Source organism: Dermacentor silvarum, chromosome 8, assembly GCF_013339745.2.
Source record: "Dermacentor silvarum isolate Dsil-2018 chromosome 8, BIME_Dsil_1.4, whole genome shotgun sequence".
NCBI lineage: Eukaryota > Metazoa > Arthropoda > Arachnida > Ixodida > Ixodidae > Dermacentor > Dermacentor silvarum.
This window is the reverse complement of record NC_051161.1, coordinates 69,517,214-69,805,571: the sequence shown is the minus strand read 5'-3', so window position 1 is coordinate 69,805,571 and position 288,358 is coordinate 69,517,214. Positions and strand designations below refer to the sequence as shown.

General features: G+C 46.4%; 7 protein-coding genes and 3 long non-coding RNA genes across 15 annotated transcripts; 4 read left to right on the top strand and 6 right to left on the bottom strand.

Moving 5' to 3' along the window:
- Positions 1-1,352: 1,352 nt before the first annotated feature.
- LOC119462693 (uncharacterized) lies at positions 1,353-6,160 on the bottom strand. Of its 2 annotated transcripts, XR_005194149.2 has the most exons (4): positions 5,287-6,160; positions 2,939-3,009; positions 2,380-2,455; positions 1,353-1,968 (listed from the first exon to the last, which is right to left on the bottom strand). It is a non-coding gene; the product is annotated as an uncharacterized LOC119462693 (long non-coding RNA). The 2 variants fall into 2 exon arrangements; XR_007468405.1 differs by lacking the exon at positions 5,287-6,160 and having other exon boundaries at positions 2,939-3,076.
- Positions 6,161-21,387: 15,227 nt separating this feature from the next.
- On the bottom strand, positions 21,388-25,512 carry LOC119462692 (uncharacterized). Its single transcript, XR_005194148.2, has 4 exons — positions 25,408-25,512; positions 22,840-22,889; positions 22,666-22,735; positions 21,388-21,856 (listed from the first exon to the last, which is right to left on the bottom strand). It is a non-coding gene; the product is annotated as an uncharacterized LOC119462692 (long non-coding RNA).
- An 18,497-nt stretch (positions 25,513-44,009) lies between these two features.
- Positions 44,010-49,104, bottom strand: LOC125947576 (uncharacterized). Its single transcript, XR_007468407.1, has 3 exons — positions 48,359-49,104; positions 47,631-47,729; positions 44,010-46,860 (listed from the first exon to the last, which is right to left on the bottom strand). It is a non-coding gene; the product is annotated as an uncharacterized LOC125947576 (long non-coding RNA).
- Positions 49,105-50,560: 1,456 nt separating this feature from the next.
- Positions 50,561-52,009, bottom strand: LOC119462199 (chitinase-like protein 4). The gene has a single exon (XM_037723546.1). It carries the CDS (start codon positions 52,007-52,009, stop codon positions 50,561-50,563), a length of 1,449 nt encoding a protein of 482 aa, XP_037579474.1.
- Positions 52,010-60,051: 8,042 nt separating this feature from the next.
- LOC119462198 (uncharacterized) lies at positions 60,052-67,458 on the bottom strand. The gene is made up of 4 exons (XM_037723545.2): positions 67,003-67,458; positions 63,035-63,198; positions 61,674-61,719; positions 60,052-60,140 (listed from the first exon to the last, which is right to left on the bottom strand). The coding sequence occupies exons 1-4, from the start codon at positions 67,049-67,051 to the stop codon at positions 60,121-60,123; spliced, it is 279 nt and encodes a 92-aa protein (XP_037579473.2). The 5' UTR covers positions 67,052-67,458; the 3' UTR covers positions 60,052-60,120.
- Positions 67,459-92,602: 25,144 nt separating this feature from the next.
- LOC119461392 (beta-1,4-N-acetylgalactosaminyltransferase bre-4-like) lies at positions 92,603-237,201 on the top strand. 4 transcript variants are annotated; one of them, XM_037722689.2, is made up of 9 exons: positions 92,603-92,825; positions 180,109-180,263; positions 209,581-209,920; positions 213,165-213,351; positions 213,956-214,188; positions 215,594-215,781; positions 225,879-226,001; positions 229,712-229,807; positions 235,364-237,201. In XM_037722689.2, the coding sequence occupies exons 3-9, from the start codon at positions 209,732-209,734 to the stop codon at positions 235,491-235,493; spliced, it is 1,146 nt and encodes a 381-aa protein (XP_037578617.1). In that variant the 5' UTR covers positions 92,603-92,825; positions 180,109-180,263; positions 209,581-209,731; the 3' UTR covers positions 235,494-237,201. The 4 variants fall into 4 exon arrangements, with proteins under 4 accessions (XP_037578617.1, XP_049528568.1, XP_037578618.1 ...); XM_049672611.1 differs by lacking the exon at positions 92,603-92,825 and adding an exon at positions 160,452-160,469; XM_037722690.2 differs by lacking the exons at positions 92,603-92,825; positions 180,109-180,263 and adding an exon at positions 187,813-188,095.
- Positions 124,531-126,530, top strand: LOC119461394 (uncharacterized). Its single transcript, XM_037722692.2, has one exon. The coding sequence runs from the start codon at positions 124,978-124,980 to the stop codon at positions 125,920-125,922; it is 945 nt and encodes a 314-aa protein (XP_037578620.1). The 5' UTR covers positions 124,531-124,977; the 3' UTR covers positions 125,923-126,530.
- Positions 237,202-248,436: 11,235 nt separating the features above from the next.
- LOC119461391 (tudor and KH domain-containing protein) lies at positions 248,437-256,573 on the bottom strand. Its single transcript, XM_037722688.2, has 4 exons — positions 256,162-256,573; positions 255,115-255,292; positions 253,961-254,219; positions 248,437-251,265 (listed from the first exon to the last, which is right to left on the bottom strand). Exons 1-4 carry the CDS (start codon positions 256,418-256,420, stop codon positions 250,594-250,596), a joined length of 1,368 nt encoding a protein of 455 aa, XP_037578616.1. The 5' UTR covers positions 256,421-256,573; the 3' UTR covers positions 248,437-250,593.
- An 8,237-nt stretch (positions 256,574-264,810) lies between these two features.
- LOC119461395 (shematrin-like protein 1) lies at positions 264,811-278,119 on the top strand. Of its 2 annotated transcripts, XR_005193973.2 has the most exons (4): positions 264,811-264,968; positions 272,229-272,894; positions 274,049-274,118; positions 277,990-278,119. XR_005193973.2 is itself a non-coding variant. In XM_049672613.1 (3 exons), the coding sequence occupies exons 1-3, from the start codon at positions 264,932-264,934 to the stop codon at positions 274,051-274,053; spliced, it is 708 nt and encodes a 235-aa protein (XP_049528570.1). In that variant the 5' UTR covers positions 264,811-264,931; the 3' UTR covers positions 274,054-274,122. The 2 variants fall into 2 exon arrangements, 1 of the variants encoding a protein (XP_049528570.1); XM_049672613.1 differs by lacking the exon at positions 277,990-278,119 and having other exon boundaries at positions 274,049-274,122.
- Positions 278,120-283,563: 5,444 nt separating this feature from the next.
- On the top strand, positions 283,564-285,624 carry LOC119461390 (hexokinase-1-like). Its single transcript, XM_037722687.2, is given in 2 exon segments — positions 283,564-284,566; positions 284,568-285,624. Coding segments are annotated over 2 exon segments (1,425 nt in total). The 5' UTR covers positions 283,564-283,870; the 3' UTR covers positions 285,297-285,624.
- The last annotated feature ends 2,734 nt before the right edge of the window (positions 285,625-288,358 follow it).

Genomic DNA, 288,358 nt, shown 5'->3' with positions numbered 1-288,358 from the left:
ATTGGTTGACAAGAGGCGAGGAGCACGCTCTAGGGGAGAGGGTTTCGATGGGGCCGAGCCAGAACAGTGAAAATAGATTACCGCATGAAGAGGGTGGTGTCTGCTTCTCTGATTGGTCCGCTTCGCCTTACTTAGCTTGCGGTGGCTGGTCGAAAATTGCGGCGGCGTGCAGCGGAAGGATAAGAATGCCGCTAAAACGAATCCTCAGCAAGGAAGAGTTGACAGAGCGATGTCGTATGCATGCCGAAAGGGTTCGATAACGTTTTACTACCACGCAAAAAGGTTCATCATGCGCAAATAAATACATGCTCACCGGCAGGTGCGAGTAGCGAGGGCCGGAGCGATCGGCGGGCAGCCATCTTCTATTCCTTTCGGAACGGGGCAGTCTGTGGCTATTCAGAAAATTTTTCAGTTTTGTTCGGCATATTAATGCATTTATTTCGCGTACACGTCACTCTGACGTGGTGAGTTTTCGTGGTTTTGTGAGGTCCCGTGACAGACAAGCGACGTGGGCGTATCCAGAAAACATTGGACCAATAGCAGAGGGCTAATGGTGAAAAGGCGTCGAATCAGGAATGATTATTTTTCTTTTGTGCGGTTTAATCGTGCATAATCAGTGTGTACACCTTATATCAGATGGGGAGCTATCGCGGTTTTCGTGACGTCGCGTGACAGACAGGCGAAGTTGGGAGTGGCCCGAAAATGTTTTGACCAATCGTGGAGGCTGATTGCACAAATTGGAATCAAAACAGTTTGGAATCATTTTACGTTATAGCGCCCCAGGATCGTGCTGCCCCTCAGATTTAGTTAATACGTTTCGGTAATGTCTGGAGCTGAATATAACAGTGGCCACGCTTACCCATGAGCAAAAAAGCTTTGCTCAAGTGGCTGCAATTGATCGCGAAGTGAGTTGTCTACTGAATAATATAGGAAGTTTTGGTCAACTGTCGCATTATTGTCGCTCGACGACTTTCTGCGTGGACGCTAAGAAATGCCTGGGGGAGGCTTTCGTGCCAGCAGGTGAATTACGCGTGGGCTTCGTGCAAGCTTCCTTGAGCTCGACTTTCATCACCAGGTGCCTTCAGTCTCCATACTCGGAGAAACTGAAGAAGGTAGAGTGGTGTTCCTCAAGTAGCTCCTGTTCTGATCACAAGAATCCACGATGTGCGTAACTGAATCGCGACTCGAGAGGTGACACGTCTCACTATACTGCGCTATGGTTGCATCGCGCGTCATTATACGTACCGTGGGTGTAAATGTGGTGATAAATCACTGACATTTGCAGGAAGGTACTTCAAGCATTATTTATTTTATTAATTTCATCTTCACATAGAACACTGTTCTTGGCCTAATTTGATCCAAAGAGACACTAAAAGCAGCGTTAAATTAGTCTTTAAAATATTTCATTGGCATTCATTAGGTTAATAGAATTGATTGGTGAGGAATAAACTCAAGGCCGAAGTCTCACGGTTTTATTTTGCGCCGAAGCCTAACCGTGAACATGTCAACGTGACATCCTGGATGTCAAATTATTTTTCTCGGACTTTCAGGCACATCAAACGCTATCCAAACTGGCTAAGTTATGTCTCAGGTTACTTTATAATGGCAACGCAGTCCTTCTTTAGCGTTGAAGACTTAACTACATACGAGTAGCTTGTCAACGTCAGGGACGTCACGGCGAGCTAATGCGGGATCTTCAGGGTTGCGTGGTGGCGATCCTTTCGTCTTAGTCTTTTCTCGCTTATCAAGCTTAAAGCAAGGTCAGAATGGCCGCTTTGCTTATGCAGAGACGTACTTTACTTAGGCAATATAACTGAATATTTCTCCCTATAGGGTCGCGTTAAGCGCGTCCTACTTGATGATGCGCTGAATTTCTTGCATCCTTTTGGGCAAATCGAAGCGTGATTACGTAGCTGTTTACCACGTGTTATCCACTCCGTCCTCCTGCTCCCTAGAAAAATGGAGCACCTGGAATAAAAAAGAAGATATTCGACAAACTCAGTTTTAACTTTTAGTTTATCTTGAAATTACACGAATTCAAAGATGTTTAAGTCCATGTTATTGCTGCATGGTATGGCCCTATGCCTATCCGGCCACTGGAAAAGAAAATGCTTTGGCGTTACAAGCTTTTGAAATAATTCAGCCGAGAACAGAACCATAAATAATATGTGCAAGAACATTTCTTAATGTAATGCGATCCTTACACACGCAGTAAAGCTGCTACTACTATACATTAAAACTTTTATGACTAATCCTGCATCTGTTCTTCCGTTTACTAAATGTACTGAGTCGAATGATTTTTGAAAAATAACCATTCACGTGTAAATAAAACGACTTTTATACGTTAAACGGCATAATCAAGAGGTTTTGCATACTTACAATAACTAACAGGCACGCAAGGAAATTGTAGGCACAGTCCAAATACACAGCGAGTTCCAAAGGGGCACCATATTCCCTGTAGCAAAAAAATTCAGTCAGACTGGTACACCTGTCTACGCGATGCAAGTTCAATCTTGAATGCACCAAGATTGTCGAGTAGCTCTTCCTACATCAATACATAAGTGTTGTCTAACTTCCGGAGTTGTCTTTTCACATGCGATCATTGATCATGGCTTAAGTAAACAGTAAAGATCAGGATATATCCCTATGGTAGTAAAACTCAGCTTTTTGTTGCCGAAATTTTAGACCGAATGACCTTCTTGAATAACCGTTATACGTAGGCGGCATTACTCATGTTACTTTAGCAATTCAACAAGCTTGCACTTGTTCTGCATGAGCACATGACATACCTGCAGTATATGAGTACTGTGCACTCATTCAACTAGTTATGTTCTGATATTGCTTTGAAACTAATGCTTTTTGTCCAAACCAATGTCTAGTAATGACATCTGCATTATTTCTTCTGTAAAAAGCCTTATATGCACCAAAATACACTTACGTTGCACCATCTCGACCACCACCAAGGAAAAAATCCTCCAATGAACTGCGCCTGGACATTGCAGACCAGAGCTGTAACAAGAAAATGCCTACTTGAAATCTTTTTTGTCTCTTTCGTTAGTCTGTTTAGTTGCTTCAAATTGAACTTAGAATTACCATCAGATGCGAGAATAGTGAAACAATTCTGGGGTTTTCATGCTAAAACCACAATCTGATTATGAATACTTCGAAAGGTAACTCTTCCCTCTGGCTATACCGTACGTATGAGCGATTATTAATTGCACTTCCAGTGAAATTATGAACTCTTCATTCCAGATTTATGTCTTGACCGATTTGCTGTTGTACGCTTGCGAATTCATTTCCCTGTCAAGTTTCACACGATTTTGACTGGACATAATCCACATGCTCAAAAATGCCGGTTTTCAGTAAATTTTGGGGTCGCCTCTCACAATGCAACGTAGTGCCGAAAAGTGTTGGCGTGAATTGCTAACAAATTAATGGAAGAATGTGATCAAACTGACGGCTACTTACCTAGGCCTATGGACAATACATGTTATACATAAAGAATGCGACACTGTAGTTCTGCGCAACCTATTTTTATGTCAATAATATAAAAACAGACACGGTTTCAATTCTAGGAAAGCCCTCACGCTTTCCATTCAATGCCAATATAGCGGGTGTTTCTACGAAGATTTTCAGTAATATTTTAAAACAGCCATTTTGAAATAGAAGGACGGTTCCTTCGGAGACATTACCTTGAGTGGTGGTGATCATGGGGTGACGGGTGATACGTGGTAATCAATTACTAACTAACAAAAATTAAGTAATTACCTTTTACCCTTTTGGTTTAGGCGAGCTAAACGTAAATGGAAAATTGAAGCGAGCTCTCCGTACAAGCCATACCAACTTTTGGATGTGGAAAAATGCGATTACTCGCGGAGCTTTGGTATGACGAATTTCGGCTATCATAGCGTGCGAAACCGAAACTGCGAGGCTACAGCGAGCACATAGCCGCGTCCCTCGATACGACGTTCTGCTTACATCAGAGCGCTGCCGTACGAAGAGGCTCGCTTCAATTTCCCACTTATGATGAGCCTACTTAAACTGAAAGTTTAAAGGTAAATTAAAGAATATATGTTAACTAGCGACTAATTACCATATATCAACCGTCGCCCATAATCGCCACCACTGACGGCATGTCTCCGAAGTAACCGTTATTTTATTTCAGAGCGGCATTTTCTTTAATATTATTGAAGTCTTCGTAAAAACACCCTCTTTATACCACAGTGCAAGATATCCGAATTCCAGTAAATCACTGCTTAACGTAAACAAATGGTAATAACGAGGGGAGGGAGGGTGGAGGGCCAGCTTTTTCCTCTGTTCTTTTTTTTTTTTTTTTGCCCCAAAACTGCCAAGACTGCCAAAACCAGTCACGTTGTTCGGTCAAGATTGAGTATCCTTGAAGTCGTTCACATACGAAACCTTCTACAACAAGACACCATCGATCCTTATAAAGAAAAGTATCCGCATCCATGATTATTCACAAAACGTTCGTACGCTGGAGTAGTTCTCAAGATCAGTCGCCGGTTACTCGCGACATGGGAGATGTTATTAACCAACGTGACGTGGATTGTCGGCATTGCTGGTAAGACATAACGTGGAGCATTAAAGCGTGAAATCCGACGCTAATGGCGCAAATGGACACCGATGAACGATGCAGATCGTTCATGTCCTATTTGCTTTCTCGTAATCGTCATGCGAGTATGTGCACAACTTTATTATGCTCCATTAAAATAAAACCATTTGTTGAAGTAATCGCTTCTGTATGTACACTTGCTTTCTTTGTGTTTTTTTTTTTTTTTGCGTGGATGTGCATTCAATATTATTAGCTCAAACAACGTAATACAGCATGAACATTCGACTACTTGCTTTAGACTAAGCATGGTCGTAAGTAGCGCTTACTTCGCGAAGCACAAGAACCAAGAAGGAAGACGCAGTGTAGTACTTGGTGTGTGTCTCCTTTCTTCGTTCTTGTGTTTTGTGAAGTTAGCGCTACTCAACACCTGTCCTTAGCTAGATCAACCGAACAGTGAAAGTGATTTCTTATGAATATTTTTTGTATAAATTGGCTTTATTTCAATTTCTGTACTAAAAAAAGCAATAAACAATTTAGCAGCTTCGTTATTTATTATAACTGTGCTGAGTATGGTAGATAGTTGATTAAATCTCGTGTTATTACTAGTAGAAACAGCGCTAGCAAAACGTTACTGTATGGATAGGGAGGACAGAAATATTTTACCTATAGCCGAATTAGGCACAATCTTAACTGCCTGAGCCACCTAAACTTACCTGCAAGAAGCAGTGTTGCACCAAGAATCACTACCACCCTGCTCATCGCAGAATCCTTTATCCCGAGTTCCCGTTCAGAAATGGCTGTACAATGCGACTTCCACATCCAAAATAACTTCGTTTCTGGCATACTCAGGGAATGTTGGGTCCTGGCAGCCTGTCAAAGCTCGTTCCTCTGGTTGTACTTGCTTATTACGTTCAATGCCGCCGTAAGAGGAGGGACGGCAAATGATAGAAATGGGTCCATTGTTGTCTGGTTACGCTTGGATGCTTAGAAAAACAGGAAAATGGCATATGTGCAGACGCTAGAAATGAATAGTGTGAGCAGCGTATCTACAAACTTTCTCTAATTTTCAGCGTAGCTTTCTTTAGCTAGACAAAGTCGAAATTCGTGTATTGATATAACAAAACTTTAAACAGCGAGAAATATCCTGGCGGAAGCTGGCTGTGGGTGCATTGTTTCCGCTCGAGCGCGCTTTCGGCGCTCATTAGGTTTCGGCAAGGAATGCAGCTTCAATGATGGCCTAGTCTTTGATGCCATTCTCCATCCTTCATTGCTTCTGCTTTCCTTAACTACCCCATTCTGTTCGATCTCTGCGCAGGCAAACATGCCCCGTGGTGAAAATAAACACACACACCTCTTGACTCCTCTCTCCCCGTAGAAACAATGTGTCATAATGCGACTTCTCATTTATTTATTTTTCGTGGCTCTTCAACGCCGCTGTTCTATCAATAGATGCGGTTCAGATGAAACGTTACCTTCAGTCATGCTTCATAGGTGCTGGTGGTCTTTGAGGTTCAAAGCAGTGAAATGAAGGATCTTTCAGCATCAACGTGTCCAAACATGCCATCACACGCAGATGTAGAGATCCTTACAGGCGTTTCCTGGAAAACCTAACACCTGAAAAACAGTAAGTTTATTAGCGAGCAGAAAACCTGAAATCAGGAGCACCGGTGCATAATTTATTACGCTCTTCTATTCACTTTGTAAGTTTGATTACAAGGATTTTATGCTGGTTCAAGATAGAAGTGCTGCGCGTCTTTTACTTGAGCAAATAATGTTGAAGATTTCTAATGTTTGTGAGGCAGGTTAGAAAATGAATTTCCCTTCGATTTCAGTCCTCCCTGTGCCCTAATTCTCCGCATACTTGGTTTCAGTCATGTTAAAAACAACTATTTTAAACCTATAGACTATCAAGGGGCGTGAGAACGTCATTGCACTTACAGTTGCTGAGCAATGGGCATGGAGACCGGAAGCACTGAACAGGTACGCAGACCGTTCCGAAAGGGCACACTCGTCCCTGTAGACACCCAGGTAAGAGATCAGAATTCGTCCAAGACGACAGTATACCAGACAGTAGGTTTCACGTTACACTACTTGTGTGCTTGTGACTAGTATTTGTGTGTCTCGTGTTTGTTGATCTTTTTTTTTCCCTTAAAATCTTAATAAATGGATATCTCTGGATCATAGTGTCTGAGATAAGTGATCACAAAGTTACGCAACTGTGAATTTTAAGATCCCGATATCAGTAAACACGAAGGCAAGCGTTATTATTTCGCTAATAATCTGGGCCCACATTCACAAAACCTCTCTCACATAGGTAAACTGCCTGCTGTCATTTTCCGCCCCTGGAGAAGTCATGGGATTATTACGCCGAGCTATTTCATGACTTAGTTGGCGTTAAGACGTCTGTCAATGAGGAAATTCCTCAGAAAAGCTTTGTAAATGCAAGCCGTGATATCGGCATAATGATGGGTGTCAGTGCGTTTTTACTTCACAGAAAGATAGACCAACTGTCGCTATTCAGTCCTATATTCAATTAACATCTGTCGTGTCGAGATGGTGGAGTTGCAGAATACAAGTTAATGACAAAATAATTAATTAATAAATATGAATCAGAAGATCCAAACTTCGCAATTCACAGAGCGCTATGGCGTTGCACACACAGATGCTCTCTTAAGAAATTAGGGTTAAAACAAAATAAATGACTTCTTTCGTGAAATACGTCAATATCAAGAGCATCTAGATAACTAATAAGTCCAATATTGAAAGCTCTCACGTCCATCCCTGAGAACCAACGCCTCATTGCAGAAGCCGAACAGGGCTTCAACATCTTTCCGTATGCTGTCTTGCTTTCGAAATTGTTTACCATCGGTGCTTGTCCAATTAGTAACAAATAAGATCTTAAAGAAATAGCTCGACTGAAGCCAGATCTACCAAAACTACATCCGTATTAATAGTAAGATAAACCCTGCACTCTATGAAGATACATGTCCTTGGTGAGGGAGCGGTCAACTCTGCCCACGTAACGTGGAAGTGTAAACCACGGCCTCCAAATACCAATTCGCTCCTTACGGCGCAAGTGCCAAGTAAGGAGTAGTGGGAGGTTTAACTTCCTAGCGAAGATCTAGAGAGCCAGAGAGCTCTTCTCGATCAAGCCCTGTGAACCGCAGAGACCAGTGGAGCCGGGAAGTAAGGGACCCACTCACCGCCCAAAACGACAAAGGGAAATTAAGTTTATACTACTGCTACTTGCTGCAGTTCCTGACCAATGCAGAGCTACGAGCTTTTATTTCGTTTTTTTTTTCATATCAACATCAGCCAATATCTCTGTCCACTGCATAATTAATCACCGTGTGTTCTCTAATTCACACCTATTTACTCCTATTTTTTAATGATACGCATAACATTTTCCGTTCCCTCGCTACGTATCGCGTTCCTTAATTTCGTCCCAGGCGCCTTTTCATAACCTCTAAAGGTTTGCCCCATTGGTAGAATGCAATGATTGTACACTTCTTTTCAACGACAGTGGTAAGCTCCCAGTCCGGATTTGGCAATGCCTGCCGTATGCACTCCAACCCAATTTATTTTTCTGTAAATTTTATTCTCATGACTAGGCTCCCTTGTGAGTTATTGTCTTGACAAACGTACCTTCCACAGAATCTAGAGGCTGCGCGCCGAACAAGAATTCTTGTTTTCTTACTAGGCTATTGAACACAACCTTCGTCTTCTGCGTAGTAATCTTCAACCCTACTCCTACACTTTCTCAGATAACGTACTCAATCATTTCTTGCAATTCATCCCCAGTGCTTCTGAGCCCCTGAACATCATCAGCACACCGTAGTTGCTGAGATATACACCGTTGAACTTCACTCCTCACTCTTCCCATTGTAATAGCTTGAATACTTACTTCTCCGTATGCAGTGAATAACATTGAAGAGATTGCCTCTCCTTGCCTCACCCCTTTCTTGATAAGTAGTTTTCCACTTTTCTTGTGAAGAATTAGAGTAACTGGGAAATCATTAGACATATTTGCTAAGATACTCACGTAAACTTCGTGCACTCCTTCATTACGCAAGGCCCTTCACGACTACTGGTATCTCTACTAAATGAATTGCCTTTTCATTGTTTATGAAAGTCATACACAGATGTTGGTTGTGCTCCGCAGATTTCTCAATTACGTGATTGATGACATGAATATGATGTCATGACCCCTTCCTGAAGCCACCCTGTTCTCTTGGTTGATTGACGCCAAATGATGCCCTGATGCTATTCGAAATTACTTTATATGCCCTGTGGCTAATCCTCCTCGCTACAAACGAATCAGAGGCTTTACTGGCAAGAAAAGTTTGCGAACTTCATACACAAAGACTACTTGTTTGCAGAAGTTAAAAACGTCTGCGAGCATTCTAACTGTTTGAGTTATTGGTTGTCGCACGTAATGTCCTCAAGACACTGTTTTAAAACGCAAGTTTCGCATTTAACACGTCACAGTGGTGGCAGTACTGATATGCGTTCTTTCTTGGAGTTGTTTTTTCCAGTATCGAAATTATATCAGCTTAAAACTGCCTGTCTTTACACGGTTGTGCTTAAGATATACAGATATTTCAAATCTATGCACTTACATTACACATCCGTCCGAGTACAGGATCGGGTACTGTCGTAGGCTGGATCTGTGCCTTTGTTGTTGTGACTGAAACGATAACTTTCCTTCGTTATCTTAATTTGAGACACTACTTTATCATTGCAACATTGTCGAATTGCTGAAACAAATGCACAGTATACAACTGAGAGACAAATCTAAACAGTTTCTCCTCTAATGTTGTCCTTTGCATTCTAAAACTGCCATTAGCGTATCTGTTCCTATCTGTTATCAGCAAGTCACATTTCAGTGACCTATTGGACACACTAGTGCTGATTATATGACAATTTGTTACGAGCGTGGTCTCGGCTAAAGTAAAATAAATCGTGATCTCATGCACATTCAAAACTTTAGAGAGAGCTTTACTTTCAAAGTAATAAAATTTGACGGCTAATTGCTAATTGGTTGCTATTTTATTTTTCGTATTATCAATTATTTTTATAATTTGTTAGTACTGGCAAATTCTGCTGGAGAATTTTGCGCAATCATGATCAGATAGAAATTAAACAAGCTCTGTAAGAAAAATACTGTCCAAGCGTGTTTGCAGTGACCAAAGAGGCAGAATAACAGAGAAGGGTCAAGGGCAAGATATTATTATTGTTGTGAGGTGTTATAGTTAAAGTTCAGCGTTTCTACGTTTTAATCGCGTGCCCAAAAATTTTGGACATTTTTGAGAGGTGTTATAGTTATAGTTCGACGTTTCTACGTTTTAATCGCATGCCCAAAAATTTTGGACATTGCCCCTTCGGCAATCGTTCGAACAAAACTGCCGTGAGATGGGTGTTAAAGAAGAATGTTGTGCGAAAATCGCCGGCGGGACAGTATTATTCCCTGACATGGTTTTTACGCGACATACCTGGTCCACGAGAAACAGGTATGGACGCTTCATTCTCTATGGAAGAGATAGAAGCTGCTTTGGCGCTCTGCAGGCGTTCGTCTTCACCAGGGCCCGGTGAAATAACATACGCTACTTTGCGCCACCTAAGTAAGAAGCTTGACGAGAACTTCTGAACCTTTTTAATAGACCATGTTAAGATGCCGTTGTTCCACAGGAATGGAAACGCAGCCACCTGTTACCACTACTAAAATCAGGAAAGTCACCGCTGGAACTGGCACAATATCGGCCTATAGCACTCGCTAGCAGCGTCGGGAAGCTTATGGAACTTATGATCTTCATGCCTCTTGAGTGGTACCTTGAACAACACAAAATTTACCCTGACTCCATGGTGGGCTTTCGATGAAGCCGCTCATCGATCTAGTGTCATCTGCGGAGCAGCAAAAATCGGGGAAGCGATTATCAGTAGCAGTCTTGACGTGAAAGATGCTTACGACAACGTTTCCCATCACGGCATCCTAGACGCACTTTTGACAATTGAACTAGGAAGGCGAGTATTTCTATGGATCCTAAGCTACTTGACGCGAATGTCCTTGTTCGTAGGTACTGAGTATGGTCCGACTACCAGTCACTATACATGTGCCGTGGCATCCCCCAAGGCGGTGTTCTATGCCCTACTCTTTTGAACCACGTGCTTCTTGGGCTGGCTGAGTCCCTGCCTGAAACAGTGAGTGTATCAATCTACGCCGACGACACCTGCGTCTGGGCATCAGCAGTGGCTCACCTGCAGGTTCGAGCAAGGATACAGGAGGCCACAACACAGGTACCAGGCTGTCTTCGCACAAAAGATCTAACCGCTTTTGCGCGGAAAGCAATGACTGGTTTTCCTCCATGCATCAATCACCAGCCTATCTCCTACAAGAGAAATCATTAGTTTTTGGGTGTCAGTGTTGACCGGGACCTCCCCTGGAGCCCTCAGCTTGCCCATTTGAAGAAGAAGCTCACATATAATGCCCACGTCTTCAATTTGGGATCACTAGTAGGCTGCATGCTACAGTTGTACCAAGCACTTTTTATCGGATTTCAGTACTATAGCTCTCCCGTACTTTCTAAAACTTGCAAGTCAAATCTTCGAGCACTTCAGAGCGTGGAAGCACAGGCACTACGCTTGGTCCTCAGCCTTCCGCGGAGCGCCTCAGCAGCAGGAACAGATGCAATGGCTCGTGACCATTCAATCACGTCTCACATTACCACCGGTATGCTTAGGACGCGTATCCGTCCCATTTCGCGGATGCAACCAAGCTATCTTGCTTGCCTACCAGAATGACGACAACAGGCGCCATTCTCCAACATAGACAGCACTAACCATGCCTCCCTATACCGTCGCTCTTCACACCCTCAGCACGTTCACCGTCAGCCTTCTTGTGCTTACAACAACCTGAAGTGCACCTTTCCATTCCAGGAATAAGAAAGACTGACCTGCCTACCTTGTCCTTGAAGCAAGCAACTCTGGATTGTTTGCATACTTTCTTCTTCCACTGAGTCCACATACATACGGATTGCTCTTTAACTCAGACCAGCTCCATCGGTGCGGCGCATTGGTTATTCCATCAGAATCGAAAAGCACCAGATACGAAATTTCTCAGGCGCCGTTGATTGTATTAGGAACCAACCGGCGAATCAGTGGACAATATTCTGCGACTCAAGGACGGCCTTACAATGTCTTTTGTCACCTCCTCGTCACGGGTCCTATGAACAACTCGTGTCAGAGATACGAGAAATGCATCATCATGTAATCGTGAAAGGACACGACGTCGTGTTTCAGTGGCTGCAGGGTCATTGTGGTATATCCGGCAAGGCCCTCGCCGACGAAGCTGCTAGGAAAGCACACGAAGGAGAAAACCTTGTACTTTTATAGAGGACTGACGCAGCCCACCACTTCGCAAGCTAGAGCACCGTATGACGTTGGAGAAGTGGCACACACCTGAATTCAGTCACCATCGATTCAATGCCCTCGACCCATTTATGCAACTACGGCTGTTACCTGGGCTTCCGCGAAGTGAGGAAACAATGCTGTGCCGCGGACGCGTGGGCGTTGCATTCACTAATGCATATACATGTTTGATTGGAATGGCCGATAATGCCGAGTGCAATGTCTGTGGTGTCGAGGAGACTATAGAACACCTCCTGTGCTACTGCCAATCCTTTGAAAATGAAAGACATGCCCTATGCACCACTCTGAAACAGTTGGATAGAAAACCATTCACCTTGAACAGATCTTGGGGCCATGGCCTCGCATATAGCAGCTACAAAGGCCACAAAAGCGCTGCTGCGATTTTTGAAGACTACTGAATTGAGTGACCTCTTTGATCCGCACTGAGTGACCGCCTGTGATATACTCGTAGAGCATAAAACTGTTACTACGTCGGCGATATGCACAGCGGACTTTCTTTTCTTCTCTTGATCTTTCCCTCCCCTTTGCCCTTCCCCCAGTGCAGGGCAGCCAAGCGGGCTCAGCCCTGATTAAACTCCTTGCCTTTCATTTACCCTTTTCACTCTCCCTTCCCCGCAATACACCAGAACAACTAAATGGGCAGCATTTTCAAAAACTATATTTTGACACATCAGTTGAATTGCAACGAGCTTTCGTTAGCACCGTCGATAGGATACTTCCTTCAAATAACATGCGCAAGTGTGGCACTTGTTCGGCGCTAAGTGCTGCTTTAAAACATTGTTTTGTTCCTGACCAAAACACTGCTATAACGCAGTACTAAGCAGACGGAACGGTTGGACGTTCTTTCTGCATATGCTTTTGTTTTTAGCTTCTGTTGTGGCTTTAGCAACACCCATGCAACTAACGGGAAGTTGTTCATTTGCAGAAGAAAAGGCATGGAGTTTTCTTAGAAGTCATTCATTGCGATATCTCACCTCACTAGTTCCCTCGCGATAATTTCGTCGTACAATTTCAAAGCACCTGTTTTTCGACGTTTTATGGCTGTCGCTTTTGCTGCTACCCCTTGGTCAAGGGCCCAAACAAGACAACATTTGCGCCAGATACAGACGTTTTGCTCGTTCAGTATTGTACAAGTTCTTATCCGCCGGCACACGTTTGCTTGGCCCGTAAATGTACAAACGCACTTAGACCTTGCTTTCCTGAACAGCAGGCCACGCGCCGGTCGACAGACAAAAACCGCTGTTTCTCACTGTAACCTAACCCTTGGAAACGGCGCACGGCGATGCATGCTTGCACTGATATCGCAGGTGACATTTTACGCTACCGCGTTTCCCTTCTTCCGCAGGGTAATAAATTCAATCCTTGTCGCACAGCAGGGCGAGTCGAGTGCACGTCACTTCGATTTCGCAGCCTACCGTGCAAGCCGGCTGTGGTTTACAATAACGATACAAACACACGTGCGCGCTCACATGGAAAGAGAGTGCTCACGTAAAGACTAATGATTGTAAAGCGACACGGCTGCCTTCTGTAAACGAAGTTATTATGGCTCATCGGCAGCACATCCTAAAAACAACTATACGTGCCGCTTAAAGGAAGCAGGAGTAGAACTGGGGTAAACGTCTCATTTCACAGACGCCAGCCTTGTCTCGCGGCGCCGGCTTGTGGAAAGCCTTCGATGAATCAAAGCCTTGAAAAAGCAAATAAATTTAATTAAATTAATTGTTGGTATTCAACGCTCCAAAGCAATCTGTCGGCTATCATAGACGCCGTAGGGGAGTGCTGCAAATTATTATGTACACCTTGTCGTTATTTATCGCATGCCTGAATCTAAGTACACGAGCACGTTTTAGCATTCCACCGTCATCACAATGTTGCCACCATGGTCGGGAATCGAAGCCAGGACCTGGTACTTAGCAGCAGAACGCCGTGTTTACTCACCCCCCGCGGAGGGTCATAGGCGAAATAGGAAAGCGATATTTTGAGGGATACAGTATAAGGCCCCCAAATTAGTTCACTGTAACAAAGTTATTTACTCAGGTGTTGTTGATATAATACTCTGTATCGGAAAAGCAGGTAATGCTCAATGCATAGGGAGGCAACGTATGCTGCTTACGCTCCGTAGATTTCACCAAATTGCCGGGAGGAGTTGTCGCTTAATATTGTCGTGGTAGATTTTTGCAATATTTGACAAAATTAGGCGTTTAACATTGAAATATACCAGAAATGTTATATTATAGTGAATTTCAAGCTTTGGCGCAATAGGTTCAATTCAAAGGGCTAATCCGGCTACTCATGCGCGGTAAAACTTCACCGTTGCTTGGCGAGCAGCAGGCAACAACGAGAACAGAGCTCAGAAATTATAAACATACGGTATAACCATAAAGCTTGTCTGAGTAGCGTTGATTAACCCCTTCTCAACAGATCAGAAAGCGTCGAAAAACGGTTGTCGCCTTAGCATAGTAAACCAAAAACCTCGGAACTAGGCGCCCACGAAAGTTTATAGAAAGTGAAACGCATTCATTTAAATGTACCTTAAGATATGTGTTTGTAAACTGAAGCACATCGCTACCCGCCAGGCTAACATAACTTACCTGTCAATGCCAAAATCAGGAAAACGACCAGAGGATGCAGCCTGGCCATGTCAAAGCAGCTAATCGCTACGGTATGCTTACTGTGCACACGATTTCTATAACTCTCACAACCGCTGTGCCCAACCAGCATCTGAATATAAGCCGTCTTCGAGTCACGACCGCCACCCAGAGCATAGCCTTGCTGCCTACTTTGTCCTTGGAGATACACGTGAGATGGTGCGGGCTCTCTCAGCTACCTAGGGCACTCATTAAGTCAAAGCCACGATATAAGCCACCTTCGCGGCTGTCCCTCATGCGGGTGTTTTGCGTAATGACCTTGTTTGTTTCTTGCTTCCCACAAAAAGGAGTACGCAAATTGGAATGATCAGAGAAAGTATTAGTTTGATGGTGAACGAAAACCGGACCCGAATAACAGTATACTATGGGGGTGCGTGCATGTGTGCGTGTGTGCGTGTGCGTGTGTGTGTGTGTGTGTGTGTGTGTGTGTGTGTGTGTGTGTGTGTGTGTGTGTGTGCGTGCGTGCGTGCGTGCGTGCGTGCGTGCGTGCGTGCGTGCGTGCGTGCGTGCGTGCGTGCGTGCGTGCGTGCGTGCGTGCGTGCGCGTGCGTGCGTGCGTGCGTGCGTGCGTGTGTGCGTGTGTGCGTGTGTGTGTGCGTGTGTGCGTGTGTGTGTGTGTGTGTGTGTGTGTGTGTGTGTGTGTGTGTGTGTCGGGAAAAGGGAGGAGGAGGAGGCTGTAGCGATGATGGGTTCTTACTGTCCTCAAAAGTTCCATACATTTCTAACAGCTCAGGAGGCAACCATCTTAAACGCGGTGCGCCCGGTGATATTCACCAGTGAATGGGTAAAAAAAAAAAGACAGAAAATAATTCAAAAGCACAATGTACTGACGCTCTCCTCATACGTAAGTAGCTGTTAACCCGCCCGGCTTTTGCACGACCGCAATAATGAACCCACTGTACAGCTGTGGTAACCGTTTGAAGCCTGACGGCGGCCACTGTTAAAAAGACAAAGTTTTCATGCAGGCCATTATTTTGTAATCCGATTAGCATTCTTGAGCAATTGTCGCACTTTGCTGTCTGTCTTTTGCCGCAGCAAGTACGCGGACGCGGGATTGCTAAGAGAAACCATCCGGTTACAAGTGCGAAGCTGGTAACCACCTGTAGACAGGTAAAATTGGACATGACATGGTTCAGTGGCTTAGTGACTGCGGCTTTCTCCTGCTGGGATCGAGGTCACGAGTTTCATTCCAGCCCGCAACTTTCTCATTCCGGTGTAGGTGTAACTCGGGAACGCTCGAATGCCGTGCTTGTAGTGCAGCCACCGAGCCTTAGTTGGTGAAAATAAATATGGAGCCCTCGACTAAAGGCGTATCTCATGCACCTGTGTGGCTTTGTAATGTTAACCCCACCATTCAGATCAAAAATCACCGACGGAACATTGAACAAAAAGAATTAGAAGGAATCCACCTCACGATGAATGTCAACGTTAATGCGATTAGCATTGAAACAATGCATCAACGCACAATATTGCAATCGCCGAAAAGCGTCTGTACGAGGCGCGTATGCAGCCGGTCCCTTTCCTATATGGACACGGTTGCGCCATCTAGCGCTGCTTCAGCGAGCTCCCCGCGTGGCGCGTGTCTGAATGTATATTTAAACAACGTTGTCTGAATATAGTATATGACGTGTGTTCAACTGCGCCCAGAACCAAAGAAATGCGCATGATTTTATGATTTAAATTTATCAAGTGGGAGTTTATCGAACGACATTTAATTGATACATCCATCCTGCACGAAGTTGCGCCCATAGCTGATTTGACCACGTGGGAGCATTTCTGCTCTCACTAGATCGCCAAATTGCCAGTCTGCTTCTGCCTCATTGTTCACACGGTTCATTATCTCCCAATGCAGATCCGCAATCACGGTTTCCTTTTTATTTCTTCTTTTACGAGTACTAATCGTCCAACCCCCAAATGGCACTCTAAATTAGTGCGAGTACAAGTCAGCTTTTAAAGGGAAACCGATATCCAGAGTTGACTGACACGGTGCGATAAAGAGAGTTGTTGAATGGCCAATTAAAATCACTGACTGCCTTCTTCGGTGGTCGCTTCAACTATTGTGAGGCTGTGATTGGCGCCGTCTAAAAGACAGGCTCACCGTTCTATTATGTTCGTTCTTTCTTTTCTTTTATTTCCTGATGCGAGGCAAGAAACCACGCGCTTCTTAATGCGCATCCCGCACGGCATGTGTTTGCTCGTAGTCGCAGAGATGAAGTGAAATTGCAGATATACCACAGATTATTAGCGGCGCACGACCATAATGCAGAAAACTATAAGCAATTATAGAACTTGTTCTCAAAGGTGAATGAATGTCGCCGGCAGCTGCGTCGGTGTTTTTTTTTTTTTTTGAAGTATGTGTTAAAAAATACCTTCAGATATCGTTTTTTTTTTTTCGTTCTTATCTATGTCCCCGTCATTGAGACAGATCAGGTACAGCGAAGGGGAGCGGGATTTGAGGTGGGGGCGTTAACATGGAAGAAAAACACGAGGGCAGCACGCTCAGCGTTGTGATAAGGGCGTTCATCAGCGTCACACGACAATGGCCATTTTCTGTCAGCACATTCCACGTTAATAGTCATGTCGCTTGAAATGAGACCGGCGAAGCAATTGCGCATGAACTCTGAACGGAAGACGAAGGGGTAAATATAAATTCTGGGGTTTTGAACAGGGCATGCCGTAGTAGAGGACTACTATGTGCACCCAAATAATAAGTAAGACTAGCGTGTGTTTGTTCATGTTTTTCATTATACTCCCAGCGAAATGCGGCCGCCACGGCCGGGATCACATTCACATCCTCGACCTAAGCACCCTAACGTCATTTTCACTGGGCTACCGCTGCGAATTGACAAAGGTTTAACAGAAATATGGAGAATTGGAAATATTCACTGTGTGCGAAGAACCGAAACCTCAGCCTGAAGACAACGTTTCAACAAAGCCATAAAACACGACACATCATCAACGTTTCAAGAAAGGGACTTGTCTTCGTCACAGCGACAGCTACTTTCCTAGGCGGCACTTATATAGCTCCCCCTCCCCCCTTCCATTTACAAGGGGCGAGGAGGCTAATCAGGTGCGAGATTGTAAGCTGAGGGCTATCTAAGGACCATGGAATTGATAAAAAAAATTGGAAAGTATAGTTGGGATTGCGAAAAAAGTGCGGCGGTTGTGCTGCAGGAACTGCTAGTTATTCCTTTTAACCAATTCCTGCTAATGTGAACCCTCCGTAGTTTTGTTGGTTTCTTTTAATATTTCCCTAAACGGTCGAAGTTAGAAAAGTTATTTGCATGTACCGTGAATCGCTCAAGCGTTTCACGGCACTTTCTCGTACATGTGTTTTGGACACTGCAAGCGCGGCGTTATTTGCCGCCGCTTATTATACGTATCGTACGGGTATTACAAAATCGAAGTGCGTTAAAACATCGTGGCACTGACCGTTGACTGTGTGCGCCACGTAAATATGCTCCCTGCTTCACGCCATTATCTATAAGCTACCACTTAAAGCACGTATGATGAGCATTGTGCGGTGACGCCAGGGAAAGAATTGAGCGATCTTTCAACTATAAGCTATTATGCCAACGTTTTGTAGAAGTCACTGTTATTTTAATAAACCAAGACAAATTGTTGCGACAGTCCAGATTCATTTGCTATTTGTTACGGCATAAAACTAATGAATTAGAACGAAGTATATAGCTTACCCAAACATTACCTTAATCCAGATTCATGGAGCATTAGCTCGGCGCCGAAATTTATGGCACAGACCCGACGCCGCAGCGCTCATTATGGTCTTTCCAAATAGAGTATTATTATTATTATTATTATTATTATTATTATTATTATTATTATTATTATTATTATTATTATTATTATTATTATTATTATTATTATTATTATTATTATTTGCTGCTTGCAAGGAGATGTTGGTGCCGGTTACACACCACCGACTACTCCTCATCTCTTAATGCATAGATGAGCTCAAACACAGAATAAAACTGTCATGCAGATAATTTAAAAAGTACTATAGCGACAATATTTCGAAAGTTTCCGTACGTACAAGAAAAACAATTATTTCTGAGCACTTCACAAGCGTTCAAGTGTTCATTATGCCGTAAGTATGGCAACCCTCGTTGGTGGAAAACAAAGCGCACACAAACGCACACAAAACAACCACATGAATACGATAACAAAAGTGTAAACGGGAAAACCGCACAAATGAAAATGTTGAAAATGACCGCATTTTGTTAACTTTTAACTGGTTGCCTGGGTTATCTCGATTTGTTCTCGCAACGATGTGTGATATTCTCGTTTGAGTGCCCGGATAACGGCTCTGGCTTATGGCTCAAGGTCAATCGAAGGTCGCCGACAACGGCAGCTAAATGTCATCATCATCATCAGCCTATATATTTAGGTCCACTGCAGGATGAAGGCCTCTCCCTGCGATCTCCAATTACCCCTATCTTGCGCTAGCTGATTCTGACTTGCGCCAGCAAATTTCCTAACTTTATCACCCCACCTATAGTTTTCTGCCGTCCTCGACTGCGCTTCCCTTCTCTTGGTATCCATTCTGTAACTCTAATGGTCCATCGGTTATCCATCCTACGCATTACATGGCCTTCCAAGTTCCATTTTTTTTAAATCTTAATGTAAGGTAAAAGTATTTCATGCTTAAAAAGTTACAGGCCTGCACACGCAACACAGTCACAACGCAAGCTCCATAGGAGATCCATTTAGACAGCTCGCACTAGGAGGTCTTCACGGCTAAGTCAATTTGCATCATTTTCACGAGAACGAACTGAACTGTCCGCCCGGAGTCTACGGCGACCTGCTGCTTGGGCTCCTTTGTGCACAATGGTCTCCTGAGCCCGACGTTGCCTGATTGCAGCCGCGCGTAGCTCGACGATTCGCTTCTTTAGCAGCGGTTCGTACCTTGCGAGGAGGTGGCATAACGTGTACCGAAGAGTAAACACAGGTATCGAGACTACGCGGCGCACATGTCACATCCCTTGACTGGTGGCACGATAAGATGCTGTTGATGATGTTGATGATGATAATTTATTGGCATCTCCTTTGAAAGAAGGCGGTGACAAACGGTCGCTTAGCCTGCTTGATTTAACCATGTCCAGCGGCATGCAAGATGCAACTGCTACATGTCGGGACACATGGTGAAATGCAATCTAAAGTTTGCACGTATCGACGCTACGCAGCGCGCATCTCAGGTCGCGTGACAAATGGCACGATACGGTGCTAATGATGATGATGATGATGATTTATTGGCCTTCTCTTAGAAACGGGGTGGTGACAGTCACCTAGACTGCTAGATTTAATCAGTTATACTATACATGTTTTTTTATTCTAGAACGGCGTCCTCCTTTATGCCACCAAAATAATTAGACAGGCAGCACTTCATAAATGCCTGTGACACAATTGAACATGGCAAAGCCTGTTACGCCTGCACTGTGTAGTGATTCACCACGCGACTTTAAAGACCATTCGCTTGACGCGCCTGCACAAATAGCGCCGATCTTCTTACTGAACTTTGCGATTATTACGCGGTAACCATATTAACCACAGCGTACTAAAAGAGAAGAAACGCGGTGTGGAATGCATTGTGGCAACTCTCAGCCCGCGCAATCTCCCGCAAGGCGAAGTTGCAGCGCTAGACAAAATGAAAGAAAGAATCAAAACCCGTTATATTCATGTCCCGATCCTGAATATAACGCGACCAGCGTTCTAAAGCCAGAAAAATCGGAATGGGGGGGAGCTGCACATGATGTGCAGATACAGTTATTTCCACATGTTGCAACGGGACATGCAGCTTATATTACTTTGGGGCCATGTTTTCCTAGAGGAGCTCTTTTCTCCAGAGGGGGGGGGGGGGGGGGGGGGGGCATTTCTTTCGGGGCCACGTTTTCAGAACCCCTTTTCCTCACTTGCAATGCCTTGCTAAATTCCGTCATAATAAACTGTTGCCAATACATTGATTTTCTGGGTTCCTCACAACCGCTCATAAGCTCCCTCAAGATACGCCCTTTTCTGTCGACACAAAACACACTCCCTGCTCAGATCAACATTACCACCGACTAAAGTGCCTACATAATACCGTGGGCACCTAACCTCCTACCGCGAACTTGTACAACCTAAAAAGGACAACTTGAGAACGGAAAAGCTAAGATTCTAAGGGCCATACCAAGAAAGGAGCGCACGGGTGGGTTGGTTTGGTAGGTTTGGATGACGTGTGTGAACGGCAAAGGATGACTATGACTGGATACACAGTGCTAACATTTTGAGAAAAAGAAAAAAAAGGTGGGGTGAAACATACTTTGTCCAGTTTGCTACCCTACACATGGGGAGGGGTTGGAGGAGTATAATAGAGAGAGAAGGCGTGAGTCCAGATCAATAAAATATGCATAATGCAAGATGCAGCGTATATCTACAGTAGGGCGCTAAAGTATGTCGCTTTCGGCTATACTGCAGAAGAATTCGAGTGGCTTTCAGCGCTGATGAGCAGTCATACCAGGCTTCCAAGGCTTTTACTTCGGTTAAAGGGCCAATCGTCCAGCCTACTCAAGGCACTCTGGCAAGACTGGCGTTGTTTGTCGACGCGGGAACAGTTGTAGATGAGACGACCGATATTCTCTTCACATCTGCACTGAGCCCCCACGGGCGAGACCCGAGCAAACAGTTTTGCAAGCATGCAGTAATCTGCATTTCTTAACTGTGGTTGAGGCCACGTTTATGATTGCAGCAGATTGATGAAGACCTCGAAGGATGTAGAAGTTGGACTACGCTTGTACAGTGGTTATTGGCACGCGAAGAACATGTCTTGCAATGCAGATGGGCACTTTAAGTTCGTCTGTACGGCGGCCGCTTCAGAGCTGAAGCGTCTCAGAAGGTATGAGTTGGCTGTCCCCTTTTGAACTCAACTGTTCATTAAAGCATAATCATCAGAACTAATTTTTCATGGCCCAACCAGGCCGAAAGCAAAGCACGAAATTGTATCTGTAGTTTTTATTCTAATTTCCCTATTGTAAGAACGCTAACCATCTCTTTTCATCTTGATTTATTTGTGCCAACACCGACGAAGGGGCAGAGGGTTTAGAATTCCAGTCACCTTGCACATTTCGGAAGTATGTGAGGTCATGTTTTTGTGCATCCTAACATAATCCAGTTTGTTCCTTGGCTTCACAAAATATCAGTAGAATTCTCTTTTACACCTGCAAACGTAAAAAAAATACAAGTAAATAGTATGTCTCACAAACTTCTCTTGAATTAAAATATGTTCATCGCAAGCAATGACAGCGACTTCTAAACAAGGTCTCCCAGCGCACTGCACGTAGTACTGTGCAGGTGGATGAGTGATATACGCACGTTAGCTGTATTAAGTGCGGAAGAAACAACACGTGGTCTTCAAATTCGCAAGAAAGCTACACATTCAAAACCAGCTCTGATATCTTGTATTCAAGTACTTCGGCTTTGCCATGCAATTACAACGAATGGTCACTCATGGAAATGTGTTGCCGTTATTTTTTTTTTCTTCTACTCCGGTTTGCTCTAGGAGGCTGGCGATTTGAATAATATCTGCAACAGTAAATTAAGAGAAAGAAACTTCTAATTGTGAAATAAAGAAGCCAATTGATGAACGAGCGTGATCAAATTCAGTTTACAATGCGATGTGCGAATTTTTGCTCTTGAGAGATTGGGGTAGGAAGCTCCTCGGCTATTCCATTTCTCTATGTTCCACACCAAAAATGAACAAATAAATTAATATGATCAATTAGCAGATGAAAAAATAAATAAAGACGATATACTGAACATAGTGCAGTGGTACCAGCTCAGTTATTATTGTCAGGTTAAATAGACGTGAACACATGATCTTTAGAATCGGTAATTGCGGCTTTCAGAAAAATATATCAGGTTTTTGGGCACGCTGCACATAGGAACTCTTCTAGCTCTATTTTTTTTATTGTTGTAGATGTAATGTTCCTGATATTACAAACGATATACGTGGTTTTGTTCAACTTACAGTGGCTCTGTGGGCAAGGATGCGTGACGCAACGAATGTACCTGCATTTGTAGCCCGGTGGACACGGTTCCTGCAAGGATGTCACTCTTACATAAAGTAAGGCCATTTTTAAACAAATCAACGGACTATAGAGCTTCGCTCGAAAATTCTCAACATTGCAGGAGCAACACTTACGGTCTCACAGGGAATGATCGATGCTTTTTCGTCAGAAGAAGCACAGATGGCTGTAAATAGATCGTCATAAATTCAAACACTTTTGGAAATAGAACTTGCATAGTGCAATGTATGGACATGTTGAGGGACTGTTTTCAAACTGCGTTGTTTAAAATGAAAACCATATCAACAAGCCCTAGTCGCAACTTAATTTCACACATTCTTTTTTTCGTAAACAATGCATGCGTATTACTAAGTAATGCTGTCGACCTAAAGTATAACGTCGTGATCATCATTGCCTGTCTATCCGCGGCAGGACGAAGGCCCAGTGATCCTAATTACCCCTGTTTTTCACCAGCTGACACCATCCTGGGCCTTCAATTTTTTTTATTTCATCACAGCAGCTGTTCTCTGCCGTCCTTGACTCCGCTTTCCCTTGACACCCCTTCTGTGATACAAAAGAAAGTTTCTCGTGCTAAATCCGCATGCACTGAAGAATTGTGCTGTTTTGGACACTTACAACAACGCAGTCTTTCCTAAAGCACTGCGGTGTATATAGAGTCATTTCAACACGCTCACTCTAATTTGACTATTTTTAAGTGCGGAGCACTTTAGGGGCCCGGGCTGTCGGCGTCTAATGTATCATGTGTCATGTCGTCACGCTCAGAAAGCATAAGCGCAAAACACGGCCAAAACATGTCAATACCACCGAAAAACCGGTTAAAATAAACTAACTAGATTCAGAATAATATACAATACAGGAATATAGTTAAGAATTATTTGAATTAACAGGAATTCCTTAAAATCACTTATATCACCAGCAAAGGCTTGGCTCCATGTGCGTGTCGATTTCCCACCAGTTGTGCCTTAGCACAGGTGTCAAAAGGGATGATTGATTGCTAAACACAAGATAAACACAGCATAAAACAAGATAAACACAAGAAAAACGCAAGGGAAACACCAGCTAATCGCTGATCCGCACTCCCTCAGCTTTCACGTTGAGTGGAACCGCATTACCACCGAGTTTACGATTGCATTAGCGCCGAGTTTCTTTACTGCAGGAGCGGTATTTCTCGACGACTTCTACAGACTTCCGTTTCGTGGAGACTACGTTATCGACCGGCACGGCTCAACACAGGAAAACCCGCATACAACGAGTCGGAACATACGTATAGCCATCAATACTACCCCCGCAGATGGGGCGATCACGGTCTTTGTTCTCTGCGCAATTATGCAACAAAAGAACAAACACTTCCTAAATATCCTCATTGGAACAAATATACGCCGGCAAGAGCATCATTCCTTTCATGAACCAAATTCGTTTTTTTTTTCGGCGCTTTCTCCCGTTTTCGTCCGGACTTTCTGCACAAAAAACTGGGATATTGAGCAACCGGGTGGCAGGGCGCAATGTTCGCCGAACGCTACCTCTTTGAGACACACGTGCGAGTTAGTTAGTTAGTTAGTTAGTTAGTTAGTTAGTTAGTTAGTTAGTTAGTTAGTTAGTTAGTTAGTTAGTTAGTTAGTTAGTTAGTTAGTTAGTTAGTTAGTTAAATTGGGTTTGTTGGCACAAAAGCGACTTAGGCTTTGCTGCGCAAGTCACACACGTGCTGTAACGCCGGAGCTTTGCGGCATCTGAATGTTAAGTTTCTATGGTCGGTGGTGGTGCGTTTCTTCGTACGGCGAGAAGCACATCTATCGCGGCACCATATTTTTCCTCTGCCTGGGCTGACGAATCCTGGGAGCGTTTAACCGCTGCGCTGAAATGGTCTGCAAATTTTCTAAAGTCCACTGCGCTGAAACGCAGAATGCATTGTAATAACCTTCCATGTGTAATACACAATTCGATGTCATGTACTTGCAAACGTATTTCTCGCTACTTTAACTGTTCCATAGTATTTTGCGGACACAGCTTCTGCGGTAACAACCTAAGAATTACATACTCCGTCTCAAAACCGTAGCGTGCACTTAATTTTACCCTCTGAAAGATAACCGAGTCAGGTGGAGTCTACTCACAGCTTAACGAATTTGCTCTGATAATGTAATTGCTAGGCTAATTTGTGTCAAGCTAAAGTATCACCTTTGACTGAGCACTGATATCAGTATAACCCATAAAATTTGCCAAGACGTTAATCCAGCCTTGCTCAAAAAACCAGAGACACCTAGACACATCCGTACGGAGATGGCCGTTCACAGAAATAAGCGAAGCAAATTTGCTTTCGCATGTATGCGAATTGTGCTTGAGTTTGACAGCGCACACATAACGTTTTTATTGTCGACTGTTGTTTGGTTCAGAATCCCAATAGCCGTAACATTTTTTTCTTCTTTTGTCTCATGTAAACAACCTGATGGTAACATAAAATGAGACGTTCTATACGAGTGGTGCGACTAGACTCATTAGAGACGCGAACAAAATTGGTCGTAAAAAATACATATTTGTACAAAGACAAGTAAAAAAAGAGAAGGTTTAAGTATACGACCTTTCGTGGAGTCGCACAGAAAGACGAAAGATGAACCTGACTATAGCTCGTTCACAGATTCTGAAAATTACGTTTATGGAAACGCAATCTGACACTACTCTGTGACACTTACCAGCAGTAAATAGCGCCAGTGCAAGAATCAGATATCGCATGTTGACGCCTTCTCGCGGCTTTGTTGCACAGAGTGCAGCGTTCGTGTCTACACAAAGCAAGCAGAGCTTATATATACCTTGGAATACTACACGCTATAGCACGCGTCAACCTTTTCTTCTTCTTTTTTTTTTCCAGACCTCGTCAGGTAAAAGTTTCGTACAGGAAGTTGGCGCGAGACTGAATGCTGATGTGTTACTGCTGGTGTGATATCGTTACCATTCGCCGTGCAATCGCTTACGAACAGTATGCAAGAAGCAAGCTCGGTAGCTTATGCCATCCTAGAACAGCAGGAAAAAGAAACGACCGGAAACCAGTCCCTTTCAATCTAATGACTCATTCCATAAGCAAAGAAAAAAAAAGAATATTGCAGCACGCGTACTGCTCTGCCTTTCCTCTTCTCAAAGCGTACGTCATGGCCAGCATGACTAATGACCGATTTCTCGCCTGTCTAGTAGCACACTATAAATCACCGTCGTTTGCGCAGTTTTCCCGATATACCAAGAAACTGCGACGTCACGATATTGTAATTCTTCGTTGAATGCAAAATTTAATTGTCATTTGCGTCAAGTATGACTTCACCTGCACAGCACTTTGCAAATACTCAAACCAGTTTATGAACCATCCTTGTCAATATAAAAATAAAACACTGTGTTAAAAGGAAACATAGAAGGGAGACATGAACGCCAGAATCATTTGTGCAGAGTGCGCTATGAAAATTATATAATTAGATGATTAGAAAACTAGATGTGATATAACTGCTACGGCGTCCCGCGCGTTCGTTCCAACCGCATTACACTGCATGGTCCCGTGAGGACTTAGGGTCGATAAATTGTCATTGGAGGCGATAGGTCTGATTTAAGGAACAGTTGAAATATTACCCTTTTATTTCTGCATTTCCTTACTTTGAAACAAATTGCAGCAAACATGTGACGACAAATGATCTTTAAAAAATTTCGCCAGATGCAACAAGTTGTAATCTAATACAGCGAGGTTTAGTGTCAGTGCATAAAGAGTCGGGAAACACACACACACACACACTCCGCATCCACATGCACGCAACACACACACGCACACGCGCGCACGCACACAAATTATACAAGTCCTATTGTTAAGCAATGTTGCTGACTACTAACGAGTATGGCGGGCGCCTTGATGCATCATGGTTTCAGAGGCACCATGCACATGTGTACGTAACGCAATTCGAATCCATGCTATCCGCAAGAAGCGTTTACTTCCTCATTACTGTGCAGCCGCGGATGCGCGCAGGCGAGCTTTCTGCTTCTTTTTTATTGCGATAGCAATTATATGGACACTTCAACCTGCCGTCGGCGTCGCCATCGCCGTCGTCGTGAGGTTCCGTATAAAGCCCAAGGGCGATGAACCTCTCCGCGCGCCGTATGCGCGAGCGAAAGCGCGCGGGGGCGGCGCGCTATCACGGAGAGCGAACGCACGGCGGAAAGCAAACGCGACCGTCGCGCGAAACGCCGTGGGGGTATAGGAGGGAGGGAGGCGGGGTGACGCTGTGCTCCGGAACCAAAGGCGTATCTTGCAACCGGGCGCAAGGGGAACTTGCCACTCAATCTCCCACGCGAAAGCAAGAAAGCGGGAAGGCAGTGTGGGAGGGAGTGGGGCGCAGCTTTTATTCTGCCAACAACTGCGCTCGTACTTTGCCCGGCTGTGGCGATCGCCCGCACCGTCTCTTATCTCCACACGGCTCTGACCTTTGTATGCGCTGTGCATTCGCCGCTCAGTTTCCGTTGAAGCGAGTGACCAGCACCAACCTTCGCCCGCTGCGGCGGCTGCGCTTGCTGCCAGCGTTCTGACAGTCGTTGTCTGCGGTCATTCTGTGTGATCTATTCATGTTTGCTTGTGCGCGCGGACACCACGCTTGTTATTTCAGTTAGTAAGCGAATGTGTACAAGTTTATGCAGCCGATAAATCTACTATCCCTACTACGAATATCTCTCTACTAATTTGCTGTCGCAATTGATGCTTCGCCTTTCGGGCGAAACTGCGACATTTTTTTTTTCATCCCCCGCAAGGCCGGCGCCACCGCTGCCACGGATGATGATGATAATAATGATAATGATCATTTAATGGCATCCCCTTTGAAACGGGGTGGTGAAAAATAGTCACTTAGCCTGCTTGATTTGATCGGGTATGCTATCCATGCTTTTTATCTAGCATTTTTGTATACATCTCCGTAATCTTTTTTTTTTTCCTTCAAAATCTACTTTGAACTGCTACCTATGGCTGTAACACATCTGGTCGTAGCAGTCTCTTCCCTGCTTTTTGCCCCATCATTACTCTAAACGTCTCTTGCTTATCACGACTGCTGACCGGCTGATGCTTCCGTCTACTTAAAATCCAAGTGCTTCTGGAAGGTGCACGTGGAATAAGCATCACTGAGCATCATCGACATCGCCATTGATGGCACCGCAGCCATTATAAATAGTCCGAAAGTGTCCACATCAGCAGGTGTTGACGAGATTAACTCAAAGATATTAAAACAGGATATCAGATTCGAGTAAACTAATATATAATATATTTCGGCAATCGTTATCGACAGGAAAGGTTTCCCACGACTGGAAAATCTCGAAGGTCGTTCCCCTATTTTAAAGTGGCAATATAAATTCCCCCTGAATTGCAGACTAACTTCCATCTCCTGTAAGATGCTACAGCATATCATCGCCTCCCTTATGTACTATCATTTAGAGGTTATAACTTTTTCTTTTCAAGCCAACATTAATTTATGAAAGGTTTATCGTGCGAAACCCAACTATTTGAGCTCATGGCAGACTAACATTTTAAACTAGCCGGAAACCTTCAAACTGAAGGCATTTCTTTAGATTTTTCAAAAGCGATTGATTGCACAACTCACTGCCGACTAATTTCTAAACTATCTTCGTAGTGCTTAGATTCACTGATTATATCTTGGATCCGGACCTTTCTTACCAATCGGCAGCAGTTAACCGTTGTTAACAATTTTCTTCCCTCTCTCTTACGTTTCCTCTGATGTACCGCAGGGCAGCGTTCTCTGTCCGCTACTTTTTCTGATATATATATATATATATATATATATATATATATATATATATACCGAATAACATATCTTGTCATGTGCGGATTTTGCTGACGATTGTACAATTTACCGGGCGATTACTAAGACTGGTGACCACGTAAATATTCAAACTGACATTGATGCATTGATTACTTGATCGAGCAGATAGATAACGTCGCTTAATCCAAGTAAATGTAATGTCTTTCATTTGCAAACATGTCAATTTAAACTTTTCTTACCATAATAGTACAACCCGGGTTGTATTATTATACTATACTATGTATTATTATATTACGCTATAATAATACAACACAGGCCTAGGCCTGTGTCTGAAGTAAGTTATTTCAAATATCTAGGCGCAATTCCCACATCAAAGCTTTCTCGGACTACTCATATCACCAACGTCTGCAGAACGCCTCCGGATCCTTGAGCTATTTACACCGGAACCTGTGCTAGACGCCGAATAATGTGCGCACAATCGCCTATAACTTTTTTTTCTTGCCCTCAACTAGAATTTGCATCTTCAGTACGGTCCCCTCATTACATTTAGTTAACCCTTTAGACGCCAATAAATTCTGTTGATTGAAAACTTGCTTTCACCGCATTTCTTGCATATTCAGAATCATAAGGAGCATACAGCTACAGAATACATTAGGAATTTTCGATTCATTAGTGAGTTTTGTCAAGTTTACAGAACATGGACTCTATGCGAAAACACACTACATGAGCATTACATATGAGAACATCAACTATTGTGTATCTAGTAGGCTTGAAAAGCACCCATCCAGGCACTTGAAGATTATGCCTGATGCAGCACACTGTGAAAAACAATAAAAGGAGTACACCCACTACATACGACATACTCGCATCGAGCAAACACACACAACCGCCTACCTTCCCACTCATTTTGCTAAAACATTTTGAACCCGTTATTAAAACTTGAAACACGATTCCAATCACAACCGTTTCATGTCATATGCGACACATTTTAAGTACCATTACTTTCATCAATGCTATTGCTGTTGACGCATTTTCTTGGCGTACACATTTGCGTACACAGCGTCTTAAAGGGTTAACCACTGTGCTCGAATCAATTCAGAGAAGGGCCGCTCGATTCATCTCACAAAATTATAACCAAAACGCAAGCACAACACCAATTAAGAACAATTTATTGATTCTTCCTTTGAAATGCGCGCCGCGACATAGCATTCTCGTCGGTGTTTCACAAGTACGTACACGAACCAACGCCATCACCGTTAATTCTGCATGTCCATTTACGTCACGAAGATTGCATAATCTTTATTTCGCATGCTTCTATGGTAAAAACAGACGCTTTTAATTCATACGCCCTTCCACGTGTCATCCACTCGTAAAACGACGTTCCCGATATCCTGGAAGCTGAATCTAACAAAGGAAAATTTCGTCACCGCCTGAGCATGCATTTCATACTTTAATTAACTTCATGTCTGCATTTTTGCTTCTCTTGTCTTTTTGTCTTGAGGATTTCCGACTTTGCGTACACTTTGTTCTTTATTTTATAATTATTAACAAAGTGTTCTTATGATTTGTACAATTGCATGTTGTCTACACCAAGTAATATTCTGAAGCTCCTCTCACCCAATACCCATTCTTCGGGTCCGTAAGGTATTTTGAATAAATAAATCGTCCACAAACGTTATTTGTTCTTTCCGAAGTAGTTCACTATCGACTGCGCTGTTGGGAACACAAAGCGTGTCTGCTTATTTTGAATTATTAAGAGCAATTTCATTAGCAGATACACATGTGAAGCTGACGAAAGCATCTTTTTTGTGATAAAATAAATGTTTACAATCACTCCTTGGATGAAGTCATATGGGTGAACAGATACGAATATTTTGAACCGTTACGGTATATATATATATATATATATATATATATATGTGTGTGTGTGTGTGTGTGTGTGTGTGTGTGTGTGTGTGTGTGTGTGTGTGTGTGTGTGTGTGTGTGTGTGTGTGTGTGTGTGTGTGTGTGTGTGTGTGTGTGTGTGTGTGTGTGTGTGCGTGTGTGTATGTAGATATAGTATTTACCTTTATTGGGACAAATATTCAAATAAACCTGAGTACTTTTGTGCGTTGCTTAGGCAATCAACCCAAAAGCCCGAGTTAACGCTTTGGTTCATACAAACAAAAGTGGGACGCTGGTGAAAAGAAAAGCGGTAGCAATTGATCTACCGTCTATGGACACCACGGATGTTGAGAAAGATAAAAAGAGAATAAACTTATTTATTAAAAACATATACCAATGTCTTATGGCTCCCTGACGGTTGTGATATAACGGATACCAGGGCCTCCTCAAATAGTAGGGAAAAAATAGCGTGCATGGAGCAAGGACGCCAAAAAAAAAATCACTCGAGCACCTGAAAATTTTCAGCCCTGTGTAGTAACCAGGTTCCTATGAATGCAGAAGAATCGTAAACTGGGTGAGTTGGAAAAGTGCCATAATGAAAAATAAACGAGCATGAAGGAAACAATGACGCAATAACATGTGATGGTTGTGTCGATATCCTTTTTTATGTCGCTGTCCCACTCGCATTTCTTTTTTTTTTTACTTTCTTAACTCGCCGTGTTGACGACCTTGCGCAGTTCTTCTCCTGGAAGGTTACAGCAAGAGAAGGACAATTACTGCATTAAAAGTGCATGTATTGAGACGAGAAAGAAGGAAACCACTTGTTCCCGCCAGATGTTCTGCGGAAACAACCACAACCATTCAAACCACTGTCTGCAGCCAACTGTTTGAAGAGTGCGTAATTGAGGCATCGACTCTTCCATTTAAAGCCGCACCCTTGCGCCGACATTCCGTCGCAGAATGTGACGAATCGCTTTGAGGCAGGCTACCAAAAGCATGTGTGGTGACGATAAAAATAGTCCTATTCCGTGCTAGTATCTATCAGCATTACTGCCGTGCCAAAAATTGGAGGACTCTTAAGCTTCGCCTTTAAGAGTAGAACGCGATAGCGTTATCGGGACCCGTTCGCATCGCATCGTTCGCACCCAGCAAGCAGGCTTCATTCCCTGAAACACGAACGTGGGAAAGCCAGCTTACAAAGACCAAGCTTACCCCGATCCCCTTAAAGTCGGCTTCACTTTTAAACAGAAATGCATTGCTGCAAAGACGTTTCTCCAGGGGCATTATAGACCATCTTACATCTAATAGTCCTGTCAGTGCATTTCTAACACCTACCAGTGCTCAGGAGATATATAATGCATTCATAACTTTTCGGAACAGTAGACGCACTGATGTTTATGGCTTGCCAATTCCAATTCGCCCTGCTAAAGATGTCATAGGTATTATCTCCCCGGTATTAGAGCATGTTTTAACCTCGCATTTTTAAGCGGTACATTTCCGAAAGCAATGCAAGTAGCGAAAGTAACTTATTTTTAAAGGTGGTGATAAGAACCTATTATCAAATTACACACCTATATCGATCCTACCGGTCTTTTGTAAATGTATTGAATAATTGCTTAACATTTTAATGCTTTCGTGTTGTGAAAACCATCACATCCTTACCGACGACCAGTTTAGCTTCACGAAAGGAGGTTCAATGAAACAGGCGCTCTTAACCCAAAAAGAATTTATGCTTAACGCACATGAACACAAGGTACTAACACTAGGGGTGTTCATAGACTTCTCCAAGGCCTTCGACCCTATTAGCCATGAAACACTAATAGGAAAGTTCGAAACCTATGGCTTTAGAGGCATATTTTTAAGTAAAATAAAGAGCTATCTGGAGTACCGACGTCAAGTGGTTGTAATAGGAAATCATACATCAAATATTAAATTAGTAACAAGTGGGCACCTCAGTGGAGCATTAATTTTTGGGCCGCTATTATTTTATGTTTATATTAACGATATAACAAACATTACTTCAGCGGCCAAATGTATTATTTATGCCGACGATACTACCTTATCATTTAGGTCTGCGGGCTGTAGCGAACTGGTGACTTGCGGGGATTCAGCATTAAATAAGCTTAATGCATGGTGTCGAGTAAACTCATTAACCATTAACGCGAACAAAACAAACGCGATTCTATGTCAACTTAAAAATTCTAGTACTAATATAATAATAATAATAATAATAATAATAATAATAATAATAATAATAATAATAATAATAATAATAATAATAATAATAATAATAATAATAATAATAATAATTCAGATATATATTGATCTGAATAACTTTATTCAGATCAATATACAAGACTGATATGCACAACCTCTGGATACTTAGCCAAAGGCTCTTTATGAATCCATGCACTTATACAAATACATAAACGATTCAGACACGGGCACAATCATTTTTTGTTTCGGATTAAAAGTCACGAACTTTGCGGAGAGAAAAAAGAAAGAAATGCAACCAAACAACTGCAATGAACAATGCAGACCACCGAAGGGAGTGAAAAGGTGACGGCCCCGCCCGGCTGGGGCGCGCGCCAGCCCCCGCATGCTGACAACACAGCCATCAGCACCCAAAAGCGGAAAGGCTTGCTTGCTGTCCATACTGCTAAGTGTCGCCCACGACGGGAGCCCCCCAACGACAGTGAGGCAGCATGCATCCGAGACAAGACCCATGGCCCGCCCCCCACGGCAGCCCGCACACATGCATGCCGGCAATAAGAATATAGGAAACTGTTACACGTAACCTCATTGTACACAAATGCGACGTTTCAAGAACTGGTTAAACATTATACCGCTTTAGCTGTTTGCAAAAAGACTAACATGTAATTATTATTCAATCAACGTAGCAGGAATATACACGATTAGCAGGAATATACACTGATACACTCATAGCCGTTTCGTTAACTTGGTATGTGTCAAAATTGGCATAGTATGACAAGAGTATGACAAACATAAATGATACGTCATGACATGAATGTCATGAGATGAGTGTCATGTAGGTCATGAAATAACCGCCTACGTCTTGGGGCTCTCATGGTCGTTTCGTCAACTTGTTCTTGGTAGGTAGCAACATTGGCAGAGTATGACAGCAGTGTATGACGAACATAAATGATAGCTCATGACATGAACGTCTTGATAGGCGCGTCATGTAGGTCATGAAACAGCTGCCTAAAGTGACAATGACCCAGCGAAAAAATATTTACACTGAAAAACCACTGAAATGGGTTTCGATGTGGGTACTAAGTGAAGGAAACACTAAAACAAGATGATAGACGTCATAGTCATGAGCATGACTTAGGTAAAATGAGAATGACTCAGAGAAAAAAATTAACACTACAAAAACCAATGAAATGGGTTCGGATGTAGTACTAAGGGAAGGAAAGGACTAAAGGTTGATGGTCGAAGTCATAGTCATGACCATGACTCAGCAAAAATGACCACGACTGAGCGAAAAAAATATTAACACTATAAAACCAATGGAGTCGGTTCGGATGTAATACTAAGTGAAGGAAAAGGCTAAAGGTTGATGGTATAAGTCATACTCATGAGCACGACTAAGGCTTTGGTCTTAAGATATCTTAGGCGTAGCTAAAGGGACTCCTGAGTACTCAAGACATGAATGTCATGAAACAACCGCCTACGTCTTGGTGCTCTCGTGGTCGTTTCGTTAACTTGGTAGGCTCCCGGCACACTGCTTTGCATAACATCGATTCCCATAGGGCGTGGATCTGCCGGCTCTTTTTTTGTCTCGTTTTTCTTTTCCCGCGATAGGCCAGGAAACTCGCAATGAGATCGATGGTATTCTACCGTGCTGGTAATTTTTCTCTTTTACTTCTAAAGACGTCCGCGGCAACTTTGAGCCCGGGGCGCCACATGGTACAAAATGCAAAAACGCCCGTGTCCTTGCGTTGTAGTGCACGTTAAAGAACCCCAGGAGGTCAAAATTAACCCGGAGCCCTCCACAACAGCGTCCCTCATAATCAGAACTGGTTTTGGCACGTAAAACTCCAGAAAGAACACATGGTCCAAGACGCGCTCTCTGGCCCTCACATAACGACGTACCACTCTGTCGCACTCATACACTTTCTGATGCCGTTCTGAAGATCACTCCATGAGGGGGAGAGACAATTACGAAAAGGATGGCTATTTACTGGTACGCCTTCGGGAAGGTGCCCCATATCTACCGTTATACGAAAAGCCATATCATATAAGTGCTTCTTTTATTTGTACGACGCACACCAGAACCGTGACTGACAATACGCAATATGCCGGCTCGGTGATGGGAGGTGTTTCAAAGGTCTCATTTCGCATGTGTGAGTGAGGATCTACTCGGCCAGACAAGATGTTGCGAGGTTATTGATGTCGTGCCTCGATATCCTTGCGTGTGTGTTGATCATTGCGAAATATACACCGGTGGGAATGTTGCACAGGGAGGCCACGAATACGTCGCGGAGGACTGAGGACAGGCGAGTGCTTTGGGTAGCTCAGATCTGTACATATGCTGACGATGTTATCGTCTGGGTCGTTGCGGAGGATAGGAGGGAGGAAAGGAAGGATGCTAACTCAAACACATTATCACAACCGTCCCATCACAACCGTCCCATCACTATGCGCCCAATTTCCATGGGCTGTTTCTATTTCCAAGAAAGTTAATTAGCAGAGTAATCGTATTGTTTCAGCTTAAACGCGGCAGCACCCATATAAAGATGGCTGTGAAATGTCCCACAACGTTTTGCCACTGTCCAAACGGGTTATATGTGAGGGGTCTACTGCAGCGGGAGTATACCTATTTTGTGCTTCCCTAAGAACACTTGGCGCCATCTAGCAGCGCCGCACCGAATCCTGCGCGCGGCCGCCGAAACGCATGGCGCGCTGGTGCATGCCAACGCTTAAGAAAGGCTTCATGCGGCAACCGGACTCCTCTCTCGCGCTCCTTTATGGACACGCTGCACCATCTTGCGGCACTGCTGAGAATTCCGCACGTGGCGTGCGAGACGAGAAGCATGGCGCGCCGGTGCCTGCTAGCGCTGAGAATTGTAGCCTCGCTTGCCGCACACTAAGTGGCACATACGCGGTGACCTAAGTTGAAAAGAGTTTCATTGAAAAGCGGCACATATAGCCAGTGCATTTGTGGCACAGCCTGCTGATGCATTGGGCTGCTCTCTTTGTGGAACCTTTGTGACATGAGATCAATTCCACTCAGCATCAGAGAAATTTAAGGGATCTGTTTCTGCATTTTAGAGGGGCACATTCCTAGGGGTATATACCTAGTTACCAAGTCGGCGTCAAATACGTTCATCGAAGAGTATCACACACCTACTGGCACCTACCCGGTGATCGAAGTTGGTACAAAGAAGCTCATCGGAAACCAGCACAGACCAAGTGGGAAGTTGCGGGAAGAGTGGCGGTGGATATATCGATGGAGGTGTGTGGCTCACTGCGTCTGCCTGAATGGGCCCTGGTGAAGATGAACGGTTTTTTTTTTTTTTCGATGAACGACAGTTGCCTCCGTAGCTTTTCTTTCGTTAACGATGCGTCGCATTTTCTGGGGCACCGCTTTACGCACCGGTGCAGTGCTATGGAGCGCTTCGGCAACGAAGTAATTCTACTGCGGCGCCGAGACCAATAGACCGTCCTGTCAAGAAGACCGCCAGCTAGTGCAGTGGTATCTTGTATTATTCCGCGCACGAGCCAGTTGATGATCTGCATACGGGTATTCTTCGTGCGAGTGCTTCAAAACTATTATCGGCGCCAGCGTATTACCTGTGTGTTGGATAATTGGATGCGGATTTGGCAGCGGGTGCGCCGGCATTCGCCTCGCCAGAGCGGTTTGGACCCTGGTAGATCGTCACTGACTACGCGAACGGCGAAGCGCACCGAAGGAAGGCGAATTTCTCTATGAACGAGTAGGTGCATTACTTTAATTTTTGCAATTTGCCTTAATTTCATGCAGCTTGTTGCTCTAAAGAAAACTAACGAGAAAGGACCCTTATCCTTGACTTAGTTGTCTGGAAGTAGCACTCGAACCTCGGCGTTGGTGTACCCAGGTGCATTGTTTGGTTTAACTTTGACTTTTCCTTGTGTACACAACACTTGGCCCGGTGTCCTCGTCGTCCACATAGTTAGTATACTAACTCTACTGGAAAAACTGGGCAAAAAAAAGCAGGCGCCGCCATGTTGCTACGACTCATTTTTGTAGCACTAAAAAATGTTCGAAGTATTATGCAAAAGCAAGCAGTTACCCGTAGCGCGCAGGCACGAACAACGTTTGATGTTCATTCCGTATATTTTTCAGAAAAAGATCGGATGGCTATTTAGAAATTTTTGATGTAAGATTCACGGTGTCGTAAAGGCTGCGTTTTCAGGTGCCTTAAATAGATGAAGCTACCATACTGACGGAGCCCTCCACTACGGCGTGCCTCATAATCAGAACTGGTTTTGGCACGTCAAATCCCAGAAAGAAGAATGACGGAGGCTCGGGATCGAGTTGACAGCGCTCCTCGTCTGAATCGCATCTCGTCGTCTGCGCCTGCGCGCTTGCATAGGGTAGCAACATGGCAGTGTTTGCGGTTCTTTATTTCAATGCATGGGCGCTATGGGGAGGTTTTCCTCTATAGTTGGTTATATTAGCTCTATGGCGTCGTCTACTTTCATAGCGAACGGAACCCGCGGGAAACCGAACTCGGAGGAGCGAGCGAATGGAACTGGCGGGAAACCGCCACGCACAGACAAGCGGACGAGGGAGAGAAGGAGGGCGAAGAGGGCACGACGCGTAGCCCCTTAGCGGACGGCGCACGGTGTGCGCCGGGAGAAGAGAAGCGAGAGAGAAGAAAGTGACGTCATCACTCCGTTGTGTTAGGCAAACGTTCGCTTTCTGTCAGGTGGTGCATAGCTCTAATTAGCTTGTTTTTATTTCAATTATAAATGAGTGGGTACCTCTGAGTTAAGTATGGCGTCACTGATGACGTAATTTCTGGTCTTGGCGTTTCACAAGAACCTCTACCGATGCGGTGGGTATCTAACGTGTACGATTGTGTGCTTTGGTGCACGGCAATTAGACTTTCCTTATTTGTTTCTAATTATTCCTACCACTTAATTAGCTGTTTAGTGTACTAAGCCTGCGCTCTGATGTCATATTGCCGTAAGACAGAAGGCCGGAACCGAAAAAGAGGGAGTAGAGGTTGCTCCTCGCCATCTTGGCTGGTTGCTGTTACGCCTGGGTTACTCGCGTGTTAATATTTGTAAATATATGTTTTTTGTGCAACATTTTCTGGTGGAGTTGCTGGGTACGCGGCTTGTTCATCACCATCACCCAAGCACGGAACTCCGAAGTGGTCGCCGCGTTGTTCCCTCGGCGATGGCCACTGAAACACGCACTGCGCCAGAACCTACCGTGCAGCAGCCGTCCCCGCCGTCTGTCATCTTATCGCTTCCACGAGATCCGGGCACCTTCTGTGGCACAGATAACGTGGACGTCGAGGATTGGATTGCATGGTATGAGCGTGTCAGCAAACATAACAGATGGGACGATACGCTTATGCTGGCGAATGTGGTATTTTATCTGAAAGGGACCGCGCTCGTCTGGTAGGAGACGCATGAGCACGATCTGACCAGCTGAGACGTTTGCAAAGAAAAACTGAATGACTTATTCGGCAAGCAGGATATTCTAGCGCTTTGCCGTAATGTCCACGGTAACATGTCCGAAGCGGGCAAGATCAGGCACATACTCAAAGGAATCGCCAATGACGCATTCAACCTCTTAGTATTCAGGAACTGTGCGACTGTGTATGCTATTGTGAAAGAGTGTCGGCAATTCTAACAAACCAAATCCCGCCATGTCGCCCAGCAATTCACAAGCATCCACAATTCTGCCGCATCGTCATCATGCGAGGAACCACTACCTACGTTACAATCGCCGGTTTCAAACACTTTGACGCGGATCGTTCGTCGTGAACTAGAAGCAATGTCACTAGCCCCTCTCGTGCCAGATGTCTCGACTGCTAACCAGCCTATGGTTTCATTGATTCAAGACACGGTTCGACAGGAGGTCGCTAATTTGGGACTCTCTTCTGTCTGCACTGTTCGCGTGCCACCATAATCTACTACTATCCCACCACTATCATCAACCATAAGTAGAACCATCGATATCTATCGGCCTTAATTTTTCTGGTTCATTTTTAATTTCGTCCCACCTCTGTGACAAACCGGAAGTCGGTCCCTAAGCGGAAGTTGCTGCGCAAAATATAAAGAGTGTCACTCTGTGCTCGTGCCAGTAACAAAAGTGCGTACTACTGTTTTGTTTGAGAAGTGTGCAGTTGGTGGTATTTAAAGTCATAAGCAATAATTACGTCAGCCTTGCTTCAAAATACTCAGTTTTATTAGCTTATCTTGCCGGTGAACATTCGAGCCCAATAAAGAGGTGACCAACCATGGCAAAATGGCTTTCAGAATGATATCGCCATGTACACACAGATGAATGGAAGGTTTAATTTCAAAAAGAACACAGAGTAACAATACAACAGAGTATAGCTTTTGTACATCACATTATTTTGTGTTTCGATAAAAAAATTGTAGCAGTGACATAGCTTCTAATACAGTAAGTGCTAGCAAGTGATAGGAAAAAAATCAGCGCCCCTTCCTCTCCGTGAAGATGGTCGAACAGCGAAGCTGTGTTAGTTACATGTGCATGTGTTACACGTGATGCAATTACGTAAACACAAATAAACACGCATCTACAGCAGGAAGTTATATTGAAACGTTGCGAGGCGAAAAGAGGCAGCTACTTCCGACGCTACTCGACGAGTCGACGAGTGTCGAAATCTCTGGTCGAAACCTGCCGAGCCGCCGCCAGAGGCATCGGCTGCAGTCGCGGACACCGCGCGCGTTCTGCGCGAATGCGGGGAAACGCGGACGGCGTCGGCAGCAGCTCTACGCGTTGCGCAATATCCGAAAGTGCGCGCCGCACAGAAACACCTCCTCTTATCGCCTCTACTCCTCGCGTCCAGCGCGGCCTCTCATTCGTCGCCGCTTCTCCCCAGCGCGTGCCCTCTCATTGGTCGCCTCCTGCAGCACGCCTGTCCTCCCCTATTGGTCACGTTACCGGCCCTCCGCCGGCGCGGTTCCCATCCCCTCCTGGCCACGTGCCCTGCGTGACTCCGGCCGACGGCGAAGGGTAGACTAAAGTCGTCTTATATTAAAATGTGAAGGCCCTAGGACCTTCTTTTTATTATTTTATTAATTATTTGCTATTGCCCCGACGCACGCGCGTGTCCGATACGCATTTTTGACCTGCTGAGGATGCCAGCGCCATCTGGATAAGATTTTTGCAAGTAGGCTACTCGAGTGAGCCGGCGTTATTATGGTAGAAAGGCTGGCAAAACAGGTTTGTGTTTGACTTTCCTCGTAACAAGATGTTTTCTCGTATATTCAAATAAAAGTTCGACGCCACCATGTCTGTAGGTTGTGCTTAAAGGGCCACTAAAGTCAAATAAATAGTCAAGCTAAAATGGTAGAGCAATCCTCTAGAACGTCTAAGGCCAACCTCCATGGAGCGAACAAGCGACGAACTTTCGGCGGCGGCCGCTCGGTGACGGCCGCCCGCCGCCCGACGTCAAAAAAAATGACGGTTCGCCGCCGATCCACTCTCTCTAGATATTCGCCGCCCAGCGAACCGCCGCCGCCGGAAGTCGTCGCGCGCGGCGGAGAGCGTGGACCAATCGGGCCACAGCGCAGAGGTTGACTTCCGTCAGTCGCCCGTCGACGGGAGTTTTGGTTGTTGACGCTTGGCTACTGTTCGGCTATTTCCTACCTTCGTTTCAAACGCTTGTTTTTCACCGCTGTTTCACCTCCTTGCTGGTTGTTCTGCCTCAATGTTCTAGTGAATAATATGTGATCACGGCTTGTTTTGTGTATTCTATGTAATCAGAGGCTTCGCTTCCCGATGATGCTCTGCCCATGCATACCCGCAACATGATGCCTTGCGTACCGCCGTGTTTTGGAAAGACGTTTTATTGAAGTTTGCAGGTGTAGTTCACTGGTACATCCGAGAAAAACGCGATCTGAAGCATCGCGTAGGTGCGGCAAATGAGCGGCTCGCTAAAACACTAATAAACGTGCGCTGTTTAGCGTACGCTGTACTATAGCGTATAGCGTACGCTATTAGTTGCGTACGCTATACTAAAACTGTCGAATAGCTTTCCGTGTTTCCTCGATGGCAGGGCAGGCTCGAACGTTTGTAGAATAATTAATCTAAAAAATGTCGCAGTTTCGCCGGAAAGGCAAAACATCAATTGCGATACCAAATTAGCAGAGAGCTATTCGGAGTAGGGATAGTAGTTTTATCGGCTGCATAAACTTGGACACATTCGCTTTCTAACTGAATTGACAAGCGTGGTGTCATCGCGCACAAGCAAACATGAATAGATCACACTGAATGACCGCAGACAACGACTGTCAAAACGCTGGCAGCAAGCGCAGCCGCCGCAGCGGGCGAAGGTTCGTGCGGTGTATCGCTTCAACGGAAACTGAGCGGCGAATGCACGGCGCATACAAAGGTCAGAGCCGTGTGGAGATAAGAGACGTTGCGGGCGACCGCCACCACAACCAGTACAAGCTAATTAGCAGAGTAGAAGCTGCCCCCCCCCCTCCATCCCGCGCTGCCTTCCCGCTTTCTTGCTTTCGCGTGGGAGATTGAGTAGCCAGTTCCTTTCGCGTGGGAGATTGAGTAGCCAGATTGAGTAGCCAGGAGATTGAGTAGCCGGTTGCAAGATACGGATTTTGTGCCGTAGCAGCGTCGGCCCGCCTCCCTCCCTCCCATACCCCCACGGCCTTTCGCGCGACAGTCGCGTTTGATTTCCGCCGTGCGTTCGCTCTCCGTCCCCCGCGCGCTTTCACTCGCGCATACGGCGCGCGGCGACGATTTTATCGCCCTTGGAATCTATACGGAACCTCACGGCGACGGCAAAAATCCGGTTGAAGTGTCCATATAATTGCTATCGCAATAAAACGTTGGCGGAAGCTGACGGGAGAAAAACTCAGCTGCGCGCGAGCGGAGAGAACCGTAAACAAACACAAGGGTGATAGACGAGGGATAAGTATTGGCGAAATACCGAAGTGCCGCGTATTCACACACACACACACACACACACACACACACACACACACACACACACACACACACACACACACACACACACACACACACACACACACACACACACACACACACACACACACACACACTCACACTCACACTCACACTCACACACACACACACACACACAGTCTAAATAGATTCCGGCTAACAGCGAACCCTTATTGCGCGCACTTTTTTAGGTCAGGTGCCTTATTTTACGTGTAAAAACATTCATTTAGGCGCTGTTGTGCCTTCTGCTTTCTTTCGCCAACGTCACTTTCGTAGCCTATCTCGTCTGGCCACAATGACTCCTCGCGGGCTGCGTCGACCGCTGCATGGAGGTTGGCCTTAAGGCGTCAATATAATAGCGAAAAGAGCTTTAGTAATCGAGAAATTGAGGTAAATGCAGGACATGATAACAGACTCCCCAGGGACATTCCGGTACTTGCCCGATGACGAAGGTACTCCTAAAAAAAAATTATGTCCCTAGTACTCAACCACTCGTATTAAAAAGATTGTTTCGTAGGATTATAAGACGGAAGAAAATGCTACTTGTCTACTTCTATTACATTCCTAGAAAAAAATACCTTTTTGGCGTTACACTTGATAACGACGCGGATGAAAAGCTTTTCCTTCCTCCATGACTGCACTGGTGTTGCTGGCTCGCTAAACTCGCACTTGAATTTGCTAGCAGCTTGAGAGTCGCGACGGCACGTCCAGACGGTGACCAGCTTCGTCGCCCGACGTCGCATTGCAGGAGTCCTCGCTGCTTTCGCGCTCGGAAGAGCCGGTGTCGAGGCCGCCGTTGTAGTAGGCAACGACGCTGGAAGCGCGAGCCCTCAGCAGCATGTCACGCTCATCGGAGCTTAAATCACTAAAATCGAGCCCAACATCGCGAGCCAATGTATTGTTGTCAGGGTCGTCAACTAGTTGGTCCATTGCGACGAGCGTCGACGATCACCGTGTTCACAATTCGGCGCGCGCTTTACCTTCCGCTATGGTGGTTAGCCACCACCATGGAGGTAAAAAATACTAGGAGGGAGCGTCACGTGATTCCGCTAGCCTCGGCAAGCCAACCTCCTCTGAAGCCACCCCTCCCTCTTTCAAGGGCCCCGTGCGCGGTGCCTTATGGGGCGGAAAAGGCCCACAAGGTTGCCGGAACATTCGTGATTGTTTGGTACGTGGTAACTTTTAGTGGCGCCTGTCGTCACTGGCTTGGAGGCCCGTATGCGGGTGGTGGTGTTCTGCTACTGCGCGCGTCGTTCTTCGCTTCAAATGCGATGCCTTGAAACGTGGAGCAAGACTGGGGCGTCTGACTCATGAAGACAGACAATTTTCAAGGCGTCACCTGCGCTTACCACCGCGGTTAGTGGAGTTGCCAGCGCTCGCGGCTCGAAACCCGTGCAGACGCCCGAGAGTGGTCTATTTTTCCTACGTACTCAAGTTTCGTCAAATCAGCCGTTGTGCACCTTAAGCTGTGGTGCGTATTATCTTGCTAATTTTTCGTCCCGCTGTCTTGCACCTAGAAAGAAACGAGATGTTTTGAGGGTCACTTTTTTTTGTCGCATTTTCGCTTAGGTAATAAAAGGCTGGTGTGCGTGTTTTATTTTGAGAGAAATAATTTTTGTCACGCTGTCTTACACCTAGGAAGAAACGAGATGTTTTGAAGGACACTTTTTTGTCGCATTTTCGCTTAATAAAAGGCTCTCGTGGGCGTGTTTCATTTTGAGAGAAATAAATAGCATTAGCCTGCATTCTAAACGCCGAAGTGATCGCCGTTTATTCAGATTTACGTGTACTATTTTGCAAGATTGTGTGGTGCGACGACGCTGTTGAGACGCGCCTCGGGGATCCATTTTCGTTATATAATAAAGCAAATGGACGGGATTTGTGCATTATCTAGAGTTTATTCAGCTGTTTCCGAATGCGAGTATAGCCCCACAGCATAATTATGTTCTAGAATCAAACACTGCCAGGGGGACCCTTCTTCCTCTGCTAGTGTGAAACGGCATGAAAACTGAATACATAGCGGCAAGGGAAAAAATGGCAGCATTCATTTGCACTTGTGGATTCATTGTGTTGCTGGTGTACTTGTACTATGGAAAGCACATTTTTATGACAACAGTAATTGTTTCATTCTTTATTCAGTGTTTATTGCACCTATAGAAGCCAGAAGATTTCACACAAATACAGAAGGAAGCCACATTTACAATTTAAATGAAGTACATTGCAAAGATAATACACAAAAGAAAATTATAAACAGCAAGTAGGAAAACTTATTGTGCCCCTGCTCTTCGGTATCAGTATTAGCATACTTGTATGCCACAGGGCATTTGTATAATAATGTTATTCAAAGTAAACTATATCACACGTAATACTGATACCTTTAATAAAACTGGTCAATGGGATCAGCTGTCTATGAATGTAGCTGCAGTTTTGCTTACAATGCCTTGTATGCAACGCCTTCAATACAGGGCTATAATTGCATAATATTTATATCTGCGCTGTCCTCACAAATATCGAAAAGCTTCGGTGATTGTGCTTGTCAGAAAAGTAAGCAATACATATGCAGAAATTAAAAAAGGAGTGGTAGTTCACAAAGTCAAAGTTGAAACAATTGATGTGAGGTCAGACCCACAAAGTAAGTATGTCAACATTAAAATACAATGCATTTTGCTGCAAGTAAAATGTACAACAAAGCTTATGTTGTATCACATACCCACAAAAAAAAGTTAGCACCGTCGAAGCTGAGCCAACACACCACAATTAGGAAGTGACGGCTCTATTACGTTGTGAACCTCAAATGAATGAATATTTCACAGTATTTAAAACACTTATTGAGTGGTATACACCAAATGTTTGTGGTTACAGTGAATCTGGCATCATAAAAGGCTATTGTAAAGCAAGTGAACAGAGTGAGCACATTAAATTATTTAAATAGTAACACCAACGGTATTCCAGGTGGCAGTGGCAAATTTCCACAAAGGTCAGGTAAAAGACATACAGGATAAACATTAAAAAAACATTGTCATCCTCAAGCGTATACCTAGCTCACACATAATCCATTGAGAGCATTCACAGCATGTCCATGTCATAACACAGTTTGCTCTAGTGAAAGGTAGGCCAGCTAACCTACCGTCATTGTCCACACTGTTTAGCTTGGGCTGAACAGAACAATTGTTTAAGCATAATTTGCATGCAGGCGATTCAAGCTACAGCATTCAGCAAGACAACAAACATGTACTTGCAGAACTTACAATAAGGTATCAAATTTTCCCTCTATAAAAGTTTGACATCTGCATACAACGCTCTTGAACAATATATGCACTTTACAAAGTCACTCAAAAAACAAATAAATGCCTTAACATAAAACCTGGTGGGACAGCTCAAGTTGATGGATAAAGGAATTAATTGTGGGCCATCATGAACATAATTCACCCACGAGAAAACTTGTCTAGCAATTCTTCCAGTACTGCGAGCCGCAGGCACCCAAGCTCAGACACCCTGCCTGGGTAGCTGAGTAACCATGATCCTGTAAAATTGCTTCTGTGAGTGGTTCACTGGCTGCAGGGCTTCTCTGAGGGGCAGTGAGGTTAATTACATCGATGGAGTATGGTTTTTTCAAAGGAGCGTACAAAGAGAATTTCGATGTGTTCCAATAGAAAGCAATTTCCGCCATCAATGTCCTTGACCTCATTACGAACTATCAGACGCTTCAATGCTGCTGCAAACTGCTTTGCTGTTGGGTTGTGATTGCAGCCCCCAAATGATTTTATTGCAGCAAAAAAGTAACTCAAGGTGGTCCTGACTGAGCTTGGAAGTCGAAAGATATGCCAATAGGTCATTTTCTGTAACCAAGTGGTTGTATAGACGGTTGTCTAAGCACACCACAAAGCGAATGAAGCCTGTCTTTTGGGTGGTCCCTGTCATTAGTTTACCAGCTGCAGACTCCCTAAGCGAGCAAAAGTAGGCCATAAGTTCTTTGACATACACAGTGACAGGAGCCACATTTTCAGGACACAGCGGTCCTTTCTATTCTTCTTGCCTTGGATGTCTTGAATTTAAAATGTCAAATGCGTTGTTGACATGTCTGATAAACTCTTCTGTTGGCAAGGAATTTGAAAACATTGAATTTTTTGAGCTCTGCAGTCACTAAGAGCATCTGCTACCGATTGACTAAACGTTTGAGCCAACAATGAGACTTTCATGGGCTGGTTTTTCCAGGTAATATGTGCTTGTCTAAGTTTGTTTGACAAATGTAGGCCCTCTGTGTACTGGATTTCATGCAGATCATCAATGTGTTTCAACAATATGAACTGTTTGTTCGCATCACAATAGCCTTTTTATCAAACAGGGTGTGCCGCAGTAGCTTCAACATGTGACAGGGATCCAACATGGCAAAGAAAAGCTTTTTTTGTCACTGGATGTGGAAAAGAAGCATCCAGCTCAGTCAGGTCCATCTTGCAGCCAAGGCTGTGCAGCAATGACAAATTCGCTGCAGCGCCATCGCAGCTCAAACTCAAAATGTGTGCACCTTTTTCGTGAGTGAAGCTAGCAGCTTGCAGCACCAAATTGCGCCTCTGCTCACCACCAAGGCCATGCACTAGAAAGTAGCCAATCGGCAGCTTCCATCTGCCATTGATTGCAACAAGCATTAAAACAAATGCATCTTAGGCAACTGGAAAGCTGTCATCATTGACATCAATGCCCATGTCAACATATCCATGGAAGCTTATCCCATCCCACACTACTTCTTTGAATGGCCATCTCATCCACAACCAGATTGCATAATGTGGAGAGCCGTGCTTTACCTTGATAGCCAATGCAGTCATTTCCTCTTTTGAAAAGTCAGCAGCCCTATCAATGGATTGATATCATTTACACAGTGTCTTTAGATGCAGGAGGCATGTGTTGAAAACAGCTCGTACATATCTGTATGCTCTAGGGGAATAAAAATGCAAAGTCAGTGCAAATGGCCTGAGCTCTGGCGAGTAAGCGGGTGACATTGCTGGCACCAGACTTATGTGGCAGTTGACGCATGAGCAAGTCTTTTTTTTGCCCCAACAAGACTCTGCAATATGGCGACATCCTCATTTCCTAGAATGCGATTGTCAGATAAATCTTCTATGACATTTTCGAGATGAGCAACCTTTTGAAAAAGGTGTTGATGGGATTGCCGTAGAGTCTTCATCTTCTTCTTGGTCGCAGTTTGTAATTGTGTAACGCCATACTTCATGCCTCAGAAAGGCCTTTTCAGGTGCGTCTTCTGCTGGCTGTGGCTGCAAAATATCACGCGCTGTAACAGGTGCATGAGCGACCAACATGACACAAAGCACGTACGCAGAACAAAGTACTTAATTATTGTGGCATACACTCTTGTGCAAGTTATGACGAATATAATGCTAAATTTTAGGTCATTACATTGCTCACGACGGTTTCCGTCTACACTTTTGTGAACTGAAAAACTGTGGGGGCATAAAAATGCCATCCACACGAGCTTGCTAGTGCCACTTAATTTTGTTTGTTTATTTATTTGCTAAATACTGCAGGCCCATCTGGGCCCAGGCAGGAAACGTAAAAGTACAAAACAACTAACACAGAAGAGGCCAATGTAGCATAGTTCAATGAGAGATGTTTTAAAGAAGCCTTTTAGTTTGAGTGGGCAAAATATACTGAGCTCATATATCACGGCTCATTGTGACCGATCGAACATATAAAGAGCATAGAACATTGTGAAAATCCTGTTGGTCTTCTAGTTATTGTGTCATTTGAATGGAAAAGAAAAATTGAAAAAGGATTATTGGCCGATAATTGGTGTTTAATGCAAACCCTGAGGAAACTCATACCGCTGCGAACAAATATGAATGTTTCAGTATTTAATTAGATGGTTGCCATGATCATAAATGTTAGTGTCCAAGTGCAGTTCAATGAGTGACATTTATTATGCTTGAGCTATTAAACAGTTGCCACGAAAATATATGCCACTTCACTTGCAGCTACCTAAGGAAACAAGTATGTAAAAATTGTAGTGGTCAAGTATTATCCTCACCATAGTATGCCTTGCTGTTCGAGGTGTCGCTGGGTTGTGTGCAGGCAGTGCTGCAGAAGCTTCACCCTTGAGCGTCCTGGAGGGCCTTGGACTGGGAGACTGGACAAAATAGACCAAGTGCAATGAGGAGGGACTGCTTACTGCAACATAACTTCAAATTGCTGACCGTGCAAATGAAACACCAGATGCACAGTTGAAGCTAAAACCTGGGACTAATAGCGACACCATTGGCTTCATTTAAAATTTAGTTTAAATTTAAAGTTTAAATTAGTAAAATTTAGTTAAATAGGTTTAAAACGAGCAGAATATTCTCTACAAAATTATTGTTCTTGGCAACTATTGCAAAACTTGGTATGTTATGCGAAGACTAATCGTTCATGGTTTCTTCAATTAATTAGTTTTATTTCAATTTTGATTGTTTTCAGCCACAAGAAATACATACAAAATTCGGTCAATAATAATTTTTATAGCAGGAAATGTAATTCTTCGACAATAAATAGTTTCACATCGTACCTTTTTAGGAGTGTACGCTAGCTGATATAAGTACTTTAAAGAGAAATAAATGTTTAACACTTAGGGGGAATTATGACAAAGTTGGAAAAAAAATGGCTTGAATAGTATTGCACCACTATTTCGTCAGTTATAATTCACACGAGCACGTAGTCACTAACGATCGCGAATATTGCAGTTCCATTTTCATAAATAAACGAAACGTTCATTGTGCTTACCTATGGAAGGACAGGCCATCGCGCCGATTTTCTGTTCGATTAGGGCATCCTGGCACAAAACACTTCATCACGCAGGTGCGCCTACTGCTGACGGGAGTTCTCGCCGGTCTGCTAAGAGGCCGAAGACTTTGAGCAGATCTCGAGCAACAGTGTCGACTGCGCTACGGGCCGGCACGGCCCTAAATATGTTCGGAGTCTCCGGCTCGCCAGTCCATCCTTGGGCACAAGACGGGACGCATTTTTTTCCCGTAGGGACAGTCGCTTCGGATCCTGTACGCTCGCTTAATCGCGTGCACATTTTGCGGGGGCGAAAGGCATCATTGTTTCCCAGAAGACGTCGTCAAACGCAACGAATCGTCGTCGGAAGGGCGGCTTGGTTGCCTTCACACGTTTGCAGGGCGAAAGGTTCCCTCGTTTCCCTGAAACCATACCGAAACGCAACCAGTCGTCCTTGAGGTGGTCCTCCCGGGTTGTTCGGCGCAATGCCGGTTAACCGACGCCTTCGTTCGCAACAGCCTTGGCGCCTGTCTGCTAATTAGGCGGCGAGACTCAACTGCTTCACACACTCGAATTCCTTCACTAACCTCGGCGCGCGTTTGCCGCGCTGAGTATGTGCGCATATTCTGAAACCCCCGCAGCAGACGAAACCGAAGCCACCGAAGCGAGCCGAGTAAAATCTACCGCTTGCCTATCACGTGAGGGCCTATTTCCCATCATTCCATTCCTCTAAATTTTTTATGACTAGGCTTCAAGATTGTCACGTGATGCTCCCTCCTAGTTTCTTTCCTTCCTCCATGGCCACCACACTTCCGCTTTCACACTGCCGTTGGCTCTGTCTTGGCTCTGTTTCTGGCCGCGCGCTTGCGCTTTCCGCAAAAAAAGCTGTAGCGCCGTCTGCGGGCGCCGTTTATGACGTCACCACTCCTCGCTCGGGCGCGTGGTTTGAATTGCGTTAGAGGTATGCGGATGCTTCGGACGCAATTTTCTCTTAAAATAAGTCTTTTCTTGGCACGAAACAAGCATTTCGAGGTTTCTGGTATCATATTTTAACAGTACACGTTGAAGTAATATTTGCCTTTAGTGTCCCTTCAAGTTGTACTTTACCATTTTTCTGACGGATTTCACTGTGAGAAATTCAATTTTTGTTCACCAAAAGCCTGCACCACAACGAAAGGCCTGCGCGGTCGGGGTAGTTCGGAATGATTTTCTCCTGCACTAATACCTTGCGCCACGCTGAGGGCCTGCGCGGTCGGGGTAGTTGCGGATGATTTTTTCCGCCACGGACGGCGCCGACGCCGGATTTTTTGCGACAAGGTGCCCTTAACGCTGTCGTCGTAGGGAGCCTACGTTCAAGCGGCGTTGCATGTAGGGAGGCTCCCTATGTCGAGGTACAAGGGCGCGAGTGGCACTAATAAGCTAATCCACGCCTTTCTGCGTCCGTCCTCCGCTCGATGACTTTGCGTGTATTCGCGGGCTTCCTTCACGCTCGAAGAAACACTATTATGTCACACGTAATGAGCAACATAAAACTGTATCGAGAGTTGTTCATGTTGCTCTACAATTTTCTCATTGATACTTTTCATCTAATCAAAATATTTGAGAAGTTGATTAATTAGGACTAATTATGTATTTAAGCGGTATGCAATAAATAGTCTGAGTATCTCCAAGCGACGGCAAACAATATCACCTTGGTTCTGTCCAGCTACGTTCCATTTGCATATTTTTAAATCTTGGTGCATAATACATCTATAACGTCCCTTGTATAGTACTTGTATAACGTCCCTGTATAACGTCCAAGAACGCCACATTGGCTTACGGACGACGCCGAAGTGGATGGCTACGGATACATGTTGACCACCTGCAGTTTATCACGAGCCTCATAAATACAAATACACGAACATTTTTGAATTTCTCCCCGAATGAAATGCGGCCGCTGAGGCCGGAAATAGAGGCTGCGACCGCGCGCTCAAAATGAAACACTTCGGGAAAGCGCAGATGGGTAAAAGCAGCATGTTTCAGTCACGAAGGACAAACATCACTATCATCTGCAATTGCTAACATTTTATTTTCTCTTGGGTTTATTGTAATGGAAACACAATGGTTCATTTGAAATCCGTTCCCATCTTACAAAACAGTTATGTACAACTCGCGGCTCCTCAACCATTTTGTTCATTATTACCCCAACTTCGCCTCGCATAAGCATTAGGGCCCCAACGGCACAGTATCCGTCACCACCGTGTACGGGTTCTGACTCTGCACCAAGTCATGTACCTCGCGCAGCAGTGGCCACGTGGCGCCGAAGTCACCCGCGAAGTCATCCATGCTCAAGTCCCACACGGCCATGCCTCGTGTTCTGCGCAAGATGGGTCTCTTGGCGCGTAGGCTGACCCTGTCTTCGAATCCGATCCACTGGTCGTGGGTGTGTGCCACCACGCACCGAGAATAGCCGTGCAGGAATCGCGTCCAGCTCCGGTTGACCAGCAGGGTCTCCACGACGTCGTAATAGCTGGCCATACCGGTCATGTTGGTGTGGCCAAACGGCCTGCCCGGTCCGACGGCCTTGATGCCGATACGGCCGTTCTTCAGGTGTGGGTGCTTCAGCGTGAACGACACTCCAGCCAAGGAGACGCTGAAGACGACCTTGGAGAGGACTTCGTGCTCTGTGGTGGCTGCGGTGAGCGACTCCACCACGGAAGACAGCCCCGCCTGGCCGTGGTACCTGGCCCTGAACACGGCTCTCACGGGACTCTGGCAAGTCGTCACAGGAAAGGAGCTCGAGTTCACGGTCCGGTGGGTGTCTACGATGATCACGTCCAGCCGGTCGAACAGTGAACGAACGAAGTAGCCGTGCCGGCGAGTGACCACGTTCCAGGGAACCACGACGGCCATCCGGAGTTTGTCCTTCTCGAAGTATATGCGCATCGTGTTCACGAGCGTGCTCAGGTTGGTCCTCGACGCCTCGGTCGGGTATTTCCAGTAAAGGACAAGACCGCTCAAGCCCCTCTGTCGCACCCACTGCGCCGCCTTGCGTATGAAAGCTAAGCGCGACTTCTTAGTGCGTATTACGCTTTTAAAGTCGGCGCTGTCGCTATCCTCGCCTCCGACGCATGCGTACGTCTCGAGCGTGGAGGTCGGCTCCGATGCCTTGACCTTGGAGAGCTTCTGAATGGCCTCCTCGTCTTCAACGGGGTTCTTGAAGCGAATGGAGGATTCCTCGGGGTCCAAGCCGACCGCGACGTAGACGAGCGCGTCGCAGAGTGCAAGAGATACGTTGTCGACGTCAAACGCGCGCGGCGACCCCGACGGCAAGCTGGCGTTGACAAAACAGAAGACCAGCTTGCGAGGCGCGTCTTGCGAGAGCCGCTGGTAGGCTACGCGAGCTGACCTTTTGGGAATGGCGACGGCTTCTTCCTCGCCACTCCGGGCCGTGTCCGAGGACGCTGACCGGAAGTATTCCGCCGTGGCCGCCACGACGGCGGCGCAGGCGCACGCCGCGGTCATGATGGCGATCACGAAGAAGACCACCAGGCAGAAGTTGCGGGACCGAAAGACGGGGTTCGGCGTGTTGCGAGGGGCCTCTTCGCTCGCCAGGAAAAGCGGGATCAGTCCTTCAAAGCGGCCCTGACGGTAGCTCACGGTAGCGTCAGCCATGAGTCCCACTTTTTCACGCAGAACAGAGAAACGAATGGATGCGACCGGTTGCGAGCTTCGAAAATCTTCTTCCTCTAATCACGTGTGCACGGCCGCATGCCATAACTTCTGCTTCTTCACCTCATTACGCCCACCGACCACCTGAGTGAGTGAGTGAAATAACTTTTATTAAAGGTCCGGCGAGGACGCGAACTCGTCGCGCACCCGGCTAGTCCCACGTCGGGACCGGTAGGTCTAGCCCACCGGTCGCGGGCACGGGCACGCCGGACAGCCAGGATTTGTTTGTCTAGAGTGGGGCTACGCAGAAGCGAGTCCCACTCATCCTTGCTGAACCTGGGGTATCTCGACCCGCGCTCCCAGAGCATGTGTGCTAGAGTGGAGGTCTGCCCGCAGGACGGGCAAGCGTCGTCGCGATATACGTCAGGATAAACTTCGTGCAGAACGGCCAGACACGGATATGTGTCGGTCTGTAAAAGTCTAAGCGAAACAGCTTGCGCCCTATTCAATTTGGGGTGAGGGGGTGGAAAGACCCTTTTGGACATGTAGAAGAATTTTGTTGCCTCATTGTGAGTAGCCGGAGCATCCCTGTGGCTCTCCTTACAGAGGAAGCGCGGTCGGTGAGGTCGCGCACAGCCTCGTGAGCTGAGCATTGAGGTCGGGGGAGCACCCTCGACTGACCCTACGTGAGCGGGAAACCAATGAATCGAATGATGCTTGAGAGCATCCGGATTGGAGACGCTAAGAAGACGAGCAGCTTGCTCGGCGATGCGACCCTTCTGAAAAGTCCTAACTGCCGTTTTGGAATCGCTATAGATCTCAGACCCACGACCGTCTAGCAGGGCGAGGGCGATGGCGGCTTGCTCGGCGACTTCGGGGTCTGAATTAAGTGCGAATTGAAGCGCTATTGGAAAGCTTGCCGCTGGAGTCGACCACGACGACGGCAAAGGTCTTTCCATCGCTGTACTCCGCGGCGTCGACGAAGCGTGCTCTGACGCCTTGTTGATTGATCTGTATGAGAATTGCTACTGCTCTCGCCTTGCGTCTGCCCTCGTTGTGGACGGGATGGACGTTTCGAGGCACGAGGGCCACTTCGAACTTGTCTCGAATGCACCTAGGGATCGGGGTACTGACCCTCGAAGATACCACAGGAGGGTAACCCAGCTCTTCGAGGATGCGAGGAGGCAACGGAGGCAGCTGAGGCAAGCAATGGACGCGTCGCCACGTCCATTCGACCACTGTGGCTATACACCACGACCACTCAGGTCAACAACACCAACGTTCTGCTGTAAAACCATATTGCTGTTACCGCAATATTTCGCATTAAAGGGACCCTGAAACGATTTGGACGATCTTGTACAAACGTACTGAGTCGTTAGGGTAGGTCCTTCTGATCATTAATTGAATCATTTAAGTGCTCCGCGTAAAGCGTGTAATTCTCTATAAGGTTTTAAAAAGACACATCGCTACCGATCGCCGCACGCCACTCGGCTGAATTTTAAGCCACTACTGACCAGGTCTAAGTTCACTGACCGTAGCTGCATACGGACAGCCTCTTATGCCGGCCTTTCTCAATGTACGACTTTCCTTATGGATAAAAGAAATTCACTTTTCACAAAAATTCACAAAAATTCATGTCAGCGTTGTTTCGCTAACCCCCAAAGATTTCAACCCTTGAACGTCGGCAAGAGTGAGTACTGCTCGTTAAACAATGACAAAGAGAGTAGCACCGCTTCCTGGCATAGTAAGTTTCGCGCACGTTATCTACACACATCTACCCCAACTCGCACGCATACTTACGCACACTCTATCGCCAATGTTTCAAGAATATATGAATGGGCGCACACTTGAATCAATGCGCCAAAGCACGGGTAACAACGACAGCAGCACATGAATGGTCGAAGCTGAATGCCTCGCGACGGTCCACAGCAGTAAGCGAGTTACTATCGATACTACATATTTGCTACTAGCTAATACAAAGAACAGAACACCTACGTTCCAAGCCTTGTATGCAGCAAGAACAAATCTATTGCAACTCAGCACACCCGCGAGCGATTAAACAGAAAATAATCAGGTAGTAGGGAGCTTTAGTATAGCGGAAAACGCTTACGTTAGCGTTAGCGTGCGACGTAATTAACGCTAACGCAAAGAAAGGCTGCACTGCGCGGTACAACGTAGTGTTTTAGAATAGCAGAACGGAGCAAAATGCTAACGCTAACGCAAATACACTTGGGCGCCATCTCGAGGCGGATACAGCAAACATGAGCAAACATGAGCAAACCCTCCCGTTAAGCCTACTCCGCCGCTAATCGAGAACGTATATCGAAAACAACGTCCATTTGCCACCTGTACGCCGCTGTCAAAGCATCATCACACAAATCTAAAGCAAAGACGAGCATTAGTGGGGAACGAATGAGCCGAACAGTGCAGGCCGCCGACTCGATAGATCCGAAGTGTACGGCTCTCGCTTCAACAGGCGCCACCATCTTGCCCTACGTGCGGAATCCCTTGCGTGCGTTAGCGTTGGACGCTATATTCCGGAAATAGCGTACGTACGTAAGAGTTCTGGCTACGTTTACGTTCTGCGCATGCGCAGTTTGCAGCACGCAACGCTAATGCTAACGCTAAATCCTTGCGTTTCCGCTATACTGAAACCCCCTGGTGACCGGAACGACGAACTTCACTGAGTCAGAAATGTGACAAAGCGCTGCTTCTAAGTATATATTTGCCAAATAAAAAACTAAGAGCAACCTACACTGATCCTGATTTGATTCCTAAGCGGAAGGCATGGATGGCGTGGAATACATTTTTAGCCTCGTTTTTAGAACAAGCACCACATACGCTGTTCGCGCCGTTTGGACAAAGCGTAATGAGCTTCAAAAGCGCTTCTTGCGTGTCCTCTGAAGCTGTGGCCAAGGCTTTGTGTCGACCACCCAGTCAGTGTCTACGATATCTCCCGAAACAGAGGTTTCCTGAGCCGCACCAGGCGTCATGTACTATCGACCAAAAAAGTTTACGGACCAAGGGATCTGACAAAAAGCTGAATATCTCCGCAGCCTCAAACCGCAGCCGGGTATTCCCATTTCCATCCTCTACTGGTATATGCGAACATTGTGATGCACGGTTTTACTGGCTACTTTTAAAGGCTGCTCGGATATTTAGCGTTTTCTGAGGCCCCGTGGTCCGTAAACTTTTTTGGTAGATAGTGCATCCATTGTAAACACGGAGGCAACGGAGGCAGCTGAGGCAAGCATTGGACGCGTCACCACGTGATCAAACATGGCAGCGCCCACAGGATCGCAGCGAAAAGGGTTAATATCGAATAGTGCACACGGCGTCGGCGAGTCGTACGTCACCCGTTCCCATGGCGCTCCCTCGGGTTAATATCGAATAGTGCACACGGCGTCGGCGAGTCGTACGTCACCCGTTCCCATGGCGCTCCCTCGGTCCAATCCAACCCTGCCTTTCCCCCTTACCCAACCCTACCCGGGAGGACTGGGAGGCTGCCCGGCTTGGCTGCTCAGACCTACGGGCCCAAAAGGCCCTGGTTAAGCGCGCCCAGGCGGCGGCTACTGCCACTGGGGTCCCGCACTAGGGACTCCACCTAGTGTTTGTAAGGGGCGGCCTCTTCAGGGTCGTCCCGAGCATACCTCCAAGTTTTCCCCCACCACCACCCTCGGTCCACGCGAAGCGCTTCGCGATATGGCGGAGAGCGAAGTCGCGGTTACCCATACGAGTGCTGCTGCGGTCGCCTTGTCATCCTCTGTCGCGTGAATGCTAGCTGCGCCACCGAAGTGATACGTTTCACATCAGATGTCACGCAACTTTATCTGATACTCATCAGATATGTCACCAGCTTTATCAGTATCGCCGAAGAAGGGGGAAAAGAGCCGCTTGCCGAAGATACTACGAGGACGAGTCGTGCATCCGGGGATGGACTGTTTTTGCAAACATTTGAGCGTTGTTGCATGCAGTTATTTCAGCGAGTTATACGCGCGGATATCTTTTTTCGGCTGTTGTAATTGGGTGTGCGGGTTATACGCGGTGGCGGGTTATACACGGTGTAATGAAGAAGAGTAACCTGTGCCTCAGCAGCATCGCCACCGGCATGAGCTCGCGGTTGCTGTCCTTGGCCGAACGCTTGTGAGTGCTACCCGTTCGCCTGCATCCGTTGCCAATAAACCTCTTAGCAAGTGGTGGAGGCGCTGGGTTTCGACCACCCTGGAACTTTGGAGTCGCACTCTACCCCCCATCATGCCCGAGGACGCAAGCGGTACTCCTCCAACTCCTCCAACGGCGCCACCCACCCTGGTTTGTGCCGGCGCCTTACGTCTGCGAGATCCCCCTCTCTTCTCCGGCACAGATGAAAAAGACGTTGAAGATTGGCTCTCTTCATACGAGCGAGTGAGTGACCATAACCACTGGGACGATGCTACCAAGTTGAGAACCGTAGCCTTCTATCTCTCGGGCGTTGCGAAACTGTGGTTTCTAAACAATGAAGGCGTCCTCACTTCGTGGTTGGTCTTGTGGTACATTGATAGCATATCACCAAGAGTACGGTTGAAGCGTTCGGCCAAGGACAGCAACCACGAGCTCATGCCGGTGGCGATGCTGCTGAGGCACAGGTTACTCTTCTTCATTACAACGGAAAGATACGGTATTAGTTCATGCCTATAGCTTCTCGAGATGAAATAGCCGTATTTTAATTTATATAATTAGCGTCTATAAGAACACAGACTTACATCGCAGTGAGCATTACTGCTCAGTACACCATATAAGTTTTATTTATGATTCACCTCGTTATCATTTAATGTGTCACGTGGGCAGTGCGCTTGTGGTCTGGCACAATAATTCCATTAATCGTCATTCCTTATTTAAATCCTTATTTAAGTACACTGGAGAGACAAGAATGTTCTAGTAAAAATCAGTTTGAGCGATGTGGGGCAGCCTGATCAAAATGAAACAGTGCAAGAAATACGGAGGCAATCGACAACTTTCATGAGCTTACCCCTCGACGGATTTGCGTGGCATTCGTCAAATTTCACACAAACTTCAGATTGTAGTGAATGTCGACCTCAAGATTCAGATTTACACTAGAACAATTTATACAGGTTGGCAAAACCTAAAGTTCATTTTCGTTTTTTCTGGGGTTATACGTGCCAAAGCCAGTTCTTTTTATGAGGTACGCCGTAGTGGAGGGCGCCGGATTATTTTTGACCACCTGGGGTTCTTTAACGTGCCCTACAACGCAAGCACACGGGTATTTTTTGCATTTCGCCTTCATGGAGATGCGGCCGCCGCGGCCGGGATTCGATCCCGCGACCTCGTTATCAGCAGCGCAACGCCTTAGCTAACTGAGATACCGAAACGGGTGTTAAGTTCAAAAATAAACCACAGCCTTATGTTCCTTATAACAAAAGCCGATAAAGCAGTACATTGCACTGTTACTCATACAAAGGTTCAAACGGACAAAAAGAACAATTTTCATTACCATAGAGGCGAGATTTGAAATTGTGGTTATCGAAGTTGTGCAACATCTATGGTCGCACAATATCAGAGCAGCGTACATTAATGTGCAACGCAAGGCATTACCTGCTTTTCTACGCTGTCTCGGGTTGAACTTACAGTTTCAATTGTTCTTCACATGTATTCGAAAAAGTTGATTGTAATTGGCCTCAGGATTAATCTACCTTCTAAACTTTCGTTCACTTAGCCCCCTCGATGTGTTGGAGTTCAGAAGAGCGCTGCCCTCAGATTAAGTGTAGTAACATTGATATAGTAACGAACTAGCCCAGCTATCAACACTGTTAAGTGTAGTTATTACGCTTCATGAACACCCGGAGCTTATTTCAAGAAGCATTTTATCAGTGGCCACTTCATCATCATCATCATTAGCCTATATTTATGTCCACTGCAGGACGAGGGCCTCTTTCCGCGATCTCCAGTAAAATATCTTAGGCGTAACGTTAACAGACAGGGAGACCGCAATGTGGATCAGGGAGCAAACGGGGATAGCCTGTCTGGTAACACTGTATAAATCATTGTCTATTGAACAGTTTACCAAATTTCCAGGAAGCCGGAACGTCAAGACATCGTTAGCTGCCGTTGAAACCTAAAGTTTAGTTAATTGCAATAAGTACGGGTGCAGTGCGCCGCAGTATGCAAACACTGAAGCCAGTTTATGAACCATCTTTGGCAAAAAAAAAATAAAGAGAGCACCGTCAAAACGGAACATATAACGGGTGCATGGTTCCCTATACTATTAATGTCGAGAGTGCTAGGAAAATTTACATTGAGTTTTTTTCGCACCAATGTTACTTCCCACTCGGAGGCATGCGATCTTATAACACTTGCTGTAATAAATCTACTGCGGCATCCTGCCGATTCGTTGCAACCACGTTACACTGCGTGGACCTGCGACGAACTTGAATTTGAACTTGAAAGCTATAGGGTATATATGCTTAGGAAAATAATGGCGCCGGATAGACAAGGACACAGGCAAAGAAGAACACGACACTGTGTCTGTGTCGACACTTGCCAGTGTCCTTGTCTGTCTATCCAGCGCTGTTATTTTCCTAAACACGAATTCCTACCAACTCGCCCAAGTTCCTCTTCTAGTGCTATAGGGTATAATTAAAGAACGGTTAACCCCTTTATATCTGCATTTACTATCTTTGTAAAAAGAGTAACAAACGCAAATATGTGGTATACGAGGCTATTAGAAACAAATATGGGATGACAAATTACTTTAAAAAAAGTGCCAGCCCTTCCACTGGGGTGGAGGTGGAAAACCAGCGAAGCTGTACTATGGTGGGAATTATGTATTTTCAATTGTGTCAATTAAGATGTGATGGTGTAATTGGTTATTTGAACTATTAAAGAATGAGAAATATATATGATTCGGTGGTTTTCATTTATTTAGTGACCACAGGGACCATGGCCGTATGGTCACTATGGTACTCCGCCATAGGGTGTACGGCAAATGTTGGCACTTCCTTCATAAACACGTCCACAACGCCGCGCGCGTTTGGTACGAACGCGGGCAAAACGCCGCCGCCGCGAATAGTTCTGCGCGTTGCGAAGCATCAATTGAGATAGCAAATTAGTAGCGAGCTATACGGAGTAAGGATAGTAGTTTTATCGGCTGCATAAACTTAGACACATTCGCTTACTAACTGAATTAACAAGGATAGTGTCAGCGCGCACACGCAAACATGAATAAATAACACTCGATGACCACACACAACCGCTGTCAAAACGCTGGCGTGAGCAAGCGCGCCAGCAGCAGCGAGCGAAGGTTCATGCGGTCTATCGCTTCAACGGAAACTGAGCGGCGAAATCACAGCGCATGAAAAGGTAGGAGCCTTATTGCAGATCGCTTTCAAGATACGGTGCGCGCGACCGCGCGTCGCCGCGCAAAGTGAAAGTACGCAATTAATCGCTCGCAGAGCAAAAGCCGCACTCCCTCCCTCCCGCGCTGCCTTCCCGCTTTCCTCCTTTCACGTGAGTGATTGAGTCACCAGTTCCCCTTGCGCCCGGTCGCAAGATACGCATTTGGTGCCGCAGCTAAACGTCGCCTCCCCTCCCTCCCTCCCGTCCTCTCACGGCCTTTCGCGCGACGGAAGCAGTGGCGTTTGCTCTGCCGCCGTGCGTTCGCTCCCCGTGATATCGCACATCCCTCACTCGCATTCACTCGCACATACAGCATACGGCATTTGAGAACTTTTCTCTACACGTGGACACGATTATCGTAGACTGAGCCCATAGCAGCTTCGCTGTAAAAAGTGGTTATAAGAACCCACAATTTCATTAGAAAACATCCGGACGGCCTTCTTGGCAAATTTATGCACTGCCGATCATGTTCATGCTGACATAACTGCCATACTCTCTCCAATTTTCTTGAAGTGAAATTAGACATTGAAACGGACAAAGATCCAGACCGACACCAGACACACAGGATATTGTTTAGTTGCTAGGCATGCGTAGCGGTATGATCATAGCTGTTCTGGTGACAGCAAGAGTGAAGACGTTGGTATTTTTCGAGACAGACTTTATTGCTTGAGCATGATGTCGCCCGGCGCTGAAACTGACTCGGGGCTTGCCAGTGGAAAACTTCATCTGCCGTATGGGACGCCTGAAAATAGAAGAGCGAGGGCAATTTTATGATGGTTCCTGTCAACATCCAATAAACTGTTTTTAATTCATTGACTTCAGATACTAGAGCGGAAGAAATGCAGTCACGTGGAGCGCGGTAGAAGATGAATGCACTGTCCTAAAACGGGTCTCGTAAGTTTTACGAAGCGACAAGACTCGAGTAGTTATGAATTTTTGGACACGTCGTGAAAGAAGTGATCATGTGCCTGTGGTTTTGCATCATCTTTCTGTTTAACTCACCGACAAATGGTTTGGTTTTATTCGGTCTGGAGCCTGCGTATATCACCGTATCACTTCGGTTTCTTTTTTCTTTTTCATCGAACGCCTATAGCGGCGTATATGTGACCACGTGGCGTGCACGAACAATAAGCATTTTTTTCTTGTCAGTTATCTTTGAGACACCATTTTACCATGATCCCACTCGTACATTCTTGTTAAAAATCCATCGCGTTAAATAACACCAAGTTGTAAAGGATATTCTGACTCCTCTTTTCGTTTTAGCGACAGTCAGCGCTGCTTGCAACCTATAGGAGGGTAGGACAATCAAATCCCAGCTAATCGCCGCAAGAAAGTTTGAGAAGGGCTGCGAGAGTAAGAGTCATTGGCCGTTCTCCGTCAGTGCGCGATGATTTTATAAAATACGCGGGTCGCAAAATATCGTATAACCCATATACGCGATGTTGGGAATGGTTTGTGTGATAAAAGGTAGCAAAATTCGTATTTTCAAGGACGGGTTTACTGTAAAGATGACTGAACGATTTCAAAATTTGCGCACTAGGAGTATTAGTAGAAGCGCACGTACATCGGGTGCGTCTACGAAGACTTCACGTAATATTTAAAAATAGCCGTTTTGCAATATAATGCGGTTCTTTCAAATGCATGCCGTTAGTAGTGGCGGCCATGGGGCAACGGGTGATACGTGGTATTAGTCACTGGTTAACAAAAGTCTACATTTACCTTTTAAACGTTTACCTTCAACGGGCGCATCCTAATTGGGAAATTGAACCGAGATGTCTGTACAGACCACATCGACTTTTGAATCTGGATTAAATGCGACAACTCGCGTAACAGTGGCACGACAGATTACAGCTCTCAGAGCGCGCGAAACCGACACCGGGAGGCTGAAGCGCGCGCTTAGCTGCACCATTCGAGGCGACATTACTGCTCAAGTTAGGGCAATCGCATTTAGTCCAGATTCAAAAGTCGATATGGCTTGTGCGGAGAGCTCGGTTCCATTTATCAATTAGGATGCGTCCGCTGAAATTTAAAGTTTGAAAGGAAACAAGACTTTCGTTAACCAACGACTAATAAAGAAGTCTCACTCGTCACCCCATGGCCTCCACTACTGACATCATGTATCTGAAAGAACAGACCTCTGATTTCAAAACCGCTATTCTTAAATATTACTTCGACTTCTTAGGGAGACCCGGTATTGGGAAAGAAATAAGAAAAAGGCTCTAGCAAACAATGAGCAGTGCTAAAGGCAGATAGTTGATAGGCTGCATTTACTCACATCTGCGGCCGCCACGGCAGTGGTAGCCTGGTCCACATCGGCGACCCTGGGTTCAGTAAAAGTGGGCAAAAAATTACATGCTGGCAAGAAAGAACAATGCAGGAGCAGATGAAGCTATACAACAAGCATGCTCCATTCGCGGCATATGTTTTCATTACGGCGCAGTATTCATCAAAATGTTTGTTCTTGCTCATTCTGTGACCGTAGATTACACCATTACACCAAGAGCAGAACTTCCAAAGAAGGATTCCTAAATAATTCACAAGTTGTTGGTCTTTCTATTATTTTCTTTGACACTTATTCAGATACACATGCTACCCTAGTACTACACTTGTGGCTACACAGATCCAACGACTCGTGTCAGAAAAGTGTTCTTGTATGCTCAATGTCCATTCTATTTTGCTATGATCAGTTGCCTGTGTATTCTGCATATTTCTGAGTTTTCTTGATTGCAGTTTTAATTTTCCTTTTTTTCTCACACAGTCCGCATTGGGCCTATGTTTCGGCTTGTGAGCTTCCCTCCACCCGCCGGGTTGGCTCAGTCAGCTAAGGCGTTGGGCTGCTGAGCACGAGGTCGCGGGATCGAATCCCGGCCGCGGCGGCCGCGTTTCGATGGAGGCGAAATGCAAAAATGACCGTGTGCTTGCGTTGTAGTGCACGTTAAAGAACCCCAGGCAGTCAAAATCAATCCGGAGCCCTCCACTACGGCGTTCCTCATAATCAGACCTGGTTTTGGCACGTAAAACCCCAGGAAGATGTGAACTTCCCCTGTGATCTTGTGGCTTGTGTGTCACGAATCGTGGACTATTCGTGAGTTCTTCCTCGAGTGGCTCGTCCTAATGTGTGTGTGTGTGTGTGTGTGTGTGTTGTTGTGTGTGTGTGTGTGTGTGTGTGTGTGTGTGTGTGTGTGTGTGTGTGTGTGTTGGTATGGATTAGCTTGTCTTCTTGTGGAATGCGAAGGAAGTTCACATTCCAACAACAGACGAAGATATGCTCATTACTTTAGCAACATAAGCTAGCTAAGTAGAAATTCATTTTTGCTTCATTTACAGACTCGTTAGCAAACTGCTTGGTCACCGCATGCTGTGCACAAATAAATGCAAAATACGAAGCCTACCTGAAAACTTTAAACTCCGACCAAAGAGGGAGACCAATTGCAGCTATAGGTGATGGCTCGTTTGTGGTTAATTGCATCGGATCAAGTATTAACGTTTAAACTGGATGCTAGGACAATCATGACATAAGGAAGAGCAGCTAGCTGATTCAAAACTTCTTTGCTTTATGCACAGACTGTTAGACAAACTGTCAAGTCGTCTGTGGTCTTCCCCGAAGTGGGAATCTAAAAAATTGTCAAAACTTACACCACAGTATCCTCCTCCTCCACCACCTGGATATCCGCCACCGCCGGGGTAGCCACCGCCTCCGCCTGGATAACCGCCGCCTCCATGTGGTGGGTAGCGACCCCCGCCTCCATGCGGCGGGTAACGGCCACCACCTCCGTGTCTTTGGCAATATGCCAAGCACACTGCGATAAGACCCACGTCGTGAACACTTTGTGCTCCAGCAGGACACAGCTCTGTAAACAGCCGCTTCTGCTTTCCGATACGAAAGCGCAACGTTCAACTTTCGCGAAACGGAAGGGCTGCCTTGCACTCTCATGATATAATAGTGTCTTTTTTATTCGTAAACCACACGTATCAACCACGAACATAAAGAAATTCGTAATACGCGTAATCATTGATTAGTACGTTCATTAGCAATTTCTTGCATAACGTCCTAATTATTTCAGGACACATATTCCAGCTGCGAAATTAAGCGACGTCAGGAACGGAGACATCAAATACAAAGCATTTCTTTGAGCACATTTTGCACTTTTACAGCATTATCTATCTATCTATCTATCTTCTATCTATCTATCTATCTATCTATCTATCTATCTATCTATCTAGCTAGCTAGCTAGCTAGCTAGCTAGCTGCCTACGTCTTGGTGCTTTCATGGTCGTTTCATTAACTTGGTATGTACCAAAATTGGCATAGTATGCCAAGAGTGTATGACGAACATAAATGATAGGTCATGACGTGAATGTCATGAGATGCATGGACATCTAGGTCATGAAACAGCCGCCTACCTCTTGGTGCTCTCATGGTCGTTTCGTTAACTTGCTAGGTACCAAAATTGGTATAGTATGACAAGAGTCTATGACGAACATAAATGATAGGTTATGACATGCGTGACATGTAGGTCATGTAACAGCCGCCTAAAATGACATTGACTCAGCGAAAAAAGATTAACACTCAAAAACTACTGGAATGGGTTTGGACGTGAGCACTAGTTAAGGAAACACTAAATGATGATGGTAGAAGTCATAGTCATGAGCATACCTCAGCAAATATGACAATGACTCAGCGAATAAAGATTAACACTCAAAAACCACTGATATCGGTTTTGACGTGAGTACTAAGTGAAGGAAACACTACAGGGTGGTGGTAGAAGTCATAGTCATGAGCATGACTAAGCAAAACTGGCAATGACTGAGCGAAAAAGGATTAACACTCAAAAACCAATGGAATGGGTTCGGATGCAGTACAAAGTGAAGGAAATGGCTAAAGGTTGATGGTCGAAATCATGGTCATGAGCATGAGTAAGGCTGTTGCTTAAGGTTGGTCAGACGTAGCTAAAGGGACTTCTGAGGACTCAAGACATGAATGTCATGACATGCTTCTCATGTAGATCACGAAACAGCCGCCTACGTCTTGGTGCTCTCATGGTCATTTCGTTAACTTGGTAGGCTCCCCGTACACTGCTTCGCATAACATCAATTTTTAATCAGTAAATTAACACCGAATAGCTAACCTGAGAATATCAGCCAGTTTAAGAAATTTCCCTCCAAACATTCGGAAAACTCGCATTAGCATTCTTGCAAACATCTCTTACACGATCTGTCTCACCTAATGTGGCAGAAAGCTACGTGCAATAGAATGTATTTTCTGATAGCTATACGGTATGACAAGAAATATTCAAATATCGTGTGACTCTCACGATTCGTACAATATCGACGCGGCTAGAGTAACCAGTTTCAATTTTGTAAGTGCAATACACGCCCTCGAATGATTAATAAATTCTTTGCTAGCAATTATAACTTATGCAAGTGCCATATTTTTCTTGAAGTCCGCTACCGCTAGTAATGCATTGTTGAAGATGAAAGACAGTTGTCTCCACTACACTGTCTAGATATTCTTCTTTATTCGAGTTTGAAGCGCATGGTTTAGTTTCACCGCAGTTTCTTTAGTATTGGACGCACAGCAACATAGGCGCCATGCGGATATTTGGTCAAAAATTCCGAGATTCTTCGCATTAACCGCGAAAGGTGATCGCCTGGACACCATTTGTTCATAGGCTAGTGATATGCCCACAGCTTGAAGCGTCAATAAAAAGTCTTGCAATAAACTACCAGTTATGTTAAAACATGGTTCTAATCTCGTCACGCCATTAAGGTTGTTATGTTCCGCATTAGAAACGAATGTTTGAAGAACGTGGCCACGATAGTTGGAATCTGCTTTCGGTATTTCCTTTATCGGGCTTTTCTTTTTTTTTTTTGCTTTCCTACAGAAAGCCTGAGTAAGTGTTAATTTTCTAGTCATTTGTATTGCTCCAATTCTAACCATGATATGACACTGCTTTTGAAACTGAGTTGCAATTATATATTGTAACTGCAAGGGCCCAGAACTAGTAGTGTGTATAGTGGCCCGGATGGTCTTGCAACATTTTTTTTATTTTATTTTTATTTGAACATACTGCAGGCTCTGACAGCCCTTGCAGGAGTGGTTACAAAGGTAAAACAACAACAACCATGAACAAAATTAATGGCTTTAACTTGCTTATAAAAGATTCCACAGTATTACAACACACAGCACTGTTATGTAAGTCGTTCCAATAAGAGATTGCAGAGGAAAACAGTGAATATCTATGTGTATTAACGAGGCTTGGAGGTTGGAGAATTACCTTAGTGTGGTTAGTTCTTGATGAGGCTAAAAACGGATCAAGAAATAAACGTGACCGTGGAATATTGAAGTGGCCATGGTAGAAAAGGTAAATGAATCTAAGCTTTGAAACTATTCTTCGTTGCGCAAGTATTTCTAAATGTGCTTTCGATAACATTTCAGAGACACTGGATTGCCTTGAATAATCAGAATATATGAATCTGACTACCCATTTTTGTATGCGCTTACTTTATCAACTGGGTGTTTTTGATAAGGGCTATATATTGAATTAGCATATTCAAATGATGGTCTAATAAGTGTTTTGTAGGCGTTTAATTTGACGTGTTGCGGGGTATTGCGCAGCTTCCTTCTTGAGAAGGACAGTTTGCCTTCTCTGACATATGGAGGAGATGTGAGGTTCCCAGGTAACATATTTTGTAAGTAACTAGAAATAAATAAAACTTAGCGTATGTCATGTTTTTTTTAATTGCAGGCCTATGTGTTAAGCAGAAATTGTGCGACACATAGGCTTTGTTTCGATTTACCGAATTAGGCATCACCAAGTCCATCCGGTGACGGGTCATTAGGTAAGCACGCGAATAAACGTGAGCACCTGGCTGTGCTGTAAATCACACATTAAAAAATAGCCTACCACAACAATTCAGCGTGTAATCAAACAATTCCCCCTCACATTTTAAAATATGTAGGTATAAGTTCTTCTGAGCCTGCGTGCGCGCCAAGGAGCCACTGATTCTCGTAAAGCATGCAACGGCAAAGCCTTGGGTTAATTTTCAAATAGATCATGCCAGTGAACATGTGTATTACTTTTGTCAGTGTGCTCCTGTCAAAACGTGGCCTGGAATCGAACTCGGTACCTAGGGCCCAACAGCTGAACGCCAAAGCTACTGAGACACTCGGGTTGTAGCTCAGTTATTACTTCAGCACGCTTTCGATCGACTTCAACCACTTGCGCTTGCTTTCAGTGACTCCTTCTGCTTTGAAATGGTCTGCTGCTGATGCCGCTGAGGTGGCTTGTATTGACTGATCTCAGCCTCATGCGAACGTTACTGCCATTTGTCAAAAAAAACATCACGAAAACAGGATGCTGCTAAACCGAAGCACAAAACTTTCCGAGTCTTCCGCAAGAGAATGGTTTAACTCTGGCAATAGAATTAGGCTCGATCATTGTATAGTCGGTGAATTATCGAAGTTTCTGATGTTACAAAATCTGTCCAAAAGTATAGTATTCGCAGCACAAGAAATCAAATGTGATTTGTATTGTTTTCTGGTCGAAGAGAGTAGAAAAGGCTCAGACATTTTACAGTGTGCCAGAAAATGCAGGACTCACCCATGAACAATACGAGCGCCAGGACGAGCACCACTCCTTTGGATCCCATGACGACACTCAGGGAACCGGACAGGTCTCAAGACGGAAAGAGACTGACCACCGATGACCCGTCTCGGGGTCCTTTTCAAGGGCACCACCAACTACGCTATACGAGGAGCCGGGTGGTGGTGGAGAGGAGGTTGACGTATCGATAAGGCACACATAAGCGCTTCCACTTTCGAAAATCCTGTTTTTGCCGTCCAAGCCTGGTCAGAGACCTCTGGTGCAGATCACCCCTACCACTGAACTCTCCTGTCTTCGTCGATGGCACTGCCCAGTGAGCAAGGCGGAACAACCGGATCCTGAAGATTCCTTGCCACTGTATAGGGTATTCGCGCGAGTATTACGTCATGCGGGGCTCCATCGCGGCAAGTTAGGCGCACTGATTTGCGAAGATGAAGAGCGTGGTCAGGCGTCTGCTACTTCTCGCAGTGTGGTGTAGCGTTTAAAGTACAAATAAACGACGCTTTTCACCTGCCGATTGTCCCCACGTTAGTTATCGCAAGGTTACACATAGCAGGGGGCTTCAGCTGCAGTACCAATTGTTCCGGAAACCACTTAAAATTCAGGTCAAGTGCACTGCAGACGTACATGTTTTGCCTACCAGAACGACGATTCGCTGCATGCAACTGATGAATAGAAAGAAGCGGAAGAGATGCAGTTGCTTTGGCATTTATTTTTTGTCAAAGATGGGCGTCTTGGTTTAGTAAAGCCGTAAAATAGCAATGCACGTGCCGACGAGCTACATGCCGCTTCTTCCGGTAAACGAATGGAGGGAAAGAAAGAGGCTGAGAGAATTTTATTGGTGGCATCGTCGAGCATGTTGAAATAAGAAGTGAAACAGGATGTGGACGTCAGACGATGCCATGCACGCGTACTACGGACAAGTCTCGGCTTAGCAACATCTGCAACGCCAGGTCAAGTGTTCCTTCATACGCACGTGCCTTGAAAGTGTCCCTGCGGGTTGTGCAATTCTGCGCTCGCATGGACGACCGTGTAAACACAAAGCCCGCGTTCTCTTTGACAATCCCCTGATGCTGTCCAAATACGTTAGGGTTTATCTGTTCTGATACTAATCAAGCGGTGTTCCCATAGGAATAACATTTTACGGAATAACACGTTTCTAATGCTGTCTAGAGCAACGGGAGTGTCTGCTATAAAAAAAGTCCGATGCATCCAGGTCACAACGCGCGCACACCTACGGCACATCACATAACACATGTTCATAAACTTTTAATGGGGATGACGTGAATATATCCTAAAACAAGAGAGACACAAGAACAAGCCCCGCTTGTCGTAACACTATATAGCTTCAGCGTTACTCCTTGTTATACCACTGTTAATCACTCTAGCTGTATATGTGTGTTTCATACTCACTTTTATGTTTTTCTCCACAGAATCTCAATCTCTGCATAAAGGTAAAATGGGAGAACGTCAAAATGAGATGAGAGAATTGCTACAAAGGTTGCTTTCTAATCAGTAGGCTTGCCCCGGACCGATCTAACATTAGTGTTTTGGAGTACCGATAGCCAGTCTAATTTTCTTGCATTTTGTTTGTTTGTTTTAGGCACTTATTCGAGGAATATTTGTGCAACACAATGGACACACTGGGTGCCTCATTCTCTTCGCCTTCGTCCATACGCACTTTCTTATCTCTATAACACGCGAACAAGTGAAATTCAGTTGAATGAATGCTTCCAGATGTAATACTGACATAAGGTATTAATGGTGCACTGGCAGATAACGCCTGCCACTCAGGATACATATCGGCGCGATAACAAGGACATCGCCAATGTGATGTTCAATCGAAGAGCGCACTTACGAAACATAATTTTTGGGAATACTAGGCCCTGTCTATAAGGTGAAATTTTGAACTTATAGGCAAATAACACATTACGTGGCAATTACAGCGGCAAGCATGGTCGGTGCTCGTCGAATCTCAGCCATGCTTGCACCTAATATTTGATGCTAACTTAGAAGCAACAAGTGCAATCTTTCATAGACGGTCTGCAAGTTGCCTGCAGTGGGCTTCGGTGCCAACTGACGATGATAAAAAGTTGTAAGCAAATGTACCTCAAAAGTTGATAGAATTGCATACAACTCATTTAAATTATATTAGGAACGCCATTATGCGGCATTTTCTTTTAGCTTCGGATCCTACCTTCAAGATTATCACTAGCCCTGTCGTCATCATGCTGTTTTATCGCATTCAAGGAAGTGGTGTAATGCCGGATTTGTTAGTTAACGGCATTAGGAACTTCAGAGCCCAGTACTTAGCCGCAATACCCTGCCAATGTGGCACCAGTGTTAAACATGCTCTTTAGTGGAGATAGAGAGAGAGAAAGACGTTTATTAAATAAAAGAATGTAAACACATATACTCTTCGGAGGAGCCCCCGTTTTCTCACAGTGAGTATATACAGTTTGCGTCCGTATCTTGTTCCCTTCGCAGCCTACCATTTTCTTAACTTGACCTCGCGGGCCATTGAAAGGTTTCATAGTCCATGTATACATAAGGAAGTTGTACAATTTAGATTTAGATTATGGGGTTTTACGTGCGAAAACCACGATCTGATTAGGAGGCGTGCCGTAGTGGGGGACTCCGGAAATTTGGACCAGCTGAGGTTCTTTAACGTGCACCTAAATCTAAGTACACCGGTGTTTTCGCATTTCACCCCCATCGAAATGCGGCCACCGTGGCAGGGATTCAATCCCGCGACCTCGTGCTCAGCAGCCCAACACAGTTGTACAATTTCCGAGAAAACGCTTTTGAAACTCAAATTCTTAAAAAGGGTCGCATGCAATTTATATGCTGTGGCTTGCAATGACATGACAATCTAGCCTTTTCTTCCCATGAGACCTGTTTTAGCAGCTGCCCACAAATAGCTACGTAACGACTACCTAGCAAATTTCTCGGTAAATGAATGCCATGAAACGCTTAAATTTCTATATGACCGAAACGCAGTAAACGCAGGTATACGCAGTTTCATGTACTGTATACATCCGACGTATACTTCCAGCTTCAAGTCACCTGTGTTCACATGATTGTGAACGGCATGCACAATCATTTGAAAGTCAAGGCGTCACGTCATGGCAGTCATATGATTGTAAATTGCACCTATACCCATGCGTACAAAACTCATATCAAGCCGATTTCACGATGGCACTGCACGAAATCAACTTGGCGTAGTCATGCAACATTGCACTTATTTCGGAAATACCTTTCATGCGCATGTCGGCTGCAGTCGAGACTTCTGTCAGCGAACCTACTCACGGTTTCTGCTTCGCTTTTTTCTCGTTTTTAGAATATTTCACTAGTTTGAATAAATGAAGGTAAAGCAATTGTTGCTGAACGTATAAGAAAAAGTTTATTTAGCACTTTCATCATCATCATCTTCTTCATCAGCCTATATTTTATTTCCACTGCAGGACGAAGGCCTCTCCCTGCGATCTCCAATTACCCCTGTCTTGCGCTAGCGTATTCCAGCTTGCGCCTGCAAATTTCCTAACTTCATCACCCCATCTGGTTTTCTGCCGACCTCGACTGCGCTTACCTTCTCTTTGTATCCATTCTGTGATGTGATGTGAAATTGTGATGAACCGGATACAGAGGCTCCTTCTATAACTAGCGATGAAGTTAGAAGGGCTTTGCAAGACATGACCAGGAGAAAAGCTGCTGGAGAAGATGGAATAACAGTAGATTTAATCAAAGATTGAGGAGATATCATGCTTGAAAAGCTTGCGGCCCTTTATACGTAATACCTCACAACTTCAAGTGTACCAGAGAGCTGGAAGAACGCCAACATTATACTAATCCATAAGAAGGGAGACGTTAAAGAATTGAAGAATTATAGACCCATTAGCTTGCTTTCAGTATTGTATAAAATATTCACCAAGATAATTTTCAATAGAATCAGGGCAACACTTGACTTCAGCCAACCAAGAGAACAGGCTGGCTTCAGGAAGAGATATTCTACGGTGGATCATATCCATGTCATCAATCAGGTAATCGAGAAATGTGCGGAGTGCAATCAACCTCTTTATATGGCTTTCATAGATTATGAAAAGGCATTTGATTCAGTAGAGATACCAGCAGTCATAGAGGCATTTCGTAATCAATGAGTACAGGAGGCATACGTGAATATCTTAGCAAATATGTACAAGGATTCCACAGCTACCTTGGTTCTCCCCAAGAAAAGTAAAATTTACCTATCAAGAAAGGGGTCAGGCAAAGAGACACAATCTCTCCAATGCTATTCACTGCATGCTCAGAAGAAGTATTCAAGCTCTTAGACTGGGAAGGCTTAGGAGTGAGGATCAACGGCGAATATCTCAGCAACCTTCGGTTTGCAGATGACATTGTCCTATTCAGCAACAATGGAGACGAATTACAGCAAATGATTGAGGACCTTAATCGAGAAAGTGTAAAAATTGGGTTGAAGATGAATAAGCAGAAGACAAAGATAATGTTCAATAGCCTGGCAAGGGAACAAGAATTCAGGATCGCCAGTCAGCCTCTAGAGTCTGTAAAGGAGTACGTTTATCTAGGTCAATTACTCACAGGGGACCCTGATCATGAGAAAGAAATTCACAGAAGAATAAAATTGGGTTGGAGTGCATACGACAGGCATTGCCAAATCCTGACTGGGAGCTTACCACTGTCGTTGAAAAGCAAAGTGTACAATCATTGCATTCTACCGGTGCTAACATATGGGGCAGAAACTCGGAGGTTAACAAAGAAGCTCGAGAACAAGTTAAGGACCGCACAAAGAGCAATGGAACGAAAAATCTTAGGACTAACGTTAAGAGACAGGAAGAGAGCGGTGTGGATCAGAGAACAAATGGGGATAGCCGATATTCTAGTTGACATTAAGCTGAAGAAATGAAGCTGGTTAGGTCAGGTAATGCGTAGGATGGATAACCGATGGACCATTAGGGTTACAGAATGGATTTAGCACTTTATCTACTCTTAATACAGGAATATTTCAGATCGCGTGTACACAAGAAACACATCATACGCTAATGTACTGAACGGATCACTGCAAGACTCGTCATGTTCACTAAACGAGCCTTATACACTATACAGTTGTAAATTCACAGCCATAAACAGTCAACGCAAGCCGCCATTTATATTCTACTCTTGTTCTTCAGTGCCTATATCTCTGGCTGCCACTTCCTTCAGGAAATCCCAATGTTTTCATTTCGCATGCCCCGTGGTTTTTTGTCAAATATAGCCTAGTCAGAGCACACTCGAAGGATTTTGTCCTTAGCCTACTGTAATATGGAGTACCATAGCTCACGGCCTTGGCCTCTGCAGTTCATCCGAGTCTGTTATAATAAACTGTTCTCAGGACACCTTGCCGCTTCGCAATAGTTGACACTATGTAATGGTTTCAACTAATGTGATTTCAACTAATGATGATGAGGAACCCTCGGGGCTCTTTCGCACGAGGACTAAACATACCGGTTTGATTTCTGGAATCCGTACAATAACTAGCGTTTCGAGAGTCAGAAAGGCACCATCTTTTATAGACCTGTCCCCGGCAGCAAGCCACCTATCGACGTCACCTGCGCCATGTGGGTCTTCAATCTAACCAACCGCCAAACTTGCTCAACTGAACTCATATATATATATATATATATATATATATATATATATATATATACACCACAGTTCCGCACTTTCTCGAATTTTTACGGGAGACAAGGCCTCACAATTACGTGTAGACTTTTTGTTTCAACGGCAGGTCCAGCCAACGTTCAAAAACATTGTGTTAATGAACGTTATTGATCGTTACTTCTTGTCTCACGTGTTCGGGCGCTCTGAAGATGCGTTGCCTTCTGGGTGGTGCAGAGCTGCAAACCTCAACATGATGAACTTCTTCTCTGCCAACATTGGACGATTATGACTTTTAAAAGCTCATTATATGTCGAAGGTAATCACTTTCCTTCACTGAACATTCCGCGTTAAACGAGAAAACTCACACAGGCAGCGTCTTCTCTACATGTGCCGTGTGCGCGAATGACGCCTTTGTCATGATGCAGGTAGGTAAAGTATGTTCTTGCATTAAAACGAAACTTTTTCCACGATCACTGCAAATCGAACTCATGCCTGTGAGGCAGCGCGCAGATGGCACACTGCCATAGGGCTAATTGCCGCTTGGCAATTTCTGCAGGATTTCAAGTGTCTCGCAGACTCGGCGAACGGCGGCCGGAGTCTTTGCATGTATTTCGGAGGTCGCAGCAAGCAATTCCATGAATGTGTTCCACTTCTGGGCAGCATTGAAGCCAGTCTACATAGACTGATAAAAACTGTCAGCCCTTCCATTTGGGTGGAGATGGAAGACCAGCGAAGCTGTACTATGGTGGGAATTATGTATTTCCAATTATGACTATTAAGACGTGATGGTGTAATTCGTTATTTGAACTAATAAAGAATGAGAAATATATATAATCCGGTGGTTTTCATTTATTTAGTGACCACAGGGACCATGGCCTTATGGTCGCTACGGTACACCGCCATAGGAGGAGGGAGGGGAAATAGAAAGGCAGAAGGTAGGGAGGTTTACCAGAATAATGTCCGGTTGGCTACCTACACCGCCATAGTGTGTACTGCCGGCAAAGGTTGGCACGTTCTTCATAAACACGTCACCAACGCCGTGCGCGTTAGGTTTGAACGCGGGCAAATCGCCGCCGCCGTCGAGAACAGTTCTGCGCGTTGTTTGAGTGACCGCACACAACCGCTGTCAAAATGCTGGCTACGTGACGAACGGCTAAACGCCGTTGTCGACGTTATTATGGGAGAGGCGGGCGAGAGCCCAGGGAGAGTCGGCGGCAGAGGCCGGCAGAGCTGTGCGCATGCGCCGCAGTGGGAGAGCGGGCACACACGCGGACAGTCTAGGGTGCCTCGTTGCCCTCCTTGCCCACCACTCCTCTTCCACTGTGAAGTCGCGTTTGCTCTCCGCCGTGCGTTCGCTCCCCGTGAAAGCGCGCGTCCCTCGCTCTCGCGCGCTTTCAATCGCACATAAGTTACGTTTGCTCTCCGCCGTGCGTTCGCTCCCCATGAAAGCGAGCGTCCCTCGCCCTCGCGCGCTTTCACTCGCACGTACAGCATACGGCCAATGAGAGCTTTTTATTGCGATAGCAATTATATGGACACTCAAAAGCAGATTTCTGCCGTCGGCGTCGCCGTCGCCGTCGCCGTCACCGTGAGGTTCCGTATGACGTCATTTGGAGAAGAAATCGTCGCCGATAAGTGGTTCTTGAGGGAAAGGGAAAGGTTGGCGCTATCTTCTGCAGCCCTTGAGGGAGCACGGCTCAGCGCCAACGGGGAGGGGTAAGTGGGAGCGAAAGAAGGGATAGAGTGGAGTCGCCATGGCTGGGCGAAGCAAAACCGGCAGGCATAGGCGGCACGTATCAGGCCGAGATGGAAGGCCTTGGTGTGCTGCAGAGTCTGCAGGGGTGTTGTGCCAGGCCGGTCAGGCCCGGGGTGGGGTGGGAGGCCGTGAGGCCTTCCCGCTTGTAGAAATGTCCTTAGAGGCGTGCGGAGAGCCCTGACGAGTCAAAGAACTCCACGATGCCTCGAAGTGCAGAAAGGTGGTGTCGGCCGGGGAAGAGGAGATCTTCCTCCTTGCCAGAGGGGAGGCCCAGGCGGCGGAACTCCTGCAGGAGTGGGCCCCGCTGCTGGAGGTACGCCGGGCAGGCCAGCAGGAGATGTTCGATCGTCTCCGGCTCCCCGCAGGAGCTGCAGGCCGGGGACGTCGCTCGTCCCAGTCGGTAGCTGCGTGCTGCCGTCCAGCTGCAGCCGATGCGGAGCCGGAGAAGGAGCGAGGTCTCCCTGCGAGCCAGGCCTCGCTGGGGGAGTGGTCGTGGGGGGCATCCCAGTGCCACCCGTTTGTCTGGGTGGTGGGTCGCCAGGTGTCGCCGCAGCCTCAGTCCTGTGAAGTCGCCCTCCGTCACGGCCCGACTGAGGGGCACAGTGGTGTGGTGGGCGTCCTTCGCCAGGGTGTCGGCTGCCTCGTTGCCCGGGATCCCTACGTGGGCGGGGATCCAGTGCAGGGACACCGGGTGGCCTGCGTCCTGCAGCGCTGTCAGCCGGGTAGACAGCAGTGCGACTCCAAGGCTGGCGCTTTCTGGCCTCTGCAGGCCGAGGAGGGCTGCCTTGGAGTCGCAGAGGATGGCCGCTGGTACCCCAGGAAGCTCCTCGGAGAGTAGGTCGACGGCCAGGTGGAGGCCTGCCACCTCCGCTGCAGTCGAGCTGGCGTGTCTGGGCAGTCGACACTGCCTGCTCTTCTGCAGGGCTGGTGCCGTGCAGGCCGCCGTGGCAGAGCCGGTGTCCGGTACCACCGAACCGTCGACGTACACCAGGAGGTGGTCTCCGAGGGTCTCGTCCAGGAGGCAGGCGGCCGTCTGCTGCAGGGCGCAAGCGGGCGAGCGCCTCTTCGAAATCCCGGGCAGCTCCGTGGCGATGGGGACAGGAGGCCTCTGCGGTGGGGGCAGCTGTACCGCATTCGGCGGTGGGTTGCCAGCCACCTCCTCGTAGAGGCGGCACAGCTGACCCATCCTTGAGGAAGGCCGGGACTGGAGGCGACGCAGCAGGCCTCTGCCATCAGGAGCATGGTGGAGGCGGTCGACGTGCCTCAGCCCCTGCTGCAGGAAGAGGAGCGACAGGGGCCATGCTCCTGTCGGGAGCAATCTGGGAGCTCCGGGGGACGCCCAGGCAGAGCCGGATGGTCGCCCGGTGCTGCAGCTCCAACTTTTCGAGGCGGTGTGGCGGCAGCGCCACCAGCGGGAGGGCGTACCGCAGGCGTGATGTGGCCGCCGCCTCGTAGAGCCGCAGGGCCCACTTCACCGAGCAGCCCTCTCCATGGGCAAGGAGCTGCGACACGGCCTTGCGGACCCTGATGGTCTGGGTCTGCATGGCCCCGACTGCCGGTAGCCAGGTTAGCGCGCCGAACGCTGTATGTGCGAGTGAAAGGGCGCGAGGGGCGCGTCTTTCACGGGGAGTGAACTCACGGCGGAGAACAAACGCGCGTTCTGCGCCGTGCTCGGGCTGCAGAAGTAGGCGTCTCTGTTCTCCTTCACAATCACCATGTATGTAGAGCAAACGCGCCTTCTTCCGACGAGCGAGAGGCCGTGGGGGAGGGGCAGGGAAGGGAGGCGACGTTTAGCTGCGGCACGCAGTGCCTATTTATATCAGAGGCTCCGGCAACAGTCACCAACGCCGCACGCATTTTGAGCGAACGCGGGCAAAACGCCGATGGCGTCGACAACAGTTCTGCGTGTTGCCGATGCTGCTGCATGTCCAAGTTTATACAGCTGATAAAGCTAATATCATTACTCCGTATAGCTCTCTACAAGTTTGCTATCGCAATTGATGCTTCACCTTTCAGGTGAAACTGCGACAACTTTTTTTAGTAGTAGTGATTTTATTGAAGAAGAAAATTACGCTTATTTCTGCTGCCCAATAGGGAGCATGGCGCAGCGTCAGGGGAAGGGGAAAAAGGAGATAAAGATGTTAAAAGGAAGGGAAGAGAAGGAGAAGCAGCAAGAGTCTCATCCGATCATGGAGGAGGCTGGTGATGGAGGCGGTGGCCTGCTAGGGGCGAGCGCTTAGCGATGGGCGGAGATTCCGTTCAGTTCCACAAAACTCCAAAAGGCTATGGAGAGCTTTTTTAGATGCGAAGCAGCTTATGGTCGCGGCTATGTCACTCCCTCCCTCTCTCCCTCCCTCCCTCCATCCATCCATCCATACATCCGCCGTGCGGCGTCCACACCCCTACTGCGCATGCGCATCCTCCTTCCCCTCGTGCGGCGTCCACACCCGTACTGCGCATGCGCATCCTCCTCCCCCTCATCTCCTTGTCTCATCTCCTCTCCTCTCCGGATTGCGCAACGAATTGGCGCTGAGCCGTGCTCCCTCAAGGGCTGCAGAAGATAGCGCCAACCTTTCCCTTTCCCTCAAGAACCACTTACCCAACGAATGACAACACCTGCGGCTCCGCGCGCGATAATGCGAAGCAGCTTAGGTTAGAGGCGCGACGGTAGGCGCTGCATACTCCACTGGGGGGCGCCACTGTAGCTCGCGGTATAATGACGCGCGCGCGCGCTCCGCTCCTCTCATTAGACAGTTTTAGTTTAGCGTGGATACCGGAATAGCGGGCGTACCGGAATAGCGGGATTGAAATGCGCGTGCGCAGAACGCTAAACGAGCCATACCGTTTACCGTGCGCACGCTATTTCTCAGAGTTAACGTTACCGTGTTAGCGTGTTTACTTAGTGTACGTAAAACATGGCGGCGGTCCCGGCCACCCGCTTCGAACTGAATTTGGAGTTACTAGACAGTTTTAGTTTAGCGTTAGCGTAATAGCGGGGCTACGGGAAATAGCGTTACCGTTCCGCAAACGAACTTTGCAGAAAGAGAGTTTTAGTATAGCGTGATAGATAGTTTACGTGCGGGACGCTATTCCATTACGCTTTGAATTTCGCATACATAGGGCACCTAATTCTATGTGTGTGTGCGTCCGGAAAGTGCGATAAGCAGCGCAATGGCAGCCAGGAGCGCGTTGTATTTTTACTTCAAATGTCCGTCGATCTGCAACGGAACAGACAAGCAGTACAAGCTGTCTACCATAGCCTCCGAAATCCTCCCATCTCAGAGGCCATATGCCGTCGTTGCGCCTATCTCCTGACTTTAGCGACAGATGGCGCTCGCATCTCCGAAAAAATTTCTCTCGTTAGGCTTAGGCGCGTTCGAAACGAGAAGCGATCTCGAAAATTCCTCAAGATTAGCCATAACACTCTCTCGGCGAAGCGGCATGAGACTAAGCAAAAGCCGTTTACGCAGTCATTTGCTACGAACGAAGTGAATTCTACAAAAACAACGCCAAATTCAGTTCGAAGCGGGCGACCGGGACCGCCGCCATGTTTTACGTACACTACGTACACCACGCTAACACGGTAACGTTAACTCTGAGAAATAGCGTGCGCACGGTAAACGGTATGGGTCGGTTAGCGTTCTGCGCATGCGCACTTCGATCCCGCTATTCCGGTACGCCCGCTATTCCGGTAACCACGCTAAACTAAAACTGTCTACTGTTGAATAATTCACTTCGTTGGTAGGAAATGACTGCGTAAATGGCTTTCGCTTACTTTCAGGCAGGATCGACAATATGTTTTTATGGATAATTTAGCGGAGTTTTCGAGATCGCTTCTCGTTTCGAACGCGCCTAAGCCTAACGAAAGAAATTTTCTCCTAGGTGTGAGCGCCACCTGTCGATAAAGTCGGGAGATAGGCGCGACGACGGCATATGGCCTCTGAGATGAGAGGATTTCGGAGGCTATGGTAGACAGCTTGTACTGCTTGTCTGTTCCGTTGCAGATCGACGGACATTTGAAGTAAAAATACAACGCGCTCCTGGCTGCCATTGCGCTGTTTATCGCACTTTCCGGACGCACACACACATAGAATTAGGTGCCCTATGTATGCGAAATTCAAAGCGTAATGGAATAGCGTCCCGCACGTAAACTATCTATCACGCTATACTAAAACTCTCTTTCTGCAAAGTTCGTTTGCGGAACGGTAACGCTATTTCCCGTAACCCCGCTATTACGCTAACGCTAAACTAAAACTGTCTATTATCCTCCCGCAACGCACGGTAAGTATAACGGTAGCTACGTACATCAACCTAACGGAAACGACGAACTGAAAACTAATGGGAACTTGAGTCGATCCCATGGCTGCTTCGCATACTACTCAGGGTTCCCCTACGGGAAGATGGTGTAATTTTTTTCTATTGTCGGACGCGACGATCGAAAGGTGAGCCCTTAACAGCTTGGCTGTGAAAGAGAGCTTCGAGCTTAAAGTTACTGCAGCAAAACTTTAAACTTTGAAGTTACTATTCTTACTACCGCGATGGTGTCCACCATATTGTCAAATTCGCCATCTTCTCAGGTTTGCTTGGCCCAGAGAACTGCTACGGCCTCTCTGATTGGCTCGAAACGCAGCCATTGCATAATTTGACAATTTGACTGCAATTTGACAATTATACAGCAAGATGAACAGCACTGCATGCAATAGAATGCATTTTGAATGCGTCTCCGCAACATCACGTCACCTCACGTCGACAAGAAGGCTAAGAAAAACAAAGATTGTCACTGTACTTTGCAACTTTACGTGATTGAACATGTGAAAAACACAACGTAGTTTGCTTCAAGCGCGTAAGAAAGGATGGCTTTGTTTTCTTGTGCGCAGGCAACCTATCCACCACGCAGTGATGCCAATCTCCTGGGCCTAGGTATGCCCAAAATAGCCCCTCTAAAATCTCTAGTTTGGCGGGAAAATCTCAAGCTTTTATACATGCATGGGCATTTTTCATGGTATATAATGGTCTGTTGTAACATGTGACACTTCATAATAGCGGTTCTTGCACGAAAACCGAGGAGCTCCATAACTCGTGGCATGCAGCAATTTTTCGTGGTTTCAATCCTTCTTATGTTGCAAAAGGCATTACGAATCAGCTTCAGTTTGTTAAGCTTGCCATTCACGCTTCATTGTTTACACATTTTGAATGGTGGCCGCCAGTTGTTACGTTCTGTTTTTCAAAGAAGGCAAGCGTTATTTTGTAATTGCCGTATTATTCAAACCAGGTGTAAAAGAGTGACATACATTCAGCTTTTCCTAAATGTTCTGGTGCAGCGTCCCAAATTATGAAATTCATGCACAAAATGTTTATGAATTCTCGTCCCGAGCAGTGAATCAACTCCTGCGTAGTCTCTCAACATCGCACTTTGTTGCATTTTTTTTTACTTGACAAAAGAGTTTTCATGACAATATTGAGCATGAAAAGTCCTGAACCTTTATTGGCTACGACGCGTGTTTCAGTGTTCCAACATCCTTGTTCGTTTGCAATGTTGCCAAGCATCTGGAGAGTTGTGACGACTTTAAATTCGTTTTGATTCTACGCTACTACAGCGCAAAACATACATGTGTAGATTACCTTGAACGTCAATGTTCTATCAGGAAGGTCCTCCTGACATCATTGCGTGTACGTGTCACAGTATACATTCGCATGAACTGTTGTTTGCATGTCAGCTTAGATTGTGAACGATATGGCGCATACACATATACATATTGCATCACAATAAAGCTTTGACCACCATGGTGCATAAGCATAAACGTCACATGAGGTTATACGTTGCATAGATGGCATTAAATGCAACTTTACGCATCCCATTTATTTTATAACATTTGATTAACCGCTCCACGAAAGTTTCGCTTGAGAGAAACCAACATGTGTATTGAACCTGCATAACTTTTTTTTCTGTTTAAATATTGCTAATACTTAACACTAAGTTAACTAGAATAGAGTCATCTCGTATTGTTTCGAAGAGGAACCCTGGCCAATCCCCTCTCGTAGATACATGTCACGTATAAAAGGCAATAACAACAAATTCTCGAAGAGATGGCAGTGTACACGGCGAGATGAGATCCTGCTGTTGTCGCAGTAAATCAGTTAACAGCCGTACGAATCGCTGAAGTCTGCTGATTTTCATTCTCCTCGTCTTAACTCAAAAAAAAGAAGGATTTCAAGTACCGCCAGAAAACCAGAGCTTTAAAATCCACTGACCATTACGTAGAAGAAAAACAAGCGTGCCATAATCGTATTTCTCGAAGCCGGATGCTGTCGCAATGGCCTGATAAGATCTCCGGGGATCTCGCAATCGCGGTTTTGAAAACAAGTCCTGACCCGTACAGAAGCTTCGCAAGGTCACCTTGCAAGCTCCGTAGCCATTTTGAGCCTCTCTGCATGCCCTCTGCTTGCCTGCACGAGTTTCGCTGCGCCTTTTTATAAAATGAAGTCTTAACGTTTCCAGTTGGCACCACCTGTCACACAAATCCGAAGAAAGCAGCATTGCGCAAGATACGCTACTTTTGTCTTTCTAGGCGACACGATGTTTAGCTGGTGACTTCTGGTGTTTCGTAGTGTTTTGGACCACTTCAGATATACACGACTCCTGTCTGTTCATTACCAACCCTTCCCAACACTTTCCATCAGTGACTTCTTTCATTGCAGTTTAATGTGACAATCTAGAGCACGCTGCATGTTTCGGGTCTAGCCGATTGCTTTTATTGTGATAAGGAAAATACTGACGCTCTAGACAAATTTATGTCGCTGGAGCCACCACCTTCGTCATGATGCGCGGCTCGCGCGTGGTGTTTTTGAGCGCAGAGGAAAAAAAATGAAGAGAGGACACTCGGTGAAAACCTACATCAGGAAATACGTCACGGTGACGTGGATGCCTTCCTAACACCAGCTCACGCAAGCATAAAAAAGAAGTTTATAAATAGGTTCACGTACAATTGTATTATTTGAATTCCTTGCCGTTATAACCGAAAAGTTTCACTTTTAAAAGAAGCTGAATGTTTGTTTTAATGTTTTTCGACTAATTTTTCCTCTGCCACCTAGTAACTGCAAAGCCAGATAAGCCATCGAAGTCAGGTCAATTCGCACCAGCGTTGGCAGCCTGTATTTGCTGGCGGTTCGTGGAAACTCAAGTTTCTCAGGGTGTGTTTCTGTCACTGGTGTTCTTAAAAGCGGCACCTCTGCACTCACTCCTCCTTCATTTTAAAACGGCAAATGAAAAATCTCTATTGCGATAGCAATTTATAGATACTCCTTGCGAATCTGCACCCTAACCGTCCACGTCACCGTGAGGTTCCATTTACGTGTAGTACACCACCTTGAGGCGACAGTGATGGCCACCTAGCGGGCGCTTTCGAAAGTACGCTCGGGATTCAGTAGCAGACGACAACCCTTTGCAGCAAGTAGGGCTGAAGTTCGCAACTGCGATTTGCCTTTTGTTAAGGTGCCAGAATGCTACTTAAGGGGTGAAAGCTGCAGGAAAGGAACAGGCCTCTAATGGCGAATTCCATTGGGAGAACAGGAGCAGGGCGCCGCGCAGTGCGGAGTCGGGTGACAGCGCAGTGAGAGCAGGGACACTCGACCCGCCACTGGAATACGGCGTGCATTCGGAGAGCAGGTGGGAGGGGAACGTGTGAGGAGAAATGAACCATGTGACTAAAGCAATCAACGACGTCCCAACATTCTCGGCAGGAGAGCGGCAAAACACGCGTGATCGTCTTGTAATCTGTCGGGCGTAACGCTGTCACCGTTTGCGGTCACGTACTTCATACTTTTGTGCAGCGCCGACGCATCCCACAACGTTTCCGCCTGCGAAGATCATCTGAAAATGAAAACAGTTGAGCCCCAGCAGCTTTCGCTGCTGTCACCGTCGAGCGTCTCAAGCACTTCAGCAAGGCGAAGACGCTTTGCTGCCGCTGTCCCCCGCGCATCCAACGAGAAGCAAGACGGACTAGAAATGCCAGGATCTGTCGCTAAATCGCTGCGAAGCTCGCTCGTATCACCGACGTCAAAAACAGCGGTGCCAAAACACCAACTACGCTTGGTTTCCGCCATTGCCGCCGCGCACGCCGGCTGAAGCAAAATAAAAAGAAATGAGGAGGATATGACGGTTTAAGCCACGTGACTTCCTCTGTACTCCGCTTTTCCGGCGAGAGCAGTCCGGACTGCTCCCAGCTGCTCTCGGCGCAGCGAAACTGCTCTTGTTCTACCACTGGATGACGGCGCTCCCACTCCTGTTCGATCACTGAAACACGTCGCCTCTGGAACGAGCACTTTCAGCGTGCTTTTGAGTGCTCCTGTTCTCCCAATGGAATTCGCCATAAGATAGCGGACATGTAAACGATGTCACCGGCGTTTGGGACAACCCAGTCCGCATACGTGTCAGGTGTTGTGACCCGCGAACAAGTACACCGAAGCCCAGTTATACGAAGTGGAGCTCGTGTTAAGTAGCTGCTTCGTTTTGTTAACTAAATGCGATCCCTCGATCACTTTCCTTTATTGCTACCCCTGCTGTAATACTGTCTTTCCCTCAATAATAGGCACTCGCCGTTACTGCAGACGTATATCTCAAACGACTCCGCACGGCGAGATGCCTACACACGTTGCAGGGATCTTGCTCTCAGTGAATACACGTGACATCGCCGAATAACTGCCCTCAATGTCGCCTCAATTAGAGTAATTGCGAATTGGTAATGGGAATGCATACAATAGCGAACAAAGTTACCAAACGCACGGGTGAATAAAAGCGTGAGTTAGCGCTGCACCGCTAATGCAATTCCGCGGCGTACATAGACGTACTGCCCTTCCGGCTGCAATTTTCGCAACTTGATATTCCCCTAGTGACCTGCTTGGAAACGTACAAAGCTTAATACGTTTGAGTATTTTTTATGTATGACAGAGGAGTGAATCCACACGAAAAATTTAAGTGTGGAGCAGGGCAGGCAAGGCAGATGGGCACTGGCAGCTAGCCTATATAGGTGTACCTCTTTTCGGCGTAGGCATTGCACTCCTACGCCGCAAAATATAATTTTAAAAAAATTCAGTGTAAGACAGTATAACCTACACACGCAAAAAGGCACTCAGCTGTGAAAAAAAAACAGCACTTTGCGTGGCAATTATGTCTGCTATGACAGACGTCCACGAATACACGCCAGATTGCCACACGACTGGCCGCTTGAGGCACTTTGCGTGCATTCGTGGGTAACTTTTACGCTCGGAAAAACTTTTATGTAGCACGTATTGAGCAACAGAAAGCTGTATGGGGAGTTTTTCATGCTGCTCTATACAATTTGCTCATTGCCACTTTTCATCTAATTGTAATATTTGAGAAGTTGAATAATTAATTAAGACTAATTATTTAATTAGCCGGAATGCAAAAAATAATTTATCTCCAAGCAACGGAAAACAACATTCCCTTGGTTCGGTCCAGCTACGTAGCATTTGCGTATTTTTAAAGTTTGGCCCAAGTTAAGTGAAACACCCTGTATGTAGAGTTCAGGAGTAAAGTATACGCCGAGATACTTGAATTAGGCAACTGACGAGAGTTCTGCGCCTTCTATATTAAGAGTGTAGCGATACGGCTTCTTTTTTCTACTAAAATACATGTGCACAGTTTTCTGCAAATTAATAGTCATTCGCCACGTCTTACACCAGTTTGAAATCCTGTTTAAGTCGTCCTGGAGTGCAGCTCAATCATCAGTTGTAAGGATAACATGTTAGAATATACAGTCATTGGAGAATACTCTAACGTGAGACGAGATCAATGTAATTATGTCATTCATGTAAGTTAAAAACAGAAGATGGCCCAAGACGGATCTTTGGGGGACGCCAGATGACACACCCACTTCGCATAACAATTCTTCACCAATCCCAACTCTTTGCCGTCTCTTGTTTAGATATTCCTTTATCCAGTTAATTACAGTGTGGTCTATATTGAACCACAACTGCTTTTGATCTAGGAGAGAATGAGGTACCACATCAAAAGCTTTCTTAAAATTTAAAAATGTAGAGTCGACAGAGAATCCTTTGTCAAGCGCCCCGACTACACCATGCATGAACTCAGTTGTGTGACCTAGGGCAGACCACTGTGGAAACCATGGGGCCTTGGACTTAGCAATCAAAATCTATTAAAATGACGCATAATGTTGCTTCAAAGAAAATGCTCGAATACCTTGCAAGCCACACTGGTCAGTAAAATTGGACGATAATTATATACAAGACCGCGGGGCCCAGATTTGTGTGCTGGTGTGGCGTTGACCATTTTCCAGTCATCTGGTAAAGCACTTTCTTCTTAATATTTACTGAAAGCAAGAGTGCGATATCTTGACATCGCCCGCGCACAAGACGAAAGTATAGCGTGCATCCCCAGCCACCGGAACCCGTTGCTTTAGATAAATCAAGTTGTTCTAACATAATCTGTACGCCTCGCTGATCGGCTAAGATAGTACCTATCGAATCACAGTCATGAGTAATTCGATAATCGTTAAGGTCTGACCGAGCTGAAATAAGAGTTATAATAGTTTGCTTTTTTTCAAAATCTTCAGGTATGACAGTATACCATCGCGTGAACGAGGGGAGGAATCGCTGTACAATCTTTACCGTTCATTAAAATAAATTCCCACAATTCTGTGGGCCTCTTCTTTACCCGCAGGGGAAAAGTTTCAAAGCATGTATGTTTGGTTAGCTTTTGCATAGGGAAACACACGTAAAAAGTGGACAGTCGAGCCATTTCGCGGCCGAGCAAGTGCATAGGTCCACCCAACGGAAGGCCTAGCGATGTCCGCTTCCACTTCACCTCAAAGGTAGACAGCTTATCATAAATCCACTGGGTTACGTCCACACGTCCCGTTTCCATAGAAAGGTTGATGCTGCGCCGGTCATGTGCGCGGGTTACGCCCACTCCACCACGCTTTTCCACGCGTCACCTCGCTTTTGCGGTAAGGTGTTTCCTTTTGTATGCGGAAATAATTTTGCTGTTTCTTGCATTAAGAACATTGTTAGCAAGACATTTGTTATGCTGGGTGAGCTTATTTTGCACGGGTAGCATAGAATATGAACCGTGCCGTCCGTTTACCGTGCAGCCTCCCGTTCGTTCTTCCACCCGCTTTTTGCGGAAGAACATGTGCATTACTTCCAACGCGTAAATTCCCAAAAGTCACTCGCAACACGTTCGGTCTAGAGCACAGAATTTGTTGTCTGTGGATCACCCGTATCATCACACAAACGTTTTATTTGGCGCGGCACTAGGGTTTTGTGAAGGCTGTTTACCTCACCGTATATGCATAATGCATGCGCTGGGCCGGTTCGCGAGAGCCAGTTTTACTCGACGCGTTCCTTGTCATGGCTATAAAACATTCTTGTTGTGGTCTGTGTTTTTGTTTTGTGTGTTTGTCCTTATCAAGTGTGTGATCCAGTATTTTTTCTGTGCAATTCCCAATTTAAACAAGAAAAAATAAACTATTTTGTATGGGACAACTGAGAAAAGCGGCTCAAGAACGGCAAAAATTGTCATCAAAACATCTTTGACCGCATTATTTTTCCAATTGCATGAGCTAATTCAGCCTTGCTTAGGTTCTTGGAGAATCTTGGCGGTTTTTCCAGTAAAAAGGTTGCGATCCGCTAGCTTATTACGTCTGTATGTACGACATGCTTAAAAATGAAATATTAATGACTATATTACTATAGGTGAAGTAGTTCAGCATTTTACCATGCCAAATGTAAACCAGAATCGAAAGCATTGCTATCGAAACCGAAACCAAAACAGAGCTAAACCACGGTTACGAAATCTCGGTAGAAAAATTAGCGGTCTGACCAGCCGCTCGGGGCGCTGGCGGCGGTGCAGTAGCTCGGCCGAATGCAGGGCCCTACGAGAGTGTCCGCTCTTTACCTATACGTTTCTCTATGGCTTTTTCGGATAAATGGTCTGGGCCGGTATTTTGTAGTGATGCCTTATGACTTATTCTATACTAGTCTTTTAATCCACCGCTCACGGCCGGCTGATCCCGTTAATAACGCGAGCGGACTGTCGCTCTGACCATTGACAAAGCGCGATAAGCGCGAAAAGGCATTAGCACCGGAAAGGCATCGCTACAAAATACCGGCCCTCCTCTTCAGTTTTTCTGCACGTTGTAATGACGGATTCTTTTTATATGCTGCGTAGGCAACGGTTCTTTTCCGCGCAATCTTGCGCACTCCCTTTGCACTCCATGGCTTGCTTTTCCTCCGCCGCGGTGTCAACACCTACGATGGAACACATTGCTCAAGCAGTTTGGTCAGTTTATCTTTAAATATTAGAGCGATAGCTCTATTACTCCTGGTACAAACCCAGAAAACGCCTGGTTCCGTAAATCTGACCTTCAAGCTCAGCCAAGGTCAAACTGGCACTTAGCCTTCCTAATGCGTTTTGGACACGCGCGCGCCTCAGGGCAACAGCAAACAATTAATAGAATAATAAAAAAAGGTCCGAGGGCCTTCATATTTTGATATTAGGTGGCTTATAGTGCCCCTGGAAGTGTTTTCCCAGAAATGCATTTGCGTTTAAAAGTGAAGCCGACTTCAAGGGGATCGGTGTAAGTTTGGTCATTGTAAGCTGGCTTTCCCACATTGTGTGTTGCACTGAAGCCTACTCATAAAGAAAACGCGATGCGAATGGAGCCCTTTAACGCTATGGCGTTCCACTCTTAAAGGCGAAGCTTAAGCGCCCTCTGTTTATCCCATAGGCCAAACGCTTTTGTTACTTCTGCGAGTGTTACAAATACGTCATAGTGTGCCTCGAGAGCTAACACTGTTTCGTTTTTGGGGCGTCTTGGTAATTTAAATACGCCGCTGATTACCCTTGGTAACATTCAGTTTTTTTATATATATATTCGTCTCGTAAGAAGCAGCACTGTGGTCGCTAATATCTAGGTACTAACAGTTCGAACCACTTCAGGAGTACTTATGACTAGCAAGTCAAGAACGTTGATCCCACGGGTAGGACGCTGCACCAACTGCGTTAGGGCGAAAGACCTTGCATATTTCCAAAACCTATGTGCTTGATGCATGGCGAGCACCATAAATCGGATTCGGACTTGTCCTTGTGATTTCAGGAATATTGAACTCCCCACTAATGATCAAGTAATCAGTTTTCAGTAGTTCTATTGCGTTATTTAGGTCGCGCACAGATTCAACGGTACTGCCAGGAGGGCGGTAGAATGAACACAGAGAAAATGATTTGACATTCCTAAGTCTAATCAAGGCCTAAATCGCCTTACCTCTTCCGACAGGTAAATCAAGTACGCTGGAATAATTTTTTTCGGCGAGGATGAGAACACCCCCTCCTCGAGTGTTTCTGTATGTTCGATAGGAAACAAAATTTTACGGGGAACACCTCACTGTCGTTAATACTTTCATCAAGCCAGGATTCGAAATAGAGTACGATAAAATGCTTTGATAACTCAAAAAGACTGGAAAATTCGACAGTCTCATTTATAACTCTACGACATTTAAAAACAAACATAGCAATTAGCGCGTCACTAAATTGGTCGTCGTTCAGCTTGCACAAGCTGGCCGAGCGAATTGTTATAGGTGTATCTTACATTATATAAGAAAAGTGTGCCGTGCTTTAAGCTCGTCCTGTCACCCTCTTCTCCTTGTGCTTTTACATACTCCCACAAGCGTTAGTGTCTTTTTTATTGATATTCCTTACGGCGAAGCTGTTAGCCTGTATTTGATCGGGATTTTTCGCGGCATCGTCATCCCGGAAAAAAAATACCTTCAGCGATTGAAACAAAACATGCATACATTCTATGGCATCACGCATACAAAATACAGCAGAGCATTCGTTTCAATAAAGAACAAGCACAAAACAAGCATCCAAACCACATAATTTATGATAAGGCGCTCATGATCGACCCGCCGTGGTTGCTTAGTGTCTATGGTTTGATTATGGCGTCACTGGCCTTTCATATAAAAAAGAACCAGCCCAGTAGTAGATACTGATTTCATTGTTGTTGCAGCACCGCTATGTGTAGGCGACCCATAGTTAGGACTCCCGATCGAGGTTCAGCGTGAATACGAAGACCGGGGAAGGGAAAAGCAAAGGGCAATACGTCTTGCGGCGGCGTGCTGCCGCTGTATATTGTAAGATTCATTGGAACTTTGTTAATTGGTCGAAATGTAGTATATGTCCCTATTTTTGTATTAAGTTGAAGTTTGTTCTTTGCAAGCCAGTGAAGTTGCCCGAAGAAAAGAATACATTGGTGTCATCCACATACATAATAATTTGAGGAGCGTTGTCTATGTTTGCGATATCATGTACAGTCTGTTTCACACTTCAGGGGAAACAGACTGTACATAAAGCAGAAATAATAACGACCCCAATTTCGATCCCTGAGGAACACCTTGTTCTAAGTGAATCACTTTAGAGTAAAACCCTTATTCAAGCTGGACAAACTGCTTCGCGTTCTGTAGATAGTTAACGGTAAGTTTATTGGCTATCTTAGAGATCCCATATCAATTTAAATTCGCCACTAAAATATTATAATCAATGGAATTAAAAGCTTTTCCGAAGTCTAAAAATAGACACAGGGTAGACTTTTTCTCTTCACTATGAAAGCGAAGCTTTTTATAAGGTACAGATTTCGGTGGCGTCCGTACGTGTACGCAAAAAAAAAAAAAAAAAAGTGGTCCGATCCTGATGATAGGGCAGAAAAGGTCCAAGCTCAATGGCACGTACCTCTGTCATGTGGGCCGATCCTAGTGATAATGCAGAGATGGGCCAAGCTCAATGGCACATACCCCTGTTGGTTCGGGGACCTTTGGGACCCAAAGAGATAAAATCACCAGCCCTTCTGTCGAGAAAATGGGGTAAGCGAAGCGTGTCATTCGATTCTAGCGTGAGGGCTTCCGAAGCCCTGGCGAAATGTCAGCGAAGAGCCGCCGACCCTGAGTTTAGGGCAAACAAGGCGGAACGCCTGCGGCAGCGTCGTCTTGCCTTCCAGGAACCCGACAACGGTGGTGCACGCCTCGGCAACGCTATAGCGCCAACTTCCCCGGTGCGACGGCCAGGTTATAACGCGAGTTTCTCAACCGGAACTTCGGAGCCAGTTGCAGGGCGTGTGACCGGTTGTGGCTCGAGCGCAACGTGGTACTCGTCAGTGCAATTCGTTCGGAGGAACGCCGCAGAAAAACACAAGCTTCGCTTACGCCCATTTCCTCGACAGGGGAAGGGCTTGTGATTTTTAGGGGCGAAGCTCCTTATAGCGGCACCCGTTCTGTCCCCGTCGTAGTAGTAGTAGTGTGTAACCAGTAGTGTGTAACCAGTCTGAGAAAAATGAGAAAAAAATTCCGAAGTTGTGTCCGTAGCGCGGAATCGAACCAGGGACCCCTCGCTTCCGAGCGCGCGGCGTTAGCCCACTACGCCACGAAGCGGACATGGACACACCCACCATGATGGCAATAAATACCCAACATTAACGAATGGCCGCGTTTCTAGCGCGTTTCTAACGCGTTTGTGCTAGCGCGTTACGGCCCGTGTAAGAAGCTGGTGTAAGACGCTGTGGCCTCTCCGCCTTACCTTCAACGCGTTTGGAACGCGCTGCCCAAAGCGGTGGCAAGTCAAGTTCAAGTCGAGGAGCGTTTATGAATACGGGGGGTATACTCTCTCAGCAGTCTTGTGATGGCGTCGGCAAACGCGGTGCACGTTCCGGCATGTGTAAATGGCTGCGTAAGACGCTGTGGCCGCTCCCCCTTACTAGAGAGTACTGCATGTTTCTAACGCGTTTGTGCTAGCGTCCCCTTAAGCGGGAGATCCGATGATTCCCTCCGGAGCTTCGCCCACTCATCATCATTCACCCCGTGGATATGCTGTGATTTTTTTCAATAATTCTGTTCTTAATGAAGACAAGTGCTTGCTCTGATGATTTCCCTTTTTGGGAAGCCATAATGGCATCTTGTTATGGCATTGTGCTTTCGCAGGAACTTGCACAATCTGTCTAAAATTGTGTCTTCAAATATTTTGGAAAACATTGGCAATACAGAAATAAGCCGGCTAATTGAAGACATTGTCTTTGTCACCACCTTTATATATAGGAGACACATGGGCTATTTTTAAAGCGTCAGGAAATATTCCTGCACCTATTGTAAGCTTGGTGATAGAACATGGCACTTCACCGATAATTGAAGCAGCATACTTGATTGATATTTGATGTATCCTCATATATATTTCCGGGAGAAATGCATTGGCGTTCGAGTTACTGTATCGTGTCGCGATAATTGCTTGACATGACGCGCCGTGCGCTCGACAGAATGAATCTGCTCATTGCGAGATGAAGATATATATGCATAGATTACAGTGCGCAGGCGCACCACTCGCACGTGGCATCTGCGGCGTGAGATATGAGGAGTAAATGCACTGAATGCGATATAACGATGTTTTGTTAAGAAAGTAACTGAAACGCCAGTTCATTTCTGCGCAAAGTTCGAGAATTAATATATCGAAACTGGTGTCATCCTGAGAATTCTTTCCAAATGGATCCACCTTGCGAACTCCACGGCTAGAACTTATAAATTGCAATATGGGCCATAAGGCAATGAGTTAAAAACTTAAGTAGTTAATTTGTGTTACTTAATCGTTTATGCATTCCCATTCTTTTGTGCAAGTAATGTCCGCCTCTTCGAATAGACCAGCTATCTGCCTCAGGCAACCTTTAAGAATTTTTGAAAGCGTTCGCTGACCAACCCTCTATATAGGCTGTCTTTATTTTAGCTGCACCAATTGAACGAAAAACATTGCCCCTGGCAGGTTTCTAAACCTTGAATGAAACTACTGGTTGAGGCGGACATTATTTCAACGATTAATCAAATGCGTAAATGACTAATTCACCAACTTTTACTTAACACGTTTCTTACAAATTCATTTACAGCCCTAATTGCAATGTACCAATTGTAGCTAGCGAGTTTGCAAGCCATATCGACTCGGAACGAACTCTTAGGATGACACCGGTTTCGATACGAATATATTCGCCGTCAAACTTGTTATAAAAATGCACTGTTGTTCCGCTTGCTTTTCTATGAAAGCGCTGTTTTGTTCATGGAAACATCGAAAGTAACTGGAACGCCAATGCATTCGTCAGACACTTTGAAAATTAATATCTCGAAACTGGTGCCATCCTGTGAATTCGTGCGAACTCACCGGCTTCAATTGATAAATTGTAATATGTGCCGCAACTTAATTAAATAGATAATTAGTACAATTACGTAATTATTCAATCAAGCATTTAGATTTCTCGCAGAAGTAGTGTCCTCCTCGCCAATTAATTCAGTTCATCGATTAGAATTGTGCTACCTGCCACAGGTAGCACACCTGGTATTTTAACAAGACGTCTAGAGCTAGATACACACATTTATTCAGAAAGTATTACCGAGAATTCTACGAATCTTTATAAACATGTCGTATTTTTATCAACCTTTATGACAGAACGAGTTTGTCTCCGTGATTGATATGTCCTTAAATTATTCGCTGTAACTACTTTTCCTTTAAAATGATGAATTAATTAGTTTAGTTGTTTTTGCGGCCGTAACCCCGACGTAACATAACGTAACCTAACATGACAATAGGGACACCATGCCATAAGTACGAAACCTATTCAATATTGGCGCCCGATTGTCATCGCGGTGGCGCCGTAGGACGGCAGGTTCCCCTGTTTCAAGAAGCAATCTCGGAGGTCACGTCTCCATGCGACTTTTTCATGTTGCAGTCGTCATGAAGGACGATGCGGTCTACTAGCTAGACTGTACTAGAAAGCTATGCCTGACGCATACAGCAGGAACACTCCTAGCAGTGGTACACGCAAATTCTTCCTAGTGCTCATCACAACGATGCAGAGCTCAACCATTTCGCCTCCAACTCAAGCATAGAGTTATATAGTGAGAAACTGTATGACTTCAAGGCACCTTCAAGCATTCCTCTCGAAGACCACGCCAAATTTCGAAGACCACGAACACATTAGAGCCTCTGAGATGTGCGCCGCCACATCTCCGAGGCAATGAACGCCAACGCTCAGTGCTTCCACTAGTGGTTTCGTTGTATGCTAGATGGCGGCACCGCGCTTAAGGTTTCGCGCGCTTCGCATCAGATGGCAGCACCGTGGTTTTCGCCGTCGTTCTCGGTCGGTGGATGCGCATGGTGACTGGAAAAATCAGTGAAGTTCGCTGCGTTCGGGCCGCCTCGCAGCAGTTGGCTTGCAATTGTGCGTGTGGTCGTGCGGAACGTCACGAGCGAGGCTCTGTGGAGTACACGCCGGGACGGCATGCAAACAGCGCCGACGTCCCAGTGAGGAACGTGCGACCGAGGAGCGGATTTTCCACTGCCGTCGCTCGGGTGAGCCGCACTCGTGGTTTGTTGTTTTGACACATGATCGGGCGAGCCCCGCTCTCGCCGGCGCTGGGAAGAAAGCGGCTTGCAGGTGACCTCCATTTGTGAAGCGCAACCGTACGCTTTCACCTGTGTGCACTGTCCCGAGTCCGGCTGTAGTGCAGCACAGAGCGCGGAGTTGGTACTCGTCGGTTGCTTTCTTAACGTCCACAGAGGTTTCTCCTAAGCCTACAGGCTCTTCCGTCTGAAACACCCCTGTGCTCTCGGCGAGCTAGCGCGCATCTTCGTTTTCCGCGTGCCCGGGTGTTAGCTTATCTTGCGCCTTGTCTTCTCCTGTTAAGTGACGTTTGTTGCCGTATGTTTGCGCGTATCTTTTCTGGAGGGCGTTGTTATTACTAAATTGTTGCAGCGGCTTCGACGTTGCTGTGCCACGAGCTGGTGACGCAAGCAAGCTTGTTCGACAAGTAACTAATTTTCGAATGAGATAACATTCTGTCATTTAATATCAGTAGTGTAATTTATGTGCGGTGAATCGTTGCTCGACACATGTAGATACGTGCCCCATTTATTGGTGCCGGCACATAAGATGTGCGCCCTCAAGTTTTTATCTCGCTTCTTCCGTTATCGGGCAGTACCTACATACTTGTAATGCGCAGGTATCCACGTGAAAACCCGTTGCAGAACCGTCTATGCACGGTGAGCGCTCGTGTCGTTTGTCGTGACACTGCCGGTGATGGAGCACGTGGTTTTTGCGGCGTCAAGGCTTTCTTAATAGAACGGTCGTGGTCAAGTTGCGTTTTCAACGGCAACTTGATGCGAAACTGGTGCCCCTTTGAAATTTGGTGTGCCGGCCACGCATGGCATGCTAGCGGGTTTGGTAGTTAGTTTCGTGGTTACTGACGTTTGGCGTCGAAAAAAACTATATGCACGCATATGCGCGCGGGGCGTTGCATTGCGAAAGAATTTTCAACAGGTCCTAAGGCTATAACGACAACCAGAAAAGTGCGATGAAAAATGACGAAAACAGTACTGGCGTTACGCCTGGCGAACTTGGCTACTTTCGGTTGCTTCGATTCCTTCGCGAAATCCTTTCTACAAGTGCCGTCTATACGCGCTTCTGCTTTTTTATGTGTTCGGTTTGTCTGGGAACTGGTTCTTCCCCTTTCGGGGGAGCTTTTCTGTCTCCATTGATCGTGTTGGCCTAGAAAAGGGGCTGGTTTTGTGGCTTTTGCGGGACGGGGTAGCTCGTCGCGCGTGGCGGCGGCGAGCGCATGTTTGCGCTTGCGTGCCGCTTTATGTGCAGGCGCAATGACTGTCTGCGCCGCGGCTTTGACTTTCACTTGCCCCCGTTTTGCGCGAATGCCCAACAGCGGTTACCAGAGGCATCCCTGTTTCGACGTGCGAGTAGCGGAAGAAAATCGCAAGCTAGAGAAAAGGCTGTAGCAGACGAAAAAAAAAAAAAAAAAAGCGGCAGTGAATGCCCGGTTTCGTTTGACACGCTTGAATGCTTTTTTCGTGCGCATGTTTTGAGGTTTGTCCTGTCGAACTGTGTTGCCTAGTGACGCGTTATAGTCAGTCGATGGTGCCAATCGAAACTTCGGCGAAGTTTGATCTTATCGTAAACGAAAATCAAAAGACTATTGGCGACGCCACATAGCCCATGGCTTCGTGATATTCGCAGTGTTGAACGCTAATTGCCTTCAAGTATACAAAAACTTTTGTGATGTGTTCGATATTAAGGGATCACGCCTTCTGTTTAATTAACTGACTCAGAAGTACCAGTTCGGCCTCGAGCCTTCTTTGAGTGTTCAAGACAAAATGTGGTCCTTAATGCTAGCTCACTCACAAGCTCAAGTTATTGCTTCACTTCACGTGCACGAGGACAATCGATTTCATACCTGCAAAATAAACCTGGAAATTTAATTTTTAACTTGACCGGCAGTGGACTCCTGCCCCCCCCCCCCCCCCCCCCCAGAAAAAAAAAAAAAAAAGCTAACAGAGGTCAAGATTAAAGGGAGCCAGAAGCCAGAATTGCTTCCGCTGTCTGGCATCCATCTCAAAATTACCTAGCCGCATCATTGGAATCCGTTCAAAACCGAGCCACCCGTTTCATGGCTACAGATTATTCACGGTACACTAGTGTCACTTCCTTGAAGCAAGCAATAAGTCTGCCAACACTGAAGTCACGCCGCATCATATCTCGTTTTTGTTTACTGCACTCCTTCTATTACAATCCACGCCAAGGCACCACCTTCTTAAACCACCATTGCGAACTTCCTCTCGCATAAGTCACAGCTCTGCCATAGCACGTTTACCCAGCCGCTCATCCGCCATGACCACTTCCTTCTTTCCTGATGCAATCGTTTATTGGAATGCGCTCCCTGACCACTTCGTTACCTGTACTGACCGCAAAAAATTTCGTGAATACCTAACAAATCACTTTGAATAACTTTCTGTTCCCAGTGTACATCGTTCATGAACCCATCACAAAAACACGTAATAGTCTACCCTTGTCAGCCCTTCCACCTAGAGTATTTTTTTTTTTTTTTTGTTCACGAACGTATTGCCGCGTTGCTTATTTAAATTCGTAATTTTTGTTTGAAGCCCAAACCGCATTTAAGGCCAAACCCCCTAAGCGCGAAAATGCGCGCGACAGCGACGAGCGACGCGACGTAGATCGCCTTCGCGCAAGCTGTCGCTTGCACGGGCAAACCTCATTCGCGCGACTGCTTCAGCGAGCGATCTCCATTGTTGCTGGCTAGAGGGCGTCTACTCGTACTAAATGTGGCGCGTTGACAGCGGTATGCAGTGTAAAATAATATGTTTTGTTGCACAGTAATACATAAAATTTTTTATCATTGTCCTGTAGTATTTTTTTTATATGCAAGTGCATAAACATTACTTTATTTGCTCGCTGTGTGCACGTGACTCGGGCGTAGAGGAGGAGAGGAGGTCATGGCAATCGACGAAAACCGTGCGTGGAGTAGCCACTGTACGTGGAGATAACCGGCAGTACGTCACTGATGTACATACTGTTCCGGTGTTTTACTATTGGCTGCTTGAGCACAGCTCTTCCGGGCGACGGGCGACGGATTTCAAATTTGAGAAACCGAGCGACCGCGCGATTTCGACCACGCGACACGTCGCGCGAACGGCCTGTTTCGTCGCTCATACCGTCGCTCGTCGCTGTCGCGTGCATTTTCGCGCATATGGGGTTTGGCCTTTACGCGATTTTGTGCGCGACGAGCGACGGCTTCGAGCGACGAAACGGGCCGTCGCGCGAACAGATCGCTCGGTCTTTTCGCTCAATCGCTCGGTTCTAGAAATCTAGAATTCGTCGCTCGTCGCCCGGAAGTGCTATGAGCGACTAGCCAATAGCGCGAAGCCGGAACTGGATATACATCAGTCAAGTACTACCGATTGTCGCACGGAACGAGCAAACGACTAGATTTTGATACGTGCAAGGATAATAACGTAGTGCAAGACCTTTAGAAATATTTATGCTGCTCTTTACACTAAAACACATCAACTTAAATTAATAAAGCAAGCGTCACGCCAGTTTCGGCGAGTATTTGCTTTACTCATACCGGCAACACCGGGGAGACGTCGCTCGAAGTCGTCGCTCGCATGCGGTGCGACTTGTAGGCGACGAGCGACCGCGACAGCCATCTCCATCGCGTCGCTTGTCGCTGTCGCGCGCAAGATCGCGTGAATGCGGTTTATACTTGATTGTTTAAAGTCATACAAAATCAGCAATGTTTCTTTTTTGTTGTTTTGTACGTATCCACTTTTACACATGTTTGTATTGCCCCCCATTGTGTAATGTCTTCGGGCCTTCAAGGTTATAATAAATGAAATGACATGAAATTGTCACCCGAGGCCTCAAAGTTGGAAATGTAGGTGTAGAGTCTAGATGTTGGTGGCACATAACCAACTGTAGCCGATTGTCCGAGCACTGGGTATAAGAAACACAATGTGAAAGAATGTAAACAAACTTTGTTAATAGGTTGTTGAGAATTAAGACAGATTGTAGCTAAAGTTTTTATTAAATTGAAGGAATAAATTAAAGCAATAATACAGCGCAATAAATTTATTTTTTAGAGAGATAACGAAACCTGAAAGGGACAGACAACCGCTTTAGAACATGAATCGAGATAACCCCGCTGATGGAAAGATCGCCTCTCGTATTGGCTAAAACTAGCCCTCTTTTTCTCATTGAAGGTGAATTTACATTTTTAATTCCTCTCTAAATGTCGCGAAAAATGACCCTTTGCGCCCCACACGGCAACAACATGAAGATGCATAAGAGGTCTGTCACGTGACCTTCTGCTAGTGTGCGCGGTTCCTGGTCTTGTCGTTAGTATTGAAATGCAGTACCCTTCTTTCTATCATAAGTTTTTTTTTTTTTTTCTAACTCATAATGTGCAGATAAGCCTTCGTTTTTAGGGAGTAGAAAAGTGGCGCTGCCTTCGCCTCAGTTTTCGATGAGTTTGCTTGGCTTGTCCATCGACAGAGTAACGAGGCTGGGGGCCATCCAGCCATGACGTAGGCGTGTACTTGAAAAAAAAAAACGCGGTACAACTATAAGAAAGGTCTGTACGACCACGCAAACTTATTGTACCAGCCTTTTTACCTTTAAAAGTGGTTGGAAAGGTCAAAATATAGGTGGTTAACCACAGTTGCACTCCGTCCAGTGAAAGCAGGCCGATGGGTGGCTTTCACAATTTACGAGGTGGGCTATCGGCGTCACTATCACTTCTCAGCGTTGCGGGAGGAGGGACTCTTGTTTTTTTAGAGGCTTCTCAGATCGAAAAATTCTGCTTACAAAATATCCGCGTGCTTTTGGAAGTAACCGCTGCAGTTGTATACGCTACCGAGCGTGAGCTTTTCGTTGCGCCGTAAAAAAAACTGGGTCCTTAAAGGGACACTAAAGCAAAACAATAAATCAACTTAGACTGATGAAGTATTCTTGAAAAGCTCTGCTGTTAATTGCACTGCAATAGGTCAATTATTAGAAGTGAAAATGAAGCTAGAAGTTAACTGTTTTGAATTTCGCGCGGTAACCCCAACGTCAGCACTTCAGTGGGACGTCACGTCTTCTAATTTTTTGTATTTGGGCCACGTTGGATCAGTAAAAGTTCGCGAAACTTGCCGTATTCAGTCTTGGGCTCCTTTAGAAACACACCGCTGAAGAATTAACTGAGACCTAGAAGACGCTGTCAAAATTCATGACGTCATGGTGAGCTGGTGCGGGAACTTCAAGGTGGCGTCGCCACTCGCCTTCTTTATTTTTCTTCTCTTTCAGGCTTACCAAGTGGCCGCTCGCGGGGAGATTGTTGTTTTCGGTATTGTGGAAGGGTAATCTGCTGATACAGGATAAATAATTTCCCCCTTTAGTGTCCCTTTAAGAATCGGTTGTCAGTCTCTTTAAGTATTTGATTTTCTTATCGAAATCTCGATGGCATCGCCAACCGTCCTGTCTCTCAGTTATAGCCGTGGGTTGGCGCAAATTCATCACAGCTGTTTGCCTGACTTCCCTCTGCGCGATTGTACAAGCCTGTGCGTATGTTGTTACGCAAGCTTACTGTTTTGTAGTGCAGCTGACCTGCTACCATTCACAATTTCCGTTCATGCAACCGTTTGTGCGTTTGATTTAGGAATATATTCTGAACGTTTGCGATGAGTCAGGAGCATTAGTAAAACGTGCACTTCTTGTTGATGTCCCCCCCCCCCCCCCCCATTCTTTTTTTTTTTTTTTTGATTTTGACATCTGGAGCACCAGCTGTGAATTAGTGGGAAGACAACGGAGTTCGTGTTCAGAATTTCCGGCTGGCTTTGTGACAACGCTAGAAGCGATCGATGCTAGGTTAATGGGTCATGTAACTGCTGACCCATATATGACAGAAAGAAAACTCAAAAGGAAAGAAAGAAAAAAAAAAGGCAAGGTATTGAACTCGGTCGTTAAGTTTTAGCGTTGCGCCTGGGCTCCCTGCACGGTGTTCTAACAATACGCGCCGGTGACATGGCGCGACGATGTATGCGAGACAAATGCGTGTCCGCAGCAGAAACAGCGCCCTGACTGTTCCAGGCGTCTCACAACGCTGGCACGGTGTGGAACGCCCGTTGCGGCTTTACCAGCGTCGTAGCGTCGATGGTGAACGATACGAGACCGAAAGGGAAACCGTCCGCTTTTGTCAGCGCCCGATGAATGAAGAGTAAATAGATTTAGTTGGACGTTTGCCCTTCGTTCCGCTCAGGCCGTTGCATATATGAGCCACAGTGTGATGGTGCACACCAACTGCGGCGCGGGAACGCTAATGCGCGTGCTCACAACGCCCACGCCAGCAGCGGGAGCAAGGACGCTGCCCTGTCTCCGGCCGAGCCGAATGAGACGAGCGTGACATTGTCCTTTTGGCTTCGTCGTTTTTGCAGCCTAACGCACTGCGTGTCTCTGGACGCCTTCGCACCCTCCACGCGCAGGCCGCGCGTGCACCGTTGATACCGGGACAGCACGGCGTCGGCATCAATGCGCCTGGAATGAAAACTTTCGATGTTACAATGGGGGTTTCGAACATCTGCATCGCGACATAGACCTGAGAAGTCCTCTGCGTGAAATTATGGACGTGCAGGTCTTACAGGAATCATACGGCTGATCGACTGGCTGTACCGATATTGTTTAGCTACAATGTCCGTTTGTCGCATGAAGGTCACCGAGCCAGTAATAATAATAATAATAATAATAATAATAATAATAATAATAATAATAATAATAATAATAATAATAATAATAACATAGCTCCGACACAGCTGCGCAGCTCTGAACTAGGGCTGGCAGATTCCATATGTCGACGTATACCCAATATTCTTCCGTATGAAGTTCCGTGATTCGGTTTAATGCGTTGGTTTCCGTACGAAAGATAATACATTGATGGATACGGTCCAACAACTGCTATCTCAACGTAGCGCTTATCTGTTTCATTGCATGTTCCGTGGTTTCTATACTTGCTTTCACATTCTTAACCTTGCTTAGAGCACGTGCGGAGTACTTTAATAATTGTAGTAATAACATAACACGCTGGATTCTGTTCCAGTAGTTGCACACTTCTCGTGTTTACCAGTGAAGTGAACACACAACCGAACACGCTGTTCCGTACGTCGCTTTTAACTATAGCCGAGAGTGGGAAGTGTAGGCTATAGAACCTTGGCGCTAAAAGTAAAACAGTTTTGTTCTTGCCTCTGACGTGTCGCGACACGCGCCTGGCTGCTAGAAACGGCGATGAACGCCCTAACCCCATTTGCGTGACGGGGGGCAGGGGAGGGTTCCTTGACAAGAACCTCGTATACAACCACTCTTGACGGGCGCCACCTGTTGGCTGAGCCGTAATTTTCTTCCCCGAATGCGTTCAACGGCGTCGCGCCCTTTGGTAGCAGTTGAAACATGTGCGCCGTCGCCCGTGACTAAGCGAGTAATTAAATTCTCGCGTTCGTATATCACCTACTCTGGAAAGGACATTTGCTCTCACATACGCCTCTATAGGACTTCGAGTCGTGCAGGTTATCGATATACTTTGCTAATTTGGAAAGTCATCGCAGCACGACCAAGGCAGACGCAAAACAGAAGACGAGACAGCACGGGCGCTCCACTAACAGGTGATTTATTAATCACTAAAAGACTCGGGCCAATACTTACACCCAGAACTGTTCGTAAGAGCGTATTCAACCAATCGCAATGATGAACATATCGAAGACATCCCGCCAATGGCAAAGTACTTACGAAAAAAAAAGGCTTATACATATACAGTAAGCCCTCGTTAAAACAAAATCGCTTTATTCGAAATATCGCCTTATTCGAAGTCTTCGAGGTCCCTTCCGCAGTGCACGCATTTTACGTCGGATTATTCGCAGTGTGTTAGCATCGGGCTCCTCTTAGTACAAAGTGCGAAACGGGAAATCCTCACGGCGCGGCGTATATACCACGGCGTGTAAAACTTTGCTTGTTTTCCTTCGCATTAACCTGTAGAGGCAAAGAACGCTGTGAAGGTCACTCCGCCACGAGGCGGCAGCTCCTCGGGCAGGATCGTATCACGTCATCACAGTCGATATACGAGGCAGCGGCTAACATGCATCTGACATAATTTTTCCGCTGTAATGTGCTCACTACGGAGCTCGGGATGTGTTTCATTGTATACGTTTTACGAGCTATACTGTATATACCGCGCTGTTAGCGTGCACATCCCGCCTATATACTACGACTTGCTTTAGAGATCCGCATTTAACCAAGTATATTTCCTGTCCTGGTTATTTCTGTTGCGAGTGCTGACTGTACTATGGTGGATCCAGAAGGAAAGGGGAGGGGGGCTCCTCAGCCCTGATTCCTTCAAATAATACATGATCTCGCCAAACCTTGTTCACCCCCCTGAGATATGCCGGCACGTCAACGCTGACAGTATTGAGAGTGCGATGAGGCCTCCTACCTCCCTCCCCCTGGATTCGCCCGTGTCACTGTATGTTCAGAATAACGCTAAAGCGTAGCGTTTATCAGGGCAAAGGTGTATGAATAAAGCAAAAAAAAAAATCGCCTTCTCGATTTTAAAATAGTAGTTATATCGGCGACAACACACACTGACCTCGTTTCCTGATAAGAAAGGCCCGCAAAAGCTCGCTGTCTTGGGCCCCCGTACCATTTCAAAAGTTTTGTAGGTACGGTACCGAATGTTCTGCCGTTTTCGCGGTGCTGCTACTTATCCCGACTTCTTCGTGCGAAATCGAATCAGTGCGGCGCCATGGGAAGCAGTTTTACTCCTGTTGATGTAATACGGCAGGTATTGCCTCCATTCATATCGTATACATTGTGTGTACGGGCCTCGCTTTGAGCGCGATCGGATGTAGCTCCGGCGTTTCGCTGGGCTTCTTGCTCGGCTCCGGATTTACACGGTGTACGCGGTTTCCACCACATTGCGAACCCGCCTGCCAAATTTGCTCGCATGTTCACGAGCGCCTTCCCTGTCCACATTAACGTGTTCGTGCGCAATTGTCAGAAATATTTCGGGGTCGCTTGAAGTTAGCAACATCGTCATGGACGTTACAGAAGTGCGCCAGTAGGGTTCTTCATGCGTTCAATTTTCTGAGTTTTATTGCGATAGCAATTATATGGACACTCCAAAGCAGATTTCTGCCGTCGGCGTCGCCGTCGCCGTTGCCGTGAGGTTCCGTATGACGTCAGTGGAGATGAAATCGTCGCCGGTAGGTAAGTGGTTCTTGAGGGAAAGGGAAAGGTTGGCGCTATCTTCTGCAGCCCTTGAGGGAGCACGGCTCAGCGCCAAATTTGCGCCGAACGCTGTATGTGCCAGTGAAAGGGCGCGAGGGACGCGCGCTTTCACGGGGAGTGAACGCACGGCGAAGAAAAAACGCGCGTTCTGCGCCGTGCTCCCTTAAGGGCTGCAGAAGTAGGCGTCTCTTTCCTCCTTTACAATCACCATATATGTAGAACAAACGCGCTCCTTCCGACGCGCGAAAGGCCGTGGCGGGGAGGGGGGGGAGGGGGGGGAAGGGAGGCGACGTTTAGCTGCGGCATCAAGTGCCTATTTGTATCAGAGGCTCCGGCAACAGTCACCAACGCCGTACGCATTTTGTGCGAACGCGGGCAAAACGCCGACGGCGTCGACAACAGTTCTGCGTGTTGCCGGTGCTGCTGCATGTCCAAGGTTATACACCTGATAAAGCTACTATCATTACTCCGTATAGCTCTCTACAAATTTGCTATCGCAATTGATGCTTCGCCTTTCAGGTGAAACTGCGACAACTTTTTAGGGGCGAAGCTCCTTATAGCGGCACCCGTTCCGTCCCCGTCGTCGTAGTAGTAGTGTGTAACCAGTAGTGTGTAACCAGTCTGAGAAAAATGAGAAAAAAAATTCCGAAGTTGTGTCCGTAGCGCGGAATCGAACCAGGGACCCCTCGCTTCCGAGCGCGCGGCGTTAGCCCACTACGTCACGAAGCGGACATGGACACACGCACCACGATGGCAATAAATACCCAACATTAACGAAAGGCCGCGTTTCTAGCGCGTTTCTAACGCGTTTGTGCTAGCGCGTTACGGCCCGTGTAAGAAGCTGGTGTAAGACGCTGTGGCCTCTCCGCCTTACCTTCAACGCGTTTCGAATGCGCTGCCCAAAGCGGTGGCAAGTCAAGTTCAAGTCGAGGAGCGTTTATAAATACGGGGGTATTCTCAGTATTCTCTCTCAGCAGTCATGTGATGGATGGATGGATGGATGAATAACTTTATTAGTGTCCTTTAGGGCGCGTGCTAGCGCGCAGCGGGCCGCTCCCACGTCGGGACAGAAAGGCTGAGCCTCTCCGCCGCGTCGCGGGCCCGTTGGACAGCCCATAACTGTTCTTCGAGGTTGGGGCTGCGTAGAACCGCATCCCAACGTGAAGAACTGTTGCTTTCATCGCCGCGTAACGCGGGACACCGCCAGAGCATGTGAGGTAAGCTCGCTAAGTCATTGCATAATGCACATGTGTTTGTTGTCTGAATTTCGGGGTACATTTTGTGAAGGAAGTAGGGGAATGCGGTGCACGTTCCGGCATGTGTAAATGGCTGCGTAAGACGCTGTGGCCGCTCCCCCTTACTAGAGAGTACTGCACGTTTCTAACGCGTTTGTGCTAGCGTCCCCTTAAGCGGGAGATCCGATGATTCTCTCCGGAGCTTCGCCCACTCATCATTATTCACCCCGTGGATATGCTGTGATTTTTTTGAGACTGGCAGTAGTCTTGAGAGTGAACGGATCGAGCGATAAACAGTAAATGTTTGGGAATCATAATCTCCCCGGTAAGAACGTCCAGCATCGTAATAAATGAAGAGTCAACGAGCTCTGGCGAATACAACAGACGACGTAAGAACAGAGATAACGCCAAGTTGATTAAAGAGAACTGCTCCATCACTGCAGTAAATACAAAAGTAATACATTAGGGTCATTACAAAGGAAGAGTAAAAGTGCAGGAAACAAGTTTATAGTCTATTCCTTCGGGAAATATAACATTTAGATACTATACGGTAAATACGAAGTTTGTACACCTAGGTCAATAGGAAGGGCAAGTAAAAACAGAATAAATATGGTTTAGTTTCATTACTCATTGGAGAGGGCACGTTAACACAAAGTAAACACAGCAAACAGAAATCATATAAAAAAATAGAAAGAAAAAGTTTATTTTAATACATTATAATGCCGCCGCACTCTCTGTAATACTGGTAGCATTATCTCTCTCTCTCTCTTCAAAAGTGATTCACCGATGAAACTGAGAACTTAATTGTTTCCGGTGTGCGCATCTGCAGCGTGACGAAGTTGCGTACATTGGCCGACTGCGCCGTGATCATCGGCAATCTCTCTTCTTTTACTATGTTATTGTGTTGTTTTTAAACTGGGCTTTGCCGCTTGTACGGTTAGGACTAAAAGAACCGCTTGGTGAAACGTTCCTTCTCTTTCATTACATTATTTTTTTTTTTTCAGGCGTGCCTCATAATCGGAACTGGTTTTGGGACGTAAAACCCCAGAAAGGAGGAGAAAGAAAGGAAGGTTTATTGGTTGATTTCGCGTTACAATAAATTGCACGGAGAAAATCAACAAATCATGAACTCTGAATGTAGAATTGTCGGGGAGAACTTGTGGCACTAACGTAGAAGATACGTAACCAAAGTGAAGAGAACTGGGCAGTTAAATAAAAAGTCAACACATAACACTGACTGTAGACTTCCGTACATCACCAAGATTACAAACCGAATAAAGCGTGCAAACAGTAAAAAGAGTACAATGCAAGGTGAGACAAGATGTGTATTGTTTAAACGCAGGTAAGTAACTATAACCTCAGGGAATTATGAAGTGAGCTTAGAGGATCGAACGCTTGACATGACAATTTTTCGTACGATTAACTTTTATCTCCACGGTGAAGGTATTCTTGATGTTCTTATTCTCGATAATTTAACGACATCTAGAGTTCATCAGATTAGAGCTCGTCGGTTCAGATTGAAGAATAGGCCATCAGGGTGCATTACATGGCCGGCAGCTTCCGCTATAACAAACGATATTTGGGGCAACGGAAGACGATGATAAAACGAAACACGATTAGGAAAATACGGATCACGTTGCGGTTATGGCTACTTGCTTGAACTCAACCTAACAAGCCGCACGTGCAGAATTAACCTGGTGCATAAAGAGCTCAACTATGCGAAAGTGCCGTGAAATCATGTTCTGCCACAGCGTTCGTCACAGGTGCTATGTTTTGGTGGTCAACTACATCGAAATATTTAAAAATTATTTTCTTGGTGTGCGTGTGCGTGTGCGTGTGTGCGTGTGCGTGTGCGTGTGCGCGTGCGCGTGCGTGTGTGTGCGTGTGTGTGCGTGTGTGCGCGTGTGCGTGTGTGTGTGCGCGCGCGCGCGCGTTACGGGCTGCATTTTGAGGAAAACGCTGTGCGCATGAGAGAACAAACGCTCGAAGCTAACGGAAGGCACCTCGGAAACAGTTTAAAGGAAATGCTTTCAGTTGCACTCCAGTGACTGCGGTGGGATATATACATGCAAATCAGCGAACGTGAAATTCCCTTCAGCAAAGTGTAGTGTTTCCTGTAATCTAAATGGCGCACATTTTTTTTGGTATTCCTCCCTCGTCACGCGGCTCGATGCTCCGAATGGGAAATCTTATCAGCACTGGCTGATAAGTATGGTGCAGGCTGAATGCCGTGACATAAATTATATATCTCGGCATAAATTTTTTCTCGGGACCCATGCTATTTTTTTTTTCTTTTTCTATAAGGACGGTTCTGTTCAGCTGTAGCGCCCGACGACGACGTTTTAAATGGTGAATGTTTCCTTTCTGTACGAACCAGCTGTCAACACCTGGAAAGAAATGCATCTATAAGGAAATTTACGCTTATTAGGCACTGCAGGGCATCCGCATAAAGAAATACCGACCATCATCCTCGAAGGTGAAGCGTACTTGTATACATGACAGCCTTCTGCACTTGTAAATTTAGGCATTTTGTTTCATGGTAGTCATTGTCGCCTTTTGTGCCGTATAATGAAAGCTCGTACGTTGTAATGGAAGCTTCTAACGTCTGCACGCTTTTGCTGATGATTTATGTGCGGAGTGAAAGAAAAAGTCAAGGGGTCGTGTTTTGTATTCGCCGTGCCTAAAGTAATTATGACATTTGAAAGCCATCTGAGCAGGGCTGCTGCGTGCTGTAGTCGCTGTTTTGTTCTCGGCTGATCGTTCATCCCACTGTGCTCTTATTGACCTTGACACTGTTGCTGCGATTGTGCGGTGATTGACTTCAATGGAATTTAATTCTTTCTTGCTTCCTTACGCGTGTGTCTCGACGTCAGCGATGAATGTGTTTCGACGCACGCATCCTTTCTTTGTCGTTCTCCGGAAGAATAGCGATGTTATTTTTGACTATTTTTGAATGGACGCACGCACGCACGCAGATTAGTTGGGTGCAGTAATCTTGACTAGTCATTAGTAGAGTCTCGAGGGAAATGCAAGTACCCACACTGGTGGTGTAGTGGCGTTGGCGTTGCGCTGCTAAGCCCGAGGTCGAGGGACCGAACACCGGCTGTGGCTGCTGCATTTCGATTAGGCCGAAATGCAGTAACGCCAGTGTACTGCACATTGGGTGTGCGTTAATGGTCAAAATTAATCCGGAGCCCTCTTGCACTACTGCGTGCCTCATAATCAAATTGTGTTTTTTTCGCACGTAAAACCCCAGGATTTCTTTTAATAATTTTTCGTTGCTTTTGTTGGATAAATCAGTTGATGGTCAGTATACTCGATCGTGTCGTTCAGTTTCTTAGTGCCCGTCTCCTAATTCTCCCGCTGTTCTACCATGGAAAGAGAGACATAAAAGAAATTCTCAATGTAGAAAGATTAGATTGCATTTCTAGGTTTCCAAGTAGATCACTCTTAGCGTGAGCACATAGGCTTGTTTTGCGAGCAAGGCAATAAAATGCAAAGATTGGAGACGAGGCCTCTTGGTACTTGACGTGCTTATAGCTATCCGCGAGGTCATCAACATTGGCAGCGTCCTCATCGTGCGAATCAATGGTTTATAAGCTAAAGAAGAGTCGCAGTCAAAAATGTAGGTTTTCAACTTAGCAATTTTTTCTCTAAATTTCACTATAGAGACCTCACAAGTGCACAAATCAGTCGCACAAAATTGGCCTTCCTTCGCGATCAGCGAGGAAATTAGGAAAGGCAAACTGTTAAATGCAGTCGGCTGCTGAAGCTCGGATGAACCGCGAAAATTCGTTAATCCGCTCGGCTTTCTCCGGCGCTGTTGTGCGCATGGTTTGTTGTTAGTTTCCGCTGCAGGGTGTGGGAGCTGCTGGAAGCCTGCTACACACGCCGCAACGGTTCATATATATATAGCCCCTGATGGAAGTAAACCATTTCGCCAAACTTTGCGCAGTGCGTGCATGGTATATGAACGGTATGAACACTGCTCGACGGGGAAAAGGCATGGCGGCCCTACGTGGTTTTGTTTTGACTCCCGTAGCTGCTGACACAATTCAGTGACGGACTGCGTTGGCTCGCGCAAGGCTGTTGCTGGGATTTGCTGGCATCACGCGTTTCGCAGAAAACGAAATAACAAAAAGAAAAAAACGAAAATGGGAAAGCGAGACGGCTGGAACACGCGAACGGTTTTCTTTTCTCTTTATACATTAACCCTGCTCCTAATAGGCAGGAACCCCGAATGCACCGGTGCTGAAAGCTTTTCCATGTCGCGGGACCTGTCATCCGCGTGCTCTTCCGCGCTTGCTGTTTACCGAGTTATTCCCTGATGCGAGGGGCGCACGATACATTTGCGCCGCAGATGAGATTCTCGAGCGCCCGGCACCTATACAACACCGCGAAGCTTTCGGTGTTTCATGTCCCTTTGCGGTTCGAGTTGCGCTCCCGGAGCCACGGCTATATATATACGCTGTAACAACGGTATAGCTTCTGCGTGAAACCCGACGAAGTCCCACCCCAGTACCCCACGGGCTGCACGTATAGTGTGTATATATAATGCGTGTGCAGGCGTACATGCGTGGCATCGAAAGACCTGAAGGCTTTTTCGTGTTACCTCCTTCAACGTTGCTTGGAACTTCTCATCCGAGCGTGCATGCATGTATACGACGTGTCTGTATAATTTCGCTCAAGCAGAGGACGGCGTTCCGCGTTGCGCCTCGTTGCTCTTGATGTTCGTACTTGTTTTCTTCGGCTCTCGTTGCTTTCCGGCTGAAAAAAAAAAAAAAAAAAAAAAAAACCCGAACGGAAAACAGCCAGTTCGCTGTCGCAACATTACGCGCGCGCTTTCTCCTGTCTCGCGTGCGGAGACCGAAGCGGGCAGCTCGAAATTTTTTTTCCCTTTCTTGGTCTCGTCGCGTCTTCGCCTTCCCTGCGTTGCGTGCTTTCGCTGTCTGAACGCGGAGAAATATTACAGCGGCACACGGCGGGGCAGCATGCGCCTCGTCCCGAAGGATTGCATCTGCGCCTCGAACGGCTAGAGCAGCGCACTTTCGAGCGTATATAGCACATATTGATCCCCGAGCTCACTTTGGTTGCTCGTATACTCGCACGTTGCTCGTCTCTGCTTCTGGCGCATGCCGTGGATGCTGCGTTGAGAGAATCTCCCGTGACGTACGTTGTCGCCTTACTCTCTGTCTCTCCCACCCCCGAGTTGCCATCATTGTTTGTCCGGACCATACGTAAGAGCCGAAGGGGGCCCTCCGGCGAACGCCAGCTTGTTTGCGTGGGTCGTCATTGCGCGTTGCATGCCTCCTTTTGTGTTGCCATTCCCTGCCGCTGCTAGCTGCTGCTGTTGTTGAAGACGCCCGCGTTTTCTGCTCAAGGGATATATACTGCTTCCGTCTAGGGAGTAGCTGCACATGAGCCAGCGGGGAAATGCATGTGTATTATTGGTAAAGGAAGGCGAGGTAACTGTCTCGCCTTCGTAGGAATCGCTGCACATTCGGGTATCGGCAAGTGTACGCTGCGCCGTTATATATCGCCGATCGAAGTCGACCTCCGTAACGAAGCTGGATGTCTGGCTAGTTGGTTCACGTTCATCGTTGCGAAGCGCAGCCGCCTGCGATGCATGGATGGAAACAAATACGAAAAGTGTGTGCCGATCCATCGTCGCGTTACCTTGTGCCCCTTCGGTGCCTTAGCGCTGTTTTGTAGCTCCGACCTACAGACCGTGTAAGTGATAGGCTTATAACACGCATGATGTCGTAGTTAAGTAATTCGTGCGTACGTACATCTCTCTCTCTCTCTCTCTGTGTGTGTGTGCGTGTGTGCGTGTGTGTGTGTGTGTGTGTGCGTGTGTGTGTGCGTGTGTGTGTGCGCGTGTGTGTGCGCGTGTGTGTGCGCGTGTGTGTGCGCGTGTGTGTGCGCGTGTGTGTGCGCGTGTGTGTGCGCGTGTGTGTGCGCGTGTGTGTGCGCGTGTGTGTGTGTGTGTGTGTGTGTGTGTGTGTGTGTGTGTGTGTGTGTGTGTGTTTTACCTGCTCGCGCAGACTGGTCATGCCACGGTATAGCAAGTCGTGTTATACGACAAGTCCGAAGCGAACTCGTGGTGACATTTGTTGATATACGCATATATAATAGCGTCGTCTCACGGCGATAACCCTCGCCGAAGGCGGGGTTGATGAATACACTTTAGGCATAGCTATATACGCTGTAGCTAGTTTCTAAAATCCTGATGTACGCTCATATCAGAACAGCGCCGGTGTACCTTGAGAAGTTCTTCGTTCGGCGTTTCAGCGAACAGCAGCAACGACGAATAGCCAGCTAATTATGGAAAAGTAGAAGCTATAAGAATTCCGCGCGCTATTCTATATGCCTCTTGTGACTGGCAGGCCGAATTAGGCGTCCTTGTTAGGTGGCGGCAGTGTCTACATGGTCCCGGATGAAGATACATGTATGCGTGCATGTATATCCCCTAATCCAGTATGTATGGGGGCGTAATATGCGTGCTTTTATTATTGCGGAAGACAAAACATGCTGGCAGATATGTATACGTGTAGTCCCGGCCTTGTTTGATACGAACGAGTTTTTTTCGCATGTGGGCGGTGTGGAACTGCGTCTTGCGACTGTAACCAAAGCGCTACACGTTCCTGTTTCTTCTGTCTTATTATTTCGTAAGTGTCGAGCGGTAGTGTGCTGGGTGCTTAGCTTCAATTGTTAACTGGTCTGCACGCAACCGAGGAAACGGCTGGCGAGCCAGCTAGTGCCGATTTGTGTCTCGGGAAAAAAAATAGTCATGAAAAGGGGGGGGGGGGGGGGGGGGGAGTCTTGCGCGAAGCACACGCACATCCAGATGAGTGAACGACGGGAAAGACAAGTGTTACAGCAGGCTGTACCCGTTTCGCAGTACCGCCAGAAAAGGAAACACCTGTTGTGCGCGCTCTATGGAGCATAATGGGCGTAAATTAAGCGAGGGTGATACGAGATTAATTTCTTAGCGCGTAACCGACTGGTTTACTCCGAGAAGACGGAGAGAACCTGTTGTACTTAATGCATACACCCGGCAGACTCATACGCAATCGCGGTCACGTGAGAGGAGCTGATGACCGTGTCTTAGCGGGAACGCATATCCCGGCTCATACGGCGCGCTGTTTTCGCCGTGGTTCCTGGGCGTGCCGTGCCGTATTATGTGAATGTGGGAGAGCTTGATGGCAGGGCGGGCGTCGTTCGTATAACTACAGTGTGCTACATTCGTATACAGGATGCAGATTGGGGACGACTGGTCAGCGAAGTTTCCGACGCTTGGGCGAAGTGCTTGCGAAGCATATATCTTTCTCGGCCGGGGTCTTCATGCTCGCCAGGGCACGGGGGTGCGTTCGCGTTACTTTGAGAAACACGTCAACGTAAGATACACTCTTAAAAAGAAAAGTTAGTAAGCAGTTAGTAACTGAAACACTTGCCACGTCGCACATACAGTTACTGGTGTTTTACTAGGTATTTACTAACGCTATAGAGCCCTACAGGTGCAGTCGAGGTAAGTTAGTATGGTTACCTCATCTGCCACATCAAAGAAACTGTACGTTCTTTCATCATTTTGTATTAAAGCTTATGTGCTACCTCGTTGCGCACATGCTTGAGCATGATGCTTGGGGACATTAGGTTAAGGAAATCAGACTATATATACAATTTTATTTCTGAAAATGCGTGAGTACTACCGGCACGAACAGTTGTGCGCAAGAGTGTAGCTGTGTATATTTAGGGGGGAACTAAAGGTATGTCGCCCAGTATCCAGATGATTGCGTTGTGCAATACGTTGTTCTTATGTTAGGTTTATTTCTGTAGAGTGTATTGACAGTCACCCGCACCTGAAGGATCCTTGTATGACCATTATGTGTCATTAATTGGGGGGCATTGGCTATAACGAAAAATGAACGTGCAGATGTGTGTGTGTGTGTTTTGCTTTACCTGGATATGCTTTAAATTCAAGCGACTTAATGGCCTAGAAGTTCCCCTATACGCAGTGCTGATTGATAATTATAAGTCAGCTGAGTTCATAACGCTTATAAGGTTTTGGAGTCGGTATGAGAGTCCCATTAGTAACGGTTACTACCTTTAGTAACGGTTACTAACGCTAACGTTACTAAATGCAGTTACTAACGCTGTGGTAAGATTTGACAACTTAATATATGATCACGGAGAAACGAGTCAGCGCGTCGTCAATGCGCTAAAGGACTCTCTTACCTTGAGAAGCGGCTTGGCAAGGCAACAAGACGCTACAATGAGAGACCACCAGCGCGGTGCTGTTCAGGACATTGTCGAATTAGCCATCTTGGCACCCCTGATTGGCCCGGAGGGCTGCTATGGCCTCTCTGATTGGCTGAAACATTGCGCGATTGCGGAATTTGGCAATATTACGTATTATGACGACGGTCCAGAATATAGCACCCGAGGCGGCGTCGCGTTGCCATGAAGTTCCAGCAGTGGCTCGCCCGTGACGTCACGAATTTGGAAAGCCTGCTTTCGGATCTGGGCTATTAGTGTATCGGGGATTATGAGGAGACATTTCGCAAGTTCCGAGAACTTCTCCCGCGCGTATAACGGCCCAAGTACGAGAAGGTAATTTGAAATTCGTGATGTCACACTCACGCGAAATTTATAAAATGAATGCGAAATTTTAAAAATAAAAAAAAAGTGAAATGAGATTTGACGTTCGTTTCCACTAGCAATAACTAGCATATCCCGCCAGACGGATGAAAAATAGTGCTTTGAAAGAATAATTCTCGAGTCTAAACCGACTAAATGCAGGTTGTCATTGTCCATTTAACTCTGTAATGCCGAACACATTTCCACATCAAGGAAATTTCGAAAAACTTATTCACCTTTGTTTGCTTCTGCGAAGAGTACATTTGTACAAAAAAGTATATCAATAGTTCTCCGAACTGTACACAACTGAAAACTCGCTCCAGCGTATGAAAAACGCTGCTGTAGGCTGTGCGTTGTTTCTTTTGCTTAAATCAAAATGTTGAGGTATCGGCACAGCATAGCATGTGATACGTTGGGTGTTACAGCTATAGGGTTCAGTTATGCGGCATTGTCAGCAGTGCCGGCAACGACAAAGTCGCTCTGCAGTGCTCGCTTTCAACACTGGCACACCCCAGTGTGCTATATCTCCCCCGCGCGCCTGCTTCGTGGCCTGGATAGATAGCTTTGGCTAGGCTACGTTGGGGTGGGTACCGCCTGTGTGCGTGTGTATATAGAAAGCAACGCCCGATGCGGGTGACTGCGCTGGTTTGCGCGCCCCGGCTATTTTGAGTGTTCGCGGCTGGTTGCGTGAGGTTGCCGCGCCCCAAAACGCCGACCGCGCCACTGGCCTTGTATCCCGTGATCGTGCGACTGTAACTTGCGACCTTTCTGCCCAGAGCCGATCTGACGCTCCCACAGGTGGATACGCCGGTATAGACGTGGCCTGTCCGTAACACCCTTCCGCACTAGGTGTAATTGTTTTGCGAGTGCCTTTTCGCGAACTGTTCGCGAAATAAGTTGACGAATATCGAAATGGGCGGATGCATTGACGTCGTTTGTGCTCAGTTTGGACTGATCTCTCTGCTTAATTCTGGCATTTTATATTCTTTAATGTCGGCAGTGCTTCTTGCTACTTGTACCTCTCCATCTGTTTCGTTAATATTGTAACTTGTCGCACTTTGTACACCACCCTGCGCGCCACGACGTGACCTGCCGAATTCGGCGTTTTTTTTTTTTCTTCATCTCAACGTGTGTATCAGATAACCGCGTTTGCTGTACAATGCGTGATGCCGTCTTCTACCTCTTCTTACCTTCTTATCATTTGTATATTGTAACTAAAAATGCACAATAAGATTTCCGGACTACAGACTTCTTCTTCTTCGAGCACGGTTCGTGTAAACGAGAGAGTCGTACATACTACATCGACACGCCATTCCTAATTGGGGTACCGCTAGTGCTTGGTAGAAGCACTGATAGGCACACCAGCCTCTGATCGAGTGTGGTTCGCATACCCACAAGCTGAAATCAAGACAGACGCCGGCGAAAGCTATAAGTGCAACGTGCAACGTGCTTTCAGCCGAGAAATGTCGCTTCCCACTCCGTTCTGTACACTTTGGTTTAATTTTATTTCTGCTTCTGTATTTTACATTCATTTCTAACGGGCTTGTTGCGACCTATGTTTCTCTCTCTCTCCTTCGTGAATGTTGTAAACTGTTGCGTCGTGCACGCAATCCTACGCCACTGCGTTGCATGCCAAACTCTGCTTCTTTCTTATAATATCAACATGAGTGTGAAACAACCTGTAGCCCATTAATGCGCAATGCCGTCCTTCTACTTCGCACCTTCTTATCATAAGTATAGAAATTGACGATAAGATTTGCTGACTGCTGAGTTAATTGCATTCAAAGGCTTGCTTCTCTATATATCTTTGTTTAAGCATGACTCGAGTGAACGACATAGTCGGGGACCTATCGGCAGGCGTTACAATGTGGAGGTTTCACTGGTACCTCGGAGACGCTGATGCACCAGCCCCTGACCGAGCGTGGTTCGTAATAACCCTCCAGCAGCAATCAGGACTCCGGCGAAAGCAGAGTCCACAGCGTGAGACGTGCTTTCAGCCGAGAAACAGCGCTTCTCTTACTCCTTTCGCTCTGGTCTCCAGACTATATATATATATATATACCGAGCCCTTAACGGTGTTCTCCTTCGCACGCCGAGCCTCGCCAAATCCCCAGCCAGCTAACGGACGGTACTTCGTTCATTCTTCACACGTTAGGAGACCGAGTCGTTTTCTAGAGGACGTCCGTTTAACGACCGTGCCGTGGATGATATCACGCGCGGCCAGGCTCACCTCGCAATGTACGACGCCCCCCTCCCCCACTTTTCCCCCCTCATTTATTCTCTTGTTGCTGCCTGCCCTAGTTTGCGCACTCCCGAGCTTTCTTCTCCCCCCTCTGTTATGGGACCAGAATGATACGGCTGGGAGCGCTCTCTCGTGGTTCAATTTTTCTTCCAGGAGTGGAGCCGGGTTTCCTTCTGTGGTTTCTCTTGCTCAGGAGTAACAATAGGAACTCGGTAACTATACGCTTTGGCACTCTAAAAACCGTACAGTGCTACAGAAGCTACAATCATAAACGGATAAACGGATGAGTGCATAACTTTTCTTTTTAATCTTTACCAATGGTCATAATATTTTCTTTAGTTCTCCGTTTTACATGAGCAACGAAAATTCCTGCCGCGGTGGCTCAGCGCGACTATGCCCTTATACTGCTAAGCCCGAGGTCCCGGGTTCGATTCTCGGCACCGCGTTATCGTTTTTCTTGCGTCAATTTCCATCTCAGCAACGAGATTAGGAAGGATTGTTGCACGTCTACAAGGACCGTTTTTATATCGGTCGGCTCCTGGAGACCGTGTGCACTGCGCCGTTATCAATCAATTTATGTGTGTTCAAATAATTCCTGTAAACGTGGAGACCGAAAATTCCTGTAAACGTGGAGACCGAAACCTTCCCCGGTGTTGTTTGCTTATACTTACTGTGTTGTAGAATAGCTGCCGTGGAATCTAATTTCAGCGCAGGCACAATGTAAAAACGTAATTAGCTTTCCTTCATATTGGCCTATCCTGTGTACAGGGCTATCGTGGTTTGGGCAGTTGTTTGATAGTAAGTTGTTTCAACGACTTTGCGAACTCCGTTCTCGTCAGCGGGTGCCACTAGCTGTCGCCAGGAATATACTGCGTAGTTATGGTAAGACTGGAGCATAACAGCCATGTACCAATCATGAGCTCGAGTTTGCTCCACGAGAGTGCGGGTGTGTTTTGCCTTCGCAGGAATGGTTTAGCATCGGTGAATGAACAAGTAGGAACAATGTGTGGTCGGGAATAGCGGTTGCGATTAGAACATCGTATATAGCGGTATAACGCTCGAGGCGCCGAGAATGATGGTGTCCGTGGTGTCCACTTTAGCTGGCTACGCGATGGCGAAAGACATCCGTCAATATTTTTTTTTTTTTATTTTACGCGCAAAAAGAGTATAAGCGACACGCGAGAATCTATATAGTATATATCTTTTCTGTCCTTCCGTCTCGTTAATGAGTATCGCTGATTGATACTTTTCCCGTTCTTTGCTCACCCTCTATTATGTGTTATCTTCCTACCGTTCTCTTACGCATCGTTCCGCAACATACACGGTATGTCGTACGACGATGCATTGAAGAGGCAGTGAGCCGTCGCACCCATCCCATTTCTCGCTGTCGTCGCCGTCGCAGGTACACGTCTACTGTCGTCGTCGCGTTGTTATATAGCGAAGGCCCCGCGCGACGACATTAACGACCTTGGCGGGGAGGCGTTTGCGCGTGCATATATACGGGCGAAATCGAAATGTCGACGTGTGCCACCAGCGACCTCTGTCTCGTCCCATTATTCCTCGTCGTCGTGATGTGGCTGCTGAGGTCACGTGCGTGCGCGCCTCTTCCTGCTTCCACTTCACCGCGCCCTCAATATTGGCTCAATAACCCGCGTTGACATTGCTTTCAGAACGAGGAGTGCGGCGCCGGCGGCGCAATTAACTATACGCGACGCCCACGTGGATGAGTCTGTGCCTAGCTTTTTTTTTTCCCCCATTCTGCGCGCCTTAGCTGTTCTGACGAGGTGGGCTGATTGATAGCGGTTTCTAGTGGCACGTTGTTGCAGTCCAGCGTGTTGTTTCGGCATCCTGTATGACTCGCTTGCTCGGCGCGTATACTCGTCACACTGAAGTCATGAGACAAGGCTATCGGTTAAAATATTTGCATTCAGTTTCCGTTTCCCCTTTCACGTCAGTTACCTCATGATGTGCGTTTTCGCAGCGGTGAAACGTTATCCCAATGCGACATGGCGTTTTGTCACTAGACGTGCTATCTGTCTGCATTCTTCGTTCTCTGCTATATGTTTTGCTCTGTGGAAGTATTGGTAAGGAAAGCGCAAGAGGCTGCTGTACGAGAAAAGTTGGGGAGAGTACCCTTCCTCTCTACATTGTGGAATGTGGGCCGAAACGCCCGATTTCGCGAGGTTCGGTGTTGGCACGACAACAGAAAGAGCGATGGGTGGAATTTTGGGCCGGGACGTTCGCAAATGTGGCGTGGCATCCCACGTTTGGCAGCCAAGTATTGAGTGAGGGCCACAAATTGTATTGCCACTGACCGGATCATATGTTCCCGCATACCAGCAGATAGTACCAAGTTACCTTTAACTGTGTCGGAGCCAGCTGCTAACTATAGCGATAACTTGGAAGCAGCGTCCCCTCCCCTCTCCCCTTCCATCAATTCGAGCAGATTGTTTTGTCTTTGCCTACTTAAAAAATCGGCATGCATTTCGCGTGTGTCAACTGCTTTATGCAATCACTTTCGTTCGTTCTGTAATGAAGAAGAGCACACGGACAAGGCCAGCCAGATAGACTGTTCAATGCCTGCAGTGCAACCAGTAGGCCAGCCGGATCGCCAGTGCTTAGCACGAGTGAAAGCCGTTCGTGCAACCAGCTGTTCCTGCTCTGCGTCACCTGCCTTTAATTACGAACAGACGCTACTATCTGAACTGTTCAGTACACCCCTTTAGAGTTCCATTGCACGGGGGATGGGAACATTTGCTGCAGGATTTCAAAGGGATCTATGTCAGCTAGAACGTTTTGTGCTGGCGCCGTATACCTTTATTCTGCTGATTTTAGCCGTCCTGTACTAGCACTGTCCGGACCTGACAGCGCAACATGTTCCATGTTCTGTCCAGAGTCAGTACAGGTGCGTTCGATTCGCACCTGCCAGCTCTATATGCTGGGGTTGTTCTACGCGAAAGGAGCGCACGCGCATTCCTGAATCTAGGTGGTGTCAATTCGATCGGATAGCCGCTTTTTTTTTTTTTCTTGTTTTGTTTTTTCATCAGCACACATGCAGACTCGCATACGCGCATACGCCAGTGCACAATAGTCCTCGTACATGGTTTAGGCCTTATGCTGAATAGTTCATGTGTTTGTGCTCTCCGCTGCATGCTGGCCGCTTCGGCGAGGATATATGGACCGCCGTATACGCGGGCCATTGTTACGCTTTGCCCGCGTGACAGTTCGTCAGCTGTCCGATTGTATCGGCAGCCGCGCGTTCGTGGCGGCAGAGGAGGCTTGTCTGGATCGACGAGGTCGGATGGAGGGGTCCGCCCTTGTATAATGGCCCCCCTTCGCGACCGGGTTGTGAAACGGCGAAAGTCGGTCGCCACCCTTCGGCGTTCTGTGTCGCTCCTGTCTCTTATTTTTTATATTCTTTGATTTTTTTTTTTTTTCACAGCGACAGTCGCATGTGGCGTCGTCGCATGTGACCCGCGGGCTTGCGCTAGCTATGTCCGACAGCTGTAGAGGTGAAAGTGACGGCGGAAAATTCGATGCACATGTGTGTTTTCCGTTGTTTACGGTGCATGTATTGCTTGTTATTGCGGCCTTTCTGCAGACAGCCTTAAAAGCCTCCAGTATAAGCTGATATACGCTAGAAATTGCGTACGAGGGATGTTCCTTGACACGCCGTGTAGTTGCCATCTCATATCGTGTGGAATTGATGGCCGAAAGCGACATAAATTTGAATGAATTTGCTACATTTTGGTCGTTCTGCGTAAATATCGCCCATCGAGGAAATTAAGTGCGCAGTACCGTTCGGAAGAAAAAAGGTTCGTGCGTAGACTTAGTGATGAAATATGGGTTGCAGTCAAGCGATGTAGGTTGCGGATCTTTCAGCGGTGAGCATCGACTGGAGGCCGGCGTGCACAGATGCATTGCGAAGAACTCGTACGGCTCGCAGTGTATCGCTTGAACTCCTCCAGGGTTCCGTCCGTCGATACTGCTCACATTTCTCATACCATTGCTATTCAATCAGTCAAATCGTTCTGCAGAAGAAGGAAACGAAAGGAGACATTAGTTCTGTGCATTGCATCTATCGGTGTGTACTATTAGCCGACTGCCGCTCAGTATATAACGTATAGACGCGGTACGGGCACAGCGTCACTGCGCGCGAATAGAATCCCGGCTCGTCCGAATTGCCGGCGCATGCGCAGTGGCGCCTTGCGCGTGACGAAACCGCGCAGCCGGTATGTTAAACTGTGTTGTTCGGCCGTGATGTCCATAGATCATTCTTGGTAGTGTGGCCTTCGCTGTTCACCGATTGGGAAATATAGTGAAAGCGTACGCGACGGGTGCAAAACGCTTGCGGCCAAACAGTTTAAAACAGTTCCTACAAAAATCACTGCACGGAGCTGTGGCGCTGCGATCGTTGAGACAACACTGGCATGGTGGTTAGTGCATGGATTTGTCTAATCTTCGTGCTTGCGGCTTCGAACGGTTCTGCGGCGTTATCGCGCCTCATCATTGTAAATTTCGAAGCGCTCACATTTTCCTAAACAAAAGCGAGGCGATTACTCTCTGAGAACGTGCGTAATCATTGCGAATTGTTGCGTTTATTGCGCAGTATATTTTGTTCAAAATAATCGATTTGCGAAGTCTCAAAGCCGTTTGAAGCCACAACGACGGCGTTTAGGCAAATGCATGTACTTAATGTCCATAATTTCCATGCAGGTCGAACCACCATACGTGTAGCTGCCGCAAACAATATAGCGTCGGAGTCTCCTCTTGTAATTTTTGAAGACAGCTGCATGCATACACGCTGACGTCATGACATAGCCGATGATGTCGTGACGTAAGCGTGTGCTCGTCTCCGCTACATTGTGATACCTTGCCGGATATATATTGCTCGGAGTGAAAGCACCGCCGACAGTGATGGATTGCCTCGGTGGTATCGTCGATCGCCCGCTGACAGAAAGGCAATTGGTCTATCTCGTTTTTTTTTTTCCAACGAACGGTAAACCGATGCCGTCTTATCGACCGGCTTCGCATTGCTATTTGGACGGTGTCTACCCGTGAAAGACACGAGCAGCTACGATTTGCTGCTGAGCGCGCCGTCGCGGAAGCCGCATTCCTGCATGTGCACGGGCGTAGTGCAAGAACACTGGGTTTATCGAGGTGTATGCTTTTAGAACCGTGCGCAGTAAACATTTTGACGACCTTAAGACTGATTAAAGGTCGTTTTTCATGTTTCTACCTTCCATTATAACTTATTTAGCACCCGTCATACTCAACATCGCATAATAAGGGTGTGTGTGATAACATCACCGTGATATTAAAAATGTTCCCAGGGAGCCCTCTCCTCACTGCAAAATTATTATTATTATTATTATTATTATTATTATTATTAGTAGTAGTAGTAGTGTAGTGGTAGTACTACTATTCGACAGTGATGGCGCCGCGACAGGATTGTAGCGGTCGTTTTTTTTTTTTTTTTTTTTCTTGTGCACCGCGCATATTGGGTGGTGTGCAATTAGCGCCGCCTAATTTCTCCCTACTTTCATGTTCTCTTTTCCGAATTCGATCCGTCTTTCTTGTGTCAGAGCAAAAAAAGAATAGGTAAATAAAAATAAAGTTGCCAGTATGACGAAGAGCCGTGGCTGTACGTATAATTTCTCGAACGCAGGTGCGCGCACCGGCGACGTGCGGTTATTGCTTCTCGCGGCGTACACGACGCACCGTGTAGAGCATCTGCCTTGTGCGTGAGCGCCCATCATTGTGTTCAGTTGTGACGGCGAGGATAATGAATGGAGCTGATGGGCTGCTGCCGATAATGGCAAGATGGCGCCTAGTATAGTGAGCGACCTTGTCCTTTAGACTCCTTTCTTTCTGGCTCGATCAGCTGCCGTGATGTTGCGGCTCTTTTTCTCTTGGTTTTTTTCTACACATACGAATGCTTTGTTCTTTTAGGTGGCTATTTTCTTGCTGCTACTTTCACGTACTCTTGCGGGCTTATCCTTCCAGGTGTTCTATTATGCGTCGCAGTATTTTGACGGACGGACGAACGGATATGCTCTTTAGTGAAAAGGTGGATGTTTTAACGCGAGAGCGTTAAGCTATATAGGGCCCCGTGTCGCAGCAAAATCCGGCGTCGGTGTGGGCGTGGTCGCGCCGGTGGCGGTGGCTGAGAAACCATCCCGACCCACCCCGACCGCGCAGGCCCTCCGCGTGGCGCAAGGCGTTAGTGAACAAAATTGCATTTCTCAAAGTAAAATCCGTCCGAAAAATCGTTAAGTACGACTCAGTCGCAGCCTACAGACGTGATAGCGTCGGATTGTAATCGGAATATACGAGAAAACATAATTCCATTACGCGGAAACTCATAATTGCAGCAGTTCTACCATACCAACAGCGGGGCACCCGGGTAGAGCGTTGCATCTAGGCTCCCCACGGCAGCGTAAAACGGCAGCAGCGCGCAGAGGGGAAGGTGCCGAAAGAAGAAAGCTGCAGTTGCCGGAAAGCCTGACAAGCATTCAGGGATCTTTGAATACTATCGCGTTCCAATCTTAAAGGCGAAGCTTTTTTTTTTTTTTTTTGCCTGGGTAATGCCTGATGGCTGATGGGATTAAATGTTGAGGCACTTTGCGATGTTCCCTTCGGTCCCTGAGAGTCGTTGAGCTTCTTATCGATCTTGAAAGCCACTTCCGTTAGTGCGTGCCGCGTCGATTCGGTAAAGTTGTCGCTCGTGCATGTTTTGTAAAGCTCGCTTTGAATGTCAGCTTTGCCTTGCTGCAGTGGATTCGGCAACGCGCCTGCGGCACTTGAATGTATGATAGCCGTATAAATGCGCGCACTTTATTTAACATGGAATGTTTTTAGCTCCTGTTGTCGGCGACCTTCAAGTGACCTTGAGCCAAACGCCAGAGCCCTTATGCAGGCACTCACGAGAATATCCGGTCACTGAAACGAGAACATAACGAGATCATCCGGGCAACCAGTCGAAAGTTAAGAAAATGCGGTCTCTGGCCCCCAACCCTTTGTAGAAGACCGCATTACATACGCTAGTTCCTGCGCAAACAAGTTACAAAAAAAAAAAATGCTTCCGATTTCTTTTTAATGTCTGTTCGCCATATCACTCAAGCTGTAACTTCTAGTACGCTGAAGTATTATTTGGCATTTCCAATTGCGACGTTCAATAGACAGAGGGCGCCATACATCTTTTGGCGCTGAGACAGGGTTGCCTGTGCTCTTTTGAACGCCAGTGGTCCGTGTGTCGTGAGCGGTCCGCGGCAAGAAATAGTAGCGGACAGACGCTGAGCGCGCTGCACTATTGGAAGAAAAAAAAAAAAAAAGGCGGTTGAAGGCGGTGGCACCACAGGTAGCAAAAGACGCCATATGGTAGCCATTTCATGCTTACATCTACTCTAGATTACGAGAGAGCCAGCATTTTTTTTTTCTTTTCTTTTGCATCTAGCGAAAATCCGCCACTAACAATGAACATGATTTTCGTTTGTTCTTAAGAGATCGGATTGCTGATAATCGGGCCAAGTTGGTTAAACTTAATTGGGATAAATGCAGCGCAGTGAAAGACACTTACATTATTTGGCATTATTGTTAACGACAGTTATGCGCTGAAACGAGGTCAACCTAAGGAAAGCTGGGAAGGTACAGTGATCTTCGGTGCAAGGTGCTTATTCTTTTTGCGGCGTTTTCAAGCCCCTAAATTGGGACGACCCGCCCTAAAGGGGATAAAGCTGTACTCCGGTATCATCGATGCTCTTGCAGATACAGTGGATGGGCGCGTCGCCAATTCGTCTGGAGAGCGAATCTCTGTAGCAGCAGTTTACGATTATAGGACGAGCACTCAAGACCACCATGCAGCTACATGCATTCGTGTAAGCACATAAAAAAAAAAAAGCCGTTTCTGCGATATACGGTATGCTTTAGAATAGACCTAGAAACTTTAGAGGTTGTGGTTTCTCAAGTCAGGAGAAAACTCAAAGTGAGGGTGTATGACTTACTGCTCATCCTTTTTCGTCTTCCTTTATGTACATTGCCACTTAATTTGTCAGTTTTTCGTAACAAACTTCAATAACTCAACCTTTGGCAGTAAATGCACTAAACATGTTTCTGGGATTTTGGTTATACAAACATCTGTAAATGTAATATAACGATTATTCTTCACGAAAGAGAGAGAGAGAGAGAGAGATGTGGCCATATGCATTTATAAAGAACAGCTAATGAGTATGACGTAACTTAAAGGAAAGCACTCAAAAAAAAAGGGGAGGGGGGGCTCTTCGGCTTTTCTAAAAAAAAAAAAAGGTACGTGAACAGTACGGGTTCGAGTATTATAAAGCGTCAATGAGAAGCAGAGTCGCAGCAGTGCGGCGCTAGACTTCCTTGTTGTAGCTTCTCGAGCGGGGCAGCAGCTTTCGACCTTGAAGGGTTAGCCGCGACATCCTTTGTGAGGCTTTCTGAAAGGGCAGCGCGTGCGTTACCTGCATTTCGATGTGCCGAGGCCGTAATTGCCCCGGCCGCGCTTCGGCGCGCACTGTGACGGGCGATTGCGTCACCCGTGCGCCAGAAGGCGCTCAGGCGTGATGGACTTTCATTCTCTTTCCGTTCTCCGTAACGCCGTCTAGCTCCGAAAAGTTGTAAATATCCTCCGCAGCTTTTGCTATATATGACCGGCCTGCTCGTGCTGTGAAATCCTGCTTCACCAAACAAATAACTTAGCTTTAAAGATCTGGGAGGGAAACCGGTTGTTCTAGCGTACAATTCTTGCCCATTTCTCTTTCGTTTAAACTCGCAAGGGTTGGCGGTAAGTCTATCTTTGAATTGTTAGGCGCGCATCCGGCCTGCGATTTATGCATCTTACAGCTGTATCGCGGATCTCCGATGCAGCATCCGGGAAGCTTTGGCTCGTTTGCATAATCGGTGTTTTTTGCGAACGCAAATGAAAAGTGTGCGTAGACGCTATCGTCGCACGCGTAGCACGTGGTGGGCTCACGTGCGAGACGTTTGCGGCGGAGGAAAGCGATGCACCCGTTGAAGCTGGTGGTTTCCGTAAGAATTACGTGGCGGCAATTGTGTCCTCCGAAATCAGACTCTTCGTCCCGTCATATATAGTATAGCGCCGCCCAAATCGCGGAGGCTATGCGGCGAGACTTTAATGATCGGCAGTGATCTTGCCCAATGCGTGATCGTTATGAGCGTCGATGGAGATCATGCTTATACGTATGCCGACGTGATTCTATACAGCACTGTCATGTTGCGTCACATAGTTCTTAAAACCCGGTATTTGCCCACCTCACGGGTAATAAAGTAATCCGAAGCTTTTCACCCGCATCCGTTCTGACCGTTGAAGGTGCTTAACGTACACGTTCACGTACGTATATATTCGTTCGATAATGCAACGTCGCTTAAGGGGAGATGCGGGTCGAAAAATCGCGTTTTTCGCGAACATTTTCGCTTTTGAGATTTTGCTTCTAAAATTATTTTTGGTCATTAAACTCTTACTTTCCTAAATATCAAGGCTGAATTCGAACGAGAAATCGGTGAAAAATCGATCTGCATCAGCCAAGGTAGCTCTCTAAGTCACGAATTTGCGCGTATAACGGCTGTTTTAGAACACCCGCCTCTCGGAAACTCGACGTCGTCCGCCATTGCAGTTTGTTCAGTGAGATAGATCAAGCCTTATTCTAGCATACAGGACTTCCTCCAGTTTCGTATTTTGGTTAAAAAAAGCCGTATCGAAGTCAGCTTTCAGCCAACTTTCAGCCGATCCGGCCGTCCCGACTGGTCCCGTGGTAGTCAGCCCCGCTCACGGAGCGCTTGCGAAGGTCAGCGCTTGCCGCGCGTTTCTACATTTCTCCTAGTCCGCAATGGATCACTCGAAGAAGCGTGATTTTCGAGCTCGGAAATATGGAAGCAAGAACAAGTATCAAGGGCGTCGACGTAGGCCGAAACGCAAAGCGACTGTGGAAGAACGCGACTCGCCTGCCGCTAGGCCTAATCAGGGCTGCGGGGATACGGTGGCTCGCGGGAACTCCGATGATATCGACGACGCCGCGATCAAGTTTATCAGCGCATCCGAAAAAAAGATAGGACATTTCGAAAACGAGAGAACAAGAAGTGGTGATGGTTCCGTGAACGGAGTAATCTGCGACATCGGTGCACTTACAGCAATGGTAAGCGGTGCCGTTTGTCCAACGTGCCACACTACTCGACTCGTCGTCCGCGACTCCGCAAGCAAACGTAAGGGCCTCTCTGCATTCCTCGAGCTCTACTGCAATAACAGTGAATGCCCCGAGTCAGTGCTTTCCGCCGCGCATAGCTCACGGCGTGTTGTGCCAGAAGGACATCCGATCGGTACCAGTGCAGAACGGAGCTATCGAAGCGGCAGCTCGCGTGACAGCTTCGCCGTGAATGTGAAAGTTGTAGTGGCCGCGCGTGCGATAGGCATCGGACATGAACAGCTATCGCGTTTTTGCGCTATTCTTGGCTTGCCAACGCCCATGCATCACAAGAGTTTTATTGCAATTGACAAAAAAGTTCATGCCGCAGCTGTCAAAGCTGTGCAAGAAAATCTCGCGAAGGCAAGGATTATAACTAAAGAGAAGGCGGATGGAGCTGATGTTGCTGTCATGTATGATGGAACATGGCAGAAAAGAGGGCATAAAAGCCATAATGGAATAGGCACTGCTGTGTCTGTGGACACTGGTTTGTGCCTAGATTTTGAGGTGCTCTCAAACTACTGCCTTGCCTGTAGCCGACATAAAGACTTGGGTACTGATGAGGAAATATGGCAGGCATTTCACTGTCCCGTTTGTGAAAAAAACAGAGTGCTCCTCTCATGCTATGGAGACTGAGGCAGCTTTGCGTATATGGAGGAGGACGCCATCATACGAGACACCATTGCGCCTCACGAAGTTCCTCAGTGATGGGGATAGCAAAGCATACACTGCTGTTGCTGAAGCCAAGGTGTATGGTGAACTAGTTGTGGACAAGGAGGAATGCACAAATCACGTAGCCAAGCGTCTAGGCACTGCACTTAGGAAGCTTCCAACACGACTTCCACGTGGAGAAAAGTTGAAAGATGGCACAATTCAGAAGCTGCAGAACTATTATCGCATTGCTATAACCACCAACAGGGGTGATCTCCTGAAGATGTATCGTGCTATCTGGGCATCATACTTTCACTCATCATCCAGCAACACTGCAGGCAGCCACAGATACTGTCCAGAAGGGGCGACTTCCTGGTGCAAACACAGGCGAGCTGAAGCTCTTGGGGAGCCTACACCAGACCACACCCCAATCCTCACGAAGGCTCAGGGGTTGGCTGTGCTTCCTATATATACGCGCCTCACGGATGAAAAACTGCTGGTTCGCTGTCTACAAGGAAAGACCCAAAATGCTGCAGAATCTTTGAACAGCAAAATCTGGCTTCTCTGTCCGAAGACTAAGTTTGCATCTCGGACAGCAGTGGAAACTGCAGCCGCAATGGCTGTGTTATGGTTCAAGGGACATTCAAGCTTCGAACACGTCCTTCAAGAGCTTGGTGTACTGCCACCTGATGAACTGATCACCTTGGGCCAATCCCGTGACCACAGAAGAATTCCTGCATGTGAGACAGCTGAGGCAAGGGCTCAGCGTCGCCACGCGGCAAAGAGAGTGCGCCTTGATGACTCCATTCTCCAGCGCCGAGAAGGACGAACCCTTGGTGCTGGGCGTTTTTAAAGGCACTGACTGTGGAAAGGGTGGATTGTTCTATGCTGTCACAAAGTTTCATGCAAATCCCACAGTATATTGAAGAATAAACATGTTTACAACTTTCAAATGCATTTTTCTCAATTTGCATCTTGAGGCAATTTTGACATGTGGTGCACAAACTTTCATGCACTTAAAATTGTCCTATCTTAATGAAATTTTGCACAGAGCGTCTTCAAACACTCTAAAGTACTGATATCTATATAAAGTTGCAATATACATTACAGATATGTTGTTTCATAACTTGAAATGCCGATGGGGGAGATGTAAAATATAGATTTGGTACTCTCGATTTTTTGAAAAAAAGGTAGCATGTTATGCCCACATTTGAGGTTCTTTTCAGTAATATACTTCTCATGTGCAGCAAAATGAGCTATATTGGGATTCGGTATGAAAAATTTTAATAAGCTAAAAAGTGTGCACAAAAAACCCTATATTCTGTTAGCAAAGTTGTTGGAACTCTGGAACTATTGTAGCTACAAGAAAACCAATTACAGTTTTGAAATCGGCATCACAAACTCTACTAATATCTAAAATTTCAATGTTCTAGGTCAAGAAATAAAGAAAAACCTTTTTCGAGTAGCATCTCCTTAATTCCGTTAGCCGTGCCGTATTCCCGTACGGGTCCGAAGTGCAAGTATTTGTGTGTGCGGTAAGTCTTCGCTGTTAGCTAAAACGTCAGCAGGTAAGCAGACACCTGCTGCGTATAGTACGGCGGCTTGCCGTATTATACGTGCGGCTGATACATCAGTGAAGTCCTAGCGGTCTCTCTGACCTTTTCTGAGCGATGTACTACCAGCATAAATATGTTACATATACAGGGTGTTTCAGCGAACACTTTCAAAATTTATTTAAGGTTGCCTGTGGCAGATAGCCCAATTCTAGTTAATGAGCTGGTCTACTCGAAGAGGCGGACATTACTTGCAGAAAAATTGAAATGCATAATCGACTAATTAACAAAAATTCACTAATTCAGTTTCTAACTAATTACCTGATGGCCCATATTGCAATTTACAAATTGTAGCAGTGGAGTTCGCAAGGCGGATCCACTTAGAATTAATTCGCAGGATGACACCAGTTTCGAGATATTAATTCCCAAGCTTTGCGGAGAAATGCATTGGCGTTCCAGTTAATTTTGTGCTTCAATGCAAAAAGCGACGTTTTCTTAAGAACCTAACTGGAACGCCAATGCATTTCTCCGCAAAGTTCGGGAATTAATATCTCGGTGACTCGTGTCATCGCGAGAATTCGTTCCAAGTGGATCCGCCTTGCGAACTCCATGGCTACAATTTGTAAATTGCAATATGTTACATCAGGTAATTAGTTACAAACTTAATCAGTGAATTTCTGTTATTATTCGATTATGCATTTCAATTTCTTGTGCAAGTAATGTCCGCCTCTTCGAGTAGACCAGCTCATGAACTAGAATTGTGCTATCTTACACAGGCAACCTTTAAGAAATTTTTAAAGTGTTCGCTGAAACACCCTGTATGTATAGTTAACAGTTAGTGGACACTCAGTGGTACGCTTTTTGGCCATCGTTATAGCGCTAGTTGTCCGTCACTCATTGCAAGACAAACCGCGACAGTTGTGGTCACGACAATCAGTGTAATTTTGCGCGGTATATCGGTTCCAGCGAGGTCTTTCTTTACGTCCGCAAAGCCAGCAGAAATGCCACGCACAGTCCGCGACACTTTGCAGAACAATTTTATTCCCCACGAAGCGGTGCCATAGAGAGCCAGCAAAACCCATAAGCCGACCGTGTCTTCGGTGCCAGCCGTTTTTGTTTCAAATTGATCGGAACGACCCTCGCGTGTTCTATATTTTGCGCGTGTATGTAATGTAAGGAGGTTGTGTGCGCTCCGGAACTCTGGAACGAAGAACGAAACTGGCGGGGATATTGCATTTTCCTAGTGCGGACGTGTTGACCTTCGTTTTCTTTATGCTTGATTCGTCCCCCCCCCCCCCCCTTTTTTTTTTGTGTCAAAATGGAAATGGTCCGAAATGCAATTCGCCCGAACACGCCATCTTGGATCTATACAACCGTCTAGCTTTGGGCTGTGCATTATCTCGACTCCGTTATATTTACCGGCCCAAGAGAGTGAGGAGGACTGGTGATTCTTGTTTCGCTCGTCTTCGGCTCACGACACAGGCGCAAGCGTCGGCGCAATTTTCTTCCTTCTGGAAAATTCAATACCGAGGTGCATTTCCCACACTAGAGGTCGGAGAACGACGGGGATTTTGAACGAAGAATTGATGTCGAATGGTGCGCTCTATAGGCTTTCCTTGGAGGTACGTTTTGTCTTGTGTGTGTGTGTGTGTGTGTGTGTGTGTGTGTGTGTGTGTGTGTGTGTGTGTGTGTGTGTGTGTGTGTGTGTGTGTGTGTGTGTGTGTGTGTGTGTCTTACGGCGCAGCCGTCATATTTGGCTATGGTGCGACCAGAGCTCGATATATGTGTTTGCATGTCTGCTAGCCAATACACACAAACACATTCGTACATGTTTGCATCTGTGTTTGTACGCACATACCCTGGCGTTTGCGTATGTGTCGCCATTTGCAGGTGTTTTATTTGTACGTGTGTTTGTTCTTTGCGCGATACTCGCGTGCTTGTTAGTCTGAAGTGCCGCGATGTTAGTAACGGCTGTAATAGTTCATTTCCCGTCGATACTTGGGGACGAGAATAAAGCGAAACCAAAAAGCCAAAAAGTTTGATCGAACTTTTGATCTCATCTGTCAACGAAGAGGTATATATGGATTCAGGAATGTGTGCCAGCATCTCAAGGTGATGTACGATGTGCGTTATAGGCTTTCAATGAAGCAAAAGAAAATGCAGCGAGGCAGAGAAAAGCTTGCACTAAACTCAAGAACATCACTCGCGGTCGTCTATGTTATCTACAAGCGCGTTTACACGTAACAAAAAGCGCAACGCACCGGGTAAAATTTACGCGCGGAACGAGAAACGAAACAAACGTCTGGGAATAATTGCAGGATTAGACGTTTCTGTGTTCCCGGGACGTGGGGCTCTCGTTCTCTCGATTTGTTTTATTCTCACATGTATGCTTTGCAGAACTAATGCCAGTTCGAGACAAGCAAAACAATATCCGTACTTGCAGCCACTCCTTCGATAAATGCGACGTCTTCTTCTCGCCCTCCTATTCATTCTCCCCTGCGACAAGAGCGCGCGGGGAACAGAGCAAAAACCCCTTCGATCGCATCGTATTCGGTCGGCTCCGTTTCTCAACGCGCTCGCGCGCGCGTTTTTCCCTTTCGAATTCAATACCACGGGACATTTGTTGCGCCTCGACTATCGCGGAACGGCGGGTTCATTGCGCAATTGGCGCTGACTCACACGTTTTCCACGGCCGCCATCGCTACCGGTATTTTTTTTTTTTTTTGCTGTCGTTTCATTTTCGCTTTATTCGGACGCGATGGCGCGGATCGCGCTTTACACCGAGATGAAGGGCAAGAGCGGGAAAGATGAGAGCCCTCGATCTGGCGGATCGAGCGCAGCGCGTCGCCTTGAAAATGCGCGGGTTGCGAGATGGCGGAAACGTGATGCCGATCGCGGCGCCCGTCTTCAGTTTGGGCGGCGAGTTGAGTTCTTTTTTTTTTTTTTTTCTCATTTCGGGGGTTGCTTCATTGTATATGTTCGTTTTTGTTTTCTATTCTTTTTCTTTCTTTATTTCTTTTTCGTTTTTTTTTTCGGCTGTGGAGACGGAACAGTATACTGCACTGGCGTGGACTCGCGGGAGATCATATACTCGCCGCTATTCAACAGTTCGCGCTAACTTGCGGGAGCGGTAAAATGATACTCACGTGCTATTGTGCCGGCAGTGGTTAACACGATTGCAACTTTTGAGCACACTGTGGCTCTTCCCTTCCTCTTTTTTTCTTCTCTTTTCCTTTCTTTTTTTTTTTTTTGTCTCTCTTTACGTCGTGCAACTGAGATGCACACAGAGTAGTTTGCATACACATACGTGAACTTGATTGTACACTGGTGACAATTATTTTTTTTTTTGTGAGACATACAGAAGTATTGCATTGTTATTAACGTATCTTTTCCGTTTCTCACTTCTTGCTTAGTTTTACTAAAACACAGTTTACTCCTCATAGGAGTAACTTTTACTCCCTTCATGACTGCAGCTTTCACGGAATACGGGAGACTCAAATGCTGGGTTGTAGCAGATCGTACAAGTACTATGATAAGCGCGCTATGTAGAACATATGAGATGTGGCAAGACAAGCCGGGGACCAGACACCCGGCAGTACGCGACTCATCCAAATGTTTAATCTACTGGTATCTATAGCCATGCGCTGACTTTGGGTGGCATGACTCGCGCGGAGAGCAGCTGTATCTTTTTTTCGAAATTAAGAACTAACTGGCTCTCGCGTACTAGAACTGTGTGTCCATACTTACGTGGCTGGTGAAGCTGCACGTAACTGTTAAATGAAATAATGAAAAAAAAAAGTATCATTTTGTTCACGCTATCGACGACAAAGTTTTCATCTTGGCCCTACTGGGACGAATTCTGTTTAACTCAGTAAAAATTAACTGTCTCGATCAACATAAACAGAAACAAAGAAATCGTCTTTGCAAAAAAAAAAAAAAAAAAAAATTGGTTGAGGCATTTTTCTGTAACTAATAAAGAGAAACTTTCTTTTTTTCACATTCATTTTTTGCTTTGTTCTGATGGTTATTTCGGGCAAGCTTTGCCTCCTCCGGCAACTTTCGCAAGTGGCGTTTCGTGCAATTCGAAGCGGAACTTAATTGTCGTTTAGCCTGCGTGACTGTTCATACGTTGATCTCGTTATCTTGACAACACTGTGCCGTCCTTTGCTGGCCGGTAACCAGTGCTGTAACTCCTGTTGTTTCGTTTCATCGTTTTAATGGCATTGATTATTGCGGTGCCTTTGTGCCTACGTCACGGCTGCAGTATGCACGTAGCTGCTTCGGAGCGCCATCCTATAGTCTCGCTTTCATGCTGTTACCGATACAGTAGGCCAAGCACCTGTCACGTATGAACTTCCTAACGCTCGTTAGCTTGCAGTGACGCAGGGTCTTTAAAAAAAAAAAACCAGTAAAATGTAATAACTAGCCGCCTCTTTTGTAACTATTCAGGTAAGTTATACTCTACACTTACGCCATGGTATAGCGCAGTGGCGCACCGACGGGGGGGGGGGGGGGATTCGGGGGTTGGAGCCCCCCCCCCTGACGCCGACTTAACCCCCCCTTTTGTTTAACCTCTTTTCTTTCCTTACGCATTTGAGTACTGCAACTAAGATGTAAGACACGCAATCGTCTGCACTCTCACAAAAAGCGCATTTTTTTGACAATTTCCTGTGCAGAAATCGAAATTAGTGCTGTTTAGATGGTATTGGCAAACTGTCAACCCCCCCCCCCCCCCCCCCCCCCCTGGCAGAGATCCTGGGTGCGCCTCTGGTATAGCGTATCAGACCCATAATCGATGTATATAGTCAGCAACCCCATATGACCGGTCCAACCTTATGTATTGTCTGCTATTCCAACTCGCCGCTGATTTCATGTTACGTTAAAGCAGCTCTGTACCGCTCTCCTGAAAACACGCATGTCGGCAAATTGCTTCAACAAGTACGGTACACATCGTTCCCTATTTGTGCGAAGCACTTAGCTCTCGCATTGTATCACGATTTTGTGATCTCGATGCGCTGGTTGTTGCTTCGACGACGTATTGCGGTAACATTTGTTTCGTGCACTCGCGCGTGGTTCGAGAATCGTGTTCTAAAAAAAAAAAAAAAAAAAAAAAAAAAAAATTGCAGTGCACTAAGCGCATTTTGTGTATTCTGCCAGATTCAGTGAAAACGACATATATATGCAACGAGTTTATTCGCCTCATTATCATAACCATTTCAGGACAGGACATCAAAATACCATAGGGAATGTTAACTTTTCGACGAAATTTACAAAATACACAGAATAAATAAATCGAACGATAAAAAATATACTTGGCAGAAACTTTTTGTGTTAACGGTTGCACAACACCAGGCAGGTCGACACTGGAAGCGAGCCGCTTATGTCTTCGTGTGGAACTTGTGCGGACAATTCTCGTCTTGTGCGAAACAAAAGGTGTACGTTTTCATACCACTGCAGCGTTGAATCTTGCATCGGTCTTTCTCCTTTGACGGTGCCAGGAAAAAAAAAAAAAAAAAGTCCCGTGCCAAATTCTTTCCTCGTCCTCTGCTCCTGCTCTAATCCATCAAGAGACGCTTGCTGCAGGTGATTTAGTGTTGGCCGAATACTCTCGGCAAGGCAAAAATGTGCTTCTGGTGTGTTGCCGGTATAGGCAATGGTCGTCCGCAAAGAGTTTACCACCCTTGCCATTACTAACTGCGCAATGTTGATAAGCTAGCAAACGTATACGTGACGGTGAGTCCGTAACCTTATGCGATTCGAACCCACCCTAAATGGTCCGTGCTCGTGCTAGGTACTGCATATTTACGCACCGGTAATGCGGCCTTGTGGAACTTGTTTCGGTATTTAAATAGGCGTACTTGTTTTCCACCATCCCGTATGCACATGCGTCACACTTCTGCCTGCTCTTGTTTTTCGTCAACATAAGGCAGCGCGAGCAGCCAATGCGCAGCTGGTCCGGAAGGGAAGTGCACGTGTTTTTGTCGCTCTTCTGGGAAGCTTTATACGGTATGCTTTGTTTGTTTTTATTTTTTTTAATAGGTTATACAGATTTTTGAAAATCTCTGGCAGATAGCACATTTCTAGTCCTAAGCTTGATTACTCTAAGAGACGGGCGTTACTTGCACGTGAAATCGAAATGCATTATCGACAAATTGACAATTTCACTAACTTAGTGTTTATCTAATTGATATTGCACATTGCAGTTTACTAATTGTGGCCGGTGAGTTCGCAAAGCGTATTCACTTGGAGCGAATTCTTGGGACAGCAGCAGTTTCGAGATATCGATTCCCGGTATATGCGGTGAAGTACGTTGGCGATCCAGTTATTTTCGTCCGTCAGTGCATAAAACGGTGTTGCGATAAAGCGTAGGTGGGGCCACAGTGTTTTCGGCGAAAGTTTAACGTCGTATATATTTCGGAACTGAATGAATATGTCTTACTTATTGCGTCTGCATGCACGTGCCTGCTTCTGGAAAGCTTCGAGATTTCGTTAGGGGAGTTAGCGTTTTCTCAAACTTATAGCGCTTTCTGGTACACTGAAAAAACGTTGAATTAGCTTTTATGTTAACATTTAATTATGTTAGCATAACCCCGCGCAGTTCGCGCTTTACAGGCTTTGGTTCACGCTTTTCTTTCACGTTCGCGAATAATGGGAATTATCTTTTCTTCTACAGATATTCAGTTTGGTTTACTTGCTTCCAAGCGTTCTGTTTTGCGTCTGGCTTCGGTTGAATGCTGATTTCTTCGATTGAGGACTAACTGATGAGGCCAGTCGGCCACGTTCAGGACAGCTATAAGCTAGAGTTAAGCTTCCAGAGCCTCAGATTGCATGCTGCGGAGTAGACGCGCCTGGTCTTGCATTTGAGACAGAGAGAGAGAGAGAGAGAGAGCTATTTACGTCGCTCTGTCATGTTTGAAATTTTTAAACGCGCAATATTCAATTACCTCTGGTCATCTCGAGACGAGCTTTTGCGATCGAAACTCACATTTCGTCTGATGTATTGATATATCACCGGCTTTGCGGCACTTATTTGTAATAACGCATCTTCGTTTTTATTTTTTTCTTCATCTCGCGACTTATCTCCTACTCTTAGTTAATCTCTAATGTTTGACAAGCAGCAACGCTAAGTAGACGAATAACGAAGATCATCACAACACAAGGGCTGCTGGATTGTCATAGTTTATCATTACCCAGGCCTTTGCCCGTCACTGCATACATTCGTATTTCAATGCAGCGTAATTTACCGAAGGCGACGAAAGAACGGGGGCCTATAAGACGTAGACGCGCCTGAACAGGAACCCGCTCACGTACAAGGCGAGTTCTCCTGATCCTCCCTTCTTCCGAGGTTGCTTCACGTAAGTTGGTTCTCCCGCAGTGCGGGCAGCGACTGCAGGCTTTATTAAACAGAAAAGAAAGAAAAAGAAACCCCTATGACAGTGTCTCTTCGGTGCGTGTATTTACTTTCGTTAAGTCTCGCCGTCGCTTTTCACGTTACGTGCCGTACCTTCAAGATTGCGAAAGCGTCGCCCGGGAATGAGGGCCTGGCGTGCTCGATTCGTTCGCTGCTGCATCGGTGCGTTGCGCTTTGTGGCGTGTCCGCTGTCCGAGAACATAACGCTGTCATAACGGGACCGGTAGTACGGCGCAAGGAGCGCGGATGGTCTTCGTCTGAGCAGCAAAAATCGAGGGGGGGGGGGGGGGGGAGGCTAGCATGCGTACGCCGAGGCGCGTGCCTCGCTACGTCGACTTCGTCTTTTGCTTCTTTCTGTTCAACTTTTCGAAAGCCGTTCGTGCGCTGTATAGCGAGTGGCAGGAGGCGAGCAGCCAGCGAAGCACCCGGTCTTTCTGCCCGTTTTCCTTGATCTCTAACACCGCGACCTGAAAGGACGGTAAGGATTGAAGAAAAAGAAAGAAAAAAGAAAGTTTGCAGACATGACGAGGGAATCCAGGCCGCCTCGGGGGAGGTAAAAAGGCTGCTTCCGCCCAAAGGACGCGCGGCGGACGAAGCTACTAGATGGCGCTCGCTGACTTGTGGCCTCCGCGGCGTGTTTCCGTTGGTGCAGCGCCGTCGAGTCTGTATACATACTAACGAGTTGTTATAGTCCACGAATTGACATTTAAATGAAGTACAAGGAAGGGGACTCTCCGCAGCTTCTCACCACATGTATGATTACTTCTGATTCTCAGTGAATGCTCTACCATTGGCACCCGCCCATTATTGGTTCTTCTCGTTGATTGTTTTTACACGATGCCTGAAATTCTTCACCGCCATATTGAGCGGCAAAAAGAAAGAAAAAAAAAGTGACCGTGTTTCGCCTCAACGTCCTCCTAAGGATCAATCGCTTCCTGTCTTCCGGTCTTCTCGGCCCACCTATCCTTCCATCACCAAAAGCACCTGCTGCGTCGGAACGGGGATTTGACTCGGAACACGGCTTCAGTCACGGAGGCGCTATCTCTCCTGACATGGTGCAGCCTTCTTCACTGCTTTAGCAGAAACGGGACGGTGGTTTGGCCTCTTCGGGCGAGCACGCTCGTGACCCCTGTGTACGAGTACAACACTTGCGCTGGCGTCCAGCCCAGTAGTGTTCTTTCTTTCTTTCTTTCTTTCTTTCTTTCTTTCTTTCTTTCTTTCTTTCTTTCTTTCCTTTTCCTTTTCCAAGTTTTGTGTATGAGAGGCAGGAAGATTGAGGTCGCTGGCTTCCTGTGCACTTTTCCTCTCGCCGAACTAGGGGTTTGACAACCAAGAAGAATAGTTAACTTTATCCTTGTGATGCCCTACGTATCACTTTTTTCCATGCTGCGTTTGATACTTCAAACTTCTGATTTAAGCTATAGGGAAACTTGACGAATAGCCTGTTGTAGCGTTTTCGATAGCGCTGGAGCAAATTCAAGTTGTGTAAATAGTGATTACTAAATTATTACTATCTAAATAAGTATGTGCTCGGGTAACAGTTCATTCTGTAAAGCGTGTTGTCGGACGAGTTGGTTCATAAGGCTAAGGCAAAGATGCTGCGCCAAAGAGCTACAGATCATTGTTTTTCTTTCTCTGCATGAATGTACTCTCCATAGGTAGAAATAAAGGTGAACAAGTTGCACTTTTCCTTGATGTGTAATTCTGTTTAAGTTTGGCATTTCACAGGGTTATTCGAGCTTCACGCACGATGCAGTACTCATGATTCGTAACTAAAAGCTCATTTGTGGGCTGGTCAAGTGCAATTGACTACACATAGGCAGAAGCGTCTGGGAAGAGAGAAAATAATACAAGAATGTTTGCGAGTGTACTAGGTTAGTACTAATCTAGAAACAGCAATGATATACCAAATATAGCTTTAGCACATGGGGAAGTTACTGCTACGTTTTGCTTCAGCAGTTAATGACGTCTGCCGCCAAATATCGTGCAATACTATGCAAACCTTATTCGACTTCATTCTCTGCGCAGCGGCTAAAGCTTACACCAGGATGGCGGAGGTGCTAGCACGTGTTATGAAGTTTACGATGAGTCGTAACTTGTTCTTTGTGTTTATCGCTGTGGTCGCTAGCCAGGAAGGTGTTTTTTTCTACACGTCGTGGCCACCCTTCATCCTCGGTTCACGGATTTAATGTCGACCCATGTCCCTGGGCCCGCTGACCTCAATGCGGCAGTTGCTCTTTCCTCGAGCTTCTATATGTCTTCGCTCACGTTCTCTCTCATTGCCGACAGGCGTCGCCGCGTTGAGTGTCCTTGTAGCGAGCGAGCACTGGCTCCAAAAGGCAAATAAATGTGAAATCGACGAGGGGGGCGTCAAATAGCGGTGTCGCATGCCATAGAAGGGCGCAGAGCGAAGAGTGCATACGTTGAGTCTGAGGGGACCAGTTCCCGTGGCCGTCATAGCCCGTCTGAGCAGCGCTTCCTGTCTGCGTCGTTTGTTGACGTTGGATCACCGCAGTTGACGACGTGCCAGCCCGATGTGCTTTTTTATACAACCACCAATCGAGTCTGCACCGGTCCCGTCGCGCGCGCGCGCGCCTGTGTGTGTGTGTGTGTGTGTGTGTGTGTGTGTGTGTGTGTGTGTGTGTGTGTGTGTGTGTGTGTGTGTGTGTGTGTGTGTGTGTGTGTGTGTGTGTGTGTGTGTGTGTGTGTGTGGCGGAGTGAAACCCGGTCATTGTTGCCTCGCTTGGAAATCAGTCTTTTTGGCGCGGGGCCTAAGACAACGTGCGCTCAGACGAGACACGTACGGTTCCCATTGAAGGCTCCAGCCTTGGACGTTTGCCGTTGGCGCGCTCTGAGCAGTGTTTGAATCCAAGCATGGAGCTGTCGTCGTGTGATATGGCAGCCAGTCTACATGCCTGTGCGTGAAACACGCATACACCGACGCCTATTTGTGTGTGCCTGCTTGTGTACATACGAAGCTACCGCGCTCATAAACACTCCTGAATCCGGCATGTCTTGTAGGTGTCCTGTGGAATTTGCCCTGCTTGGAAGCTATGGAGCACGAGGGAGGTGATCACTTAATTGTCCTCGCCCCACCTTTCAGAGCTTCCAACTTCATACCATAAGTTCCGCGGGTGCCGCACAACGTAAACTAGTACTCAACGCTCATTCTAACGTAATAAGTTTCGTTAACAAAGGCTGCACGGCACATGCGTGCGCGCATGTAGACGCAAGCTGCAAATGACCGGAACGGCGAGAGTCGCACACGCCGGTTTTCCCATCTCTCTTGGCGGTTGTCGCTGTTCCGCGCGTGGATGTGTGGCCATTGTTTTGTCACGGCAGACAATGGCACGTGCGTTTCTGCTACAGGCCGCTTTTAGCGCTGTCGCGCTTCTACGCGATCGTGGCATTTCTGGTACCCAAGAGCCCATTTAGGCTGCTTGCTGCATGCGTGCCGCATTGTTGACTCGGCAGCCGCCGTCGCGTTCGCGTGACGCCGAAAGGCCAGAGTGCACCGCGACTGCGTATAGCAATGCGTATAGGCGCTTTTGCGCGCGTCAAAGCGTGGGAGAAAGAACACAACGTGTGCTCTCTTGTTGGGAAAACAACTCGGTAGGAGGTCGCTAAGTGGAGAATAGATGAAAACAACACCTAAGGCGATGCTTTTTTTGCATTGTCTGCTGCAGCTTGCACTTTGTATCGATCCTATAGCCTGGCGCGTGCCAGCGTAGTACGGTGGTGGTGTCTGGACCCCTTGACTGATTCCCCGTCGCTCTCAAGGTTGCCGCGCGGAGATCCTAACCGCAGATTGCTCCCGGCGCTTGGTACAGCACGCTCCCGTTCGCGAAGTGATGTGTCTGTGTACTGACATTGACCCGTGTGACGCGCGCGGCTATGGCCTTCTTCAACCGCCTCCGGGGCTTGCAAGGGACGTTGTGTTAAGGAAGCGTGCGGCGGAGCGGAATGAAGGTATTTGTCAAGAATTTTTCAGCCGACGCGTAAGCGAAGCACTACCCGGGCTCAAGTCGCAGCTTCGAAGTGTCTCGCACGAAATATGGCAATGTTGGATTATTTGAAGCAATTATTTCAACTATCTATCGGGAACGATTTTTTTTTCGTTTTTCGACGTGGCCCTGCCTCCGCGATCAATGAGAGCGGTGGATACACAGTGTGCTCCGTGTGACATGAATTCGTTTGTGCACATCGTAGCGACGGCATGCGTGCACGTGTCAACGGCGTTTACAACTTGCTTCACACCGTTTCAGCCCTAACGAAACTTAAGCGTGCCCTAGCGTACGCTTCCATGTTCGCATTCGGCTGTGTCGCAGGCACCTTCCTTTCGGGCACTCGATACCCGGCTCTCCCGTCTCTCTTGGATGGCGAAAACCTGGCTGCTTCGTCGCAACTTTCCTCGTCTTGCAACGGTTTACCCCCATAAAAAAACTCTTTGTTGCACACGTGCCGAAATCCCGCTCTCTTTGTGACGGTTGGATGCATTGAAAAGACGCCATCGCGCACGAACACATGTAAGCGTGCGCGGCCGACTGGGATCGTCTGCCGGCGGCGCCTCACAATGAGTAACGCCAGCGCAACCGTTGGTGGCGCTGTCGCCACGGTTCGCAGCGCCCCCTTTCGGTGCCGCACGCTTCCCATACTGTAACCACCAATAGTGGAAGGCGAACAGTTCACGTGATACCATAGCACACACTCTTGCTCGCATCTTCATCCCGTTTATAAAGTGGTGCTGTATGTGCTTTGAGGTGATAAACGCGGGCTCATTCAGTATAATGCTTTAGATGTTACGGCACATGCTGCAAAGTTAGCTCTTACAGGATGCCGGTAATCCAGTTTCGTTCGGCGTGAATCAAAATTAGTATCAAAATTAAACAAAGCAATTATTTGTCTGTGTATGGCATTTGCTGTGTGGTAAGTGTATTACTAGCGTCGGTGAAGATCGCCTGTGGTGCTGAATCCCCAAGGCGCAAGAGAACGCGGTGGTCAACCAGGGACGAGGTAAAAAACATATCGATCGATCATGTGTACGTCCGCCGTTCTAGATCTTATCGGGAGATGGCTTGAAGTTTGGCATGCAGTTCCTGAGGTGGGTGTTGAAATATTAAGCACCTGTAGAACAGTGACTACGTATAACCTGACTCTTAATCGACAGTACGTTCTTTTGCTCCCCCACTTTGATGTGACTTCAACGTAACGGGTAGCATTTTCGGTATAAACAATATTTCGACTAAAACGGAGGTGCGCATGAAACGGGTCGTAACCACCAGCGCCGTGGCAGCAACCAGGGATGCGAAGCCAATGGCCTAAATGATTTCGTTGTGTAACGAAAGCATTTAGTTTAAGCTGCTTCCCTCATGCGCGTGTTTGGCTATCGATGATTGAAAGACGAACTTAACGGCCTTTCACAGCCATCGCTGTGTTGCCTGCCAGCGCCAGCTCATCCTAATGTTGAGGGATACTTCGTGACGGTGTGCCGCAATTGTATAGCCTTTAGAAATGTTATAACAAATGTATGTAAGGACAACCTACTTAGGCGACTGCAAGTAACATTACAAAGAAAAAAAAGATTGTAATATTATATTCCAGTGCACCGCTTATTTTTCACGTTCACAATTTGTCCGAAAATTTGCTTAGAACGTTGAAGTTGACAACATGACTTTCAAATGAATTTAAGTATTATGAATATATATTAGGTATGCCATGCATTGGAGTTTTGCATAAATTTTCCGGTGGACGCGTACAGATGTAACACCTATTTGAGTTTGCATTTTATTTCAAGCAACTATATCGATTTATCGTCCCTGACTGCACACGACTGCCCGATGCAGCTATATAGTGCTTTAAGCCAATGACCGTTGCGCGCGCAGCGCGTCTCGGGAAGTCCTGGAAAGTCTGGCGACAAACCGAGGGGACTAAGTCTTGAGAATTTATGCGTCGTAATTGATGTAACCGTAAATCGCCAATTTGATTAAAGACAGGCAAATAATATCTGGTCAGAATTTTTCGTCGACATTGAACTCATTGTAACCTTCAGCGTCAACCGCTCGAAACGTCAAATGAATGAAACTGATTTAAACGAACATGCATTACCGATCTAAGCGTCAAAAGTGATTTAGTGCTGTTTTTAGTATATACGTTTAATGCGCATACATCTGCTCAAGCTTTCGGCGTGCGTACGCAAGGCCTGCCACACTGGCGGCGCTGTGTGCAAATTACGCGAGGAGTACTTCTGAACACCGTCAAAAGCCGGCAGAGATGCATTAGCGACGCGAGGCAATTTGCATGCGCTGCTTTCTCATGCATAAATGAACGGAGGGGTCTGTCGCGACAAAAGCCCCGCAGGCAAAATTAAGCGGCCGCGGTTCGCCTCGGTTTTGGCAAAAGAACGTTGAATATTTGAGAGGCAAAGTTTTCTCGCTTGAACTTTCTCTTTTGTCGAACGGGTTCGTTCCTCGTACTGAACCTGTGGCTGGTGACTGACTGGGGTGCGTGGGCCACTTGTGGCAGTGGTACATGAATGCTTAATGTCGTGGGCTGGTCAAAGAGTGACCGACGAGAGTCGAAACTGAAAGCGCCGCAAGATACGCGATACACATTTCATGCACCTGGCATTATTACAAGTGGCTTCTTGATCGTGCAGGATTCAAAATTAAAAAAAAAAAAATACTGCACCTTTCTGTGAATTCTGAACGCACTGCTAGACGTGCATGGCGCATGGTTGCAATATAATAACCGCTGTGCCAATAAACAGTATTTTGTGCCATCATTCTTCCGTGCATGCAGTGTATCTTTATAGGATTTATTCGAATTGTTAAAGGTCGTTCTGGAATTTCAGAAGCCTAATTCATTACACTTCAGCGGGTGCTCCCTGTAAGCGAGCTAGAACGTCGGGTCAGAGATACGAAACCTCGGCTGATGTATGATATTAATTGCGTGTATTCTTATGCCTATAGAGTATATTTGATGGGAAGGGAGCGTCAAACACCGTGTAGTGCTTCCACAGGAACTTAGCAAACGGGTCCGCAATACGAGCTTGTCTTTTTCTTTTTTTTTTTTTTTTACTCGCAGCTGCGTAGTTTCGCGTCACGAGATTTTTTTTTCTACTGGATATCGATATAGTTCATTCTGCTCAGCAAATAAATTCTGGCACGCTCTGCTGTGTGCGTCTTCCTGGCCGTGTCTTGATTTGGTCCATGGCGCCTTAATTCGTTCACAGGCGCTCGACGCGAGTCGCCAACGTTATCTCCTATATACGTTCTCGTCTCGATCGCGTTTCAGCATTGCGATGATTGATTCAAAGCGTCCGTTATTTATTTGCTCGCAGAACACGCATGTGCACGTGCTTCGCGCCAATCTTGTTAGAATTGCGCAGTCCTCGTACGTGTGACGGAAGCTGGCTGCGAATTACCGTGAAACGCGGTTGCTGCGCAGCATCACCGGGTTGTTCCAGTGGTGTCGGGTATATACAGGGTGTCCTAAAGTAACTGTGAAGTGAGACAATAAACAAAAATTGTTAATTGGGAATGATACCGCAGTTTCACGTGAGATATGATAGCGCAGCACCTGTATATAGTTCGTCTGACAACGACTGTACTTACTGTATACATATGCTCGTACTACGTGCTGTTCTACACAGCGCCGTTTCTTTCCTCGGCCATATTGGGCTGCCAATAAAAGCATCGATTGAACGCATTCCTTCCTGCATGGTCTGTGACCAAGGGTATCAACCTTTCTGGCTATAGTCGCTGTGTGTACCGCATGAGAAAATAAGGAGGCTGCCAGATGACCGTGAGCTAGGGCGAACTTATCCGACATACTCGGAAGAGCCGGAGCTCCTATATTTAACCAAACAAGCACTCGTTAACCGGGAATTAACGTTTATTAGTTAAACTCGCGAGCAGCGCGTCTCAGGATATAGCTAACAGGTCCGAGCTCTCTTTAAGAAGTTATGGGAGGTTGTAATTTAGTCTGCTGCAGCGCATCCAGAACTTCGACTCCTCTCGGCTGCCCCCTGGCGCACGGTTAAAGGTCCCGTCGCGTTCATTTCTCTCGCACACGTCATGCGGGCTCGTTCGCACTCCTGCAGACTTTCTTCGTATACGTCGCGTGTACTCGCACGGAAGCTCGGCCGCCGTTCCCCTAATTCATCTCGGGGGTGGCCGCTTTCACTAATTGGGCCGCGGTCTGCCCCGTAATGGGTCCTAATGGCGACGCGTCAGCGCCCGCTCTTTTCGTCTCCGGAAAGCGCCGCGGCGTGCATCGCCGCCGAGTCGGCAGTCGGCCGGTTGACGGCGGGTCGTCGTCGTCGTCGTCGGGTCTCTCCTATATAGCTCAAGGCACGCGGAGCAGTTCCGGAGGCGCGGATGGCGAAAACGGCGGCGAGAGAGAAAGCGACTGCGGATCTGCATCCGCAGAGCACTCCAGGGGGGTCGGTACTCTGCGCTGTGCTGTCCCGGGAAGAGGTGGGCGGTGTCGGCGAGGGAGGTCATCGACGCGTGAAGCTGCGCGTGCGTGTGCGCGCAGCGCGAGGCGGCATTCCGTGTCGCCTGTGAACCGCTGCGCGCTGCTTGCGTTTGTGCCGGATTCTCGTTCCTTTCGCACTCCATTTGTTACTCGGTATGTTTATGAATTCCACGGTTTAAATATTTTTTTTTGACGCGACAGCGTTAAAGGGGGGCCCGTGTCGCTGAAAATCCGGCGCCGGCGTGCGCGGCCCAAAAAAAAAAAAGCGTCATCCACTCCGCGTGGCGCATAGGCGTTAGTGAACAAAACTGAATTTTCGTAAAGTAAAATGTCTCCAAAAATCTTAAAATACGACTTAACCGCAACGTACAGACGTGATAGCGTCGGGTTTTAATTTGTATTACGCGAAAACATGATTTTCTTACGCGGAAACTGGAATAGAAACCCCTTTTCCAGCATTTCTAAAATTCGTATAGCGGCGCGCCGCGGGTTAATTCCTTGCAAAAACACCATCCAGATGGCGCTCGTCTCCTCGGAAGCCGGACGGAGAGGCGAAGTTGGAGAAAAAAGAAAGCTGCAGTTGCCGGGAAGCCTGATAAGCAGCCAGGGATCTTTGAATGCTATCGCGTTCCACTCTTAAAGGCGAAGCTTAAGGGCCCTCCTAATTTTCTTTTTTTTTCTTTATGCTTTTTTATTGAAGGCGCGTAGTTACATGTGTAAGTTGGGATCAAACTTTTCGTGTAAATTCTCAGCCTCTAAGTTTACCACCCACAACGGAGCCGTAGATGGAACGCCATCCAGCATGTGGATCCATGCGGTTTCGCCCAAACGCAAAGTCGGACGTTCAGTACCTTAAGGGTTTGCGCGGCATTTCACCTGAAACATATCTGTATTCGGCGCAGTGATTCTGTTTTCTGTGCAGTTCCTAGAGATATGAAGCTGCACTGTTTCGATGTCGTTTTCGTAGTATTAGGGGATTCCTTTCTCTCGGGAGAAGCGATTCCTTCCTCTCGAATCCATTCCTTTCTTATCCACCGTTCATGGCCGCCCGTTCCACTGAAGAAGGGGACCACTGAAGAAGCGCGAAAAGGAATACCGTTCGAATGTAATCGTTATACATACTGACCCTGTATTCTTTAAGGGACCTTTCACTAGGGACATGTTGGCAAGGGCCGAACCGGTATAGGAATAAGTTGACCAGACGGGCACTGATAATTGGAATGGAGAATCAGCCTTTTTCTAAAACGTCAGGCTTGCTTTTCTGTTGTAAGATATAGAGAGACAGAGTTGGATGAAAACGCGGTCAATATATTGTAAAGGTTCATGTTGCTCGATTCTATAAATTTCTCATCATACAAAGCTCACATCCGGCCAGTCCTGGTGTTAACATCTGTAGGCGGAGCACCCGCTCCGTCCATTGACAGAGCGCAAAAAGAAAAGGAACTGGAAGCGGAATCGCCGCATTATACGCACCCATGGATTCTCCTGGCGACACGGCTAGTACTGCCACTCTAGTTTGAAACGATAAATGATGCGCACAGGACGCACTACAGACACACATGGAAAGCTAATTAACATGTCTTTATTTTCCACTGTGTGCCTCAACGTTTAACACCCGTACTTACAATCGTTACAACGAAGACACAGTGCTCTTGGCGTCCACATATATGGGTGTTTTGCGCCCGGCGTCGTTATGGAACGGCGCCTCGTGGATATCTGCCGCATCAGAAAAACCCAGCATACCCAGTAGAGGTAGAACACCCGACTTCAAATCTGAAGGTCGTAAGTTCGAATCCTGCTCCATTCCACTACATTTTCAGGCATGGAGTGGTGCCTGACACCGGCAAAGAGAAAAAAAATACATATTGCCGAGAGCTAGTGGGGCTATACTAGTTCAGGTGCAACCAAACTAGGCAGGCCCACTAAGCTTCATCAAAGTCACTCCCTCACCAGAACAGGAATTGGCCTCCCTGGTGCAGTATTCGGCCACTACCTCCCTCATGACTCCGACAATTAACCCATGGCCCTCAGTTCCCAGTGGCTGCGGAGCACCTGACCAAGGCGGCGGTCAGACCTGCTACGCGGCAGAGGGTGCTAAGAATCTCTGGGTCAAGGCAGGCCGCCAATGGAAACTGAACCTGGCACGTTCAACACGCGCACCCTCTCGAGTGAGGCTAGCTTAGCAGGACTATTTGAAGAATTATCAGGCATTTCCTGGGATATTATTGGCCTTAGTGAGGTTAGAAGAACTGGTGAGGTTTACACAGTACTGACAAACGGCCACGTCCTCTGCTACAGAGGTCTTCCAGATAAGAAAGAATCCGGGGTAGGATTTCTAGTGCATAACAACGTAGCGGGCAACATTGATGAATTCTACAGCATTAATGAAAGGGTAGCAGTCGTCGTAATAAAGCTGAATAGGAGGTACAAAATGAAGGTAGTACAAGCCTATGCCCCAACCTCTAGTCACGATGATGAAGAAATAGAACAGTTTTATGAAGATGTTGAACTAGCAATGAGAAAGGTGCAAACTCAGTAACTTTAGTCATGGGCGACTTCAATGCAAAAGTGGGGAAAAAGCAGGTTGGTGAGCAAGCCTTTGGCAACTACGGCATCGATTCTAGGAATGCAAGAGGAGAGATGTTAGTAGAATTCGCGGAAAGGAATAGGCTCCGAATAATGAATACCTTCTTCAGGAAGCGCAGCAACAGGAAGTGGACCTGGAAAAGCCCTAATGGAGAAACAAGGAATAAAATAGATTTCATACTCTCTGCCGATCCAAGCATAGTGCAGGATGTAGAAGTGTTAGGTAAGGTGAAGTGCAGTGACCATAGGTTAGTGAGGTCTAGGATTTCTCTCATTTGAAGAGAGAGAGAGTGAAATTAGTGAAGAGGAACAGGCCAACCTAGAGGCAGTAAGGGTAAAAGCAGACCAATTCAGGCTGGTGCTCGCAAACAAATATGCAGCTTTAGAACAGGAAGATGAAGATAACATAGAGCTAATGAATGAAACCGTAACTAGGCTGATCTCAGAAGCAGCAATTGAAGTGGGAGGTAAGGCACCAAAGCAACCTGTAGGGAAGCTCTCCCAAGAAACAAAGGACCTAATAAAGAAACGACAAAACATGAAAGTGTCCAACTCAAGAGATCAGATAGAATTCGCTGAACTGTCAAAACTGATCAACAAGAAGAAAGTAAGGGATATTCGAAATTATAACGTGGGAAAAATTGAGGAAGCCGTAAAATATGGACGCAGCATGAAATCAGTAAGAAGAAAACTAGGCATAGGACAAGGCAAGATGTATGCACTGAAAGATAAGCATGGTAATATCATCACCAATTTTGATGACATAGTAAAGGCAGCAGAAGAATTCTATACTGACCTGTACAGTAGCCAAAACAGCCAAGCTTCTTCCATTCGAAATAGTGATGAACCGGATACAGAAGCTCCTTCTATAACTAGCAATGAAGTTAGAAGGGCCTTGAAAGACATGACCAGGGGAAAAGCGCCTGGAGAAGATGGAATAACAGTAGATTTAATCAAAGATGGAGGAGATATCATGCTTGAAAAGCTTGCGGCCCTTTATACGCAATGCCTCACAACTTCAAGTGTACCAGAGAGCTGGAAGAACGCCAACATTATACTTATCCATAAGAAGGGAGACGTTAAAGAACTGAAGAATTACAGACCCATTAGCTTGTTTTCAGTATTAGAATCAGAACAACACTTGACTTCAGTCAACCAAGAGAACAGGCTGGCTTCAGGAAGGGATATTCTACGATGGACCATATCCATGCCATCAATCAGGTAATCGAGAAATCTGCGGAGTACAATCAACCTCTCTATATGGCTTCATAGATTATGAAAAGGCATTCGATTCAGTAGAGATATCAGCAGTCATAGAGGCATTGCGTAATCAAGGAGTGGAGGAGGCATACGTGAATATCTTGGCAAATATCTACAATGATTCCACAGCTACCTTGGTTCTCCACAAGAAAAGTAGAAAGATACCTATCAAGAAAGGGGTCAGGCAAGGAGACACAATTTCTCCAATGCTATTCACTGCATGCTTAGAAGAAGTATTCAAGCTCTTAGACTGGGAAGGATTAGGAGTGAGGATCGATGGCGAATATCTCAGCAATCTTCGGTTTGCAGATGACATTGTCCTATTGAGCAACATGGAGAGGAATTACAACAAATGATTGAGGACCTTCATCGAGAAAGTGCAAGAATTGGGTTGAAGATGAATATGCAGAAGACAAAAATAATGTTCAATAGCCTGGCAAGGGAACAAGAATTCAGGATCGCCAGTCAGCCTCTAGAATCTGTAAAGGAATATGTTTATCCAGGTCAATTACTCACAGGGGACCCTGATCATGAGAAAGAAATTTACAGAAGAATAAAATTAGGTTGGAGTGCATACGGCAGGCATTGCCAATCCTGACTGGGAGCTTACCACTGTCGTTGAAAAGAAAAGTGTACAATCATTGCATTCTACCGGTGCTAACATACGGGGCAGAAACTTGGAGGTTAACAAAGAAGCTCGAGAACAAGTTAAGGACCGCACAAAGAGCAATGGAACGAAAAATCTTAGGAGTAACGTTAAGAGACAGGAAGAGAGCGGTGTGGATCAGAGAACAAACGGGGGTAGACGATATTCTAGTTGACATTAAGCGGAAGAAATGGAGCTGGGCAGGCCATGTAATGGTGCGCCCGACGTCGTTATGGAACGGCGCCTCGTGGATATCTGCCGCATCAGAAAAACCCAGCATATCTTTTGCACATAATGGCCCACGCCACCGTTGTCTTAGTAACAAGTAGTGCGCGGGAAGGCTCGCTCGAATATGGGTTTCAAAGCCTTGAGAACGGCACTAATCCAGAGCCCTAAACTGGGTTCGAGGCGTCTAGGAAACCACCATGTTACGTGCTTATCATGCATGGAAGTCCCCTTTTCCTGTCTTCCTCATCATCTTTCGTCACTTTTTCCTCCTCACTCTCTTCCGAGTAGCATCATAGATCATGCATATTAATAACTCAGGCCAACCTCTCTTTCTTACTATATAATGAACCTAAATGAAGCCTCGACCACTTGGTGATGCGATGAACGTGATTAGCGCATATATATATATATATATATATATATATATATATATATATATTGTAAGGCAGCAGCACAGCTGTTGTCTCGTCGCCTTTATTTGGCTGAGCCACGCGCTGAACGAAGACGACGCGCACAGTGATGATTATGTACAGGTGAAGAAGATGAAGGATTAATATTTTGCTCACACTAATTACCCCCTCGCGCGAAAGCGGCCAACCTGGCCGCTGGTTATAGCGGTGCGTTACGTCGTTGGAAGGGCTTTAGGCGCGAAACGTGGACAATTTCTGTGCCACGGTAGCGGCCATCGGAAGGCGTGACATCGGGAGTGACGCGGTAGTTCACTGGCGAAGTTTGCTCTACAACAGTGTAGGACCCTATCAAACGCGACTGAAACTTGTCGCACAGGCCAGGAACTCGAGTGGGTGTCCACAATAACACTTCATCGCCGGGGCTGAACTGGACGACGCGGTGAAATGCATCCTAGCGAGTCTTCCTATCCTGTTGACTTGCCTCGGTGTTGAGGCGGGCGCGATGGCGACACGCGGCAAGGCGAGATATTAACTGCTCACTCAATGACGCCGACGATTTCACGGGGGCATCAAAAAAAGAGACGTCGAGGAGAGAGGTCGGTTGACGCCCGTAAACTAGAAAGAATGGTGAGTAGCCAGTAGTGCGCTGTGCAGCGGTGTTGTAGGCAAAAGTCACGAATGGCAGGATGGTATCCCAGTTGGTGTGGTCAGCGTTGATGTACATGGAGATCATGTCAGAGAGAGTTCGATGGAAGCGCTCTGTGAGGCCATTAGTCTGAGGATGGTAGCTGGTAGTCGTCTTATGGATGGTGTTGCATGTGCGGAGGACGTCCTCGAGTAGCTTCGACAGAAACGCCTTGCCACGGTCACTCAAAAGAACGCGTGGCGCTCCATGTCGTAGAAAGATGGCTTCCAGGAAGAAAGTCGCAATCTCCTCCGCGGATCCTGAAGGTAGCGCAGCTGTTTCGGCGTACCTGGTCAAGTGGTCAACTGCAGTGACGACCCATCTCTTGCCGCTAGCTGATAATGACAGCGGTCCGTAGAGGTCAATCCCGATGACTGCGAATGGAGCGTCAGGACAGGGAAGAGGTTGCAGCAGTCCATCCGGAGGTGAAGTGGGCCGTTTGCGGTGCTGACAGAGCGAGCAAGACGCGACGTATTTCGCTACGCAGGTGGCAAGTCCAGGCCAGGAAAAACGACTGCGGATGCGTTCATAGGTCTTGTGAAAGCCGAGATGTCCAACCGTGGGATCATCATGAAATGTCTTCAATATCTGTTCCCTGAGTGATCGAGGAGCGACAGGAACCCAACGCTGTCCTTCGGGGTGGAAGAAATACCGGTAGAGGATTGAATTTTCACACTTGAAGTTCTGTAACTGGCGACGGGCTCGCGCGTTAGGAGGACGAGATGAGCCGTGAAGGCGTTTCATAATTTAGTGGCAGTAAGCGTCGTCGCGTTGGTGCATGGGACGCGAACGTCTCAGGGTGGAAAGAAGGAAGACCGTTGAGAGCGGCGAGTGAAAGAACTGCAGAGGACGCGTTTACAGGCTCGGTTTATCCCTTCTTTCGCTCCCACTTACCCCTCCCCGTTGGCGCTGAGCCGTGCTCCCTCAAGGGCTGCAGAAGATAGCGCCAACCTTTCCCTTTCCCTCAAGAACCACTTACCACCGGATGGAGGCTGGCCGGGAACGTCGGACTGCGGTGGTAACGGACAGCGGCTGAGAGCATCTGCATCGTTGTGTTTCTTGCCGGATTTGTACGTGACGTCGAAGTCATATTCTTGCAGACGAAGTATCCGGCGACCTAAACGGCCAGATAAATTCTTTAACGTCGACAACCAGCATAAAGCATGGTGGTCGGTCACGACCGTAAAGTGGCGGCCGTGTAAATACGGTCGGAATTTTTGGATGGCCCAAACAACGGCGAGGCACTCCTGCTCAGTGATTGTATAATTTTTCTCGGCCGGTGTTAGCGTCCGACTTGCGTATGCGACCACGCGTTCCTCAAAACGTTGTCGTTGCAAAAGAACAGCGCCGATTCCATGGCCGCTGGCATCAGTATGGAGTAGAGTGCGATGCGGACTCATCGAAATGACAAAGCACTGGCTCAGACGTGAGGGCACGCTTTAAAGTGTCAAAAGCCGCTTGGCACTCGTCTGACCATACGTATGGAGTTCCTGAAGGGAGGAGTCGGTGAAGCGGAGCCGCGATGGTATGTCATGAGTCACCGGCAAGACGTATGATAACGCGAAAAAAGACGAAGACGCTGGCCGAAGAAACAGCCAAGGGACCCACAGGCGAGAAGCACGTGAAGCGCGTGAAGCGCGAAAAAAAAAAAAAAGAAATGAACAAAAAGGGGACGCAGGCGATGATGAGCTGGCATTGCTGACGTGGTCGACAAGCAGTTGCATCTCCAGCTGTGCTCTGGAGACGGGAGGCAGCAGTTTCAGGGACCATGGACCGAAGAGGGGACGTTCGCGAGTTGGCCAGCGACAACTCCAGCTCCTGAGCCCCCACTGCGTCGCCGTGGCTGTGTTCCGCGGCCCCGGTCCAGCCCCACGCTGCCGTAACCAGTTGCTGCCCTTTGCGACGAAGGGAATCGCCAACGCCACGTTAGCGGCACAACGGCCGACTGGCCCAGACCGCGTCCTGTGCCACGCGGGTCTCTGTGGAAGACCACAACCTCATCGCTCTCGACGGAGGTCGACGCCCACGCTGCGCCGGAACCACGCAGGCCAACGTCCTTTGCCACGCTGGGCCGGAGTCCGACAGCACGACTGGTGACGGTCAGAACGTTCGTTTGTTCGTGACTTTGCGTTGGTTAGTCGAGCGGAGGAACAATATATAGTTGAGGGCTTGTTTGTTTTTATATGTATAGCTAGTTTTTGGAGTGTTTGTCTATGTATAGTGCTTATAGTGTGTCAGGGTAGTTTGCTGTTTGTTTTTCTTCTATATATATTTTTTTGAGATTAAATGTTCTTCTACGTATTTGCTTTCTGTCTCTGTCCATTTCTGGAGCGCTGAAATTCGTGACATGGTAGCAAAGTCACGTATGAAGCGCCGGAAGTAAGAAGCCAGGCCAAGAAAGCTGCGAAGTTCTTTGGAGCGTTGGGGCCTCGGAAAGCGTAGGACGGCGGTAATCTTTTCGGGGTCAGGCCGAATGCCGTCTTTGCTTACGAGGTGGCCCAGTACTTTAATAGTCTTGCTGAAAGTGGCACTTTTTGGTATTCAGCTGAAGACCAGCAGCAGAGAGACACGTCAGAACTTCATCGAGGCGCTGCAAGTGGAGTTGGAAGGTTGAAGAAAATATGACTATGTCGTCAAGGTAGCACAAACAAGACTTCCACTTAAGGCCCCGCAGAACAGTGTCCATCATTCGTTCGAAGGTTGCTGGTGCATTGCAGAGGCCAAAAGGCATGACGTTAAATTCGTACAGTCCATCTGGTGTTGCAAAGGCAGTTTTTTCCTTGTTGGCCTCATGCATCGGAACTTGCCAATAACCCGAGCGTAAGTCAAGACTGGAAAAGTATTCCGCGCCTTGCAATGAATCTAAGGCGTCGTCAATGCGAGGCAAAGGATATACGTCTTTTTTGGGTTATATTGTTCAAGGCACGGTAATCAACACAAAATCGCACTGAGCCATCTTTCTTGCGCACCAAAACGACGGGTGACGACCAAGGGCTGGCGGAGGGGCGGATGATATTTCGCTCGAGCATGTCGGCAACGTGCTTGTCGATTATCTCGCGTTCGGCGGAAGAAACGCGATATGGTCGACGGCGGACAATAGAACTTCCATCGACGTGTATGCGATGAGTTGCCGCTGAAGTCATGTCTGAAGTCATGGCAGTGGACAGGCTGAGCAAACGGCGACCCGAACGAAGCTCCAGTGGAACTCGACGGCGTAGAGGTCTAGGGGATCGAAAGCAATCTCCACCACTTTGTAAGGCAGCAGCACAGCTGTTGTCTCGTCGCCTTTATTTGGCTGAGCCACGCGCCGAACGAAGACGACGCGCACAGTGATGATGATTATGTACAGGTGAAGAAGATGAAGGATTAATATTTTGCTCACAATATATATATATATATATATATATATATATAAGCACGATGGTGACAACGACGATTCTTAAGCGATTTTGCAAGCTGTTAGATGTCCCGAGCAGTATAAGCGCTAGCTGTATAGATCTCGCTGCAGAGAACCGGGAAAGTATAACCGGAAGTGTTTTGCTCAATCTCGTGATTGTTCCACGCATGCAGTCTGTTTGAGTCAAGAAAAAACATTAACGAAAAGAGCGTTTTGTCCCGCCGCCATTATTAATTCCGTCCGTGTTGGAGCCATATTAGGGGCAGTTGTCTTGCCGCAATCGCGTGCACCGGAGTGTTTAACGACCTGCGCTAACAGAGAGCACTCGCGAACACAAAACACGAAGTGTATACTATACGTCGACCTTTCCCTGTGTGTGCTCGCGAACGCGCCGAATATAGGGCCATTGTGCGCGCTCTTCTCTCCGCCGCTTCTGTGCACACACGTATATACGCAGCTACTGCGTCATCGTCGCTGGCATTTAGGGCGCGCCGGGGCAATGTGGGCCGCTGCATGTTCCCACAAGAAGCGATTTGGAGTGTTTCCTATATTAGCTCACCTTTACGGCGCGCGCCTTTGTAACGGTGGGTTGTAATAAATGACCACCGCCGGGCCATCTGCGTATGCCGTATATGCGCATAGGCTGAGAGCGGCGATCACGCCATGGAGCCTGCGTGCGAAACGCTGGGTTCTTGAACCCTAATTGAATGGCCGGGCCGCCCGCGCGTGTTTTATAGTTTTGCCCTTTGGGATCTGCGGTGCGCTCCACTATAGTATATCGTCTAGCTAGCTCTCGGCGAGACGGCCGTTTCGCTGGGGTCGTTAGCTCCTATATGCGCTGGTTTGTTAACCGGCCCGGTCGATTTATTTATCGCCCACTTTATCTCGCAGCTCCGGTCATTTGCATAGAGCTTCGCTTTAGAATGTCTGCTGGCTTCCTCTGCTTCAATGAGCGAGTTGTTTTTTTTTTTTTTTCATCTTATGCCTGGTTTGGTTTTCTTTGCACTTTCTCTGGGGGCATTGTTCCATGCTTCCGGGTCAGCCTTTTCAAGCTGTAAAGGATTGTATTCGTCAGATCTCAACCAACTCGCCCAGCAACAAGTTCTACTCAAAGGAGCATATGTTTGTCTGCCGAAGTAGTCGCAGGGGACCTGGATTAGAAAGAAATCGGAATAAAATTATTTGGAGCGCTTAGCCTGTTGAGACCCTTTGTACATTAAATTGCAGATTGCCTCCACCCCTTCAGAGGAGTTAACAAGGAGCAAAGTAAAATATTCATTTCGGATAAGTTATTTAATCATATTATTGCCTTCAGCTTCCGATAAAATTGACGTTAACTTAATTTAGGCCGTTGTATTGTAATCGACGACGTAGAGCAACATTGAAGTGGGTTTCAAGTGCCGCGAAATGACACGGAAATCCAGGAGGCAGCGTCAGCGTGGTGATCCACCCCACGACGTAGAATAATCTGTGTTAATGCGAAGTAGCTTTTTTTTTTGCCATCTCAAACATGAGGAGATGGTTACGGTGTTCAATCACATGGGGACGCTGTTTCTGGCATCTAACGGTGACGTTTGAACAAAAGATGGATATTTCAGGCTCAGAGAAACTCCATTCAGAGAAACTCCGAAGACACTTAAGCACGTCTTACGAGTTGTGAATGCGAAAGCATTAATGTCTATTTGAACGCCCCTGAGCGGTTTTTCGAGTTTGGCGCTGCAAGTAATGTTCCATAGCTGTACCTGCTGCCTGAGCCAGCAAGCAACAGCAGCCTGCGGTGCCAACGCACATGCCACCGATGTTCTGCGCGACTCGAGATCGAGGAAGTATAGCAGCGGCCACCAAGGCCGGCAGATGCGCGCAGCGCATCTAAGCCCAATGGCGGTGAGAGAGAGAGAGATACGGATCGCGCGCCGGCTTCCAAGAGCGAGGATGACGTGGCGTCGCGGCGATGCCCTCTCCCCTCACACAACACCTGGCGTGCTTTTGTGCAGTAGGTTGTTCCCTTTCGCGCGCTCTGCTCCGTCGAGGCGCGCTTGTGACGCGCCGTTTCGAAGCTACTGATGACAGACGCCGGCTTTTTCGCTCAATGGGGAATTTGACGCTTACGCATCAAAAGAACTGATCTGAAAAGCGAGTATGTCCCTGAGCCGTTTTCGAGTCTCGGGAGGCTATGACAGGCACTCCCAAGTCATGAACAGTAGATTACCGATATTCTTAAGAGTAAATGTGTGTAATCAGTGCATTCTGACACAGCTAACCTATTGGGCGGAAAGCTGGAGGATAACAAGTAAAGCTGAGGACCTAGTAAAGGCTTCGCGCAGCGAGGGTGGAACGAATAACCGTGACGTTAAGAGACTACAAGACGGTAGCATTTAGAGAGCCGAGACGGTTAGCTGATATTCCATGTGAAAACACTTAGGTCCAGCGCATTGTTAGAGAAAGCTTCGAGTTGAGCAGGTAGTGTTGTATATTTACCCACGTATTCGGAAACTATCCTCGACTATTGTCTTTCCTCCACCCACCGAGTTAGCACAGCGCCACCTCTCCACTGAAGAAGACGCTATGATTGTCCAGTATTTCCTTAGTGTGTCAGTGAAGCTCAGTGGCTACTTCTTGGAGCAGGGACGCTACCGTACCCTTTGGTGAGTCGAAGTGGATTGTTGAATGGAGGATTGTACGTTCTAGAATGCGGTGGTTAGAGTATGTGAATGGTGGTCCATAGGCAGTCAGTTTATAGCTAGCAGGTCGGAGAGCTAGTCGTCGTTGTCAGATAAGCAAATTAGAATACACCGTACAGTGGAGTACGCTGACGCAATGTAGTCGCGTAGGACGGCTTCGCGCTCTAGTACGTGGACATGAATGCGATGATGACGATGATGATCACGATGATAAAAAAAAAAAACCAGCTTGACGCCTTACTGCAGACCGACTGCGTCCTGTCTTCGCAGCGTACAACTGCGCTACGTGAAAGTAAAGCAGATGGCGGTGTGCCTTTCTTTTCGTCACACCCGCTGACCTAGCGAATGGAAAGCTTTAGAGTATCCGTGAAATTGTTACCCTTTAGGGATTAACCGGGTTACCGAAGCCGTGGATGGCAGTTGCAAAGCCAATAGCGACATCTTGTGACGCTTTGTCCGACTACAATGCTCTTACAAAAATTTTGTGTTGCGTGAGTGTTTTGGTCGAAGGAAAATTATAAAATGACTAGCATGTTACCAATTATGTCGCGATCGACGGCTTACACCAGCTGTTGAGTGGAATATGAGTGTTCTCTGGTTAAACCCTGCGTTACAAGATGTCGCTTCCAGTGCTACTGTTGCCGTACACTACTCCGGTTTCCCGGTGTTCCGTCAAAGGTAATACGTTTACGGAAAAGCTGAAGCTTTCTAACAACTGAAAGAATTGGTCCTGTCGGTTGGTTAACCAGCGCGCACGCACACCCTAGTGCACAAGTGGACGACGAATGTGAAGGGTGAAACTTGTCCCTTTACATCTTCTTCTATACTGATAGGCTTGAGCGCTGTACAGTCTTCAAGTCTTAGGAAGTAGACGCGCATTGTAAGCGATAAATCCCGACAGGGGTCGATGGCCCCCCGCAGTCGCTTGGCTGCTATGGCGTTGCTAAGCAAGAGGTCGCGGCTTCGATTTCAGGCCACCGCGACCTCATTTCGATGGGGGCGAAGTGCGAGAACGCCTGTGTACTTAGGCGCACGCGTTATAGAACTTCAGGGGGTCAAAACGTCCGGAATCCACCCACGACGACGTGCCTCGTAATCATATCGTAATTCTGGCGCGTAAAAGCCCCGGTTAATTTAAATTTAGTTAAGAGTGGTCTACGAATACGGACCTGAAGAAGCATGCATGCTGTATGCCGCTTTATTAACCGACCGACCTCTCGCTCAAATCGACCTCTCGCGGTCTTCTATGCATAAGCAACCTCTCTCTCAACGCATGCGCACACATTTCACAGTAGCTATCTTTGCGAGGGCAGAACCGATCTGAAGAGTGGTCAGACGTACACTTCCGCCTTGCGCTCTGCTGGCGACCCGCGCGACGATATAAGGCTCGCGCGGAGCATCTTGACAGCCCAATCCTTTTGTATGTATACGTGTACGAAACTGCAATGTGTTTCATTCGTTGCCCTCTGCTTTCGCTGTATACTTTCGATTTCCTACCTGTCTATGACCCGCGCGTGCGCACTACATAGCCCCCCGCATTCTGACGGTAAGCGTTTTTGTTCAGGCGAGGCGGGGAGAGCAGCGAGACTCCCCTTTGTTCGGACTTCCGAACGCGCGTGCGTGCGCGTGTCTGTGTTCGCGTGCCGCCGCGCAAAACAACGCCTGGCGCTCTTCCGTTTCGCCATTGTTGCTTGTCATTGTTGTATTTGTGTTTTTCTGGTCGCTTTGTTGTATTCTTTTTTTTTTTTTTCTAACTCGAATCTGCCGCCGGTCTGCGCACTTGTGTTTTCCGATCACGACCGACCGACCGCGTGGGGGCGCTCAGTGGCTCCGCGATGGATCTTCCCCCTGGCGGTTGTGCCGGTAAACGCCGCCTGCTGAAAGTGTCAGGATGTGCGTGCGTGTGTTTGACGCGTGCGGTGTATACATATGCATGCTTCCGGAGTCGTGCGCTCTCGTTGGTTAATGGGGTGCGCGTGCCGCGCTTCGAAAGAGCGCATCCCGGCTTGACCTCGGAGATTCTGATTTACAGCTTGAGGCTGGAGCGGTGAGCAGTGTGTGTTCGGCGGTTTACTTGTCACTGCAAGTATGGCCGGAATGCGTAACGCGCGAGCTTTAGATCACCGTAAATTGCGCGGAAAGGTCTCTCTCTTCATTCGCTAAATTAAACCATGCAGGCGAAAGCCAGTAGGGAGAATCTTTCGTATTATTTTCTTCATTCGTTTACGTCACGTGCTATAGCTCGCTTTGTATGTGCGCTTTTTTGTGTGTGCGTGCGCGCGGGGGAGGGGGGGGGGCGCTCTTTACGGCGCTTCTGCGGCTTAAGTGAACCATTAGACTTCGCTCATTTATGCGCTGATGAGCTCAGACATTCGCAAAATTTGCGCAATATGCTGAGATGTGTTCTAAGAATGCCGGTACGCATTTTGAAGAATACGGGCGGCGATGCCTCCGCCATTTTTTACGTTTGTGTCTTTGTTTCGGTTTTATTCTTTCATTGGTACTTGGTATTACTTATTTTTAATTCGTAATTCGTACGACTTACCTGCATTGGGGAAACTCATTCTTGATACAATATCTCGAACAATATGAGTCGAAGCTCAAACGGAAATGAACGAGATGAGGAACTGTGAGCAACTGTGTCACGGTCGCGGCGGCGTCATTTCCAGGATGTGATATATGCCTGGCGGCCTAGCAGCCTCTTGCTATGTTCTTTTATTTCTGAGCGCTAAAATATGTGGTGGTCGGTCTGCACAGCGAGGACGTCCGTACACATTTCGCGATGCGCAAGCTGTAAAACAGGCTTATGTAATGAAACGTACTCGAAAGATTGTTACGGCTCATTCATACCGACAGAGGCATTGCGACCGACCGCGACTTGTGACCAAGGAGTGACATGCGGCGATATCCGTTGTTAACATTGGCAACGGCTGTCTGTCGCGACACTGAAATGTCTCGCGGTTGATGCCATTTACGTAAAGCTTTACGTTCACGTCGTTCGCACTGCAATGAGCGCGTCAAATAAGCGTCAGCGTGTACGGACGTCCTGCTTCTGCACCGCTGATTGGTTCAGCAGGCTATAGCGTCTTCAGTCGCGCGACTGAAAAACTGCGCATCGGGCGACTGAACCAACACAGTCGATTTTCGACCAAAGCGACCATGTACGATCGGTCGCTTTGGGGTCAACATGGTCGTGCGACGTCTGCGAGTCGCCGGTGTAAATGAGCCCTTAGGTTCAGGCCCCTGTGTTTCTTCAGCTGCGCGCGTTTCATTTCCGTGGTTTTTAGTTTTCCGCATATTAGTCCCCAGTTTTCCAGAGAGAGGGAGAGAAATAGAGCATTAGTCCTGATGCTAAACTGGAAGTTATGGTAGGCGAGACATTGCTCATACCATGGAGACAGAAGAGAGAGAGAGAAATCTATAGGACGTAGAGCCACGTGACCGTGGCAACGTTTATGTCTAGTCACCGAAAATAAATGAATTCAGGCTCATAGGAAAAGAGCGCCGAGTCAGTGTCAAGCTCCTTACTGCTCTCCAAAATATCTACCTATATATATAGTTCCTTGGTGTACTTCAGAAAACAAATAAAGCTTCGGAATCTTAATAAATAAAAACTACATTCGCCAGTAGTTCAAGACCTTCGTTTACGCCGCCACGTCACGAAAATGAGCCAAAGTAATTGGCTGGCGCATTTGCTGGTATGCAAATTATGTTCGACTTGGACGGCGGGGTATCTGACACTGTATATATTCTCAAGTTGTATCCAACTGTGGGCGCTGCGCACAGCTAGCGGCGCGGGCCAGTCGGAATGCGGTCGTCTTTGAGAACCAAACTGCGAACGGTGTACCAAACACCGCGATGAAAAACCCGACAATCGTGTTCGTCGACTCGTGGCGCAGACTTGCGGCAACGGCATTCCGATGCAATTTTGTCGGTTTGGGACGCTTCCGAGCAGCGATAGTTGTCGAAACTTTCTAGGGTTCAGTCCTCGAGCGGTTCCTCTAGAATGCAATGTAGCCGTATACTCTGCCGATAAATGCGTAACCACGCCTGAGCATATACGTTGATAGAAAAAAAAAAAAAAAAAAAAAAAAAACGACTTCGCGGCGAGCCTGTTGCAGGGACGCCAGGGCAACGTCGCTATATACTCGACCTTCGTTTTTACGTCGTCTCTATTTTGGCGTACCAGTTAAGTAGCCTCCTCTCGCGATAAGAAGCTGCCGTTTTGCCGCTGTATATATATAGAGGCGTAATTTAGTCACAGACGAAACGGCGTTTTAGCGCAGACCTGCGCTCACGATAAGAGTGGTCGTTTGCCCGTTGCAGAAGCGCAATTTACAGGGTATAACGTTTTCGCGCAGACCAGTTTCTCACAGAACTGGACATTGTGTGCCTTGAACTTGGCACACAATGGAGGCTACGCGACAGCGGTCGTCCGACGCGCATTTGCATGCGGGAAAGCCTTTTGTGCGTGCCACGTACTCTCCATGCAGCCGGCGTGGTCGCACGGTCTCTCGCGACCTTTCCTTTCAAATTGCAACGAAAGACGCGCGCTTGTAGCGGATAATCTTTTACTGCATGTAAACAGACCGTCTCCAAATACAGCCCGCGCGAGCGCGGAGATCTGTGAAACGCTATAAACATTGTAAGTAGCGGAGTCTTTCGCTTAGCTATATAGTTGATATAAATACATGCTGCTGAACAGGCAACCAGTGAAACAGTTGCATGCACAAGGGATAAAGTGAACAGTACGAAGACTGGACTTAGACAACGGAGTTTATTCTTGAAGAAATCTTCCAGAGAAAGAAAGCAGTGCTTGTGAAACAAACTTGAGGACAGAAGAAAACAAAATCAGTGCCAGGCTGACCCGTTGTCAATAGACTTATTATTATTATTTTTTTTTTGCTGCTGTAAACAGCAATGTCGCGTTCACACGTCTTTCGTGCTCAATTTTCTAATGTGATATGCAAAGTGTCACGCACATGCAAAGTTTTCCCCCGTCTAATAACAGTAACATCACTGGACATGAGAGTAAATGTAGCCCTTCTCTCCTCGATCGTTACTGGTTTTTCTCCTATACGCTGTCCACATATTACTTCTCTGTTGGCGATGTTCAAGTGTCACCCATCGACTTGACAGTTACTGTGCAGCGCGCAGAATTATCCACTCCCTTTCGTTCTTACAATCACAAATAAGTGTCCGCCATTCCTATATACTCACGCCGATCGGACTCCCTGCACGCCGAACTTTCGATGCGTGCAGTCCGTCCGCCCATCGTATTCGAATGTTTATTTTTTTCCGTCTCTCTTTCTCTTCCAGCATTGAGAGAGAGGGGACGGATGGTCACTCCGGCAGGCAGGCCGACCGGCCTGCCTGCCCGATTGAACGACCTTGCGTCACGCAACAGCTCCGCTTGCGAGTGCGTGCCGGTGGTGGCGAGAAGGGCCTATGTTTTTCGGTGGCCCTGCTGCACGCTTCGGCGTTTTCAGGGTTCGTTTTCGTCTCTTTCTCCGTCTCTGCATGTGTGCGTTTTGCGTTTTCTTTCTCTTTTTCTTTGTCCGCGCATCACCCCTTTTCGCGTCGCGCTCAGAAAGAAAATGGCGCCGCGTACGCCCTGATTGGATCGTCCGGTGGGTGTATACACACACACACACATACTCGCGAGCACAGGCGCACCCAGACGCACGCACGCAATCCCGCTCGAATTCCGTCCGTGTCCGCGGCAGTAGCGCGTGTACAGTCATTACGTGATTGACCGGTGCCCGGATGCAGCCGTCGGTACAACAGCGGGCCGTGTAGTAGCTGTGCCAGCGGCTGCAATAGGCGGGGAGCTGCAGCAACCGAAGCCGCCGTTCTCGAACTTCTATATCCGCGCCGCTGACTGGACCGTCCGCTCGAGCGCGGTGGCATCACCTCCAGCCGTTGTTGTTGTTTGGAAATATCGCCGGGGACGATCGAGCGCATCCTGGGGATGCGCTGTTGCTGTCACTGCCCGAGGCTGCGCTACCGGCACGCAGTCTGCGTGGAGCCTTCTCTATAGCGGCGACGTGCGCCTTCGTGTGAGTGTGCGTGTCCCGTCTCTCCAGCTTTCTCTCTCTCAACTTCTCTGCCGTCGTCTTCTTCTATAGTCGAGAAACAATTTTGCGCGCTGACGTTCTCTCCGAGATACGTCTGCGCGACGCGTTTCCGGTGTGTTCGCGAAGATCTGCCTTTTATTTTTGCAGTTATATGTTTTGCAGTTATATATTTCGAAAGTGATGGGCGTGCTGCCGGAATCGTCCGCGTGCATCGAGGGGGTGCCTGTCAAGCACGTCTTGTTACTTTCGTTTGTCTTCCTTTTTTTTTTTTTTTTTTTTTTACCTTTTCTTTACTCCTCCGGCATAGCAGTGGCGACGGGGGTTGGAGGGTACGGAGTCCGCGGTCGAAGGGCACGCGATCGAATCGAATCATGACGGAGTTTCTACGAGCCTTGACGTAAATGCACGTTTCGGCGATTGGGAACGCAGATGCTTGCGGAACGCTTGCGCGGCGTGGTTTACTATACTTGAGGGCTTGTGTGCGCGGCGCTTGTTGCATCTATATATATGTATATATATATATATATATATATATATATATAATAGTTCCGGTGAACGCTGTGGTTTCAGCGCGGTAAAATGGAGCGAACGAGAAATTGTGGCACGATTTGACTTCAGAAGTTATAATGGTTGATATTTGATGCTCCTCGTGGCCAAACTTGCGTCATCTGTGTGGGTGCAATTGAAGTGAACCAGTTCGCTGCAATTCGTTGAAGCACTGGAGTTCAGATATGGCAGCGATGGCGTGTTCTTCGTCGAAAGTTGACAAGGTTACAGGGCACTGCCATAAAACGCTTCTGCGTTATGAAAGCCGGACGTGGTGCAGTTGGCTCCCAGTTACTGCTCTTCCAGGCTCGCTTTGCACTGCCTGTCGCCTCTTTTCCTTGATGATGATGATCCTTAATCCTTCGTTTTTCGCCCTCTACACGCGGAGCCTCCTGTAACAAAATATAAATATATGTGCACTGCGTGCGCGACATTCAATGGTCCACGCATTGCAGAAGGCGTTAATTTTTGCCGCTCTAGGCACGTTATAAAATTGTCCTTTGTTGAAGTAATCCTCCTCTTTACTCGAGTCTGTCGCTGCATGTTGGAATGCATATATATATATCCGATTACTCCGATGGGCTCAATGTTAGTCCCTGTTTAACAGCGACCTGTAATGCTGCCGTTTCTCATCTGAGACTGGGAGGGACAGATATTGATTTCATTCATTCCTACATGGGGCTTTAATTCTTTCAGCAGCATCCCTTTCGTTGCTTGCTGCGCCTACGCGACAGAAACGTGCTTATGACACTGCGCACACCGTAATTTTCCTCATATCAGATCGTCTCGTTTTATTGCGTTTCGCTCCCCGAGGAGACATTTACGCTTGCTGCGCTCCCGCTGCGATGGCTGCTGTGACGGAGATATATATTGGAAGCGCGCTTCCTCGGAAATCGGTTTCTCACAGAGAAAAGTAAAAAAGAACCAAGTTGTTCGTGCGAAAAATCTATGCGTTGTTTGTTTATGGTCTTGTAGAGCCGATGTGTGCGTTTACAAACCGCGACGACGCGCGGTTCGCTTGCGAGCGTGGAATTTGTGCGATAAAACCTTTTTTTTTCTAGCGCTGGTACGTTCGTCTATATAGGTTCGAGGTGAGCACTTGCTTCCAGCGTGGTTTATTCATTTCGTTGTCGTTTATTCCCCCGGGCGGTCGCCCGAAGCTGCCGTTTGTTTGCTTGTTTGTGGTTTTTGTCACCGCTGTCGCCAAGAAACGATGAAAGTGGGAAATTTCCCGCTGGAAAAAAATAAAAAAATAGAAGTGTTTCTGTGGAAGACGAACGGTTTTGTGCTGTCGACGTTTGCTCGTCTTTTTCTGTGCCTATATGTTTTTTTTTTTATTTTTTTTTTTTTGCGTGCAAACGATGCTTGCGTTGTATACCTCCAAGGTTGTTTAATGTGACGCAGCAGCCGCACCTCTCTCGTTAGTTTCTTTGCAGTCATATTTTCCCCCAACTTCGATCCTGGAGAGAGGGAACGTTATCGTTTCGAAATTACGCTCTATAATTGACAAAAATGTGCCAATCTGATCTGCCCCTTTACCTTTCCATTCGCCCCCTCAAGGGGTCATTTGCTGAGCCAAGTGTCCAGTATCGCGCTTAATTTGCATGCAAGGCATTAGTAAATGCGCTGGCTAGAAAATTAACTCACTACGGATGAATTTCCAGCCCATATAGACATCATTTGCAAGAGAAAGAAAGGCAATTTATTCACTAAACATGAATTAGCTTTAGTTGCAAATTCTACCATACGTCTATATTGGAAAGTTGACAGGAATCGCCATAAAAGTGTAGTTCCGTGTTCCTACATTTCAGTATGGCCATGTATATAGACCGAAATAGCAGGCGTCATATTATTCGGTCAATTTTCATGATTTACGCGCGCGGCACCGTGAAGCGCGGCTCGCCGTGTATAATTCTTTTTTGACGTAACAGGTGGCGTAAAATGAAGCGCTTCCCTCTTCTCACTTCAACGCGCGGTACAGGGAATCTGTATTTTACGCCGCCCCATTACGTCACAGGGGGGTTTTAACCTGAGCTGCGCTTCGCGGTTCGGCGTGCGTAATGCGACAAATTTATGACACAACTTGACGGCAGTTGTATTTATTCACATACTTATTTTCTAACACGGAAGAAGACTATTATGACGATTCATTTTAACTTTTCAATATATACATGTACCTGTGGTTCCTTAACGGGCACCTAAATTTCAGTACACGATTGTGTTTTGCATTTCGCCCCCCTATCGAAATGCGGCCGCCGCGACCGGGATTTGAACCCGTGACCTCGAGCTCAGCAGCGCAATGCCATAGTCAGTGGGCTCCCACGGCGGGTGAAAATCAACCGTCGCCCCCTGGTTTGCATATCGTGGATGTTCCCGTGCTGGTGCTGGGTCACCTCGGTTTTGTGCTCCGCTGTGGCGAGTTGCCCACAACCTTGTCATCTCTGCGCATAATTTGTCGTGATTGAGCGGATTCTATTCGCCAGCGCGCGTTCAATCACGAAAAAAGCCGATTCGACGAGGTCGATGTTTCGGCAATTGCAGCGCCTACCTTATTCCGAGATTCTTGCTGCACGTCTTCAGCACGTCTTCACTGCAGCACATCTGCAGCACGTCTTCACTGTGAAGGGAGATCCGACCTCAGTCCGTGGCAAATAGGGTTTCACGACGAGATTGCTGGGCCTTGGGGTTACTCCAATTTGGAACGTTATACCGCAGCCCTCGCATGCAGTCAGTAACGTCAGGCGTTGCTGTCCCCCGAAGGAAGAGCCATTGTGTGGGACAAAAGTTGGCGGAACCGATACTCGTTCCCCTGACGTTTGTCTTGGTTTTTGTTGACTGGTTAAAATTGAGCACACACAGAGAGAAGACAGAACTCCTTAGCATAGCAAAAGAGTATCGTACTCGACCTTGCCTCGCTGCGGCGTTTTGCTATGGTCTTAAGTCAAAGAAGTCACGGTGTAGTTTAACGCGAGCGCGCGACTAAACCCAAGTTCACCTGCTCGTCAAACACGTTCTTGAGAAGGTCGTGCGTGAAACGGTGACGACCCGCCCCGTTTGGCGACATCTTTTTTTCACTCTCGCATCTCATGGAGGCTCGACACGCGGAGCTGATCATGCCGCGCACGTTTTTGCTTTCGGGGGCGCCGCGTGTTTGTCTAGGCGCCGCCCGCCGCTTCGTGGGAGGACGGGGAGTGAAGGCGGCTGGGTTTCAGTGGGACGGCTGGCGAGGAACGGCACGTCGTCGCGTCCGTCTCAGCTTGCGCGCCGTGTCTGGTTGTCTGCACTGGTGACGGTTCGCGTTCGGCCTCCTCTCTCGGCCTCATCTCCGTTATTTCTTCTGTTATTTCCTACAGCCCCGCCACGATCCCCTACTCTTGCAACCACTCTCTCTCCATTGGCCTCGTCAGTCTTTTCTCTCTGCCCCTCCCCCCCCCCCCCGCTGAGTCTGTAGTGTCCGCCCTTCACTTCAGCGCTCTCGATCCCTATCTTCGGCCTGTCTTCGCTTGCGTCTACGACTTCGTCTTCTTCTTCTTCGTCCGAGGAGGTCGGCTACCGACATGTGCGTCAGCGTTAACCAACAGCTGGCTCGAGAAATCGCGGCAGCCCTCACTCAACGCGGTTGCTCGCGCGGATCATGCCGGCGCGGTTTGCCTTTTGTGCGTGCTTGCTTTGCGCACGTCGTAACGCGATCTCGCCGCCGTTCGTTCGACCGCTGCTGCTACTGCTGCTGCCGCTTCCGTTGTGGCGGCGTTCCGGACGGGCCCGCGAAAAATGGTCTGCACGCCGCGACATGGTCGTTGATCGGTATCTCTTAGCGGCAACCACATGGAGCGTATTTTCGACGTGGCGTCGGTCTTCTGTTTGCTCTGCGAGGGGACGCAGCTGCAGAAAATCCTGGCCGAAATGTGTTTCCTATACTAAACTTAGTACAGGGAACTGTGATCGCGGGATCTATCGTTTGCTGGAGAACCTTTTCGCTCGAAATATTAATAGGGGGCTCGGGAAACCATGCCCGATTGTCCTTGGCTATAGTGTCCATTGCTCATCTCAGTAATGGTGCTTTCACACTCTTGCGGATTGGGACGCTTGCCAGGTCTTTGTGTACGGCAGATATTAATCTTAGGATGAATGATGGCCCGCGGTGCCGGCTGTGAATGCAAAGTTCGTTTCTTCGGAAAATATATTGAGAAATAAATTTTGAAACAAGGATGCCGGCGTAGCTATAGAAGCGATAGCGTTCGTTTCCATGGATAAGAAGCTGAATTGTAAGAGGAAAACAAAAAGACAACACATTCAATGCAGCTGGAAGGGAAATATGCAAGCTCGGTTCAGCGGTGAGTGCGTCTGGGGCAGCCGCAGCTTGACGTCGGACAGCAGGCAAGCCGTTCGCGTGTGAAACCGGCGAGTGGTTCATCCGTGTGGCAGTCGGTGTCGCAGCGTTACGCGCGGGTACCCTGCAATACACCCTTAAAATTGAATGAGGGTGTAGATAGGTCTACAACTCACTCTGAGTCCAAAAAAAAGGGTGTAACTTCTACACCCTTGTCCACATCTAATGGTGTAAATTATTTTACAGGGTAGCTGTACTTGTATGTGCTCGCTGTGCGCGCTATATGCGCTGTTGCTGCAGTCTCGCTTCTTATCGTTGAGCTATTGAGAAGAGACGGAATGCTGTGCCACTTATAGTATTCCACCAGAACGAAAAGTAGCGCAACACACGAGGCTCCGAGAAAGATGCATGGCGCAAGCGCTGATCGACCGCAAGCGCAAAGATAAGCGCCCAGGTAATCGATTTCTTACGTGGACGGTGTGCACAGACGCCCTCGCAACACGTGTGTGAAGGGACGTTTCTTCAGCCTTTCATCATTCTTTTCTATCCTTGTGTTCTCCTTTGGCAGAGCGACCTTTTTGCGTTGGGAGCAACTCTGTTGATTCAAAAAGAGAAAGCATAGATAGCAAAATTAATGTTCCGTCGAACGATGACCAAAAGAAACAAAAACGAGGTTGGGGGATATATTAAGCTATATAATAGCCTTCACTATAAGAAAGAACATAGGGCCAACTTTTATTTCCTTCGACAGTGATGGATACCCTAGCGTGATAAGATCTCAAAACTGGGGCACAGACAGCGTTTCCTTTAAAAGACAGTTGCGCAGCGACCTCTGAATTTCGTGTCCCCTTTGTGCGGATGTTTGACGACGTAATAGGAGTAACTTGCGCACAGAATTGTGTGTTGTAAATTGAACCGAGAGAAGCTGTGAGCGTAATAATTGCCCGCGTGACGGGGGATGCCAGCGTGATGCGAGGCAGGAACTCCTTGTGAGGCAACCGATAACGTGGTGCAAGCTAACATATTCGTACGTGACTGCGACGTCGTTGCCATTTCAAGCTCCAGAGCACTATAGGGCGTTGCTGTCTCAAGGCTTGCGCGCCTTTTCGCCTCTCGCCCGTATGTGAAGGAACTTGATGTATACGGGGATTAAAAAAAAATAAAACATTATGCCTTGCAAATGAGATTGCGCGTGGTGTAACAGCGCCGTCATAACTTCGCACGTGTTGCCATCCTATCGGTTCCGCACCGATATATATTATACCAAGAGAAGGGAAGCGCAGTCGAGGACGGCGGGAAACTAGGTGGGGTGATGAAGTTTAGAAATTTGCAGGCGCAAGTTGGAATCGGCTAGCGCAAGACAGGGGTAATTGGAGATCACAGGGAGAGGCCTTCGTCCTGCAATGGACATAAATATAGGCTGATGATGATGATGATGATGATGATCCGCGAACTTAATACAACAAACGGGCTGAAATAACCTCTGGATTCTGACCGACATAATGGTGCCAGTTAGTGTACCTCTGTTCTGCGTTAAAAGAAATCCTGCATAAAACCTGAACATAAATTCAATGGATCCCTGGATTTAGTTACTCTTTTCTTTGTTTTAGCCTTTCGGCATGTGCCACTGGGTGCGTGCCCAATCTTCACCAATACTAGAGAATGGGTACAGTCCCAGCAAAAAAAAAAAAAAAAAAAAAAATGGTAGTATAAGTGACTGGCGGCCCGGGCGCCAATATCGCCGCACGCTTTCTGAAGGCCACCCCTTCTTTGGAAAATGGAATGTACCTCTCCGCGGCCACCAGTCGCTCGCGTTAATATATATATATATATATATATATATATATTCGCCAGGACTTTACGTGTCACTGTGACGCGAAATGTGCAGAATTCTTAAACGAAGCTACGTGTGCGTCGTACTGCTCTGTGCATGCAACTTTCGTCGCCATTCTTGCCATGACAAGCGTCATATACATCGTCTTCGTGACATCGTTGAGCAGGTATCTCGCGCTGTTCATCGGCCTGGTTTGGTGCTCGCATATCGTTTTAGCTTGTGCCCGGTGTAGTGAATAAACGTAAAAAAAAAACTTAATGAGATTGAACTTGTTACTTCTGTGCTATAGATAAACATGAACATTGCATAATATTACGGGCTGAGTAGGATGAAAATAAAATCCGTTCTACGCTTTAATTGCCCTTAGCTTTATGCGGTTTAATACACACCGCTAGACTAACGCTTCGCGTCCCACAGATTCCGGCATGTGCGTTGGAGCCTGCATAATTACGGTATACCCGTCGCAGGTAGCTTAGTGGCTGTGGTGTTGCGCTGCTGAGCTCGAGTTCGCGGGTTTCACCCCGGCCGCGGCGGCTGCATTTCGATAGGGGCGAAGTGCGAAAACGCTTTTATACTTAGCACGTTAAATGATCCCCAGGTGGTCAAAATTATTCCGGAGTCTCTTAACTATACGGCGTGCTTTGTAATCAGGTCGCGGTTTTGGCACGTAGAGCCCCATAACTTAATTTTAATTAATCCTACCTATAACTTCTCCGGCAGAATTTACCAAAATATGACTGGCACTTCACAATCGAGTACGAAACCAAGACTGCAGTAGGGGGTCTCCAAGTGTTCTGCTGCCATTTTGAACCGTTAACATTTTGTAGGGAACTTTTCCTGAGATTCATGGTACTCAAATGTTGCTAACCGCGCAGCTGAGTATGTCATAGGGATTTAGCAAGCGCGAAAGGATTATAGCCTATATTAACAGAAAATTTTGAGCGTATCATACAGTCAGTCATATAAGCGAAACGTATGTAAAGATGACGACGATGATGGCTACTAATGTCATCGCGATTTGTAAGCTACGTGCGTGTATACCTCGTCGTTACCTATATAGCGCTCCTACCTTCTTTTTTTTAGCAATAGTATACCTATGTGTGTAAAGACTCCGGCTCTATCACCTTCCTGCTTTTTCCCCACCAATACTCTTAAACGTTTATTCCGTATACCTCAACCACTGAACAGCATCGACTAGCTTTGAACATTGACCCCAGCTGTTCTGGAAGGTTCGCTACTGTTCTTGCTTGGGGAATATCTTGGCATTTAATTCACCGCATCGTGCATAGTCGATCGTCTCCAGATTTTTTCTGCAGCAGTCACATGCCTCATCCTGTTGCGAACATTTGCCCCCGTCTGTCTTCAAGCAGCCAGCTCTGCCCACAAATAAGCAAGTCACTTTCTTTTGTGTGATCGTACAGATTTGCTTACTAGATTTCTTGCTTTCTGTTTTGTAAACTTGCATGGGCGTTTTCGTTTCCCCCCTTTGCATTTGCAATTTTCCGTCTAACAGAGACGCACCAATACGGTGAGTATAGTGAAAATACAGCTCAAGCTTTCACCGCCGTCTCTCGGTGCCTCAGCAGACAAACAGTATGTAATCGTGCGACCGCCTCATTGCTTTCAGCACATCGGTCTTAACTATCGCGTTGCGATTACTTTGTGATCGCTTTCGGCTCTGATAGCGTACCATACATCTATCCGGACGTAATACGTTCGAACACGTGTTTGCATGCACGGGCAGCTATACAAACGAGGGAAGAGGGTCGATAGGGCGCAGATTTGTCAATTTCCGGCGCGTCCTTGCGGGCTCAAACGCCAAAGGCCTAGATAACCGTTGCCCGCTGGCAAAGGGACGTTTGTCGATTTGCGCTATATACAAAAGCGTTGCCCGCAAAAGAGGTGAAAGCGGCGCTCTCACCTCGTACTTGCATATGGAGTGTACGTGTCACTCCTATACAAGTGTAAACGATACGTAGTTGTATGTTGCTTGCACACCATCGTTATCGCTTACGTGTTGTGTAGTCATCGAGCACTATTCGTTACGTTGGGAACTTGCGGAGTCAGTGCCAGCCGCTGTGCTTGTGTGTCTGCCGTGTTTTAATCTTCTTTCGAGTGATTTCGGTAGAAACGTGCGCAGCGAAAAGAATAAACCACATTACAGCGATTTTGCATGCGCCGACGACGACGCGATGAAACCGCACAAACGAGCGACGGCAGCAAGCGACGCGACTTCGAGATAACGTGATAAGCTTTGATCGTCTGCTACGGTTAGATTAGGTTAGGTTAGTAAATACGTCGCTGTTACGGCGGACTTGCACTTTCCACTGCAATTTGCCCGTGAGTGCGTTATATCTACTGCCGACACTTGTGTCCACGACCTTTTCTGCGCCCATTTGCTCAAACGGCGCAATTTCGGGGATCGAGCGGCGGGGCTGTATATACATCACCGCGAGATAGACGGCGCGTTCCATAGCTAACCGCACTAGCATAGTCTTCACATATTAGCGCTTCCCGAGGACTTTAACGGAGCAAGAACGACAGATAGAAGAGAGAACAGAACGCTGATCTCTCTTCTGGACGCCCCTCGGTTGCTCTTGCGGTGTTAATTAAAACTATATAAGCCATGATTTCGCAACAAGCCCAATCTTACATCCTTCCCGGGGAGGAATTGAAAACATTTTGGTGACTTCGCCGCAGTGCGTACAACCCACGGAAATCTATTTTGTTCGTGAATACGTCTCGTGATGCAGCGGAAATGGGCACGCAAAACACCGAGGCGCCAACCGAGGCGGCGCCGCCGGGCAACGCGATACGTTCGCTTTGGCACTTTCCACTGCAACTATGCTCGTGAAAGCTGCAACTTCTGCGTCAGTTGTGCCCGGGCCTGTGTTTTGCGTCCTTTGCTCGAACGGAGTAATTTCGGGGATCGAGCGCGGCCGTGTACATTAGCACCTAAATACGCCACGCCTCGCACAACCACACGGAATCTTGTCACGCTATATATCGCTTCCTGGGACACCGAATCGAATACATTTTAGTGGCTTCTGAACCGTATGGAACCCACGGATCCAGTGTGTTTTATTTTTCGTATTTCGGTGACAGTTTCAGTGGTAATGTGTAAGAAAGGACAGAGCCGCTCGATGGAAAGGCACACGGTATATAGGGTCCGGCAAAGCACGCCCGACAAACACGCCCGACCACGAAGCGAAGACATACACCTCCGCAACACACGGAGGAGGAGACATGACGTACGGGAATTAAGTGTGTTCTCGGCTGCAGCCAATGTCTTATTGCCTATAGTCGCCCGAAGCTTTCCCGCGCGATGAATTCTACATTTCCGGAACCGAGTGATTTGAACTTGCGATCTAGTCCCATAACGGCCCGTTTCGTCGCTGTCGCGCGCAATATAGCTGAAACGGTGTTTCAGCTGGAAACGTCGACGAGAATTTATTAACATAGCGCAATGAAATTTGTAGGAGATCTCCGGCATGACAAGAATGATGCGTGGGCAAAAGACTTGCAGTAATCGGTCGTATTGTGGGAAATTCAGGCGCCGAATAATTTTGTTCATTGCGAAATTAGGTTCACCGCAATTTTTACATCTCTAGAATCGCGAAAGATCGAGCGTGTACAGCTGCGGAAGGGATTCTCAATTCTTCAGGGAGATTCGTCAAGCTTTCGCGATGTGCGCCCCATGCGAGAACTCGGATCTCTCCAGGAACGTCGGACATAAGAACAACTGTGTTATGCGTACCTCTCTACTCTAAAACGCCCATCCAGCCACTTGAAAAAATCTAATCGATGCAAAACACCGTGGAAAGAATTCTTGCACGATTCATCTCACGGTGAATGTCGACGCTAATGCGGTTAGCATTAAAGCAATGCGGGGACGGACCGCACTGCCGCCGCCGAAACGCGCCATTTACGAGTCATGTATGCCGCCGGACTCCTCTCTCGCGCATCCCTATGGGCATGCTGCGCCATCTAGCGTCGTCACCGCGAAGTCCGCGCGTGGCGCGTGTCTGAATGTGTATTCGAATAGCATTGTCTTGAGTGTAGAAATGACGCCGATTCGATTTCACCCAGCACAGGAGAAATTTAATAGTTTTTTTTGTCATTGAAGAGTGGAACGTACCCATCGACCCAAGTTGGCGTCGAAGAGGTTCATCGAAGAGAGGCAAATGCCTTGTGTCACATACTCAGCGACTCAAATTGGTCCATCGGTTGGTTTCGAGCATGTCTCTCATCACAGCAGTTCGATGCTCTAGCTATCCATGGACCATGTGCTACCCAGTAACCCAAGTTCCCAAAAGATCCCGAAAAGTGCTTGATGTATCCTAAGAATGCTAATTGCATTAAACATTCTTCACAAATGTATGCCAATCTGAGCAACTGATACATCAAGGACAGTCATCAAGGACTTCACAAGTACTAACCCTCTTTTGGTTCTGATAAAAAAAGAGAGCCTGTCAGAGGGGAATCGTGCTTCAGAAATAAAACGGATTTCCGACATGTGGCCCCGCCTGCGAAGTGTATATTCAGAATGGTCGTTGAGTTTACCCGGATAAACGGACCCAGGCGCGAACGAAAAACTTTTTTTTTTCCAAGAACCAAGTGACTTATAGAAAACGTTGACGCCACGTCGTCGTGATGCAGACGGCGCGCCAACTGGCTCTAGCCTAATGCTGGTGTGGCACGCACAACTGTCTCCGGGCGTATATCTGCCGACTCTTAACCATTATTCGTAACAGGAGCCGAAAGGGTGTAAATTTAATCCGGAGCGTTCTCTCGCGAGGCCGTGCATGTCATGAGGTCGGGAAAGCCGCGACGCGGCAATGCCATATATTTCAACTTGCGCAAGACGATGCATCCGCATGGAGACGGCAGCTCTCGTAATGTAGCTGGTATACTGCAGCTATACGCACTTTTTTTTCTCTCTCTCTCTCTCTCTCTCTCTTGCATCTCGCGCTTTTGCCTATCCGCTTTGCGCCTTCGCATACACGTACTTCCCTGTGAAAAACGATACTGTACCAAGGGCATTGTGATAAACCCGACTTCTTTTTCTTCAAGCGCAGATTTTTTTTTTTTCGAACTTTGCTGGGTTTTCGTGGCCGTGGGTGCTGCGTGGCTGTTATCTTGCCGAACAGGTCAACCAACCACGGCGGAGGACGTGCGCGACGTCACCGCCTCTGGGTTCTTTGCACCACCACCAGGTGGCGCTCGCCTCCGCGCATCCGCGGCATCGGCCGCGCAGGGAAAACAATCGCAGCAGAACGTGCAGCAGAGCGTACCAGTCGGTTGGCACAAGGCGCCGATCAGCGCGAGGCCGGACTCAGTTTTTTTTTTTCTGTGACTTGGAATGTAGGGAGCCATCAGTGTTGGGGGCACCCCCAAGGTTAGGGAACATAAACCGCCGGTTGCGTACAAAAGAACGCATAAAGGTACACAAAAGAACCTCAAATGAGTGCAATAAAAAGGTTGGTACATTTTGAAACGTAGTTGGCGGGGCATCGTGCGGTTGTGCGCCGGTATTTGATAATTGCCGAATCCTCACCCGACGAAGAGACTAAAGAACGCACGAAATGGTTGAAGCATACACGATACATAGGTGGGGTCCCCCTTGCGTAACGTATGGCATTGGGCTGCTAAGCACGAGGTCGCGCGATCGAACCCCGGCCGCGGTGGCCGCATTTCGATGGGGGCGAAGTGCGAAAACACCCGTGTACACGTAGATTTAGGTCCACGTTAAAGAACCCCAGTTGGTTCAAATTATTCCGGAGTCCCCCACTACGGAGTGCCTCCTAATCAGATCTTGGTTTTTGCACGTAAAACCCCATAATTAAATTTTTAAGCGGGCCATCGCAAAGCTTAATAAAAAAATTGTTTGAGTCATATGGCTATGCGCCCGAGCTGCTCGATGCGTTCACCATTTGGCGTCGCAGTAAACGCATTTTAACTATTTTCATATCGTCTTTTAGCACATCATCGGGCTATATTTATGTCCACTGCAGGACGAAGGGTTCTCCCTACGATCCCCAATTACCCCTGTCTTGCGCTATCTATAGCTGATACAAACTTGCGCCTGCAAATTTCCTGACTTCATCACCCCACCTATTTTTCTGTCGTCCTCGAATTTTCTTCCCTACTCTTGGTATCCATTCTGTAACGCTAATGATCCACCGGTTACCCATCCTACGCATTACATGGCCTGCCCAGCTCCATTTCTTCCGCTTATTATATCGTCTATCCCCGTTTGTTCTCTGATCCACACCGCTCTCTTCCCGTCTCTTAATGTTAGTCCTAAGATTTTTCGTTCCATCGCTCTTTGTGCGGTCCTTGTTCTCGAGCTTCTTTGTTAACCTCCCAAGTTTCTGCCCCATATGTTAGCACCGGTAGAATGCAATGATTGTTCGCTTTTCTTTTCAAATATACAATGGTAAGCTCCCAGTTAGGATTTGGCAATGCCTGCCGTATGCACTCCATCCCATTTTTATTTTTTTGTAAGTTTCCTTCTCATGATCAGGGTCCCCTGTGAGTAATTGACCTTGATAAACGTACTCCTTTACAGACTCTAGAGGCTGACTGGCGATCCTGAATTCTTGTTCTCTTGCCGGGCTGTTGAACATTATCTTTGCCTTCTGCATAATAATCTTTTAGTACATATGTTCCTTCAAATAAAAATTGATTGTTAGTCTGCGCTCTTGTGTTGTTTTTTTGCTTGTACCGTCGTTTCGCGCTCCTCCGAATAAGTTTCTAAAGCATCCCTGTAACTTGAATAATGTAACTTGAAATTGTGGGCCGCAGTGTCCAAACTCGGCATTGCGAACTTCCTATAGTTCACTCGTCAGTTTCAATTTGTGTTTAAATTATTAATAAATTCAGCTTTTTTATTTGAAAGGTTCTGCGCGGTTCGTATACTTTTGCTCGTTCGAGTACGTACGTGCGTTGCTGCATTCCGTTCCGGTATGCTAGCATTTTCCGGCCAGTTCTTTCCTTATGTACTCGACGCAGAAAAAAAAAAAAAAAGCGAGAAAAGAAAATTGTGGCCTCACTTAAATCAAGGTTTTGCTTTTTTTTTTTTTTTTTTGCGAGCGTAGCTAAAGACATCAAGAACTGTCACGCGCCGTTGCATACGTATACACGCCACGCATGACAGCCAGCCCGTGATTCGGGACGAGGGACAGGTTCGCGGAAGTCGGACTGGTGCTGCTCTGCATGCATATATCCGTGACTGACGGGCTTGGCGTAACCAGTCTTTTATGTTTATGTATGTTCCGTTTACTACTTTTTTTTTCTATCTTTCCTGCATGCCTTATTGCGCCCCGGCAGACGCGGAGTGTTCCTGCTCCCATCTCGAATTGCATAAAGTGCACGCAGTCCACGCAGACCGGATGAGTGAGAATTTAGTTTTCTTTCCGTTGCCGACCGTTGCGATTTCTCGGTGCCCTTGGAATATAACCTCGCGTTTCGGTCGTCACGCCTGAGGCGCTCCGCGATTTATTATAAGTGGTCTGGCTGGATGCGTGCAGCACTAATGTGCGCTCTGTCTCTGCAGTGCACGCACAGGCAGCTGCAAAAGTTTACGGGACACTGGGTTTGCTAATAATGCTGAATTACCTCGAAGCTTGAAGGAATATAGCCTCGAAGTCCAAGTTTCGATCTGTAGTAGTTTATGCGGCCTACATAGTGATTCATCAAGGTAGAAGCGCCATGTCCAAACCGAGCAGAAATTCGCATTTCTATTGTAAGCCGTGTCTCGTAAGCTTTTGTGGCCCAGTGTATCACGGCGTGAAGTAGCGCGACTGTCTCATAGCGGTGTCGTGTAGTTAGGTGTGCAAGTATACAATTATATTTAGTGCAGCGAAAAAGAAAAAAAAAAAAACACGAAAGAAAGCGCAATTCTGGCGTCTTTCGCAATCTGAAATGAAGTGTGGCCGTATACAGTTCTTGCTTAATGCTGCGCATGTTTTTCGCTTATTGGAAAAGCCACTGATATCATATTGCGTTGCTTGCCTCGAACGTATACATTAACCGACACGCCCCGCGGCTGTCTTTAGCGCTCTATATAAGCTCACATTATTACGCCGTCACGTCGACTCCTATAGAGAGTCGCTGCGCTTACTATACTGCATGCACTTGTTGGCGACATGCACCTATACGTGCTTGTGGTTCTCAGACTTTCCTTAACTGCGGTTTAGCACGCTAGGCACCCTTTTCCGTGTTCGCCATAGACAGTGACTGCCGGCATTTTGAAACTGCATGGGACGCATGAGGGGATATAAATGCGGAGGCATCACGCAATTCCGTTAGCTTTTATCCGGTGCGGTGCGCATTTTGATGACGGCGTGCGCATGTCTATAGAAAGTGCGAGTCTGTATAGTTTTGTTAAGTCGCGGACAGGGACACTTGCGTGGCGCACGGTGCTGTTTCTATACGTCCTATATAAATTTATTAAAATTTTTTAAGGTTGCGTTGAATTTTGTTGTGCAAGGGTTCTAATGTGATGACTTTGTTATGCGTTTTCCGTACAATAAGTAAAGAAAAGGAAAATGAATGGTAATAAAACAGCCACGATCGCGTATTGTGTAATGTAAGTTATTTGGAAGGCCTTCAAAATAATTTATATATATATGTGGGAATGTCGCGTACACGCTGTCCTATGCGTTTTTCTTTTCGTGCTTACGTTTTCTTTAATTAGGTACAGGGCAGTAAGACTGGAGCGCTTTCGATGCTGTCTCGGAAGTCTTGTCCGATGGGCGCTGCTCTCCCTTATTTTTAATTGCGCTAAATGAAGGTTCAAGGGGGCCTCGAGACCCTTTAGGGAAACCACTGGCAAGCCTCAGGCTCAGAGCGCCCTAAATGATTTATTGTAATAACTTTACTACATACCGGTTTCTTGCCAGTTGTTTATATCACAGGCCTGTGTCACCTTTTAGTGAAAATTTAGTGCATAAAAGATGCCCCCAAGGATCACTATTTTTGCCATTGTGCAGGTCCTAACTATAGCAGCTACGCAAAAACTGGTGACATATTTTCATATCTGCTTGAAAAAACTATTATTGGCTGAAATTTCAAATCTATAGTGCAAATAGTTGTTTCTAGGAGCATCTACCGTTAGTATCGTTCAGCATATCACTTAATGGAACACATTTCACGCAGGTTTCGCCAAATAAGTGACCATATTCGCAAAACTTTTTTTTTCCCCCTTTTGTGAATATGCTCGAATGTAGATTCGAATGTATGAATATATTCGGCAAGAATGTTGTTCTCACAAATGGGTTCCTTTATTGCTTCTTTTTTTCTCCACTGCAGACAGCGAATCCGTATATAACGAACGCATCACGAAATTTCGCTCAAGTTTGTTATAGGCGACTTGTAATATATCCAACTACCTGAAATGTCGTTCTTATATATTTAGCTCGTAAAAGTCTGTTCTTTATAATTGACTTTCGGCTGCACACTCAAATATCCCCCTAATCACCGTAACGGCTTCTGTAAACTATACGTATATATACCGAAGGAAACTTATATTTCCCGCTCCGCGATCATCGGCACTTACCTATCTGCAGTGCGCATGATAGATGAAAATAATGCGGTCACTTCACTCTGACGCTAAAATAACGTCTTCCAAGTGGCTTGGGAACCGAAACACAAGGCCTTCTAATTCTGGGCCCACGAGATCGTGTTTCACGCGCTGGGCGCGGCATGCACCATCTCGTCGTACCTCTGCTATAATATATCGTATGTAGCCTTCTCCGCTTGAATCCGCGTTTCCGGACTCCAATTCGCGCGGCTGCCTGCGCAGCAGTCGTGATCAGAATTAGGCTTCGCTTTAATAAAGAAACAAAGAAACGGCACACACAGAAGCGCTATGAAATGTAAAAATTGTGGTCCACCCGATTGTAACACGAAGCTGTACGAAGGAAACCCGTATACGCGGATCGCAAGAAGAAGTCTTCTTATTTGAAGAAAGAATTGTCCGGGGTGCCGGACCAGGACGAATTTTCCTTGACCTCACTGAGCAAATGAGTGAACGTAATTCACTGGCGTATCCGTACAAATTCGGAGTTCGACGCAGATCACTGTTCAGTTGCGGCACGTTAAACCCATTGCATTCCTATAGGTTGTCACGGACCATAGAATAGAGATAATTGCTGAGTTCGTTGAACTCGGCAACGTAGTGTCGCTGCCCATAAAAATCCGCGTCAGATGAGCGTGAAGTCTCTCCTCGGAGCTATTTAATCGTATATCAACGCACAAAGGTTCACCTGCATGCGAAGGTCGGCTGAGACGAAGTCGTCAACTCTAACACGCGCCCACACAGGAGCATATATACTCTCTGTATCAGAATGATTGTATCATAATTCTTGTAACTTCCCGGTTGTAGGGCAGCGCAATTATAATTATCGAGCTAAATTGCTGTAGAACAGGCTGACATTGCTCGCGCAAGAAATCGAAATGCTTCATTCGCTAAATTAACACATTTGTGTCAATCAACATTTCAGCTAATTACGTTAGGGTGCGCATATTGTAATTTGCGAGTCGAAGCCAGTGAATTCTTGAAATGCATTCTCTGGGAAGGAATTTTGAAACTGGCACCAATATTAACCCCCTGCGCCGTCAAAACAGCGGTAAGATGCACTGTTCACTTTAAAGAAACGCTTTGTTGCGCACTGCAGGACAAAATTAACTGGAACACACCTACGTCGCGTAGCGCAATCTGGCCGCGATGCCTCGCCGCGTTCGCACTCTTTCTATGCGATCACATTTCCTTCGGCCGTCAATCGGACTTGTGCGAAATCGCTGCTTTTGACGGGGGGCAAGCGGGAGGCGTGCCGGCGTTGAGCGCGTTTGTGTTCGCGTTTACCGGTCAAGAGATCGAATGAGCTAAGAAAAAAAAAATTAAAGAAAAGTGGGGAGAACGAAGCGAACGGGGTCGGCATGTATGGAGAATATATATGCACGCACGGGCGCAGCGTGTGATTGATGTCACGCGCTATTTTTTGCTGCCACGGGGCTCGTCGCCGATGGAGTTCTTCGTCGGCGGTCGACGGCGGATGCATTATGGATGGCCAGACGACGGGAAATGCGCGAACGTGTTTCCTGGCTCTGGTTTCCTGAAGGGCTACCCTCCTTCTCCTCCTCTGTCAGTCACCTCCCCCTCTCTCTGCAGCCAACCTCGTGGCCCGCTTCGTCGAAGGCGAAATGTGCGAACGAGCTGTCACGAGCTTGCCAAGAGGGGGGCAGAGATCGCGTTGTTATTTCTCTCTCTCTCTCTCTCTCTGTGCGGCCTCCTTTCTGTCAGCCGTTGCTGTTGCGCAGTGGCAATGGCGGGATTGCTGGGCAGTGCACGTGTTTGCGGGTTCGATTCCCTCTGCGGCAGCCGTGTTTTGTTAAGGGCGGAAGGCGAAAGCGCTCGTGTAGTGTACCGAGCTTTGGATGCCACGTTTAGGGAACCCCTACATTCTTACGTAAATCGAACGGCGTTCCGCGTTAAATCTCGGGACGTATGGAACGGCGCTCAATGCTTTGGAATATATATATATATATATATATATATATGGAACTATGTTCCATGCAGAAAAATAGCCACTGTTATCCGGAAGATTGCTTAAAATTGTTTCACATATCTATAACTGGAATCATGGTTAAGTATACAGTGGCGATTCCACTGGCACACAGTTCCACATATTTATTGTCTTACAAAAAATCTTATATATGCATAAAATGCCGTTTCATGTCATTTTTATATTTTGTGCGGAAAGCCGGCCGTTCCATTTGGCCAACAAGGACGGTATTAAGAAAAATTGTTCACTTATGACTAGAACCGGACTAGAACCCGAGTGGGGAAAGGATTAAGAGTGTATTTGGTCAAAATTAATCCGGAGCTGTGCACTACGGCGGTGTGGTTACGGCGTTTCCTAAAGAGCGGAGGACAAACGGTTGTTCTTGCATAACAGCTTACAAAAGACGCACGCAAAGGTCCCCCCCCCCCCCCCCCAATCTTCTCTCCTTTCTTTTTCTATGCGTCTTTTGTAGGCTTATTTCTCTCAACAGTCACGCAATAACGCTCGCGTTCCCTCCTTTATGTACACGTCAAAGAACCCCAGGGTGTAACTTAATCTTGAGCCCTTAATGCGGACTCCCTCGCAGATCACTGTTCAGTTACGGCACGTTAAACCCTACAGTGTTTTAACTATTTTTATTTAAATCGTTTGCCACAGCATCTACATATACTTGCTGCCTGACTCTTTTAGTACATCCACTTCGCTCACTTCGTGCCGTGTGCGAAAGATACGTGGTATTTATACTTAAAGCGCAAAAAAAAAAAAAAAAAAACGAAGACGCAAGAAGGAAATCCAGACAGGAGGAGCGCTACTTCAACGAACGTTTATTCTCGGAAAAACACGTCTGTTTATCAGTCGACACAGAGACCAAAAGCAAATTACATCATTCCGCAAGCGCGCCCCCAAACCCCCCAAAAGAGTTTAAAACAAGTTACAAAAAGTTAAGTGTGACACAGCTGTGCTCATTAAAAAAAAAAAAAAGCAAACACGAAAAACCAAAATCCCCGAAAGCGTAAGACTTGGTAGAAATCTTGTGTCTTCGTTTCTTGGGTTTAAGTCAAGTATTCAAGTGTATTCAATAGGTCAAGTAGTCAACCTAACTCACCCAAGTTTCAGTTCGTGGATACCTGGTGTGTGCATTACCAGGTTTATGCGTATGATATACCTTAGCTGCGGTTAATGCTCGTGACGCCTTGTATAAAGCGATCGCTCTACACGCGTACCTGCTAAGCCCCCCCCCCCTCCCTTCCCTGTTTGCGTAGCTGCGTCGGTGCTTCTTTGTTTCGTCCGTGAATTTTCCGCGCGTGGATGTGTAAACAACACGGCGTGCCTTCTTCGTCTTCGCAGGCGTCAGCGGACCTCCGGCTCAACCGAACCTCAGCGGCAAACAGCGGCTTCGCTTAGGCAAGCCATGCGGGTGCCCAGGTTACGTGGTTGCCTCCTAGGCGGCGTGATCCTAGCGGAACCTCTCCAACCGCGATCGTCGGGGCACATTTCACCCGGTGAGTGTATGTCGCCTATATTCCCCCCCCCCCCCCCCCCCGCCCCGAAACTCCTCGAACATTATGTATTGCACATAGTTTTCAGTCCTTAACTATAGGAAGCGCTTACGGAAGGTTTCAGCCCGGACATGATGCGTGATGCATTCCGAACTGTAATTAAGGTGGGATATAGTCATTTCTTGCCACCGACTTTCGAGAAAAGTGACACTAATTTGATATATAGGTCGTCGCATCGTCACAGAGACGACGAGACGCAGCCATGAAGGGGCCTTTCAAGACCGCGAAATGACACGAATTGTTTTTTTTTTTTTTTTGCCGTGCTTTAATTAATTTTTTTTTTCGTGAGGAAAATCCAGAATGCAGCGTCAACGTGGCAACAGACCACACGATGTTGCGTCTCTGTCTTTCTGTGTTTATGTGAAGAAAATCAGTTTTTACCGTGTGAAGCAGGAAGGGATGGTTACTTTCGCCATGTACAGGGAGGTCGTGCTTGTGGTATCTAACACACTCGCATAAAAAAAAAGGCGGGGTGGGGGTTCATTTTCGTATCATGTAAGTGAGAAGAATTGACTTTAAAACCGATTACGTCAACGAGAGATCTTCAGGCCTCATAATGACATTTAATCGCGCTTGTTTGTTTATTTTCACATACTGTTAACCCTATACAGGCTCATACAGCAGAGTGCATACAAAGGTGCGCATTTCTAGTTACCATATTGCACTATAACATAAAATTAAAAAGCAACGTGAAAATAACACGAAAATAACAATCGCATTACAGCGGAGCATTCCCGGTGAAACGAAAAACAGTGAAAAAAAGAGTGTGTTTTGCCACATTAACGGCACAGTAGCGCTGACAGTGGCGAGAAACGTGCGGAAGTTTATGCAAGTTTGAAGATGCGTGTCAGTAATCACTGCTAATTCCGTAGTGTCTTCATCTTGATTTTTATTGAATGCGGAATATGGGAAGTTTGACTACAGATAGACCGGGCTATCCCAAAGTCATGGACAGGAAAAAAAAAAGATTCTGAACATACAACGTTCTTTTTTTTTAATTAATGAACGTATTTCTCTCTCCCTGTCAAGTCTATATATAACAAAACGGCAAGACACTACTAGATCAATTTGCTGAATCACCGACGCGAAACAAAAAAGAAAAAGAAAGGTTATAAACTACAAGGACAACACAAACATGGACAGTTACTGTGAACATAGAGGGGGAAAAAAAGTACATAAAACACTGTTTGCATGGACTTTATCAGTTCACTATCTGCAAGGAAATACCGCCGAGCTTCGAGAGCTAATCTATTTTTTTTGGACGCGAATGGGGTCCAAGCACTTCTTGCTCAGAGTAAGGCTGCCTATGTAAGGTGTTAAGGCAACTGCGGAAAATCTCGTGCATGTGACGTTGTGGGCGCTCAACGAGGCAGTGCTCAACAGAAGCTTCCATTGTGGTACGGTATACCTTGCACTTATATGATGCCCTTTTCTGTACACGCTGCAAAAAGTAATTAAGACGTATAGACTATCTTGAGGCGTAATCGGTGTAGGAGGGCGTCTATAGTGTGTGGTCGATCTTGACGTTTACAGTGAAGCGAAGCAGATGGACAGATTACAATAAAGACTACTTCGCACGATCGTCAAACCAAGTCGTCCAGCATAACCTTCCCTTAGGCCGCAAAGGATTTCGGTGGTGAGAGGGCCGAAGGTGACAGTCATTCTAAAGCATGTTTCTCTGCTACCAGTTTATCTGCTACCGCATTGCCTTATACTATAACAATATGTTTTGGAATTTGTTGTAAATAAATCTGACCACCACAGGATGCCGCGAGAGTTGATCATTTACTAGTTCAATAAGATAGCGGCGAAGAGTTGCATTGGAAGTAATAATGTGTTAGCGTCTCCAGGGGTGCATTAGAATCGGTGAAAATTACCCATTTGCTGCTGTGTACGCTCTTTCGCCAGCGAATTTCGCAGCTCGAAAAATGCCTAGTAGTTCCCCGACTGTATATTACGCCAACATGAACGTTTTTGTGTGTCATGTGCCGGAATTCAAGTTGCAGCCGTTGAATAAGCATTTGTTCGAGATGAAATCTGTAAATACGAATGTGGAGCCCTCCTGTAACTCGTTCATATGCGCAGCAGAGTTAAAAATTTGTCCGTTAGTGGAGACGTTCGTGACTTCGTTCAAGGACCTTGAACCTGCAGCCTTATAGAAGCGGTAATCAGCTAGCTGCCATGCAGGATAGGTAAAATCTGGACGTGTATACTATTATTTCAGATCAGTTCAATTCAGTTTATTGTCCATTCAGTACGATGATTATGTAAAAGATAGTCCAAAGTGAACGACTGCAACGGGGGACCCTCGGTTCAGATTTTAAAAAAAATTATATATATATATATATATATATATATATATATATATATATATTATACAAGACGTGCGTTAAAGCACGTCTTGTATATATACGCGCGAAATTATATACGTTGGTAAGAGGCAAACAAACAAGTACATATCAAAAGGCATAATTATACAGAAACATATTAACGGACATGAAACTATTTTAAAAAATAAAGCATTTCAATGATGCTATTTGCTGAAATGAATGTGGTAGGTCATTCCATATTTTAACACTGAAAACGAGGATGTCATTTTTCCATAGTTGGTGTTACATTTAGGTAGTAGAAAGTTGTAATGCGCAAATCCTAGTGGATTTGGTATTAGTAATCTCAAGTCTACAAATTCGTAGGCAAGCTGTTTGTAATTGAAAAAAGAGAATACTTAAATGATAGTTCAACAAGCCACATATAGGTCGAATAAAATTAGCCTGAAGAAGCGGGAGAGCATTTGAGTAAACGGAACTTCGTGATTATACGAATAGCCTGGCTTCTGTATGTGTCGAATAGACGAGAGGTGACAGTTATGTGTTTCCCCAGGAAGCAATACCGTATATGATATGACTATGAATGAACTCAAGGTATACAGATAATAATGCGTGTTCTGAAAAAAAAAGAAGCTCCTGATTTAATCAGTGTTTTTATGTCGAAAGCTGTTTTTGTTTAACAAATGCAATATGATTAGTAACTTGAAGTTAGGATCTGATTTTATGCCAAGGAATGGCACACAGTCCTCTGCAGGAATAAGGCGACTGTCGAGGGTTACTTCGGGTATACACGGCAACATCCTCTGTTTTGTTTTAAATATCATGAACTGAGTTTTAACAGGGTTTAAAATTAAATTACTTAACTGACACCATTCTGCAACTTTCGCTAGTTCATTGTTCAGTTTAGAGAGTAAGGTTGTTAGACTTGTCTGACAACCTTAGCGACTGGCCGCTCGAGGCATCTTGCGTGTATTCGCTGGCTTCTTTCACGTTCGGAAAAACTTTTATGTAGCAGTGTGTTGAGCAACAGAAAGCTGTATCGGGAGTTTATCGTGCTGCTCTACAATTTTCTCAGTGACACTTTTAATCTAACTATAATATTTGAGAGGTCGAGTAATTAAGACTAAGTATGTAATGAGGCGGAATGGCAAAAGACAATCTGAGTATCTCCAAGCGACGGCAACTAACATTACCTTGATTCGGTCCAGCTACGTGGCATTTGCATGTTTTTAAATCTTGGTGCGTGATAGTTGGAACAGCCTGTATATCTATAGTTTTTTTTTTTTTTTTAGACCATTCACAATGTTGAAGAATTACCTGTGGCAGATAGCGTAATTGCAGTCCTTAAGCTCGATTACTCGAAGCGACGGACTTCAATCGCTCGAGAAATCGAAAGGCATAATCGACTAATTCGCAAGAATTCACTAATTGACTTTTTTAATTATGACTTTACGGTACCTGTTGCAATTTACAAATTACAGCCGATGAGTTTGCAAAGTATATATCCACTTGGAACGAATTGTAAGGAACGCATGGGTTTCGAGACATGCTCCGTGTGGTAAAGATGCACTATTGTTCCACTTAACTTTTTTAACAAACCGTTAACAAGCCGTTTTATGCATTGAAGAACAAAAGTAACCGGAACGCTCATGTATTTCGTCGCACACATGGGGAATGAATATCTCGAAGCTGGCGTCATTCTGAAAAGCCGTTCCGATGGATACGCCTTGCGAATTCTCAAGTGAATTACAAGATGCACCCTAAAGTAATTATTAGAAAGTTAATGAATGCTTTTTAAATTCGTCTTTATGTTTTTCGCTTTCTCGTGCAAGTAATGTGCGCCGCTTTAAGTGATCCATCGCAATGACTGGAATTCTGCAATGTGCCAGGCGATCTGTAAAAACAAAAACAAAATTTATGATCAACAAAAAAAAAAAATTGAAGAAAGGGCCCGGTATAATTCACGTTCTATTCCGGCTGCGTAACACTTTTCATGAGATTTTGGTGCTCTACACGACGAATCGTCGCGCCTTCCATTCCTCGAGATTGATAATCCGAGTTGCAATGAAAACTGCTAAATCCCGGTGTTCCGCGAAACTCAAGGTTTAACGTCGCAGCTTTCACGTTCGTCGTGGTTCAGCAAATTTCTTTCCTTTTTTTCTTTTTTTTTACGTTTGTTTCGTATTCATGCGCTAGAGCGATGCGCAGGTAACATCCCGGTTGAGGGTTGTAAATCTTGTACTGCGTAGCTGGTAAGGGAAACGGCGGTTACGTTCACTCTTAGCCGTGATAGACTGGCGTTTGGCCACCTGCATCCCGAACATCAAAGTGTATAGCGTATCTACTTATCATTCTAGGAAGAGAAAGACACGATGCCTTCGTTCTTGTTTCCGGTTATTTCTCTTGCATGATGTGCTGCACCTGGATCATTGTTCCTGACATAGCTCTCGCCGTATAGGTGAGAGCAATTGTACATTTGCTGGCTTTTAGACTGCGGAGTGGTGTGATGCTTCGTGTGCACGCTAAATCTCGGATTGCGCGCGGTTGGCCCAGTTGCTTCGTATCATTTACGTTTTTACCTATAGGAGCGTTTTCGCGAAACCGTAAAAGAACACTTGGAAATACATTTAGTATTCAACTGCAGATTGTCGCTTTCGAACCGAACAACGCATCACATGCATCATGGGAGCTTCCACTGTGAGGCTTGCTTACGCGGTTACGTATTTGGAGGCAATGCTGATGCACGTTTGATCCTGGACTGCTCCCGTGACGAAATGGCGCGTGGTTGATTGCCACTTTTCGTTCGTTTTTCATCTGGACCGATTCGTAGACTTAATGTCGTCATAGGTGGGTCCATTGCGCAGTGCAGTGTTATTCCCCTTTAAAGAGACCTGTGAAAGCAATAGGACTAAAGTGGTCGGTGGTGATGCGAATTAACCAATTGCGTAACCTGGTTGCACCTTCAGTTCCGCAAATGCTTGATTGTCCCACATCGTTTTTTTTTTTTTTTTTTTTTTTGCTTAGCCATGTCTACATGTCATAGCAGTAGCTATGTAGCTATGTCCACTTTATGCGGCAAGCCAAAGCGCAGTCATCGTATCGTCAAGAAGGAATGGGCCTCGTAGATTGAATTACTTTTCTCTCTATCTGCATCCTCCGTACTGAGTACACTTTCAGAGTCCCTGAAGCTATTGCCGTAGCCATTCATTGTACTTTTTACAACAAAAGGCTTACTATGGGCCCCGAAATTGGACCGGAACTCAAACGAAAGTTGAATTCTCATAAATAACGTATAGTCTAACAGTAAGAAAATGCTAACGCTTCCGTCAGCTCTCGATCTGAAAACGGAAGTTTACGCAGGGAGTGTTCAATGAGGATGAACTCGGCAGAGTTTTTTTTTTTTTTTTCGCATAGTTGCCACGCGGAATTATGTGAAAAGTGAAATTATGCATAATCATGGATGCCCGTTTAATGCTGATACTACGCGACAGCGACTAGGGAAATACATTGTGCACGCACTAGAGCCATCTCTCATAGCCGTCAGGCCTTGTCCCAGAATATGTCCTTTTAATTCGTAATTCTTTGTCCCAGAATATGACAAAGTAGATGACCGGCATCCGCTACAGACGCAGAAGCGGAGAATTTCGGACATTGGACATACATTGTCTTCCGATGGCAGACCCGAGGTCCAAGTGATTGCTGGTGTAAGGGCCGCTTTGCCCCAAAGTCTCCAAGGAGCTATACTTCCTACAACTGATAAAGATTCAAGGAAGTCACCAGGCATGCTGGAACGTGAGGATCACAGGGCTGTGTCCATTCTTTTGCCCAAGATCAATATTTGAATTGCACTTGGGAATGCTCTTTCGTATGAGGTTGGAACATCCAAAATTAGTTTCACCCCGTTTTTATTTGCCGGCTCGTTAGGGAAAACTTAAATAATGGGCGTCCTAGCATAAGAGAATGCCTTTATATACCACGCATTTTTCGCACTCTTTTGAAAACTGATTTGGCTGACTGTAAAACAGTCCACATCGCAGAGGCGACGACTGTTAATTTTTTGTACCTGAACGGAGTCAGCCGCCTGAGTTTAATTGTTCGCCCTCTTTGGAAACTCCGTTTGTGGAGCATTACTTTTTACCAACCGCGGTAGCTTAGTGCACCTATGACTTCGCGATGATGTCCGCGATTCGATACGGGCAAAATGCAAAAAAAAAAAAAAAAAAGCAGGTTGTTGAGAATACTACTGCGGCGTGTCTCATAATCGGATCTGGGTTCTGGTGCGTAATAATTTAATTAGCATTGCTTTTCTGAGCCAGGTGCGGTGACGTGTCGACATTTTCTTCCTTTTCTTGGCCCGATGCCTACAGATGACGTTCAGAATCGGGGCTTCCCCAACCTTAAGCGTCTCCCCGTTGGGTAAAATTAGCTCCGACTCGGTATATCACTAAATCGCGAACAACGGGCTTGAAGGGCATACTTGAAATAAGAGCGGAAAACGGCGGCAACACGGAAAGGCCACAGGACAAGCGCTGTCTATAATGTGGTTAAAGATTCCCCTCAGTCGCTCTCTATAATCTCACCCATGGCGCTCTTCGGTCATATTTACCCCCCTGTGCCACAAAACACTACATTCATCATAATGGAATCTCACCGTCGCTTTCTGGCGCACATTTACCGTTGTCATTGAGCAAGCTGGGAAAAAAAAAAAAAAAAAAAAAAAACCCTTCCGCTGGTTGCAACGGCGAAGTATGCGCCGACGCGAGCCTATCTACAGGTGGCCGAAGCTGCTCTTCGAGCCTGCCTGCTAAAAGGAAGTTATTTGCGCATTATTCGCCATCGGATCTCATATTTCAAAGTCAGACGTTTGGTGCGTATAGGATCGTCGTTCTGCTTTTGTGGGGGAGAAACAAAATGCGACTATTCTGTGCCGTCGCAGCGATCGCATGGCGCGCACGTGCGATCCCCCGGGGAAACTCGTCATATAACATCTGTCGCTGCTTTTAAGGCGGAACAGATAACTGTGGTCGTTAGGCGGAGCAAAGGTCTGACGTGGTTTTGATAAGCGGCGGAGCGCGGCAAGAGGTGGACGTTTGGAGGGGAAAGGTACTGATAACCGCCTCCTTCGGTTTTTATCTCAGCCCCTGCCGCGGCCCATTGTCAGTCACCTCCGGACGGCAGCGCCGGCCCGACGTGTGTCGCAGCTGGTGACTCGCCCGGTTGCCTTCGGAAAGGAAACTGCACGGGCGTTATATTGACGGTGCGTGTCGTGAATAACAGCCTGGCGATACGTGAACCTTTAAGGACATAGATACCACGGGAGACGTCCTGGAGCCCGGGCAGTGTGCTTTTTTTCTTTTTTTTTTTTATGGTGACAATATAACTGTGTGCGAGTGAGCTGGTGGTTGCGTCACGGGACGACCGTGCGCCGTCGGAGGTTTCCGTCGCCAGGTGCGTAAGGTTTTGCCGTGTTAAAAATCGGGAAGCGGTCAGCTAGTATTTGCACGCCGTGCTATTTCCCTTTTAGTAGTTACCTCTGTGGCGTTGGAGCATCTTCACCTGAGTTTTTCTTTGTCGTGGTTCTGTTCCAGCTTTTCGTGAATAACCCTTTTCTGCGTGGAAAAAACACGAACCTCTGGAAAAGGTGGGGGAAAAAAAACAGATGCACGGCGGGTGGGAATAAGGTCGGTTCGCTTAAATTTACACAGCACGCGGAAGGTGGGCTGCTTGTGAGAGACGCGTTGGTGTGGCTTCATCGGTTAAATGAACGTTCATGCTAAATTAGGCTGGAAATATTTGCTGTTATCCTGCTGTTCGCTGGCACGTTTTTGTTTTGTTTTTTTTTGCCCGCTCAGTATACAGTTGGAAACTTGTAAATCATTGGTCGCGAGCCCGCTCGGCTTATACTTTTCGTGTATTATACTTTGCACGTACTCAGCGAACGCAGCGCTTCACGATATATATATTCCCAATGTATATGTAAAGATGAAGATACAAGAATAATCGAGGCATGCTATGTGTAGTACATGTACTGTTGTAAATTAAAAAAAAAATCTGAGTCCTCGAGACGATAATGTGTACATGCAAAGTAAGTTACCGCTTTCGTTGCCTTTTCGTTCATCGATGCAGAGACGCATCCGCTCCGGCTTCAGACCCCGTTTCGGTCCGATTACAGCCGCCGGCAATTGTGGAAGTGCTCCGCCACCTGCAGTCTGTCCGTGCCTCTCCCTTTCACTCACTCTTTGTCTTTTCACTTTGTCTTTTCACGGTCTTTCAACGAAGCGTCACCAGGTACTTCGAAGCAAACTTTGCAACCTACTTACGAATCCACGTTGCGTTTGTATTAACACACTTGGAAGCCTGTTGGTGGTGCATAGCGTCGCTGAGCGAGCTGGGCGCATTAATTTGTGTGTGTGTGTGTGTGTGTGTGTGTGTGTGTGTGTGTGTGTGTGTGTGTGTGTGTGTGTGTGTGTGTGTGTGTGTGTGTGTGCAGTGGTTGTATGGCGGACTTCTTGCAGTGGTTATAGTACAGTCTTATGCGTACTACTTCGTTACGGTGGTTGCAAGCCTCTTAAGTCGACTCAAGCGTGACCTCAAATCTCTTTAGACGGACAAGGGGATCTTTCGAACAAACATTTTCAGTAACTCACTTGTATTCACTTTACTGTGGACCGAACATGAGTGGAGGTGTGTTTGTATCTAAAATCCATTAGTACGTGGATGGCTCGTGCTTAATAATGGATGAGGACCACAAAGGGTGAGGACTCTCCGTCTGTGGCGTTATCTTTGTTACTTGCATTGCCATTTTTCGTTTATTTAGTTATTCTATTATAAGTTATTTCTTTGTTGTATATCACAGAGAAATGAAGTAGCATGCAGAGGCACTCTACCTCAATCTCTTTACAACAACGCACCAATGTACAACAGAACTTGACAGTGCAGGAAAAGTTCTCGAAACTCTCTGCGTTGGGTTCTTTGTTGAATTATAGTGCAATGTATTCTTTCTTGACCGATTAACAATTAGACACGTATAGAAGCCGTCAAAATTGATGACGGCACGGCGAGCAAGCGCCGAAACATCTGGGCAGCAACGCCGCCTGTGTTTGGCCTTTGCGTCTTTTCTACCTAGCTTACCAAACCTTCTCTCACGATAACACTGGCCGTATTACGACTGCAGAAGTGATAATTACTAACACAAGCTTAGCTTAAATGGTTTTTAGCGTCCCTTTAATGTGTGCCAACAAGGCCATTCTGTGGCCCTCCTGTGATTGTTTATAGCACCTATGCGCGAACGGGCATATATATATTTTTGAAGAATAGAAGCACGTATGAAAAAATAACGTGACTTTACTGACGTTTCGGCCGTGAAACGAAGGCCGGCCCCACGGCCGAAACGTCAGCAAGGTCGCGTTCAAAAAATAGCTCACGGTGGGGCCGTTATTAAAGCTGGTAGTAGTAGTGATAGTAAAGTTGTGTGCGGATACGGAAAATTCCGACTTTAAGTGTCCTTCTGTCGATGTATGTGTGGATATATGGGCCATGGAAAAACCCACGTTGGGGCATTCAAAGGTAAAGAAAAAATCAGATGAGCTCCCATGTTACGGTGGGCGTCGTTGAGCGAAGTGCTTGTCGATGTGCCACGATGTAAGAAAGGCCTGCTCAGAGACAGTCTGGTGGAGCTGATGGTTTTTTTTTTTTTTTTTTTTTTTTTAGTGGTAACGACGTCAGCGAGATAAAACTGGGCAAAAAGGTTCTCTGTGAGCTTTTATCGCTACCTGGAAAGTCGTTGCACAAATCAGTTTTTTTTTTCTGTTTTTCTCCTCTTGCTTCATTGATAATCGAGGCATTGTTCTCGAATATGCCCAGTCTGCCTTTCATCACCATTTGATAGTTTGTTTCGTTTTCAGGTTTATTCTTAAGTTCTTAATTTGCTCTTGTTCTTAGCGGTTTAATTTAATCAGCCTACTTTGTTATCCGGTGTCTGTTATCGTGAAAAGTGCCCGTGCTGCTGGTTTGGGTAGTCGTGATTACAGTACTTAGTGGAGGGGAGCGTAGTCGGACATATGATTGAGAATAGCAAATTGTGTCGTAAATTGCCGCAATTTCTGCGGGAGCGGGATCGATGACCCGCTAAATGAGCCTTCGCCGACCCGGCTGCCACCTGTCACGAGTAGATATCGATCGGTTGGCTTGTGCGCTGCGATAGAAGAATATGTCTACGTATAGGGCAGAATGATTGCTTGAAACAATGCGCTTCCAAAGTGGCGGATCTTGGATCAGCCCTCGTTAGTGCCAAAGACAGTCGATAGTGCGTTGTTTCATGATCGTTGTTGGCTGGCTTATCTCTGTGATCTCCCCCCCCCCCCCCCCCTTTTTTTTCCCCCGATACCTCGTACGAGGACAAGTTCGTTTCATCGCAGCGTGATAAGAGCTCGGCCTTGCGTTTCGTAGTCGAGTGAAGCAGTGATAAGGGCATTGAAGAAAGGCATACGCCTATATACAAAGACGTAAAGGTAGGTTTTTAACATAGAGCGAAAAGAGGGACACTTACATAAGAATAATTCGGGGTCACATGTTCGAGTAGCGAAATCTCCGAATCGAGGACGAATGTTCTAGAAAAAAAAAACGAAAAAAAAAAAAACGCCGTCGAATGTCAAGTGCAATGCCAAATATTGTCTCATTTATTAACAAAGTTAAGTGTGAAAGTACTCTGGAATCTGGTTAAAAAAAGATGAAGGCTTATCTACATTATACGAAACATGTAATGTAACAGCTGGACTTCCGGTCAACTGACGAGTACCCCCATGTTACCGTTCACTTAGCAACTGGTACCTCTCGCAGCAGTTGCGGCTGTCATGCAGCAGAACCATGCTTACGCTTTTCTCCGTGTAGACTGCGGTGAGCGTTGTTACAGCGTATATTCTAACAGAAACGAATATTCGACTACTTCGAATTTAGAGGAGGGCCGAATCTTGTACGAATTTAAAACCAACCACTGTCGGTTGGTTTTCGAAATCTCGAATATTGGCACACCCCTAGTTAATAAGTTAAGCTTTACGATTTCATTACACGTCTGCATTAGCAAAACACATAATATTAATGCGTAAGCATTCTTTGGCGAGTACCCCTGCTCTGTCACGCGAAAAGTGTAATGCCTTGTATCTGCAGAAAAATGTGTAATTTGCCTAGATACTTAATCGTTATAATAGTGTAAATTTAGATGCTGGATAGCTTTATAAGCGATAACTATTTAAACAAAAGAGATTACCCATAGAGATACATAAGGCTCCATAGAAAATGCGCGGGGAAGTAGACGTGTGTCAACTGAAATTTGGGGGTGGGCCAAATTGAAATTTTGGAGTCGGCCAAGTTGAAATCTTTTGTTCTTACACTAGGCCTCCTTTCACTTTAACAAAGTGAAAGGGGGCCTATATATAGTGTAAGAACAAAATGTGGCTGATGACACCGCTCAGGGGTCCCCGCACCGGCTTCCAGTGACGTCATGCATTCCGACAGCATTTACACTGATCTAGTTAATTGTATATCGCTAAAGGGTGACTACGTTGCATTAAAAAGCTACCCAAGGCTAAACCTAATAGGTTTCGAAAGCGTTCTCTGCAGCACAAGGGCTACAATGCAATGCTTCGAAATTCGTGGCGAAATCGAAGTGAAAGTTGGACCTTCGTTTTCTCCGGTAGTGATCGACCTTTGGATCTCACATGAATAGATCTAGAGATTATAAGAACAATAGTTTATTAACCAGCTTCTCGAGTGGCATGGTATGTTATTTAGCGTTAAATAATCAATGGGAGGCGCTGTGTTACATAGCGTCCATTGCGCGTCACGGACGGGTTATGGAACGTAACGGAAACGATCGCCGTAATGAGTATGTAACTTCTGCAGTAAGCTGCGCGGAAGACGTCCGACAGGTATAGTTCAGTGCAGTATACTATAAGTTAGCCCGTACACATGGCACTCATTCGCTTGGTACCTGCACGGCTGGAATGAATGGACACGGTGCTCTGTAAACGTATGCACAAAGTGCGTCTTTTTCCCTTTTTATTTATCTCACTGTGACGAGGAGCATGCCTCGGGTAAGTGTATGGTATATATCCCTTCAACGCACTTCCTCTGTAGTTTCCCCGTTCCACCAAAGTATATAGCCGCGTGCCAGTTTCGCCCCATCTCCACTCTCTCGATGTCCATCACTTCTCTCGACGAAACTTTCTTCCGCCTCGCCGTTCGTGCACTTTCGTCCGGCCGATTTTCCTAACTGTCTAACGGCATCTTCCGGCGTTCTGGCCCGAAGCTGGCCGGGTTTTTATGGCCTCAGCATGGAAATCTTCTTTGTGTATATACGTGCGAGGAGGCGTACGGACGCTGCTCCTGCTCCGTGGAATGGTTATTTTACTTTTGTTTCTTTCTCTCTTTCTTTCTTTCGATGTTTGCGTTCATTTTTACAAGCTTTCCTTTAGCGGAGTAGGTCGCAATGCGCCCCCGACGAAAACGTGACTCGCTGCACTCGACGTCTACGGCTATACAGCGCGGCGTAGCAAACTCGGCGCTAACCGCGTCGCCAATTTCGCGCTGCGCGCGCGCGCGAGAGAGAGAGAGAGAGTGTGTGTGTGTGTGTGTGTGTGTGTGTGTGTGTGTGTGTGTGTGTGTGTGTGTGTGTGTGTGTGTGTGTGTGTGTGTGTGTGTGTGTGTGTGTGTGTGTGTGTGTGTGTGTGTGTGTGTGTGTGTGTTTACGGGCGTGCGCCGTAAGTCGAGGGGGGGGGGGGGGGGGGGAGGAAAGCAAGTGGCCATTAATGACTTGTGCCGTGTCTTCCAGGCTCACAACGCATACTCGTGTTGCTCGGGCGAAGACGAAGCGGGTCTCTCGAGTTTCCGAGCAACTTTCTCTTGTCTGCAGGAATGTTTTAGTAGTTTAATTAGTGTGTCACGACGCAGTAACTTGGCGTCGCTTGCGTTCATATATACCCTTCTTCGCTGTTTTGTATAGTTGTATGGCGTTTTAAGTAGTTAAACCCGTTATGGAAATTTACGGTGGCGTGGCTTGGTTTTTGTTATCTGTTTTATGTGCTCAGTTAGCGCCGTTGTAGATTTTACTTTTTTTATATTGATATTTTCTTCATGGGCAACAGAAAAAGCGGATTTATCATTGCTCCGTCATGTTCCGTCTTTCATTTGTACGCTACAGGAGTCGGACCTTGCGTTTGTCGGTCGTATTCTTGTATCTCTTATATTAATTTTTGCATTTACTTACCTAATTGTATATGTTTCCTTTTTTTTCCTCCAAAGGCTGTATGCAGCACGATTTCGCACTTTTCGAGGTCGGTTAATTATCGACCATAACTTTTCGAGGTGTTATACACCAAGTTACGTGACAGCTTGACAGGCGCGTCTTGTGCCACATGACAAATCGATAACAATGATAGTCCGGTGAGTGAAAAGCGGTCACCGTCAAAAAGTATACTGACGTAATCGTGGCCGTAATGCTTGGGCACTAGCACGGTGAGAAGCTGCGTTCGTGACGTCACGTGAGAGCTATACTCGTTACATGACTTGCCCACTTCCACTTCTTATTCTTGATTCAAGGAGACTGCGTTTCCATGACCTCCATGCATCCCGAAGGTGGTTGTATATCCTACGAGAAGGAATACGTTTACCTCCAGTTGAGGCAACGCCTTGAGTTGATGAATTTAGGTTCAGTAATGTGAAATTTAGTACATTGTAAAGGCTCACCATCGCGTCACTTATGTTCGTGTTGTGTTCATATCTGTTGCATTTATCAGCCATTCATTTTCGGTGGCACAGATGGCTTTGCAAAAAATGTGAGGACACTTAATCGCTTCTAATGAGTTGTGAATGCGAAAGCAATAATGTTCCATAAAGGTACCTGCTGTCCGAGCCCACAAGTAGCTCCAGCTTGCGGTGCCAACGCCGCATGCCACCGACGTCCTGCGCGATGAGAAACCGAGGAAGCAGCAGCGGCCACCAAAGCCGGCAGGCGCGCGCCCAGTGGAGGTGAGAGAGAGAGAAAGATATGGACCGCGCCGGCTTCCGAGAGCGAGGGTGACGTGGCGTCGGGGCCAATGGGAATTTGGGTGTCGTTTTGATGCTCTATAGACGACAGACGCAGGTTTCTTTGCTCATTGGGCCATTTGACGCCTTTGCATTAAAAATGTCACAGTTTCGCCCTAAGGGCGAAGCAATGAATGCGATAGCAACACAGCAATGTCATACGAAGTAAGGTGACCGGCTTTGGTAGCAACAACACGCAGAACTGTTGTCGACGCCATCGGCGTTTTGCCCGCGTTAGCTCAAAATGCGTGCGGCGTTGGTGACTGTTGCTGGAGCATCTCATATAAATAGGCACTTGGTGCCGCAGCTAAACGTCGCGTCCCTTCCTTCCCCCTCCCCCACGGCCTCTCGCGCGTTGAAGGTAAGGCGGAGAGGCCACAGCGTCTTACACCAGCTTCTTACACGGGCCGTAACGCGCTAGCACAAACGCGTTAGAAACGCGCTAGAAACGCGGCCTTTCGTTAATGTTAGGTATTTATTGCCATCGTGGTGCGTGTGTCCATGTCCGCTTCGTGGCGTAGTGGGCTAACGCCGCGCGCTCGGAAGCGAGGGGTCCCTGGTTCGATTCCGCGCTACGGACACAACTTCGGAATTTTTTTCTCATTTTTCTCAGACTGGTTACACACTACTACTACGACGACGGGGACGGAACGGGTGCCGCTATAAGGAGCTTCGCCCCTAAAAGTGCGATACAACGAGCTATCTATCTGTATGCGTCTTTGTGGCTGGCTTTCTGCCAGCTGAAGCCGATATATGAATGATGGCTGTAGGTAATGCCAGCTGATGCCGGTATAAAATAATAATTATAATAACGTAATATCATCATTTCCATTGCGATATAGGTGGGGGAGGCAAGGAGACAAAGCTATATGAAACAAGCTTGACTATCCCCTGCCTCCCCGAATAGAAAATACGAGAGGGCCTTTCGCGCCTTCCGTGCATCCGTTCTTTATATACGGCGCTCCTAACATACCGGCAAACGCGGCATAGCTAATTTGGTCCTCCGGACTCTCGGCGCTGTGTCGGCGCGTTGAAAGTCCGCCAAGTGCCACGGTTTGATACGCGGCGCGTCACGAAATCACGCTCTTATGCTCCGCGTATTTTGCTTGTATCCTGGTGACGGCGGGGCTAATTTTTGAAACGCGTCAACATTGCGCTGAGCCGACATGCGATGTTTCATTCATTCTTTGTCTCCCGTCTCCCGTACGTGTCACTTGTGATGAGTGTTATAATTACATCGCGGCTAATCTGTTCTGCCCTAGCTGGCGAACGGGAACTGGCAAAGTTCATGAACTCGGCAGTGCGTAATTAGCGTATACTTGTCTTGTAGTTAAGCTGTATACCTGCCGTTAGTCACCCCATTGTAGTTTTTTCATTCGCTCCGGCATCGTTCGCCTTTGCCGTCTTTTTGTCGCTGTCCTTGTTACATACTTTCTCACCACTTATTCCGCGAAATGTGCATCCGTCTAGTCGTATCCTCTAACTTGAATTCTTAGTGTGCCTACTGATGGAAACCAGTGGAGCGTATGTTTAGAATGCCTTGAGTGTATTTAGAAGAAACCGCGAGCGTGAAATTGCGCGTTTAGCAGCAGCTTTCGCGAACGACGCGGGCTCACTGGCGTTCCACGTGATTGGAACGTAAAGTAGCGACGACAGAGTCAACGCGATTCAGACGTGATTGTTTTGTCGGTATTGCATGGTTACGTCGTTTCGGCTCTTTGGGTCACTGCCGGCTTTGTTCTTTCAAAGCACCGACGGGTTCTGAATATATAACGTTTTGCATGCGTTTGGGACAGTCGTTTTCGTGAGAAGTTTCGCTTCATTGTCTTAACCCTCTCGTCCGCCAACCCACCCTTACATTATCCTGCCCTTCTAGAGGTTCTTTTTGTCCACAATCGCCCGCTTGAATCAAGTAGGGTTTAATCTCATGGGCGCATGGTACACTGTCAGGATACATCAAACGTGATCGCAACCCCTCCCCCTCTCTCTCCTATTAAAAAACGCAGGTTTTAGTTGAATATAGCCTGTTTTCTTCGGATAAATACGTACGTTCGAAGTCGAAGTGGTTTTCATGAGCATTAATTTTTACCTTTAACTAGCGCAAACTGGTTAGAACTTTCCCGTTCGGTTTTTGCTTGCCCACGGTATCACTCATGGGCATTATAATTAGAAGCAACATGGCAGTGTTTTGACAGCCAGCGACACCCGGTGGACGAAATTGCAAGCAAAGGGAGATAGCGGTGCAGTATTCGAGACTGCTAGCGCGCAACGCTAGCGCGCAACGTTAGATTCGTTTCTGCCAAAGAATTTACTTCTCACGAAGTCAAGGTAATGACTGTCTCCAAGTGTTGAGAACAGAACATTTTGACACGAAACGATTGTTGCTGGCCATTCAAAATTTAGTGTGGCGGACATTGTAATACGTGTGACAATCGCCAATAATATCATTGACTAGCAATCGTTGATTAGCATACTTCAATTATTTACCTTAGTGCGTATATTGCAAATGCGTGATTGGAGCCTGTCAGTACTCAAGCGCTACCCGATAAGCAGGAATCCTGAGACCATATAGCGTCAGTTTCTGGACGACAAAGCCCCGAACTTGCTGTGAACTGCTTAGCATTGTAAAATTTTTCCACAAAGCCTTCAGTGTAGTTCGAGCACCATTTCCGCGGACTGTTACAAGCGCAATGGTTATCGAAGGAGAGGCTGCTCGCCACCAAGAACAGCGGCGGAAAATTACGTTCATGGAAGATCCGTGGTTTATGTGAACAGCGCGCAAACGGGCGAGCTCAGGCATGACTTTCGCTGTTCGGATCACGAGAGCTGTGTCGTTGCTTTGGAGCCAAGTCTTCAGCAGTTCACCTCACATCTGCACAAAACATTCCGTAAATGCTGAGACGTCTCAACGAGTGTAAGAATGTTTTTTTCCTTCGAGGAGTGTGTATTGCGAGGTGCTTACACAGTAGCCACGTGCACAGCGAGAATTCTTGATAACGATCTCGGAACTGTGTAATTCGTGTCCATGTTGGAGCCCCATTCTATCTACAATGCGTTGCGTCGCAGTGTGATTCGACGACTGGTGTGGAAATAGTGATGTCTGGAGACTTTTTTTTAAGTACGTGGTAGACTCTTGGGGAAGATATAGAGTCGGATTGGATAATCAGTTGTATCACGGTTAGAACGTTTGCTTATAATCATCGGATGTTTGAGAGAGAGAAAAAACAGGGGGGGGGGGGGGGGTCTCTTTTCTCCCGCTTGCAATTCAGTCCTCTTAATAAACAGTTAACGTAATAGTCTCGCATCCCGTAATGCTACCTCGCGACATTCATTGAGCCTCAGTCTTCCCTCACCGGCATCAACTGTCTTACTGGAAACATCAAATGCCGTAGCAGACTGTATTCACTGTATCAGACCCACCATATAGTCACAGCTTCGCTTGCTTCCATCTTTACAGTAGTGCAAGAGCTCTGATTTTGTTTTCTTATAGGGCTGCACCACAACGCGCGAGCCGCTACTGATACGTGACCGCACTACTTTTAAGTGGGGTGCACCGACATCATCGGGGCCGCTATATTGTTCTACTGCAGGCACGGTGAAAAGTTGCGCGTTATCTGGATTCGCTTATCTCCAGTATATAGCTCAGTGGAAGCTTTGAATATAGAACAATGTGGTGTATGTGTGCCTCTATCTTCAACAGCGCCACTAAAGACAGGGACAAGGAAAATAACACTTGTAGGACATCTCCTGACTAGCATCCGAGTTTATATCACATGGAAACAGCAGCTTGTATACCCCATCCGCATCAATGGAGACGTGTACGCATCTGGTACGCATCTGAGCTGGTTGGTTCATGACTTAAGTAGAAACAGCGCAACATAACAGGACGTGAGAAAGGAACAGACATGTCTACCCCTCTCTCACGTCCTCTTATTTTTTCGCTGTTTTCGCTCACCTCACTTGAGACTGCAACCTGCGCCTTCGCACGCGCAGCCTGCAACTATAGAAATCAGACGCTAGAAACTTTAATCTGATGGCACAACTTCGGAACAAAAATTCACGTAGTGTGTTATCCACCTTCCAAAAAGGCCACTTCGCGATCCACTTTGCAATCCTATGGTGTGTGACCAAATGTGAATGATGTAGCATCTTATATGCGCGTCAGTCTCGACGGCCAGTGTAGAACGTTTGCCCGCAATGCATGGGTGCGAGCAGCCGACAGAACACCACTGATATCTCCCCTATATTTCTCGCGGCAATATTGGTCGCAGCGTGTCATCATTGTTGCAGAACAGCGCTATATCAGCCGTGTACACACCTGCTCCCTTGCTCAAAGTTCAATATTGTACATGTACACATATGTCCCGGAAAGAGAAGGTATCTACTTCAGATAAGGATATGATTCCGTCCTGTTTCCTATTTTCCCAATTCCTTCGGTGCGGGTTTCGCTTGCACCCGCATGAAGCGTTAATCACGTTCCTCGAAAGTGACTACCGCATAACACGGGTGCTTCCTGTTCAACAGACCCTTGTCAGCTCGTCAGTGCGCTCTCTCATTGGCTTTCGCTGCGGTCACGTGCCACTGTGTAGATTACAATGTCAAAGCGATGACCACGTACACCGCGCCGTAGCATCGCGCGCGTTCTAGCAATCCTATAGTAAAGCTGCACGTGCCCGTGAGCGCACAGCTGTAGTAAACCGTGCGCATCGGTGTCCTCGTGCGCGATACAAAGTGTTACACTGGGCGCCGACATGTTGCCTTCAACAAGAAGGCCAACATTCGGGAGCTGTCATCCGCCTTGAAACGGTATTGAGTGTATTTTCGTCTGTGCGAGGCCGCAGTTTACTTCGGGCTCTCGAGTAGTATAGAAGAGGCGACGAAATGATCCAACGGCGTCTTTCGAAGGCTGCGAATGGTAAGTTATATCCGACAGCTCTCGCCTGGCAAAGTCCCTTGCGAAGCAGCCTGCACGAAGCATTTTGCCCGTGGCTAAAAGGCCACGTGCGGGTAAAATGCTTCGTGCAGGCTTCACGCAACAGCTTCATGCAACTGAGTTAACTTATAAATGCATGTCCACATAGTAAGTTGTCGAGGGACCAAGGATTGACATTTGCGCTAAACGTTTTAACTTTATCGCTCAACAACTTACTCTGCGGCAACTTACCTGACTTGATCTATAGATGACGTCTGGCGTGAACGTGCCCAACACGCTCATTTCTTCGGCGCGTTTACGTCAGGCGTTATTTTGACCAAGCCAAGCATATATGCTTCAAATGAAAGGCGCATTTCTGAATCAGGGGGTTGCTGTCTGCCGGACGAAGCCTCGCAACTGTGAACGAATTCGCCCACGAATAGAATGCTTCGTCTGTACGGGTATACGCACAGAGATTGAAGCAGTTTGAATTTCTACGGCGCGCTGTTCGGGCCGGCGAGCATAAGATATCGTGCCACAGTCACTGACTGACCGTTTCGTTAACTGCGACTGTGTTGCGACTGCACGCCGAATGGAAATAGGTCTGCGTTCAAGACATGATCCAACAGTTAAACGCTAATTTGGAGATATAGGCTGCCGCGATATGAATTGGTGTTCCAGATATCGTGCGCAGGAAGGGCTTTCTGGAAGGAGGCTAACGCCCGTCCATTTTGCCTCGGAAGAGAATAACCCCCTTCATCTCGCTTGCGTGCACCGCTAACGCTGCAACACCCGGCATGCATGCGTACTACGGGCGGCGGTTTCGCGCTCGCCGTCGTTTAGCCGACTCTAGCAATTCGTAGACGGCGGTGAGAAGGCACCGGGTCTGCATTCTTCGCGCCGTCGTCTATCGCCCCGTACCGCATATAAAAAAAAGTCAAAGGTTGGGCAACGTGCGTGCATGCCACTGTCGCCGAGCCGCGTGAGCTTTTCGGCCGTGACAACGGGCGACGACGCGACCTGGTTTTTGCCTTTTGTTTTGTCATCGCTTTTTTTTTTTTTTTTTTTTTTTTTTGCCCTACCGCATTCTCTGTACGGGCACGCTCGAACTGCAGGCGACTTGGCTGACTGAGCGTCGCTGCGGCGGGGCTCTTGCTCGGGGGCGTCGCGTTTCCGAGCCCATTCATGGAACGCGGTGAAGAATCGCTCGCCGCCGGCCGTCCGGCCGGCTTGCCGCGGAAAAGGATCTCCGGCGGCATACACGCGGCATTGTGCGATGCTCGGCCTCTCTCCGCTGAGGGGTGAGTTGTTGGGGGTGGCCCATAGCGGACGCGGCGGCGGCTGTACACACATCACTGACGAGTGGCCCAGATTTGGCCAAGGCGCCGCCGCTCTGGGCGGCTTCGGCGGGCGCGTTGTTTGTCGCCGGTCGACCGAGGCGAGGCGCTCGATCCTTTCGTGTGTGAGTGCGCGCGCGCGATCGTGCGATCGAGAGGGTCTTCCTGCGCATGCGCGTACAAACGGCTTTCGCTGAGCGCGTTTTATCACTAACAGCCTCTGGTACACGCTGCTGGTACAGTGATAGGGTTTAGTGGTGATGGCACACGAAGCACTTCGTTTCTGGTGGGCAGATTCACCTTTTGGTCTTCTTGCCCGCGACATCAAAAATAAGTTGGTGCTGAAATGTTCAAGTTCGTGCGTCAATAGGCACCCTGCGCTAAAGCTTTGCAGAGTAGACGTCAGCGCCAGAACACATAGCCTAGCCTAACGAGTGGTGGAAGCAAAACTGGAGGGACGCTGCATACATTCGCCGTGACGCTTTCGATCGCTTATCGCGGGGCAAGAGTGTCCGAGTTGTGAAAACGTCGAACGTGCGCATGCGCAGGGCATAACACTGAGACGAGCGACGAAATGACCGCTATCGTTTGCAATGGCGTATCATTTTATCACGTCTCTAGCGGCTGGTGTCGGTGACGCTGGGGTAAAAAATGAAAATGTATAGCGCCCTCTGAAAAGTGCAGGGTGCCCATAGAAACAGCCGGTAAAAAAATTCACCGACGATTACGATACAGCCTAATGAGAAATTTGAGCGCAGCTGCATGACGTGTTTTCATTTCGCGATATATTGGCTGGCGCAGACAATCTGTCTCGTGCGGCACGTTGCAAACGGAGCGAAGTGTGGCGCGAGTGACTCGCTTATCGGGATATCGCGAGAGGAAGCTAGTCGGTGACGCGTGGGCGCGATTGACAGCAACCGCCGCAGACCCTCCGCTCATGCAGCGCTTTGTTTCCATACAGACGACGCGCGCGCTACTCTGGCGCCATCTCGTAGTCATCGTCGCCGCAAAGCGTCTCGCGCGGCTCTACGCCTTCCTTCTCACGCTTTCGCCATACGTTCCTCCTCCGCTTTCCTCTTAGCGCTCTCTTCGCTGTCTGCGTCTTTCATATCCCGCTGCGCTTCGCGTTCGCTTTCCTCCGCTGTGCTCGTTCGCTCGGTTACGAGGGTCAACGCCGACGCTCGTCGCAGGAACGGACTGCTCTCTAAAATGAAGCGTACGCGACTTGCCCATGCGCAGCGCAAGAATGTTTCCCCGTATGGCACTAAGCGTATATAGCAATGAGCGCCGGAAACATGCATGGCACCGTGTTACGCGCGACGTTCTAACATACGTCACCGGGATACGTGAGGCGCACTGCGCATGCGCGTATTACGCCGCTGACTACTCCGCCGATCACCGTGAGTCGTACACGCAGTGTACGAATATTTCCCTGTACGGCACGCAAGCGTGACAGTGAGTAGACTACAGAGCCGGATCCGTGCACGGCGCCGGTTTAAAAGCCGTGTACCGTGCTGCAAACATTCTGCACAATACGCAGAGTGGCTTCTCACCGGAAATGTGGTCGTATGACCAGCGCAAGCCTGTCTTCGATGTAGTGAGTGAACTTGAGACCGTGGTGTTTTATTCAATCACATCAACTTTCGTGCGATTGCATCTCCCGTAGCCAAATCGCGGCGGATATAGCTAACGCCCCCTGTACACAGTGACGTGAACCGCCACTCGCCGCTCCAGGATGCATGGGCCCACCTCGGAGTCAGTGCAATGCCAGGCCTACCCGTGTCATTTTTTTTAATTACGACGTATAGTAATGTGTTGTGCCGTTGACGTGCGTAAATAGTTTCATGTTACTTTACTATGCATTTGGACTGTTTACGGATTCTTTTTGCGTGTGTACCTGGTGCTGAAACAGCCTATTATTTGTATGGTACGTACGCCAATCTGGCCAGTTCGTGTTGCGTATTAACACGCACCACAGTCCTCCCATGCACGGTTATATATACTATATTGGCTCCGCCAATAAAGGTGACCGTGCAAAAGGGCTCATTACGCGTTCCGTACGAAACTCGACATGCGCTGTACACGTTGAGCAACTTGTCATGCCGTTATAGTCGCGTAACCAGATACGATACGGCAGTATACGTAGAGCTGGCGGAGCGAAAGCACGACCTTGCTTGTAGCTGCACGTCTTTCGCACGCGCGACCTACATCGACCGCGCGGACTCTCGTTGAGCGTCGCGGTCTGTGCGTGTATGCCGATTGGCCAGAGTCGTGCTCTCGCGTTAACGAACTCAGCGCGCGCGACGTGTTGCACCTCGTTGTCTAGTAGAGCGGCCCACCTGAATTGGCTTCGTTTGCGAGATCGTGGCGCGAAGGGCGCGGACCGTAATGTGAACCGTGGCGGAAATGTTTACTTTCGCGCATTGTTCGTTGCTTTGTATCGTCTATAAAACAGGCACGCGTCTTTTTTTTTTTTTTTTTTCGTTCCGATCGTTCCGCCGATTTCCGAACGCTTGCAGTCAACCGTATCCGGAGAATGTGCTCGCGAACTGCTTTATGAGGTGCTTTGCGTAGCGTATTCGGTACTTATAGTAAAGTGTTCACTTCACGCATGAGATATATTTTCGACGTGTCTTCGTCGCGACATGTGTTCCGCGCTTCGATCCCGACCGACGAATTGTCTTCCTTGCCATTAACAATCTAAATTGACACTTAATGGAAATAATAGAAAACATCAGCGGACATTAAATGAAAATATTAGGTTGAGCTCGATTGAAGGATTCGGCTTCTGTGATAACGAATTCGTCATTCGGTCGTAGCGATAACGGAGCTTTTGTTAGCGAGAAAATAACGAAAATGGGAAATTGGAGTGGCGCCACCTCTTGTGCACTATGGTACCTCTCATGTGACGTCAGCAGTGGCTGATTTTGGCGAAGGGATGCTCAAATTGAGCAACAGCCGGACCTTCGACGCAAGTGTGGCACGTGCCCGGTGTGCCTGAGCTTTCCTTTTGAAATATTTCTATTGAAATATCTATGCACTGAGTTGGTCTGAACCCATTCCGTAGTTCACCCAAGATATTTTTTTCCCACCCACTTCGACAACCTTAATTTTATGACACATTGCTATTCTGCACTGCTATTCTATACACCACCGAAGATACTGTAACTGGTCCGTATGAGCTCGCCTTATCCTTATGAATTTGCCTTTGTAGATAAGGTTCATCTTGCTTTCACGCCACGTACGGATCAGGATTTTCTGGTATAATCACCTGCTCCGCGGCACTATAGTGAGCGCTGCCTTGTTCCTCAAACCCAGCTGTTTGATGAGCTGTATTGTGACTCCCCCCCCCCCCCAGCCCATTGCAATAAAACCACTTCACCTTAACGCAACGCCTTAATGCAATACAACCCCTGGTGACGGCCCTGGCGATGAACGATGTTCGCCAGGGCCGTCACCAGGGGTTGTACGAAATGTGCACGAAATTGCTATACATACGGGCTGCTTCCCATTACCTCCTCGAATAGACTACGTGCGATTGCTTCAACTAGGTGACGCAGAGAGTGGCAACGAGGAAATGTTAGTGCGAAGCTAATATAGTAGTATCATCGTATGTAAGTAAGATGGTCCGCAGCGGCTCCCATTTACAGAAGCAACGGCTAACTACAGAAAGAGGCCCGCGTAACGTGAGTGGCCGCTGCTGCTACTGCGCGAAGGAGAACGGGATGAGGTTGTTGATGGAGAGCCTGAGTGTCACGAGCGGCCGCTCTGCCAGCGGCTCTTCTTCTTCTTTGCTCGTGGATTAATAAATCCGCAGTAGCCAGCAAGGCCGCGCAAAGGACGCCCGCGGTCGCTGCTGACGCGGGGAGCGAGTGTCGCTGATTTCGAGCCTCGACTCTGCTCGCGTTTGCTCGTTCGCTCGCGCTGCCCTCGACGAGTGCTTGGACCCGTTCCGGCGGCTGGTGGTGGTCCCTCTCTTCTCTCGCTAGACGACGCTAGCTCGCTGGAACACGCGGCAACCCTCCCTGAACGGCTGCTTTCTGCAGCTGCCTACAGGTGGCGACACAAGTTTATGCTAGCGCTGCTTTGGCAGCAACTCGCATCCCCATAAGTGAAGTCAGCTTTGCATTTCATTCCTCAAAAGCCAGGCAAGTAACTGTGCCAAGTATTACATTGAACGACATAGACCCTAAAATCCAATGTTTGTGTGAAATTTGAGTATGAACAGGGTAGCGTAAGTGTAAATATCTTTTTAAAGTAAAGTAGGCACGTTCCTGTAACATAGCCTGCAAAAATATTGGTGAGCGAGTATCCGCTTATTCTACCTACCTATGCATAATTCCGCCGGTACCTGTACTTGATCGTTCACGGTGCTCCCTCGAGCGATAATTGAGACATCGGCCGACCTGGCTGTAGCTTAGTTACCTCGCGCTCTTGGAACCCATCCGCTCTGGGTCCGGTAGTAGTGAACGAGAGCGTGATAAAAAAAAATTATATTCTGGGGTTTTTCGGGCCAAAACCACGATCTGATTATGAGGCACGCCGTAGTGGGGGACTCCGGAAATTTTAACCACCTGGGGTTCTTTAACGTGCACCTAAATCTAAGTGCACGGTTGTTTTCGCATTTCGTCCCCATCGAAATGCGGCCACCGTGGCCGGGATTCGATCCCGCGACCTCGTGCTCAGCAGCCCAACACCGTAGCCACTGAGCAACCACAGCGGGTACCGAGAGAGCGTGGCCGGTCTCTCTGTGCATTGGTTACCGGCACGAGAGCGCGCCATTGAGAATTCGATCTCAAAACAAAGCGATCGAATGGCGTCGCGGCGGAAACCCGCCGTTTTCTTCCAGGCTTCGGAGCGTTGCGATGCCCAAGTTCAGGAGCAGACCGCCCTGCAGCAGACGCGAGCATCGGCCAACGTAATGTCTGTCACAAGACGGATGTTATGTATTACAAATTATACTGTATTTTTTTTTTTTTTTTTTGCTTTCAGTTCTTGCTTCCTTTGTGGATGAAAATTGCTTCGTGTCCGTAAGGTCTTGTGGCTATTCGTAATCATGCATATGGTATGGTATGGTAAAACTTTATTATTGTCCGTCGGAACGCGCGTCAGCACGTAGCGGGCCGCTCCCACGTCGGCACAGAAAGGCCGAGCCTCTCTGCTGCGTCGCGGGCCCGATGGACAGCCCACATATGTCTTAAAATAACATTGGCAAAGCATTGCTCGCTTCCGAACATTCTCCTCGTCTTTTGTTAATTTTATGGCGCATTTGACACGTCGTCGCAGTGCTTCGGCAGCACGCAAAGCTAGATGAAAACAAGTTTTAATGCGAGCATTAGCGGACTCCAATGACGATGACGAAGATAGATTAGCGTTACTCGATTTTCTTTTTCCTTTTTTTTTATTTCTTCGTAATGCAGCTTTAAAGCTGCCTTTAATTTTGTTGCACGGCCACTGCGCTCAAAACGACATGTCGAATACGGGATTGTGTATAGTAAGAAGGGTCACAAATTGACCCGCTCCCAGACCTTCAGCAACTGTATACTCTGTATACATCCTTTGTTCTGCAGATATGCGTACAGCACCACGTACCGCGTGCATGATGGTGGAATCACGGCCGTTCGATAGAAAACATCCGTTTCCATCGAGGGGTCGCTGTGGAAAACGGTGGGACATGCAACAACGTGCGTCTGCGAAACGTGTCAACAGCGATTGCAGTGTGCTTTCGGTGGGTCAGCGATATTAGCTGACTCCAGCGATGGCCCCACATCGGAAGTGCAATGGCTTGATAGATGCTAACGGCATAGGTGCGTGCAAACGGCTCGCATCGGCGCTCTGTAGGCACGATAGGCGTAAATGGACCTATGTCTATGAGTTGTAGCCGGCGCATTGGTGTGAATTTGCACATCGGACTTGCGTGAACGCTATATCGGGCTCAGCTTGACATTGTGCATGTAAAAACGCTCGGACATGGTGGGTATAGTACTTCCAAGAACGTCCATATCCGAGCGCCTAGAAATCGAGCACTTGGTGGGCGTATATTGCAAGATTCTTGTTCTCTATGGATATCCATTCCTTATCAATCTGGCTTTCTGTCCAATGTGCCGTCGATAACGGTGCGCGACGATAGTGCTTTGACCGCTGCAGCTCTATCTCGTTACCATTTCGGTCACCTGCGAGCTTTGCACTAGTCTACGCCGAGTTGTGCAGTACTTCTTAGCTATCACGCTACATAAAGCTGGCCGTAGCCTTAAGGTTAAAGCGCTGGCGTTATGCTAAAATTGTCTGGTGGCGAGAACAATGGAACATGAACTGAATCGCAGGACAATATGGCCCACGAACTCTCTCCTCGCACGATCTCTCACTTCGACGTTCCTTGCCACTGTGATCCCTGCGCATTTATTTCTCAATGGAAGGCAAGAAACCTGCTATTACTCAAGGCGCGTGCTATGACGATAAACAAGTCTTCCCCAACGTTGGCGTAGCTAGTCGCTTTTCTTGAGGTAATCTCTTGTCGGGCCACGTGATTCAGTTACCGCATTTATTCTTTATGCTCCACCCACATTGCTTCCCTCGCATAACTATTAAGACAAGTGATCGCAGTAAGCCCAAAATGGCTGTCGCGTCGTTCTGAATTCTGGTACGTGTTTGACTTTAAAGTTCAAAGGAGCTCACCATAACGTAGTGTTATCCGGTCTGTTTCCCGCGCAGTAACCTGGCTACATTGCGTTCTACCCCCCCCCCCCCCCCCCCCAGCTGAAATTATTAATTACGCGATACGACCCACATCAGCATCGTAAAGTGTGTCAAAAGCGGCGTATATGAGAGAGTATATGCTAATCGGGAGAGCAATTTGACACGACACAGCGCGCGTCGCGACGCGGCATCCATTGAACCGGAATTCATGTCGCAGCTCTTGGCAATGTTAGCTCATTGCCGCCGACGGCGTGTCCAGTTGGACGCAGTGTTGGCTACAAGCACCCGGTCGATGAGGGCCGGCGATAAGGCCAATTTGGGAGCCGCCGCGCATCCTGCTCGCCGGGTTGTTTGGATCGAGAAGCCGTCGGCGTCCGAGAACGAACCCTGCGGCGCGAGGCGTCGTCGTCGTTAGGCTTATCTCGCGGAAGCCGTTGTTCCGGTTGGTTCTTTCGCAGCCTCCCGTCGGGTTGCTCGATCGTACGTTTCTTGATCACGCGCTCGTGACGTGGTTCCTCTGTCGTGTCGCAAGCACGTCCCGACTGTATCAATCTGTTTTCCTCAGTCCGCTCGCCAACACGTGCAGTGAATGTGCAGTGTGGCTTCTGTGGCCTGCAGCGGGCGACTTCCTTTGTGAATTTTGTATAGGAGCTGCAACTGCGATATTTGTTTCCTTATGTATCACCTCTTCATCATGGGTCGTTGTCCTTTTAGTGTCGGCAGTGCTACTATAGTTGTGGTCTAGCTTATTTCGCCGATAACTCTTTGAAGGCGCCACGCTATAGCTTAAGATGTCTGCACAGACGCTCTTTTAAATCGCTGCCTGACGCACTGCTTTGAACACACTGGCGGAGACCATATTTAATCGCAGAGATGATTTGGTGTCGGATGTTCTCCTGGACTTTCTGTAAGTCTGATGTCGTCCACCGTAGTCTGAAGCAAAAGTTGGGATAAGAGTGGCCAGTGCAGCGCATGGTGACTAAATAATTGTGCTGCGCTTAAGTGCGTGCCAGCGGATATGGCTGATTGTAACCTTCTTCGATTGTAACATCCTTAGCTCCGTTAGCTCAACTGTTCGAACCCGGATATATTTAACCCAAAGCAGTAAAATCCCCTTGGAAGTTTTTGGACAATTTTTTTTTATTTTATGTATCGAATTACACACACACACACACGAGAGAGAGAGAGAGAGAGAGAAACTTTTTTGTGATCTCGTTCAGATTCGATGTATTATGACACACTTATTAAATGGTATGGCACAGTGCTCTGGAGGCAGTCTGAAATTGGGGCGATAAGCGCAGTGCATTCCAAGGCTCTCCAATCTGTCGACGTATAATGTAAGCAATTAACGCTATACTTTCCTTAAGATTGCTTCTTGCTTGGCTACTTGGTTTGTATCTGCTGAAAAGACTGATGAGCACGAAATGAAGACGAAGGCAGGTGCGTCTTGGACACGTGTTCCTAACCTTGTCTTCGTCTTCATTTTGCACTCGTCCGTCATTTCACTGGAATGTGCACACGCTATTGCAGCTCTGTCGGTCCCGTATTGTGACGCGGACCGCACCAGCTGCAGCGCTCAGGGGGGTGCAGCTGGGCAGGGAAAGGGGGAGGTGGGGGTGAACCATCAGATTATTCGTCAAAGAAGGTAAAAGTCGCCTGGCGCCTTTGGCTGAGTGGAACAGTGGCACGTGCGCTTGCTACAGAAAACAAAAAGCATAGAAATTTTTAGGAGAGTGCCTTTAGCAAAGCGGCGGGCCACTGCCTCGGCTGCCGCGCTGACCATAGTGACGACAGTGCTCAAGTGCTGTTTTAATCGTTTTTCGCCTGGACAACAGTGTCGGATTCCAGTTTACACGCCAGCCAATGATCTGTGAAAGTAATATCTCTCGAACCCTGTCCTTGTGCAGGTGCCGAGGCGGCGCAGGCGACGAGATCGAAGGTCGCGGGCCCATGCTGATGACTCGCGCGCCGAGTGATGAGCGGCACTAGCAGCGCCAGTGCAGCAGCAGCAGCAGCTAGGCTCGACGCATCGTCCCTGGTCTCACCAGCAGGTCCGCAATGGCGTCGCCCGGCTCGTCGGCGGCCTCCTCCGCGGCTGACTGCGTCAGCTGGCAGCGTGGCGTGCGCACCTCGGCGGCGTCTCTCTGCCGCGGGCACTTCTACAAGCTGGTCGCGGCCACCGTGGCTGCCTTCCTACTGCTCGAGTACAGCTTCAACATGCTCTCCACCAACCAGAAGCCGTTTAAGGTACTGCGCCGCGGGGCCGCTGCTTCCCCGTGTGCCTTGTGCCGACTCGCATATCAGCCGAACCTCGTTATAAGGAAGTCGCACCATGCACTGCATTTGTTATATCCGATATTCGTTATAAGCGTGTACGCTAATATCGAGGGGGAAAATTACAATTGGATCTGTACAAAAGACATGCCAGCGTGTGCCTCAGAAGGGGCAAAGGGTATCCTGCAAATTCAAGGCTCGCTGGTGGCTTGTTGTGCCAATACGCTAAATTAGAAGCGCGCTTTACGCTGTCGTTAAGGCACACCAGGCACTTGTCCCCCTCCCAGAAATTTCTGTGTTAGTAGTGTGGCCTGCCCAGCCCCCTCACTCTCCCCCTCCCTGTTCAAGTGCGTGCACCCCCCCCCCCCCCCAAAAAAAAAAAAAAAAAAAAAAATTCTGGCTCTCCCATTGGGTCTATGTATTCGCTAATATCCCTGTATTTCCTTTCTTACTCTTCTCCTATAGCCAAGCATAGCTTCTGGCCGAAATGCACACATGTGTCCAGAATCCGCCGTTTCAAATTGCTCTTTCTAGTTAACATTCTTGCTACCAGAATACATATTTTGTCCAATTTACTACATTTAAAGTGGTCCTGAACCACCCTTCTGGCTTGGTGAAAAAACTTAGCGTGCGGACAGCATACACTGCTGTGAACATCTCGGCCAAGTTTTGCAGTTGTGCGCGGCGCGTGCAGCTCGCAATCGAAACCTTTCTATCAAACGCTCTCTTTTCAACAGAAGCTTGCTCCTCACTCTTTTCTTGCGCTTCATTTTGTAATATAGCAGATTCTCATACGCTTCTATTGGCCAATAGCTGACGTCAATCAAGCAGGTTGTTTGGATCAATGCACTTATTTCTACTGTTACTGTGTATATTTATTGACAAAGTTCAGTAAACAGGCTAAAGTAAGCAGAAATGTGATTTCGAATTTCGATAATAATTATGTGCTTCCGAAAGAAGCTGACTATCGTCTGCCCACGCTCGGCCGCGGCTGTGCGCATGGCAATTACTTTGGTCACCTGCTTATAGGTGTTGTAGCCATCGGGTTTCGCTAATTTTGGCTTGTTTTGAACACTCAGCTAGCCTCGAACCACACGAAACTTAAGGTCGGACCACACGCACGCTTGCCAGCGTGCAATCACTGCTGGCCGCTCCTGGTCAGACGCCTTGGCAGACTTATTCATAGTGCTTCAAAAATGTGCAAGTTGGATGTGGCTACTATCCGTCAATCAAGCTGGTGAAGGACAAAGCTGGTCCACACCACGTAGCACGGTCAGACTGGAGCATATGAGCAGGAGCACGCACTCAAGCCTTGTCGGTCACAAAGCAAACGCTGCTGCGCATGTGCACTACAGTTTCATGCCGCTGTGGTCTATTTAGTGCAGATACTGCAGCGTGTCCGCTGGTTAAGTGCACTGTGGCCCGCTGAGGACAACTGCATTTGCCTTACGTTTGGCACGTCATAGGTGCCAAAATCGGAAGTAGTGGCATCTACGTTAACATCCAAATGAAATTCGAACTCCGCGCCATGGTGACATTCAGTAAGCGGAGCATTGGGGCCACGCCCTGCTGCGCCGTGCCTTCGCAGTGCAAGGCATTGAAGAAGGAGCAGAAGTACCGCTAAGGGCGCATTTGATTGCCAATAACTCCGCTTCTGCTAAATGCATTGAAGTAGTTTTGACAGTAAAGTATTCATGAAATAGCCTATTTAAACTTCAAGTGCCTTTCTTCACTTTGATAAAAAGTGGTTCAGGGCCCCTTTAATGTAATAATGCTGCCGCAAACAAATTTTCACTTTGTTGTAACTGTCATTTTCTCAGATCTTGAATTTTCAGTTGCATCTAGAAGTAGAATGCTCATTCAAATAAAGCATTGACAATAAAATTTAAGATGTATTTTGTTATATTTGATAACTTGTTATATTCGTGTGCATTATATTGAGGCTGGACTTGCTTAAGTTGGGCATTTGAGAGGTTGCATCAAATTAGATCCTCATCCTCAACACTATAATCTTACAAGCAAGACATTCTATAGGTTCTCTATAGATTTATTAAGTACACTGCTCGGCCTTCTTGTTGTCCTCTTGGCCATATAAGGTATGCAAACTGTCTACAGACAAGTCCAGTCTATCTTCTTTGTTCTAAGTGTGGTCTGTTGACTTCCATACGAAGTCTTTATAGAAATTCTGTAGACATTATCAAAGTGTGAAGTTGCAACTACGTGGGCAGCCCAATAAACATTGTGTAGACTTTATGCAAAACATCCATTCTACAGAGATTAGTCATTTTTGAAGCTAGGCATGTGTGCTCTGAATATGACATTCTCATTAGACTGACGTTCATAGTGCAGATAGTGCTGGTACTTTTCGTAAATAGCTTTCATGCTCAACCCTTCAGCTGAAAAGATAAACTTAGCCTAGAATTTTCTATTGCTTTATTCTTTTAATGCATAAATACATACTACCGATGAAATACCGAATTGTTTCTTCACAAACTTAGTGAGATACAGTCGATCAACAATATTCTTGATCTGCCAGTTAATGGTAAGTGTATGTATGGCTCAAGGTGGGTGTCTTGTATTTGCTCAGAAAAGCAACAGCAGCAGCGATTTTTTAGAATTATACACTTGATTAAAGAGAACAAGAAAGTAGTTTGCACTCTTCAAACACAGAAATACATTGCATTTTGTGCATTTGAATTGAGACACCTCTGTGGCATAGACCAAAGCAGCCATTCTTTTGAATACCAGCTAGAGGGGAACGGCAGGAATGCTCTTCTGCGGTAACTATAGGCAACCTGCAACAACCATTTTTGGCAATGACATTTGAGCAATGTCGGCTTGGTTCATTGTTCTTAATATTATCAAAGTGGTGCTTTTGGGAAAAAGGCTCTCTTCGGGTTGGTTCAGGTCGGTAGGTATAGAAGGGAGCGCACATAGGACTGAAACATTCATTCTGAGCTAACTATCTTGCTTTCTCATGAATGTTTTAGTGTTTCGATTTCCGTGCATGTTAAAGGACCATAGATGTTCAAAATGGATCCAGAGAGCCCCTTCCCTCCCCTCACTACCGTACCTCTCATGGCCCTTTTGTTGCTTTGCAACATTAAACCTCAGAATTTGATGTGATTTCACACCTTCGGGTAAATGCTAGTTGCTACTTCGGTTTCTCGTACAGAAACTTTCTGCCCACTTATGGACTTTCTTCCAACCCATGCAGGTGGTCTCACCTGGACTCTCTTGGATTTTCCGGCCAGTTCCTGGTGGCGCACTGCTCCCAGAGTCTGCCAGCCCATACTCCGTGAACAAATCGCACTTAGATAAGGGCTTTCCCACTTCTGCACGTACTGATAACACCAGCACTGCACCCGCCTTGGAACTCTGTCCACTTGTACCACCTCACTTAGGTTAGTGTTCTTTTGATTGATGTTTTTTGTAAGCTGGCTGTGGGCCATGCTGAAAAACTGGCAGCCTTCCTTTTCTTTTAATCTAATTTGCTGTGGCATTGTGCTTCTGATCGTGAGGTTGCAGGTATGATTCACAACTGTGGCAGTCATATTTCAGTGGGAGCTGAATGCATAAAACACTTATGTTGTGACATTTTAGGTGCATGTTAAAGAACGCTAAGGGGTCAAAGCCAATCCAGAGCTCCTTACAATGCCTCTCGTAGCTGCAATGTTTCTTTGTGACATTACACTTCCGTCAGTTAGTTGATCAGTTATAAAGCATTTGAAGTAAAGTGATACAGAATTCTAATGCAGCCATATTTCATTTAATCTAATCTCACTGTTTATGAAAAGTTTGATTCTATGTTTGATATTGTTAGGTATATCATTGCAGTACAAGTAGTCCCACTGCATTTGCTCCAGTATGTTCTCAAGTTGGAAGAAAAAGGTGTTGCGAGGCTAATTGTAGATGTTAATCAGATGTTATTATACATCTATGCTTTTTTAATACCTATATATCTATCTACCGACTCACAAGCTCTTGTTTTCCCTCCTGTGTCCTTAGTTGGTCGCTTAAAAGTGCTCAAGGAGGCCCCATCGTTTGAGACGATGGAGAAGGAGTTCCCGCACATACTGCCTGGCGGGCGGTACCAGCCCAAAGACTGTACGGCAAGGCATCGAGTGGCCATCTTGGTCCCATACCGGGACCGCGAGGATCACCTCAGGGTCTTCCTCTACAACATGCATCAAATGCTGCCCCGGCAACAGATAGACTATACCATCTTTGTAATCGAGCAGGTAAATTGCAGTGCATGCGCTCTTAATATTCTGTATAACTGCTGCCAGTGTGCATGGATTCTTTTATGCTTATACTGATTTCTCTGACAACCTCTCAAGATTAAAGGGACATTAAAGGCAAATATTGATTCAGCCTGAAATGTTTGATAGTTCTTTTAGAAACCTTGCAATGTTTGATTTAAAGAAAACTTGATGTTGTTTAAAAATAAGCATTTGGGGTGGCTTTTCAAACAGTTCTCTCTAATGCTCTTTTCTTTCCAGACAGATGATGTAAGTACAGAAAGAGGTGTCAGCCTTCACTCATACTTTATAGTTTTCTATTTAATATAGAATGTCATAACATACCATTAAAAGTGCAAATCTAAAGCAATAACTTTGTTTAAAGTTCTCATACACCTGGTGTGAAGAGCTTGTAGCCTGTAATGTTGAAAAGGGTCTGAAAGGTGTTGTTTTTATGTGTACCCAGAGGTATCGCAAAGCGACGTTATTGGATGCGAATTCATAAAAAAGCAGCGCTAAATATTGGAGAATTTGAATGTTAGTAACACCCATGCCAGAAGTAAATGAAAATGCTGTAATTGAAGCATCAGGAAAAGTGCAGCCAAGGAATGGTAAAAAAAGAGATTTGATCAGTTATGTAAAAAAGGGGGCTTCTTGTTTGTACAGGAATGTCGTACTGGAGAAAGGTAAATAGGGGAAGAAGAGTATTACATCTGTGACTGGCACAATACCGGTGACTGAAAAGCAGTCCTGTTATTTGTGTACCTATTTGTGGGGAATAAACAGATTAAAAAAAATGGTTCACAGTGAACGTTTGTCCGACCTCGTGCTGAATCGGTGAAGTAGCTTGCAGAATTAAAACGAAATACACAAACACAGGCCCCTAAATAATTCGTTTTGCAGAAGCATTACAGGCTCACGATAGCATCTTCTGAACACTGTGAAAGCAAAGGTAGATGCAAAATTAAGCTCAAAGAAACACTTAACCATTCCAATACTGATACAGACACCGCCTTTTAATTTTTTTTTTTGTTTTATAATGGCCTGTATAAATTTATAATTTCCAAATTGTGCTGTGGCACACATGACATATTATCATCGTTTGAGAATGCTTGCTTGTCTGTACTACAATGTGACAATATTATTGAGTTTTTTGTGCAATAAACCTTGGTTGGAGCTTAGCGCTTGTCTTTGTTGTTGGTGTCTTGCTATGAACCCACTAATCAAAATTTCCATCCTTGTGTTGATGATTGGCTTGGGAGAAACAGTAAACTGGAACTTTAATTAGGGGCATTCTGTGTGATGAACGACAACTATAAACTTTGTGAAACAGGCTTGGGCAAAGTTCTTTAAAATATCCTTTATGACGCAAGTTTCATGAAGATGTGGTTGCGATGCCTTTCAGGCTGGACAGGGGAAGTTCAACCGCGCCAAGCTGTTCAACGTGGGCTACCTTGAGGCGCTGGCGTTGTACGACTACCAGTGCTTCATCTTCCACGATGTGGACCTCATACCCGAGGACGATAGGAACCTCTACACCTGCCCCGAGCAGCCTCGCCATATGTCGGTGGCCATAGACACCATGAAGTACAGGTGAGGAAAAATAAATTGCTGCTACTGTGCCTTTATACAGTTAAAGCTTGATCTAACGAACTTCATTATAACAAAATGCTCGATATAGCAAAGTGTTTAAACTTGTTATAGAACAAAATTTATTCAGAAATTCAATATAACAACGTGTGTTTCTATGGCATTTCAATATAACAAATTTCACTTCCCGCCGCGAAGGAATACTGATACAATAAAAGGAAACTTCCGCGGACACAGATGGTCAAATGGTTAAACTACAAGCGGCTGCTTGGCAATGCACCTTGGCAATGTGCGACACACAATCGAGAGCGGAGAAGCGCCATGTTCCGTATAAAGTCCAAGGACGATAATGAAGATCCTATCGTGGCTCACGGGCTGTATGCTTTGGTTGCGAGTGAAAGCTGGCAAGGGTGAGCCAGAAGGATGGTGGCTTGATGAACGTCCTGTTCCCGCATGAGCAATGGGAAAAGGGGAGAGGGGAGCGAGCTCGCGGTAACACGATCAAGCACGAGGGGAGGGTGTAGGAGCAGGTTGGCGTGTTCTTTTCTAGCATGGCTGTGGCTGTGCACGATTGTCACGTTGGCTAAGCACATACGCAGCCCGCGTGCAATATTTTAAAAAGGTAATCTGCCGTGTATGCGAATGGTTGGGTGTGCCGAGTTGGCGTAGCATCGTGTACATTGTCTTCTAGCATGTTAGCAATTGGTCGTGGGAGGCGCAACTCTCCGAACTGGACTTGGGAAGCCAATTGGCGACCCTCGACCAGGCCCGGTGTGCCACAATAGCCAGTGGGGCCCTGGAAGAGGGGCTCCACCCACAGTGACCAAGCACTATCTTAATTGAAATAAAGTTGTTTCTCTCTCTCTCGCATGTTGATTACTGGAGGTCTCGTAATCTCGAGTTTCGGAGACGCGTTCAAACAGGAGGCACACGAAGCATTAGCTACCTGCTGCAGGCGCTTTTCATGGGAGTGTCGTCCCACTGCAGGCGACACCATCAGCCGCGGGGGCGGAGTGGACGGGAAAGCGTGGCTGGCTTCGCTTCATGCCACTGATGTGAATATCATGGACACGGCAAGAAACTCTCAAATTGAATGAAATGTTTTTTGTTTTTTTCATTCAAATTTGGTTTTCCAATTGCCTGATAATTCGGAAAATTTTGCAGCCCCTTCCCTGTAAGAAAATCTATTGCTGGACTGTACTTTGCATAACAGGTCCAATTCCAGTATAACGAAATTTCGGTATGACGAAGCAGATTGCCGATTTTACCGACCTTCGTCATATCGAAGTTTAACTGTATATACGTAAATGAACATTTTTTTTCATTACTGCATAGATTTAAAATTTAAAAGAAGTGGGTCGTTTTGTTTCGTTCACTGCAGATGCCAAAAACATCCCTGGCTAATGCATGTGTACAGTGCAGTCTACTTATAACGATACCACATATAACGATATATCGGTCATAACGATGAGTCGACTTAAGAGTATGAACTTCTGCATTGGGTCTATGTGAAAAAAAAAACATGTATAACGATATGTTATTCACGGCATATCGGATAGAACGATCAAAATTTTGCTTCTGGGCGGCGTTTTTCATGCAGAATAATAGTGAAATTTACATTCCTGAGTTGCCCTTAATCGAGACGGTGCGAAAAGGTTCCTTACGCATGTTCGTATCTGCCGCCATTACCGTGCATCCCGCCAGCGCACCGATTGTGAAAGCCACTTTGAAAGCCCCGGAGAGCAACACAAGTTGGCGGAGCGTGCAGAAGATTGCGCCAGCCGCTTCGCGTCCGCATTGCCGGCGGTCGTGCGAATGTCGGAAGAGAAGGGGAAAAAAAAGGAAAGTGATAAGTGAGCAGTGCCTGCGCTCTTTCTCAGCAAGCGTGGAAATCTCTTCAGTCTATTTCCTTTTTTTTTTCTTCTTTTTTTTTTTCTTGAATGTGCACTCATGAGGGATGTGACAGGAAAGACTGATATAATTTTAAACAATGGTTAGTCATAATGCGATTTCAAAATTTACGCCTTAATGTGGAAGAAGTAGCTTTCTCGTTGAGCAATTAGTATTGTCAAGCACTTTTATATGGAGCATGTGTTAAATTTTAGCCAATGTGGATTCCTGAAGGCATTCTGGGCATTGCTCGATGTGTGCATCCAAATAGCATTACGTGTATAGAAGAAAATAAATTTTTTCTCTTCATGTTTATTCAACATTTAGAAGCAGAGAGATGATATTTGGTGTAGTCGACTTCCTTTACTCGACCCTGAGAAGACTGACGAAATTGTGTGCATTATCCGGCGGGTCGAATTAAGATACCGAAAAAAACATCCAAACTACTGATTCATTTGATACAGTATAGACCACTTGTAACGTAACCGCTTATAGTGCAGGACCGGATATAGTGCGGTCTTTTCAGACTCCCGTTAATTTTCCCATAGCACTCCATGTATACACGTATCGCTTATAGTGCAGTTGCGGGAAACGAAATACCGCTACAGTGCGGCTGCCTGGGAGTACGGAAGTCAGCGGAGACGGCGAACGCTCCCCTCAAACGGGCGCCCCAAGGAGTGCTCGAGGAAGAAAGAGAGACGAAGTGGAGGAGAAGGGCACGTGGTGCGAGTTTCAGCCAGTGAGGCTGAAACCAGAACCTTGAGTGCGAGAAAATATCACGGTGCGCATAGCGAGCGAGGGCCACGAAACTGCCAATGCCGGCCAAGGCTGGCTTCACAATAACGGCAGTAAACTTCAGGGAGGGAACGGGCGGCACCGACACGGCATGGCGAAGGGCGCACGCGGAGACCGTGGAATGTGAGGGAGGAGGGCAGCAGGGAAGCGGTTTACGCCTCGGCGACTCCGCCGCTTCGGTGGCTCCCCTTGCCCTCCCTCGTAGCTCCCTCACTTTCGACTGTCACCGTGCGCGCCCGCAGGCGCTGCCGCTCCAGCCGGCGTAGGCACCAGCTCCCCGAAGTTACGTTTTCTGCCGTTATCGGGAAGCGGGCGTTTGCCGGCGTGGGGCAGCTTCGTTGGCCGGCCTGGGACAGCGCCGCTGCTTCCCTCTGCGCCGTAGCCCCAGCGTGCAAGGTCAACACGTGACTAAAAAGTAGAGGAAGCATAAAGGAGAAAGAAGGGTTCACTGGCATTTTTTACGCGTGGCTACGGTAGTGTGGCTGAGACGTCGGCACGTACACGCATGTCCCGGCGCAACGCAGAATCGGCGACCTTGCCACTTGAGAGAGGGTGAAATTTCCGCCACGTTTCTATTTCTTTTTTTTTGTTTTTTTTTTTGTTCGCGCGCGACATTGGGGGGTCTCTCCTAAGCTTTTACTCTATGGCGGTGCTGGAGCAATGCTGGTCGGAGGCGCCGCCGCGTGATTTGGTTCGAATTAAAGAGATTCGACTGTAAATTGAATGCAAACGTTCTAGCTGCATTCCTCGACTGTCGCATACGGGTGGCGGCTCGGTGCGCATGTTTTGTATGTGTGCGGGCCTTGAAAATTGTTGCTTTGGTTATAGTGCAGTACCGCTTATAGTGCGGATATTCGCGACTCCGACGACTTACGTTATAAGCGGTCTACACTGTAGTTGTCACGGCTGTCACCCGTTCGCCATTGGCGCGACGTCGATCGATGGCAAACACAAGCTAGTTGGTCGTTCTGTACTCAAGCGAACACAGTGAAATAGTAAACAAAAAAAAACAAGATATTTATCGACTGTTAACGGTACACAAATTAATATAGCACAATGATGACGACAAATAAAAATAACTAGCAATTAACAGTAGATATAAAAATGAAACGGCGAGGATAAAATATACAGCAATACACTTAACAGTAGCTCACTAAAACAAAGAAAACAAAGTTCAAAAGAAAACAAATGATGTCATATGCGTGGCCGGGCAGCAGCATCAAGTCCATAAACCGTGAAGTCGATGCGCAAAGCTTTTCCGAAGAATGCCGGCGAGCCGATCTTGTTGAGGTGGATGCTCTTGCTGGGCTGGGTTTCCCGGGAGTCTAGATCTGACGACTTCCCTCAAGCAGGTTGAGCTAACTTGAGGCGAAATACTGCGAGCTAGCTTCGTTGCAGACGTTGGTTTGTCGTCTCGTGCGTCAACAAGTTACTCGGGAATTCCGACGTGGCTAGGCGGCCCAGGCGATACTGGACGGCACTAGCCCCCACCACTGCTTCTCAGCAGATTACAGGTTCAGCTTCTAGACTGATTGATTAGCAGGGCCTAAAACCTGTGCTTAAATAGCCTATCCTTGGGTCCAAGTATCGGCGTGTCACTATCTTGAAACTATATGCCGCACCGTGAGACCACAACGTTTTTGGCGGCCGTCATACGCGTGTTGATGACTCGAAACTATACCGCTCCATGACAATAGTACTTGCCCGATTCTAACAAGCCCTCGAATCAAACGTGCACCTGCTTTCTATGTGTCCAAAGTATAAAACTAACATGGCAATGAGATTAAAGCTCCTAAAGAAAGTAGAAATCTAATGTGCACGCAATTTTTAGCAGGAAAAATGGGCAAGGCTTCGAGACAAGGGCTCGGAACCACAACAGCGGCGGGTGCCCAGACCCACTAAAAAGACACCGGACTTGAATCTTATTGATTTGTAAATTAAAGTTTACGTTCTTCTTAATATGCAATGCACAATCGTGGTCGGTATGCTAATGTCAGCTTCGCCACAGTACATCTGTGTTCTGCGGTAAAGTGTTTGGATGTTGAAAAGGTGGTTTTGTTTTCGTATTTGATTGCACTGCGCAGAAAATTTGAAAACAATATTTTAAATATTTGTATTTGATGAGATTCCGTTATTGCTTGAAAATATTCCAAGGGGAGACTGAAAATGGGCGTTTTTGATGGGAGATAGCGTGTGTTCACTGTCCCTATTGTGTGTTCACTGTGGTCACTATTGGGATCACCATGGGGGTTAGGTGCATGCATGCTGACTGGTCAAATTCGTATTACCCGGTGAAGGCCAATTTTTGGATCGAAATAATGAGTTATGGCCCATTCACACTTGCGACTTGGCGAGGTCGCGCGACCAAGTTAGTCGCAAAGCGACCAGTCGCAAGTAGTCGCAAATGGTCGCTTTTCTCGAAATGCGGCCGTTTCGGGCCAGTCGCTCACTGCTCGATTTTTCAGTCGCGCGACCGCAGTCGCAGAACAGTTGAACTAATCAGATGCGAAGGAACAGGACGTCCGCTGACGCTTATTTTACGCAGCGATGACATTTTAAGCAGACGTGAACGGCATATTGTGAGACATTTCGGTTTAGCGACTCGTCCGTCGCATTTGTCAGTGTGAACATTGTTCGTCTTGAGTAGCTTTCTGGTCGCCAGTCGCAATCGGTCGCGCGACCTCGCCTAGTCGCAAGTTTGAATGGGCCCTTAGGAAGGGTAGTGCTTTGGGCTAGTTGGTAACAATTCATGATAGTTTTTTGCATACTACTTAAAACGAGGACTGGAAACAACAGACATAAGCACAATTTGAACTGGTTTTAATGGTAGGAAGTCCTATGGTTTTATACATACTTGTGATGAAAGATGAAAAACATTATAAAATATGCATGTGTAATCAACAGAACAGACCTGTACACGTGCATTTGCAATATTGAGATATCCAGATAAATTCTAAAGAATAAGTAAGACTCAAGACTATTACACTTGTGTCTGTCATTTCTAGTCCTCGTTCAAATGGTGCGCAAATAACATCATGAATGAGTTTGGGTCCATAAAAATGCATGGGTGCCGGCCAGGACCTTTGGTAAAGATCGAATTAACTGAAGTCTACAGTATTAGATTAGACATTTGAAAACAATATTTTTAAATATTTGTATTTGATGAGAAAAATTCACTATTCCAACAACCAGTTGACATCCGTTAAATTGAACCTAATGCGTCCAACAAAATTGATTTAATTATCTGGCCGGTCGAATTGGAAAAGAGGCAGAAGAAATGCCAAAGCACACCTGCTGATTCATTTAGCAGTATTTGCCCGCCTGTATCACCCCAAATTGAATGCGCGCTGACTTTTTATGCGTTCAAAGTAGAAAATCAATGTAGAAATGACATACGAGCTCCCAAACAAAGTATAAATCTAATGCGCAAGAAGAAGAAAAAGCTAAAACCAGCGAACTTTACTTTCACAGGATGGAAATTTATATACACTTAGTGTCCCTCGTCATCACTCTCCGACAGGACATTATCGCTGTCTATATGAACCACATGTCCTCTGTACGGTCCATAGTGCATTTGATATTCTGCATTTATGAAACGACTCCTGAACATTTGCAAATGGAATGGTGGCCCACTTCTAGACCGACCACTTCACCAGATTGTCCTGCTGTGTATGCAATTTTTGGAACACCAAAAAATGTGATGGAAATTGTTGCCACTGGCTTAGCATGTGAAATAACCGACCTTTTGAATAAAACAGTTTTGTAATTGTAGACTGAAGGTAGTGCATTGTCACCCTCATGCTTCGCAAGTACCGTATTTACTCGCATAATAAACGCACTCTCTTAATGAACGCACCCCCACTTTTCCAATCAAGAATTGCTTTTTCTTTTCCTCGCATAATGATCGCACCCTAACTTGCTGCCGTGAAATAGGAGAGACACGGTACGATTCGGCATTTGATTGACGTATAGCGGGTATGATTGTGCTGGATGCCGTATCCGGTGCTGAATTGTACCGTGTGTCTGCTACTTTTGAGATAGCAATTATATGGACACTCCAAGCACATTTTTGCTACCAGTGCCGACGATCGCAGCTCAATCTCCCTCATTCGTGGGAGGAAAGTGGGGAGGAAATGCGCCATATTCCATGGCGCGCATGGCGCTAGTGGGAGGGGACGTAGGGGGGCGGCGCGGCAACTGCGCATTGCATACCCGCACACGCGCTGAAAGCAATCTGCATCAGCTGCTGAGTCTAGGTCTGATGGCAGCTTATACTTTTGTGCGTGCTCCGTTCTCGCCACTCAGTGTGCATTGAAGCAATACACAGCACGAAGGTCACTTCGCTCGCTGTTGCTGCCCCGCTTCCTCACGCCAGTGTTTTGACAGCGAGTGCCCCCGGTCATCGAGTGTGATGTGTTCATGTTTGCCTGTGTGCGCTGACACCATGCTTGTTAATTTACATAGTTAGCGAATGTTTGCAAGCTTATACGTCCGATAAATCTACTATCCTTACTTCGTATAGGTGCCTACGCATTTTCTATCACAATCGATAGTTCGCCCCTCGGGCGAAATTTTTTAGAGGTGGCCGCAAAAAATAATTGCTCAAAATTTTACCCCGCATAATAAACAGACCCCCAACTTTGCGCACATTTTTCGGGAAAAAAAGTGCATTCATTATGCGAGTCAATACAGTATCTGTTGCTGTCGTGCAATGGCAATGGTGATGATATCATGCTGGCTAGGTTGGCTCTGACAGTAGACTGCTGTGAATGCTGCAAATGTGGTTTCAATTTCATATCCGATTGCACCCTGCAGGCAACTTTACGACCAATTTCATTATACAGTCGACTTCCTTTAATTCGACCCTGACGGGGCCGACGAAATTGATCAAATACTCTGGCAGGTGGAATTAAACAGAATACAGAAAAAAACTTCAAAATTCACTGCCCATTCATTTGCCATTACATTTGCCCAATTCTAATACGCCCCTGAATCAAACACGGGCAACTCTCTATTTGTCCAAAGTATAGAAGTAACATAGAACTGATGTTAAAGTTCCAAACCAAAATAGAAATGTAACGCACACCTGATTTTTTAAAAATAGCAAGAAAAATGGTGAAAGGTCTAATATGTGTTAGACAATGGCAGCTAATTTTCTAAAGTCAGCTTTGCCGCAACAAATCATTGCTATGCGGCAAAGCATGTGCACAATGCAAAGGCGATTTTTGTTTCTTATCCGTTTGCGCTGTGGAGGCAATTCCTGGCTCAATACAATAGGGTAAATATTGCAGTCGGACATTGTGAGTTATAGTTATTGCTTGAAAATCTGCCTAGAACAAGCCAAAAAAAAATAGGCATTTTCGATAGGTGATGTGTGTGCAATGCATTCACTGTCCACTAAGCTCCACCAAGTCAGATGCTGCCATTAAAGGGCTCACTATTGGGGTCATGATAAGGGTCAGGCATGTACATGCTGACTGGTCATGTTCGAATCATCTGGCGAAGGCCAATTTTACGATCGAAATAACAAAACTGGTCCATAAAATGCATGAGCACAGTCTTTTAGTTGGTGTGTAATTAACTGAAAAATTGAATTAACCGGAGTTGAGCAAACAGAAGTCTACTGTATTAATCTCGTATACAGTGGAACTTCGATTATACGTCGCCCGATTATGTGACGACACGCATTTTAAGCCGAATTGGTTTGGTCCCGGCAACACCCTCATAGAATTAATGTATTACAAACCTCGATTATACGACGGAATTTCGCACCGACCCCACCTCGTACGACACCTCTCTGGTACCTGTCCAATAAAAATAATAATAAAAAATAAATAAAATTTAAAAAACGCCTTAAGCAGACGCAGGCTAGCACTGAGCACACTGCAGCCGGCTCGATAAATACCGTATATACCCGAATGTAACGCGACCGCGATTTGTAGCGCGAGGGCCACTTTTACCCGACAGTCACGCGAAATAAAAAATAAAGCCGCGAATGTAACGCAAGATGAACGGAAAAAGAAATGGTACCTTTATTCGTAATTACGATTCGGAAACTAGTTCTTTTCACTCATCATCGTCGTCTGAAGAGGAGACGGAACTTTCCTTGGGCGGTATTCTCAGGCGATCACTTTCATAGGTAGTTTCACTTTCGCGAAATTCCGCGTGACTCGGCACTGAAAACAGTCTTTGACAAGTGTTTCTGGTGCTGTCCTAAGCTCGCAATCAGCGCCAAGAGAGCTGTCTACCGTACACTTTGAGGCGTTCGGTGCCAGGACGAGCAGAATCCCGCTACAGCGATACTATCTCCAAAAGTGATCGCCCGAGAATCAAGTCATATTCTGTGCCGTCGAGCTTGTTTGCGATTTAAGTACTTCTTAAAAGACCGCACAGCCATTTCATTCGGTGTCAGTACCAGGCCACTTCAAGTTCCACAGAGCCTTTCCAACTGGCCTCGCATTTTCAGAGGACCTGCCGCTCGTACCGCCATCCGCAAATCGTTGATGTCGAGACACCTAGCCGCGGCGGACTTTACCAGCTCCTCGGCCATCAAAATGGTTCGTCTCTTGAAGCAGCCGTCATACCGAATCGGCTGTGTCGCCATAACGTCGCGAATGAACGGAGTCGAACTGCAAAAGGCCATAGGGTATTGCAGCATCACAAGCACAGCGAAAACAGCATCAATTCCACAAAAAACAAGTTATGACTTCGCTCGACTTATCTACGGATTGGATCGAGACGTAAAGTTACAGGTTGCCAATGTAACACTAAACATCGCGGGATTTAGAATGTTTCTGTTGTTTAATGTAACGCTAGGGTCGAGTTCAAGCAACGAAATTATGAAAAAAACTCGCGTTACAATCAAATAAATATGGTAATTTTTTATAATTTCCTTAGAGCAGTGCAGTTTCGTGCCGCGAGCTTATTCAGGCGGTCCGTATCTGTTATTCCTTCGGGCAAGACTTTACGTCATTGCCTATATTCTTAGTTTTTCGATTAGACGACGCCCGGATTATACGACGGTTTTGCGTGGTCCCCTCAAAGTCGTATAATTGGGGTTCTACTATACTTGTCTAGCTGGCATATAAGGTCTTCTTGATTAGAAGCCGTTTATGTATGTGAAAAACTCCTGCAGTTAGTTGTGTCATGCTGTGCAGTCTTCATTGTAGACCTTTGTCCTGTAAAGGCTCATTCACGCTAGGCCGACACGATACTGATTTTGGTCTGCCGACTGTTGGCAACAGCGTTTTCCTTTCTTTAAACCGTTGGCCACAGCAGTTGTTCGTCCTGTTAACTGCTGTCGCCATCAGTCGGCCGACCCAAATCAGTGTCGTGTCGGCCTAGGGTGAATGAGCCTTAAGCGTACTGTATGAAGGGCTGCATTCCTTCCTTTGTTCTCACCCACACTCTTGCAGGCTTCCGTATGCCCTGATATTTGGCGGTGTCAGTGCTCTCAAAAAGGAACACATGCAGCTTGTCAACGGCTTCTCGAATGAGTACTGGGGATGGGGAGGCGAAGATGACGATATGTCTTATAGGTGAGTGGTCCAGTTGCCTTGGATGATTAGTCTATCAATGCTGAGAATAGCAAACTTTGACATGATCCACCAATTGTGCAAGCTTTCATGAGAGTTAGAGCGGCTTTTATTTTGACATTTACGGAGGAGTAAAGTTTGCATGTAATAGGCTACATTCAATGAAGCTGTGTAGCGATATCATATTCAGTAGAACTTCGTTGATACGATCCTGTTACGTATGATTTCCCGACGCCAATGTTTGCGATCAAGAACAAAAAAATGACCCAGAACAGTTATGCTTATTTTACCGGTTCATACCTTCCCAGAAAACACAATGTTTCGTCATTAACATTCAATACGTCGGCAAACTGCGATTGTATGATACGTTTTTCCGACTGCTAGATGCCATGTAAAGCAGAAATTGCACGAGGTGCACACGATAGAGAGCAGTACCACCCACAGCAGGAGCTTTGCCACAATACTCACCCACCGGTCTGTTGGCACGCACAAAATGTTGGCACGCACTGTTTCTTAATCTGGTACCGGCATATCTCCATTTCGGTACTGGCACATCTCCTCCCAGGTCATCGCACGGCGCATTCACAGCTATCAACACCAACCATATTGTGATAAGCATCTTCACCTATCTGGTTAACAGTGCATGGGGCGTAGTGCCATTCGAAGCGTACCGCATGCTTTTAGTGGGCGATAACGATTTCATTTTGGTTTTCCCTCACCGTCCTAAAACACTAGGCAATAGGAAAACAACAAAATATGTCTCGGGCTGCCGGAGCAGCACTTGTTCAACGTGCGTCACCGCCTCATGCTCAGCGCTTCGCATTACATAGATGTCAACTACAGTTGAGCCTGTCGTATGTTTTAGTGGCTTCGGATCGTGCACTTTCCCGGTTTAGTACGTTTTTTTTTTTCCGCATTTTTTTTTCAAAAACGTGTAAACAAGATTCTGCTGTACTCGGTGCTGCTGAGTCTGCGTGATTTTGCACCATGAGATTGAGACTAGTATCACCTATTCAAGGCACTTACTTAGCCATACTTTTAATTCATGTTGTGTGCTTTTGTTCAAAGTATCATTATGCTTCTAACAAGGTGACATATAAATGTTTTCATGTTGAGAAATACTAACCTCACCACTTAGGTGTATGATTCGGTTGTAGGACCTTGTGTAGACATCCACAATTCTTTATAGTGCTTTCAGACAGCTTGTCAAGAAAAAAGGAAATGTGTATTTCAGAGCAGCTGCCTATACTACACCTCACAAGTCGTTTGCAGCATTGTGGAAGCTGCAGGACTTCTTAGCCAATAGGAAGGCCAAATGCCCCTCAAGATGTGTTCATCCGCGCCGCGTCATCTTCTTACCACTACAGTAATTCGTGGTATGAAACATGCATGCGCAAAGGTCCAACATGTCACGTATCACCGTAATGTATTGTGTATGAAGCAAAAATAAACTGTCTAATCCCTCCAATAATCAGTTACACCCGGAACTATATTCTTCTGCGCCTTGATACTACCTGTGCATGCCTCATACCTTCGGCAGTGCTGCAAACGACTTGTGTGATGGGGTACAGTTTGGCATGCAGTAGTCGTCTGTAGGAGCTGCCTCACGGAGAAGCAAAACTGAACCAAACCGATGCTGTAATTCCATGCTATCTTAGACATGTACTGCGTCACTAAAGCACTCTAGGTGGCAGTTAGGATGGCTGAACAGTAGGTTACAAAGGAACATGTTCAACACTGCAAGTGCCCAACCACCTTGGTACGGTTCAGCAGATTCGCATCCACTGTATTTATTTGTGTAAGGCGCGCAGTTTTTACGTGCAAGCATAGATTCTCAGTCTGTCAAATCGGCGAGATTGTTTGTTCCCACAAGGAAAGCGAGCGCCGGAGGAGGAAGGCGTCTAGAGGTGAAAGAGAATCGCCGCGTTCGAGCCCTTTCTGTTCGTGCTTCGACACCACGGTGCTCGCTGTGCACGTTCGCGGCGTCTCTTCTTTGCATGTGTAGTAATATGCGCTTTCCCTGTGGCGCACCAGGTGTTGCACAGTTGAGATCAATGTAGTGTCTGCGGCCGCGTTCGGGTCATTTGTGCTTCGACGCTGCCGTGCTTGCTGTGCTTGTTCACAGTGTCCATACTCTTGCCTGTAGCCCACGTTCACGAAGTGAAGCAGTCACTAACTTTTTAAACAAGCTTTTAATGCAATTAGCACTCTTAGAATACTCCCCACACTTTCTTGTGGGGTCCTGTAAACACAATGTAGTCAATCTTTACCGCCAAAGAATTGACAGAGAATCTGACATCATGGTAAGCTGGTGCAGGAACTTCAAAGCGGCGTCGCCACCCGTCTTTTGCTTGTCGTTCTTTCTGGCTTCCCAAGTGTCTCCTCGCGGTAAGAGTGGTGGTTTTGTTATTGTGGAAGAGTAATTTCCTGATACATAAGAACTAATTTTTCTCTTTAGTGTCCCTTTAATTCAATCTTTGTAGGACTGCCAGAATTGATCCAGTTATCTGACAGGCCAAAATAAGAGGCATAAAGAATGTCTGACGACACCACTGTTTCATTTGGCAGTATTTTCCCTATATTAATACGTGCCTGGATCAAATGTGCACCCGGTGTTTATAAGTTCACAGTACAAAACAATGTACCTACATTCATATCTAACATGAACCTTAGTGTACTTTGTTGCCGATAACTTAGCATCTAAAATGACATATTTTTAATCGGCCTTCGTAATTAAAGCCTGAAAGCGGCATGCTGACATCACCATCCTTCTCGAAAACTTGTTTTGCCGTCATCTTGGCGATGACGTTGGCTCTGACGGTAGGCCGTTACTAAAGCTGTGAACATGATTTCAGTTTCGTATGGGATTGCAAAAAGCTGGCAATTTACAGACGACTTCGAAAAAAAAGGTGTGCATTAGAATTGATTAAAAATGGGCAACATTCATTGCCAGCTACGATTTTCAACTTTAAAATCTGCTGAAGGTAGGCCGAAAGTCTGTTTTTGGCAGGAGATAGCATGTTTTCGCCACATTTACTGTACACTAACCACTACCAACAAAGGTACCGTCACTATTGAGGTAGATATTGGGGTCAGACGCATGCGTGATCTGTTAAAGTTATGCATGCAGTGAAGGTGAAATTCAGGATCAAAATACCTAAAGTTTGGGCCCGATTGAATTAACCGATAAATTGAATTAAAAGCGAATGAATATTGTATTTATTCCAGAGGCTTCCACTAAGGCATCTCTCGTAGCCCCTGTATTCGCGGCAGTACATCAATGACCAAGTGTTTGACTGCAGATACATCTTATGTGACAATCAAGCGTCGAGGCAGGGTAATTGGAGATAGCTGGGAGAGGCCTTCATCTTGCAGTGGACATAGATGGTTATGGTGGTAGAGTGACCAGTAGTTTTGGTCAATGCTACTAGACTACACACGGTTGGTTCTCTAAGGCACATTATTTATGCCTGATATCAAGCAAGCTTCACTCAATTGAACCTTTTAGTGATAAGTTAACCACAAACCTCCCTGAAATACTAAATGAATAAGATTGGTCTATTAACTGGTCCCAACATGTGTTTCTAGTAAGGTTATTAGCTTTCTGTTGTGAAGGTTAGCTACACAGACATCGCATTGTTGCGTTTCTTGCTGCACATTTTGAGTGACGTGCAATCATTGGTAACATTTCTTTGTTGTGCTCATTTTCGCAGGCTGCAGCACTATCACTTAAAGATTTCTAGGTATCCTGCGAACATTGCGAGGTACACAATGCTAAAGCATGCCAAGGATACGCCGAGTCCAGAGAGGTGAGGATGCTCTTTATGTTCTGGTGTTTGGAAGTGTAGAAGTTTGATGCAGAAAAATCCCCTTTAGCAATGTACATGACATCTTGGCTAGTTTGGCTGCACTATACTTCTTTGTGTTAAACAAGTTGTTGCTGAAGTAGTTGGACAATAGGGTACATAGGCTGCCTTGGTTTTAGCTTCCTATTGTAAAAACGACTGCATATGTTAATAATCTGTAGCTTTTTCACTGTGGAATCTAATATTTTCTGTAGTTATCTATCAAATTTAGGCAGTTTGAGATTTTAGAGTACCTTTTCTCAAAAACTATTGATAAGATGACCATTTAAATTGTTTCACATATGTTACTGTCTTCAACTGTTTGGTTTGTATGGGCATCAACAGTAAAAAAGATCACACTTGTTGTTCCTTATAAGAGCACTTCAAGATTAAAATATTTTTTTGTCAATACGACATAAAGAATATTTTAATATTTAAGATTGGGATTGTTGGCAATACAACATACTAATAAGCTGTAAAAGTTTTACCATTCTAATGTGGCTAGTAGTTCTCTAGAAAATGTGCATTGAAGATTTAAAAGCGAAACTGGTGTTTTGAAAAAAAATGCACAAACATTAAAAAGGCTCGAGCCAGCAGAATGTATTTAGGACTGTAGACTGTTGGGCTTGTTGCTATTGCATACTGATCATTGTGCTGAGCAGAAAAATTGTCGGCTATAGAGGCCAAGCGGGCAAGACAGACGCTCACTAGCAACTGAGGATTTATTGAAACCTTCCTATCGGCAACAGAAGCATGCTGGGAATATTTTAGAGCAACATAAAAAAAATCCCCAAACAAGGACAGGCGCATACAGTAAAAGCTCGATGATACGAATCTCACGGGGTCACGGAAAATATTCGTATTAGCCGAAATTCGTATCATCAAAACACAATTAAAACTACTGTCGACTCTCGATAATTCGAACTCGAAGGGGCCCGAAAATTTGTTCGAATTAAAAGGACGTATTTTTGAAGTATTCGTGCACCATAGCACGATGCACGAACGGTGCGAGTCGTGAAATATCGCGGCGCGCAAGCGCATAGCAAGTGCGGGCCACGAAACTGCCCACGCCGGCTAACGGTCGCTTCCCGATAACGACAGAAAACGAAGCTTCAGGGAGCGAGCGGGCGGCGCCGGCACACGGGTGCGCGCGGAGACCGTCGAAGGTGAGGGAGGAGGGCGGCAGGGAAGCGGATTTGGCCGCGTCAACTCCGCCGCTTCGGTGGCTCCCCTCGCCCTCCCTCTCAACTCCCTCGTAGCTCTCTCACCTTCGACTCCGTGCGCACATCTCTGTGCGCGCCCGCCGCCGTGCTGGCGCCAGCTTATTTTAGCCGGCCCCTGAAGTTTCGTTTTCTGCCGTTATCGGGAAGCGAGCGTTTGCGGGCGTGGCAGTTTTGTTGGCCCGACTGTGCCTCCGCCGCTGCTTCCCTCTGCGCTGCTGCCGCAGCGTGCAAGGTCAACATGTGACTAGAAAATAGAGAAGGGTTCACTGCCATTTTATCCGCGTGGCTGAGACGTTGGCACTAGTGTGTGCTACAATACGGTTGTCTAGAACACTCTAGTCGGCACGTACACGCTTGTTCCGGCGCGATGTAAAAACGGTGACCTTGCAATTTGAGAGAGAAGGACATTTCCGCTGCGGGTTTTTTTTTTTCCCCCGTTCCTTCGCGCGCGGCATTGAGGGGTCTCTCCTGAGCTTTTGCTCTATGGCGGTGTCGGAGCAATGCCGGTCGGAGGCGCCGCCGCGTGATTTGGCGCGCTGCTAAGAGCATTGTCGGTGCGCGGCAGTAGCGCACCCAGGATCTCTGCCAGGGGGAGGGGTCGACAGTTTGCCAATACCATCTAAACAGCACTAATTTCAATTGCTTCACGGGAAATTGTCAAAAAATGCGCTTTTTGCGAGTGTAAAGACGATTGCGCGTTTTACATCTTAGTTGCAGTACTCAAATGCGCAAAGAAAGAAAAGGGGTTAAACAAAAGGGGGGGGGGGTTAGGTCGACCTCAGGGGGGGGGGGGGGGGGGGTTACAACCCCAGAAACACACCCCGTCGGTGCGCCACTGGTGCGCGGTATGTTCGAAATAAGCGTGTTCGAATTCGCTTGCTTTGCGTTGACGTTGAACGAAAGCACGTTTTTCATGATAGTCTCGCTGTGCAACAATTGTGCTCAGTGTTGACGTTGCGAGGCCTAGCTCCTTAGCCAACTCCATCCGCTTTCTCTTGGGATCCTCATCGACCTTTCGAAGAATGTCTAATTTCTCTTTAAAGGAGAGTGCTTTCCGCTTGCGAGACATAGCCCGCTGCGACTAGGCAAAATGGCGCAAACACGAAGAACGCGGCCCGAAGCGCAGCAGCCACTCCATCTGACGGCTCGCAGAAAAGGAGGAAAAGTACAAAAGCACCAAAAGCGCCACCGTTTCAAACTCTTCGCGCCCAGTCGCGGAGTCCACGCTGTCCGGCGCCGCGCCTCCGCACCAAGAGAAGGAGAGAAAGCGCGTGACTGCGCGCTCTTTCGTGGCCGTCGGTGGGGCGGCGTTTATTCGTATCAACCGACTCAGGCTGAAAATCGATTCGTAACAACCGTTCTCTAGCACGTTGCAAAGTAATGGGGCTTGGCCGGGACCACAGAAAAATTTGTATCATCCAAAAATTCGTATTAGCCGTGATCGTATCATCGAGCTTTTACTGTACTTGCAACTAATGTTTATACCTCAAAGACCACTTATAAGTACATCCCAGAAATACACCACTGCGCGTGCGTGGCAAGAAAAAAACAAAAAAATAGAAAGAACTGGCTGTTAATGCGATACGCAACCTACCTCTGCCCATCAATAAACCTAATCTCACTGTTGGGCAGATAAACTGAGGTGTCACTGCCACAATCATGTCCCTTCTTTCTGATATGGTACGCCACGAGTAATCTTTACTTTTTTCATGATCAGCTTACGCGGGCACGCCAAGCAGTGGACAGGAAGGTGCCCACTCGCTTTATTCCTAATTGACAATTCATGTTCACGCAAGCGTACATTCACGCACCTTCCTGTTTGGCATACATAGACATTGCTGCATGATACAGGTATCTGATATACTACTCCAACACTGCAATCTATGTAGGAATTGGTGTGCTTTAATCCGCACCCTTGGAACCTATCTGTACTTCTTCCTATGCGCAAGCATATCCCAGCGAGTTTGCCGGAAGCCAGGAACGCTACCTCAACTCCATACCGTTTCACCTTTTTTAGTTGTGGGAAGTCTTGTGAATATAAGGCAGAACTTTACGTTTATCTTTGCGCTCCCTTGCATCTTCACTAATAGTGTTTTTCGTTTTTATCTTCTTAAGCACTGCCTCCGCTATTGCTGAAATGACTGATTGCGGGAAACCAGCTTCTTCTAACCTTACAATCTGCTTGTCAAAGCCTTCCTGTATTTTGTGTGTGCATGAATTTCTTAAGGCTTACATATGATACAGTGAGTGGAAATTGCCCGCTTCACCGTTTTCGAGTGAAAACAGTTCTGCGCCTGTCCTTTTCCCATGCTCTCTGTGGCCATTTGTTTGCGCAGTTAAACAATGTTTTCCCATATATCAGTTGGCCCACCTCCAAATTTCAAGTTGGTCCGCCCCCGACTATATAAGCTTCCCCATGAATTTTCTATGGAGCCCTATGTCTCCCTATGAGTATCCCAGTGATCTTTTTCTTGTCTTGTATTTTTTTAGGAACACAATCTTATGCAGGAATGTTGTAAAGGCAACGTTTTGTATTTGACATTCAAGTTTCTGTGTGAAATAGAAAGCATGCAAAGGCGCATCAAAGTTACATAACTTTTCTTGTATGGGCCATGTTCATAATGTTTTTTTTTTTTTCTTTTGTGGACAGCATAAAAAAAGCATGGCACTTATTTACGTTTAAGCGTACAAAAACGAACTCAAAAGATTTTTGACAATTCTTTACTTTGCATCGAATTTGCCCACGAAGAGAAAGTACTGCAGTAAACAGTAGCAGGTTGCCCGCACTGCCACCTTCAAATATTTTTTTGGGGCAGGGTGGGAATGGTTTTTGGGAATAAAATTTTTGTTTCTGTGCAGTTTGAATATGCTTTTATAACATTTACAAAAAGAGACAATAAAAATATCAAGCAGACATGCATGTTCGATCTCTCATGGAATCGCTTAGTATGAACAGCATAGTGGTCGCAGAACGAAGTTTTCAGTGAAGGTCAACACTTGCACCCATTGTAGTTGTACCGTTTCACTTTCTGTTTGCAGAAACCAGATGGTGTAGTGATACCATGCTCCCATTCACTTCTGCATATTTTATCACTTTGTTTTCGAATTGAGCATTAATGTCCAGCCAAGACCTGTTAGTTTTGCACCCCGAGTGAGAGCAGTAATGCACGTTTGCATATTGTTTCCAAAGTTCATGCATTCACAATGGCAACAACAACAACAAAGAGAAAAATGGCAACACTTTCTATAGTTTTTTTTTTCCTTGCCCCATAGTTGCCAGGTAACTGAATTTTGTCAAAGACCGCTATATAAGACGAAGGGGCACTTTTCCACTTTCTTTTTCTGTTTCTTTTTTAATGCTAGACTTGTATTCTGGTTTGTATGGTATTTTTTGTACCGCTGATATAATAAATTATTGCATACAAAGAACTAAGTCCCACACCTGGTTGGCCAAAGCTTACAACAGAATGAAAAGTGCAAGGTGGAATGTGGCATAGCTTATAGCGAAGCAAACGTTTGTGTTCTTGCAGTTCAAAATATGTAAGCGTAGCCGCAAAAGGTTGAAGCACTTTCAAAAGCAACACAGGCAGACCCATTGGAGGAAAATAACTTTCTTCAAAATGAACTTGACTGAACACTCTACACAGTCTGTTACAATCTTTAGCACTTCGGTGTCGCTGACGTACCGGTATATTTTCACATTTCTGCTTCACCGTGTAACTGACGTCGGAGAGGAATGTGAGGACCATACCAAGAGTGTATTTGCCATTATCAAAGTTATTTTTGCCCTTCTGCATTACCAAAAACAAACCGTTCGTTTTATATTATCGGAGAAAAACAAAAACCCAATCACTGGAGGTGCGTCATCCCCGAAAATAAACCCGACACTGAAAGGGTTAAGGACTTTTTTCTACTGCGGATTTCTGAGTATTAAGCTTGGATGAAAGCAAGAGGTAAGGATATGCATGTTTAGTATATGGAAGCATTAGTCAGCAAATGCAAGCAAGTCCTTGCATATTGGCATTCTTCAGTTTCATGCTTCTCTCACAAGTTTGACTTTGGATTTGTTAACATCAGTATGTGCATCTACTTTCGTTGTGTTCATTGGATTTCATGATATTCATTATGCAACTTCGTTTCACTGAAGAAGTGTATCAATGGTCTCAAAAGTGTATCAACAGTTTTCTGTACTGTTAATGCTAATTAACAGTACAGAAACATGATTGCCCCATGGCTAAATATTATCTGTAGCAGCAACTGATTTGACATCAATGCCCTTGTTTAATTTATTTTTCAGGTACAAGCTTCTGTACAAAGGGAAGCTACGCTACAGAAAGGATGGCATCAACAGTGTAAATTACGAACGTGTGGACATTGTGTTTAAGAAACTGTACACGTGGATTCTTGCAGACCTGAAAGGCAAATGACCTCGCCATTGTTCAATAGCCCTTCTTTTGTTCAAGAAACTGCACCACGCACATTCTTCCACGTTTCCTCCGTGGAGATTGCTGCCGCCTTTCAAGTTGTACATTGCGCAAGTCCGCCACATTCGCAACCCTTTATGTCACCTAAAAGGGAATGCCACCGCCAGTTCCCTGACCGACGTCCAAAAATGCAGTAGCAAGGACGTCAACTGGGTGCAAGCAAGACATTCTGTGCCACACGTTGATTGAACACGAAAGATGGGACGTGCATCAACAGTGCAGCCTGTGCTTTTTTTTCTCCCCCGCCTTGTTCAGTGTCGCAAGATGCATGCAATTGCTGCGTGCAAGACTTTGGTGGCTGATATGCAAACACACATAGGACTGTTTTTTCACAATCCACACTACAATCTCCATCCACGTAACATTCTTTGTTTCTGTGAACGGTGTCATTCTGCAAGGAAACCCCTTCGCAGCGTTCAGATTTTTTTTTTTTTTTTCGTTGCGAAGAGTGCATTGAGTCATATATGTTTCGTTTTAGTGTTTCTTAGACAAGCGCGTGTATTTTAATATGGTTGTCATACACCAGAACTCGTGATGGGCCTGCCAATCCAGCTTCTTCAAAGCCTTGTGTGCTTGCTTCCTTTCGTACGCCGTCACCGTGCTCGACGGGCACCAGTTGTCACACCGCCTCTGCTTTATATACATGGTCCTGTGGTGTGTACCCATGCCAAGTGCTAGTGAAGAAAGGGACCTTTACCCCATGTTTTCTTTTTTTTTTTCTTTTACGTGCACCTCTTGATTCTGAATTGTAGTGTATTATTTACAATTTTATGTGGAAATCCTTTTATGCAAGATGGTCATGTTAGGTAGTTCCCCCTGCCATTCACTTTTTCTTTAATGCAGCACAGTATCTACCATGAGTGCTTAAGGTGCTTGTATTCAAGCATCATCTGTTTAGCATTCAACAGACGGTGCTAGCATCACGCACAGGTTGTCAGAGTACCGAAGGAAATGGAAGGATGCTCACAATGTGATTTTTGTTCCATGCTGCCCTCAACAGCGAGAGGTGCATGCATCCGTGATCCAAGTGCTAGTGCCAGTATTGTTTTTGAAGACATTGTTTGTTTCTTGTTTTTTTTTTTTATTTAAGGATATGCAAGAGTTACACAGTGCACCGCGCAGATTATATTTTTTGTTCATTGCCTTTTACAGATGCCCCATGAATCCAAGCTACTTTAATGAAACGCAATGGAACGGATTTCTTATACGTAACTGACATGTTATACCCGCTTGTTGAAAACCTGTTTTGGTTGTTCTGTAATGTCTGCCAAGTTACCGAGAACCGCTGTGCAAAGTTTGCGTTGTTGCAGTTTCTGAGTGTTCAGACAACAGTTCATGTGCACATCCCCTCATTGTGTCGAGTCCCACTTAATCTCGTTCAGTGTCTGTGATGTTCTGAGCGACACTGTCCTTTTAAACATTTTCTACGTTGCTAGTTGCAAAAATACGAAGCGGAGGTGTTTTAGTGCTTCTTTGTCTGTCGTGTTTTTGTTCTAAGTGGATGCCTCGGCAGGCATTCCCCTCCCAATTGTTTCCGATACTTTTACACTTCCAGAATATGACAGGCAAGTGTTTTGAATTGCTGCTGCATATTTATTGCGTTGTTTCAAATGAGAACAAAATTATTTGCATTATAATAAAGCCTGTTTAACTTCTTGCCTGACTGACTGCCACATTTTTGAGAAGAAACGAAGCCCTTACCATCTTGCTGCAATTCAGTTTTGAGAGGAGCAACTATACATTCTTTCTGCCTGTGGATGTGCTTTATTGCAACAAATTTCGTGCAAGCCATCCTTGTTGCAGTACAGTTACCCGCAGCTGCACACACCTTTTTGTTTACAAGAAGGCAAATGGCCTTAAAGTGCTCCCACCAGGAAAGTAGGAAGCAAAGTTTCTCTCGAAATACTGGGGCAGACTTTTTAGATATTGAACCATAGAGTATGAGATGACGAATGAGTGTCGATTGTTTCTAATAGTCGCAAGGTTTTAAGCACTTTTAGCTCCCGTTGTCGGCGACCTTCAAGTGACCTTGAGCCAAAAGCCAGAGCCATTATCCGGGCACTGAAACGAGAACATCCGCGCATCATTGCGAGAACAAAACAAGATCATCCGGGCAACCAGTCGGAAGTTCAGAAAATGCCCAACGTCTCTGGCCCCAACCCCTATGTACAGGACCGCATTGCATACGCTAGTTACTTCCCAAACAAGTTGCAAAAAATATTGCTTCCTATTCCTAATTTTTGCTCACAAGATCACTCAAGCTGCAACTTCTAGTACGCTGAAGTTTTACCTATCATTTCCTAAAGCAACGTTCAAAAGGCAGATAGAGGGCACCATACACTTGATTGTAATCTTTTCAGCACTGTGCTCTGTACCCGTAAGTTTTTATTCTTTTTGCGTCGAAGTGGTCGGCTGCAAATGTGCGGCCAGCGGTCCTTGAGCTGGCCGCACATTCGCAGCCGACAACTTCGACGCGAAAAGAAGATAAAATTACGTAAAATTTCCCGAGGGTGTTATCTGAATGATGCGTAAGCATTTTGTAGTAGTGACGTGGTGTTGAGTGCTCACACTCCGCACTGCTCGTAATCCTAGCACTGCTCAGCGGCTGTGGTCGTCTTGGCGCCATTACGGTAAATGCAACAGCGCTGCGGCGACACGAACTGCTGCGGAAGGCGGCGCGACATGAACTGATGAGGCAAGCAAACTACTGCAGGTGGTGACGCCAGGTGAGCCTATGACGTTCCAATCCAAAGCCACAGCTGCTCCACAGTTCTGGCTTAGTAAACGTGTGCCTAATGTGTGCCTGATTGCACACGTCACATGGTCAGAGACGTGCTCGTGCCACTGCTCGCGCGTTCGTCGTCGTCTTCCACAGCTGGCAAACTTCCACAGCTGGCCAAGCTGGAAAGCGATCGCTTTACGCGGAGGACGGATGGACACTCGGACAGTTTTCTCGTTGGGTAACCATAGAACTGCTTACACATCTAAATGTAGCGACAGGCGCTGAGTGCGCTGCACTGTTGGAAGAAGAAAAGCAGTTGAAGGCGGTGGCACCACAGGTAGCCAAAGGCGCCATATGGTAGCCATTTCATGCTTACATCTACTACAATTAGCAAACATTTATCAAAGATCGATAAGACCACTTAGGATAGAGGATGCCAGGTTGCGCTGCTTGTGTGGGAAATGATTGTTTGCTACCTATCAAACAAGGCTTCTTTCTGCTGCTTGCAAAGCATGGTGATCTCTCATTCTGCTGTCAACCACATCCCACAGAGGATAAAACAAAAGCAACAGTCACTTTTAAAAAAGCACATGCACACCAACCACAAATCCACCACCCAAAGAAATACCCCAAGGCACACTAACCAGTGATCAGTAAAGTGCAAACTGGTTTTACTTCCGCAGAAGACATGGTAACGAAGCAGCAGTGCAATTGCCTATGCAGCGAAGAAAGGAAGGGTATTTCCCAAACCTTCGAGCATGTGTTGCATCTCTTGCTCCACTGGTCAAGCTACCACCAGCAAACACCTTGCATGTGGTCATTAACTAGAAGACCTCGCCATGAGATCCCTTATGGGGGCCATGACGAAGTCGAGGCCAGAAAGAAATGCCATCCAATGCAAGTTTCCTCGCATTAAGATTACGCTTGTCTGTAAGGTGATGAAGAGGCTCCTCACAGCCATGGGGCTTCACATAAAAATTCTCAATGGTGCGACGTGCTGAATTTCCATGCTCTTAACTGAATTCTCTTTTCCTGCGCATACAAAGTTGCCTACCTCGTAAATTTGTTCATAACAATGATAAACGTGGTGCGACGCTGAATAACTTAGCCGCAATTGTGGGCTTAGAAAAATAGAACAAAGTGGAAATGCGACATGTGTCTGAAAAGTATGACACAGAATTCTTTCGTAGAGGAGACCATTTATGTGCTTGCTGGCTAGTGCCTCGGATAGGAGCGCTCGCCCACTGCGGGGGAATCGCCAAAAATCCAGTGGTTAGTGGTCTTGGGGTAGGAAGACATAGTTAAAGAATAATGTAAGTGAAATTCAGTATGCTTGGGCATGCATGGTAAACCCCCATCTGTTCACGAGTTGGCTTTCACTTTGCTTGTTTAGTTCTGAAGATCCCAGCTGGCGATTTAACACCTCGAAAGCCATAACTTATACAACTGATGTCCAGAGTGAATTGATGCAGTGCACCTATGAGGTTTGGGCAATAGAATGAAATTATTTCCCTCTGTTTGCATTCTTGATGTATCTAGCACGGCCACTGTGAATAGTGTCAGCTAGTCGGTAAAAGGAATTGTGCAGTCCTTGCAATGTTGTTGGCAGTGATAGCATCGATGCTTTGAGCATTTTTTTGCAGATGGTGTATTTCTTTGTGCATTCTTTATTTTGGGCATGTGTCATGTTTGTGAGGCTCGCAGTAGTCATCGTCACGTGCAGATAATTTCTGCTGTTTTCATGAACACGAGGATGAATTGCATTCCAACATACTGCCATAACATCAAAGCGTGCACTAATGAAACACTGAGTATATAGTATTTGCAAAACCAAGCCAAACAAACCTTTCCTTGTGATAACTAGATTTACAAGAGTTAAACCTCAGCCAATTTTTAATCTAAATGGTGCAAAATACACCAAAAGTAAGCGTATTCAACGAAAAGAAATATATTTTGCTGAAACTTTTTCAGCAGTAGGGAGCAACACCAGCCACAACATTGGAAGCGGGCTTCACTCCAAGCCACCTATTGCATTTTCCGAACTTCTAAAGACATTTCTCGTTGGATCTAAAACATGAGTGCAGTATCACACAAAATATGAGCTACAGTCAAATGCCTTTATAACAAAGTGCTAGGGACCTCCAAAATTCTTCATTATACAGGTCACTTCATTGTAAAAGTCGCACACTGTACTGCTCCCAATAGGGCAGGTTAAGCACGTTCAAGAAAACCTTTATTTAACATGAATTCAAAAGAGACTTAGTGAAATACATGGGTAATTTTTCTTTGCGCAGTTTTTCTGACAAAATGCACGACTCCAGCCAACATCATTGCACTGAGGTTCGCAACATACCCCGCTGCGAAACGCAGGAGCTGCGCAAATTAAAGCTGCAGATCGTGGAATGCCAGCCGCTATCGCATGCCTTGCCGTCGAAATTCTTGGTTCGTTTACAGAACCGTCGTCGTTCTTGACTTCGTTGACATTTCCTTCCTTTCCTCCTTAGATGGCTTTGAAGATCTCGTTGGTCATCAGTTAGAATTACAATGTCATTGTGAATTGTGACGTATTCATCATTCGTCATACCCATAGATGATTTACAAGTAGCAGTAGCGTTTAAGTTGAGCGATTCCTGAAGTAATGCAGCAGGACTACTTCTGATATCAGCATGCTCGTCACATGCGTGCTGGCACTTCCATTAGCACTAATGCAGGGGGCACCTTGGTGACATCGCTACATGGCATTCGTTGTAAAGGAACAAATCAGCCGTCGGGACTACCTAAATTCCTTTGTTGTACAGGTAAATTCGTTGTAATGGTTTTCGTTGTAGAGGCGTTCACAATACACATAAGCGATAACAAAATTGGCCGGGATATGATCAATTCTTGTTATACAGGTCATTTCACTGTACAGGTGTTCGACTGTGTTATATTCGCGCATGCACTTACGTGTGTGTTCGAGCCGAAGGACCTGCTTCGACCGAAGGCAACAAATGAATCCCTTTATTTCATAGCACTGAAGTATATATACAGGTGAGATGATTACTTGTGGCGCATCCAGAAACAAAACATTAAACTTAACATCTTGCCCTCTCAAAAAAGCAATCGCTAAGCTTCGCATCTCTCATACACTGATAACCATGCTGGTTGTCTTCTCCGCTTGGATGAGCGTCTCACGGTCGAAGGCGAACTCGGACCGAATAGAGTGGGTCACACTGGCCGGACTCCTGGAACAGGTTCGGGCTGCCCAGGAATTGCTTGCGCCTCAGGCGAACTTTTGCGTAGACTGGGACCTTCGATCTGGCATCGCTCTGGCTGGACATCTGGATCACCTGGAACTTGTGCCGAAGCTCCCTGCACACCACGTTGTTCCTGCACATCAGGACTTCTCTGCTGCTGCTCAGATGAGGGGCAAACTGCTGAGTCAGGACATGTTGCTATGTCGTTAAAAGTGGAAGCCAACTCCAGTGTCACTGTATAAGTCACCGACCTCTCTTGGTTCCAGGTGCGGCCATCGTTCAGTTCGTACATGTCTTGATGCCTATGTTTGATGACAGTGAATGGGCGTGAATAGCTGCAGGTGCCCTTAGGTACATGACCTGGCGGCTGAACACATACACGTTGCCCAGGTATCAATGGCACGCTCTTGGCGGCACGTTGTCTATCCGTATACCTCTTTCTTTTCTGTTGATGCTCGGCTACCCTTTGGCGCAAAGATTTAAGTTCCATGCTAGGTTCCTGGGAAAACTTGCTAGTTTGGGGAATCCCCACCAAGTTGAGCTTTGTTCGCGGGTGCCAGCCATGTAGAAGTAACGCGGGTTTTTGACCAGTCGTAGCATGTGGTGTGCAACGGTACACACCATAGTATTCCGTAATGGCTTCTTTCAAGGGTCGCTGCTCTTGCAAACATACTCGGATATATTCTTTTAGCACTCTACTGAATCTTTCCAATTGTCCATTGGCTTGTGGATGATATACCGCAGAAAAGGTGTGCTTGATCCCTCTGTTTTGCAAAAACTGCTCCAACTCGTTGGCAGTGAACTGCGGCCCGTGGTCGCTGACCAGCTCGTCGGGGTAGCCTTTACAGCTGAACACCCTCCACAGGAAAGATGTTATTCTCACAGTCATGACGTGAGCAAAGCAGACTTAGGGCCATTTGCTGTGGTAGTTTACAGGGGCAATTGCAAAATGACATTCTGGCAATGCATTCACAAATGAACCCACAGCATCTATGCCCAATTTTTTCCATGGTGCCACTGCAAATTCCACTGGTTGTAAGGGTGGAACAACTGGTTTTGCAGTCTTGTCCACGGACTGGCAGACAACGCAAGAACCATTTTTTCCACTGCCTAGTCAGTCCTGGCCACCAGTATTGATAGCAATGCCTCTGCTTTGTCCTACAGAGTCCTGGATGTGACTCATGCCCCGCCTTCATGAGATGGTACTGTAGGGATGACGGAACCACGAACTGGTCACCCCAAAGAAGTAGACTGTCCACGGCGGACAATTTGTCTCGGACGCGGTGGAAAGGAACATCTATGGAAGGCGGGGATTTACTTGGTGGCCATGCTGACATCATCCAGCCGACGATCATCTATAGCACAAGATCCTGCACAGTCTCGGTTATGAATTTTTGATGGGTCACACATGGCGAAATGAGACATACTGTTTCTTTCGCCACTTAACGTTCTGTTTCTTGAACCTGTCCTTGCTGCGGCATTCTGAAAAGAAGCATCTGCTGTCACATTCTCTCAGCCCTTCTTGAATTCAATCTGGTAGTTGTTGGCTAGCAGCCTTGCATGCCACCTAGCGATCCTGAACGGTTGTCGACCAACTCCTTTAGTACTCAAAAGTGTCGCCAATGCACGGTGGTCCGTGCGCAGAATGAACGGACGCCCCCACAAGTACACCCTCCAATGCTCAAAAGCCCACATGCATGCTAGGGCTTCTAATTCGCCTACTGAGTACTTCTTTTCTTGGTCTCATAGCCATCTGGAAGCAAAAGCGATGGTGACCAATTCCTTGCCTTGACACTGCTGAAAGTACTGCTCCTAAGCCGACAGTGGATGCATCAGTGTTCACAATTGTTTCTAGAGCCGGGTCAAACAACTGCAAGCATTTGCTTGTCAATAGTCGTTTCATTTCCTCAAAAGAAGCTCGCCTTCTTATGTCCCAGATGAACAGCGTATCCTTCCGTAGCAGTTCTCGGAGCGGATCGACAATTTTGGCGTAATGTGGAATAAATTTTGCATAGTAACCAGCCATGCCCAAAAGTGACCGAAGTGCGTCTCTACCAGCTGGCGCAGGCGCATTCTGTATGGCAGCCACATTGTTTTGCAGTGGGCGTACCCTTTATTGGTCACTACATGTCCCAACAATGGCAGTTCAGTCGTCCTGAAAATGCATTTGTCATTTAGCTTCAGCCCACTCTTATCACTGCACTGCAAAACTTGCTGCAGACTTGCGTCATGTTCTTCGAGCGTGCTTCTGAACACGATAATATTGTCGATATAGCAAAGTGTTTTCTTGCAGTCTTGCAGAATTTCAGCCATCATTTTTTGGAATACTGATGGAGCAGATGCAAGACCAAAACATACTCGCTTGAACCTGTAGAGACCTTGGTCTGTTATAAAGGATGTCAAATTCCTGCTTTCTGGGGCAAGGGCAACTTGATGGTATGCGGCGGCTAAATACAGTTTGGAGAAGAACTTCGCATCGTGCAGCTTATTCAATAGTTCCTCGGTGTGTGGGAGCGGGAACTTGTCAACAACAATTGACTTATTTGGCTCACGTAAATCAACGCAGAGTCTTATCGACCAGTTTTTTTTTCTGCACAACCACTAATGGGGAAACCTATGGAGAATTGTCAATTTTCTCGATGATGCCCTCCTTTCTCAAGTCCATTCAATTCTTCAGAAACCTTGTCCCTCACCGAGAATGGTAACCGGCACAGCTTACTAACTAACATCCTCACGAATTCTTACTTTATGCATGAAGTTTTTAGCACACCCAAGCTTGCCATCAAATAAGTGTGAAAACTTGGCGGCAACATTAGCCGGGAGTCCATCAGGCCCTTGACAAGTGTGAAGGCAATGTAGTGACCCACCATCAATTAGCAGTTGAAAAGTCACCATGGCAGCATCTAGGCCCAGGATGTCGGTCCCTTCTGGAACTACGTAGAATAGCAGTAAAGCCCGATGGTTATTGGACGCGACTGGAGCAACGAAGCAACCCTGGACGGGTATGCGGCGAAGCGAGAAGTCGAATAGTGCTGCTTTCGAGGATTGCAGAGAAACAGAAGACCGGAGCTTCTCGTAGCTGGCAGAAGACAGTATAGACACTGTACAGCCGGTGTCCACTAGCACGGTTATTGTAATGCCATGTACCTGTACGTCAATGTACAAGCCTGTTCTGCTCTTGTGGCCCAAGTGCAATACAGTCAAGGTCTCCAGTACATCTTCAGACGCAACTTCTCGGATAGCAAGGGTTCTGTTTGCTTGCTCACTACGGCACACTCGTTCAAAGTGGCCCATTTTTCCACACTTTCTGCCCATATTTCTTGCCCTGCAGGCGGTGGAACCTTCAATGTGACAATGGGAACCACAGCGGAAGGACGACTGGGGTGCAAGTGGTGGCTGGAAGGCCCCTGTGGCTTGAGTATGAGTTCTGTCAACGCTGCAGATGTCGGCTGGTGATGATAGCTCACTGCAGTATTGCGCCGTTGCATCAAAGCTTCTGCCTATGGTTACGGCACTGTCCAAGGTCAATGTGGAACTCTCCAGTAACAATAGCTCTTGTAGCGAACGCTGGGGTCCTATTCTGAAACGTTCCACTTAGGCGATATATCGCCTAGGCGAAAGTCACGTTCAGTAAGTCAACCGGCTGCTTACCCGTGACGTCAGCATGCACTACCAACACGCACACTCGAACGCTTCTGAAAACACACGAGAGGGCACACCGTGCGAGTGCAGAGCGGCTCGAATGTGTTGTTTTCAAATGTATCGGCCACAGTATGACACAGGCGTGTACATTTATTCAATACATGTCGGGAGCACCCACTGACACCGTGACGTCAAAGTGACGTACACCGGAACTACTAGGTGGCGCGTCTGCTTTTCCGGTTTTGCTCAACCAGCCAATTAGCGCACGCCTGAAAGCGAAATAAGAAATTTTGCTCAAATGGAATGTTTCAGAATACGGCCCCTGGTTTGTTTTCGCCACCAATTGGTCCCGGATGAAATCTTCTGCCTGAGACCCAAAGTCGCATGAAGTTGCTCGCTCACATAGGGCTGTAACGAAAGAATCCATCGACTCAACCTGCAACTGGGCGCGCAGTCCAAAACGGTGCCTCTCCACTACAACATTGGTGACGGTGGCAAAGTAATCATGGAGCGTCACGAGCGCAATCTCGTATTCGTCAGTCTCACTTGTACTATCCTTCCCCTGGACTGACACCTACGGATTATCCAACGCATGTGGGCTCTGCTTCTCTGGCAATGCATAAAAAATCCGCTGACCTTCTGCCTCAAGACAATGTAGAAGGAGAGCCTTGCGGCGGGCTGTCGAGTGGGCGTCACTGGTCAATGCTGCAAGATAATTCTGGAACATCCGATGCCATTGGCTCCAAGGGACGGTGGGTTTCCCTGGTGCTGACAGGAATTCTGGTGGCTGCAGCACACTCATCTTAGAAACACGCAGCCGGCTGCTTTGTTATCCTCATCGCCATCTGTTGTATTCGCGCATGCACCTACGTGTGCGCTTGAGCCGAAGGATCTGCTTCAACGAAGGCAACAAATGGATCCCTTTATTTCATAGCACTAAAGTATATATACAGGTGAGAAGATTACTTGTGGTGCCATCTAGAAACAAAACGTGAAACTTAACAGACTGCACAACGCGCGAGGGCGTGGCAAAGCATTCATGCGATGTAGCTCATAGTGAGTGCAATAGTACATTGCCTTTGCTTTGCATTACGTATGTGATACCACTGCAGCCAGGGATCTCGCATTGGTCCACCTCTTTTAACCCTGCTTTCAAAAGAAAGTGAGTTGCGTGCCAAACTTCTTCGTCTAGTATTCCTACTCTAATCCAACAAATAACGCTTGCTGCCATGTTGGCCTTTACGTTCAGTGTTGACCGAAGACATTTAGCCGCAAGTTGCATACTCAACACCAAAACACAGCAAATTTTTTTTTTTCCGGTGATTTCTAACTTGTAGACAACAACCGTCCATAAAGGTTTAAAGAGCATGCATGACACCTGCACAGCCAACCCTTCAGAGGTAGTGAGTGCAGGAGTGCCGAGAGCTCTTTAAGAATTGATTCCTGTATGACGAACCTGTGGCCACAATGCAGGTAGCTGCGTGCATCACCACAGAGCTCATTTACACAACGCAGTCAAGCCTACAGAACATTTTTACCAGGCAAATCGGTTGTGCAAACCAGGACAAATTTTTTTTAAACTGTAAAGCTTTCCCTGTGTTTGTTTTGTAACTTCATGCTGCTCTCAGGTGGATCCTAATTTTGCATTTTCATTAACATTTGTACTATATTTTCTGGACTTCCACATGCGTAAATTTTTACTTAGTTTTTCCTTACAGTCCGCACTTTCTGTATAGTATTCCAGAGAGATTAATTCTGGCTGAAATATAAGTTCTGAGCAACCAGTATACATTCGGTTTTTCTACGTCAGCTCTGAATGTATGCAGCTGATTTCGCTATGCGATTTACATGGTGAAAAATGGCAGGCGCAGTTGACTTTAAAGTACATTTTTTTTTTAAAGCATGCTTTTCAACCTTTAGAAGTACTATCGACCAAAAAGTTTATGGACCACGGGATCTGACAAAAAGCTGAATATCTACACAGCCTGGTATTCCCATTTCCAGCCTCTACTGGTATACGCGAACAACATTGTGATGTGCGCTTTTACTGGCTACTTTTAAAGGCTGCTCGGATATTTAGCGTTTTCCGAGATCCTGTGGTCTGTAAGCTTTTTGGTCGATAGTACATGTGTGGACTATAGCCAGGAACATATGGCTTAATACATTTGACTGTAGTACCCTATTACTCCATTGTGGGCTTCCTATACAAACCTTGAGCAATGAAAGTACAGTAGACTTATGTTAATTCGATCCCGACTAAAGGTCCCGGCCGGTGCCTATGCATTTTTATGGGCCTGAACTTTCATTGCTTCAGTCCTAAAATTGGCTTCGCTAGATAATTCGAACTTGACCGGTCAGCATGCAGGAGCGTGACCTCTGTGGTGACCCTAATAGTGACCCCTTTAGTGGCGTCTCGGCGGAGCGTAGGGGACAGAGAACGCATTGAACACAGGTAATTTCTCATCGAAAACATGTATTTTCGGCCTGCTCTAGGAAGATTTTTAAGCATTAATGGTAGCTCATAATGTCTAATTATGGTATTTATCCCATTATAACGCACGCCTTTTCTTTCCCAAGAAAACGAGGCCAAAAATTGCCAGCACTGTGCAATCAAATATAAAACCAAAACTGTGTTCACAGCATTCATATGCTTTATTGCACAGTACGGCCGTATTGCGGGGAAGCCGACATTAAAAAGCGGTGTGGCGAAGCTCACTTTAGGGAACTGGCCGCCATTGGGTTCTTGCCTATTTTTATTGCTAAAAAATCGGGTGTGTCTTAGATTTATACTTTGTTTAGGAGCGTAAATGTCAGTTCTAAGTTAGTATTCTACTTTGGACATGTAGAAAACAGATGCGCTTTTGATTTGGGGGCGTGTTAGGATTGGGCAAATACTGCCAAATGAATCAGCAGTGTGTTTTATCTTTTTTTCTGCATCTCGTTTAATTCCACCTGCTGGATAATTTGATCAATTTTGTCAGTCCCGTCGGGGCCAAATGAACATAATTCGATGGCATATATTGACAGTTAAAATTAAATTTCAGGTTTTAATGTACCGAAACTATAGAGTGGGTTATGAAGGACACCGTAGTGAAGGGCTCCAGATTGATTTTGACAACCCAGGCGCTCTTTGAATTGCACCCAAATCTAAGTACACAAGCATTTTTTTGCATTTTGACCCCATCAAAATGTGGCCGCTGTGCCCAGGAATCGAACCCGCGACCTCGAGCTCAGATGCAGAACACCACATCCACCGGGGTTGGTCGTAGTGACAGTTGTGCAGCACTTTGAGTAAGAGACCTCTTTTAATGCCATTTAAACAGAATACACCACATACATAACAAGCACAGACAGATATAACTGCTCAGCATTTCACACACAAATGTGGAGAATTCACATGAAAGCCCTGAATCTGCACACCCTTTGCAGGTAGAACGTTATAAATGTATAACCAAAACAACTCGCCAGAAAATATAAAGGCAAGAACGCTTTGGCCTTTCCCTGACAAAATATGGAGAGAAAAAAAAATTGCTCCTTTTCTGAAAGTACGAACACAATGAGCACGTTGCCGATAGATTAGACATCGTACAAGGTGGTTTTTGAATTACTAGATATTGCCCAAGGTACTTGTTGAAGCAAAAATAAAACACTCCCTTTGCACCCTTTGTGAAGAATTTGCAATGGTTGCTTTACGTCGAGTACAAGACTGTCTTAGTGCAATATTTTGCAGCTATAATTCACTGCTTTATGGTGCAGAGTGAAGACTTCAAATAAAAACAACTGAGCACCAAAGTTTTCAAGCATCTTTCTACCGTCTAGCACAAGCAAGGCTAAAGACGATGACAGGTACACTTTGCACTTGTGCGTCCTCACCCGATCTCGTGCCACTGCATGTTTAATATCAAGCGACAAAACTAAGGGGTACGAACAAATACACAACAGTTATGTTTCCTTAGATAAATTTGTCCACTAGTAAGAGAAACTGCCTCCTAGTTAAAATTGAAAAAAAAAAATATAGAGCATGAATCGCTAATTTCCACATCTGGCCATATTATTGTTTGCAGCACACAGATGTGCAGAAAACTTGGATCATACAGAAGAACATGTGCTCCAAAAGGCACACAGAAAAAAAAGAAAACGCCAAGAATTGAGCTGCAGAAGTACACGAGTACTTATAGTCTAGCAACTTCGGAAGCACATCACCCTAACGGTGAAGTCACAGCAGCGTAATCTATCGCTGGCAGGCGTATGCTCTTTATTTTCAAGTGGTGTTTACACAGGCTTCACGACAATGGCTATTAAACTTCAAACGGTTAAAGTTTCATTAACGTGGTCTGGCATACAGTGACAATGAGCACCAAAGTGAGAATCTACTGCAGGAGTCTGGAGGAAAAAAAAGGCTTCACAACACCTGGTCTTGAAATGTGCACACAAGCTTAAAGGCACATACGTGCGCTTTCCATGCCTTTTATGCATCACTCAAGAACATCTTCCCCACCTCATCAAAAATATGGTCAAACAAGAGTACAGTACGGATCACAAGTTCTCCATTAAACTTCAATGTCTCAACTTCGGCCGTTTTTAGTGAAAATGTGCGTAGCAGGCTCGTATGTCTCATGATTGACAGCCTGCTCGGAAGCTTCCACTGCATAATTTCAAATGAAACAGATGGCACTGGCAATATTCATAATTAATGTACTCTTCTGCATAATGTATGCATGAAAAATTATAAAGGAGCCAAATGAAATTGTACCACATGTGCGTAGTGTCAGCTAAAAATTAAAATGCTTGGTGAACCAAAAGAATCCTGCCTGCAGTGGGTGCACTCGCCTACAATGACACACATTGTCCTGGGCTATTGCCGAAGGACTACGTATTGCTTTTCATTGTGCGTGTTTATTGAACATGAAGCTGACTTTGCTACCAAAGCCTGTTTACAACGAGGCAAATTAAGTCGCTGGCTACAACCGACTCGAAAACAGTGCGCCCTGCAACTCTTATACCCTGAACAAATCAACGAAAACGACATCGTAATCATCTTGCTTGCTGAAGTCCCGTTTGACAAAAGACGCATGTACGGAACTTGAGCCCAGAAGCACCTACAAAAGAATACTCGTGTTAAAGGATATCTGCATCATTTAAATTACAAAAAAAAAGCAAGAACACTGCTGTTGAACTTAGTTTTCTCAATGTTTATGACATAACACATTTACTCTGCTCATCACGTGTAGAGTGAAAATGGCGTGCCATTTCCCAGATAAGTGAGCACACTTTTCAGCGTGCTCTTAATCGCAATCTTACAATCGTAACCGTATAAGCACGCTTATTGAACCTCGGCATTCTATTCCCTGTCAGTCTTCAAACTGGAACTTCAACAAGAGAGAGATGTGATCACCCGATGCACCAAATCTATGGTGCCAAGAACAGGAAGAGACCAATGCTTTCAGACAGCTTGCACCGCATGTCCCTGGGACATCAGTTCTGAAGCCACACTCACGTCCTCTTTGTTATTGGTGTCGACGAGGTCGACCGAGTACTTGAATCCAGGAAAGCCATCTTCTCTCTTGGCCTTGCTCACGACTTTGGCCATCATCACTTTCCACTGCGCTGCATGGGACAGCATCTCGAACAGGTCCGAAGCCTCTTCGGTCCATTGGGTTCCATCGCGTGGCTGGACGCCAGCTAGTGAACATTCAATGGCTTGCAGCGGGAGATATCTGTACTCGTCGCAAAGTGTGCAGAGCTCTTTGGTCTTGAACCGGCCCGTCTCGCCAAAGTCGACGTAGTGGACTTTGATTGTGGTTTCATCCTTCGAGTAGTCGCTCTCCTCAATCGCAACAACACGGGCACGGTACCAGCAGCTGTCCTGCGCAAAGCGGGATGCCACGATGTCACCGACGGCAGCTGAGACGAGCGCATGGGTCTGCTGGTTCGGCACGTGGGAGTAGTAGTTTGTCATGTCTTCGACGAGCTTGTCCAAGTTAATGGACTGTGAGCCAACCAGCTGTACCCAGAAGGAGCGAGGGCTCTCCAGTGCTGATACGTAGACTTCGATGTAGCCGTCGGCCGAAGTAGCAACCAACTCCTCCTGAACGAACTCCGGCTCCTTTTCATCCTTTGAAGGGTTGGGAGGGCATGAAAAAGAAAAATGAAATATAACATGTACGGTGTAAGGTAACAGAAAATGGAACTGGTTTTGCAAATTCCTTGCTTATACGGGGTGATCATTTTTAAACTTTACGCGAATTTAAAAAAATTCTTGTTGTAGGTAACATAATCCTAGTCCTTGAGCTATATTATTCAAGAAGTGGACATTATTTGCGCGAGATATCGAAAAACATACTTAACAAAACTCATTACCTGACTTAATTATTACCTTAATGTACATATGGCAATTTACAAATTGTAGCAGGTGAGACTGCAAGGCATATCCACTTGGAATGAATTTCCAGAATGACACCAGTTTGAAGATATGCGCCATTGGAGATATGCGTAAAAATGCAGTGTTGTTCCTCTTTTTCTAAAAAATCGCTCTTTTATGCCTTGAAGAACAACAGTAACTGGAAACGCCCATGTATTTCGTCCCACACTTCGGCAAATAATATCTCGATAGTGGTGTAATCCTGGAAATTCATTTCAAGTAAATAAGTCTTGCGAACTCACCTGCCACAAATTCGTAAATTGCAACATGTGCTGTAAAGCAATTAATGAAGTTAATCAGTGAATTATAGTTAATTAGTTGAATATGTTTCGATTTCTCATGCTAGTAATGTCCACCTGATTGAATAATACAGCTCAAGGACAAGAACTATGCTATCTGCCACAGGCGATTTTTAAAAATTCCGCAAAACTTACAAATGATCACCACGTATAATGGCTGCAACAGGTATGCAAATATATTCACAAGATATGCTGTTTCACAATTCTGCAAATTTTGCAGCAATGGTATAAAGTTGCATTATTGCCTAGCAGCTGTGCCGAAAACTAGCTATGAAAAATTTTGCAGGTGTGAATGTATGTACCCGTGAGCAAAAGTATATGGACCGCAGGGTTGCCGAAAAAACTGAATTTCTTCGTAATTAACAAGCATAAACTGGAATTTATGAGTACACTGAAAAGTCCCCAATGCCAAGTTTGGACTGCAGTCCTCAATTTCAAGTTGTGTTCACAGGCAGAGGGAAAAATGGGCTTTATCGCGCAACCCCTGGTCCGTATACTTTTGCTCACGGGTGTACATACATGGGCCAAGTGGTGCACCGCAGGTTACGCATGGCAAAATAGTTCTGTGGAAGCCCGCAAGGTAGAGGAAAGTTAATGGAAGGGAAAGTTGACATCCACCCGACATACAGCAAAAAGCTAGAAAGGAAACCCATATGGGATATGGGTTTCTCAGAAAGAAGACTTCACATTTGAAGAACTATATTGGTGCACGACGAACTTTTCTTCAACTGCGAAGTTTTCTTTCTGAGAAACCCAGATTTCCTTTGTAGCTTTCTGCTACATGCAAGTTAGATGTCAATTTTTGCTTTCAGTTTACACATGTTACCATATAAGTGGTCTTTTTTTTTGCTATACATAATTTTAAAAAACTGCCAGTGGCAGATACAGTGCAGCTCAGATTTGTCAAACCCACATATAACGAATTATTCTGTGTAACGAATAGCAGTGAATTCCCCTTGGATGTTTTTGTACACAATTTTTACTTTATATATCGAAATACCTATATATCCAACTTTTTTGTGATCCCCTTCAGATTCAATATATGCGGGTTCGAGTGTAGCCCAATTCTATGCATTTTGCCCCCATCAAAATGCAGCTGTCGCAGCCAGCATCGAAACCGCAGCCTCGAGCTCAGCAGCGCAACACCAGAGCCGCTAGGCTACTACAGCAGGTAAAAGTAAGTGAAACAGCTGAGCATCTTTACTGCAACTTTGGTTGCAGTAAAAATGTGAAACTGGTGCCATCCTCAGAAATCATTCCCAAGTGAATATGCCTAGCAAACTTAAAGCCTACAATATATTTCTACATTTCGATTAAACCTAACAATTAACTTCATCTATGCCTACTCAAGGCTTCATTGTCTCTTAGTTTGCATGGTTGTAACTACCAAAAAGTTGAGCCCCTTGGATCTCCTTATCCTTCTCCCTGGTTATTTTAATCAATGCTTTTGCTTTTGATGCACGGTCCTGGCATGTACAGTTGCACACACAGCGCCAACGCAGTTGCAGCTGCACTGCAACGGTTGCTGGTGAGGCAAGATGCAGATTGCCACCAGACGTCCCAATGCCTTAAAAGGACACTAAACACTGAGTCAGTTTATATTTATAAAGTATTCTTTCAAAGCTCTATTTTTGCTAATTTCATGGGAAGAGATTGATTATTAGAAGGGAAAATGAAGGCCTAATTTTCATTTCTTGAACTTCGTGCCAAAACCCTAGCTCCGACATGTCACGGTGATGCCACAGATTTCAAAGCACTTTCTTGTAATTGTGGTGGTGTCGTCAAGGTTCTTGAAGCTTGCCAAGTTCAGTCTTTGGCTTCTTTGAAATGCAACATACTCCATGCCCGCAGATAAAAAAATTAAGCAGGCACGAGCAGGCGCCGTCAATATCGATGACATTGTGGCAGGCTGTGCAGAAATTTTACATTGGCAATGCCACTCGTCTTTTTTTTTTTTTTCGCCTTTTCTGGCTTGTCAAGCCTCCTCCCATGGCAAGAGTGGCTTTTTTGGCATCCTAGAAGGCTAAGTTACTAACACAGCTCAGCTCATTTTTCTCATAAGTGCCCCTATAACTCAACTCTGTTATCACCTTAGACAGAGGTGTTGCACTGGCCTTGATGGCCATGGGACGGTTACGGTAGAGTGCTGCCCGCCCGGCCGATGCGAGTGCCATCTTCTGCTGGTAGGCCTCTTCTTCGGCCAGCTTCTCGTCGATCATGGTGATGGCCATGCGGATCTGCTCACGAGTGCCCGTGATGCTGACCGTTTTGAGGTTGCTGCTGCGTTCACGGTCATCGCCGCCCGCCCGGTCTACAAGGATCTTGGCCGAGGAGACTCGGCACATGTGTCTGCAAGTAGGCAATCGGCACAATCTCTAAGCAGAAGCTCAGTCATACAATGCAGTGACAAACGGCGTTCACCAAAAAAAAAAAAGACAGAAAGAAAGAAGGGGACATACAGAACGTGCAAGACGCACTCAGTCCAATCGTGCTTAGTGCGAACAAGAATACGCTATGATGGTTTCGAGAATCAAAATTAAAACCATGGGGTTGACCCAGAGCAACAAATGGGCTATGAGAAATCAGATGGTGTAGGCCTCCAATTTGACTCTACAGGGTTTTTAAATGTAAATCCGAATGAGTACATGAGTTCTTTTCGTTCTGCACCCAGTGGAATGCAGCTGCACCAGCTGAGAGTCGAACCGATGACCTTGTGCGCAGCAGCAGAAAGCCACTGCCACTGAGCTGCCATGGCAGATAAGACTAAGTTTAACTGACAGTTTGAACAGTTATAGAAATCTAGTGCAAAGCTCACAGTGATATGGCAGACATGAGACTTGTATAATGAGAAGAATAAATGCTGCCTCACTTAGTGTAGAGAGAGTCTCCGATAAAATAAAGAGTAGTGTGACAGGGAGTAACCAGTTTGCATTCAACAGGCAAGCTACTTGACCAGTCACCTCTTGACAAGCTCTTAATAATAGTGCACAGTCTATTCACGAGACTGTTGCTAACAAGGAAAGAAATCTTAGTTGCAGCTCAGTTAGAGTTGCTGTGAAAAGTTACTTGTCTCTCAGTCCAGCAAGGCTTGATTTAAGAGCAGGTGGCTGTTTCGGCAGAATCAAGTTGAGACTCTGGACACTTTCCCATAAAATCTGGGACAGTTGGCAAACCTACAAAAGTCAGCCACAGGCATGACAGCAACACTATGTGCAGACAGTAGAGTTCAGGTGTCTGATCTTACCGAACAGTTTCTCCGTTCCTTCCGATAATGCGGCCACAAGACTTTGCAGGCACGAACACAGTCTCGGTAACTACATTTGACTGCTCCACTATGCAAGCCTTGAGTAGCTCTTCTGCATCTTGCACATCACTTGGCACGCCACGAATCACAGCAATTCTGTCGCACTCTTCACCAGTACCTAAAAAAAAGAAAAACACATTTTGAGACCTGCTTGTACCAAAGCACCAAAATGCGGTTTTCAACTACATTACACACGAGTATCACAAATACAAAAAATAATTTATCTACACAACCTGTATTTTATATGCGCGCTTACAAAATCATTGAGTACCTATGGCACTTTCAATTGGTTACTTCTAAGCGCTCAGACGAAGTTTCCAAGCACGTCTAATAAAGCAATCGTGACATCCAGCTCGCTCCTATGGCAATAACAACGCCGGAATAACGCAAATAAATTTATCTGTCTGTGTAGTACGCGCTTATTGTCGCTTGCACAATCATGAGAGTTCTTTATTAATGGCCTCTGAATATGCCATGTTTATTGTCATGCGTGTTTTTCAATTACCTACCAATCACTGGCGCTGAGCTACGGATTTGCGGTGCGCACAGTTTTAACAACAGCTTAATTTTCCTCGCATGTATTGTGCAGTCTTATGATTACGCGACAATTTATTACCTCGGGGGTTAGCATGTGTACTGTTATTTCTCGTGGGATAATACATGACTAGGTTCGACGTTGTCTCACTTCGGCAACTGTGCAATTCAATTTGTCAAATTTTAACGGTAATAAACAGATGACAGAAAATAATGCTGCAGCTCTGAGCAAAAAAATTACCGACGCGGACTTTCAGGGACTTCGGCGTCGCGGACAGACACACACTGTCGGAACTAAATGCTTGAAGACACATGGCATGTGAGACAGATCTACGACGAAATCGCCGTAAGTGACATGCAGTGATACTTAAGCCAATGTCTCCTCTAAAAAGAAGAGGCATTGCTTAAAATACGCAGCGTTGCCGGCACGCCGAGCGCGTTCTTTCCTCTTACCTTGGTTGTCGAAGCTGATCTTTGTGTTCGTCTTTTCCTGGATTCGTTTTATGTTGGCGCCTTGTCGTCCAATCACCCCGCCGACCACCTCCTTCGGGACGGTAACCTTCACTACGGTATGTTTTGTCGTTTCCACTTTCCGCCGTTTTACCTCGTACTCTTCCTCCGGTTTCAGCAGTAAGTAAAGCAGGATTGACGACATTGTCACGCCCGCCCCTAAGCCAGCCCATAGTGCTATCGTCTTTAGTTTAGAGTCCATGTCATTTAGAATGGCGAAACAATATTAGCCGCGCATCCTCGATCGCTGCTCCCAATGATCTTTTGATCCTTTCCGCGTGTTCGGTTATCAACGCACCGACCTAAACACGGCGTTTCTCAGTGCTCTTTCAGACACAGACCAAGGAGCAAAAAGCGACATCGACAGCGCTTTTGTTGTTGCCGGATGGCCTTTAGTGATTCAGCTGAAAGCAGCGAAGTTCCTTTTTGACTGCGCACGGACGTTTTTTATTGTTATAATGGTTTTATAGGTGTTGCCTAGTGGTATCCAATGTCCATAAACCATGGAGGTGGTGCCTGGTGTGCTGTAAGCCGACGTCTAAGGACGTCTTTTCGGCACACAGAATTGCATCCGGCGCATGCAACCAACAATGTCGATGTAGCATAGCCTTCAAAATTTGCATTTGTTATTCAAAGGGCCTCACTAGCCTCTTTAATTGGGCATGGATTTTGAGCTGTTACATCGTGAACAAGAATTGTTCAACTGCCAATTTTAATATGGTAATAATACGTGTTCAAAACAATAGTTTATTAATAAAAGTTGATCTCGAAGGCCATACTTTTGCTAGGCGCATGCGCCAAAAGCCATTGCGGACCCAGAGTAGCGTATCATGTTTACGAGTACTTTTATGGAAGTCATAGGCGACTCGGCGTTGCGCCGTGACTGGCACGTTGTAGTAACGATGTAGTGATACGATAACTCATTTTGCTGTCAAACTTCATAACGCCAAGATAAAGCTATGCGTGTGCAACAGTTGTATAACCTCCGAGATTTTGGCTTTGGGCTGTCGCTTCTGCGCGACCAAGGAGTTTAAAAGAAAAACAAGTGTTTCTTTAACCTCCTTGTGCGCGACTGCGTTAAGCATCCCGCGTGAAAATCCTAAATGTCATTATTTTGTGTATGGCAGGCACTGAAAGTTATTATAGGTGCCGAAAAACCTCATGACTGTCAAGTTAAGAAGATTTGTTCCTTTGAATAGCCTTCGAGATGCAAAGTTCTCGCTGTTCAGAAGCGCGATCACCATGAGCGCGACGCTTCAGACTCTCTAAGGCCATGCTTATCGCATACTTCGAAATTTGAAGTCTCCGCTGCCGCTCCGCCCAACCTGAAATAAACGAAGAAAGCCGAGCACTTGCTCTATAATACTGCGAATGGTCAAGAGCTGCACTAAAGTCCCTAGATTTCCTGCTCAAAAAAAATATATATATAGGGACTTTAAGCTGCACAACATACGACGTGCGCGCCACATGCGGCCTTCGAATATATATTCAGCGGTCTGCGCCTGCGTTCTAGATAAAGTGTGCTGGTGCCTCTGTTGCTGCACTCAGATTATGGCCGTAGGATGAGGCAAACGACAATATCGGCACCAAGAACAATACACGACATGAACCGCTGCCGACGTATTGAACTTTGAAACAAAAAGAAACTTTCGCATATACATATATGCATAGGTATATACCGGATACTTTCGAGTCAGTATTTAGTATCTATGAAGTTTATTACGGAACTCTGAGGCTTGTCACTATTTTCTCTAGGGTATAGAGGCCCACCTTCATTTAACAGAGTCGGAAATATGATGTAAGTAAAGTAAAGACAATAAAGGCAAATATTAAGTAAAGCCAAAGTGATAGATTAATGCTCGAGGACGTATAAGGTGTCAATATTATCGCTACCAAAGTTTTAGTGATCTAGAAATTGAGATAAATGTAGGACAGGATTTGCGACTCACCCGGAACATTCAAGTAGTAGCCCGATGACTCAAGCACTCCTAGTTACAATTCTGTCAATTATAGTACCGAACATCTCGAGATAAAATTATCATTGCACTGCATTAAAAACGGAAGAAAGTGCTACTTGTACATCTCTATTCGATGTTTAGAAAAAAGAACTCACTGACGTTACCCTTGACAACGTCGCGGGAGTGCGAAAGGTTTAGTTTTATCTTGACTCTGCACCGCTCGCGCTATCGCGTTTAAGTACTTTCGTTATCGCGTAGTGCTGCTAGTGCTGCGCTGGTTTTGCTCGCTCGTGAAACTTACACAAACTGCAAGCAGGAAAAAATTCCACGTCCGTGTGAAGTTGCGGGATGCTCTGAAATCACTTTAGGATGCCCGAACGGTCCACGCCACCTGACCGCAAACATCTGCAGCGGCGAATCCATTCTCCATGAACGTGCGTTTGCGTTCTGCGCAATAAACCGTAGCGCCGTCTGGCGGGCGCCGTTTTACTCACCGACGGCAGCAAAGGTCAAGACGAGCCGATGTCGTAAGTTTCAGTCGTATGTACTATCAGGGTCCTTCAATGAAAAGTTTAGGGACCCTGGTACTATGTAACGTCACCACTATGCCGTCACCACTCGGGCGGGCGATTTGAATTGCGCTAAAGGTACGCGTACCCTTCGGGCGGGATTTTCTCTTAAACTAAGTCTTTTCATGGCACGAAACAAGCGCTGTGAAGTTTCTGGAATGGCATTTTAACAGTCCACGTTGACTTGATAATCGCCTTTAGCGTTATTTAACGTGCGTGCTAGCGGCTCTCGACGCGCTCTCACTATATATTGGGCTCTCACGCAAGTGTAAGACGATTCCGTGCAACAGCCTTCCCTCCCCGAAAGGCCTGCCGAAGCGGTGCTAAGTACTGGTATGGGTGTGCGCTTAGTGATTTTTGGGACCTAATCGAATCCGAATCTAGTAGTGCCAGAATCGAATCCGAATATACTGTACGTCGAATACTTTTCGAATAATTTATTATAATAACACAAGTAAAATTTACCGAGTGCCGACCATATAGGGCGGTGCTCGGCAGATCGCCGGGAGTTGATTGTGCTGGCATGAAGAGCTTGGGCCGCATGGAGGAAGGAAAAACTAAGGAGAAGCCCTGACGTCACTCTTTGTGATGATCAGCGACGCAGGAAGTTGTCGTTAATCCGCCATCTGATCGGGGCAGATTCTCCTCTCGTTTACATTTCTCGCCTTCGGTTCGCAACCCCGCCGGACTCCGCGAACGTGCGCGCGCGCCTTAGGTATCCGACCAACGGATCCATTCGTAATGTATACCCTCGCTATACTGTTGCCAAAGTCATTTGGTCCTAGTATTGTGCTCTAATGTTGAAAGGAGTTCATAACGAACTCCGCAAGTGAGACTGCGAGGCCGGTCCCCCGCTACTTTTGCCGGCGTTTCTGGCACGTATGCTGGTCGTGGCTTTATAGGAGTCGTTATGCTTTATTGAACAAGTTTCGAGCGGCCGCGACCCGCGCGCGGAGATGTGACGATGTCACAGTGCGCTGACGAAGAGGTCAGCAAAGTAGAACGTCATTCCGTGTTCAAATACACCGACTGCGGCCTGAGGTATATTGTTCTCACGTTAAGTGCAGCTTAACGGAAACAAAGTTCTGCGGTGCCGAGCAGTAAGCGCGTATGTGTGCGAATATAGCGCGTTGACCGTCGGCCACCAAGTGCCACCATCAGCCGTTTCATGGGCGCGCAGGCGTACGTTCTTCTGTCGAGCCTTGTTCACTGGTGCACAGCATCCGCCAACCTTCACTTCCTTGCGCCCCTCGAGCACACAGGTAAGACATCTGCGGTTAGGGAGGATTCGTCCCTTAATTACTCACAGCAGCCGCAATTCTGTCCCATATCCTTCTACGCGGCTGCTTTACGTGCCACAGATAAATCATCCCCTGTCAAAAGCAGGAACACTGCACAGCTGTCACTGACCTGGGCATTTATCGTGCATATATTCTGAAGCACAGCAGTTTCAGTCAGTGATGACAAGCTATAGCATGAATCCACCGAAGACTGGATCGTCCTTCGTCCGTGGCGTGGTATGCGTGGTGTACGGCGTTGCATGCGCGCTCGTTTCGCGTTTTTACTTCTTACAGTCCCACCTGGCCACAACAGCAGCCGGGAGAGCACCGGTATATAGATAACACAGCGGAGCAAAACACGGAGACTAACGCAATCCTGCACACACGAGGCCTTTGCCACGGTAGGAGACCTACGGGGCAGCACACGCTTGAGCATACACCACCACGGCCGCTCGATGAAATGTGTTTTTCATCGAGCGGCCGTGACACCACCATAACAAAACCGCCATTGTACTTCGAGAACATGGCCGCTATACAGCGAAAAATACCGTGATTTCCTTCGCACTTTTCGGTGAGCGCGCGGAGGGGGTAGGGCGTCTCCTCATTTTTTTTTCTTTTTTCCATGATGGGTCGTAAAAAAGGCCGACTTGTGTTGCCGACCTCGTCGGCGCTGGCTCGGCCACCGATGCCGTCGCGGTTGCGTAGGGCAGCATGCTAGCGCGAAAGTTTTGGCGGGTCGCACACGTCGGCTTCATGCTGGCCCGACGCCACTGGCCCGACCATATTATGGGATGCGCCTGCCGGCGCCAACGATTCTTCTCATTTAGAAGGGGTGGTTGGAGTTAAAAAGTCGTTCAATTCTGTTACGAGCGGGCGGATAGGGGTTTCGGGAGCGAAATAATAGAGCGCAGCAGCTAGGTCACCTCAACCGTCTGTAGCAGCCGGGACCTGCAGGCAGCACTCATGGGGACGAAACCGGCAAAAGAGGCGAGCTCGTAGATGGTCCTTGGTTCTTTTAAAAGCGAAGCTTTTCTTTGCGAACCTTGCCGGGTTCCGTGGCCGTGAGTGCTGCGCCTGGTCGTTCTCTTGCAGAATAGGCCAACCAATCACAGCGAAGTACGCGCGCCGCTGGGTTTTTTGCAGCACCACCGGATGGCGCTCGCCTCCGCGCATCCGTGGAGGCGAGCGTACGTGCTCGCTCGTAACAGATATAAGCGCTTTTTTAACGAGCACCACCACTCCTAGATGAGAAGAAATACCGGCGCCGACTGACGCATCATATATATGGTCGGCCAGCGGCGTCCGCGGCTGCACTGTAATGAGAAAGTAAGCGCGTCTTGCATAGAATGAATTCGAATTGCGCTATGTACGTATGCCCATGCTGCCTCATGAAACAATGATACGTTCAAGGCGTCCGTCATACTCGCTGGCAGTCAGCAACTCCGTTTAACAAAAGACTCGGTATAATTTGTGTGCGCCCGCGCTTGTGTGCGTGCGTGCGTGTGTGTATGTGTGTGCTCGCGCGCGTGTGTGCGTGTATTCGTGTTTCGACTCTTTATGTACTCACACAAAGCTTCGCTGTATGTAGGTTCCAAATCGTTGGATCTGCAGCAGTTTTAAAAGGAAAGCGAAGCTTTGCGAACGTCGTCGGGTTTCGTGACTGTGGGAGCTGCGGCCTGGCTGTACTCTTGCCGAATAGGCCAACCAATCACGGCGGAGTACGCGTGCCGCTTTGTTCTTTGCACCACCAACAGATGGCGCCCGCCTCCGCGCATCCGCGGTAGCGGCGGCGCCGGTCATGCGGAAAAAAAAGAACCAGAAAGCTCGCCTTCGCGCACCCGTGGCAGCACGGTAATGAGGAAGTAAACGCTTCTTGCGGATATATAGAATGAATTCGAAATGCGCTACGTACGCATACGCATGCGCATGCTGCCTCTCAAACCATGATCATTTCAAGGCGTCCGTCGTACTTGCTAGTATAGTCAGCAACTCTGCTTAACAAAGGCTCGGTATAATTTGTTTGTGTGTGTGCGCGCGCGCGCGTGTGTGTGTGAGTGAGTGCGTGCGTGCGTGCATGTACTCGGGTTTTGGCTCTTTATGCACTCACACAAAGCTTCGCTGTATAAAGATTTCAACTCGTTGGATCTGCTGCAGTTCTTTATTTGTTCGACTTCTTTTCTCCTCTTCTTCCACCGCTTCGGGCGTGACGGGGGAGAGGGGTAAGGAGAGAAGGGGAACTCTGGCTGTGGAAACTCAGATATATTGATCATATCAGAGTTTCCACAGCCATTTTCATTTATATTTCCCCCTACTGTCTTTAAAACCTAACGCCTTGGACATGCATACTACTTCCACAATAACCGTTGGATGGATACTGTGAAATTCTACCGGAATTCTCTCAATGGTTTCTGCACCATTTCCGCATGCTATATGGCTGAGTGGTGTTTATCTGAAACTTTTCTCATATAACTATACGGGTTCTCAGACACCTTAAACCGACTTCGAGATGTATAGGAAACTTCCCTCTGAATCATCACAGTCTTTTCTGCGATGACTCCGCTGAGAGACAGATCGTAAAACAGCTGTGAAAGTGCGTATATAATCATCCGCTCGCTATAAGACAAACACGCCGCGCTCGCGTGGTCCTACGAGACAAGGGTGACACCCCCGGACTCCAAGCATGTCAGAAGGATGCTGCTGTTCCTGTGAGAGTTTGCCAACGACTCTGGCGGGGCCAGGAGAGTGACAGCTAGTGGCCCCGATACGTATTTCGCATGCTCGCATTGGATATTTTTAGCTGCCAAAAACATGCAACCAGAAATCTTGTGCTGTCACAGGCTACAACAATGCCAAAGCGTGGTTGAAAGTATCTACACATTATAGTGTATAATGCGACGGGAACAGGGGAAGTGGGCTTTTCTCCACAAGGTTTTTTTTTTTTTTTTTTTTTTTTTTTTTGTGGAGGAGCCCACTGCATATGATACTCTTTGGGGAGCAACGCACACTTGCTCCATAGAACAGGTTTCCCGAACGACCTCACCACTCGATGCCGAAGGCACTTATGTGCTCTCTGGGAAGCAGCGGTTTTGAACTCCTGTCACTGCGTGACATTTTTGCAATCGCAGTGCGGTCAGCAGTAATTTCCTTCCCTTCAGTTTCCCTTGTTTAATTTTAATAAACAAAGAATTGCTTATACTTGCTACATTGTTACACCGCTTCCCTTTCCCATCTTTCACCTTTCTATTTCTTTATTCCCCTGCAGCAGAGCAGTTGCCAAACTGAGGCTCTTCTAGTCAGTACCTCGGTCTCCCCTGTTTTATTTTTTTTCTTAACTGTTTCCTCTCCTTGCCGTTTGTATGGACGCAGACGCAACTGGGTGAAAAACGAAGTGGCCATTGTAAAGTGAACATGACACTGTTTGAACGACAGCTATTCGGAGACAGCAATCAGTCAACAGTGAAGAATTAGTCATTTCACTGTTGACTGATTGCTGTCTCCGAATAGCTGTCGTTCAAACAGTGTCGTGCTCACTTTACAATGGCCACTTCGTTTTACACCCAGTTGCGTCTGCGTCCATACAAACGTCAAGGAGGGGAAACAGTTAAGAGAAAAAATAAAACAGGGGAGACCGAGGTACTGACTAGAAGAGCCTCAGTTTGGCAACTGCTCTGCTGCAGGGGAATAAAGAAATAGAAAGGTGACGTTGTCGAAGTACCAATGCAGCGCTGATTTCCATAGCGAGCTTATGGGCCGTCTTTATTTTTAGACCTTATCGTGCGAGAATTTGTAAATGCTAGTGTATATTTCTTTCCCTATTTAAAAAATATATGCACAGAGATGACGAAATATTTTTGAAGATACATTTTTTTTTGTAACCGAGTCGGAGAGCCAGGGTATTGAGGTAAGCAGTTGGTTTACTTCACTTAATCTCGATGTATAAACGGCTTATCCGTGTTTTACGTGTATACTTTCTTAGCAAACCATTTACGCATGCTTGCGCAGAACTGCGTGTGCCATTCTATGGCCCTGTAAGACAATAAAATATGCTTGAACTCATCACTAGCTGGTACATTTTTTTACGGTCGTGCTGAGAAGTGTTAAACAAAGAGAAAGAGAAAGTCGAAAGGAAGTAAGGAGCGCCCTTGGTTCCAATGTCTCTACCAGAAAATTCTGCATGAAAGTCACCTTTCGTGTCTTGAACACGCTAGCTATTCGCGATGAAAAGACGTGCGCGCTACGCAATATTCCAGTTACAATGTCATCGGCACCGACTTTCAATGTGTGCTGTTCTGAAGCAGTGCTTAAACCTGCCTAAAACAATTCATTAGACTACATACTAAACTTGTTATAACGTTTATTTTTTTAAAAGCGAAAGGATTAGAAATGAAAGAAAACAAAGAAAGCTAAACTGAGTTTCACGCATTTGGTACAAAGGACGCCCTCCTGCTGACGCTAGGAGGAATCCATTGTATCCAAGCGATCCGCCGTGCGCGCGCAAGCAGTTGCACGATCATCTGTCGAATAACACATTCTTCGTTACCCATTGTTCCGGTTGTGCAGTGGCAGCGCAGAATCAGAAAAAAAAGCACTGCTTTTTCGCAATTGGAAGGTACCTGGAGAAAAGAAAAAAAAAAAGAAAAGAAATCGGGCGAACTGGTCAAAAGGTGCCTTATAGCAACAAACGCTTTTTAGGGGAGCTAGACTCGTCTTTCGTTTTTTTTTTTTTTTTTTCGCTCTGCTTGTTTCACGAAGTGCACAAACAATCGCGTGCGCAACTTGTACAGCACCCGAGCGTGCTCGGTAACGCAGCTAGCTCTCCCTCGATGCACGATTAGAGCTCGTTCCTCCCACAATACGCGCTGCTGCGGCTTGTCCAAGGAGATACGCCACGCGACAAGCGGCAGTCATGAAAGCTTTCTTTGCCATCGCCTTGCTGTCCGCAGGTGAGGTTTGCGACGCCTTCATTTACGCAACCTGTGTGTGAGATTTAGGTCGCTGCAAAGGAGGAAAAAAAAAAAAAACTGAAAAAGTTGATATTGAACATGTTACCAAGGTGCTACTGCAGTGGCAGTTCTCGAGGAGCGCGAAATGCCCCATTTAAATAGTGCCCCAGAACACGTCTAATATACGACGTAGCTACGCAAGACGTCTTGAATATGCAAGCGCATTGCTTCGAGTGTCTTGCCGCCTTAAAAGGGTGTCGATATACCAGTGCAGCTACCGAGGCGCAAAATTTGCCCTTCAGTACCTTTAGGTTATTTTACCACTCTTGATAGTTACATAATATGCATCAAAACAGGCACCTCGTTTCCGCTGCATAGTGACAAAATTAAAATTAAATTAAATTATGGGGTTTTATGTGCCAAAACCACGATCTGATTATGAGGTACGCCGTAGTGGGAGACTCCGGGAATTTGGACCACCTGGGGTTCTTTAACGTGTACCTAAATCTAAGTACATGGGCGTTTTCGCATTTCGCCCCCATCGAAATGCGGCCGCCGTGGCCGGGATTCGATCCCGCGACCTCGTACTCAACATAGTGACACTTGCGAGGCTTTGTACATGACACGTCATCATACCGCACTCATTCTTCACCCTTCCCTGTCGAGCATATGGGCGACTTGTTTTACTTTAAGCTGTTTGTGTTTACGAAAGAATCCGGGTTGTCGTATCCGGGCTACAGTTGCTTTGGTTGCAAGGTTGCGATCGCAATAGAGCAGACGGAGCTGAAGAAGAAAGGATCGCTAAAGATGGCGTAAACTTTAAATGAATTCGTGGAGAAACAGTGCTCTCAGGACAGATTGCATTTCTCCAGTGCTGCACATTTATAAATATAAAGGAACGTTATGGGCAATATTTTCACGACTGGACTATATGTCAACTGCAGTGCTTCACTGTATAAGTCGGAAAAAATAGGTTAGAGGCTTTTTAATGGACGTGCAATGGTGGACTATGGTGGTGCCAATTAATCACATGGGGGGGACAAGTACATGCACCAAACGGTCATGTGGCCTTCTTAATTTACAAGTTCTACATCAGTTGCACTCGCTCCCAGCAGTATATATATATACCCGTGCACAAGCACGGCCTTGAAGTCACCTTGTAAACAGAAAAACCCTATTCTCATTGAGCTCTATTCTGTTCTTTGTAGAGCATACCTAACCTAACCTAACCTAACCAACCTGTCATTATATGCTGGGTGCCTGGGCATAGAGGCATCGAGGGCAATGTTCTTGCCGACCAAATGGCCACATCAGTCACAACACCCGCTATTAACCCTACAGCTGCTGTTCCTGCAACATATTTGAAACCTTTCTTGCGAAAGAAACTGCGAAGCCACTGGCAACGCTTGTGGGACGCAGAAACAAGTAATAAGCTTCATTTGATTAAGCCACAGTTAGGTTACTGGCCCTCCGTAACAAAAACACGACGAACTGATGTCCTATTCTGTCGTCTCAGAATAGGACACACCTACGGCACCCACAATTTTCTATTGAATGGTCATGATCCTCCAACCTGTGGTAGATGTGGCGACAGGCTCACCGTCCTCCACGTCCTCCTGGAGTGTCGGGAAGCCGAAAGAGAAAGAAAGAAACACTTTCCTCTAGCATATTGCTATTGTGTCCCTCTGCATCCCGCCATGTTTCTTGGTAAAGAACCGCTCTTTAACACCAAAGCAGTCCTCGCATACTTGAAAGATGTTGTGCTACATGTTATTAGCCCAGTAAGTTCGTAGCGCATCCTCTCTCAAGAGGATGTTGCTGTGATAGTTTTTTTTATAGCACATGCCTACAGGCTCTTGTGTCTCAAGGGCTCTGTTTAGGCACTTAATTGTGCTTCTGGCCAATTCTTGCATCTGTAATATTTTTTGTAAGCCATATCATTCTTTCGCAATGTATATATATTCATGTCTATAGTACACATCATTAGTCATTGCCATAATCTTATTACGTATAGATTTTACACTCTTTACAGCGACTGTTTTTAGGCCCCTTTACAGCCATGCCACATCTAATGTTCATGTAATTGACTATTCATATACAACTAACAAGTAATTACCATCGTCTTGGCGCTCTTTGGCCACATCTGGCCCTTGCGCCAATAAACCACAATAATCATCATTATATATATATATATATATATATATATATATATATTAAATCACATGGCGCGGACAAGTACATGCACCAAGCGGTCATGCGGCCTTCTCAATGTACAATTAAGTTCTTCATCAGTTGCACTTACTCTCAGCAGTATAATATATATATATATATATATATATATATATATATATATATAGCACTGGTGTTTGGGAGCAGACATTAGCCAGCGACCGCGAGCATCAAAGGTGGTTCGATGTCCCGACAGAACAATTGCTTTCCAAGCTATTTTACATCTTACGCATTGTCACATTGTTCACTCATGTCTATCTTTTGCGCATACATTTCGTTAAAGGACCGCACAGTGATGACGCATTGTACAATATGAAGTGCTAGACTCGCATGGCTTATTTACTTTATTCTAACGCTTTCTAACTCATAATGTCACTTTGATGTCATCAATTTAGATGTTTTGCTTTAGTTTTAAAGCATAAAACCATGGCAAAATTTTTATTCACTATTGATGTGCGTCAACTTAAAAACAGCACCTCTTGAGACCAGCAACAGTGGCCTGAAGTACTAACACAAGTTGACTGCAAGAAACTTCCACTAGACGACGGGACGTTTTGAAATGACTACGTCTGTTGTTACTTTATTATGGTCAGACACAAAACGGAATTAAAAACTTTAATATTTGTTAGCAGTTGGAATAGCTGCACTGTGGCCTTACATGTTTCGAAGCCCCAGACCGTTAATTTTCCTTGATGCTTCAGGGAAAGCGCTAATCTGTTTTGCCGGTCGGTTAGTGATTGATGTGCGATGATACTAACGCGTAGATGGGCTAATTGAGGTTACTTCTGGTGTATCTGCATGGGGACAGAAAACAACAAGCTCACTGAAGCAACATACGTCATAATTACGCAACTTCTTGCAGAATGAGCAACGTCTGCTGTTTTCGCTATCACTGCGCTAAAGGAAACGTACAGTAAATTGTGATTTCCGGAAAGTATAAAGTATGAACAATTTATAATGCCAGAAAGTTTAATCAAACCTGAAACGTCACTGATAATTACTGTTAGACAGGCCCATTACACACACACACACACACACACACACACACACTCACACTCACACACACACACACACACACACACACACACACACACACACACACACACACACACACACACACACACACACACACACACACACACTCACACTCACACACACACTCACACTCACACACACACACACACACACGCAGAGAGAGAGAGAGAGAGAGAGAGCGAAAGACACACGCACATTCTGACACACGCATGGACAAACACTTGAATGGCACAGACCCGCAGAAACACACATACATCCACGAGCGCAATCAAGCACGAGCAACAAACGACGACAGTCCATGAAAGATGGAGCACACAGGAATTTGGCAGCATTGCGGGTGTGCTGCGCCCCTAAGCGAGTACCATGCATGCTGGTATCAGCGTTACTGATGTCGAGCTTTTAAATTGTGGCATTACCAACATGGATTCAAATTTCGGTCTCAAGAAGAGGTATACGACTGGCAGTGAAATTCCCAGACATCCTTAAGCTTACCATGGGGAGGAGAGTTTTCAGACCTACACGTGCTACTGCAATTATAATGAGCAATCTCTAGGTTGTAAGCGCGAAGGAAGTAAATGTATATTTCGGTAATTTGTGGGCGAAAAAACAAAAGGTGGCTTGCTGCCACATTTACGTCACATATCTACTGAAGCTGGGTGAGGAGTAAGAGCAGAGTGCCATAACTTATAAAAAAGTCAGAAGTGTGATGTACCAACTTGGCGTACATCATTGCTGACGACGTTCAGTGAATAAACAATGAAAACTAAAGGGTTGTAAACAGTTGAGATATTTGATTTAGGAACCCACGTTGGGGACCGTATAAGTTATACGCACTCGTTTATCATTTATGAGGCACATATGGTAATTTCATAACACCAGTCAGGAGTGACGCGTTGAAATGTGTGCTAGGTAACGTAGTTGATTATCTTTTACTGCTGCTTCTAAAATTGTTTTGTTGCATTTGCTTTTACGTCTTTTTATACCGGCGACAACTTTCTGTGGCAGTGTAGCGAAAGGTACCAATCAAGGCACGCGTTTTTTTTTTTTTTACTGCGCATCTGCATGTAGTTCGCGAATGTAAGCAACTGTAAGCTTCGCAGTGTAAAACAAACCGTAGCAATTATTATATATTTTGTTGAAGATTTATTTTATAATAAATAAAAAGCTTGCTTAGGAAAAAAAATTTCGTTTCTTGCTGTTCCTAATTTTCTGGCTTTCCGATATACATAACTGGTTTTTCTGGTCCTCTAGATCGCCAGAATATCGCTGGCGCTACTTGGAGCAGTTACGCAAGAGCAGAAGCCCCGCACGTGTGAAACGGGTGCACGTAGCTTAGGCTGTGCTGCCACTGAAAGTTGTCGGTTATAATACCTGCGCTCTCTTGTTTTTTTTTTTTTTTCCTTCTGACATCTTTTGAGTACGCGTGTGCGGGTCATATGCTTGCGTTCTATTTGAGCGTGCAATTGTGACGTGACAAAACACTACAAAGTGTTTCGTCATTTCCTTTCTTCTTCAGTCTTTTTCTTCCCTTTTTGTTTTTATCTTTGTTTTCTTTGAGACACGATGCTCAGATATTCAGCCACAGAGTGGCCAAACTTCCATAGCTCATGAGCAAGAGTGACAGCAACTACAATAATTTTGCGGGGAGATTTGGGCAAATGTGGTTCTGTGTTTAACATGTAAACAGCACAAAACCAGGCCTAACAGAATGTTCAAGAAAAGAGAAACTTCATGGCGCGAACTTAAGACAAGCTCAGACACGGAATAGAAAGTTAAAGACGACGCAGTTGGCAAAATCTTGATTAGCCGTGCGGCGTTTGCGCTATGCGGCTGGGGAAAGTGCGGGTATACAGTCGCGACTTCTCTCGCTATTTCCCTCATGGAAGTGTTTGCTAGCAGTGATGTAAATTATGTTGCAGATTTGGACGGAAAATTCTTGTGCGACCGAGCTTCTGTGTTAAAATACGTTATGGAAGCTGCTGTTGCCGCCACAGCTGGTAGATGGAAGTTTTTATATTTGGCACCTTCATTGCCTGAACAGGCTATACAGTAGGATAGAATGTGTAAGCGCGACTGAACAAGGACGTAGAAAGAAAAATACACACAGAGACAGCGCTACAGCCATGCATACAGCATGTTCAATACACACGTACACACCGCAATCTTGTCCAGACGCAGAAGGCACCTTTAAGGGAAGGCCTCCTAAAAAAAAAAGCGTTGCGACATGCGGCCGACACACCATCCGGTGAAGGGACATAATTATGATTGCTGCATAATATGCATGCCAGCAACATAAAAGAGAATGGAAAAGCGTCATTCTTCAAAGGAACGGTCATACCGCATGCATTCTCAATAAGAACGTGTATTATATGCAAATTGTAAACCATATCGCGTCGCTTATGCTTAATGCTTTGATCTAACAATTTTCTACGAGTGAAGACATTCCTACCACATCGCTTGGGTTGGAACAATGAAGATTTTTGCTACAACGAAGACACCTGCGTCAGCGTATATGGCGTGCGCAAACCCTTAAGGAAACAGCGTTCAGTAGGCTACAGCAACGATTTTATTACAACAACGCATGCGCAACTCTTGACGCGCATTGTAAGTGAATCATGAAAGCAAAGCGAATTCATTGGAAGTGTCTTGTCGTGGTTGTCGAGCACGTGACGACAGCAGTGCTGTGTGCGAACGCAAGTGTTACAGTTAAAGTTGTCTGTACAGTTTTCTGTTTAAAGGTTAGCGTTGAAAGAGAGTTTCTTTTTATTTATGTATTACTTTTTAAAGTACCGAAGGCAAGTTCGGAAGGCAGCTGCAGCCACCTTTCTTGTGCTTAAAGCACGTGCTAACGCGCCATCACATCTTCCCGTCGAAAATTACGCGTATTTAGCTTGCAGCCTTACCTGCCGCGGTAGCTTAGTGGCTATGGAATTGCGCTCATTGCAGATCAAATCCAGGCAGAAGTGATACAGTGAGAACGGAGGCACGATTCCAGTGCGTTTACCTAAATGCCCAGCACTTATTATCAGCTTATTAAAGTTCAGTGCATATGGCCCATGCGTCTCCAACCAAACACGAACCTGATACTATCCTGAAGCTTTTGTTTTATCATGTTTTATGTCCTACAAGGTTTCAATAGTATTACAACTTCAAACAAGAGGTGAGAGTAAAATGAACCGCGATACATGAATTGATCAGCAGTGGGCAACCAACTTTTCGATAATGTAGCTCGTCTTCGTCAGGGCACTACAGAAGACGAAGTCCCCTTATCGAAACGTTGGCTCCTGGCTAATTTCACTCCCTCCCGTTCAGTATTGTAGCTTGTTTAATGACGCAAATATCTTTCAAGGTGAAGCTGTTTAGGCTAACCCTCCAGGACATCGCGGATCACGGCTTTTCCTGCAGATCGATGCTGCTGATGTTTCACGCCGAATAGCTTACACACAGGAGAGCAGTCACACAACGAACGAGTTTATGTGTAGCCCCATCTTTACTAGCCGTATACAAATGTGCCGGTTGCCGACTGGCTTCTCTGCGGATTCACGCAGTTGAAAAACAAACGGTGCTTACACATCTACAATGCAACAAATATACACCTTTAAGCGCCTAATTCCTCTATCTCAGCGAGGCTTTCTATGGCTTCATTCCCAGAGTTTGGTGCGTCTGCGTGGTGGGCTTTTTCCCGAGTAAGTAAGGTGGGCCGGTCCTGGAGATAATGGTAATCTGGTATGATCGCGGGGATGACGTGACAGAAAGTGGGCCGATCTCGGAGTCTGTGTATTCCGCGGTCGCATGGATCACGTGGGTCGCGTGATTGGGGTTTCCACGTTTTGCTGATTTGCCAGTCAGGCACATAATTGCTATGCCGCAAAACGCGTTGCAGAAGACGAATAGTTTTATGACCTTATAAGTGACCGCTTCACGAAAGCTTCACTTAATATAGATTTAGAAATTGTGCGTTCTATGTGCATACATTCTTTTTAAATATCATTACAGCTTCCCTGACGGACGCATTTGGGACCTTAACGAGGATCGACAGTTCCCTCAATGACATATCTACTTCGGGTGGTGGCACACTTCAGGGTGGCAGTTTCATCAGTGACGCTCCTGTGAACACCATTGTACGCAGCGAGGAGAATGGCGCCCCGATGGGCGGAGGTTTGCGGGGCGGGCTTGCCTTCAGTAGTTTTGGACCACATCCCATACGCACGCACACGTTGACCCGAGTAAGCGGTAACGCACTTGGAGGAGTCACCCGTACCACCCACACAACTTCCGTCGCTGGTGGCGGCGGCGTTCCGGGTGGTCCGACCGGACTCCCCAGCCCTACACTGCGGACAACGGAGACTACATTCGAGTCGACCCTGGGCCCACAGCGAAGTGGAAGCTTCTTATTTACCTGGGGAGGCCCTATCGGGGCCCCCAGCTCGGGTTTCACCACTGCGACTGCTTTCCACGGCAACTGGGTACCAAACGGTGGATTTAGCTATGGCTTCAACGGTGGCTACCCTACCGGTGGTTTCGACTATTTCTACAATAGTTACTATCCCAGTGTTGGCTATAGCTACGCGGGACACCAGAACGGCGGCTACGGCTCTGGCTATGGACTCGGAAGCAGCAACTACTACGTGTATCCAGGTTTCAGCAGCTACGCGTATGGAGGTTAGGGAACTTTTGGCAAGCAACACTTTTCTGTACGGCCTATATAGCTGTGTCTAATGCAAGTCAGTATTGGCCAGTTTAACTTTAATATAAATATAAAAATAAAGTGGCGTAACAAGCAGTGCATGATCGAGAATCTCAAGACAATGTTATCAAAACACTACAGAGGTTCATGGGCAGATGGAGAACTGAAGTTATCAACGGGGGTGGGACAAGAGATGTGTCAAGCTGAAGCCAACGTTTTGACAAGCGGACTTGTCTTCATCAGGATCCTGACGAATACAAGTCCTCTTGTCGAAAAGTTGACTCCAGCGTTGGACATCCCTTGTTGGACCATTGTTGATCAGATCAAAGCAATATTATGCGGACAAGGGTGGTCCACGCTGTGCTCACATTACCAATGCAATGCAGTCTTAGAAGCCCTGTTTTCACATGATTCAATATTAAGGAAAGGCGTCAATTTAACGGTGTGTTGAAACGGAGTGCTATATCAGTGATGTAAATTAGGAAAACAAAGCTTTGACTCTAGATTGCGGAAGCTGTAGCAAACAATGCATGGAGTTTGTGTTGTGTTTATTACGTATAATTGTAGACTCAAATATGCACAAGAATGCATGCTTCGCAGCGGATTATCCTAGTAAATTTATATTTACGCGTTACTGCTAGTTACATATATGAGGACACTATGCCACTTCTTTCTACCGATTTGAATTCGATTGCTAAACCCTTCGTACACCTATGCAGTCGCTTTCTCGAGATGGTTATGTCCTCCTGTGGTAATCATCGGAGTTTATTGCCCTAATTAAGCACTTTCTCAACACAGAACTTTGTTATCTGTATTTGTTTTGATGCTTGTCCTTCTCAACCAACAAATTCTGACTGATCTAGGAAGCAGCACTGTTAACTTAAATCTTTCAAGAGCAGTCGGAGTTTCCCACATTAGTCTTAGGATTATGACACGGATACCTCACAGAAACTTTTTAGTTCCGTAATAATACAGACTAAGAGATACGGAAAACACATGGAACTACCTAACTGCGCAAGGAAACGTTTCAGCGAGAGTGTACCTAAAACACCAAGCGGATTTTTTTCTCAATTTTTGTTGAAGGAACTTGCTCAAGTTCGTTCAAACATTTCTCTCTGTCTTCCAACAGGTTAGCCTCCACTCCTAGTAGGTGGCAAAATCCGGATTTTGCCATAGCCGTACACCGTCCACAGCTAAGTGTAAGTCATCACTGCTTGGCGCATGCCTTCGTAAGGTCTAACGTATTTTTCTCGCTTGCATTGAAATTTGTTCGCGTCTAATCTATTTTAGTTGTATGGGCAGAAAATGAAAGTGTGGGGTCTTGAGTGAACGTGTATGTGGAAATAAAAAAAGAAATTTAACTTAAAAAAGGTGTGTGGAAGAGAAAGTGCAGGATTCAGAGTAGTGGCTCGGACTTTAATAGATCCCCATTGGGAAGAACTTGGATTTAGGCCTATCTGAGGCGGCTTTAGATATGCCTAAATGTATGTGTTGAAGTAAATGTACGAAGGAAATCACAAGCTTATTCGTCCTCGCCGGACCTGTAATAAAAGTTATTTCACTCACTCACTCACTCAATCACAAGCTTATTTTCTACGTCTTTCGCGATAACATGCGCGAGCTCAGCAACCAGCATTGACAGCGAGGGTCTGTCTATACAGGACTCACCACTTGGTTAAGGTTGGGAGCGCAGAAACGAACTTCAACCAGACTTCAAGAATGCAAATTTAATTATCACTTGACACCACATTAGATGAGTACTTCAACGATTTTTCTTGCAAATGTGTTTTTTTTTCATTGCACTAGAACGTTCGAGGTAGAAACACTGCTGGATTGGAATACCTAAATACGTACGCGACTGCTGGCGTTAAACCATCGTATCAATGGATGCGTGCCAATACTGAAATGAAGGTCGAGCAGAACAAAAGTAGAAAGAACACATAAATTTGGCCTTTTTTTTCTTTTATAAAAAGGCTCGTAAAAGCGCATGATGCACGCCAACTAATACACTTCTGCAACGAGCCAAAGAACACTGGACTCTTTTTTTTTATCATACGTCCACAATGCGGCTATGTTAACAAGCTTCCATGAGTAACCAAGGGAGAGTGAACTCGATCCCTTCACATTACCCCCCTCCAGTCCTTTTTTAAAGACTAGTATTGTGTGTGTCTGAGAAGTGGAGAGAGCTTAGGCTCTTTGTAAAAATGCATACGCTTCTTGCATGTTTTACTAAGACGTTTCCCTGAGTGGGCAAAGAAGAAAACTGAGCTCCTTTCGCAATGCGGCTATAGTTTCTGAAAATGTTCATTTACGTTTCCGAGGGGTCAGAAAACAGAGGGCCGCTTCTTTTACAGTGCGTTCACTTTTTAAAGCTTTATTAAGTACCTTCTTTTGGAAACCAGAATGAAGTAAACTCTTTTGCAACTCTAAATCGGAATTGCTTGAAATGCAGACAAGGTGTCAGGTTCACGGTATAGCTGTAGCTGGCTTGTCTTACTGTTGAGGAACAATAATGAACGGAAGAAAGAGTCGAAACCACGACGGATTTTTTTCAGACGTCCAACTGTGACATGTTCACGCTTTCTTTTCATACCAAATTCAAACAAAAGTCAAATGCAACAGAAGCTACGCACCTACGCGCAAGGAGCAGAGTCATCGTAGGACTCCCTTAGCAACAAGCGAGAGCTGCGATCACTTCGGGAATACAACTTTGACGCGACATCTGTTGCTCTAAGTGTCACTGTTATTCTATGACATAGAAATGTTGTCTCCTGGCATGACCTGACGTGCGTAAAAGTTCACACTTTTTTCTCACGCTTGCGAAATTTATTGCTCAACCATATACAGTGTTCATCAAACTTTTTGGAGCCATAAGGTTCGTTGGCAGGACTTGGGAGCTTACTGACACCCCTGCAGAATCGTTGCTAGGAATTCCCAAAGAAAATTTTTCTCCTGCATTTTAGGGCGTCATGCGTTTTTTAGGCAATCCCACAACAGACCAAGGCGATAGATTTCGTCCACACCGAGTGACTTCAAAACATTTGATAAAAGGTCTGCGTTGGTGCCATATGCGAGATGGTTGCGCGAAAATTGTCCTGAACTTCTACATAGTCGTCAATGCCTGCCCACGTGATCTTCGCTGGATGAAGGTGGGCTTGCGAAAGTAAATGCTGTTTGCATTAAGGCATCTTCAGAAAAGCATTCCCATTTTTGTTACGAGAAAAATACTTAATTTAATAAAAATGTATCCTCCAAATTTCAATGCAAAGCCAGCCCTAGAAGTGCCGCCAAAGCTACCTCTTCCCCATGAAAATTGGCTTGATTTCATAGCGTTGTGCACAATTCCTTCTTCAGAAAAGCTAGAAACGTGCATAAAGTTGTTAATTTTTTTGCTTTTACAATTGAGATTTCTGGCTTTATAACTGATATTGCCTTTTCATAGTTTTGAACAGCCTACGCAAATGGCATAACTGTCTGTTGGCAGCAGCGTGTTTGTTAGAGCATCAGTCATTTTGTTCATAGTAGTTCAAATTCTCAAAATTGATTTACTAGGGAAGTCATGTGCCTGATAAAGTTTGGGCTTGATGGTACTCAACTAAATACCTAAAGGTAATTTCTATGAAACATCCTTTTCGCTGACAAAAGGAACATCACCTCCGCAACTAAAAAAAATTCAGAAAAAATTCAGGCGCGATTTTTCCTAATTGTTGTAATTTGTCCAATGCACCTACGAGCTAAAACAATTCTCTTACTTTAGGTAGATTGTATTAAAATTAGAAATGTTCCTTGTCAAATTGCCCTGATATGGCGATGTCAATGCTAAAACAAATGATCGTGAAGCGAAATATAAAGTGAATGTTATTCTCTTACTTCAGTCAAAAGCCCAATTTGTGGGCAAGAATTGATAGAAGTTTCAACGCACTAAATGCATTATTTCTTTTTACATGTTCTCTTGACCAAAGCACTGAAATGTATATATATATATATATACATATATAAGCGTAAAATTGCAACACTTCTCAATATTTTTGGACAATGCTTGGTATCTATAACAAACAAGAAATGCCTTGACTAAGCACCTGCAAGTTTTAAGCAACTTTCATGTAGAGCAATATAAAAAAATACAAAAATATCTGACGTCCCGTATGTGCATATCCCCCCCCCCCCCCCCTCCACTTCCTAAGACTACATACGCGTACAGAGAGAAATCGCCATGAGTGTAAGAGCTGATGTATTGTTTCTGGTACTTTTGCTTTGTTTGTAATTAAAGAAGGGTGGGAGGGGGGGGGGTGGAGGGGATGAAGGGAGCCCTGCGGCCGGGCGAGTGTGAGCGCACGGGCTGGTTATGGATTTTTCGTTTTTGGAGTTGCCGGGGGATCCTGCAGTTTCGGTCCACTCCCGCGATTCTGGTAGAACAGTTCGCTGCTTCATAAAGTGATCTAGATTCAGAATGTGCTCTTGGTCGGCCATTGAACCATTGTGTGCCTGCTGGAACACGTGGCTGGAGCTCTCCGCCTGTAGTTAGAACAACTGCGAACAAAAAGAAAAAGCGGGAAATATTGCTTCTGAGCATCTCAAAAGCACCGAGTCTGCCCACCAAAACTCACCATAAGTATACGATTAGTTTATTTGAATAGGTTTGGGGCGAGAACGTTAACAAATATAGTCGTCTATTGCGTCCCGTTTCGATGTAACTGCGACCGCAAACAGAACCTAGGATCTCGTGGGGAGCGCAAGTATGTCATAGCCTTTGAGCAACCGGGGCGGCTGCGTCACATATTGCCATAGTAGTGTGAACATGCATGCAATTGTAACGCAAATTGGCAGCAAACAAGAGTTTAGAAATAAGAATTCTCTTAGGCTGCGTGCATGTGATATTTCCCATTAGGTCTTGTAGCTTAGCAACAATCTACTTCGGGGCAGTTCAGAAGCGCACATAAAGAAACACCGGCGACGGTTTTCGCCTCAGTTCATATACTCTGTCCTGCCAATTGACTCGTCTCCAATTCAAACTATAAACGCCGTGTCAGTTACTTCTACACTTACATGCTTCTTTGTCTTCATTTGCAGGTAAAGCCACAAATACATTTTGAGAAGAGTGCAAGGAGTGTTCGATGGACTTAAGAAGTCACCGAGCTTATTCCTTAGATTTTAAATGAAATTAAAATAATGTGAATTTAAAGTTTCCAAACCAAGCCGCTTGATGATTCATTATTTACTCGTTGCGAAGTCCCGCAGAAGGTTTGATAACTTTCTGGAACTTCCCATCACATGGGTAGTTAGACTCGGAGTGCATGAATAATAAAATTAGGCCAAGCAGTCTAATGAACAAACCGAAAAATTCTGCTAAGGTAAGACGACAATTATAGAAGAAGTGTCTGGGTTGAAAGCGTGTCGAAGGAAAGCAGCAAAATAACCTAATTATACAAACGCTTCGTGATGTACCGTCACTTGTACTATACTAATTAATAAGAATGAGGTGGTTCAGTCCTAATCGGCATTAGTTTCACCACAGAGCTCTATACTTCAACCAAGACTTCTTTGCCGTGCTGAGATAGCGAAATTTGCCACTCTCGGCTATGCAGCTAAGCAAACCCGGATTACTGGCCTCTTTATTTTTATATTCTTTAAGTGCGGCTGGGATAGTTTTCGACTGGGAAGAGGCATCTCCACGAAAGCAATCATTTATATACTTTAGTAAATTTCTTCAGCCAGTATAATATAATTCGCCCCTTCCTAATTGTTATTATGTAACTTCCTTTCAACTTGCAACAGGATTGCTACTCTGCGGGACTAACTTTTATTGTATTTGTAGACTGAGAGGGAATCTTGGATCACCGCAGCGTATGAAAGCGTGCGGCAGAGGTCTCATCATATATTTAAATTATGGGGTTTTGCGTGCGAAAACCACGATCTGATTATGAGGCACGCCGTAGTGGGGGACTCCGGAAATTTGGACCACCTGGGATTCTTTAACGTGCACCTAAATCTAAGTACACGGGTGTTTTCGCATTTCGCCCCCATCGATATGCGGCCGCCGTGGCCGGGATTTGATCCCGCGACCTCGTGCTCAGCAGCCCAACACCATAGCCACTGAGCAACCACGGCGGGTCTCATCATATAATTAGTGCACGTTCTAGCAAACTGATTTTATACAGACTTAATACACTACCGGATTATTATTACTGCAGCGTGTGAAGACGTAACTGGATAGATATCGCTCGTTGGTTAGCTCCTGATTGGCATTACTTTGGACTCGAGGGCTGGGATAATATTGAATCAAGCGTACAATACTGTGACAACTGATAATTCACTAAGAATTTTCTAGGTAACAAATAGGTGTTATTGACATTCTTTTTTTCCCATGAGGGGTGAGAGGTAATTAACAAAACGAGCTGACATGCCATTCCTATTACACACACACACATACGCATGTACACGCATACATACATACATACATACATACATACATACATACATACATACATACATACATACATACATACATACATACATACATACATACATACATACATACGTACATACATACATACATACATACATACATACATACATACATACATACATACATACATACATACATACATACATACATACATACATACATACATACATACATACATACATACATACATACATAGTGTGCAGCGCGTTGATATGGGTAGAACAGAAAGTAATGACTGTATTAACACGACAGCGTTAAGGGCCCCCGTGTCGCAGAAAATCCAGTGTCGGCGTCGTAGCCGGCATAAGCGTACCGTGAGCGAAAAATATTCTTTACGACACTAAGTTTCTTCTTCTATCACTAAAGTTGCTTAAATCTTGTCTTACATTCCTCAGAATTTTGAGAATGACAGTCCACAAACAAATGTCATGAAACAAAACACCGAAAGCGTGTAACTGTAACACTTTATGTTAAATCTTCTCAGATTGAAATATTATTAAAAGTTCGAAACAATAACAGAAAATCGGCCAATGCAAGAGGCAGCGTTTTTACCAGAAAGCTCGCCTTCGCGCATAGCATTCGCCGTTTCCCGATAGACATTACGGTTACATCAGGTGCAGTTGCCGGGAGGCGTGAGAAGCAGTCAGGGATCGTTGAATGCTATCGTGTTCCACTCTTAAAAGCGAAGCTTAAGCATCCTCCAATTTGTTTTGATGTTCAGGGAAGTCAAGGATATGCGAATGTTGGCGCTTGTATCTTCAACACTTTAAAATAACATGTCTCGTGTAATCGACAATTTAATAAATTGGTCACACTTCCGCGGCTCTTTTAGCTTGAATTCAAGTACGTTTCCCAGCACCAGAAATGCTTACCATGCTGCAGATGGGATAAGAAGCCTTTGTGGTGCAGAGAAGCATGCCTGAATTCAAACATAAAGGACATTCACCGCCTGTTGCGGCTCTGCCGAAGAAGGAGGACTACTCAAGTGACGATTCTAAGAGCTCCTAAGCTACGAATGCCTCAAACAGACATTTACAGGAGTGGGCCATTGGACGCTAAGCCTCTACCGCCTTCTCTACATGAGGATCGGCTTTATATAAATATTTATGTGTGTCACAGCAAATATATGCACATATGCATGTCTAAATTGCACATATACCGCATATGTAAATGCGAAAATACCCATATGCTGATAGTATGCTCACCTATGCCGCAGCAAACGCGCGCAGTGATGCACCGATGACAGTGTCCTATATATTAGAAACTTGCGTGCACCGTTTCTGCTGTGAATGGCGTAGTAAATATCAGTGTCGATGCCCCACTTGAAGCTCTTAAACGAATATTCTGGAGACCATAGTTTTCAATCGAAAGCTTCAAATGGCCCAGTGAGCGAAAAAGCCGGCGTCTGTAGCTGCGAAACGGCACCTAAATTCTCATTGTCTGCGACGCCACGTCACCTGCGCGCCTCGAAGGAGCAGAGCGGGCGATAGGGAACACCTGCATGCCACGCTGGTGCACCAGATGTCTCCGCTGGTGCACCTAGGTGCACCAGCGGAGAGGGCATCGCTGCGATGCCAAGTCACCCCTGCTTTCGGAAGCCTGTGTTATCCGCGGGTTCCTTGCCCGTGCAAGCTCTCGCCTGCGTTCAAACTTTCACCTCGGTAATCGTTATAAAGAAATTATTGTATATAAAATAGAATGAATTCGAAAATGAAAACGTTGCCGGTAGCGAGTTTCGAACCTACGAACCAACGATAAAGGTCGAGTCTTTTTGCCACTGGGCTAAACGGAGGCTTTGGCCAAGCGTCTCAACGCGCTTGCCTGCCCACGAGGAGTTCATAACTCGGAGGACCGCTCAGCGGCGTTCAATTCGACATTAATGCTAACGCATTCCCAACTCATATGAAGTGCTTAGGTCTCCTCGTAATGAAAAAAAAATCTCGTTGCAGTGTACGTCTCATTTCGATGCCACGTTTTTCCACGAAGACTGAAAATTTAGCAGTGACGAATTGACAGTATACTGATGCAAAATCCGAAAATTCGGGTTAAACTGAAACACAAGCCAGAAAATGCCATAGTTAATCGTAGGGGTGTGCGAATAGTGATTCTTCAGACCGAATCGAATACGAATCGAATAGTGCCAGAAGGGAATCGAATTGAATATAGAATACTTTTTGAATAGTTCTCGAATACTGCGCTGACGTTATCACAATTATAAAACGATGTTCACATCGCAGTATTCCTAAAGTTAGCAAGTTTCTGTCATTACATACTACGTTATACAGCGTTGTTTATCAACAGCACAGATGGAGCATTAGGAGCAAACAAGTAGTTTCTACGACGCATTCACAGTGCTATTCAGAGAGTAGGAATGATTGCTGTACAGCCTGTAAATTAGGGCTACCTATGTGACGTAGCTTGCTCTACTACACAAGTTATCATGTTTTATGTCTATACTATGCCCGCGGGAATGAAAAATTTAACATAATTTTGCTCCAGGTTTATGTTTATCTGGGCGCAGTTGACGTTCTGAATGATTCGAAAAGTATTCGAAAAACATTCGCATTTATGAACACGAACTATTTGATTCGAAGACCGAATCGAATACGATACTACTCGATTCGCTATTCGAAAATTTCGAATACTCGCACACCCCTAGTTGATCGTAATGTTAGTATTCTATAACTGCGAGTTGATACAAAAGAAACGGTTTCCCGAAGATGCAGACGTGAAGTTATGAGCACTAGACGAACGCGAAACACAACGTTTCGAAGAGTCTTCGGAAGTGTACTTGAAGTATGAAGGCTCCAAACATTTGTGGAGCCTGGAATGGGAGGGGGAGGGGGGGGGGTTTGAGACTGAGGAGGCCCCTCGTTTTTTGGAAACGGATGTGCCGTGGCGTTTTCCGTTTTACGTACAGTCTCGCGGGGAAGTAACGAAAGCGCTTCTACTTGAAGTTTCATAGCGTCGTGAGTTTCATGGTTGACACGCGACAGGCGTCTGCAAAGGAGACAATTAATAGGGTTACTGAGAGGCTTCCTGTACTCGGCTTAAGCGGGTAATATTTCTTTATGCAGCGATCGCACAGTTGAAGAGCTGAAAGTTAGGTGAGTTGGTACATATATATGTCACGTCCTAGTAGGAGACGAGAAACCTGGTGTACAGCACGGATAGCAGCACACTTTATCTGAGCAGTCAACGCGACATCGTTGTCGTTTCTCTTTTTCTACCCGTGCACTACGTCAGCGTCGTCTTCATGGCCTGGCACATAACCGCGGCGGCGATATAGGATGTGGCATTTGCCCCTCCTATGAAAAAAAAAGAAAAAAAAGAAAAAAAAAAGCATCGTCCCGATGCGCCGAGGTCCGAAGGCAGTGCGGAGAGAAGATCGACATTCGCCCTCTCACAGGTTAGTCGACTCACATTGAAAAAGTCCATCTATCATTTCCAAAAATAGGCGCTTGCTTCCCGATGTATGATTATCGTACTTGCCGTGTCATTTTCTCGCGTTTATATGTACACAAGCTCTGGGCACAATCAGCCGCATATTCTAACGCGCAGCTGCGTGGGAAGGAAGTCACCTGACGCAATGGCTCACCGTTCCATTTTTATGTTCTGTCACACCACGCTCCAAGCCACACTTTAATCTATGTTCGCTCGACCGAGCGCAATCAACGCGGCGCCGATACCAGCAGCGGCCTTCGATCGTGCCTTGTTATCAGGCGCCTCAACCGGCTGAATTATTTCTTCACACTCTCGACGCACTGCCTCCGCCGATGTTCTCAAGCATCCCCAAGTGTATACTGAAGGGTGTAAAATATAGATGGAGATTGGTGTAGGTAAGGGTAACAGACGTGCTGGGCTCTTGTCATCAGCCTCTAAGGAAGCAGTTATCTAGTTTGAGCAAATGCAAACATTAGACAAATGACCAAGGCTACCCGTAGTTTGATCTAGTTTGTCTATCATGGTGTCGTGAGTAATGTCACAATGCCTCTCTCCTTTGAGCCCTATCAACTTGTCTTTTATAAGGGAATAAACATCGCGTGGCGTGATGATAGCGAGTCTTTCTTCTCTGGGTAATAGTAATTCATCTGAGTTACGCCAGACAGCGCCAGGGTACCTGCTCCGCCGGCAGTGTACGCGCGCAGCCGATAGGCGGGCGTTTACGTCACTCATGCATCCTCTCCATCGTTTTCGAGCCGGTGCAAGCGGCCTAGCTAGTTTACCATTGCGCGCCACGCAGAGCGGCGGCTGCACAGCTGACTTGGGCCATCATCTGCCACCGGTGAGGAACGAAGTAAGCCACCGCAGCAGGCCACTCGTGTTTCATTTCCGGGACCCCCGGCTCCAAGTGGCGAGCGCGAAAAGGAAAGCCGGTTTGTGAGGTTCTCTTGACTGCAACAGCCCGCTTCGTATAGAGGAGTCGGCACGCAGGAAACACTGCCTTCAGTCATTTTGCTGTTTGCAACGCCGCGTACTTCCACCATGCCGTATTCTGCTCTCACCGAGGCCAACTTCCATTACCCGCAACTCCACATAGAGGATGACCCCAAGAAGCAGGCGATGGTGGAGAACATCGTGAACCCTCTCGTGCTCAACGTGCACACTATCGGCAAGATCCGGGACGTGTTCAAAAACGAGATCGAGCTGGGCTTGATGAAGAATCCACGCCGACCGTCCTCACTGCAGATGGAGAACACGTACCTAACCGAGCTTCCCGATGGCACGGAGAAGGGTGAGTTCCTTGCCTTGGACTTGGGCGGCACCAATTTCCGCGTCCTGCATCTCCAACTCGATCCGGAAGGTGATAAGCAGTTTCACGTCAAATACTACTCAGTTCCAGATTGTATAAGACTCGGACCTGGCGAAAAGTTGTTCGACTTCTTGGTCGTCTGCATTCACGACTTCATGCTGACCAATAACTTGATGAGAAAGCGAATGCCCTTGGGCTTCTGCTTCTCGTTTCCCATGGTGCAGAAGGCGCTGAACGTGGGTATTCTGGTCACTTGGACCAAGAGCTTCAACTGCGACGGAGTGGTTGGCCAAGACGCTGTACAGATGCTCAAAGACGCCATCAACCGGCGAGGCGACATGGACATCGATATCGTAGCTGTCGTCAATGAAACGACAGGTACCCTAGTCAAGGGAGCTTTTCTGGATCACGAGTGTGCCATCGGTCTCAATCTTGGGAACCGGGAGCAACGCCTGCTACCTCGAGAAGATCGAGAACATCGAGAAGTGGGAAGGCGACAAAACGGGTGTCCGCGAAGTGGTCATCGATGTTGAGTGGGGTGCCTTCGGCGACAACGGTGTGCTTAACTTTGTCAAGACGGAGTTCGACCGGAACGTCGACGATAACTCGTTACTGGTCAACTCGTTCACTTTCGAGAAGCTCTTCTCGGGCAAATTCCTTGGCGAGTTGGTACGATATGTCCTGGTCAAGCTCATTCGAGAACGAGCCCTCTTCGATGGCCAGGCTTCCGAGACAATCATTACGAAGGGTACGTTCACGACGGCAGACGTCTCGGCACTTGAAGGAGATGACAGTGAGGGTCGTGCACGCGAAATTTTAGCCAGAATTGGCTACTTAAGGGTAACCGACGATGATATCGCCGTGGTGCGCTACGTCTGCGGCGTAGCTTCGGCAAGGGTGGCGCTCCTGGTGTCTATCTGCCTAGCGGAACTACTGAACCGCATGCAGAAGCCGACAGTGACAGTAGCTATTGACGGTTCGCTCTACAAGCACCACCCAAGATTTCACCAACTCATGACCGAATTCATCACAGTGCTGGCGCCAAACCGACCTTTCAAGCTGATGCTTGCAGAAGACGGTAGCGGAAAAGGAGCAGGTCTGGTAGCTGCTGTGGCTGATAGGCTGCGGCGTGCGAAGCAAAATGGCTACCTTAAGTGATGGCAGTGCATCGATGATTGTTCGGCGCGATGTGTGTGAAAAATGCAACGAAGGTTATACACATGTGCAGAAAGTGTACAGTATCGTTAATAAATATAGCGCAGCGCCCTTTATTGTGTCGTTTATGCGTCGTCTGTTCATACCGGGAAACTTTTGTGCTGTTTGATAAGCTCAGAAAACTTGTAGTACCTTTGTACTTTATTGTTGAAGACACCACACGTTAATGTACAACATCAAGGCATCACATTCACACTGAATACTACATTGTATCGTGCAGTCGTGCATGTGATATGTGTTTTATACTCTAATACATTTTGCCTAAAGCTTTTGTTCTCGAGTGATGTTTGGTTAAGTGGCTACTGATGAAACTTTAGAAACATTGAAAACCAGATGAAGAAAATTGTAGATCCTGTGGGATATTGTTAGGAACTTAACAATATGGGCTTAAGGGTTGCACTATATTCTGAGGATACCAGTGGTTTTGGGATATGCACCGTCAAAGTTGCGGTAAAGATGCACTGTTGTTCCACTTACTTTTTAAGAAAACTCTCTTTTACGCATTGAAGCAAAAATGTACCTAGAACGCCAAAATGTATTTCGTCGGACACTTTGAAAATTATCTCGAAACTGGTGGAGCCCTAACAATTCGTTTCATTCGCGAACTCACCGGTTACAAGTCATGCATTGAAAGATGTGCCGTAGAGTAATTAATTCAAACCATAATTAGCTTAACTATATTAGTTATATTATTTATTCAAGTAGGCATTTTGATTACTCGTAGAAGTAATGGCAGCCTCATCGAGTAATTGAAAGCCAGAGTTAGAACTGTGCATACCGCAACAGGCGATTGCTTTAGTTGCCCCAGGCAGCTAAAGAAAACACCCTGTACACAAGGGGGGGGGGGACGACCTGTGGGCGTCAATGTGCGTACAAAAATATGTTTAGTACAGTCCTCTCCGCAGTTATTGAGTTCTAGAACAATGTATTATCATGGCGCATTATTAAGAGGAATTGCAGTCCTTATTAATATGTAATTGCACGCAGTATTGCACGTAAACAGCCGAGGTACAATGTCGATATAAATTAAAGAGTGAACTTCCCTTGACTCGGTGTAGAGGATGAACTGCGGACGGATTGCATTGTGACATGAGAGCTGGACAGGACGCTCGTACTGTGCGCGTTTCCTTGTGCTATATGTGTTTACTCGAGCAGTCAATCATGTGAACAGATATACACGACATGGCCTACCAATACGACCTAGGCAAAGATACGTCTCGGCTCAGTCACCTTTTGGCTGCTAGAAAGAATATTCAAAGGAAACACTGCATAATACATCAAAGGGACCCAGTCGATTATGACCGGTATTTCACCGGATAACTAAGCCGGGATAAAGTGAATTTTTTTTAAGCGAAAGCTTCGTCACGCTACCTCGGGCAGCCGTCGGCGACTCAACAGTTTTCACGTTCAGAGCTAGAGGTCAAATCACAAGAGAGCATTAAGGTGCGTTTATAGTCCGATGTTATCGGCACGCGGGCGAGCGTCATCAGACGCCGGGCGCGTCGGAGCGCAGTGACCGCGCGTCCGGTTACGTAGACGCCGGGCGCGTCGGTACGCATTGGCCGCGCGTCCGGTTACGTTGGCGGCGCCAGTATACGTCAAACCATCGGTCGAACTATATAGCCACCGCTGTTCTCGCCAACGTGACATGACCGTGTGCGCGCGTTCAAGCTACGTCGAACTATATTTAGACATTTACAGAGCCCTGAAAGGAGGCATTGCCGCCGTTGCCCGAGAGTTGGGCCCGGCTGCGAGTTGCAACCAAGTCACACTACTTTACTGATCACCGCAGTGTCTTCATAGGCATAAAAAATAATGAATAAACACTGTATTCATTGCAAACATGTCTGTATATCCTTGCGAAACCACACCTCAGCCACAGCTCGACAAGGGGCCTGGCCAGGGCAGTGAAGCTTTCGCTATCAACCACGGTTAACCAAAGCTAAACCACACCAATTTTTTTTACAATTCTCTTCTTTTTCATTCTTATTCAGTGGTCACATTATCACCGAGTTCGACCGGTCGTGAGCACTGGATAATAAAGAATATAATCGTGTGAAAGAAATCGGCACAGTACACCGGCCCACTTGCTTCACATTTGTGCTCTTGCAACATCTTAATGTTTTTGTATTCGATGGCGTCAAAAATACCTTGTTTTGTTCCTATAGTTATTGACCCCATTTTCGTGGATATGTCAGTGAGCCGTGGAATGCAAGAGATCAGCCTCGTGGGCCGCATAGGCTGAATACTTGGGGCAGGTCTCTTTGCATGTAAAGCTGCCGAACAGCTAGCTGTTCATGCAGACCGTAAACTAGCAAGTTGTAAAATTTGGGAGGCTGCATCTGCGCACGAGCAGCTGGGTTTCCAGGCTTCAATCTGAATGCAGGAGGAAGGAAATTTTCGAATGGTGAATCCGCTGTAGAGCACCTGACTGAGGACATAATCCGTATGTTACCCTAAGGTTTCGTTTTCAAATATTTTGCAGTCATACTAGCTTTTATTTAGCCACCTTATTTTCCGGACTATAGTCCGCGGACTAAACAACATTTCAGTAGAAATTTTGTGGGGTGGGGCTATTTATGGGTGCGGTCTATACATAATTTTATTTAAGATTAGAGGCGCGCTTGAAAAAAAGAATGAGGCGTGATTGTGCAAGGGGTCTTTCCCCGGGTTAAGTCGCATGTGACGAGATCCGCTCCCCAATGATCCTTGCTGCGCACAAAGAATAGTTCCAGCTCATACTGGTTGCTCGCAATGTGCAAGTGAATGCTGCTCACGATACTTAAAGTGATCTGCTTTTCAATACTTGCGCAAAACCTCGTTGGAAAATGCATGAGACGAGTTTAACGTGACTTTCCTACGTGAAATTGTGTTTCAGAACGCGATTCTTGTTTGAAGTATCAGTATTAAATGTAGTTTTCTCGTTCTACTGGCTGTACCAAAGGTATAATATGCAATATAACTAACTAAACGTGACCTGTATAGTAAAAAAGTGGTCGCAGTTT

What these genes read in the sequence shown, in the direction of transcription:
- LOC119462199 (XM_037723546.1), bottom strand. Translation starts at nt 52,009, where the DNA reads ATGGCTGACGCTACCGTGAGCTACCGTCAGGGCCGCTTTGAAGGACTG.
- LOC119462198 (XM_037723545.2), bottom strand. Translation starts at nt 67,051, where the DNA reads ATGGGATCCAAAGGAGTGGTGCTCGTCCTGGCGCTCGTATTGTTCATG. An exon ending in GGCGCTCGTATTGTTCATGG is followed by an intron (nt 63,199 to 67,002) that starts GTGAGTCCTGCA and finishes GTCTTATCGCAG; the next exon opens with TGTGCTTGGCATATTGCCAA. An exon ending in CTGCCGTGGCGGCCGCAGAT is followed by an intron (nt 60,141 to 61,673) that starts GTGAGTAAATGC and finishes TTCTATTTTCAG; the next exon opens with GCGTCCCATACGGCAGATGA.
- LOC119461394 (XM_037722692.2), top strand. Translation starts at nt 124,978, where the DNA reads ATGAGGAAATATGGCAGGCATTTCACTGTCCCGTTTGTGAAAAAAACA.
- LOC119461392 (XM_037722689.2), top strand. Translation starts at nt 209,732, where the DNA reads ATGGCGTCGCCCGGCTCGTCGGCGGCCTCCTCCGCGGCTGACTGCGTC. An exon ending in CCATCTTTGTAATCGAGCAG is followed by an intron (nt 214,189 to 215,593) that starts GTAAATTGCAGT and finishes GATGCCTTTCAG; the next exon opens with GCTGGACAGGGGAAGTTCAA. An exon ending in GATACGCCGAGTCCAGAGAG is followed by an intron (nt 229,808 to 235,363) that starts GTGAGGATGCTC and finishes TTTATTTTTCAG; the next exon opens with GTACAAGCTTCTGTACAAAG.
- LOC119461391 (XM_037722688.2), bottom strand. Translation starts at nt 256,420, where the DNA reads ATGGACTCTAAACTAAAGACGATAGCACTATGGGCTGGCTTAGGGGCG. An exon ending in AGGAACGGAGAAACTGTTCG is followed by an intron (nt 254,220 to 255,114) that starts GTAAGATCAGAC and finishes GCCTACTTGCAG; the next exon opens with ACACATGTGCCGAGTCTCCT. An exon ending in GTGCAACACCTCTGTCTAAG is followed by an intron (nt 251,266 to 253,960) that starts GTGATAACAGAG and finishes AACCCTTCAAAG; the next exon opens with GATGAAAAGGAGCCGGAGTT.
- LOC119461395 (XM_049672613.1), top strand. Translation starts at nt 264,932, where the DNA reads ATGAAAGCTTTCTTTGCCATCGCCTTGCTGTCCGCAG. An exon ending in CATCGCCTTGCTGTCCGCAG is followed by an intron (nt 264,969 to 272,228) that starts GTGAGGTTTGCG and finishes ATATCATTACAG; the next exon opens with CTTCCCTGACGGACGCATTT.